This window comes from Vulpes lagopus, chromosome 13, assembly GCF_018345385.1.
Source record: "Vulpes lagopus strain Blue_001 chromosome 13, ASM1834538v1, whole genome shotgun sequence".
Taxonomy (NCBI): Eukaryota; Metazoa; Chordata; class Mammalia; order Carnivora; family Canidae; genus Vulpes; species Vulpes lagopus.
Window position 1 is genome coordinate 46586793 of NC_054836.1, and position 288358 is coordinate 46875150.

The 288358-nt window shown below is 38.7% G+C and overlaps 2 protein-coding genes across 2 annotated transcripts; both read right to left on the bottom strand.

The window, feature by feature from the left end:
• Positions 1–22933: 22933 nt before the first annotated feature.
• DPY19L2 (dpy-19 like 2) lies at positions 22934–117656 on the bottom strand. Its single transcript, XM_041727509.1, has 23 exons — positions 117530–117656; positions 116288–116932; positions 113780–113804; positions 112343–112430; positions 110378–110515; positions 96768–96888; positions 94444–94537; positions 89224–89281; positions 87498–87589; positions 86214–86313; positions 81658–81735; positions 80970–81056; positions 67476–67535; positions 59704–59784; positions 57457–57558; positions 56124–56195; positions 53094–53140; positions 42558–42582; positions 36680–36799; positions 35582–35756; positions 32628–32727; positions 31207–31332; positions 22934–23124 (listed from the first exon to the last, which is right to left on the bottom strand). Exons 1-23 carry the CDS (start codon positions 117654–117656, stop codon positions 22974–22976), a joined length of 2712 nt encoding a protein of 903 aa, XP_041583443.1. The 3' UTR covers positions 22934–22973.
• A 10964-nt stretch (positions 117657–128620) lies between these two features.
• Positions 128621–182530, bottom strand: TBX20 (T-box transcription factor 20). The gene is made up of 8 exons (XM_041728180.1): positions 182287–182530; positions 178710–178965; positions 177546–177710; positions 173083–173191; positions 170684–170842; positions 161644–161720; positions 134654–134766; positions 128621–132492 (listed from the first exon to the last, which is right to left on the bottom strand). Exons 1-8 carry the CDS (start codon positions 182411–182413, stop codon positions 132152–132154), a joined length of 1347 nt encoding a protein of 448 aa, XP_041584114.1. The 5' UTR covers positions 182414–182530; the 3' UTR covers positions 128621–132151.
• Positions 182531–288358: the final 105828 nt, after the last annotated feature.

Consider the following 288358-nt stretch of genomic DNA (forward strand, 5'->3'; position numbering starts at 1 on the left):
CTGAGTAACTTGCCCAAGGTCAGACAGCTGGTTAGAGGTGGAACTGGGTTATGACCCCAGGTGGGGCCACACTTCCCCACCCTTTATATTCTCTTGTGAGGAGGAACATTCATGAGAGACAGGCACCATGGGTTGTGGTTTCCCTTCAGAGCTAAAAATTGCTTCCCTGAACATAAAGGCTATCCACGCCCCTCCAACAATTATGGGCTTTCACAAGACAGTGTGTTCAGGGCGACTGAGTGTGACATATCCCAGGGATTAGCTTGAGTTCTCTTTAATTTATGTATTGAAAAGTAAGTTGTTTACAGACCTCAGGACTCTATTTTTAGTAAGACATGACTTGCCCTACTGCTGACAGCCCATCGCAACCCTAGGGGGTTGCAACCCCACCATTTTGGAAAGCACCAGGCTGGCGAATAAACCTAAATGGAAAGTTATTTATGGGATTGTGTTGGAAAAGGTAGCTGGAAGATGCATAAAACTAGACATCAGCAGTTTGTGTCAGACCTCCCAGCTTCATGCCTTTCTGGAAAAGTGGGCAAGAAAAGTAGCTGGCAGACGAGCGAGCATTGCGGGGTTGCAGTTGAACTGCAGAGATAAGCTTCAGGGCATCCTGCTGCCTGCCAAGACCACAGGACAGCAGTCCCAGAAGCCACGGCATTTATTGCATCAGATTAAATCACTGCTGGCTGAGAATTTTCCCCCTTTGAAACAGCAAACGGCAAGCTTGGGGGGGGGGGTGCGGGGGAGAACGAACCATTTCTCCCAGGACGTCCACATGCCTGGACATTTTGGTCTCTTGATGCTTCAGGTCAATGAGATGACCTTGGTCAAGCCCCTTAATATTATTGTGAAAGGATAAAATATATGCTTCCCTAACTCCCTTCTTGCTCAAAGACCTGAGGTGCTTGGATCAAATGAGACTGGTGCATAACTTTGATTCCCCTTGAGGGGGGCTTGCTGGAATGTTCGGTTTTCACTGCATGTTTTCCTCCCGCCGTTAGTCCTCTCCCAGTGATCCACCTCCATATCATTTTCTTTTTCATTTCCAATGAATAGATTTTGTAAAGCCCTAGCGTGTCTCTGGCCCACAGACTCTGAAGCAGACATTGCTTCTATCCTATCCATAGTCACATTATTTAGACGATAGGCCTCAAAAAGGACCTATATATCCAAATGCTACGTCCTCAGATTTCCCTTGACCTCCATGCACTTTTTCTGTTTTAAAGATTTTCTTTATTTGAGAGAGGGAGAGAGTGGGAGAGCCCAAGCATTGGAGAGGCTGCCCATGCAGCAGGGAGCCCCACGCAGGGCTCGATCCCAGGACCCCAGGATCATGACTGAGTCACCAGCAGCCACTTAACCGACTGAGCCACCCAGGCGCCCCCTTGCACTTTTTCTTACAAGCAGTGAAAATCCCACCTCAAGTGCAGTTTGTGACACTTAATTAAGAGAAGAAATTATACTGGAGAAGTTAGTTTTCACGCATTAGCACGTACCTTTGGGTTACATTTCAAATGATCCAGGTGAACTGTAAACCACACAGTCCCATTTCATGTGTTAATCGTCATGAGGTTCTCGAAGGCTTGAACCCACAGCCTGAGCTCTAGGTGGTTTTGTTATTTACTAAATGTGATGGTGAAATATTTCCTCCTAAAGCCAGCAGGTGCTGAGTACTAACTGTGGGTTGGGCAGCATGCTTGATGTGGATGGAACAAATAGATAAAACACAGTCCCGCCCTGATGCCTCAGAAAGCAGGAAAGTGAGTGAGTACATAAGTTAGGGACCCCACGGAGGGTCTCTCGGGTTCAAAATGCATCTGGTTAGTCTCTGCTCAGCAGCGCCCCCTGCCCTCGCTCCCCCCCTTCACACAGACGCCAGGAGCTTGCCTCTGCGCTGCCTGACTTGACCTTTGGGCCCAGGTGCTTGGATGTCCACCCACACAGGGCCAAGCATCTATCTCTCCCAAGTACCCCGTCTAATTTAGTTTGGACAAGTATGCTGAATGAGGGCTCAAAATAGAAAATGACGGAGCAGCCACCTTCTGCTTGTCATGTCAGCTGAGAAGTAGAAAAAAAAATCAATCTGCAGGAAGAGTGGAATGCAACAGACAGCGTGAGAACAGGGGTGGGAGGGAGAGAGAGAGAGAGAGAGAGAGAGAGAGGGAGAGAGAGAATGGGTGAGTGAATGAATCCAGAAGAATCCTGCTTCCTACCAGCAGCTGCTTGCTGCCCCTGCCCCAGGTCCAGCCGTGTTCCAACATTCCAGGGCTTGAGGGACCCTGCAGTTCTTTTTTCAGTTAAACCTGCTCACATTTAAAAAAAAAGAAAGAAAGAAAGAAAGAAAGAAAATCGTACAACCAGGAGTTTTAACTAATAAATGAGTGAGTTGTTATTAACGTGATGACCGAAATGGGTGAAGGTGAGGTGGGAAAGCAGAAGAGATTCCATTTTAGAATGGCGCCATTTCTGCTGTTTTCCTGCCAGGCCCCATTTTCTCATGTTCTATATTTTGCCTCTGAAGAAGCCAAAGAAGCTATGTTCCTACTTCAAGGGGGGAAGCCAAGAAAGTTCATCATTCTCTAACTTTCGTCTGAGGCCCCAAACACCTGATAACATCTAAGAAGAGCTGGATCCCAATCATATTCCAGGACATTAGCTTCAAACCAACCTCAGCTGATGCTGGCATCAATACGTCTACCTTCAGTCATTGGTGGAATAACACCTACTGGTCACCTGACATTTGCCTTTGACCAGACCCTCCTCTGGATTTCTGGAGGAACGGGTGCCCTAGACCCCTTCCCACTATAAACCCCACGCAGGAGGGAAACTCATTCTCCTTTCCCTTCTGAGTCTCCCAGACACTCCATCTGCTGTGCTCTGTCTGTCACTCAGGCTAGTCAATAAACTCTGCTTTCTCTTTCTCCAGCTTGCTTTTGATTTCTATCATGCACGAAGCCAAGAACCTTCTTGATTTCATCCTGAGGGACACCCCCTGGGTCTTCAGACCCAGCCTGCCTCCATCAAAGGAAAAGTTTGTACTTGTCTCACCCCTATGCATAAAATAAAAATAATGATCATTTTTCATGATAAGTAGGCCAACGACAGTTCATTTTTGTTTTTAAATTCTTTCCTTTATAAACATTCATAAGCAGCAACAACATTTGCAAGATATGGAGCTTGACAATGGGGTTAACAAGATGCATAGCGATGTTGGGCAACCTTATTTTGATCAAGGACAAATTCAGGAAAAAAGCACAAATGCTCACAGGCTGTATTTCTCTTTCATTCAAAATGGCTTTTTTGTTGATCCTTTGGGAGAAATTATATTCTTTCAGCTTAGGTGATCTATTTGTTGAAGAGAAGAATGTCGGGGAGAAAACTATGTTTGCTTTTCAGCCTTTGAAATATTATGATATGGTCCAATTTGAAAATTAGTAACATCAGACAGCTTTTTCTAGTTGTTCATCTTCTGTGTTTGAACAGGGCCTTAACTTTTGCCACATGAGTTCATCTGCATTAGGCCCATTTATCCTCCCTCTCCCCCAAAAAGGTCTATTCCAGGGAGTATTATTATCACATTTAACATATGGAGAAACTGAGGCTCTATGGAGCTTTCAGAGCATGTCTGTAAATTCTCTGACTTTCTTCCCATCAAAAAGGGGGATCTATATCCCCTCCCCTGCAACATCAGCAGGACTTCCAAATGCCTCCAGGAAAACAGTGTGGTGAACAGGTCACTGTGTGGCCTGTGAGGCTGGGTTACAAAAGGCAACAGCCTTCCGCTTGCCTCTGTCATTGGACAAGCACCCTTGTGCAAGAAATACCCTTCATGTGAGAAGCACAGCTGCCCTGAAGCCACTATGCTAGAAGGTCCACACGGAGGGACCACACTGTGGTCATTTGGAGGAATGTCCGAGAAGCTTGAGATGTTCCAACCCCAGCTGTTTAGGACTCCCCAGGCCAGACAGCGGACGTGTGAATGAAAAGGTTTTTGAGAGAATTGTAGCCCTGCCATTGTGTAATGATAATGCAGAAGGACCCCCAAACTGCCTAGCAGGGCCCTATCAACACCCAAACAGTGACAATCAATGCTTATTTTCATTTAATGCCACTAAGTTTGGAGTGGTCTGTTGGGCAGCAGGCTCCGAGAGAAGTAACTTTCCCAGATCACTCAGGAACCTCCCAGTGGAGCCGAGGCCAGAATCAGTGCATTCCATTCAGTGTGGTATTAACCAGACAGCTGTGGGCCCTGGGGACCCCAGAAGAATAAGGTGCTGCCCAAGGCCTCCACAGCCTGGGCCTCCTCCCTCTACCTCACCCACATAGCACTCTTCCCTGTTGGAGGTGAGCCCTATCACTGATGGTTTCTAGAAGGAAATGGCTCCAGGGCACTGTGGCTATTCCTCTGCACCATGCTGTGTGCAGGTGGCTTCTGGCACTGACAGGTGCCAAGCCTGCTGCCAGCCTTGGCGTTCCCTCCCGTCCTTCTCCGACGAATTGGCTGGCTGTGTTTGCATTTGAAGACAGGCAGTGTGGCAAAGGTAGGTGGGTGCCATACAACCTGCCTGCAGAACGCTACTTGGCTCTGATGAATTAGGCCCAGTCCCTTGTCTCACATTTGGCTAGACCTACAGGAAAATATGTCTGTTCTGGGCCCCAGCTGATCTTTTAATCTAGCTTCTCTGGTTCTAAAATAAACATTCTCCGTTAAAATTGTAAATGTTCATCTGCTTCTTCCAAAGAGATTGGTAAAAAGGCATAAAATATATAAAAATCATTTTCATTTGGAATGAACTCAGGGCTGCTGGATGGCCTACACGCGCCTAGTGTCCTGAGGCTGTCCTGCAGGGGGCGCCACTTAACATTAAAAACCCAAAACCATGGGAGTGGCGCCGCCTGGGGTACAGCAGTGCTGTGGGTACTGGGTACTAGGCAAAAATAAGTAATTTTTTTCATTCTGGGCATATGTATTTTCATTTGATATCTATCTGTTTCATGAATTAAGTAGACAGATATTTACCAAGTGTTGACTTTATTAAATATGTTTTTTTTTTTAATGAAAACCAGCTTATTTTTGCCTGTCGTAATGTCAATGTCCAATGAAAAGATCCATTACCACATTTATATTTCTCCTGTCTAGGTTTCCTTTACTCAAGGTATTTATGTATATAGTAAAGGAAGAAGGAGGCAGAGTTTCAGGGCTGTGATAAGGAGAAAATGGTATCATTAGGACATTTAGCATAGTTCTGGCCCCCGATAGTGGCTCAATAAAGGATAACTACTGATCATGAATATTCTTGCCTTATCTTTCCAAGTTTTCTCCACCAGGTAGATAAAAACGAGGTCAAATTAACAGGACAATTTTAATCTCACTGACTGGTCATGCGGCCACCATCTGCAGGACCTTCACACCTCCTCCACCTGTGAGTTCCCGCCCGGTGTTTCTGGGACCCTCCAGAAGGTGTGTCACAGCTGTGCAAGAGCCAGCCTGCTGCCTGGGCCCTGCGGGCCTGCACGTGCCGTGCCCGCCACTAGGATGCCCTGTCTTTGGGGCTGTCACGGCCTGGGAAGCTACTCCTGATGGGAGGTGCAGCCTCCCTGCCACCCACCCTCTGGCGTCTAGAGAACAAAGCTGTGCTGTGGCCTGTGACAATCAGGTGTGGGAGAGAGGGCCCAGCTCTGTGTTACTGGCTGTTGAAGGAATGCCAAACAGGGTGGCTTGTGACCCTCCTGTGTTAGAATTTACAGACAAAACTATTATTTAAAAAATATGTAGTGTCTTTCCTCCTCATGGGACACCAACCGGCACCTGCCTCACAGAGGCTGGGCTGGGCCAGGGGTGTGGAATTGCCTTCACTGCTGAACTCCCTTCAGCTTTGTTATGGGCTCAGCTTGTTGCCCCCCCCCCCCCGCCCCATGCCTTGAGACATCTTCTCCCCTGGAGGTCTTTTCTGCTCTCTACAAAGAGTCAGCCCCCCGCCCCCAACGGCCCAGCCTGTGTCCTCCTCCGGAGGCTCTTCCACTTGTGCAAACAGGACCACTTGCTGGGCCGTAGGGCCCCTCACTTCAAGGATGCTCTCTGGAGCACCTCTCCTGTATCCCATCCCCCTCGAGGGACTGGCCACCATGGCTGCCACAGGTTCTGCTGGCTTCTGCTGGGACTTGGTTCTTTCTGCCAGGAAGTGACAATTCTTGACAAACAGCCTTGGGTAGCTTGGCCTCTGAGGGGGGTGGGAAGAAATGAGTATGTCGTGAGCACCTTCTGAATGCTAGGCATTGGGTTAGCCACCTTCTCTCCTACCTGTACTACAATTGCCCTTTGATACAAGGGGGTGACAGGAGCTTTGTCCTGGCCTCCAACCCAGCTCTGGCCAAATCAGAAGATCATGCTCCTCCCAGACTCTCTGTGTCTACGTCCCCTGAGGGAATCTTTGCTTGTAAACAGTTATGCTTCATGGTGTCATGAGAGATATTAGAACTCCCTCAACAGCTAGGCTGAACGTGACTCAGTAAGACACAATTCTGGCCACCATGTTCCTCCTACATGGCCTTGGAACTGGCCCCATTCGTCACTCTGGCACCATTCTGAGGTCCGCAGTTAACTACCCACAGCCCCTCCTTGAGTGTATCTCTTCGTCCTGACATCCAAGGTCCTGATAATCTCCTCCAACGAACCTCCAGTTTCTCCAGGGGGCCCAGCTCCCCCAATGACAAGGGTGTCCTGGTGTTCCTCCTTCTAGTGGTATCTACTCTTTCATTCCTGATACTGCTAGGTGTTGATCACTCGCATATTCTCTCTCTCTCTCTTTCTATTCTGGTCCCTCTTTCATTGATTTTTGCTCTTTTCTTTATTATTTCCTTCCACTTATTTTGGGTTCAGTTGATTCTTTTCTAGTTTCTTAACGTGGAAGCTTAAATTATTGGGGTTTTGAGACTTTCTTTTTTGTTTAACTTCAATTTACCGACATTTAGTATAATATCCAGTGCTCATCACATCACATGCCCTCCTGAGACTTTCTTTTTTAATATGAGCATTTTGTGCTATATATTTTTCTCTAAGCATTATCTACCATAAGCTGTATTTTCATTGTTATTTATTTGAAAATATTTCATTTGCCTCGAAACTTCTTTCACTAATAATCAGGGGGCTATTTAGAATGGCCTTGTTTAGTTTCCAAATGTTTGGGTATGTCCTAGATATCTTTCTGGTTTTGGTGTTTTGTCTCTAATTCTGTTATGGTCCAACATATTGTTGTCAACATACTTGATATGCTTTCAATTATTTAAAAAGATCCTGAGATTTATTTAGTGACTCAGAACATGACCTATAAGGCACTTTACAAGAATGTGCATTTTGCTATTTTGGAGTGGATTGGCATCTATTGATAGGTTTTTCTCTTGAGAACCAGCCAGATTTTACTGGTTCTTTGCTAGCTAACTTTATATTCTAAACAATTTGATGCAATGTTGTGAGACTCTGGAGCCTGTTAAAATCTACTGGAGATCGTTGGATTTTTTTTTCCTCCAGATATAAATCTAGGGAATGTTGATTTTGTTTGTTTGCTTGCTTTAGCAGCTAATCAGCCGAGTTAGATACAGATCACCAGTTCTGTGGGACCTCGGCTTGACTATGATCTCAAAGTAGTGGCCATGCTGCTTTAGGTCTGTTCAGGCATATGCAGCTTAGTCACTAGCCCAGACGTGTTGGTCTGTGCACAGAACTAGAGCTTTCCCTTCTCTAGTTCTGAGATCTCCATGATTTCCCTCACTCCCAGGAGTCCAGAGACACTTGTACCTGGTTCTTCTGGCCAGAAAGATGAGTTCCTCTTAGAATTGATTCAGGCCACTCTGTTAGGCAATTCCATATGACGTGAGCTGCCTTCTGGGCAAAATGGTGAGGAAAAGAGTGAAAACAAGAATGGAGACTTCTAGACTATTTGGACCACTCAGAACCCTTTTGCAAGATTCCTCTGACAAGAGAGACTAGTCTTTTCTTAGTATATTAGGACCTAGGCCCACAGCCACTGCGGTGAAATTCCAGAATGGGGCCACTCTTGTGTGAGAGGTAAGAGGGGAAAAATGTGTACCACACTATTCAGCTCGAGGGGCCCCCTTTCCTGCTCTGGTCAAGAAAGAAGTTTTCTCTCAGAATTCTGATGTCTGAGCCTGTGTGCCATTCCATAACTGGGGCCACTAGCAGGTCAAAGTAGTGAGAAGAAAGAGGAAAAATGACCCCAAATACCCCAATACTGATTTCTCTTAAATTTTCATTTTTCCTCTTCAACCTACCTTCCACTGTTTACTTCTCATATTCCTTAAGGAGTTGGGGTGTTTTGTATTAGTCTTCAGCTACAATTTGTGAGACAGATAGGCTGAGGGCTCACTTGCCTTGGCCAGCAACCCCAGTCCCAGTAGTATTCGCTTTCCAGCAATTAGTGAACTCTACATACCACTTGCACCTCCCTGTCCTTCCCTCTTTGGGAAGGCTTTTAAGGATGCTGGGTATGCGGGAAGTTCAGAGACTTTGAGGCAATCTGATTTGCTTTGTCAGGGGAGTATTGTCTAGTAGTCCACATGTGACTCATTTGCATATTGGTAGCTTCAACCTTCCAGGAACCATAATGATCCAGTGTCCCAATTTTATGTTCCCCTTCTGGGAACATACCCTACTGCTACTACAGTCATTACCCGTCATACTTAGTGTCATTGTTGGTTTGTGTGTCTGTTTCTTCCTTGAGGTTCCTTGAGGGCAGAGGATTTATATCTGCCTTCTGAGCTCCTTTAGTCTCTGGCACATAGTAAGGAATGTGATCTTTAAAATATTTTTAATTATCTGACTTAGCCTTAAAATTGATTTCTGGAATCTCAGCATCATGAGTGATGCCCATGAGTGGGATTTTTCTGGTTTTGTTAAACGCGGCTGCTAACAGTAATTATATCACAAGTCTCTGAGAACTAGCCCATAATTACAGTGTCTCATCCTTCAGAGGTTCAACACTTCACAAACATGAGTGTCCTGGAGCTAGGGGCAGAGATCCCATGGAATCTTCTCTACTTCAGAGACAGGTAAACTACAGCACAGGGAAGTCAGATGTCTTTCTATTCAACCTACGGTTATTAATCACCATGAAGAAATGGAACTGGAGAATCTGAGTCAAACCCAGACTCATAATGGCAGTTCTGATTTCAATTTCTTTCAGCTGCATAGCAGACAGCTCAATATGCATTTACAAGTCACTCATTCTTACTTTTGCATTAAGACATCATTTCAGACGACGCTTTCTGACTTCCTCCGTGTCTCTGACTGCATTAATAACCAAATGGGTGGCGCGCCACGCTCTGCTGACATCACTGTGCCCCAGCCCTGCCGTAGCGTTTCCATTCGAGTATGGAACAAAAGCCTTAAAAATGTGGGTTGGTTTTTTTTTTTTTTTCAGTAAAAAAAAAAAAAAGCATTTACATTCCACCGGTGTGTGAGTGCATGTTATTTTCCAAGGCTTTTACGTACCAGGGGAGCTTTGCATCCGAGAGGTATCAGCAAGATGTCACATCAGCCATTCACCTACATGTTCTAAATTGAGCACCTGCTCTGTCTGGCTGGATGCTACATTTATCATATCTCTGGGAACAGCTCCACACCCTCAGGAACTACACTGAATCGCACACACACACCTCACACTGTCACAAAATTGCTTCAGATGGGAATTTGATTTCCTCCAGAGAATTTTAAATTCCAGCAAATGGGTGCCAGTAAACAGAGGATGCTTCAAAGGCCTGTGCCGTACACTTCTGCTTCGCGCAGATGCAGCAGGGAAGCCCAGCAGCCTGGAGAGCAGGACCCCCAGCTCCCGCCACAGGAAGCCACAGGAATGGGGCCCCCCCTCCCCTACCGGGGAGCCCACTGCAGGGCACTGGGCCGTGGGACTCGGTGAGGGTCCCCGCAGCTCCTGCTAATCAGCCTTATCTCCTTGTTCCCTCGCTTTATTCCTGATGCCTTTATTCCCTTTATTCCCACTCTCCCTTGTTCTTCATTTCCTTCACCACCTGGTGGTCAGTGTCCCCGAGCTGGGCCTTCAGGATTATTTGCTTTAACCACGTATGGCAAGACGCACAGCCATGGCAGGGACTTTTATGAAGACAGCTCAGGGCCCCCAGGAGGAGGGGGCGCAGCCTGGCACCCTGCATGGGAAGTCCCAAGGTCAATCAGGAAGTGGAGACAAGTGGTGGGAAACGTGGGCAGGGGCTTTATTGTGGTTTCTGTGGGAAGAAATGGGGCGAGCTAATGTAAATAAGTTAGAATCGGTTAGTTTGAATGATTCCAGAAGGCTCTGGGAGAAAGCGGAGCTGGCCCTAGCTGCCTGGTACCTGGCGCTGGTGGTTAGGGCAGGTGGGTGATGGGCCGGAATGTGAGAGCATATGAAACAGGCTGTTGGGGGGATGGGCTACGGATTGGTTAGTTTGCACATGAGAGGTGTCCCTGTGGTTGTCTGTCGTCTCCAGGAATCAGCCAGCCCTGGGAGAGGCAGTCCCTCCTGATGTCAAAGCATCGAAATACAGCAAATAAAACTCATGGTTAATACACGGCCTTTACCACCGCTCCTTCTGTCACCAGCCGTGTAAGAGGTACTTACAAAGCACATCACTGAGTTAAACTGGACTGAATTCAGGGTCTGAATGTGTCATTAAGAAATCACCCACTCCAGCTTCTGGAGCTACCTTGAAAAAACACTGAATGGGAACTTCTCAAATGAAGCCTAGACTGCTCTCCAGACTTTGGTTATTTTTTTGAAGATTTTATGTATTTATGCATGCATGAAAGACACACAGAGAGAGGCAGAGACACAGGCAGAGGGAGAAGCAGGCTCCCTGAGGGCAGCCCAATGCAGGACTCGATCCCAGGACCCTGGGATGATGCCCTGAGCCGAAGGCAGACCCTCAACCACTGAGCCACCCAGGGGCCCCTCTGCTTATGTTTTTCATCCATAAGTATTCTCATTATTTCATCTATCTCCTTACATTCCTTGTGGAGATAGACGTCTCCAGAACTCCAGGGCTCCCATATTTCCCAGCCCAATCCAAAAGCTTCAGACGTTTTGACATTTTTGTGTGTTTTTAGCTGCTTCTTTTTTCTCCTCCTCCTGAAGGAAAAGCGTCAATGCCAGTGAGTCATACACAGAACATGGGTTTTTTTAGAGCCGAAAGGCCCTTAGAAATCACCAGAGTGAGTTGCCTGCAAGAGAGGTGCTCTGCTGGTCAGACAGGAGAGAAGCATCTGCCGACAGAAAGGATGGATACATGTCCTGGAAGAGTGGACTCAATCAGAGCAATACCGTAATACACTCAGCTACTTTTTTTTTTTTTTTTTAATTTCAAGACCCCACTGATTTCCCTTTTTTGCCCACTTCTGGTTCTCCATGGGAACCATGCATGTGGGATCTGTTTGTCTATATAAATTAATTCTGAAAGCGTTTACTAGGTACTTGTGAGAAGCCAGGCATTGAACTCGGTCTTGGGCATGCAAAGAAATTGCTTTCCTATTAAGGTACATTTTGTGGCCCCAAGGAAAATGTAAGTAAGTAGAGAGTAAAGGCATCAAAATGTTGTAGATTCTGCAATGGGAATCTTTATCAGTATTGTGGGAACCTAAAACAGGAAGCAGAAATTTCCTTTCTGCCTATTTTTCTGATCTGGAGAACAAAGTAGGTGACTTTGTAGAGCGTCTCTACTTTTGCTACACTCTCATATTTGTCTTTTAATATCGGAGGTATCCATAGACTCAGCTGAGAAACTAATTGTTATCAACACCAAATTTGTTGCTTTTGCCACGATGACTATATTAATTTTCCCACAGGAGGGAGTGGTGTTGATGAAAAGTCTCTTCGTGGAAGGTCTCTACTCTCTACCTCTCTGTGGCCCTGCTTCTGGCCGACTGTAGACCTATTGAATAGGAATGTGGGCTTTGGTGTGTGTGTCAGAAGATTTAAAAGTATGAAAATATTTGACATAGAATGTTTTATTTCACAGGAGCATATGTGACTCCATGATTATAAACCACCCAAGATGAGACAATGGCATTAGCTAAAATATTCGGAAATTGGAAATAAGTTTTTTTTTTTCTCAAGTGATGGTAGTAGAGGGGAAATAATGCCCAGAGAGAATCACTTGATGCGGTAAGTCAAAGCCATGGTCAATACATGTAGGGAGCAGAATGTAGAAAATCTGAGTGGGGCTAAATCGACTCTCCAACCTACATGGGTGATCTAGAGATTGGTCTTAAAATCCAAGTTTCCCACTGGAGATGTCCACATCATGGTTTCTACCCACTAAGAGGTTCTGGGAAACTGTTCCAACATGGTGCAACCCAGAAACCTGCTGTCTATCAACCACCTTTCCCTTCCCTTTCCCTCCACGTCTTCTCTCTTCACCATTCCTTCCCTTCTCACCTTGTTTCAGACAGCAGGAGTAGGATGTAGGAAAAAGAACAACAGAACTACTTATTAAGGAACCAAGCCACAAACCTTTGCCCCTGTTTACCTTTTTGTTTTCTGATTCTGTCAAGGTGAAATCATCCGCTATAAAAAAAATAGAGATTTAGAGAATTGTTTATGAAGTCCTTCCAAGAGGAAACGGAACCAGCCACCTTCCCTCATCCTCCACTCAACCAGACAGTGATATTAGGTAAAATTTGTCCACAGCACCTCAACTCCCTTGCTGGTATTTAGGTTCGTTTCCAACCGAGAAGCAGTTACCTTTTTCTATTTGCTTTGTCTTTACTGGTGAGGAATTTATCAGAAGCCAAACTCCAAAGATTGTCTTGTGTTTCTTGTTTTATACTTGGAGAGACCACTTGAGTAAAATCAAAGTTATTTTAAAACCTAAAATATCACTATACTGTAGCTATTTTGCCAGATAAGCTATAATCATATATTTAGCCTGTGTGCGCTTTCTGCGTCTAGCATAATGGCTTCTTAAAATTAAAGATATAAGTTAGCCCTCCATCAGAGAAACAACACAATAGTAAAGCTTCCCAAATTGGCATAGCAAAGTGTTGATAGTAGACTCTAGAGGGGGCAGACAGTCCCTGAAGAATAAGCGAAGTGTTGAGTGGAGAATAGAAACCCAATCCACTCAGCAGTTGCTCTGTGCTCATCTGACTTTAGCAAGAACAATGACAAAAACAACAACAGCAAACAACCTGCTGGGCACTTATTCTATTTTATATTTTTTATGTGTATTACTTCATTTTTTACTTTAAAAGATCATTTTGAGGGATACCGCATAATATCTCCATTTTGCATATGAGAAGAATTTAATTTTAAATTTTAAATGAATTGTCCAAATGATGGAGCGGGGATTCAAACCCAGTCTTTTTTTTTTTAATTTTTTTTATTGGAGTTCAATTTGCCAACATATAGCATAACACCCAGTGCTCATCCCGCCAAGTGCCCCCCTCACTGCCCATCACCCAGTCACCCCAACCCCCCGCCCACTTCCCCTTCCACTACCCCTTGTTCATTTCCCAGAGTTAGGCGTCTCTCATGTTCAAACCCAGTCTTAATCCACATATGAATATTTTGCCTTTGATCCTCAGAGCACCCAATATGGTGCTCGCTACCTAAAAAATAATTAAGATTCATTTTTGGATAATTTAGCCATGAAATACAGACAGAAATGGGAAAAAATGACCCAAAGGGATCACCAACCACCCTATTTTTATTTTTTTTCCTATAGCCTAACCATTTTCCACATATGCCTTCATGCAACATTTACTGAGCATCTAGTATGTGCCAGGTACTGTGCTGGCTGGAACACAGAAACAAATAAGACACAAATCCTGCATTTAATGGGTGCATAGCTCAATAAGAGACTTTGGGGGGCAGGCATAATTTTTAGACCATGAAACAACATGCTGGTGGAGTGGTATTAGCAGATCATGGAGGAGCCGGGCAGGCCCAGCTGCCTAGAGGAGGGACTTTCCGGCAGAGGTGTGAAGGAGGAGCAGCAAGAGTAAATGGGAAGAGGAGTGAGACCCTCCTAGATTGAGGGGAGGTTGTGAGCCCAGGTGGGACAAAGTGATGCTGGGGAGTTCCAGCAGTTCATTATTGCTGAGTGAAACATGTGACATTGGCAGCATCCGCGGTGATCTTGGACAGGGAGGCAGGGGCCAGAGTGAAGAGAAGCTCCCCAGACACAGGAGGGAGAGGGAGATAGAGGAAGACAGAGGAAGACAGAGCACAGATTTGGTGGGCAAGGCAAAGAGGAGCCAGAAGGACTGTTCTAGTACTGAGGATATAATCACAACCAGAAATGCAGGTCAGGTCTTTGAGTTCTCTTGGGTTCTCCCTGAATTTCTCTCATTTTCAATTAGATGCAAACTAGCTTCTTTACAATTGCGGTAGCTATTTCATGCAAGTGTCATAACATGTCTCAGCCAGCAGAGGGCACTACGTATATATAAAATGAACATTCTGCACACTGAGTGGGTTTTTCCTCCTATTAAAAAAAATTAATCCAGTTTGTATAATAGAGGAAACCATTTTGATAAGTGTGAGGTATAAACAAGGCTATATTTCAGGTGAGTATAGTTTTGCTTTTCACAGTATCATAAAGAGAGTCTAACAAAGCCCAACTCTTCATTTAAAATAACTGGACTTGACTAGATTAATTTTCTGACCAAATTTCAGCATTCAACTCTTCACTTAACTGTACAGTGTGAATGTACTGTGCCTGGATGGTTTGAATGCCTGGCCTCTACCTTTCTCAGAGGACTTGTCGCCATGGGGAACCCTGAAATTTGACCAGGAGCCAGAACTGTGAGGACAGGCATCGCAGAGGCGATGCTATGGTTCCCTCTCTTGACAATGGCTGTTGTGCAAGGGGCTCCTAGGAATTACCCTGGAGACCCCAGCAAGGTTTTAAAGAGAATTTCCTTCGTGGCACCATCTGTGAGTGGTCAGGAAAACTCATGGGAAACTAGCATGGGTGAAGGAGTGAAGGTAGGTTTTCTGCAGTCAGGAAGGTTCTCTGCATTTGTGAACCCCACATGCAGAGGGAAGTCAGAACCGCTCAGACACCCCGCCAGACTGAGACAAAAGTCTGAACTTGCTCTGCCTAGGATTTGGGTTGGCCATCTGCCTAGGTGAGCCCAGGTTCTCTGGGAGACGGAAGCGGAGATGGAGAAGGAGGGCGAAAGCCCTGATGGAAGGCCTTACGGCCTAGAGAGGAAGTGGGCTGGGTGGGGAGGCCTGCAGGCTGGGAGGCTCATCCCATACCCATGAGAGGAGGAGCCAGGGACTGAGATGGGACACCTGACCACATCTTGGCTGACTCAGGGAGGAGCTCCAATGAAGGGATGGTGTATCTTTGTGGCTGCCGCACTACACTAGTTTTAAAAAATTATTCTTAAGATCCCCTTTGTATTCCTTAGGTCTCTGATGAAGCTGTGTGAACAAGCTTTTTTTTTTTTACTCCAATAACTGAGGTGCTATTTTTGTATAGATGTAGATGTCAATTCCTACGTCCCTGAGTCATGGTTCCATTCAGTATATTCCATGAATATATGTCAATTCCTACATCCTTGAGTCATGGTTCCATTCAGTACATTCCATGAATATATGAAGCTTGGCAGCTTCATTTGAATAATCTCAATATCTATAGATGAATGAGTTGTAGCTGTTCTAAGGGATTTTTAAAATAAAGGCCATTGTCTATACGTGTTCAAAAGATGCAAATGAATTTTTATCTCAGCCAAGCATAAGAAGAAAGTATCTGCAAAAGCTCCTCTAGCAAAATTCAAAGCCAAATAAAAATGATCTTGTTGTTTGCTCTTCTGGGATTATTAACACCTTTCAGAGCTTTCTTTGGTTAACATGCAATTCAAAGTGGACTCGATGTCTTTAGGAGTATTAAAATGGATCACATGTATAATACTTTATAATGCACTTCCACATGGAAGATCCTGTTGGATCTCATGATTCAGTGAGGAAAGTATTATAAACAATTTACAAAGAAATGGAGCCTCAGAGTTACCAGACTGGAGAATAAGGGTGCGTGTACTGTCTTCGCACCGCAGAGGTGTATCTTCCTTTAAACCCTCCTGCTTCTGTGAGCTGCTCCTCTCTCTCCAGTTTACAGGCAGCACCTCAGTATGCACTTTTCACTGAACCAAAATGCAAGTCCTCGATGGAGCCACCTGCCTCAGTGGTTCTGGGCTGTTGCACATGCTGCTCCCCCTACCTGGGAAAGTGCTTTCCCCCCCTCTTCCCTTTCACATTTAGTTGATGACTTCCTACCTTTCCTGTAAGATACACATCAAGCAACACCTGTAGAAGAGAAGTCTTCTGTGATGTGATGTGGTCTGCTCATGTCCCTTCTGTCGTGCCAGGGCATTGGTCACAGATGGTTATCACCCGCTAGCTTCTAAGCTCTTTGAAGAGAGAGAGCCTTGGGATCCCTGGGCAGCTCAGCCTTCGGCCCAGGGCGTGATCCTGGAGTCCCGGGATCAAGTCCCGCATCCGGCTCCCTGCTTGGAGCCTGCTTCTCCCGCTGCCTGTCTCTCTCTCTCTCTCTCTCTCTCTCTCTCTCTCTCATGAATAAAAAAGTAAAATCTTAAAAGGAAAAAAAGAAAAAAAGATAGAGACTTACACACTGTTTCCATACAGTAGGCAGTGTAGTTTTCGAACAGAAAAACTGGAAGGATTCTGAGCACTGCAGGGCCTTCAGGGAGTCTTAAGTATCAAAACCTAATACTTAATTAGACCTCATTTCAAAGAAAAGCAAGCCTTCTGTATTATGGAAACTTTGGCTAAAAAATCTTTCTCTTTTGGCAAAAAAATGTCTTTATGGATGTATTGATATTAAGTAGGTACGTTTTGTATTTTTTCTAATTTTGGTAGATAACTACCATGAGAGAGGAAAGAAAATAATTTAACACAATTCGAGAGAAACAAGGGGCCTAATTTAAAGTCCTAATCAATGTATTACTTAAAAGTTGGGTAATACATTGTTCACCTGAAAACAGTTGAACCTGAGAAGAAAGGATGAAAGGAAAAATGATAATTGGGGTTCATTGAGGTAAATTAAGGCTGTTGAATGTGTGAGATTTTTCAATACTCAAAGTAAAAGTTAATATAAAGTGCACAAAAGATGGCTTTAATAGAAAATAATGTTCTGAAAATTGATTTTAATAAAAAGGGAATTGTTAAAAAAAACTTGGATAATAAAAATCTTGACCATTAAAAAAAAAACAAATTTAACCTGTAATTTTCCCATATATCATAGAACATGGGTGTTTGATAGACATAGGCCATCAAATATATTGCGTTGAGTTGCAAAAACAAAGTTATCATCATATGGAGGCTTTTTTAAGGCCATGAGGAAGCCACATTATATTTCTTATCTTTTTTTTTTCTTAAGATTTATTTACTTATCCACAAGAGACACAGAGAGAGAGAGAGAGGCAGAGACAGGCAGAGGGAGAAGCAGGCTCCATGCAGGGAGCCCGACATGGGACTGGATCCTGGGTCTCCAGGATCAGGCCCTGGGCTGAGGGCAGCGCTAAACCGCTGAGCCACCCAGGCTGCCCATATTTCTCATCTTGACAACAAAAAAAAAAGCATTACGAACTGTGATACAATTTCTATGAATGATGTCTTTTTTCAAAATCTAATGAACCACGATATGGCGATTTTTAAGAAGCTGTACTGAAAAATCATGTATTTCCATTTCACTACTATTCAGGATTCTCCAACTTTCCCTTAATGCACGTGAGTTACTTTCATAGAAAAAAATTAAACTAATCAAATTTCTATCAAAATTTCTATTAGGTTTGTGCTGTTCAATAAAGGCACTGTCACATCATCTGCCACTTCTAAGAAATAAAGCACATGATGGAAGCTCAATAAAATCTACAGTCTGAAAATTTGGCTAGCAAGAACTTAGTCATCAGAACTCCTGATGCTTGTGTAAGCACACTAGGTTTACTGAAAGAGAATCTGAGGTTTAAGAACCTCAGATATTAAATGTGATATTAAATCTCTACTTTGAAGGGCATGCAATATATTAAACATTATAAAGTATATGTAGATCTTATAGAATTATAAAATGAACACGTACATACTTAACACCCAGTTAAGAATTAGAACAGGAACATTGAAGCACCCAGGGTCCCTGCCTGGATTGCATTGTCTCCTAGAAGAGATCACCAGCCTCAGCTCTGTATTAATTATGCCTGTGTTTTTATTGTTTTGTCACACGTCTACCTCCTAACAATACTGTATTCTTTGTTTTAAGGCTATAAGTGGCATATATATGGCATATATATGGCATTTACACACATGCCCCACCTTTGATGACTTGTTTTTTTATTCTTAACATTGTATTTGAGATTCAGTCCTACTGTACCATATTCCATTTTATTTGGTCTCTTAGTGGACTTTCAGGCTGTTTTCAGTTTTTCTTCTCCCAAGGTGCAAATAATGCTTCCATAAATATTCTTTTAAGTTTTAAAATATTTGAGAGAGAGAGAGAGAGGGAGAGAAAAAACGCGAGTGGGGGGAAGAGCAGAGGGACAAGTGGGACAAGCAGACTGCCTGCTGAGCTTGGAGCCCCTATGTGATATGGGGTTTGCTCCCATGACCCTGAGATCATGACCTGAGCAGAAATTAAGAGTTGGACACTTAATCAACTGAGCCACCTAGGCGCCCTGTTTCCATAAATAGTCTTGTAATTGTTTTCCCTTGCATGTTTGTACAAACATTTCTTTAGGGTGAAACTGTTGGTTACAGAAACTACATACTTTTAAAATTAAGCAATAACAAATTATTTTCCAAGACAGCTGTACCAACTTATCCTCCTACTACAATTTACGAGAGTTCTTGTTGCTCTCTGTTCTCACCAATTATCATCAGACTTGTACATTTTGTCATGTGGTTTTAATTTGCATTTCTTTATTTTCTTCCAGAAGTTTTCATGTTCTGCCTTTCTCATGTAAGTTCTTGACCCGTCTAAATTTTATTTTTATGCATGAAGTTATATACTTATCTATTCTTTTCAAATTCTCCTTTTTTTATGGTTAAAAAATAATTTTCAAAAAGAGATTTTTCTTCTTCCTTATCTCTAACCTGACCTCTTTTGAAGAGACTCAATGGATTTATCAAAGCATAGGAACAGAGCTACAGAGAATATACTTTCTAAATATTAAAAATATAGAGAACTTTTACTGGATGTAAAACTCCACTAGTTCACATGAAGCCAAAACTGCTGAAAATTTACTGATACTGCTTTCTGTGTCCTATAAAAATCAACCCAGGTTAGAATAATAATGGCTTAAGAAATCTCATACATAAACATAACTTACAAAGTTGACAGTATCCAATCATGAAATTATAATCACTGAATCTTTATTCATACCGGTGAGGTACTGAGATCTTAAAACTTCATATTTGATATTAAATATGCTGTACTGAATATGGTACAAATTATAAAATATTTTAGACAGCTGAGGCATAATCTCCAGCCTACAGAATAGTGAGTAAGAATATACTAACTGGGGGCAGCCTGGGTGGCTCAGTGGTTTAGCGCCACCTTCCGCCCAGGGCGTGATCCTGGGGACCCGGGATGGAGTCCCACGTCGGGCTCCCTGCATGGAGCCTGCTTCTCCCTCTGCCTGGGTCTCTGCCTCTCTCTGTGTGTCTCTCATGAATAAATAAAATCTTAAAAAAAAAAGAATATACTAACTCATATGGCATTTTCATCAAGATTACTAAACACTTAATGACAAGACACTCACCAAAAATCAGTATCTGTAACACAGATAATCCCGGTGCTGGGCTAGACATGCATAAAAGTGGATGAATGTAAAGAACCAATACACAAAAGGAAATGCAACCATTTAACAAGCAGCAATAGGCACCCAACCTCAGAAGCCATGAGAAACCATGGAATATATGTAAATCAGAATAATGATGTATAACTCTGAGTGTTGCAAATTAGCAAGAAATAATTTAATAGGTCTGACCGATGTTAATGAGAGTGTTGTGAAATGAGCATTGTCATACATTGACTTCTGGTGGTGTATATAATCCTTTTGCAAAGGTAATTTGAGGCAAACTGCACTGTAGGCTTTAAGGGTATCCACTTTTTTTTTTTTTTTTACTGCAATTTAACTTTATGGAATCTATCCTCAGGAAATAATTTGAAAATTTAAAAAAATCTTAATACACTAAGATATTCATTGCAGGGCCGTTCTACATATATATACATGCAGTAGTAAAAACGTTAAGTAGCTTAACAATGGTTTAGATACATGTTTAGAGACATAATCCCTCTCCACATACACACAACACATACAATGAGATATTATATAGTCATTAAACAAGTCTCTATAAAACATTTCCGTATCTAACATGTAAAGAACAAAACCTAAATTATGTTAAAATTTAAATTATGTTAAAAGAAGAAAGTGAGCAAAATATGTATAGCTACAAGTAAAGTTGGATGAAAACCAGATAGTAATTGTGCTTGTTGAGTATTTTTCCTTCTTCCAAATTTTCTTTCAAGACAAAAATTCCATGAGTTTGTATTGCTTGTATAATAGACACATATCAAATGAGATATAATTTTTATTACTAAAATTAACATTAGGGGCACCTGAGTGGCTCAGTTGGTTAAGCATCTACCTCTGGCTCAGGTCATGGTCCCAGAGTCCTGGGATAGAGTCCTGCGTCATGCTCAATTAGTAAGTACTCAATAAATATCTTTTGAATGGATGGTAGGTAATACACTCAGTAATTAGAAGTGCCAGGATTTAAAATTAGACCCATCTGGTTACAAAGCCCACACTATTTCCATCACGGTACACTGCCTCCTGTGTGACACGATGCAGAATTGTTTTTAAATGGCTAAGATCACTGCCAATGAAAACATGGTTAATAAATTCAGGAACAGGTGATTTCTACCTTCGTATCAGAATTATTTCAATGTCAAAACATATGCTCGGCAAAAGGTGAGAAAAGATAGAAAGCACACAGAGATCTTCAAGGGCTTTAATTTTCAAATATATGTGGTACATGGAAGTAACACAATCCACACTCATCATTATAGTTGTATGGAACATTTAATTAGTGAACACTCTTCTTCCCTTTTTGTTGTTGTTGAATTCTATGAACTTCTTTAAAAAATATTTTTTATAACAACACCATGGAAAATGTGTTACTTAAAAAAAAAAGAGAGAAAATCTGTTACTTTAATTTCATGAATGTTAGGTTTTATGTCTCTTTTCCTTCTTTGCCCAAAAACACACCAAAACAAATTATTTGAAAATTCTAAAATAAGTAAAGTGTGGCATGCTTTCTTAGCTGCTTTGCATCCTGTGTTAAAATATTTTACCACTATAAAAGTTGAAAATAATTTTACTGGTTTTCCTGCATATAAATCCACATAAGCATACTTTTATGAAATATTTTATTAGCTAATACAGCTCTTCTTTAAAAAATTCTACCAATATTTTAAAGAAATATTTCCTATGAAAACATTATCCAAGATGTATTTTAATTTTTATGAATGTTAGGTGTTAAGTCTCCTTTCCTCCTTTTGCCCCAGACCTAGGCCCAAACAAATTATTTGAAAATACTGATAAAATGAGGACACACTTTTTTAGATGTTTTGTATCCTGTATTAAAATATTTTATGATGATAAAAGTTGAAAAATAATTTTATTGGTTATCTTGAATACAATCTCCTACCTACTATACATGAACTAATCTATGGAATTAAGTCAATTTATTATCCCAAATGTAAAGGGCCAAGAACATAAGGGAATTACAAATACTCTGAGATGATGAATTTAAAGTAGATAGATATAAAAATACTACAGATGTGGCATATTTATTGTCTGTCAAGCAGAGGAAGAATGTTTATCTCTGTATTTGTCAACATCTTCAAGATAACTATTTCCCACTTTCAAAGCATTATTGTTGTATAGGTTTTATATTGGAGGAGGAGATTTATAAAACATCAACTTCCTCATCCAAAACCAAAAATAAATGAGGTTTTAGAAATATGTTTTTACAAAAGGTGGTGATCAGAGAGACGGTAATGAGGAAGTAAGATTATGTCCAATGAGCTACAGGGCTGTCAAGATGATAAATGCCTTTGCTTCATTCAGGATACAGAATCTTAAAATCTCATATGATAAATTTAGCTGGATCTTCTTTTCTGATTATGTTTTAACTCCAAATTTGGTCATGTACCATAGCAATTTTTATTTTGTCTGAATGTTAAAAGAAAACCCACTGGATTATAAAGATAGATTAATAAGCTATTGAACTTCAGTTGGGAACTAATAAATAGGAAATACTTATCTGGTTGGGTAAATAAATTTCAAGAGATTCAAAACATTACAAAATAAGTTGTTTTAAAAAAATTTAACTTGAAATGATAAAAAATATTAAAAGATATTAAAGCTCTTTCCTGAGGGCTAATAAAAGCAAAAATAAATTTAATAAACACATGGTTATACACAAATTTCCTCACAGAGGTAAAGAAGTTGTGATTAGTATAAGGATTTCAAGGAAGTGTCATTTCAGAAACTGCATTAGTCTATTCTAAGTGGTTTAAAGAGTTTGCGCTGGAGAGAAAATTCGAAGCACCTAGTTGGATACAAAAGGACTTACATATACCTTCGACTTATTAAATCTCATTGTTCTTTTACATATATTTTTCTTTAGAACTTTAAGATGGACATTTGTTTATGCAGTATTAAGTGATTTAAATGACAAGCCTAATGAGGGTGACATTCAATGGAGAACAATGAAATAATTTACCTTTTAGTAGTCAGAATAACTTCAAATCATCTTTATTATCTTCTTTTGAAAGGTCCCTTATTAAAGTTTGTGATTTTATTGACATAAATAAGGCAAAGTGTTTTCTACACACTTGTTTGCATCAGAGTGTGATGGGTTGTCTCGTTCTCAGTTAACCTTTAATACTCTGTACATACTATTCTGAAATACTGTGGTGAAGTAAGGCCTCGCATCTTTGAGCAAGATGCTACATAAAGGAGGGTTCGCTGTATTGGAAGGGTCTTCTACATCCCAAATTTCCAGCATACTGCAACCAGGCCTAAAAAAAGGGGAGGGGCACATACATATCCATATTAAAAATCAAAATATACAGGGAGAGTATATAAACTATAAAGTAAAAAATAAATAAATACATAAATAAATAAATTATAAAGTAGCTCCAAGATTTTTAGAGACTAATTTGTTTGATATTTTATTACATTTCAAAAATTTGCAAGTTCACCATTTAGAAATAAAAATGAAATTAAGGATGTTGCATTTTCATGTTCTACTTAATCAAATAACCCATGTATTATTAAGCTTAACGGTAAAAGTCCAATATCCTTTTCGAAATACATTACTTAAAAATTTATTTTCAAAATGAAATGTAAATAAATATATTTTCAAGGTGGTATCACCATCCAAACACAAGGCTAAGGCCCATGAGTAGCAGGAGACAAAGGAAAGCTAATCTAATTCTTGATGAATTTCCTATTTCTGAGCTTCACCTGACTTAGATTAACATGGAAACATACAGTCCAAGGCAAGGAAGGAAAGCACTTTTGCCAGATTTGTCCTCTTCAACCCTTTCCTATTGTGTGTGGGTGGCTCTATGATTGGACTGACTGGGATACTAGTTCTCACTGAGGAAAAACCTTGCATGCGAGTCAGTAAAGGGAAGAAGTCAGGGAAAATTGGCTATTATTTTTTTAACAGGTATATTGAGGAATCATTTACATACAATAAAATACACCCATTTTATAAGTTTGATAAATATGGGCAAACGTGCATAGGTGTGTAAGCACCACCACAATCTAACACAGAAAATTCCCAGCACTGAAACAAGCTCCCTTGAGTCCTTCTGGCAATCAGTCCCCTTGCACAAGCTTAGCCCAGGCAAACACTGATCTTTCTGCAACATCATTTTGCCTTTTCTAGAATATTCTAGATATTTATAGTCACTGCAGTTTTTATATATTACACGATAACAATTCCATCCCTTTTCCTTCGATCTATATATGTATTTCTATTTAAAATGCATGTCTTACAGGCAGCACATAATTGGATTTTGCTTTTGTATTTGGTCTACCAATCTCTGCCTTTTGACTGGAGTGTTTAGTCCTCATTCACATTTGTAAATACTGATACTGTTTGACTTAGGCTATTTTTTTTTCTATTTGTGTCATCTCTTTCTTGATTTTCTAGTTCTCTTTCTTGACTTCTTTTATGTCAAGCAGAAAGTTTTACTGCATCATCCAATTTATTCATTGGCTTATGCAATTTTTTTTGTCTTTTTTTGTGGTTGCTCTAGATATTAAAACAGGCATCTTCAATGTATCACAATTTACTTAACATTAACTGGATTACTTACAGACGATGATACATTTTATTTTTGTTTACTCCCTTGCTTGTGCTATTGCTGTCATGTATATATATATAATATATATATTACATTGTAAACTCAAAAATACAATGGTATTATCTTTGCTTTAATTACTCATAAGTTTTTAAAAGATTTTTATATATAAAAATATATATATATTCATACGGAGTGATTAATATTACCCACATTTTTACCATTTCCAGTGCATTTTAGTATATCCTATATATATGAATTTTGAATGATCATTTCAATGTCAGTTGACTTCTATTGTTTATGAAAAGCCAGACATTTATGAAATCATTCTTCTTTTGTTTCTTTCAAGATTTTCTCTTTTCTCTTTGTTTTTCACCAGTTTGACTATGATGTACCTTGGTGTGGATTTCCTTGGGTTTATCCTAGCTGGATTTGTTAAGTGTAATTGAATCTTTAAGTTAATGGCTTTCAGAGAAGAAGAAACTTTTGGCCAACATTTCTTCAGGTATTTTTTTCTGCTATTTTTCTTTTCTTTCATTTTTTTCTGGTACTATATATTACCCATGTGCTCAACTACTTAATAATACACAGGTCTTTATGGCTTTTGCTACTTTTTCTTCAATCTTTTTGATCCCTGTTCTTTGGATTGGCTACTTTTTCGTGATTTATCTTCCGGTATTTGATTTTTTTTCCTGTTGTCATATCAAACCTATTATTGAGAGCTTTTAAAGAATTATCATTCATTTATTATACTTTTCAGTTCTAGGGATACCTGGGTGGCTCAGTCAGTTAAGCATCTGCCTTAGGCTCAGGTCATGATCCCAGAGTCCCAGGATCCAGCCCTGCATCAGGCTCCCTGCTCAGCTGGAAGTCTGCTTCTCTTTCTTCCTCTACTCCTCCCCCTGCTTGTGCTCTCTCACTCTCTCTCTCTTTCTCTCCATCATTTTTTCTCTCAAATAAAGTTTTAGTATGCTTTTCAGTTCTAGAATTTCCTTTTTCTGGGGCTTTTGTCTCACTGTTGAGAATCATATTTTGTCTTTTATTGATATGTCTTCCTTTAATTCTTTGAACATTCTTAATTCCTTGAATATAATAATAACAACAGCTTTGCAGTCATCCACTGCTCAGTCCAACATCTCAATCTATTTGAATCAGTTTCTACTGACTTTTTTCCTGAGTTTTGGTCAGGCTGTCCCCCCTTTTTTTTTATTGGTCTGATAATTTTTTGTTGGAAATTGAACACTGGAGAAAATAAGGGGGCAGTGAGTCTGGAGTCTGTTTTGTTCTTCTGATGATTGTTATTTTCTGTTCTGGTAAGCAATTAACTCCCCCAGATGTCCTGTCTTGTGCAGTAACTATCTCTGCTCAGTTTTTTTAGATTCCAGCTATTTCTTCCTTCTATCCCTGGGGTTTTCTTTGTGTTTTTATCAGCCGGGGATTTGGGCAGAGTTATATTCATATTTGGAAACCTACCATCTCCGTATTTCCCTTGTTTTGGGGGGGTTCTCCCCAGAATGTGGAGTTGCTTTGTTACCTCTTATTCCTGCCCTAACATCTTGAAACAGTAATGACTTTGTTTTCTGCTTCCTGCTTCCTAGGGTGTGTGCAAGTTGGGAAACGTACATGGTCAAAAGAACAGGGAATTTGCAAATCTCACCAGGAGTTCTCTTTTAAGGGTAGCCATCTTGGGGCACCTGGGTGACTCAGTTCATTAAGCACCCAACTCCTGGTTTCCCTTAGGTCATGATCTCAAGAGTCATGAGATTGAACCCTATGTCGGGCTCTACACTGAGCACACAATCTGTTTGAGATTCTCTCCCTCTCCTTCCACCCTCTGCCCCTTCCCCTGCTGACTCTAAAAGAGACAGATAAAATCTCAAAAAATGAAAATAAAATAAAATAGATAAAAGGATATACATTTTGGCTCTAGTTTTCATCTGCCCTTTTCCTAAGTTCCCAGGGGTTTCTCACAGGCATGTGTAGAATAGGTTTTAGGCAGAATTTATATTCAGATTTTCAATTTTGGTCTTTCTGTAGTGCTCTTGCTTCTAAAATGTCCCCTTCAAATATCCAGCTGCTTTGCTACTCACAGCTCATCTGCCACCATCTGTCCCCTAAAATCAGTAGGCTGTGATTTTCTGCTCTAGTAGGATCTGGAAGAGGGTGATTTAGGAAGTGCTCTCAGGCAAGAAGGTCACAAATTCAAAGACGTCCTTCAAGTACAAATTTCTTAAGTTTCTGTTTCTCTGCCACTTCCCAGAGACTTCAAATAACTGTATTTACTATAATTAAACCTAACTTTGGATGCATCCTGTTAATTGAAGTATATGCATATTGGAACTATATCCTTGCTTTAAGTAGTGCCTTGGTAGCTCTTAAGACATGGTTCTAGGGATGCCTGGGTAGCTCACTGATTGAACATCTGCTTTTGGCTCAGGGCGTGATCCTTGGGTCCTGGGATTGAGTTTTGCATTGGGGTCCCCAGAGGGAGCCTGTTTCTCCTTCTGCCTATGTCTCTGCTTCTCTCTGTGTGTTGCTCATGAATAAATAAATACAATCTAAAAAAAAAAAAAAAAGACATGGTTCCAATATACAGGAGTCTCAATATGACACTGAGATCCATGGAACCATGCAAAGCAAGAACATAATTTTGACATGCTTAAGTTTCAGCTAATATAGTACCATGCAAAGTAAAGAGTGCTTGTGTTTTCACCCAGTTCTTATAACTGTAATCTCTGGGAGCAGTAAATCAACCTCTTGACAATATTAACTGAACTCTCTTCAAAACTGGTTTCTTATGGGTCCTATGTTCAATGTCCTTGGACATTAGATAGACCAGTAACTCCTAAATCCAGTTTGTCCAAACTATAAAATCCAATTATCACATTTCACTATTTTCTTTAAATGTCACATAGCCTTAGGCCTTTAGGTAAGGAGTATGTAATATTTAATAGAACAGAGTTGTGAAGAAAAGTAGAAGCAGCCAATTTTGTAAAAAGAATTGCCTTAAGAGAAAATTTGCTATCCCTTCTTTAGAATTTATTCCTGGTGTCTCAAAAGGCTATTAGGGATAGTTGTAGAATGTTTGTCTAAGTCTTGGGATTGTAGAAGACTTCTCTGCATAAATATTTACTTGTATTTTTAGAGTACAATTATAGAAGTAAAAACACACAGATCTTAGTGTACAGTTCCATGAGTTTTTTTTCTTTTTTTTTAAAATTAATTTTTATTGGTGTTCAATTTACCAACATACAGAAAAACACCCAGTGCTCATCCCGTCAAGTGTCCGCCTCAGTGCCCGTCACCCATTCCCCTCCAACACCCGCCCTCCTCCCCTTCCACCACCCCTAGTTCGTTTCCCAGAATTAGGAGTCTTTATGTTCTGTCTCCCTTCCTGATATAGTTCCATGAGTTTTGACAAATGTATACACCCATATAAAAAACATGTCAATTGAGAACATGAACACTGTCATTATTCTAAGAAAAAGAAAAAAGTTCTTGAATCCCTTTTCAGAGTATCTTCCCACCACCACCTTTATCCCCTGCTCCACCAAAGCCAACCACTATTCTGATTTCTATTTCCACTAGTTTTGCATATCTTGAACTTCATAGGATGGAATCACATAGTATGTACTCTTCTGTGTTTGGCTTCTTTCATTCAGCATGTTTTTGAAATTCATTCTTTTTTTCACATATCAGTATTTTATTCCTTTTTATTGCTGAGTAGCATTCCAGTGTATGAATACACTATAAATTGTTTATTCATTTTTCTCCTGATATTTGGGTTGTTTCCAGTTTGAGATATTATGAATAAGGCGGCTATAACATCTTCTATGGGCAGATATTTTCATATCTCTTATTTAAATTTCAAGGAATAGAAGTGCAACAGGGCAAATATATGCTTAAATTTTTATACAAAGACTCCAAATATTTCTCCAACGTGGCTGCATCATTTACTCTCATTAGCAATGTAAGAGATTTCTTTTTTTTAAATATTTTATTCATTTATTCATAAGACACACACACACACACACACACACACACACACACACAGAGGCAGAGGGAGAAGCAGGCTCCATGCAGAGAGCCAGATGCGGGATGCAATCCTAGGACTCCAGGATCACTCCCTGGACCGAAAGCAGGCGCTAAACTGTTGAGCCACCCAGGGATTCCTAATGTAAGAGATTTCTAGTTAATCTGCATCCTTGCCAATATTTGGTATTTTAGTTTTTAAGATTGTATCTGTTCTTTTTTTTTTTTTTTTTTTTTTATTTATGATAGTCACAGAGAGAGAGAGAGAGAGAGAGGCAGAGACACAGGCGGAGGGAGAAGCAGGCTCCATGCACTGGGAGCCCGACGTGGGATTCGATCCCGGGTCTCCAGGATCGCGCCCTGGGCCAAAGGCAGGCGCCAAACCGCTGCGCCACCCAGGGATCCCGATTGTATCTGTTCTAAAGTATGTATTATAGTATCCCACTGTGGTTTTAATTTGCATATCCTTGAACACTGACAATATTGAGCAGCTTTTCATGTATTCACTAGTCAACACATATTTTCTTTCATGAATTATGTCTGTCCAAGTTTTGTCCATTTTCAACTGTATCATCAATTTATTATTACTTTCTAAAACTTCATATAAAATATATATCTCCTTTATCAGATATGCACTTTACAAATATTTTCTCCAAGTCTGTGGATTCCCTTTTCATTTTCTTAACATCTTTTGAGGAGGCGGGCCTGGGTGCCTCAGTGGTTGAGCATCACCCTTTGGCTCAGGGCATAATTCCGGAGTCCTGGGATCAAGTCCCATATTGGGCTCCCTGCATGGAGACTGCTTCTCCCTCTGCCTGTGTCTCTGCCTCTGCCTCTCTCTGGTGTGTCTCATGAGTAAATAAATAAAATATTTTTTTAAAAAATTTCAATTTTGATGTATATGATTTAGTTTTTTTTAACTGTTAGTGCTCTGTGTTTCAAGAAATCTTTTAATTTTAGCTTTTACATTTAGTTCTGTAATCCATGTCAAGTTAAATTTTTGTTTATGGTGGTATGGATCATGGTTCACTTTTTCTTCTACAGAGATATTCAGTTAGATCAGCAACACCTCTTGAAAACACTTCTCTTTGCATTCAAGTAAAAAAATATATGTTATTTTTCAATTTACTTTGTGGGGTTTTATTTGATCCATAGTTATCTATAAGTTTACTGCCTAATTTCTAAATATGTATGGGTTTATTAGATATCTATATTTAGTAGATTTCTAATTATTAATTTCTAATTTAATTCTGTATGATTTCAAATCTTTTAAATATACTGAAGCCAAAAATCTTAAAAAAAAAAAAAAAAAAAAGGGAGGGCAGCCCTGGTGGCTCAGCGCTGCCTTCGGCCCAGGATGTGATCCTGGAGACCCAGGATCGAGTCCCACGTCGGGCTCCCTGCATGGAGTCTGCTTCTCCCTCTGCTTGTGTCTCTGCCTCTGTCTCTCTCTCTGTGTCTATTATGGATAAATAGATAAAATCTTTAAAAAAATATATACTGAAGCCATTTTTTATGGCCCAGCATATGTTTCCCTTGATGAAAATTCCATGTTCCTTTAAAAGAATGTGTACTCTGCAAAATGTATTTTCCCTGAACTGTTCTATAAGAGTAATGAAGTCACATTACCTTATACTGTTTGTTGTTTCTATCTTCTAATTCTTACACTTTTTAAAATCTTTTTTTTTTTTAATTTATTTATGATAGTCACAGAGAGAGAGAGAGAGAGGCAGAGACACAGGCTGAGGAAGAAGCAGGCTCCATGCACCGGGAGCCTGATGTGGGATTCGATCCCGGGTCTCCAGGATCGCGCCCTGGGCCAAAGGCAGGCGCCAAACCTTTGCGCCACCCAGGGATCCCTAATTCTTACACTTTTTAAACCTAATCTTCTCAGTAGAGAAAGGAAGTTAACATTTCCAACTATCATTGAAAATTTGCTTATTTTTTCTTTCTATTCTGCACATTTTACTTTGTGCACTTTGAAGCTCTGTTTAGATACACACATTTTAGAACTGTTATATATTTTTGATGAATTAGTCCTTTTGTCATTATAAAATGTCCATCTTTATTTGTGGAAATATGCCTTATTTTGAAGTCTACTTTATTAAATTTTAAATTAATATGATGTATACATACATTAACATTATGATGTTTCTGTTTCTTCCCTTACAAGATGCCATTTTTTCCTGACTATATTAGATATTAAAGTTAGGTGTTAAAATTAAGTTAAAGAGTCTAAGAAAAAAGGCCTCAAGATATCCAATAAACATTTAAGGATTTGTGAGTTTTAGAAATCCAAAATTCAGAAATTAAAAATTATACTTAGGAATGTTTTTCTTACTATGTCTTCTTGAGTTATCTGAAACTTTTCTCATAAGTCTTATAAATTCAGTGTTCTCCAGCTGTAGTAAAAGAATGCTAATATCTCACACTGCTGTAAATTCAAATCTGTATTTCATGCATCTAATATAAATTATCATAAAAATTTGAAAAATTATAAAGGAAAGCTACATTTCAGATGTTAAATTAAAATGAAAAAATCTGTAAGCTAAAATATACTATAGTTTCTAAAACTTAGATTCTACTTAAATGATACTTACTTTCCTACATGAAATAATTTTAAATAAAATGCCAGGATATTTTAATGGAATTTACTTAGAATAAACATTCTTAAAAATCACAACTACTGAAATAAAGAAAAACATTTGTTTCTTAAAGATATTCTATATCATATAGTATAGGGCTCATACTCACTTAGTTCTCACAACACACCACGCCTCTTCTAAAACATAATAATTCACATGTAACTCCAACAATTTATCTCTCACTTCTTTTGCAGATTTTCGACTATATGTGGAATAAACTATTTTTGTCCGGGCCCTTTATGTTCAAAACACAAGTTAAAATTTTTTTTAAATAAGTTATAATAGAATGGACTAAAGAAATTTTGCTGGCAAATTAAAATCTCAACACTCACTGGATGGAACATTAATATATATGACCTCAGGCAGCATGAATTGCTTTGGGAATAGCATAGGTTATTTTTGATACATAAGTAGTTTTCACATTCCTACATACGTTTTGCATGTGCTAAAACTTACAGTGGTTTGAATTTTGTATGTACTGCTTGTTAGTGTTTACTGGAACAGACAGACAAACTGGCTTAGAGTCCAGACATGGGTAGCAGGATAATAGTTTAGAATATAGCTTTGCTTTTCATAATGCATAAAATAATCTGCTCATGGAAAACATTCAAGTAGAGGTGAAGAGAGAAAAAAAGACTTCAGTAGATAACTTCACCTACTGAAATTATCCAAAAAGCATATGAATTGAAGTTGTAATTTAGCAAGTCATACTTTCAGATAGAGGGCATCAAGCGTAGTAGTTAGGAAGCCTGATAAACAAGATTATTCACCAAAATACGATTTGGTCCTCAATAGAGGAATTTTTATGAAATCTTGAACAATTACGATCTATGTACTGGACATTTCTTAAAATTTCAAGCATAGGGGATGTGCAATGTCCACAACCAGACATAAAACTTTAAATAACTTAAAATTTTATCTCTAATAATAGGCCAAAGTGCATTAGCAGTAAAAGATTACCCTGGCAATTACTAAAATTATTAAAATAACTTTTAAATTCAATTATTTAAGGAAAACAAACCTTTCACATCTCAATGACTGATAACTAGCTAGCAAAAAACACCCTAAATTTTCATAAAATCATGTAACATAAATTTCATGCACTTTTTATATCTGTTAAAAAAGGCTAGTTATAGGTCACCAGGAAGACGGAGAATGGTTTCTTAAATCAGGCAGAGGCTTGTGGGGTTCAGAACACAGGCTGGCAAACTATGGCCATGGATCAGATTCCATCTCCTCTTACTAATACTGAGCAGTTCTACTGGAGCATATTGACACACATATAGGTTAATCATAAATATGTGACATTTTCACTTTGAGAAAAATTAGTTTTTTTCATTTTTCAGAGGTTTATTAAGCTTTCTTTAGAGTGAACAGGTACATATCATAATTTCTGGATAGTTACTATACAGTTTTAAACTTTCAGCATGAATATGGAGAGCATGTGTGTGTGTATGTGTAAAATTTTCCCTGTTCCTAAGAACCAATGTCAGTTGTAAGCATGTTTGGTTGAAACAATGAGTTGCCAACCTCAAGTCTGCATCCTCGTAATGTGGGTGATTCACAATGGGGTGAAGGGTAGACAGCTTGACACTGGCCATCGTAGGCATGGCACCTGCAAAAACAGCATCTGAAAAACAAGAATATATTCCTTAATGACATATTTTAAAGAAAACCAAAAGTTACTACTTATCTATAATATTTGAAGTAGAATTAAGAAAGATGAAATACATTTAATAACCATCGGCATTATTCTTTTTCTTTGGTCAATATTGTCTATTACAATAACAGCCAGCTTTTCTATCTCTGTGCCAGGAACTGTGCTAAGTAAGTTTACTAGGACTAGGGAATTTAATTTACACAACTTTATGAAGTAGGTTCTACATTATTCTGTAAAATAAAGAAACTAAGAGGCAACAAAGGTAAGTAACTTGCCCAAGACTACCCACCCATGTGCACCAGAGCCCACTCTCAGCCACTTCTCTACAACTTCTTGCCACATTCAAACTCAGTGTAAGAGGCAATACTACAAAAACATGCAGGGCCAGAAAGAACTGTAAAACTTTCTATCTTGTTCCCATAATTTAAAATGTCAAGAACTGAGAGACTGTTACAAGGGGTAGGTCTCATGCTACATCTTTTAAAATGAAATTGTGAACTTGTGAACTATAGTTCCTTGGAAGACAAAGACCAAATGCTCACTTACCTCCTGGCACTTCTGTATAATAAATTATTATATAATTTTGAAAGGTTATCATTTTTAATCAGCATAATAAAATCACTAATAGGAACAAGGGCATGTGACTCAGATCTACTGTAAATAACTGAATGTTTGCTTACAATATAACTAAGTATCCTAAACATAACTTTGGGTGGAATAATCTCTACGTATGACTTAAATTTGAAGATATATAAGTCGATCAGTGTAGAGGTATATACTTATCATTATAAGATTGAATAATTAATGATGGAAAGCTCTTAAGCTAGAGCAGTGGTTCTCAAGCAGACATGATTTTGTTTCCCAGGGATATATGTGGTCAATTTCTGGAGACATTTTTGGCTGGCACACTGCGGGGGAGAGAGGTGCTGTTGGCAACTTGTGGGTAGAGGGAGGGGATGCTGCTAGATATTCTGCAGTGCACGGGCCAGGCCTTAATGTCAATAGTGCCAAGGCTGAGAAAATGTGGGCTGGAGGGACCCAAAGCCCAGCACCACAGTTATCAGGAAAAAACTAGGTGATAGAAATACCTGCACAGTCTTCACTCTTGGTGACAAGATAAATATGAACAAGATGGGGAAAGAATATTCTATTTTCTTATATGTTTGCTGAAGTTTCCACATATACTCTACTAAATGTATTAGATAAAAGTACCCCTTCTGACTTGACAGAGCTTCACTAATACCTGACTTGGTAAGCAGGCCGTGGGCTGGATTGCAGTTCCCACTTGTCCTCTCCATACAGCAACTGTAAGCAGTACACGAACTATACAGCCCTGCAACGACCTGAGCGCAAGCATTAGTCTCACCCATACTACAGAACTTCATGCTGCGTTTAGTTTTTAAATTTTTTTAAAAAGATTTTATTTATTTATTGGACAGAGAGAGAGAGCAAGAGCACACAAGCAGGGGGAGTGGCAGAGAGAGGGAGAGAGAGAGAGATAGAGCAGCAGCTCATCTCAGGACCCTACGATCCAACCTGAGCCAAAGGCAGCTGCTTAACCGACTGAGCTACCCAGGCGCCCCCAACAGGCTGCTTTTAATAAACATGTGGTAACCTTGAGAGAACTCATAATTGAAGAATGAAAAGATTTATAAGAAGATCAAAGAAGAGGTGGCTAAAACTGGGGTAGGAGCTTGTGGGAGTTATCTTAGGATAAATTGTCAAATGTAGGCCCTCTCTGCTAGGGACCTAAGATAAACACTGGAACAAAGTCAGACACAGGAGATTTAAAAGTAGGTACCTCATGAAGCTTGGGAAAAATAACTACCTGGGAGGGGGTAAGGGAGAGTAAAGGGACATCTTGCACCTCATACTCCTCTAGGGAAAAAATTCACTAGAGGAATAATTTTGAAATCCTGATGAAACTGGTCTGGCAGCTGTGAGTGATGGTCCTGTCACCTCTGAAAACCCAGTGTCTGAGCTGAAGCTTATGAAAGCTTGCTTTAACAAGGCTAATTAATAAAACAGAGACCATCAGATATGTGGTAAGAGGAAGTGGCCCCAAGGGGTCACGGGATAAATGTAAATGTAAATACACCGCAGTGAAGAACTAGTGCCACCAAAAATTACTAATTTTCAAAAATGGTCTTGGACAAGATCACAGATTGCTTGTAAAGAATACTGTAGAATATATTTATTCTCTCGAAAGTTTTTCAAAATGAAATAAATATCTCTGCTTGAGTTAATTTTGGATAAAGATAGGAAGATAAAAATGGGATTTGGGGGTATTTACAGGTAGGATTTATACTCATCTCTTTGAAATGAGTTAGTGAAGAAAACAGAATATCTGAGATTTTAACTTTTCTGTGTGCAACTGGTTTTGCAGATTTGGGTGAGGTAGGCAGCACTGACTGAAGTGATGGAAGGAGTGTTGTTGACCTCCCCACAGTCAAAAGTACCTTCTCCTACAGTGTGTTCACAAGGCATGAAATTTTGCCACTGAAGATGTATTTGTCATTGTTAGGGTTAACATACAACCACGGTCTCAGACTTATAGCAAATAACTATGAATAATCATTAATTCCTTATGTTAATTAAAATTCTTGACAGTTATCTAGGAGGCATTTTAAAAAAGGCACAAAATTGTTTTTTGAGAAGGCTTGACTTGGTGGACACTGCCATTAGCATGCTCAAAATCTGTGAGTGTATAAGTGACCGTGTGTATGTGTATTTTTACATGTGTATATGTAACTACAAGATAATACGATAATAAGATAATAAAATAATAACACAAGATAATAAGATAATAATAAGAGCTACATACCTGGCCTGGTATTGTATTTGATCCATTGTATCAGTTCTTCCTGAGGCAAATTATTAAATTCTCCTATTATGCTCCATTGATTATGGAGGTTTGTACAACCTTGTATTGACATTACTGCTAGAATGCCAAAGATAACATTCTCAAAGCGAACTCTGCAAAAAAGCCAGCCAAAGAGCTGAAATGAAAGAAACCATTTATTTTTAATTCTTATATGAAGAGTGCTATAGGGTCAATAATAAACTCTCACCTCGCTACTTGAACCAAGATGGATTATCATTTGATACTACCTAATGCACTAGTAATATACCAAACTATGGTCATCTATTGTTTAAAAATGGTACATATTTTGGAATTACAGGGTCCAGTAACAATGGAACCTTCTTTCTCCTCAAAAGAATAAATGAGGAAACACCCTTCATTCTTCTAGTACTGATTTACTACCAAGGATTAAGATTAGTAAATCACAAAATTTTGAAACATCCTAGAACTGATTCCTGTAATATCTGGTCTTTGTGGACATTTAAAATAACTATGAAACCTCACTAGCAATAACACATATAATCTTCTCAGAAAAAAAGCATTATGATATTCTAACACAGGACTCTTATCATCAAAACTAAGTAAGATGTTTCTAGAAGTACACTGATCCCAAAATTCTAGCTTCTTTGTCTAGCTCTTTTGTATATAATAGTAAGAGAACCCCAGAACTGACAACTTGCCTTGGTTCTCTGAGCCAAACAGGATAATACTAGAGCAATTATTCTGCATCTACTCCAGTATTAAAGAAGAACATTTCACGATCATTTTAAAGGGCCATGAAACTCTTGCACAGACTTGAACTCCAAACACCTGTGCTTGTGGCTAAACTACTAACCCAGGGGAAAGTGTGGCTCCTCACTTGTCACTTATCGGTTAAAATCTAAGGATAATTTTCAAAGCTACTTGAAATTGCTTTTCTTATTCATAGTTAATCATGAAATAACCTTTTAAATCATTTAAACCAAGTGTTTTGTTTCGCATTACTCAGCAAAGCCATGGTAACTACGGTGCTGTTGCTATAGTTACCACAGTGTAGTGACACAAGAATGAATACCTTACCCGTCGAGAACATATCAAGGAAGCCATAACACACATGTGGGGTGTTAAAAACAACTTCAGCCTCATAATTAAAATGGCAAGAGCAGTGAATGCTAACAGTTGCAATGTGTGAAAAATCAGCTGTAGAAATGAAACAAAATGATATATTCACTTTATATACTTTTAAATTAATAAATACAAAATACATTAAAAGTATTCTCATTTATCAGGACAAGGATCTTTTAATTTAGTAATTTTAATATTTATTCATTCATTCAACAAAGATTTAGCAAATGCCTGCTATATGCCACGTACTGTTCTGGGGGCTTTGGATACAACAGTGAACAAAATGACAGTGAGCAATTTCTGCCCTGTGAGGCTTGCATTTTAAAATATTTAGTAAGAAAAAAAATATTTAGTAAGGAAAGACAAAGACAATGGCAAGTAAATGAATCCATTGCATAGTTTTTAGAAAGTGGTAACTGCAGTGAAGAAAGTGAAAGGGAGAAAGGAGACTGGGGGTGCAGGATGTGGTGAGGTCACAGGTGGGAGCAGTTACAATTGCGAGTAGCACAATCAGGGAGGGCCTCAATGAAGAGGTGGTATGTGAACAAGACCCACACAAGGTGAGGCAGCGAGCCCCAAAGACTCACAAAAATGGAATGCTTCACAAATCTGTATGTCAGTCAGTCAGCAACAAAAATCACAGCAATACATAATCTAGATTATTTTTAAAGTAGTGGAATTATATACATAAATATTTGTATGATTAGCAGGACACCTCATTTTTATTCAGATGGGATTCCACTGAGCAAAGGTTTCAGATAAAACTTTTCTAACAGATCTATTCAGAAAATATCAACCGATTCTGCACTAGAAAAATAGGCAAAGAATTAATGCAACCAAAAGTTATGTTCTAACTCATTGATACTCAAACAAAAAGGTAAGAGATTTTCATCTATAAAATGGACAAAAATGAATACTGAGTGTTAGAGAAGATGCCTTGAAACACACACTGAAATAATTGGAAGATTTCTATAATTTAGCAATATTTATCAAGATGATACAAAAGAGCCAACCCTTTTGGTGTAAATTTCTATTCTAATTAAAGGGAATGATCAAGACCAAAAAAATGCTTGTACAAAGATGATCACCAAAGTGAATTTTTAGCAGCCAAAATAGGGACAACCTATGTGACCAATATAGAGGAATAAGTAAATTACCACATTTCCCACATGTGGGTAGCCACGTATTAGCAGATTATTTAATGGCATGAAAAGTTTTCAATGTGTATAATTATGTACATACAAAATACTAAGTTTGTGAAAACCTATGTGCATGGGCACAAGGGGTGGGGAAGGCTACAAAAACATAACAAAAAGTCAATAGAGGTTATTTCTGAATGGTGATTTTTCTGAATTTTCTCACATTTTTAAACGTGTTATTTTAGAATTGGAAGTATATAATTTCTATTTAAAACAGAATGCAAAGCTGATTTTTTCCTTTTTAAGTAAAGATGTTTAAAAATGGAATTTGTTAATGTTTTCATAATTCTTGAACCCAAAATTGGAATGTGAAAGATTTCAAAATTAACCCTTCATTTTTCTTTGGTCAAACTCCTCTTTGGACAAAACTGGGGAGATGTTGCGGAGGGAACAAAAGATATCAACATATCAATATACTTCACACCAGAATAGGTCTTTTTGTTTAGGACCATTAAATCACAGATTGGTGGATTAAGCCACCAATTGGTGGCTTTATTGTCTATCCAAAACGGAGATCTTTTCTATAAATCTATGAACTAGCTATTCACTAATTCCTGAAAAGGAATATGTCATAGGAGTGTCTATTATAATTATGGATAGCTATAAATGTTAGAAATTCTTTTCTAAAATTGAACAGTATCTCCCCATAATTTGCACACCTGTGCAACTGCACAAAATCAGTCTAAACCCATTTGCACATGACAGTTCTCTGTTACCCAAATACTGTAATCATGACTTTGCACTAACCCCACTTTCACCCTTAGAAGCTTTCTATTTTTAAGTTAAATATTCAGAAACTTGTATTATTAGTTCTGTGTTGTCATAACTCTGGTTGCCTTGCTCTGGACATGGTACAGATTGCCCATGTCTTGTTAAAATGTGGCATCTAGAAACAGATTTCCGTAGATGTGCTCTAATTAATGCAAGTACACATCTGACTTTTCCCAGGATGCCTTCCTTTGGTTATTTTGAGCCACAGGATGAGACTGTCATTGTCTCTCCTAAGTCCCATCACTTGTACTCTATTTTTTTCCCATTGCTTCTACTTTAGCACCAACTTCCCATATAAGCAGAATTAAATCCAAAGTAATAATTCTCCTTGACTTTCCTCTATCATCTAAAGGCTGAAAAGAGTCTGCATATGGAGACCTGAAAGATCCCCACCATTTCCTTATCTTCTCTGCATAATGTTTTTTGTAGGTGAATGACATAGAATGACCATTCCAAATGGCACCTCTTATGTTTGTTTTCTATTGCTATCCACACGCTCTAACCCCTCTTCTACTCACAGGCCACTGACTTTCCATAGAGCTCTCTTGCAATAGCTACTTTATCTCCTATTCTATCAAACTGTTTTCTTTTTAACTACCAAGTAGAAGACAGAAGGCTATAGTCAAAAAGCACAGTCCAAAATTCTGTACTTTATGTACACTCCTGCCAATTTGTTAGTACCTCTTTCCACATAAAAATTACTAGGAAAATCCTCACATCTTTTAGAGGCTGGAAGCAAGGAAAGAAAAGAAGCTCAGGGAACTGTTCACTATCCGTCCTTGGAACAAGTGAGCCCAGTTGGGTAAAGTGTGAGTAGCAGCTCCCAAGCATAAAGAAAACAAAGACTAGGTGTAGCAGGCGAGTCCAAATGGCAGATTGTCCCAATCAACACTACCTGCCACAACAGGTGTGAAGACATCTTGAGAACATGGTAGAGATGCCCTTCACTGGTACAGTTAAGAGAAGCCAGAATATTAGCTGGAGGCTCTGAGGTCTCGGTCCAGAAGGCACATACATTTAAAAGTGGGCATTTACACAGTGCTTAACTTACACCAGGCATTATTGTATCTTACAGATACCCCACTTAATCCCATAGCCACCATTTAAGGGAAGTACTGTTATTACTATTGTTTTGGTTGTTCCCAAAAAGATGTAAAGCAACTTGGCTACGATCACACAGCCAGTTAGTGGGGAATATGAGGCCAGCCAGCTTCTGGGTCTGTGTCTTTAACCCCTACACTATGCTTCCTCTTCAGACAATCAACTATTCAATCACATGGTTCTGTTAGTCTGTGAACATGGAAGTGTCCCCAACATATTTCACTCAATCCATTTTTCAAAAGAAGTAATTCTTCCCTCAAATTCTGATTACCTTTTAAAAGGCCATCCTCTTTACTGCCAACAGGACAAAAATATCTACAACTCAGATCTCATTAAACTATCTTTTGCTTAACAATAGAGTCCAGCTTCTTTGCTTACGAAGTCAGCATAGTCTGAACCTGGGTCATTTTCTGCTACTTCTTGCCTTTTCTATGCATTAGCAATACTGATTTGCCTGTAGCTCTGAACGTAACATATTACCTTATTACCTTATGCCTTCTTTATACATGCACGCGCTTTGACTTTGGTAAACTCTTCCTCTATGGTTATTTTAAAAAGAAAATCTGGGGATGCCTGGGTGGCTTAGTGGTTGAGTGTCTGCCTTTGGCTCAGGGCATGATCCTGGGGTCCAGGGATCGAGTCCCATATTGGGCTCCCTGCAAAGAGTCTGCTTCTCCCTCTGCCTCTCTCTGTGTGTCTCTCATGAATAAATAAATAAATAAATAAATAAATAAATAAAATCTTAAAAAAATAAAAAGAAAATAAATAAAATCTGAAAAAAAAAAGAAAAAGGAAAATCTGTCCCTAACTACCCATTCTTCTTCACACAGATTTAATCACTTCTCTGTACTACTTTTCTTCCAACTTCCTCTGTCAAGGCACATATAATTATCTGTTCACATTGTTTGTCTTTCTCCACTATACATCAAATTCCAAAAAAGCAGTGACCTGATGTATAACAAGCACATAATAAATACTGAACTGATTAGTATACAGAATAGAAAAAATTAAAATGGGCAAAATTAGGATAAATGGAGAAATGAAAGATAATAACAAAGCAAAATAATGAGAAAAGAGAGCAGAAAATCAAGGAATACTGTGTTTCTAAAAAGCAGTGGGTTTGAAATATCACATGATAAAATATAAAGTATGAATGTGCACTATTAAGTTAAACTGGGCACCATGGGACATGGCTGATTTGCATAAGTGCAGCTCACATTAGGCAGCAGCATGCGGTGAATGATTAACGGCATGGCTCTGCTGCTACACGCCAAGGTTCATAGGCCTTGGCTTCACAGAGCTGAAGGGACTTCAGCTTCAGAGATTAAAATGAAGGGACTTCAGCTCTGTGATGCTGTTACTCAACTTCTCTATGCCACAGTTTTCTTTCACCTTTCACCTGTAAAATATACAAAATTATACTTAACCTCAAAGGGTTGTTGTGCAAATGAAATTATAAATATGTGTAAATCACTTCCCCAAGTGCCCTGCACACAGGAAGCAGTAAGTGCTATTACTTTGAGGGCACTGGAAGCACTCGAACACTGCTAGTGTTCACATGCAAGCTTTACATTTACGAATGAGTGGCAGATCTGAGGAAAGCTATTTAATTTCCGTAGGTCTCTATTCCATGGCCAAGACCACTTTGTTCTTCTTAAACGTGTAGCTAGGCTCCATTTCCGAGCTCCCTGCAGTCAGGTGTGGCCAAGTGCCTGAGTTCCAGCTGTGGGCTGGAAGTTCATATTTCCATTTCCAGGCCTAGTCCTTACAAACCTCCAGCGCATGATCATCCCTGTTCTTTCTCCTTTGCTGATGTGATGCAGACAAGCACTTCGACCTCAGCAGCTACACACTGAAGACGTCAGAGCTATAAATGCAAGGGCTCTGGGTTCCTCAATCACTGCTTGTTGGGAGGGCCACTGCTAGCTAGGAACTCCTGATTTTAACTTTATGTGAGCAAAGAATAAAACTTTACTGAGTTAAATCACTGAAATATTAGTGTTTGTCTCTGTTAACAGCTCATCTAACTAACATAATTTCCTTATTTGCAAAATGGGAATAATATTACGAGAATTAAAACAGCACAGTACATGGCACATAGTAACTATTAAAAAATATTCATTATCATTACAGGCTGTTTTTATTAAGTCCAGATTCAGTTGCCCTCTCTTGTAAATTTGGCATTTCCCTTAAGACTCAAAGCGCTATTACTTAGGAAATCATATTTCCAGCCCCTGCTGAGCTTTCTCTTCATATGCCACAAAATCATTTAGCGCCATATAAAATGTTGTCTTGTTTCACATCTCTGTTGAAAAATTATGCATACCTGAGGGCAGAAACACTGCTTTGCCATCTTCTGTATCCTGTAACAATCTAAGGTTGTAACTGATTGACCATCAAGTCTGGCTGTGGCACAAGGCCACCAGCCCCAGGGCCATGGGTGTCTGCCCTGATGGGCTATAGCTGATGGGCTCAGTGGGCTGGGAATTAATGCTGCTATTGTTGAATGAATAAAAGAATGAATGAATAAATGAAGGTAATTTAATTATGCTCTGTGGTTAGAGATGAGCCTTCAATGGTTTTCAAATCCTTACTACTGTTCAAAAAAGCAGATGAAAACATGGGAAGGACCAGCATTTATTAGCAATGCTGAAACACTGAAGTGCTGCTGACAGTGCAGCAGCAAGGCAATACTTTTGTGAATTAACCTTGAACTAGAATTTAATACATAAGTATAACAGAGATTAAAATGAAAGCTTTACCTCACCATGTTCAAGGAGCTGTTTTCTGGAATAAAAAACATTCTCTATTTACTGAATGCCCATTATGATTGCATAAATACAAATTTCATTTATTTGTCCGTAGGTTTAAAGAATTTGATTCTCTCTAAACTACTCAGTAACATAAAAAATATTAGATAATATCACTAAAAATCATAGCAATTTGAAAGGCATGATTTATAGTCATCCTATTTAAGGTATATACTTATTAAGGTGTAGATAGATAGATAGATACATAGATATAGATACATAGATATATAGATATCTTAAAGATAAAATACCTTTTACCAATTGCCAGAGATTGTACCTCTAGAAGGCTTTAAAGAAAAAGAATTTCTATTAAATATTCAACCATATACAGTATATACACTCCTTTAGATAAGTACTGCTGGACTTTTGAGTTGCTTTCATTTTTTACAACTATAAGTACCATGACTATTCTTGTACATAAAACTCTGAGCATCCTTCAGTGTTTCTTTAGTGTTTCTAGATAAATTTCTAGAGGAAAAGTTACTGGGTAAAACCTATAAATATTTTTAGTTCTACAAAAGTTTATGTCTAAAAATCCTACTGAGCTCTAGGCACAGTGCAGTAAACACAGCACAAATAGTGCAGATGTTGTTCTTTTCCTCTTAGACTGCGTGTTAGATACACAAGAGGTACAGACTGCCTATTTCATTATTTCATCAAGAAGATTGAAGACTTCAGTTTTATATACAGAGCCCTTCTTCTAATGGATTTTGGAGTTGGAGAGAAAAGTAACACAGTTCAAGTAAGATACTAAGAAGTAAGGAAATTTGAGGGCACATACAGATCCAGAGTATTTTTTTTAAAAGGTGGTGAGGGGAAGGCCTGTCAGGAAAGCAGAGAGATCACCAAATTACTCTGCCTCCATTGCAGCTTGGCCCTGATTTGTGCAGTGGAGGAAGGGAGGGGGATGGGGGGCTTCCCACCTGTCCTAAAATCTGCTGGTCACAACAGAATCCTATAGTGAGCTGCTGTGTGCAAAGGAGGACAGGCTCTGACAATAATTGCTGATGTAAACAAATCTAGTAGCTAATTTAAAATGTGAATATACAACCAAATCTGCAAACATAAAACTGAAATAGATAAACTGGTAAAGAGCAATAATAGATGCTCAAAAAAAAAGAGAGGCTAAAGCAAAAGATTAAGAGAACCAAGAATTCTCTGAGGTAAAGGAAGATGTGAATATTCAGATTAAAATGTCCCATGAATTAATAAATATATAAAATACACACACTCATGCATACATATATACATGAATATCTCAAAACTCCATAAATTTCCAGAGAGCAAAACTTGGTATAAAATTTCTCATCTATAATGCTCAATGCAAGAAAACAGTAATTATCTAAAAAATGCTGAAAAAAATCTCAGAAATATCTATTAACCAAACTAACAACTTAATGTGATGGCAAAGTAAAGGTACTTTTCAAATGAGAAAGCATCCAGAAACCCTTGGGAAGAAGACACTGTGGCACTACTCCCCAGCAGGAGCTGCTGTTGCACCACTCTGGAACCAGGGCTGCCAGGCCCCTGACAACCCCATGCATAAGCCCTGTGCATGTCACATAAGGGATGTGGCTGCTCTGTGTATACCAGCATTTCAGACTTCGGTGGATGCTCCAAAAACACCAATGCCTTAGGTGTGAAACCAGTGCTGCTGCAGGCTAGCCAGACCCAAACCCACTGTTGCTTTATGAATACCTGCACTCCAGTCTCCAGTTTGGTGGCCACGTGATGCACACCCACGTCCTACAAACTGTCACCACTGCAGGCTAGACAGTGCCCCACTCTGAAGCCACTGCTGCTCCATAAGTGTCTGAGCTGCAGTCCCTGAATCTGTGGCTGCTCCATGTATTCTCATTTCTCAGGAACCAGATCCACTGCTATTGTGTGCTAGCCAGAGCCTGCTCTGCAAGCACATGAGTTCCAATCCCCATAGCTGTTCCACGGGTACCCATGTATCAAACATGAGGGTCACCACCATCACCACAAGGACATCCACAAGATGAACCCAATGCCAAGGAGAATCCCCTTGACCATGACATGAATCAAGCGATCCCCTGCAGCTTCATCACTATGGATTCCAACAGATGACCACTGTTACAGCCATCCATAGCCTTGGTTATTGAGGCCCCTGCAATCTTCATGGATGCTAAGTCTCTAAAGTCTGAAAGAGGTGATTATTCCATCAAATGTGAAGACATCAATGCAGATTTATAAGAAACATGAAAAAATCAAGGTAGCATTACACAACAGTTTCCAGTAACTGGCCCCACAGAAATGAAGATCTGTGAATTGCCAAAGAATCCAAAATAATTGTTTCAAGAAAGATCAGTGAACTACAGAGAATGTAGACAACACAATAAAATCAGAAAAATAATCCATGAACAAAACAAGCTTAACAGTGAGCTAGAAGTTATAAAAAAAGAAGCAAACTCTAGAGGTAAAGAATACAATGAATGGAATGAAAAATACAATATACAGATCAACAGCAGACCTGATTAAGCAGATGAAAGAATCTGGGAACTTGAGGACTGATAATTTGAAATTATCCAGTGAGAAAAGGAAAAAAGAATGAAAACAAGTGAAGAAAGCTTATGTGAATTATGGAACACCATCAGGAAAAATAATATTTATATCATGGCAGTCGAAGGAGGAGAAGAGAGGGGAAAAGGGCAGAAATCTTCTTTAAAGATAAGCTGAAAACTTGCCAAATCTCGAGACAGATATGAGTATCCAAGTACATGAGGCTCATAGATCCCAATACAAATTTAATCCCCCCAAATTCACTGGACACATTGTAATGGAAGTGTCAAAACCAAAGACAAAGAATGAACTGCCAAAATAGCAAATTATCTCATATAAGTGAACCCCCATAAGGCTATTAGAAGATTTATCAGCAGAAACCTTGCAGGTCAAGAGAGGATGGGATGGGGGCACCTGGGTGGGCTCAGTGGTTGAGCATCTGCCTTTGGCTCAGGGTCTGATCCTGGGGACCCGGGATCAAGTCCTACTTTGGGCTCCCTGTGGGGAGCCTGCTTCTCCCTCTGCCTGTGTCTCTGCCTCTCTCTCTGTGTCTCTCATGAATAAATAAAATCTTAAAAAAAAATAAAGAGAGGATGGGATGATATATTCAAAATGCTCAAATTTTAAAAATCTGCCAATTAAGAATAGTTCGCCCAGCAAAGCTGTCCTTCAAATGAAGTAAAAGATAACTTTCTCAAACAAAACCTGAGGGAATTCATTACCACTAGACCTGCCTTACAAGAAATGCTAAAGGGAGTTAGTTATGCTAAAATGAAAGGATGCTAATCAGTAACCTAAATACATATGAAAGTATAAAACTCACCATAAAGTTACCTATACAGTCAAATTAGGAATACTCTAATGTCATAAGAGTGGTATGTAAATCACTGAACTATAACAAAAAGGTAAAAAAAAAAAAACCCAAAAGTATTTAAAAATAAGTGTAGCCACAAATGGATAGCAATATAAAAGATCTAAACTGTGACATCAAAAGCATAGCAAGGGAAGGAGAAAGTGAAAAGGCAGTATTTTCATATGTGTTTGAAGTTAAGTTTTCATCCACTTAAAATAGATTGCTGTAACTATAAGATGTATTATGCAAGCCTAACAGAACCACAAAGCAAAAAACTACAGTAAATACACAAAAGATTAAGAGAAAGGAAACAAAGCATATCACTATAGGAAAGGAAGACAGCATGAAAGGAAGGAAGGAACTATGAAACAGCAAACAACTAGGTGGCAAAACAAGTCCTTATCTATCAATAAATATCTGAAATATAAATGGATTTAATTCTCCAACCAAAAGACAGAGAATGACTAAATGAAAAAAAAAAAACAAGACAATTATATGCTGCCTACAAGAAACTCATTTTAGCTTAAGGACACATTAAAGTAAAAGCGAAGGGCTGTAAAAAGATATTCCATTCAAATGGAAGCAAAAAGAAAGCAGGGGTAGCTCTATATATCACATATATCACATATGTCATATATATATACATACATACATACATACATATCACACACACACACACACACATACACATACACCAATATATGATATAGATCTAAATCTAGATCTCTATATTTTGGGTGAAACAGACTAAGTTGAACACTGTAGGGATCTCTGGGTGGCTCAGTGGTTTAGCGCCTGCCTTCGGCCCAGGGTGTGATCCTAGGGTCCCAGGACCAAGTCCCACATCAGGCTCCCTACATGGAGCCTGTTTCTCTGTCTCTGTCTCTGTGTCTCTCATGAAAAAATAAAATCTTTAAAACAAAAAGAAAGAAAACTGTAAAAGGAGACAATGAAGGTCATTATATAATGATAAAGGGGTCAGTTCATTAACAGGATAGAACAACTGTAAATCTATATGTACCCAACATTGAAACACCTAAATAAATTAAGCAAATATTAATAGATCAGAGAGGAGAAATAGAAAGCAATACGAAATAGTAGGGGACTTCAATGCCCAATTCCAACAATGGATGGATAATCCAGATAGAAAATCAGTAAGATAATATTGGACTTGAACTACACTTTAGACCAAATGGACCTAACAAATATATTTACAGAGCTTCTATCCAACAGTAGGAGAATACACAGTCTCCTCAAATGTATACAGGACATTTTTTAGGATAGATCCTATGTTAGGTCACAAAACAACAAATTTAAGAAGACTGAAATCATTATCAAGTATCTTTTTTGACCACAATAGCATGACATTAAATTAAGTTTTTTTTAAGATTTTATTTATTTATTCATGAGAGAGATATAGAGAGGCAGAGACATAGGCAGAGGGAGGAGAAGCAGGTTCCATGCAGGGAGCCAAGGCAGACGCTTAACCACTGAGCCACCCAGGCGTCCCTAGTATGACATTAGAAATTGATAATAGTAGGAAAGAGAAAATTCACAAATACATGGAAGTAAGACAACCAAATCTTGAATAATTGATGGGCCAAAGAAAAAATCAAAAGGAAATAAAAATATCTTGAAACAAATGAATATAAAAACACAACATACCAAAACTTATGGGATGCAGCAAAGGCAGTTCTAAGGGGAAGTTTATATGATACATGCCTACATTAAGAAAAATAAACAACTATACACTTAAGGAACTGGAAGAACACACTAAGCCCAATATTAGTAAAAGGATAGAAAGAACAAGGACCATAAGAAAAATAAATAGAGACAAAAAACAATAGAAAACATCAATGAAACTAAGAGCTGGTATTTTGAAAAGATAAGCAAAATTGATAAACCTTTAGTTAGACACAGAAAAAAAGATTTAAATAAATAAAATCATAAATGAAAGAGGGAACATTAAAACTGATACCACAAAAATACAAAGGGTCATAAGAGACTACTATGAATAATTATACATCAACAAATTGGATACCCCAAAGAAAGGACATATTCCTAGACACACAACCTTTCCAGACTGAATCACAAAGAAATAAAAAATCTGAATTGGGGACACCTGGGTTGAGTGTACACCTTTGGCTCAGGGCTTGATCCCAGTCCTGGGATCAAGTCCCACATTGGACTCCCTGTGAGGAGGCTGCTTCTCCCTCTGTCTGTGTCTCTGCATCTCTCTGTCTCTCATGAATAAATAAATAAAATCTTTTTAAAAATCTGAATAGGCTTAAAACTAGTAAAGAAAGGCACCTAGGTGGCTCAGTCATTTAAGCATCCAACTCTTGATTTTGGCTCAGGTCATGATCTCAGGTGCATGGAATTGAGCCCATCAGGCTTCATGCTCAGCACAAAGTCTGCTTGTCACTCTACTCTGTTCCCCCTCCTTCAGCCCCCCCCCACTCACTCTGTCCCTCAAAAATAAATAAAATCTTATAAAAAAAAAAACTCACAAAACCTAGTAAGGGGGATTGAATCAAAAATCTCTCAACAACAACAAAGAAAATGGAGAACCAGATAGCTTCACTAGAGAATTCTACCAAACATTTAAACAAGGATTAATGCTAACCCTTCTCAAATTGTTCCAACAGATTTAAGAGGAAATAATGTTCAGGCTCATTTTACAAGGCTAGCATCACCCTCATACTGAAGCTAGACGAGGATGATAAAAGAAGATTATAGTCCAATATCCCTGATGAACATAGAGGCAAAAAGCATCAACATATACTAGAAACCAAATTCAGCATCAAATTAAAAGGATCATGCACCAAGAGCAGGTGGGATTTTTTTCTTTGCAATGCTAGGATAATTTAATATATACAAATCAATAAATGTGATATGCCACATTAAAAGAATGAAGGATAGGGATGCCTGGGTGGCTCAGTGGTTTGAGCATCTGTCTTTGGCTCACGTCATGATCCTGGGGTCCTGGGACTGAGTCCTAAAATGGGCTCCCCACAGGGAGCCTGCTTCTCCCTCTGCCTATGTTTCTGCCTCACTTATGAATAAATAAAATATTTTTTAAAAAAACGAATGAAGGATAAAAACCATAATGATCATCTCAGTATATACAGAAAAAACTTCTGACAAAATTAAAAACCCTCCATGATAAGAACTCTCAACAAATTAGTTACAAAAGGAAGGTACCTCAACATAACAAAAGCATATAATATGACAAGCCCACAGCTAAACTCATAGTGAATGTTGAAAAATCTCAAAGTTTTTCTTCAAGATCAAGAACAAGACAAGGATGCCCACTCCTACTATTTCTCTCCAGCAATGTACTGGAAGTCCCAATCAAGGCAATTAGGAAAGAAAAAGAAATAGAAGAAACAAAGAGAGAAGTAAGATTATCTATGTTTGCAGATGACATGATCTTATATGCAGAAAACCCTAAAGATTCCACCAAAAAACTGTTAAAACTAATCAATAAATTCAGTAAAATTGTGGAATACGAAATCAACATTCAAAAATCAGTTGCAAAAAAAAAAATCAGTTGCATTTCTACACAATCACAATGAACTATCTGAACAGTTAATTTCTAAAACAATCGCATTTATAATAGAATCAAAAACAAGAAAGCACTTAGGAATACATTTCACCACGGAGAAGATAGACCTCTACACTGAAAGCTGTAAGATGCTGATGAAAGAAGCTGAAGACAACACACAAAAAAATAGAAAGATATTGGTTTGCTCTTGGTTTGGAAGAATTAATGTTAAAATATCCATACCACCCAAAGCAATCTACAGATGCAATGCAATCCCTATCAAAATTCCAACGACAGGGCAGCCTGGGTGGCCCAGCAGTTTAGCACGGCCTTCTGCCCAGGGCGTGATCCTGGTGACTGGGTTTCGAGTCCCACATGGGTTCCCAGCATGTGTTCCCAGAGGGGTTCCCTCTGCCTGTGTCTCTGCCTCTCTCTCTCTCTCTGTCTCTCATGAGTGAATAAAATCTTAAAAAAAAAATTCCAATGACATTTTTCACAGATACAAAAAGAACAATCCTAAAATTCATACAGAACCACAAAAAAATCCTGAATTTACAAGATAATCTTGGTATACTTCCTCATTTTAAACTATATCACATGGGCAGCCCCGGTGGCCCGGCGGTTTAGCACCGCCTTCAGCCCAGGGTGTGATCCTGGAGACCCGGGGTCGAGTACCACGTCAGGCTCCCTGTGTGGAGCCTGCTTCTCCCTCTGCAACTGTCTCTGCCTCTTTCTCTCTCTGTGTCTGTCATGAATAAACAAAATCTTTAAAAAATAAATGAATAAACTATATCACAAAGCTATAGTAATCAAAACAGTATGGTACAGGAATAAAAGTGGACACATGGACCAATGGAACAGAATAGGGAGGCTAACAATAAACCCATGCATATATGCTCGATTTATCTTTGATAGGGGCACCAACACACAATGGAGAAAGGATAATGCTTTCAATAAATGAGGGTTGGGAAACTGGATATTCACAATAGCCAAGATACAGAAACAACATAAGTGTCTGTTGATGGACAAATGGATACAAAATATGTTATACTATTAGCAATGGAGTATTATTCAGTCATTAAAAAGAAGGAAACCCTGCCATTTGTGACAACATGGATGAACCTGGAGGCATTATGCTATGTGAAATAGGCCAAAGAGAGACAAATACTTTATAGTATCACTTATATGTGGAATCTAAAAAAGAAAACAATGTCAGACTCAGAAACATAGTAGAATGGTGGTTGCTGGGGCTGTGTAGTGGGGGCTAGCAGGGGTGATGTTCATCAAAGTGTACAAACTTTTCGTTAAAAGGTGAAGAAGTTCTGAGAAACATGTAAAACATTATGATTATAGTTAATAATACCATATTGAATACTTAAAGTTTGCTAAGAGTGTGAATCTTAAGTGTTCTAACACATACAAAAGTAACTGAGAGAATGGATGTGTTAAATGTGTTAACCTGATGGTGGTAATCATTTCATAATGCATACATATGTACATCAAATTGTGTTGTATGCTTTAAATATATATTTACTTATTTGGCAAAAATGAAAATTATGAAAGAAAATATGTGGAAATATTTTAATGATTTTGATGTGCATGTTTCTAAGCAACAAATTAACACAGAAAATGTACAGTTATGAATTTTAAAAATTCTATAAAGTAAAAACCATTAATAACTATGACATCCTGGAAGAAATGTTACATACATGTGACAGATAAATGTTTACTGTCTACAATAGAAAATATCCTACACATCAATTTTCAAATGGTCAAGAAAAATAAATATGCTACAAACATTTGGAAAATGTAAAACATCACTGGTGAAGACTGATAAAATGAGTTCCTTTTTAAAAAATCGGTCAGAAAATGTTACAAGTTTGATAATACTGGTATTCATGGAGATGCAAGGAAATGGACACTCTCATCATAAGTTCTCAGTTTTTATCAAATTGTAAATATTCATACAGATGACCCAGCAGTCCCATTTCAAATATTCTAAATATTAAAATAGTCTGCAAAGAAATATGTACAGAAATGTTCATTACTCTTAGCACTGGTTGTTATGACAAAAAGATAAATATAATCCTAACGCCCATTGATGTGGGCATGGTTAAATACTTGGTAGTCACTCATGATGATTAACAATAAAATGTAGAGACCACTACAAAGTATTAGACACCCAAGATACACTGTAAAATAAAAATAAAAAGTTACATAATAATAATAATACTTTTTCTATTTTATAAAAATATTGTGGTTTTGGGTTTTCTAGAATGATACATACAAGACCATTTGCAATCAGCACCAACGAGGAGTAGATCTAAGGGAGAGTAATACTCCCTCATTTCTTGAAATATTGAAATATTATTTCATCTGTAGGTATTATTATATGCATGTATTATTTTGTAATTTAAAAAACTCCTCTGCCCATACACACGTGTGCACACATACACACAAGACTGTCACTTTCAGGAATGTAACCATCTCCTTATTCTGAGCTACATATCTTCCACCCTTTGGTTCCCTTAAGGCTGTCTTCTTCTTCACTGCACCCTCCCAACTATTTGAAGACAGCTGCCACTACTTCTCAATCTTCTATTATCCAATTAAATATCCCAGGTGACTTCATGCATTTCTTATGTGAATACTTCTCAGCACTCTAAAAATGCTTTTTTTACAATGTTAAGGCATAATTCCCCTGAGCTCCATCTGACCCGAACAAAGTAGAGTGGGTCTATTAAGCTCCTTGATTTGGATTTCAACAAATAGGATTTAACCATTTCAACCATAAAGTTCTATTAAGCCCTTCTAACAACCATATGAATTTGTTTACTGAAAATATAAGCTTGGGGCACAGGACTCATTGAAACTCTCTGTACTATCATCACAATTATTCCACAAATCTGAAACTGGCCAAAAAAATAAATTTCATTAAATACATCAAACTTAATCATATGTCTATAAGTATAAAATGTAATTGATGATTTTCCTCATAGAGAAGTTTTCTTCACAATCTACTTCTCATATCCCGTAGCTATGTATGATTCAAGTTACATTTTTTCTAACATATATTTATGCCAGTGAAGTTAGTCACCAAAAAATGTGATACAGTAAACGGTTTCAACAATAAATGCAGAAAAATTATTTTATGAATATGCAGAAAAATAAATAATGATGTTTTCTTTGGAAGTTAAAAAAAAAAGAACTGCCAAAACAAAACTTTAGCTTACTTCTGTTTATGGACTTTAAATTCAGTCATATATCAAAATCAAACTAAATTGATTTAAACTTTGAGTTAATTCAAATAGAAGTATCTCTAAAACAAGTCCAAATACATAAAAGAGATGTCTAATAATAACATATTCAGTCTTTTTTTTTAAAGAGAACATCTAAGATTGGTTTATGTCTCCTTAATCAAAATGTTGGTTTAATACACATTCATTTGATATTACAGTAGCTACTGATAACTGAATGTTGGATTTTAAATCAATTACACCATTTGATATTATAGTAGTTTATTAACTGAATATACTATGATTTAAAATAATTATGATAAAATTACCTTTGAAAAGTGTTTGCAGATAAGACACATAAAATATCACGGCAAGTCTGTGAATAGAGTAAATTAAGGTTTTCTAAGGAATTAAGTGACATTTAAAACACTCTGATTCATTAACATAAGCACCCCCATGAGAAAGAAGTGTTTTTATTGTTTTTTTTTTGTTTTTTTGGTTTTTTGTTTTTTTGTTTTTTTGTTTTTATTGTTAAAGTGAGTCCTCAGGAACACTTTATTTTGTTTTAAAGATTTTATTTATTTCTCAGGAACACTTTAATCCCATCTCTGAGGTTAAGTATTTCCTTAAGGTTCTAAATTCCTCTTTTAAGAAAGAAAGAGAGAAAGAAAGAAAAGAAAAGAGAAAAAAGGAAGAAAGGAAGAAAAGAGTGTCGAGGTAAATTTTTAACTCTTTAAACTCTAAAGTTCTCTCTGGGAAACGAACTGAGGGGTGGAAGGGAAGGAGGGCGGGGGGGGGGTGAATGGGTGACGGGCACTGAGGGGGGCACTTGAGGGGATGAGCACTGGGTGTTATTCTGTATGTTGGCAAATTGAACACCAATAAAAAATAAATTTATTATTAAAAAAATAAATAAATCATGAAAAAAATAAAATAAACTCTAAAGTTCTAAGCTCTTAGATGTGAACAACTCCTTATTAGAGTTTAAGCTTATATTTTACCGGGAGGGATGTGGGCTGAAAGTGGGGAACTGGTTTACACAAAGGACGCAGCTTCTTCCATGTACTTTCAGAGACTATTTTATCTTAACTTTCCAAGAAAAGTAGGAATCTCTCTCTCCTCCGCCCCAACTCACCCTCTCCCTCAACCCCCAACCCAATTCCCACCCCACAGTTAGAGTCCTACTTCACTGAAACTTCTGATTATTATAAAATTAGCTGTGGCATATCTACTTCCCTGATCTACCTCGGCCGTTAATAACCCCTACAGAAGACCAAAGAACGGGGTTCAACAAGAACGGGGTGCACAATGTACAACAAGATGGTGAGGGAGGGAGAGAGGGAGGGGTGAAGGGGAATGTGGGGTCTTAACTGGGCCAAAGAGTTTTCAGGTGCAATCCTATGCAACTTAAACGGTGCAATAAAAAATTTATGGGGAATTTAGTCTTACACTGTGAATAATATGTGGTTTCTAACTTAGAGATAAATGATGAAAAAAATACATAGTGAAATCTGAACTCTAATTTAAAATGAAATCTAAGTTTAGAATTTTTAACTTCTCGGGCTCCCTGGGTGGCTCAGCGATTGAGCATCTGCCTTGAGCTCAAGGCCTGATCCTGGAGTTCTGGGATCAAGTCCCACATCAGGCTCCCTGCTGGAGCCTGCTTCACCCTCTGCCTGTGTCTCTGCCTCGCTCTCTGTGTCTCTCATGAATAAATAAATAATCTAAACAAACAAACAAACAAACAAACTGAAGTTTAAAACAATCTTTAAAAAAAAGAATTTTTAACTTCTCAGATTTGTTCAAAAGCATTTCTTATGGATGAATCTTTCAAGTGACACAAATGAGGTTCTAGTCACCCAGGCAAGCAAAAAGCCTATTTAGGGGCTTAGTTAATAGAATATATGCACTTACAGGAGGTTTAAGATTCAGTAGTGTCACAGAAAAGTATCATATTTGCTTTCCTTCTTTCTTCCAATAATTTCACAGAAGTGAAAAAGTAAATGAACATTAGAAGTATCTTTGAGGTAAAAAATAAACCACAGTGGGACAAAGAAAGAGGAAGGGTTTACATGGAGACAGAGAAGCTTTAATGGCTGCAGGGGTGGGGACGCAGGTGTAACACATGCACGAGCATGCACAGATATGTCTGTTAATGCATATGTATGGTTTGACCTGTGGTGTGTTTAGGGGTTAGTACTATGTTTATGAGTTGTGGACCTTAATTTAAAAATATAGTAATAGTAGACCTAGCTATCATCTCCCATATTAGCTCTCTCTCCACTGAATAGTTAATTCCTGCATTAGCCCCTCTAAGAGAGCCTTGCAGAATAGCACCATTTGCCATGATGGAATAGAAACAGTCTAATGGAGAACTAGGTAGAGAGCCAAGGGGACACTGTGTAGTTTACCCATTTCTTATTACTTCTGTCCTCTTTCCAAGTGGTCCCTAGGGAACTGGATAAAGGGAGAAACCACAGAGATATAGAGACAGATGCCTTTTTTCACTCATAAATTATTCACATTTTACATGAAAACAGGAATGAGAAATGTGGGAGCTGGAACTAACTATACAGAGAAGATACGATTTTGACTTTAAATACAGAAAACTAGTTTCAACAGAATCACACCTGGTATAATAGAAAAATGTTATTGCTATCTACTTAAAGGTATGACATAAATACATACTGACTTAAGACAACTTGTAAACAATATCAAGATGGTACAAAAATGCTAAAAACTAAGACCTGGCATTTTTAGCCAGACTTTCAGATAAACCACTCCAGATCAAGAAAATCTACCAGAGCTATTGTAGAACATTATTCTTTCTATCATAATAATGTTTTCTTTTGTTGGGAAAATAGCGAACACATAGAACACAATGTTTTAAAGGGTGGCTATACAAATTTCTCCTGTGCGTGTCTTAAAATGGATCGACTTCCTTGAATGTGCTTTATATTTAGAAGATACCAAACTGTTATTTTCTTTTCACAGCACTTAAAATTTTAATTCTTTAATCATTTGTGTGATTATTTGTTTAATGCCCCCCATACCCACTGAGACTATAAGTTCCAAGACATGAGCAGGCCTGTTTTATTTGCCCCAGAGGACTGAAAATGTGAATGTAGTTCATGGTACATAGTGGATAACTGATAAATTTCTTTTAAAAGAATAAGAACGTCCTCTCTAATGAGGCTTTCTAAAAAACCCATATTAAATAAAGAAAGATCTAAATAAGAATTTTTTAAGGGGGGTGTGAGTTCATCCTAAAAATAAAACGGAATTCCAAGCTATCAGAATTAATCCATTATAGTCCTTATCTTGAACCCAAAAGCAAACTATAAAATTTTTTTAAATACCTTTTTAAAGATAAAATAAGTAATCATCATAACAACCGGAAGCAATAATGTCTTTGTGTATCTCAAGGGAGTCTGAAACAAAGGAAAGTATTTAGTCATTTATTGAATTTTACATTAAATGAATAAAAATCTGTCAAATTGAGTATTACAATAAAATTTCTTACAGGTAAAAATGTTTTTGTCATTAACATTATATATATTTATCAATCTTCACCTTCTAATGCAAAAATGAAAATTACAAAGTTAGACAAATGTACCAAAGATTTTAACAGTAAAAACTATTAAGGCAAAAATTAGCTATGTCAATTATTTTTTCCTTTCTTTTGGTTTTATCTTTTATTTACATAATATTAATTCTTAAATTTTATGTTTACATAGCTATCCCCAGACCCTACATTATCATTTCCTGGGCTGCAAAGTTCTGTTATTTTCATTGGTGAAACTAGAACAAACAAAGAAGAAAGCCGGTCTGCATAATAATTACTGTAAATATGAGTAAGCACTGAACTAACATCAGCAATTAAATAATCCTCATGAGCCATTATTGTGGTTGGAGTGATTTACCATGTCACTAAATTAAATACTTTTTGAAGGCAAAAACTGAGACATTTTCCTCTTTGTAGTCAGTCCTACAATAAACTACCTCACAGATAAATAGTAGTAATAATAGTTTTTGAGTGAATGTATGACTGGTTGGATAGATAAAACAATAATGTATAGGGAGTAGTATACTTTTCTTGGCAGCAACTAGTTAAAAATTTTTACAATATTTGGATTTTTGAGTAAAATAAAGCAAAACTTTTGAAAACCAAAACAAGAATTTGGATTTATTTTACCTCTAAGTGAACTAGAACTGTATGGGGCACCAGGTGGCTCAGACAATTAAGCATCTGCCTTCGGTCATGATCCCAGGGTCCTAAGATAGAGCCCTGCATTGGGCACCCCGCTCAGCAGGAGTCTGCTTCTCTCTCTCACTCTAACCCTCCCCCCTGCTCATGCTCTGGCTACTGTCTCTCTAAAATGAATAAATAAAAAATCTTTTAAAAAATAAAATAGAACTGTAAGAATAGTAATTCACTGTGGATTAAATAGTATATTAAGCATTGTTCCTGGATTATATCATTTAATCATCATCAATAGCTCCTTTAGAGGCCATTGTTTATTGATTTTAGACATAAAAAACAGTTGAGGAATGCTGTATGACTAGTAAAAGTTATATTAAAAAATGGTACCTCTGAACAAAAATTTTGAGTTTCAGATTAAAAGGAAAACTGAAGAGCAAAAAACCATCATATCTGTAGAGAAGGGAAAAAAATCAAAGAAATATTCATACCGCTTTTTCCATGAAGTCAAATTCAGGAGCACAGGTGTAAATTAAGGTATCAAAATCTGTATACCTTAGGATTCTGGCTGCTATAAGGTCACTCAGCCGAATCTGGGAAGAAGATAAGGTGAAACAAATTTAGATTACACTAAGAACTATGGTCAATAATAATTGATTTGTATAATATTAATAAAGTCTATGGAGGAGATAATTCAAGGTACATAGATGCCCCTCAAATAAAAATTTTAAAAGATTTAGTAAACTATATACATTGTTATGTACTGAATTACGAAGAAAACTGAAAAACAAAGAGAAATATCAAAAATGAAAAGCAAAAAGAGGTCAGAAAAAATAAGGGAAGATAATATAGAGAGTAAGCTAAGATCAGCACTCACTGGGTAGAAACCATCATGCAGTTAATCAAGAGATTTTATAATCATCATTCAGTAAGAAGGAAACAATCTCACATTAACCCCTTTCACCATACATTGTAAATCATGAATAAATTTTCTATGTGTTGTCATTTCCACAAAGCCTCATACACTGATTAGAATTTTTGGTGCTTGTAGAATTTTTCAGATATACATTCAAGTCACTAAATATAGGAGCTATTCATAAGGATTACAACAACTACACACACTACTTTGATTTAATTACTTGATTTCTAAGGCCTTTGAAGTAAACATCACCAACCAAAATCAATGCAGAACTCCTATTTTCTACTGATTATTTATTACCTACTACTGTCAGTGAGGCAATTATTTTTCCACTGCATTCTCAGAAGGCCAAAAAAAAAAAAGGGGGAAATATTTGTTATATAAACCTTAATTCAAATTATTTTTCAGGAACAAAAATTACTTTATATCAAACCTAACAATTATCTGTTGTTTTCATTTATTTATGGTTCCCCTTATCTGTCAGTAGCAAGGATAATTTAGACCTTATTTTCTAATTTGGGCTAGGCCTACTGATGGATAATAATTTGACTAAACCACTTTCATTTCAAGTCTGTCTCACAACTGTCACACACAGGAAGTCATTTAAGAGTGCCAAAGGTGTGTGTATAAGATTTGTAATGAACTGGATGACAATTTGGAGCAACCACAGACCAACTTAACAGATAAATAAATGACTTTGGAGGCTTCAATAAATTTTACCATAAAACATACAACTCCTACAGATTGAAAAGAATAAAAAGGGAAAGAAAAAAGAAAAATGTGTCAGACATACCAGAGAACAGCAACCACAAATAAGCCTAATAAATCATCTCGCAGAGCTGGCAATAAGCGGTGAATTAATCCTTACATTTTGAAATTTTATTTATCCTCAGCATGTATGCAAGCTCAATGCTCCTGGAGAGTGATAGCACTTAACCTTTTAGAAAATAAGTACCATAATCTCTTGTTAAAGGTAAAGAAATTTCAGTACTAGCAGGGTCCTACTGGATAGTACTAGAAGAAGTACATTTCAGAGTAGGTTATTGTATGATACACTCATGCACACTCACATCCAAATGGAAAGTGTCAAGAACCAAAAATAAATTCCTGCATTGTTTTCTGTCCCCTAAACCGATTAGCTAAATAGGGACTTTGCTTTGACAAAGGCTACTACGTAAGACATTTGCTCTAAAACAAACACACACCATACATGAGGGATATTTTCCAGAAGATGAAAAGAGACATTAACATTTCCCATTTTTCTTTTACAAGAAAAGCTTTAAAAATATCAAATCACATCTTAATTTTAGTCCATAATTATACATAAATAAAACTACATTGAGATTGTGTGTTTTATATTTCAAAGCTGAGTACAGACTGCTCATATGTTGAAATCTGCAAAAATGAGTAACTTATTATTTAAACAAATGACTATTTTTTAAAGCTTTTTAAGTAATTTACACTCCCAATGTATGGCTCAAAACCACAATCCCAACATCAAGAGTCGCACACTCTACTGACTGAGCCAGCCAGATGCCCCTATTTGTAACTGAAATGTAAATATATAAATACTTATGATATTGTTAAATTTTTTCCTGGATGGTTAAATCAGCAGTCATTGATAAGAGTTCTTTCTTAGTGGGTTGAAAAGATCATTGAACTGCATGGTTTTATTATTGACTCTATCAATAACTACCCCTAGGACCTTGAGAAAGGCACTTAATCTCTATTGAATAAAGAGGTAAAAATAGATGGTTTCAAAGTTTTCATCCAGCTACATATTTATAGGAATTTTTATGCATTAACTAAAAGTACTTACATGATCCGATACACCTAAGATTTTAGATGTCAGAAATTTCAAAATAATTGTTCCACACAGCCAAGCACAACCTTGAATCAGCTAGAAAATACGTGAAATAGATAGAAGTCAGATACTAAAAATTATAAATTAACCAGTTAAAATATTCAATTATACCAACAAAATGGTACAGGAAAATTTTAGCCATGTAAAGAATATTAATGATGAGGTCTAAAAAAAAGGATACTCCTTCAGAAAATTTTGTTTAAAGGCAAAGAACTGAAAGAGATGACACTGCTATAAAATACATAACAACTCTAGAGTTCTACAAATTCTAAAGGAATTTTTAAAGTTATTTCAATTTCTGTGAAGAAAAGAGTTATATGCTTGTTTCTAAATAGTAGTTCCTAGCTGAAAAGTCCTTTTTTTTTTTCAAAAAAAATAGGATTAAATTATTATTATTATTATTTTTAGGATTAAATTATTTAAAAAAATTCTGCTACCACTCTTTTGGTAATAAAGTGATAGGAGTCCCTCCTCAAGAAAGGAAAGATTTGAAGACAAGCTTTCATTCTAAAGAGAGAAATGGAAACTAAAATTTACATGGAGGTTTCTGTTCATTTTCTATTTGTTTTTTGGCTAACTTCAATTAGAAAAAGCACAAATGTGGACTTCTAGATAGCCTGAGGAAAATTATATCAGCCTAAATCCAAATCTCTCCATACTTATCCAAGTAGAATAATGCAACCACAAATAAAAAAAAAAAAAAAAAAACAGGTAACAGTACAAACTTTAAATTACTTGTAAATAGGAAGGGACAATACATACAACAAAGTTAAACCTCATGTTCCGGATCTTAGCCCTTGTAGAGAATGAAAGGAATCTCAAAACCATGTGGTAGAGGAGAGAAGGGAAATAAGGGGTTCCAAAATGAACTAACTCCAGGGACAGAATGTCCACTTTATGTGTGGGAACACTGGAGAATGAGTACAGAAAAGTATAAAAAGGACTGATCCCAGAAAGGCATTAATTTTGGAAAGAGAGGAAGGAAAAGAAAAAGAGAGAAACCCTCTAGGAGAAGGTGTGGAGAAGGAAATAAGGGGAAATTAAGTATCCAGAAAAATAAATGGGGAGCAAACAAAAGACAAACAATCACTATTGTCACTGAAAGATAAAGGAAGTTATTGATAAAACCACATTTTGTTATATTGACCAGGATTAGAAAATACCTGCTCTAACCACAAAATAATTAGATGAAAGATGTCTATATTATCTATAATATAGCTTCTATCAGAAGCTAAGAAAAATTAGAGTCAAACATTTCAGCTGGTGATATATGCTCTAATGAATAAAAATCACACAAAGAAAAAAAAACACCTACAATGCAGAATTAAAAATTAAGTATGTTCAAATCAGCATTCAGGGCTATAAATAAACAAAGGTTTTAAAAACCAAAACCAGAAATGGACAAAACCAGAAAAAAAAACTGAGAGTGTTTATTAAATATAGAAAAGAAATGGAAGAAAAGGAGAAAATCACTGAAAAATGAAGTCGGAGGAGGCAAGAGGGCAGAAGAGTAGGGGTCCTCATTTTATATGGTTCCCTTAATTTAGCTCGATAACTATCAAACCATCCTGAATACCTATCAATTTAACCTGAGATGTAAGGAAAGAATGGCCAGAACTCTACAAATAGCAAAGTCACCATTTTTCACAAGGTAGGAGTACAGAGAAGAAAATGCTGGGGAGGGAGCCCTTGTCAGCCAGCTACGGGAAAGTGGTAACAGCTCTGGAGCTCAGAGTCAGGACCTGCAGAAATCTGCTCCTGTGAGAGTCTTCCCTGCCTACAAGGCACTGAGTGGTGAAGCCAGGTAGAACTGCAGGTGGGACAGCGGGGTCTCAATGTTCCCTGAGGCACAGAAAGCACAGGAGTGCCTGGGCCAGCAGAGTTCCCAAGCACTGGAGCAGGGAAATGGGTGTAGGTCAGCGAGCCTGCAAGGAGGCTCAGCTTATTTTGCCACAAACCAGCTTATTTTGCCTGATGGGGTGACTGCTCTCCATGCTGGGTCTCTGCAAAGGACTGGGACACAGTGACCCTCCACCTTCCTCTGGGAAGGGCAGAGGCTCTCCCTGCCAGAACTCTACAAATTGCACTGATCAGTGTCCCTCCACCTGCCCCTGGGAGGATCTGAGTGTGCGGGCACCATAGGAGTCTACAGTTTGGCACATGCTGGCATCTCTCCAGCATCCAGGCTGGAGAGCTGGGCATCGTCATTTTTGTTTTTGCCCTCTAAAGAGGTACAGAATGCCTCCAGGGAACAAATGCCTCACACTGTAAACTGCTTACACTGAGCATGGCTCCCTGGCAAGGGGTGGTACAACTATGCCCAGGCACAGGCACCAGAGAATCCACGCAGCAGGCCCTCCCTCAGAAGATCAGCTGGAAGAACAGGGAACAGCAAGTTTACTCACCAAACAGGTCTGGAGAACTCCAGGGTTGGGGAAAATAGTATATAGAACTAGTGTTTTTATTTTCTTATAATTTATCTTTCAGTTCAAAATTTTCCAATTTTTTTGTTTCAACTAGTTTCTTATTTTATTAACTCTGTATTTTTAGGTCTTTTTTCAGCTTTCATATTTTACAATTACATGTTATAGATATATTCTTCATTTTCGGCTTCCTTTGAAAGTATTCCATTTTATTTTTGTATCTGTATAAGTTTTTATTAATAATTTTTGAATTTAATATATTTTAGCAAACAGAACAAAATACACTCAGGACCAAGTGGATCACCTTATTCTGTCCACTCTGAGATTATATTCTCTCTCCCTGCTCCCTATTTTTTCCTCTTCTTTTTTCTTTTGTCTTCATCTTTTTTCTTTTATTTTCTGGTTCCTGATCTCTTTGGAATTGTCTAGTGTGTATTTTGGTTAGGTTGTGGTTGATATTTTTGACTCTGTGCACTTGTATAGCCATTCTTCACTGGACAAAATGACTATTAGGAGGAATTCACAACAAAAGAAAGAACCAGAGGTAATACTCTCTGTCACAGAGCTAATGGATATGGTTTTAAGTAATATGTTTGAGATGGAGCTTAGGATAATAATTATAAAGTTACTAGTTACTAGTGCTTGAAGAACACATAAAAGACTCCAGAGAGGGATCCCTGGGTGGCGCAGCGGTTTGGCGCCTGCCTTTGGCCCGGGGCGCGATCCTGGAGACCCGGGATCGAGTCCCACGTCGGGCTCCCGGTGCATGGAGCCTGCTTCTCCCTCTGCCTGTGTCTCTGCCTCTCTCTCTCTCTCTCTCTCTCTCTCTCTCTGTGACTATCATAAATAAATAAAAATTAGAAAATAAATAAATAAATATTGTGCTACTTGGGCCACTTCTCTGGTCTCAACCACATTCTCACATTAAAAAAAAAAAAAAAAAAGACTCCAGAGAATCTCTTAGTGCAGAAATGAGATCTAATGAGGCCAAAATTAAAAATACTCTGAGAGTCTAAACTGGATGCTCTAATAGCTAGTGCAAATGAGACAGAAGAGAGAATAAGTGACATAGAAGACAAGTTGATGGAAAGGAAGGAACTGAGGAAAAGAGAAAAATAACTAAAAGGCCATGAGGAGAGGCTCCAAGAGATAAATGATAGTTTGAAAAAAAAATAACATCCATATTATTGGAATTCCTGAGAAAATTGAGAGAGAGAGAGAGAAAGAGAGAGAGAGAGAGAGAGAGAGAGAGAGCACCAGAGGTATACTAGAGCAAATTATAGTTAAGAACTTCCCTGATCTCGGGAAGGAAACAGGTATTCATATTCTAGAGGTAGAGAAGACCCCTCCCAAAATCAATAAAAACAGATCAACACCTTGACATATAATAATAAAGCTTGCAAATTTCAAAGGTAAACAGAAAATTCTGAAGGCAGCCTGACACAAGAAAGTCCTAACATACAGAAGGAGAAATATTAGAGTAACAGCAGACATATCCACAGGACCTGACAGGCCAGAAAGGGCTGGCATGATAGATATTCAGGGTACTAAATGAAAAATAAAGACAATCTCAAGGTAACTAAAGGAGAAAAATTCAAATAAAAATTCAAAAAGAGCACTGAAGACAGAAAAAATAACAACAAAAAACTCAAAAGAATAAAAATGAGATTAAAGAGGAAGTAAAAGAATCAGAGAAAGTGGTAGAAACAAAAAACAGGCAACATTCATAGAGTCTCTGAAAAAGCAAAACTAAACAGTGAATTGAAACTAGTATTTAAATACAATCCAAGTTTTCTTGGATTCTCTAGGAAGTTGTCTTAGACATAAAATACCTGAATTTACATTTGGAAAGGACTCACCATGTATTGAGGAAACTGACCAGTATGGAAAACTACCTCAAGATATAGCCTAATAAAACTTAAAAATGAAGAAAAATTCCTTAACACTTCTAGGGACAAAGTCCACATAACTTAGAAGGGTAAGAGAATTTGGTTTGTATCATATGTGTTAAAAGGAACATAAAAAAAGATCAAGACACTCATGTAGAAGCATTTTCAAGACACTCGAGAAAGTGGGACCCAAGAATTTTATATATAGCCCATCAGTCACTCGGGTATAAAGATTATAAAAAACTACTTTCAAGCATGCAATACTTGAGGAAATAATCTTCCTAAATACAGAAAGAAAGTTCAAAACAAAAGAGAACCATGTAGTGAAATATGAAGAGAAATAGTAAATGCAATAAAAATACACATATAATTTAGGACATAAATAAAAATTTTTATATTCTCACAAAACAAGACCTGCCCTGTGCTGTACAGAGAAGAAGTACTGAAACAGACTCAAAAAGGTGATGAGGACAACAATGGCCAAAGCAAATAAGGAGTCATAGCTTATAATCCTGTTATCACTAAGGTTCACACCAACCAGTGTTAGATATAAAATATTTTGACACTAAAAGACACAATTCACAAAGAAAATAATAAGTATGAACATCTATACACTGCAACCATCTATATAAAGCAGAAGTTACTAGACATTCAAGGAGAGATAGAAACATACTCAGAGGCTTAAATATACTTTTTCGATGCAAGGTAGGTCAGTGGGCAAATAATACATGAAACTATAAAAGACAAAAAAAATCAAAAGAAATATTGTCAATAAACTTATCAAAACATTTCCTATGAATAAAGGATACACCTTCATCTCAAACACACACAAAATACTCACAAAAAATGATCATCTATTAGGTCAGAGAGAAAGTATCCAGGAGTTCCATAAACTAAAAATATTACAAACAGCCCTCTGTTGTCATGAGATGTCGTCATAAGATTACAAATTAGTAACAAAGTCAGAAGATCAAAAGGCCTCTCCTCCTGGAAATTAGTCAAGTTTCTATGAAACAAGTCTCAAGTGAAGGAGAAACAAATTTTTTTCAAATATGATAATTAAAAGTACATATTATAAACGAAGAAAGTCATGCATAATAATGATCAGAAGAAAATCCATATTTTCCTCAAGAACTCATATCAATAAAAATGAGAGAAAAATATTATAATTTGATTCAAATATCTTGCTAACAAATAACAAAATAAACCAAGAGAAAACATATGAAAAGAAATGCTATGATATTTGCTCCTTTATGTATCCATTTTTTTGTTTTTATTTCTTCCTCATGTTCTAAGATTTCTTCTGGCCATTTACTTTCTGCTTCAAGAATTTGCACTAACCATTCTTTAAAGGTTGCTCTGCTAGTAACACATTTTCTTCGTTTTCTTTCATCTGAGAATGTCTTTTATTTCCCCTCCACTCCTGAAAGACACTTTCACTGGACATGTAATTTGAGTTTAGAATCCTTTCAGCATTTGACAAGCATTATGCCATCTTTTTCTGCCCCATAGTTTCAGATGGGAAGGCTACTGTAATCCAAATCAGTTTTACCCTATAGTAACACATCATTTCTCTCTGCCTGATTTAAAAAAAATTTTTTTGTCTTTGGCTTCCAGAAATTTAATTATGATATGTCCTGGCATGGATCTTATTGGATTTTTCCTACTTGGGGTTCACTCAGTTTCTTGACTCTGTAGATTTATGTCTTTTAACCAAATTTGATTAAAATTTGGCAGAAGTCTTCAGCTGTTACTTATTCAAATTTTTTTCAGCCCCACTATCCTTTACCTCTCCTTGTGGAATTTCAATGATACAAATACTTAGAGTATGTGTGTGTACATGTATCTATATGTATGGGTCTAAAAGTAAGGACACAATGGTAGCAATGAGAACAGTCTGCACTCAGGTCTTGATTTCTAAATACCATACAGAGTAAGATATGCAATATAATTTTTTATTCCACAGGGATGAAAGAAATACTTGGAGTAAAACAAGTTTTGGAGAGAGAGGTTGTAAGAAGTGTTAGTTCACAAAATAGCTTTTTTTTTCTTTTTTGATGGTCTTTTATGGGGGGAAAAAAAGCCAAAAAAGCCATAATAGCCTTTCCATTATCTAGAGGACTAACATGATTTGTTTCTCCCTTTTGCAAAAAACTGACAATATCAATTATATTAACTTCAAAACATAAATGTAAGCTGAATATTAATTATATGTCAACTTTTTTTTTAGATTTTTCTTTTTCTGAAATTCTTGAGTTGAAAGCGTAATTTTTACCCTTCCCAGTCTAAATCGTAAATACTTAAGACAATACATTTTCTTCTTAGTACAGTTTTGACAGAATTCCTTAAATGTCCATGGATACTGTTCCATTTCTTGCCATTTTTTAATAGTCTGTAATGGAAATTTTGACTTTCTTTTGAATTCAATTATTAAATAAATATCTTTGAATTTTCTGATGATTTCTTGGCTTAATCTTTTTAAAAGCTGTTAATTTTTTTGAAGTTAAGAAATCATGTTAGAAGGGTCATGTTATCCAATAATTGAAGTGCACAAATATTACTCATTTTCACCATTAGGGATAGGAGAAAAACTTCAGCAATGAGTAATCAGCAATTCAGTCCATTTTGTTCTTTTGCATTCTGAATAGAAATCTAGCTCATCTTATCATAACTTCTCCAGTTTTGCCCTATTAATATGCCACATGTAATCACATAGTTCTTCAATATAGCATGTTTTATTTTTTAATAGGTATTAAAAGGCCAAGAAAAAAGGCGTACATCTATATCAAAGGCCAAGAAAAAAAGAAGAAATGTCATCTCTCCAATATTACAAGAATTCGTAATTGCAGTGCCTACCTAAATAATATATTTATTTTACTTGGAAACAAAACATACAAATATCGAGGTAACACGGGCCATACATTTGTATATTTGGGAAGAAGTCAAATAAATATTAGGTGGTGGCTGAGTTGAAATAAGAAGGGGCTGGCAGAATGTAGGGAAAATGTTACAGGAACAAAAATAAAAGAGTCTAAATGGGAAGCAGAAGAACAGATAGATGATAGATGTAGAAAAAGAAAAAGGAAAAGTGAGATCAGGACTACATACTGAGTTATGTTGAAAAGAAAGTTAGTAAATCTAAGGAGAGAAACTCAAGACAAAGAAATTTAGAAAGCAAGGCAGTAGGATATAACAAAATGAAAAGTAAAGAGAAGCATGAGCATAGTGCTGAAATATATGAAATAATTTCTGGATAATGACTTGTAGATGTTGTTAGGGTTATTTCTCACCCTATGTGAGCAGGTATTGATAATATTTATTGATCATAAGTCATTCAATTTTTAAAGTATATTGTCTGTATTCAGTTTATAGAAAGAAAGAGTTTGAAGAAATGGTTAAAAATGTTGAAGCTTACCCAAAAGTTGAGTTCAGATACTCCCAATCTTTGAATTTTATTTCTCTTCAGAATTATCACCTAAAATGAACATGATATAAAATGAAATAAATAAATAAAATGGACATTTCATATGAATGATACATCTCAAAAATTACATAGTCATTCACTTTCATCTTGGCTATCACTAGGCATTTTCCTTCTTAATTGTTGATTTTTCAAAATCTGGACATGGCAAATTTCCTTATCATGAGAGCTAAATGTTTTCTGTGCCAAATGGTTGGTTCTAGAATCAAGTTAATTCCTCACTGAGTGACATCAGATGTCCTGGGCAGGCTGCTCCTCTTAGGGTGTAGATGGTATGTGGGAGGTGTGTTGGTGCAAGAGTTTATATGTAAGTCATCCAGCAACACTAGTGGTCTAAATTAACATGAAAATCTTTCCTCTCTGAATTCTTAAATAAAATATTTAAACATGTTCTTAAAATGTCTAACTGAACTTAAAGAAAATGAATTTTGCAGGTGCCAGGGAAAAACAGATGACTTTTAAAAACTGAAACCATTTGGTGAGAATCTAGGGCTTTCAGGAGGACTGCAGAAAAAAGTTGTAAGTATGGGCTTTCATCAAAAATAGAGAAGAGGGCTAGTCTGGGTGGCTCAGCGGTTTAGAGCCGCCTTCGACCTAGGGCATGATCCTGGAGACCCAGAATCGAGTCCCGCGTCGGCCCCGGCATGGAGCCTGCTTCTCTCTCTGCCTGTGTCTCTGCCTCTCTCTCTCTGTCTCTCATGAATAAATAAATAATTTTTAAAAAAGTAGAGAAGGGCTTGGAACTATGGAAGGTTAAGCAACTAGACTTGAGACATGCATAAAGCTGGAGTCCTCCAAAACCATAACCTTCAGTGCTATCAACTAAATGTGTATGTCCTCCTTTCCCCAAACACATGTGTTAAAACTTTAATCCTCAATGTGACATGAGGGAAGGTGAACCTTTGGGAGCTAATAGATGGGGAGGTAATTAGACCATGAGGGAGGGCAGCCCTGGTGGCTCAGCGGTTTAGCGCCACCTTCAGCCCAGGGAGTGATCCTAGAGACCTGGGATTGAGTCCCACATCAGGCTCCCTGCATGGAACCTGCTTCTCCCTCTGCCTCTCTCTCTCTCTCTGTGTCTCTCATGAATAAATAAATGAAATCTTTAAAAAAAAAAAAAGACATGGGGGAGATATTTCTCTCTCCACTATGTAAGGATATAGTAAAAGCATCTATCTGCATATCAAGAAAAGAGGCCTCAGGAAGAACCAAATAGGCTGGTACCTTGATCTTAGACTTCCGAGCCTCTAGAATTGTGAAAAATAAATTTTTGTATAAAAATAAATCCAATCTATGGTACTTTGACTATAGCAGTGCAAACTGAGAAAAACACTCAATGACTAGGAATACTCCTCCTACTATCGCTAAAAGGTGGTAAGGTATTTGTTTACTCTCAAGTTTGGAGTAAGGAAAAGAAAAAAAGCTTCCTATGAGAACTAAAATCTTAGCCTGTGTATTACTTAGATTTGGAGTAGGATTTTGCATCATCTAGTTAGCTCCAAGTGAGCTAGGATTCCTCAACTTCCAACAGCAGGAAAATATAAATGTACCACATTATGCACTGGAACACTGTAAATGCAAAATATAGAATCAACCTAGATGCCCAGACATAGGACAATAGTTGAATTATCTATGGAGCATCTACAGTGTGGTACTGTGAAACTACAAAAAGAATGAGGAAGACCTCTATGAAATTATATGGGGTGATATCTAGGATAGGTTGTTACATATCTACAATAGGCTGATAAACCAAAGTGCAGAAGGCTACTTATAGTACGCTACCTTTCATGTAAATAAGAGGAGATGTAATAAAAAATAGGTAATATTTATTAGTGCAAAAAAAACCACAACTAAATGGGCAAATCAGAAGACTAATGAGATATCTTACAAGAAAAGGTAGGACCAAGATGAAAATAAAAGTGGACAGAATGGTATAAGAAGGAATGAGAGGGAGTGATATTTTCTGAATATAAATTTTTGTACATTTCTTATTCTTAGAAACATACTATTTCAACCCAAAAAATAAATTATTAAAATCAATAAGGATGGAATTTCTGCTTCTGGTCATGTTGATACAACAGGTACCACACATACTCTCCCATGTGAAACAACCAAACCCAAGCAAAATATATTATAAGACACTACTATGAACAATTAGATGGCAACAAATTGGATTATGTAGAAGAAACACATTCCTAGAAGCATACAATCTACCAAGACAGAATCATAAAGAAACAGAAACTGAGCATACCTGTAACTAGAGTAAGGAGATTGAACAAATAATCAAAAAACTCTGAACAAAGCAAAGACTAGGATCAGATAAATGGCTTTTCTGGTGAATCTACCATACATACAAAGAAAAATTAATGTTGATCCTTCTCAAACTGTTCCAAAAAACTGAAGAGGAGAGAACACTTCCAAACATATTTCATGAGGCCAGCATGACCCTGATACCAAAGCCAGACAAGGGACACTACAAAAAAACTAAACTATAGACTAATATCCCTGGTTTACATAAGTGCAAAAACTCTTAACAAAATACAAGTAAACCAGATTTAACAGCATACATTAATAGGATCACACACCATGATTAAGTGAGATACATCTTGCAATATTAGGTTGGTTCAGCATATGCAAATCAATTAATGTAACGTGCTACATTAACAGGATGACGGATTAAAAATCACAAGATCATCTCAATAGATGCAGGAAAGCATTGGATAAAATTCAACATCCTATCATAAAAACTCTCAACAAACTAGGAACAGAGGGAAATACCTCAACAAAATATTTGAAAATCCCACAGCCAATGTCTTACTGAATGGTGAAAAACTATATGCTTTTACTCTAAGATGAGCAACAAGGCAAAGATGCCAACTTTCACCATTTCTATTCAATACTGGAAGTCCTAGCTACAGTAATAAAGCAAGGAAAAACATAAAAGGCATAAAAATTATAAAGGAAGATGTAAAATTATCTCTATTTTAGATGATGTGGTTTTCTATGTAGAAAACACTAAAGATTATGCAAACATACACACAAACTGTTAGAATACAAAAAATTCTGTAAAGTAGCAGGATACAAAATCAACATGCAAAAATATGTTGCATTTCTACACACTAACAATCAACACTCTGAAAAAGAAATTAAGAAAACACTCCCATTTACAGTAGCCTCAAAAAGAATATTAAGAATAAACTCAAAGAAGTGAAAGACATAATACACTGAAAACTACAAAACATTCCTGAAAAAAACCAAAGACACAAATGGAAAGATAGTATTTGTCTTTCTCTTATTTTACACAACATCCTGCCTTCAAGGTCCATCCATATGGTTAAAAATGGTAGGAAAACCCTACATATTTAGCTTGAGCTACCATTTCCAGTGCCCTTCATTTTGGTAGAGCCAGACTGACATTTAATATTTTATTCCTTCCATCTGAAGGACCTCCTTTAACATTTATTTTAATGAAAATCTACTAGTCATAAAGTCTTTATTTTGCCTTCATTTTTGTTTTTTGTTCCATTTAAATTTTTTAAATTTAAATTCAATTAATTAACATATAATGTATTATTAGTTTCAGAGGTAGAGGTCAGTGATTCATCAGTCTTATATAACACCTATTGCTCATTACATCATGTGCCCTCCTTAACGCCCATCATCCTGTTACCCCGTCCCTCCAACCTTTCTCTCCTCCACTGACCCTGTTTCTTTTTTTTTTTTTTTCTCATTAAACTTTTGTTTTAATGGGTCTCAAAATTCTGTGACAGATTTTTGGTCAAGTTGTTTCCATTAAAAAGCACTGATTTTAAAAACTATTAAACTGCCACACACGCACAAAAAAAAAAAAGTCCACAAAACATTCTTTCCTTCTGAAGGTTTTACAATACATTGTTATCATTAACCAGTCTTTTACTATTAAAATTAAATGTCCAATTGACACAAACAGTTCTGAGACCCTTCTTCCACCACTGATTAAGACTGGGGTGGCAGATATTGGGGATAATATTCATTTAGCCTTCTGAGCTTTCTGGGCAGACGTGGTGACTTTGCCAGCTCCAGCTGCCTCCTTGTCCACTGCTTTGATGACACCCACAGCAATCATCTGTCTCATGTCACGAACAGCAAAACGGCCCAGAGGAGGATAGTCAGAGAAGCTCTCAACACACATACGTTTGCCAGGAACCATATCAACAACGGCAGCATCCCCAGATTTCAAGAACTTAGGACCATCTTCCAGCTTTTTTCCAGAATGACGATCTTTTCCTTCAGCTCAGCAAACTTGCAAGCACTGTGAGCCTGTGTGACAATGCTCAGGTGCATATCCAGCACTGATCTGGCCAGGATGGTTCAGGATAATCCCCTGAGCTGTGAAGCCAGCTGCTTCCATGGGTGGGTCATTTTTGCTGTCACCAGCCACACTGTCACCACAAACATCTTTGACAGATACGTTCTTGACATTGAAGCCCACACTGTCCCCAGGAAGAGCCTCACTCAAAGCTTCATGGTGCATTTCAACAGACTTTACTTCAGCTGTAACATTGACCGGAGCAAAGGTGACCACCATGCCAGGCTTAAGAACACCAGTCTCCACTCAACCCACTGGGACAGTACCAATACCACCAATTTTGTAGACGTCCTGGAGAGGCAGACGCAAGGGCTTATCAGTTGGACGAGTTGGTGGCAGGATGCAATCCAGAGCCTCAAGCAGGTGTGGTTCCACTGGCATTCCCGTCTTTAGGGGTGACTTTCCATCCCTTGAACCAAGGCATGTTAGCACTTGGCTCCAGCATGTTGTCACCATTCCAACCAGAAATTGGCACAAATGCTACTGTGTCGGGGTTGTAGCCAATTTTCTTAATGTAGGTGCTGACTTCCTTAACGATTTCCTCGTATCTCTTCTGGCTGTAGGGTGGTTCAGTGGAATCCATTTTGTTAACACCAACAATTAGTGGTTTTACACCCAGTGTGTAAGCCAGAAGGGCATGCTCACAGGTCTGCCCATCCTTGGAGATACCTGCTTCCAGTTCACCAACACCAGCAGCAACAATCAGGACAGCACAGTCAGCCTGACATGTGCCTGTCATCACGTTTTTGATAAAGTCTCTGTGTCCTGGGGCATCAATGATGGTCACATAATACTTGCTGGTCTCGAATTTCCACAGGGAGATATCAATGGTGATACCACGCTCTCATTCAGCTTTCAGTTTATCCAAGACCCAGGCATACTTGAAGGAGCCTTTTCCCATCTCAGCAGCCTCCTTCTCAAATTTTTCGGTAGTTCTTTTGTCAATCCCACCACATTTGTAGATCAGATGGCCAGTACTGGTTGATGTGCCCAAATCTACGTGTCCAATGACGACAATGTTGTTGTGAGTCTTTTCCTTCCCATTTTGATTTAGGTTTAGCGGTGGTTTTCACACCTGTGTTCTGATGGCAAACCCATTGCAAAAAAAAGCAGTTTACTATATTTAAGAATTTCTCATGGTTTCTCTCTCTACCTGATTTCATATTGTTTTATTTTTTCCTCTTTTCCCTTATGATCCTCTGTTTCTTAAATTCCACATATGAGATCATATAATTGTCTTTTCTCTGCTTGACTTCTTTCACTTAGCATAACATCCTCTCATCCTTAGCATAACATCCTCACCCACGTTGTTACAAATGGAAAGAGCAAGATTTCATTTTTTTTTGATAGCTGAGTAATAGCCCATTGTGTGTGGATATATATAGATATGATATATATCATATTTATATCATATTTATATATCAATATATGTCACATTTTCTTTATTCGTCAATGGACAACCTCACTCTTTCTATAGTTTGGCTATGGTGGACACTGCTGCTAAGAACATTGGGGTGCAGGTGCCTACTTGGTTTTTTGGGGGGCTTTTTGTTTTTTAAAGATTTTATTCATTTACACATGAGAAACACAGAGAGAGAGAGAGAGAGAGAGAGAGAGAGAGAGAGGCAGAGACACAGGCAGATGGAGAAGCAGGCTCCATGCAGGGAGCCCAATGTGGGACTCGATCCCAGGACTCCAGGATCACGCCCTGGGCCAAAGGCAGGCGCAAAACTGCTGAGCCACCCAGGGATCCCCAGCAGGTGCCTATTTGGATCACTACATTTGTATCTTTGGGGTAAATACCCAGTAGCGCAACTGCTGGCTCATAGGGTAACCCTATTTTCAAACTTGAGGACCTCCATACTGTTTTCCAGAGTGGCGGCACCAGCTTGCATTCCCACCAACAGTGGACAAGGTGTCTTTCTCTGCATCCTCACCGACATCTATTGCTTCCTGACTTGTTAATTTTAACCATTCTGTATCTCATTGTGGTTTTGATTTGTATTTCCCTGATGCCGAGTGATGTTGAGCACGTTCATGTGTCTGTTGGCCATTTGTACGTCTACTTTGGGGAAATGTCTATGTTTTCTGCCCATTTCTTGATTGGATTATTTGCTCTTTGGATATTGAGTTTGATAAGTTCTTTATAGATGTTGGATACTAGCCCTTTATCTGATATGTCATTTGCAAATATCTTCTCCCATTTTTCAGGTTGCCTTTTAGTTTTGTTGACTGTTTCCTTTGCTGTGTAGAAACTTTTTATTTTGATGAAGTCTCAGTCGTTTATTTTTGCTTTTGTTTCTCTTGCCTTTGGAGACATGTCTAGCAAGAAGTTGCTGTGGCCGAGGTCAAAGACTTTGCTGCCTGTGTTCTCCTCTAGGATTTTGATGGATTCCTGTTTCAGATTTAGGTCATTCATCCATTTTGAGTCTATCTTTGTGTATGGGATGAGTAATTGGTCCAGTTTCTTTCTTCTGCATGTGGCTGTTCAATTTTCCCAACACCATTTCCTGAAGAGACTATCTTATTCCCTATTGAATATTCTTTCCTTCCTTGTTGAACATGAGTTGACCATAGAGTTGAGGGTCTACTTCTGGGTTCTCTATTCTGTTCTATTGATCTGTATGTCTATTTTTGTGCCAGTACCATACTGTCTTGATGATTACAGCGCTGTAGTAGAGTTTGAAGACCCGAATTGTGATGCCATCAGTTTTGGTTTTCTTTTTCAACATTCCTTTGTCTATTTGGGGTCTTTTCTGGTTCCAAACAAATTTTAGGATTATTTGTTCAACTCTGTGAAATAAGTTGATGCTATTCTGATAAGTATTGCATTGAATATTTAGATTTTTCTAGGTAGCATAGACATTTTAGCAGTATTTCTTCTTCCAATGAGCATGGAATGCTTTTCCATTTCTTTGTGTCTTACTCAATTTCTTTCACACATGTTCTAGAGTTTTCTGAGTACAGATCCTATGGTTCGGTTTATTCCTATGTATCTTATGCTTTGGGGTGCAATTGTAAATGGGATGGACTCCTTAATTTCTCTTTCTTCTGTCTTGTCAGTATATAGAAATGCAACTTATTTCTGTGCACTGATTTTATATCCTGCCACTTTGCTGAATTCCTGTATGAGTTTAAGCAATTTTCGGGTGGAGTCTTTTGGGCTTTCCATAAAGAGATGACATGACCTGAGTTATCTGCAAAGAGTGAGAGTTTGACTACTTCTTTGCCAATTCAGATCCCTTTTTTCTCTTTTTGTTGTCTGTTGCTGAGGCTAGGATTTCTAGTACTATGTTGAATAGTGGTGGTGATACTGGACATCCTTGCTGTGTTCCTGACCATAGGGGGACAGCTCTCAGTTCTTTCCCATTGAGATTGCTATTTGCTATGGGCTTCTTATAGATGGCTTTATGATATTGAGGTATGTTCCCTCTATTCCTACACTGTCAAGAGTTTTAATCAAGAAAGGATGCTGCAGTATTCTTTTTTAAATGTTTGGTAGATTTCTCCTAGGAAGCCATCCAGCCCTGGACTTTTGTTTGCTGGGAGATTTTTGATGACTGCTTCAATTTCCTTGCTGGTTATGGGTCTATTCAGGTTTTCTATTTATTCCTGTTTCAGTTTTGGTTATTTTGTAGGTTTCTAGGAATGCACCCATTTCTTCCAGATTGCTTAATTTGTTGGCATACAGTTGCTCATGATATGTTCTTATAATTCCTTTGGTGTTGTGATTGCTCCTCTTTCATGATTTTATTTATTTAAATCCTTTCTCTCTTCTTTTTGATAAGTCTGGTCAGAGGGTTATCAATCTTATTAATTCTTTCAAAGAACCAGCTCTTGGTTTCATTGATTTGTTCTTTTGGTTTCTATTTCATTGATTTCTGTTCTAATCTTTATTATCTTTTCTTCTGCTGGGTTTAGGCTTTATCTGCTATTCTTTTTTCCAGCTCCTTTAGGTGTAAGGTTAGGTTATGCATTTGAGACCTTTCTTGTTTCTTGAGAAAGGCTTGTTTTGATATACACTTCCCTCTTAGGACCGCCTTTGCTGCATTCCAAAGGTTTTGAACAGTTGTGCTTTCATCTTCATCTGTTTCCATGATTTTAAACAATTCTTCTTAAATTTCCTGGTTGACCCATTCATTCTTTAGTAGGATGCTCTTCAGCCTCCATGCATTCGAGTTCTCTTCAAATTTCCTCTTGTGATTGAGTTCCAGTTTCAAAGTATTGTGGTCCAAAACAAAAAAACAACAAAAACAAACAAACAAACAAACAAACAAAAAACAAAGTATTGTGGTCCAAAAATATGCAGGGAATGATCCCAATCTTTTAGTACCTTTTAAGACCTGATTTGTAACCCAGTATGTGAACTATTCTGGAGAATGTTCTATGTGCATTCAAGAAAAATGTGTATTCTGTTGCTTTAGGATGGAATGTTCTGAATATACCTGTGAAGTCCTTCTGATCCAGTGTGTCATTCAAAGCCCTTGTTTCCTTGTTGATCTGCTTACATGATCTGTCCATTGTAGTGAGTGGGTGTTAAAGTCCCCTTCTATTTCTATATTATTATCCATGTGTTTCTTTAATGTTATTAATTGGCTTGTATAATTGGCTGCTCCCATGTTAGGGGCATAAATATCTACAACTGTTAGATTTTATTTATGAATAGACCTTTTAATTATGATATAGAGTCCTTCCTCAACTCTTATTACTGTCTTTGGTTTAAAGTCTACTTTGTCTGATAGAAGGATTGCCACCCCAGCTTTCTTTTGATGTCTATTAGCATGATAAATGGTTTTCCACCCCCTCACTTTAAATCTAGCATCTGTATGGGTCTAAGATGAGTATCTTGCTGACAGCATATTGATGGGTCTTGCTTTTTTATCCAATCTGATACCCTGTGTCTTTCAATTGGGGCATTCAGCCCATTTACATTCAGAGTAACTATTGAAAGATATGAATTTAGTGCCATTGTATTACTTGTAATGTCACTGTTTCTGTATATTGTCTCTGTTCCTTTCTGGCCATGCTACTTTTGGGTTCTCTCGTTGCCTAAAGGATTCCTTTTAATATTTCTTGTAGGGCTGGTTTGGTGATCACAAATTCTTTTAGTTTCCTTTTATCTCTCCTTCTATTTTGAATGACATCCTTGCTGGAGAAAGTATTCTTGGCTGCATATTTTTCTCATTTAGCACCTGAATATATCATGCCAGTTATTTCTGGCCTGTCAGGTCCCTGTGGAGAGGTCTGCTGACAGTCTAATGTTCCTACCCCTGTAGGTTACAGACATCTTGTCTAGAGGTGCTTTCAGCAAATTTTCTCTTTATCTCTGAGATTTGCAAGTTTCACTATTTTATGTTGGTGTGTTGACCTATTTTTATTGATTTTGAAGAGGGTTCTCTGTGCTTCCTGGTCTTGGATGTCTGTTTCCTTCCCCAGATTAGAGAAGTTCTCTGCTATAATTTGCTCCAATATACATTCTGCCCCGCCCCCTCTATCTCCTTCCTTTTCTTCTGGGATCCCAATTATTCTAATATAGTTTCGCTTTATCAACTTTTAAAAATCTTTTTAAAATTTCATTTTATAGTTACATTCTATCCTTTCATTGTATTTAATTTTATTTTTCTATGTATGTAAGCTATTTTTTCTTTACAATTCAGGGATGCAGTTTCTTCTAACAGACCAAAATACATCCAGAATCTAGTGTATGGCTCTGTTCTCTTCATCTGTCTGATCATATTTGCTTTTTTTCTTTTTTTACTTCTTTTTTTTGTGTGTTTCTTTCTGTTTCATTTAAGTCTTTTTTAAGTTTCATCTTTACAGTTACATTCTATCCTTTCGATGTATTTGATTTTATTTCTGTATGTATGTTTTTCTTTCTTTACAATTTTGAGATGTAGTTTTTCTAATAAACTGACCAAAATACACTCAGGATATAGTATATTGTTCTATTCTGTTCACCTGTCTGTTATATTCCTTCTTTGTCTTTTAATTTTCATTTTTTACAGTTACATTCTATCCTTTCATTGTATTTAATTTTTTTACATATGAAAGCTTTTCTTTTCTACAATTTTGGGATCTAGTTTTCTAATAGGCCAACCAAAATATATACAAGATCCAGTGTATTGCTCTATTCTGTTCACCTGTCTAATTATATTCTCTTTTTTTGTTCTTGGTTTGGAATTTCTTCTGATTTGCTTAGTGTACATTTCTCCGGGGTCACGTTGCCGTTTTAGCATTTTGTCCTCTCATTCATCTATTCTTCTCTGGAGAGAATGACAAGATGGAAAAACTCACCTCAAAAAAAGATAATAAGAGTCAGTACTGACTGCCAAGGACCTAATCCTAATATAAATAAGATGTCAGAACTGGAGTTCAGAATAATGATTATAAAGATACTAGTTGGGCTTGAAAAAAACATAGAAGACACAAGAGAATCCCTTTCTAGGGGAATAAAATAACTAAAATCTAATTGATTCAAAATCAAAAAGGCTATTAATGAGATGTGATCATAAATGGAAGCTCTAAGTACTAGGATCAATGAGACAGAAGAATTAGTGATATGGAAGATAAAATGATGGAGAATACAGAAGCTGAGAAAGAGATAAACAACTACTGGATCATGAGGGGAGAATTTGAGAGGTAAGTGATATCATATTGCCTTCATTTTTGAAAGATATGTCGCTGGATACAGAATTGTAGATTTACTATAGTTTTTCTTTAAGTATTTAAAAAAGATGTTGTTCAACTGTTTTATTGCTTGCATTTTTTCTTATGAAAAATGTGCTGACATCCTTACCTTTTTTTTATATTTAATATGTCTTACTTCACTGACTGTTCTTAAGATTTTCCTTTTATCACAAATTTTGAGCCACTTGATTATAATGTGTCTTATTACAGCTTCCTCTCAGTTTCTTATACTGGGATTCAATAAAATTCTTCCTATCTCATTTGATCATTTTCATCAGATTTGGAAAACTTTTGGCCATTATTTCTTCAAATATTTTTCTACTTACTCCCAACTTCCCTCATTTAGACATATGCTTTATTTTCCTATATGAATTATAAGTGAACAACTGATATATAACCATTTTGAAATCCCTATTGAATTAACGGATCTGGTACTAAGCACTAATGGCTGCCACCATAAAAAGAGAGGCACCAAATATTAAGTGCCTCCTGATGAAATACTATAGACTTGTAAAAGGGATCAAACCTGAACCTGTCCAAGTTTTAGATCCAATTATTAATGTACAGTTGACTCTTGAACAACATGGGTTTTAACCACATAGATCGACTTATATACAGATTTCTTTTGACAAATACAGTACTGTAAATGCATTTTCTCTTCCTTATGATTTCCTTAATAACATTCTCTTTCCTCTAGAGCTTACTTTAAGAATAAAGTATATAATACATAAAGCCTATAACATACAAAATACATATTAATCAACTGTTTATGTTATCAGCAAGGCTTCCAGTCAACATTACTTATAAGTAGTCAAGTTCGGAGGGAATAAAAAATTATATGTGGATTTTCAATTGCATGGGGGTTTAATGCCCCTAACCCCTGCACTTTTTGAAGATCAATAGTATTATAAATAAAAAAGGCAAAGGAAGACATAAAGCTACATCATGGGGATTCAAAGAGCAAAATCTAGAGCACAGAACCTTCCGCATGTTCAATGACCTGAATTCTTAACAAATTTCTTAGAAATAAAACCAGGAATATACATGGGAAATCTGTAGATAAAAATGAAAACAGATGAAACTACAAAGGACAGTTAGGAGAAATTAACGTAGTTAAGATAATTATTCCTGCTTTAGACCAGTGCAAGGGAGTTATAATTAGGGCAGGGCACATAAAAGGCTTCTAGAATGGTTAGAAAAGTTCTAATTTGACTTGACGGTAGTTTAAAAATGTTAAATAACAGTTCATTAATTAGTACCTACTAATACTGGTCGATACAAAAGCATATAAAACATTTGTTTTATGCAGTTTTCTAGATCTGTGCTATATATTAAAATAAACTGTTTTCACAAAAAGAGGTAGATGATTGCAAGTCCCCTACTTTGTAATGCTAATAAAGTTTGATCAAATGTTGAAAATGGTTTTTGGGAGAGTGAAAAGGGAGGGATTACTTACTATGAGGCCAAACACAAAAAGCTTGGGGAGCAAAATGTTAAAATATGGGACAATCTCAAGAATTAATCAATGTACCATATATGAAAAAGTGCCATATTTTGGTATTACTATGGTTTATATCATTTCTGATCATTGTGGAAGGAGAATACCCCAGAAACATTTCGGTGGAGAAAAACACTCCATGTTCTGGCTCATGAATATTAGAAGTGCAGACTATAAAGTAATAAAACAATTATATTGAACTACCATTCTAAATATATATCCAAATGAGTGTTATCTATGAATGTAAGTCACATGAGGAGACTATACATTATTCTAATCATGTTGCCATTGCTCAAAACATTTTGAAACTCCTCTTTCTAAATTGTCTTTAGAGATAATTTAGTTGGCAAGAAAATCAATCTAATTATTGTCTCACCATATTTTGATCAAGATTTGTATTACCCAAGATCTAATTACCCATCTTGTTTACAAGACTTTGGTCATTTCCAAAAATTAAATCCAATCTTGAAAGATGAATATTTGCCACCAATGAAGATCTTCAAAAGAATGCACCACAGTCTGTGAAGGCATTTGATAGGAGTTCCAAAAATGTTTTGGGCAATGGCAGTGTCATTGCAATAACTATTTAGTGTACTAAATTGATGTAGAACAAAATAACTAATTTTTATAATAAATTATGGCATATTTTAAAAGTAAGTCTTATTACCTTATGATTGTTTTAAAAAATATTTACTTGGGCATTACCTTAAAGAGAGAAACTTTGTATTGTGATCATTTTTCGAGGATGAGACAGAGAAAAAGTATTATTTGGGAAAAGGTTTTCACATGCACAATAATCAAGGAAGGGTACTGTTTATTCTCTGAAACTTATATTACATGTACAAACCTACTATTTGAGAGTTAAAAAAAAATCATGATCTTAGCAAACACTTACCAATGTCATTAACAAAGATGAAGAATAATAAGAAGATAAATACATTGGATTTCCAAACATCAACACAAAACAAAGGAGAACTGAAACCTGCAAATTGAAGAAAGGAAACATCTGTTTTATTGTTATTAGAAATATAGTATAATGCATACTTAGTTAACAGTCACAGTCATTTCTAATACAAACTTCATATGTATAAATAAGATTAATAATGGTCAAATGATAATAGAATTTCAACACACTAATATGTTCTAAGTATTTTCAACACCATAAAATATATACAGAATTTATCTTTTTCTCTACCTAAAACTTGATATAAAGAAAATAGAAAAGATACATTTTTGATTAAAAAATGGAGTGATATAATAAGAAAGACTTAGTCATAAGTCTTTTCTAATCTTTTCATAATTTTCTAATTTTATTTTTACAATGTCATATTAATCCAAAGTGCTAAAAGGCTGTTTCAAAAGTAGTGACAATAATTATAAGTAAAACATTAAAAAATTTTTAAGTTTCACAGAACATAAAACATCTGAATATTACAAACATATAACAATATAATCATTCCTGGATAATATCAACATCATATATATTAATGAAATACTACTTGCAAAGAGGTATCCCACAAAACAGTTCTGTTTTATAAATTCTGAGATTTTAATATTTGACTTATAAATATTAAAAATGTTACCATGTTCATATAAATGATCTTCTGAAATTTGTTTGGCTCAATGTACCCCACAACATACATGGGAAATAATGAAGCTATCTGAAATAAAAATAATTAAAAAGCAAACATGAAAAAAGTGAAAAACAAATACTTCAGTACTCATAAGAAAAGTAAACATTAAGAGTTTATTTCCAATAATTATAGTCAAAATAATCAGAACCAACCTTATCATTAAGAACTAGAATACTTGGAAAAAATATTTCAAAACCTGCATGAAAGCCACAGATTACAAACAAATCTAAAAAGAATTAGGAAGGTAAAAACATAGAAGAGATGAAAATCTACAGTGATGAATAAGATATTTTAGGTTGCTTTTATCCAAGAGACATCTACCAATTCCAATAGCAGATTCTAATAGAGGCAATTGAGAGATTTCGATTGACCCAGTACTTAGGGCACATCAAGAATGAGATCTCTCTGCTAAGTCCCCGAGCTTTGGTTTTGGCTATATAATATGAGAGAAACAGAAATCAAGGAGCCCTCAGGAAGACTGAAGCCCACCTTTGAATTAGCTCATTCTCTCATTGCAGAAGGGTGACTCAAGATTGCTAGCGCCTTTATCTGTCTACTGGAAGCACAGCAAAGGAAATGATTGACAGATTAAACAGGCGATCTGTAGAATGGCAGAAAATATTTGCAGAATATGTATCTGATAAGAGGTTAATATCCCAAGTATGTAAAGAACTCATAATACTCTAGGAAAAGACAAGTAACTTTATTAAAAAATAGGCAAAGGACTTGCACAGGTATTTATCCAAAGAAGATATGCAAATAGCTAATAGATACATAAAAAATATTCAATGTCACTAATTATCAGTGAAATACAAATTAAAACCACAATGATATGCTATTTCACATCCATTAGGATGATTATTATCAAAAAATAGGCAACAAGTATTAAGGGAACCCTTTCACACAGTTCTGTATGCAAAATTGTACAGCCACTATGGAAAACAGTATGAAGGTTTCTCAAAAAATTAAAAATAGAACTATCATATAATCCAGCAATCACATTTCTAGGCATTTATTTTTTAAGAAATGAAAAGAGAATCTTGAAGAGATATTAGCACTCTTATGTTTACTGTGGCACTATTTATATATCCAAGATGTAGAAATAACCTAAATGATGATCAATATATAAATGGATTAAAAACTGAGTCAAATACCTACAATGGTATAACATTAGCCTTTAAAAAGAGGGAAATCCTGTAATATGGAAAATATGAATGAGGCATTCGGCTAAATGAAATAAGTTAGTCATGGGACAAAAACCACATGATTCGATTTACATGAGGTATTTAGAATAGTCAAACTCATAGAGGCAAAGAATAGAATAGTGATAGCCAGGGGCTGGGTGGAGGGGAGGAAATGGGAAGTTGCTAATTATTGCATATAAAATTTCAGTTATGCAGTATCAACAAACTCTAGAAGTCTGCTGCACAACACTGTGCCTATAGATAACAATACTGTACTCTATCTGCACTTACAAATCTATGAAGGAGGGGATGTCTCGTGTTAAGTGTTCTTACCACACACATACACATTTTAAGGCACATTACATAAAAATAAAAAGAATATTTAACAATTGTGCACATCATAATACTGCCTCAAAATATTTAAAGAATTTACAGAACTAAAAGTAGACATAGACTAATCAACTGTTAAAGTGAAAGATTTTAGCACATTCTTCCTCTAGTAACTGAAATAAATGAAGAAAAGTAGTAGATATCTAAAAGTGTAAATATCACAATTAATAGACTTTGCCTAATTAACACATGTAGAGCTATATATATAACAAATATAAAATATTCAATCTTTTAAAATGCATCAAGAATAGAAAATATCTTATAACAAATCTAATGAAACATTTGTAAGAGCTCTAAAAATCTATATAACATTGATGGAACAAGAACTAAATAAATGGATATATATATTATGTTCTGTGATCAGAAAACACAAAATTTTTTAAATGTGAAAAGAATTTTTTTACTGAAATGAAACTTTTCTTCAAAATGAAAAGGAAAGGAATATGTATGGAACCACCCGAGATTTCATCTAAACTTGGGAGGTGGGGAAGAAACTAGTCTAGAACACAGGTTTCAAGATGCATTAGGAGAAAAAAAATGCAATTGCTTTCTGCTTGTCTCCTGCTGAGTCCAGCTCATTTAGTAGAATAGTTGCAGTTGTTAAACGGAAGTTCATAAATTCACCTTGTGAGGAAAATTAATCTTGATGCTAATTATGAAAAATGTGTCATATAGGTACTCATATAGGAAAGCAATTAGATAACAGGGTATACCCAATTATAGTTTCATAAAATGTACAGAAATATTCTTCAAATGCACACTTATTAATGCTGCATGAAAGCTGAAGGCCTTTTTGCAAGGAAGTAAGATAATATAGCCAAGTGTGTAATCTTCAATAGAGAAGAGTTCAAAGGCCTCAGAGATTCAACAAAAAATAAACTGGAAAATACAAGAGCTTTGCAATTGGACAGACTTGATTTCAATTTAATCTCTGAGCCTTTGTGTCTTTATCTGTAATAACCATCTGACTGGACTCATTGAGGATTAAGTGAAATAAACTCTAACACTGAAGTCTAGCATATGTTAGTCTTTCTTTCTTTCCTCTCATAGACCAATATTGTTAGAATATCCAAGTCTAGACCACCTTTCTTATGTATTACAAATAAGCTTTGGCTAAGAGAAACACTTAAAGGGTGAAAATTCTGCTCAGTTGCTGAAATGTTATTTGAATTGCTGATTGAAAGGAGAGCCCCTTCATTTAGATACATGCAACAGAGTCAACATTCTGCTGTGAAATTATAGAAAAATGACTTCTCTTTCTGCCTCCAGATGAAAGTTTCATCATGATCCTGCAGATATTGGCCTCAAGATGAGTAGGTCTGAGGGTGAGTCAAAATTTGTTTCCAGGAAACAAAAGAGTTTTAAATCAGTTCAAGTCCTCGGGACAATTTTGTTCCTGAAATCAGAGATGAGTGCATTGTGCACTGAAAACATAAAATTGAAATTGAACATAAAACTCTTCTGTAAGCTAACTTTTGATTCCCTATTAGTTATTTTATACACATAGAATTTAACATAGATGGATCTTGAAGGGATTATGCTAAGTGAGGTAAGTCAGACAGAGAAAGACAAATGCTATGATATCACATGTGGAATCTAAAAAAGCCTAACTTGTAGAAACGAAGAGTAGAATGGTGGTTACGAGGGACTGACAGGTGGGGGAATAAGAAAGATACTGGACAGAGGGTCCAACTCACAACTAGAGATCTACTTAAGTTCTAGAGGTCTAACACACAGCATAGTGATTATAGTCAATGCTGTATTACAGACTTCAAAGTTCTCAGAGGCTAAATGTTAAATGCTCTCACCACATAAAAGAAATAGCAATTATGTGACCTAATAGATATGTGTAACACTGAGGCAGTAATCATACTGAAATACAATAGTGTATTAAATCAATACCATTGTACACCTTAAACTTACAAAATGTTACTTGTCAATTATATCTCATCAATGAAAGGAAAAAGAAAAAAGTCCAGAACATCTTTCGAATGGAGAGAAAATCAATAAGGAATATCAAAATTACCCGAACAGCTACTTAAACAGTCTCATCAGCACCAGGGGATTAATAAATGTGCTTGCAGGGAAGTGATGCACATTAGAAATCTATGCTGGCAGGCGTAAATAAGGGAAACCACAGACTTTGTTTACCAACCTGGAAAGGCCAACTATAAGGAAGTAGAGCATAGAAAACACTTTAAAATGCAGCGCCAATTAAGTTGAGGTTATAATTTCATTTTTGTTGATCATCAGCACAAGCCTTCTTGGCACAATTTCTCGCTACCAACATAGAACGTTATTATCATTAGTATGGTTAGTTAGGTGGAAAGGAGTTCTAATGTAAAATTTGAGTATCATGAAATTTTATCAAAATTGACCTTTTACCCTCTACTTCCCCAGCTCAGCTTCTTGCCATTAGTTACTTAGTTGTTTGGGGAAACAGAAAATGGCCTCAAATTCATTCAAGTAATGTCATGCATGATTGAAGCTCTTGAGAAATGGTGTCCAGAAAGATTCTGCTCTTTGAACAAAAGAAGCTACATTAGAAGCAGATGCCCCTTACCATGAAGAGAAGGAGATTGGCCCTTACCATGTTGTGTAGCTTGGCATCCAAAATGATTCCTAAGATAAAAGGAAAATCTACGGGCAAATTTATAGAGATCATCTTAAATACAAACAAGAAAAGTTGTGAATTAAAGTAATAGTTTGAAAAAGTCTTTTGCATGTTGATTGTTAAGATCTGCCTTACTAAACCAATAGAATGTAGAATTACATAATTTTCTTTGAAAAAATCATACATGTATGTTAACTTTATAATTATCCCACATTTTGAAAATCTATTAGGGCAGAAACATAATGACATCATACAACTTCTATAAAAACAACCAAGTCGTCTTGCATTCAACTTAAATTAGTTTAAAATCATCTTACCTGTGTAAAAAGTATAAACTGAGCAAACTGCCAGGGAAGCATAAAAGCAACATTGGAAAGACAGAGTGCAATAAAATGCCTTCTATTATTGTTGGAGGTCCTTAATAGAGAGAATTAATACCAATAAGTTTTTACTGTAAAAGTAGCCTATCACTAAACAGAAAAGCTAATTGAAAAATGTTGAAATCTAAAGACCCCTTACTTTTGGTGTAAGATAACACAATACAGTTAAAATTGAAAAGGCCATTAAAGAACTGAAAATATCTGGGTCATAATAATGCTTAGCATAAAACAATCTCAATTACAGCTTTAAATATTGCATCTAGTTTGTCAGTAAGTAAAATATATTAAGCATAAATGTCTATTTTCCTTTCACATATGCATATTATTAGAAATTTGATACTCCAGCAACGTGGTCCGAAAATAGAGTGTGAACTAACCCTGCCCATCTCAAGATACTTAGCCTCTACAGCAGCAGCAGTTTTACATACCACCACCTTTGTGTCTCAAAAAGCAATGAAGAAAGTGTTAAGTGTTGGTGAAATATTAAGTCAATTACCATGAGAACATTTTAAAGAAGAAGATTAAAACAATGACTGAAAAAGAACGCTAGAATGCAGTTATAAACTGCTGCATACTGAGGTTTAAACTATCCAGTCTACAATTAAAAGATGTATTGGTAACCCAACAGCTTTTACCACACAGTTTCAGTATCTCTTAGAATATGAAAAAAGAAATGTAAACACTTAGTGTAAATAATAAAACTGTAGCTGTTCTTTTTTATAAAAGTTGTACTGGATTTTGATAAATCCTTATATTATGGTAGATAAATTTTCAAAAGAAAAATTTTAAATGTTCATATTGTTTAGTGATATCACAAAATATACTAAGTTCTCAGTTGTTTTATATTTACCAAACAACAGTGCCTTGTGGCTAAGTTGTGAGTATACAGCATATTCGTACTCAAGGCTACAGTCCTAAATTTTGTAGTTAACGCATTTAATTCCATGAAACTCCTGACTGGTCAGATTAAAATCACTTCCAAAAATTGGAAAATAAAGCATCTTGCTAGGAATTTAGATTACCTAAAAGCTGTAGTCTTGACTCTTAAGTGGAAAGCAGTTGTTTACACAGTAATTTTATTTTTTCAACTGGATACTCTATTTTAAAGTAACTAAAAATAAAGGGAAAACTAAACTTGATAATTATAACTTAATAGGGTGGAGTATATTTTAAGAGACTTAACTTAAATCTATTTATATTTGTTTTATAAAGAAAAATTACCTGAGAATCAAAGTTAAAATGCACATCTGAAGTACAAGAAACGGATATGAAAAACTTTCCCGGAGAGGTGGTGTCCACATTACACGGGTAGCCTGAAGTCAATAAAATGCTCACTTCACTTTATGTTCCATCGCAATAAATATTATTAATCTAAAAATCATGAGTATGCTGGTTTTAATAATTTTAATACTAGGCTCATTAATTTCCAAATGCCTGGGATAGCTTCTCAGTGTTTGGAGCTCTCTTAATGGGCATAGGCATTAGGTAGAGAGCCATTATATAGCAAGTTCAGAAGCAAGTGATAAATATATCATGCCAAACATAAGAAAATCTAAAGGACAAACAAGGTAGCAGGTATAGAAGTGGTGAAGATTTTGGAACTGACAAACCAGATCCACATTCCAGCTCTGAAGTGATGACCCTGGCATCCCAGGGCTTTGGCATGTATGTATGTCCACAAAAAAACCTAACCAAATGTCAGCTAGGGCATTCACAAACACCAAGAGAGTTTATACATAACAAGTTGTCGCTACAAGTAATTAAGATTGTCTCTGAATTTGTGAAACACACCTTTAAAAGAGTCAACCGTAAATTTCTAAAAACACCTGGAAATATTTGGAATCAATAATGTGATACATAAATGGAAGCACTGACATTTTTGTATAGATTTTTAAACTATTTCTAAGATGTGAGTATAAAAGTTTCACATCAAGAATTCTAAAATTCTAGAAAGAATTGAAACTCTCATAAACTATTACCTCTCTTCCAAAAAAACCAAAACTGAACTTTAGGAGATGAATTATGGTATGTATAAGAAAGTCAATTAATCTAGCATACTCAAAAAAAGTTTTGTCTATACATAAATAGATTGGTAAACAACAGTACATTTAAGTTTATATATTTATGTATAATTTTCATGACTCCTTTGTCTGATTTTCTAAAATTCACCAATTGTTCTTTCCTAGTAGTAATGGATAAAAACTTCAACCCTGTGTAACTGGTGCCACAACATATTACATATTTTGTTTCCCAAAGCTAGCAGTCATATTCTCTCACTTTTCACTGCCACCTCTCAGCATGGAACAGAATCTGGCACAGGCTACACACGCAGTATATTGTTGAATGAGTCTATCATATTCTAAATAAGTTTCTATGAGCTCTTTGTAGGTGGACTATATCCCATTGGACTGAGTTAGTAAATTTCTACTTTGAGTTCAGCATTTTGTGCAATTGAAAAGGCAACATGATGAAAGAGAAGCAAGGTGTTTGAGCAGACAGATGGAGAATGGGAAGCCCAGTTTCCCTAGGTACTAAATGTGGAATCTTGCATAAGTAACTTAACCACTCTAAATTTCAATTTCTTATCTTCTGCTGTGAGGATAATAACCACCTTCCAAAAACGTGCGGTAGGAGTAAATGAGATAATGTCTATATAAAGAGTCTGAACTCAACAAGTACAGTATTTCCTCTTTCAACAAAATAGAGAATTTGCTATTTCTACAAAATATAGGGACACTAAAAATCAGACAAGATATTTCACATCATAAATTCTAATTATGTAAAAATGTGGATTAACATGATTAAAATATGAACTTACAACACAAGGTTCTTTAAATTATTGCGAGGTCCTAAGTAACATGTAATGATATATTGTTTTGATGAATATATTTCCTTGTTCCTATATAGCCCCTTCTATTTCTTAAAAATTATTTTCTAGAAAACAAACCTCTCCATGGTTGAAAAAGTAGCATAATACTGTAATTAGACCTCCAAGTTGAGTCCCACTGTTAAAAAAAGAGTATACATTCATAATTCATAAAAATATAGTGAGCTTTTCACAAATTATCTTAGAATTTAGTCATATTTAAAATGCGATAGTACTAAACCACATAGAATAATGCAAAAAATTTCCAAAGTATGCGTGTAGTTAATGTTTTTAGTCTTGAATGTACAAGCATATAGGGTATCAATATAAATTAATTTGAATTTTATAATTTGTTGTATTTAAAGTACTTTCTAAATAAAATACATAATAACTGAACGTAAAAATTTTTAACAGGCAGGCCGCACTTCAAAGTCTATATTGTATTGTTTGAATTTTCTGGAAGCCAGTTTTTTTTTTTTCAATTGGATTTCAGTGACTGAGAGACAAAGACAAGAGCCCAGCAGTTTCACTTACAGACTTTGACGTGTCTGAACTATTGTAATCATTCTTTGGTTGAGTCCCAAAGAAACAACAATGCAGAATACAAAACTCAGATCCTGAATGGTTGATAATCACCAAAGATTAAGTACCATTTCTTAAAGTTGCCTTGTTTTTTTTTTTTATGTTGTCATCACTGTAGCCACAGCTTCACACTTAGAAGACAATAAATATCACACGAATGATTGAAGAACAGAAGGAATGAGCTCAAAACAACAAGGAAAGCTAATGGGAAGTGATTTACCATTAACAGATTTTCACTGAGGGAAATTCAAAGGATGCATTTGAAAAGAAAGAAATTGCACAGAGGAAGGTGTGAGAAGCAGAACAACTGCAGCCTACAGAAAGTTAGGATCATGTGGACATAAATCTAAGCAAGATCTGGTAACATAAGCAGCAATTATAGTGCCTTCCTGCTGTGGAGGGGTAGTGGACGCACTAACCTATGATAATAATTATAATATGTGAGGGGCTGTTTTGAAGCAAAGTTCCTAAAATTCCTTGTATTAATCAGAAGAAGAAGAAAGATCTCAATTTTGGACTTGATAAAGTCAGATATGCATGTCAACATTTTATCATTAACCACCAGAAGAATATAAATGGAATAGCTAACTTCTAAGCTAGCATCAACAGGGGAGAGTAGCCAGGCTAAGAAATAAAATTTATCCCCAATTCCTATTTCTTTTGTTTCTCATATGCCATCGTTTCCAGTCTCCTCACAGTGTTGGTGACACATTTATAGGCAACATTTATCGTATCTGCATATCCTTCTCAAAGTCTGGAGCCTAAGAATGTATTTGATATTCCAGAACTGTGTAACCAATTTAGAGAAGACTATCACCTTTTGTGTGTGTGTGGGGGGGGGGGGACTCTCCCAATGAAAAGTACCAATTTAAAAGACATTCTTAGTCTGTATAACATTTTCCATATTTAAAAACAGCATAATATGAGCTAATGTCAAACACAGAACATTTTAAAGCCTGCCAACATAATCTAAAAGTAATCCTTTTCCTTCAAAATACTGAGGAGTTTATGTTCTTGTAGAAGCCATACATTAAAAAGTACATAAAATGGTCTTGTTTCTAGAACAATTATAAAGTGAACATACCCGTAACCACTATATATCATTGAAATAGAAAATTGATCACATCCTGAGTCCCCACTTGACACCCCTTCAGACAGCCACTATTGTGATTTTTGTTATTATTAACAGAACCACATCTCTACACAAATCAATACTACAATTTAATCTATTTTTAAACTTTATACAAATGAAAGTTGTATCTTTAAGTTTGTGCTTGCCTACATTCATTCAACACTATATTTGTAAGATTTGTCCATGTTGATGTGTGTAGCTATAGCTCATTTATTCTCAATATTGCATATATTCCAGTGCATTAATGAGCTGTAATGTGTATACTTCTCTGTTGATAGACATTTGAGTTGTTTTCTGTTTGCAGCTATTGCAAACTACTGCTATATTCTTGTACGTACATCTTGGCATACACGGGCAAACTTTCTGAAGCATATATACATACATGTCTATATACATTAGTGTAATTGGCACGCAATGTTCCATTAGTTTCAGGTATACAACATAATCATTCAACACCTCTACACATGATGCTATGATTACAAGTGTAGCTGCCGTGTGTCACCACACAATGCTATTACAATGCCATTTGCTGTATTCCCTGTACTGTAGGGAATTACACAGCTATATTCCCTGTGCTGTGCCTTTCCTCCCTGTGACTTACTCATTTTCATAACTGGAAGCCTGTTATCGCTCATTCCCCTCCCCCTATTTTGCCCATCCCCACTCCTCTCCCAAGTGGCAACCACCAAGTTTGTTTTCTATATTTATAAGTATATATATACTTTAAAAAGGAATTGCAGAGTTAGAAGATATGTACACCTTCAACTCTACTAAATTATGTATTTTTTCCAAAATTGTTGTACTAGTGTATATGCCCATCTGCCATGGATAAAAGTTCCTTTTGCCAATGCAGTAGATGTGAAATAGTATGACATTGTGGTTTAAATTTGTATTTTTCTGATGGTGGTCAACTTTACATATATATATATATTGGTAATTTGGAATTCTTCTGATATATGTCTGATCGTGAATATTTTATACAGTTTTCTATTGGACTATCTTCTTAGTCTTTGTCTACCCTCTAGAATATATACTCCAAGAGCACAGAGATTATTTGCATTCCTGGCACCTAGAGTAGTGCTTTTGGTCATAGTAGGCATTTAATAAATTTATTAAATCATCAAATTAATTATTCTAATGTCTGGAAACTATGTCGGGTATATGTATTGCAATATCTTTCCCCAGTTTGTGGCTTATCTTTTCATTGTATAATGAATCATTGTACATTGTACATTGTATAATATCCTGAGGAACTTAAATGCTTCCCACCAAATTAGTTTTCTTCTTAATGGTAAAACCTTTCTTAAGTTTCTTAAGATTAAAAAAAAATTCTCTCTTTTTTTTTTAAAGACTTCATTTATTTATTCATAGAGACACACAGAGAGAGAGAGGCAGAGACACAGGCAGAGGAGAAGCAGGCTCCACGCAGAGCCCGACATGGGACTCGATCCCGGGTCTTAGGATCACGCCCCAGGCTGTAGGCAGCGCCAAACCGCTGCGCCACTGGGGCTGCCCAACATTTTCTTATCTTGATTTACTGATATATTCTTCTACATAACATTCTATAATTAATAATTTTATAATTTTGTCTTTCATTTTATATTTTATAATTTTGTCTTTCATATTTGAATTTTTAATCTTACAAGACTTTAATTTTCATACAGTTCCAACTTCTTTTTGTTCTGTATCATCTTCCAATTATACCAGCACCGTTTATTGAGAAGCTGGCCCTTATCTACTGATGTACAATATTCACTCTATCCCACATCAAGTGTCTTTATTTTTTTTTTTCAAGTGTCTTTAAATGGACAAGTGTTTCTGAGGCCTGCCTTAGTCCACTGATCTGCTTGCCTATCCCTATGCCACAATCGCATTGCCTTGTTTGCATCAGTTTTATATTAGAGAAACAATTACTAAAGTAAATCCTCCTATCTTGCTCAAGAATGTCTCTACTATTTTAAGCACTTTGCATTTCTGAACAATTTTAAAATCAGCTTACCAAAGCAAACAAAATGGGCAATGCATTGAATCTATAAATCAATTGGAATAACCCTCAATTTTCTATTATTGCCTTCCAACCCATGATTATTTATATTTATTTAGATCTTTCATTTATTTAGATCTCCATTTATTTACACCTTTCTAAAAATCTATCAATAAAGTTCTGTAATTGTCCCAAAGAAGTCATATATATTTCTTATCAGATATTTGTTAAGTAAGAACTTTATGCTTTCAATGCTTTTTTTAAAAGGCATCCTTTTAAATTTTCAATTTAAACATCAAAGTACAGATTTACAATGTCTGAATATAAATTTTTGTATTCAGTAACATTATAAATTTTCTTATTATATTAATTTTTACCCATAGATTCTTTTGGATTTTCTACATAAAAGTATATGATCTGCTTATACAGACACTTCTTTTTTTTTTTTTTTAAGTTTTCCAATCCTTATACTTACTACTAATTTTTCTTAACTTGCTGGCTGGATATGATACTGGTACAATGTTGCAAATGTTACAATATTTTATTGGTACTATGCTACTATTTTGATGCTGAAAACTTCCTAAAACAAGAACTGTATATATATTAATCTCTATATAGACATAAACCCTATGAAACCTCAATACTTATTGAAAGATTAAATCTGGATTTTTAACTTTAAATGTTGTACAGTTCAAGAATAACATTATAAAGAAAGCTGGTGGTCAGTCAGGAATATATTCTGCTGTAAGAAACAAAAACTTAACAAAAGTGGCTTAAATAACATGGGTTTTTATTATAGTATTCAACAAGAAAACGCAAGATAAGTGTCTGTTGGCATTGGTTCACTAGCAAAAGGACCTTAGGGTAGATTTATGCTAAGTTTACAGCCTTTCCCTCATGGTCATTAGATGACTACAGCAGTTCTTGGTATCACAGTTAAGTTTAAAAGCAGAAGACAGAGAAGGGGCAAATGAAATCTATCCTTTTGTGAGAAAAATAAATGTTTTTCTAGGTGTAAACAAGACTGATTTCACCATATTTTTCACTGAAGAAAAAAAAAACCTAGCTCATATGGCTATCCTAAGAAACGATGGAGAATGAAAAGCAAAATACACAACTATCATAATCAACTTCAACCTATCACCTGAGATTGTACACACTACTATCCCAAACCAAATTGTGGTACTATTAACAAGAAAGATAGGCTATCAAATATAAGTGTCTGCCACAGTGATACACATTTTCTTTTACTGCTTTCTTAATTTCACAAATACAGACTTAAAATTAGAAATAACCTGCCACTAATACCAACCAAAGATTCCTCTAATGTTATAGTAATTTTACATACGGTCTAAAAGTATTCTCATTAAAAACTTTGCTAAGAAATTTTAATTCACTTTTTAAAATCCCCACAAGGATAAAAAAGAGACCTTTAAGATATTTTTAGTGACAACTCTAGTTTCTGGTTGCACAATATTAGCTAAGTTTCTGGAAAAAATAAATTTATAAAATTTCCTACTATTAATCAATTAACCTCATAATTATCCTTTTCCTTTAATCAGAAATGTCAGCCAGTTCTTATAAGCCTACTTAAAGATCTTACCTCAGGTATGCACCGTATATGAAGAACAATCCCATCATTATTCCATTTAAAATAAAAATCACAGCAACATAAAAGCAAGCAGGGTCTCCCAATCCTTTAAAAAGACACAGATTGTTGAGTATTAAATTAATAAATGACTATAAAGCAAGTGGGCATAATTATCTCATAATTTGTAATCAAGGGTTCATGGACCTGTTGAAAACATTTGCTGTTCAGATTAAGTATTTTCCCTTTACATGATGTATTGTTAGATTTATATTTTATACTTTTAATTACATTCATACTTTCCCCTAATGAAGTATTATTATACTGTAATGACTGGTTGGTGTTTCACTTTGTTTAGGTGATGCTACTATTGTTCAGTATCTAGAACTCTCTGTGGAGTCACTTCATGCATTACAGAAGAAAACCCACTGCATTATTTTTCTACTTTCCTAGGTTCTAGGATGAGTAAGATATGGCCCCTGACCTCAAGGAGCACCTTAGTCTATATGAGATGACCTAGTTATTTGATCCATTACTATGTATAGCCAAAACCTTAATTCTTAATATATCTCATGTATAAACAAGCTTTGTATGTGTGTGTGTGTGTGTGTGTGTGTGTTATGTATAAACATACATATAGTCTATTAGGTGCTATATAATCATCTCACAGAATTCTCAAAACAGATGTATGAGATTAGTAAGAAAATACTTTTATTAATGAGAAAACAAAACACAGAAAACTTAAATAAATTGCCAGAAGTTATTTAGCCATAACAGATGCAGCCAAGATCTGAAGGCTGGCTTTTCTGATTCCTATTACTTCTCTGACCATTCCTTTTCAGTCTGTTTTAATAACTTTTGCTCCATTACACACCCTTGCTTACATTCCTAACATCATTTCACACCATTTTTCCCTTTCTTTCTCTGCACCCAGAAGTCTAGTCTTCTTTTAATTTTCTCTCACCTTGGGATTTCTGATTATTCTGGTCCCTATTCTTGAAACACTTCTCCCTTACTCTCAATCTTAGCAACCTCATTTTCTTATTTGTAATATCTATTACAGTTTACACCCTACTTATGTGTAAACTCTGTGAGGGTGAGGTCCATGTCATCTTGATCCCAAGAGCAAACACTAACTTATCATTTAGTGGCAACTTAATAAATATCATATATGCACATATACATCAGGCAATTTTTTACATCCCTCAGAAAAAGTGATAGCTTCTAAGCTGAGTCATTCCAAAGTCTCTCCTTTTATGAAGCATTTTCTTGATTCCTTTGCACCAAAAAAATCTAAGTACCTCTCAAATATCCTCTATCAATGCTATCTTAGATGTTAAAAAGCTCAGCTATGGGTATAAGTAAATATGGAAGGGAAATACAGAAATACACAGTAAATTGTCTAAGAATTAAATGTTATACAAACAAGTCTATAAAATATATTTACAAAATACAGTAAGTAGTCATGTTGTACAGAATATGAAGAAATAAAAAACTGTGTAAATATTATGCAAGTAGATGTATTAACTTTGAGTAAAGTTTTTAGACTGTAAAAGTGTTAAACAGCAAATATCTTTTTTTTAAATTTATTTATTTATTTGTGAGAGACACAGAGAGAAAGAGAGAAAGAGGCAGAGACAGAGGCAGAGGGAGAAGCAGGCTCCACACAGGGTGTCTGATGTGGGATTCAATCCCGGGACTCCAGGATCACACCCTGGGATGAAGGTGGTGCTAAACCACCCGAGCCACTCGGGCTGCCCTACTAAACTGCAAGTATCTTAAATAAAAGTGACAGTTACAGATCCTGGAAAACAGATGATTCCAAAAGGGGTTCTTTGGCAAAGATGCCAACGTAGAAGATGTATGGAGAGTTCTATTAGAACTGTTCATGAGCTGTGAGAATATGAAAAAAAATAGCGTTTCTAAAACAACCTATTAATTGCATATTTGATTTTTAAATATGTATGTATAACTACATTTTTACATGAATTATTACATGTAGATATTTGATTACTGACTCTATATTACCCAGATTTATATATTCAAACTACCCCAAAACATTTTTTAAACCTTTTTATTCTGAAAGAGAAGAATGACTTATACTCAAGATTGCTTTACATTGGGGCATCTTAATACTCAAATTCCAAACTGATACTCATAAGTACATGGCCTTCTCAGAAAATTACTTTTAACAGGTATGTACTCTTTTAATCAGTTCTAGAGTGTTTTTAAAAACAAATCAACTACAGTAGTCTATAGTTCTTAAAATGAGTTCACAACACTAAAACATTTATGTAAACATTAATGACAACATAGCAGCATTTTAGAAAGAAACATGCCTTCACAACTTTGAACTTCATTTAAAGGTTCTACTCTGGTGACATTCCAGCAGGTCTTAGTTTCCAGTCCAAATAAATTCATTATTCCCACAAATATGCGATACCAGAAGGCTATAATCACCTACAAAGATAAAAATGAAAAGAGATGATGGAGGAAAACATCCTATCATCGTAATAATAATTTTTCCAAAACACAATTTTATGATAGTTTCCTTTGGCATTATAAACTTTGACAAGTTTATTTAAATCAAATGACTTGGAAAACAGTCATTTTAAAATTATATACACACGTACAATAAACTAAAGTCGTATATTACTAATTAATGCACATCGATAAAAATTTGTTATGATCAACATTTCTATAATATATTCTTGTAATCAATTCTACAACATAAATAGCAGTAGCTATAAAATAAGTTAGTACCGTATAATTAAAATATGACAGTAATTAACAGCAAAATACAATGATTTACAGGAATATTTCATAACATTTCATTTATTGAATTTATTTGATTCATGGTCTAAAAAATATTAAACCAACTGCATATGGAATAATAGCTCTTGTGTCCATTAAAACTTTGACCAAGTAGGTTTAATTAACCAATTCTTCCCATTCTGTAATCCACTTTGTGAAGTTTAAAGACAAAGGAAAAGAACAACCATAGAAAACTACAAACAAAATGCTCATGCCTGGGAGATTTTTTAAGAATAATTTATAGATTTGGGAAAAAGTAATGCAAAATCATTGTAAGAAGAATAAAAAAGTAAAGAATTCAAGTGAAAGTGAAAACCACCCAGAGCTAACTATTTTAAAAATTTTGGTGATCGTCCCTCCAGTCTCCCTCTTGGTATATAAAAACACATAGCTGGATTCAGTATTATATAATATTATATAAGATGTCAATGTAATACACATCATAAACATCTTTCCATATACAAAAAGTATAGATTTATTATTTTATCATTTACTTTTATAAAGCTGACCTTAGACAAGAAATTGTAATATATATTCTTGTGTATTTATCATCCATGTACAAAAACTTACCACAATAAATGTATGTGCTAAATCTAAATCTAGAATTATACTCTTTTCTGGAAGATAGGCAGCTTGATATAATAGGACAGTGCTGCTTTAAAGTACTGATGTTAAAGTCAGAATTAAACTCAAATTCTGACTCTGCAAGTTATGATTTTAATAGCCTGAAATAAATCCTTCACCCTCAGAATCTTGGACACCTCATCTCTAAAATGATGTTAATAATAACCGTCTTGCAGGAGTGACAGGGGATTAGAGCATACATGCTGGTATATAGTTAAGCATTAAATACTTTGCCTTTTCAAAATATATTATTCCAAACTTAACACTTTTAGCTTTGGGTGAAACATTAATCTCCTTATGAACACAAAAAGTATAGACATTCATTTCAACATACAAAGTGGCAAGCATATCTAGATCTTCTCTACACTCTATCTATGCAATGTAAAATAAGACAGAATGATTCCTTGTTGCCTCATTCTTTATGATACTATAAATTTACATTTTCATGATTACCTTTTCATAATATCAAGGAGATTGGCAGTTGCTAATTATACAATATCTTTGAATAAGTAGAAAGAAAAAATAGCTATTGTTTTTGAGAACATGCTGTTTGAAAATGGAACAAAAAACAGCAATTTTACTATATGAAATTCTAAAAATAACCCTAAAACTACTGTAGTAAGTTAAATCCTTATCTTATATACAGAGTAAGTTAACATTAAATAAAGCTGAATATTCAAGACACTGGTTGTCTTTTAATTTTTGAACTTACCTGGAGTTATAGATAATCATCAGAGGAAATAAGAGCAGAAGAGTATCTCTGAAGAGTAAGATGGGATATAAAGAAAGCTGGTGCAGAAAAAAGCTTCTTTCATCTTAGATCTTAGGCAGGTCTATATTATAGAATTGTTACTATTGAAAATTACATTGAAAAATACTTACAGAAATAAAAAAAAAAAAAACACCTGAGCACCTAGGTGGCTCAGTCGGTTACGTGTCTGACTCCTGATTTTGGCCCAGATCATGACCTCAGGATTGTGAGACCAAGCCCCAAGTCAGTCTTCACACTGGCCATGGAGCCTGCTTTATGTTCTCTGTCTCCTTCTCTCACTGTCCCTCCCCTGACCTCTTTTTTCCCCTCAAAAAAAGAAAAAGAATTTTTAAAAAAGAAATAAATCTAGGAAACCTCCAAGTACTTGGAAATTAGACAACATAATATCAAATATCCAATGGATCAAAGAAAAAAATCACATGGGAAATTAGAAATTAGAAAATAACTTGAACAAAACAAAAATGAAAAAACAATATATAAATATTAAATAATATGAATTTCTGCTTTGGAGAAGATGTAGTTAGTAGACATATTTCTTCAACTGTGACTAAAACTCCCGGGAATTATATAAATCAAACATAAGAAGACCGTGAAAGGTAGAGAGAAGGGAAACTATCTAGGGATCTTAGGACCCAAGGAACAACATGATGATGAGTTCCCTAGACTTTCCTTTGGCCTCATTTTCTCATATTTGGAGTTAAGAGTCTGGCAACCAGAAACACCAATGGGTGTAGACACAAAAAAGATTGACAAAAGCCTACTCCCTCTAACTAAAAGACCAGGAAAGTAGCAGCCTAGGAATACATAAAAATTTTTATAAACAATATTTCTCCTCAACCAAATACTACAGAAAACAACAATGACAAAAACCCTGTATGGTCCCACTCCCACCAACAAATGTCAAATTGGGAACCTACACTTCAACCTTCTCTAGGCTTTCAACAAGACATCCCAACTCACCCACTAGGATGTTGTAGGAGAAAGCCAAGTAGGAAGCCCTCTCTCCAGGTGGTGCCAGTATGGAGCATGTGGGGGGAGCCTGGACATCTACCCCAAGCAGCAATAAGTCATCCTTTCCCCTTCCCGGGGTGGTAATGTCAGAGGAGGCCTACTGAGAAGTCAGGGCTTTCATCACCACCCAGGGGTAACAAGGCCATCTACACCATTGTGTCTGCAGAGATCACAGAGTTAGTGAGAATTCTGATCTCACTCAAAGGTAATGAGGAGTACCTCCACTTTGGGGTTCACAAGAGGCCAGAGGGAAACCTGGATTTCAATACCCATCTGGCAGTAACAAGATGACAGATGTCCTCATTCCTTTGCTGGAGTGGTGCCAAAGGAAGCCAGCTAGAACAAAGGTTTAAATAAGATCTAGTTTCATAAAATAATGTTCAAATGTCCATCAATTGAAATTGACTTATCATGTCAAGAACCATAAGGATCTCAAACTGAATGAAAAAATAATCAACAGATTCCAACAATGAGATGACTAAAATATTAGAATAATTGCTCCCATGAGAAATTATGAATGTGCTAGAAACAAGTAAAAACCCAGAAAGTCTCAGAAAAGAAATAAAAGATACGAAATAAACAAACAAAAATTTCAGAACTGAAAAATACAATAACCAAGCTTAAAAGCCAGTGGATGGGCTTAACAGCTGAATGAAGGGATAGAGGAAAATAATCCGTGAACTCACAGATGAAACAAGAGAAATCACTCAATATGGGCAACAGAGAAAAGAAAAAAAAAAAAAAAAAAAGGTTCCCTTGGGGTCTCTGGGACTATAAGAAAAGACCTAACACTTCTTATCACTGATGTCTTGAAAAGAGAAAAGAAAGAAGAAAACCAAAGCTGAGCAAAACAAAAATAGGATAAAACCAAAGAAATCCACACGAGGATACATCACACTTCTGAAAACTTTTAAACATTACACTTCTGGAACGCTTGTGAAAACTATGTATATATATGACAGCAACAAGGAAGAAAAAAAATCTTACCTAAAGAAGAAAAACAATTCAACTGACAATGGATTTATCATCAGAAACCATGAAAGGCCAGAATGAAGTGGTACATTTACCAAAGGCTAAAAGAAAAAAAAACTGTCAACCTAGAATCCTATATCCAGAAAAAAAAAAAAATAGCCTTCAGGAATTAAAGGTAGTTTGAAGGCTCAGCAGTTAAGTGTCTGCCTTCAGCCCAGGGCATGATCCTGGAGATGGGGAACCGAGTCCACATCAGGCTTCCTGTGAGGAGCCTGCTTCTCCCTCTGCCTGTGTCTCTGCCTCTCTCTCTCTCGCTCATGAATAAATAAATAAAATCTTTTTAAAAAGGGGGGGGGGCGGAGTTTTATATGAAGGATGAAAAAAAAAAAAACTAGGAAAATATGTTGCTACCAGACTTATCCTAAAAGAATGGCTAAAGAGAATGGCTAATCTTTTTTTCCTTTGAGATTTTATTTATTCATGAGAGACACAAAGAAAGAGAGTGGCAGAGACACAGGCAGAGGGAGAAACAGGCTCCATGCAGGGAGCCCGATGTGGGACTCAACCCTGGGATTCCAGGATCATCCCCCTTGGCTGAAGGCAAGGGCCAAACCGTTGAGCTACCCAGGAATCCCCGAGAATTCTTTAAACATAAATGAAATGATAAAAGAAGGTATCTTAGAAAATAAGGAGGAAACTTTAGAAATGGATAAAATAAACTTCTCTAGTTTTTTAAAAATATTTTATTTATTTATTCATGAGAAACACAGAATGAAGGCAGAGGCATAGGCAGAGGGAGAAGCAGGCTCCTCACAGAAGCCTGATGTGGGACTCGATCCCAGAATTCCGGGATCATGCCCTGGGCCAAAGGCAGATGCTCAACCACTGAGCCACCCAGGTGTCCCACTTCTCTAGTTTTTAAAAAATAAATTTGAGGGCTAAAACATACATCATAGTACTGTCTGATGTGGTTTTAAATTGATGTAGAGGAAATATTTAAGATGATGATGTTATAAAGGGAGAAGGGCAAAGAGATGTAAAGGGAGGTAAGGTTTCTGTACCTCATTTGAGCTAGTAAAATGGTAATAGCAGTAGACTGTAATAAGTTATGTATAGGTAATATACTAGCTATGACGACCACTTAAAATTCTACGTAAAGTAAGATACATTCAAAAAGTAGATAAATCAAAATAGAATTTAAAAATCTTCAAATAACACACAGGAAGGCAGAAAAAAGAAAATAGAAAAATGAAAAATGAAGGACAAACAGAAAACCAAAAATAACAGACTCAAGTCAAAACAGATGAATAATTACATTAAACATAAGTGGTAAAACACAAAAATTGTAAGATAAATTAAAAAACATGACTCATCTATAAGAAACATATTTCAAATATAATAATAATAACAGACTAAAAATAGAAGGATAAAAAATATGTATTATGTACACATTAAAAGAAAGAAGAAACAACTATTTTACTATTGGAAAAAAGTTGACTTCAGGGTAAACAAAATTATAAGTGAAGGAGGTAGGGTTATTATATAATGATTAAACTCCAACAACAAGATGTACAGTTGGAGACGCCAGCATCCCTCTCTCAACAATGGATGGATGAATTAGAGAATCAGAAGGATTGAAAAAATATCACCACCACCATCATCCAACAGGAACTAATCAACATTTATAAAATATTTCACCCAACAACACATTTTTTTTAAGTGCTCACAGAATATATGTCAAGATAGACCATATTTTTGACCATTAAACAAACCTCAACAAATTTAAAAGGATCAAAATGATACAAAGTGGGTTCTCTAATAAACACAATGAATTTAAGCCACAGGGATGCCTGGGTGCTCAGTGGTTTGGCGCCTGCCTTCAGCCCAGGGCGTGATCCTGGAGACTGGGGATCGAGTCCCACATTGGGCTCCCTGGATGGAGCCGGCTTCTCTCTCTCTGCCTGTGTCTCAGCCTGTGTCTCTCATGAATAAATAAAATCTTTTTTAAAAATTTAAGCCACAAATGACTAACAGGAAAATAAAAATGAAATCTGCTAACACCTGGAAACTAAGAAAAAAACCCTACTTTTAAAAATCTGTCGTCCAAGGGACACTTAATTGGCTCAGTTGGTAGAGCATGGGACTCCTATCTCAGGGTTGTGTGTTTAAGCTTTTTGCAGGATGTAGAGATTACTTAAAAAATGAAAGAAGTTTCCTTCCACAGTTTGGCTACTGGGTGTTTTTCTGTATGTTGGTAAATTAAACACCAATAAAAGTTAATTAAAAAAAAAAAATGAAAGAAGTTTAAAAAACATCCAGAGATCAAACAGGAAGTCTCAAGGAAAATAAAATATATATGTATATATATTTTAAAATAAAAATGAAATACAAAGTTTCCAAGTCCATCACCTAAGAAACTTATTAGTTACACCTCCATCCTAATAAGTAAAAAGCTGAAAAAAAACTGAAAAATCAGCAACTCTTAGATTCATAAGAAAAGTGAGATTACAGGGCAAATTCCTGCTTTCCATATTGGAGATCGACAGGTAAATTGAGAGAATCACGACTTAGTGGAACAGAAACCCATGAGCAAAAATCTCCATGGGAACCAGCTGGAGAGTAGGAAAAACTAAACTGTAATTGATAAATTGCTGGAGGCATAGGGTAGACAAGTCTGAGAGCCAAAAACTCCAGGGAGACCCAATAGTAGGGGAAATGCCAACACACTTATGAGTTTTACTTCTAGGAGCTCACTAGGGTCACGCAGTGAATATCAAAGAAAAGTCTTCTCCTGATCCCCCTGCAGCAGTGGGTAGTGGAAAAAGGACCATTTTTGAAATACACCAGAGCACTCAATTCTTAACAAAGCCTCCCTCAGGAGAAATTATCTAACTAGAGCCTAACCTGCTAAGGTTTTATCGGAGCCTAGCAGAGAGGGAAGCAGGGAAATACCCAATTCCAGCCTCTTCTAGCCATCCCATTGCACCTAAGCAGAATACAAAACCTGAAAACTTGTGAAGTTCACAGCCCAGAGGCACAAGTTCATAAAGGACTGACACCTAGTGACAAGATTATGGAATGCTTCTTATCACCACACTACTGAAAGCCTATTTACAGCAGTTTTTATTACCATTTTACTAGTTCAAATGAGGTACAGAAACCTTACCTCCCTTTACATCTCTCTGCCCTTCTCCCTTTATAACATCATCATCCTAAATATTTCCTCTACATCCATTTAAAACTACATCAGACAGTACTATGATGTTTTAGCTCTCAAATAAATAAATAATATCTTTAAAAACAAACACACGGTAACAACAAAAACCCTGGAATATTCAAGAACTGTGAGACAACAACAGAAGGTGTACCATACACATCATTGGGAATACCAAAAGTATAAGGGAGAAAGGAGAAGAAATATGTGAAATGATTCAGGAGTCCGTCACAGATCCAGGAAGCTCAGCGAACACCAAGCATGATAAATGCCAAAAATGACACCTAGGCATATTGTATTCAAACTACAGTAAATCAAAGTTAAGGAAAATTTTTGAAAGAAGCCAGAAGAGAAAAAAAAAAAAAAACATCTTACTTGGTAAAGATAAGAATTACATCTGATTTCTCAGAAACCATTCAAACAAGAAACTGGACAGTTAAGCGTTTGTCTTTGGCTCAGGTCATGATCCGAGGGTCCTGGGACAGAGCCCCACATCTGACTCCCTGCTCAGTGGGTAGCCTGCTTCTCCCTCTCCCTCCCGCTCTCCTTGCTTGTGCTCTTTTGCTCTCTCTCTCTCTCTCTCTCAAATAAATAAATAAATAAATAAATAAATAAATAAATAAAATAAATAAATAAATAAATAAATAAATAAAATCTCTTGAAGAAGAAGAAGAAGGAGGAGGAGGAGGAGGAGGAGGAAGAGGAGGAGGAAAAAAAGAAGGAAGAAGAAACAACAACAACAACAACAACTGGTCTGCTATATTTAAAATGCTAAGAAACAAAAAACTTAGAAATCTGTAGCAGCATCTGAAATTATCCTTTAAAAGTGAAGCAGAAATAAAGGCTTCAGACAGAAAAATTGAGGGACTTTGTAAAAATATTCTTTACAGGGGATAAAAAAAAGATACATATCAGAAACTTCAACCTACATAAAGAAAAAAGAGCATTCTAAAAAAAGAAAATTGAAGATAAAATTAAAACTTTCTTTTCATTATTCTTATTAATCTAACATATAAACTTTGTTCAAAATAGTAACAGCAACAATGTATTCGACTATGCATAATTATGAATGTGTGTATGCTTATGTATAGGTGACAAGAATGACAGAAAGCATTCAGGGGTTGGGAGGAAGGAATTACAATTATTTTGTTATTATAAGATACTGCCTGGAAGTGGTTTAATGTTATTTGAAAGTGGTCTTGGATTAGTCATAAATGCGTATTATAAACTCTAGGGCAACCAAAAATGCAAAAAAAAATTATAACTGATAACCTAAAAAATGAGATAAAATGCAATAATATAAAAGCTCAATTAAAACCACAAAAGGCATAGAAAAAAATGGAAGTCAAAATAGTAAAAAGAGCAAAGGCAACAAATAGAAAATAGTAACAAATATAGTGGATATCACAACCTTATTAAACAACCAACTTTAAAAATAAGATGCCTATAGATTAAAAGTATATGAATGAAGTAAGATATACTATGTTAAAACTAATTTTAAAAAGCAGGAGTAACTATACTAATTCCAAACAGAGCAGACTACAGTAAGAAAAGTTATCAGGGGTAGAGAGTGGTATTACACAATAATAAAGGAGTCAATTCTACATGAAGTCATAATCCTTAATGTGTATGCATCTAACAACAGAACATCAATAAAATTGATAAATCTCTAGCCAGGTAACATAAAAAAAGAGAGAGGACATGAATAGTAACAGAAATGAAAGACAGGACATCACTACAGGTCCCATGGGACATTAAGGAAATAGAGAGGATGTGCAGAAAAGGGAACCCTCTTACACTGTTGGTGGGAATGTGAACTGGTGCAGCCACTCTGGAAAACTGTGTGGAGGTTCCTCAAAGAGTTAAAAATAGACCTGCCCTACGACCCAGCAATTGCACTGTTGGGGATTTACCCCAAAGATTCAGATGCAATGAAACGTCGGGACACCTGCACCCCGATGTTTCTAGCAGCAATGGCCACAATAGCCAAACTGTGGAAGGAGCCTCGGTGTCCATCGAAAGATGAATGGATAAAGAAGCTGTGGTCTATGTATACAATGGAATATTCCTCAGCAATTAGAAACGACAAATACCCACCATTTGCTTCAACGTGGATGGAACTGGAGGGTATTATGCTGAGTGAAATAAGTCAATCGGAGAAGGACAAACAGTGTATGTTCTCATTCATTTGGGGAATAAATAATAGTGAAAGGGAATATAAAGGAAGGGAAAAGAAATGTTGGGAAATATCAGGAAGGGAGACAGAACATAAAGACTCCTAACTCGGGGAAACGAACAAGGGGTGGTAGAAGGGGAGGAGGGTGGGTGTTGGAGGGGAATGGGTGACGGGCACTGAGGTGGACACTTGACGGGATGAGCACTGGGTGTTTTTCTGTATGTTGGTAAATTGAACACCAATAAAAATTAATTTACTAAAATAAATAAATAAATAAAAATCCTTTCATTTTCATTTTTCTATTTCTTATCTTTTATGTATGTCTCTTATAAATAGAATACAGCATGAATTGTTTTTTAATATATTACAACATCTGTCTTTAAAGAATTTAGTTCAGTTTTTCTTTATTGTGATGATTAATCCTTAATGTGTATGCATCTAACAACAGAACATCAATAAAATTGATAAATCTCTAGCCAGGTAACATAAAAAAAGAGAGAGGACATGAATAGTAACAGAAATGAAAGACAGGACATCACTACAGGTCCCATGGGACATTAAGGAAATAGAGAGGATGTGCAGAAAAGGGAACCCTCTTACACTGTTGGTGGGAATGAGAACTGGTGCAGCCACTCTGGAAAACTGTGTGGAGGTTCCTCAAAGAGTTAAAAATAGACCTGCCCTACGACCCAGCAATTGCACTGTTGGGGATTTACCCCAAAGATGCAGATGCAATGAAACGCCGGGACACCTGCACCCCGATGTTTCTAGCAGCAATGTCCACAATAGCCAAACTGTGGAAGGAGCCTCGGTGTCCATCGAAAGATGAATGGATGAAGAAGATGTGGTCTCTGTATACAATGGAATATTACTCAGCAATTAGAAACGATGAATACCCACCATTTGCTTCGACGTGGATGGAACTGGAGGGTATTATGCTGAGTGAAATGAGTCAATCGGAGAAGGACAAACATTATATGTTCTCATTCATTTGGGGAATATAAATAGTAGTGAAAGGGAATATAAGGAAGGGAGAAGAAATGATAGGAACTATCAGAAGGGAGACAGAACATAAAGACTCCTAACTCTGGGAAACGAACAAGGGGTGGTAGAAGGGGAGGAGGGCTGGGTGTTGGGGGGAATGGGTGACGGGCACTGAGGTGGACACTTGACGGGATGAGCACTGGGTGTTTTTCTGTATGTTGGTAAATTGAACACCAATAAAATTAATTTACTAAAAAAAATAAATAAATAAAAATCCTTTCATTTTCAATTTTTCTATTTCTTATCTTTTATGTATGTCTCTTATAAATAGAATACAGCATGAATTGTTTTTTAATATATTAACATCTGTCTTTAAAGAATTTAGCTCAGTTTTTCTTTATTGTGATGATTAATAAATTGGAACTGGTTTCTACAAAAAAAACTAAAAAAATAAATTTATTATTAAAAAAATTTTAAAAAGGAATAATGAACAGCCCTTTGCCCATAAATTTCACAATTTGACAAACCAATTCCTTGAAATACACAATCTTGCCAAAATTCAAACAAGAATAGACAATCTGAATAGGACTAGCTCTACTAAATAAATTTAATCAATATTTAATAACCTTCCAAATCATAATACCCAGGCCCAGATGGGGTCACCAGTGAACTGTACCAAAGAAAGAATACCAGTTTTCTAGAATCTCTTCCAGAAGATAAAGCAGAGGGAACACTTACGAACTCATTTGTTGAGGCCAGCATTATGCTAATACCAAACCAGAAAAAGATACAAGAAAACTACAAATAATATCTTTCATGAACACAGATTCTCAAAAAAAATAGCAAATCAAATCCAACAACCTATAAAAATTATGCAGCCTGACCAAATAGGGTTTACTGCAGGTATGTAAAACTGGTTCAAAATTTGAAAACCAAATGATACAATCCATTATATTAACAGGCTAAAGAAGAAAAATGACAAGATCATATCAACAGATAGAGAAAAAGCATTGACAAAGTTTAACACCTACTCAAGATCTTTAAAAAAAAAAAAAAAACTATCAGTAAACCATGAATAGAGGGAACTTCCTTAACTTGATAAAGAATATCTATAGAAAACCTATGGCTAAAGTTATTCTTAATGATGAGAAACTTGAAGCTTTCCCACTAAGATCAGGAACAAAGCAAGATGTCCCATCTTACCGCTCCTGTGATGAAACAACTCAATGGGAGAAAGAAGAGTTACCAAAAAGGAGCACATAGAAACGTCTCAGAATTATGGAAATGTTTTATAACTCAATTGCAGTGGCTCTTTACACGTGTCAAATGTATAACTCAAAGAACTGTACACTCAAAATGGGTGTATTTTATTGCATTTAAGTTATACCTCAACAAAACTGATTAAAAAGTAGCCAGAAAGAAGATTCAGCACATATTACTCAGTATTACTCTACAAAATATGTAAATTTTGCCAACAAGTAAATAAGAAAACAACTACCAAGTGGTGATAAAGATTTATACAGGTTTTTGATAGAAGAAACAATCCAAATAATTATTAAACATGAATATATTTAAAATAAAATATTCTTAGCTCAAAAATAATAAGGGAAGTACAAATTAAAATAAATAGCATATCACACCCATTAGAAGAGCAAAACCAAAAAGTTTTATAAACTGAAATCTAACTAGGATATGAGGAAAAGTAAATACTCCTCCACAGTAGTATGAGTTGCTACATTTGCATCAGAGAGCAATTTAGCAACATCTGATAAAGTCGACAAAACATATACTCTACAACACAACTATTCTGCTTTTAGAGTATCCCCCCAAAAAATATTGCATATATACACAATTAGAAAACACAAGAACATATATTTTGGAAGATAAATTTGGAACATATATTTTAGAACTATATAATTTTAAAACTGGAAACAATATCCACAAGGAGGGGAATGTATAAATAATGTTGGGAATTCATAAAATGGTTAAAGAAAAAATACACACACTACATAGCGTTCAAATATTTAATGTTGAGAAAAAAGTTCTAGAGTGCTTTATTTGGTATGAGAGCATTTATGTGGATTTACAAAAACACGTAAAACAATCCTTGAAAATAAGGAATGATGGATACACACATAATACATTCCTGATGATGATACTTGTGAGAATGGAAAAGGAACAAACGTGACTGAGAAGCAAAACAAAGATGACACTAACTATATATATATTTTAAAATATTTCACTGATTTATTCATGAGAGACATAGAAGACAGAGATATAGGCAGAGAGAGAGAAGTAGGTTCCTCACAGGGAGCCTGATGTGGGACTCGATTCCAGGACCCTGGGATCACGTCCTGAGCCAACGGCAGATACTCAACCGCTGAGCCACCCAGGCGTCCCAACTCTAACTCTATTTATAGTGCTTTAAGGTATCTGAAGCAATGGGGCAGCCCGGGGCTCAGTGGTTTAGCGCTGCCTTCAGCCCAGGGCCTGATCCTGGAGATCCGGGATCGAGTCCCACGTTGGGCTTCCTGCGTGGAGCCTGCCTCTCCCTCTGCCTGTGTTTCTGCCCCTCTCTCTCTCTCTCTGTGTGTCTCTCATGAATAAGTAAATAAAATCTTTAAAAAAATGTATCTGAAAAATTACAAAAGAGTTACATTAATTTATTCTCAGTGGTTGATCACACGTTGATCACACCTTTGCTTATTTTCTCTAGGTTTCTGTTCATTTTTAACATTTCAAAATGAAAAACATAGTAATTTTTAAAGCTACAAAATATGAAGAAAGGTCTAAGAAGCACTAATTTTTAACAAATGTGCTGGATTCTGAGATAACTCGAAAGCAGTGCACACCATGACATCAAATTAGCATTTATCGTAACAGCTCAAAAATTGAACTTACTAATTTTTTGTTGTCACTGTTCCAATTTCTAGAATCTGCAGACTACCATAAAATCCATACTCTTTTAGACTAAGCATTGGTAGATATTTATAGACCTCTATGTGACTAAATAAATCTTTCTCTATTAATGTAATTCCCAGGTCACTGTTCTGCTCATAAATTTCAGTGTTCCTTCATGAGACCAGTACTCCCATTCACAAGGTCTCCATTTAGAGTGTATCTTGGCTCCTTCCCGTTTGGCTTCTCTGATTAAACTGGTCATTACTTCCAGACTAAGTTTCATTTCTCCGACTTTATGTAAGCCTAGTTTCTGGAGTCTTTAAAATTTAGGAGGAATTTTTTATATTTTGCTCAACTATAAGGATACATACAATCAATAAGCCTTAAAGGTCCCCTCCTTTTTATAACATTATTGTACTCACTATTTTTATCTGAAAAAAAGGATTATCCTACAAATATTCTCCCCCCAAATAGTACTCACCTCTGGATAAAGATGGAAGCGTTTCACTGTATTAATTACAAGGGGATATTCAGTGAGCCTGTCATTCATAATCATCCACAATCCTTTCAAAAATGAAGGTGCTTCAATAATGGTCTTGAAGTAGGAATAATAAAGTCCCTTAAAATGCACAAATCGTCGATATTATTAAATATGAAAATTTTTTGAACAATTTCTTCTGAATAAAAGGAAATGTCAATAGTAGGACTTCCTCATTTCTCCTTGCTACCACATTCTCGGGCTCAAAAAAAAAAAAAGGCATGCTTTTTCAAGTTACTAGTCTGCTATTCTTTCATATGTTCTGTATGTTTGAAAAAGAGTTGGAAGGGTGGTTAAACGTTTTAAGGAGATTTTCTGACCATGGCTTAAAACATGAATACAATATATTTTTAATTCCAGAATGCCTGCTTCTGTCATATTCGAGATGCCTAGAGGTTAAGATCGGATAAATTCTGGCATAAACAGAGATGCCTTCATGTCCTTGCATAACTTTGCATATAGATATAGATTACTTTTTTTCCACCTCCCAAGAAATAACATACAATGATCACAAGCAAAAATGAGACAGAACTTCATGCTTGCAACTGACTTCCGAGCTCCATCTAATGGCTCTACACAAAATGCAAGCTAGCTAATGTCAATTGACTACTGTCCTGAAAAGGGGATTATTTCAGCATAGTATATTATTGTGTATTATTCCAGTATAGGAAATAATGACTTTATAAGGCCAGCAAAAGTGCTGTTTATTTAAAATTCAGAGATTAACAAAAGCATGTTGTTTTCATTACTTCCCTTATCAATTTCCTGTTTTTCTTCCTAAAATCGAAAAACAAATAAAGGGCCACATTGTTTGTAACACATACTCCCAAAAACATTAAAAATAATCTTCAACTCTACGCTCATTTGCGCCTCATACAACTACCTTGTTATTAACAGATTAAGCAAGGCGAGTGGCTACTAAATCAAAGTTCTGTTTTCGCTGATGTCCGAAAGAGCATTTCCTCATAGTTTTGATTGGTAAACTATGAGCTCACATAAGGATTGTTCCTTTCTGCTTAGAAGGACAAGACAGTAGTACAATGAAAGAATATTTAATATGTATAAGTCTATATTTAGAGAGATAGGAAATATACAAATGCATTTTTATTAATAACATCTATTGTCTTTGTGCCAGGGACTGTGTTAATGTGCTTCATTCATTATCTCCCTTCATAGTCAATAAAACCCTGTAAAGCTGGCATTATTTTTAGACAATAGATGAGATTACTGATCATCAGAGGTTAACTGACTTAGCCATCACACAACGAAGCACAGACCTGCTATCTGAATCTCGTTATTTGTCATCAAAGCCCAGACTCCATCATAGCTACACAATTTGTTTAAGAATATCTTACATCCTCTCTTTGGAAATAATACCTAAGAAATACTAAGAATTTAAATGTCACGCAAATGCTAATGTATCCAACTCTTTCAAGGGTTAAGGGGATTATTAGGGTGAGATTTAAAAAGTAGTGGTTAAAGTACTGCAATTAGACAAATCTGCAGAGACAAAGTAGATGAGAAGTTACAAGGGGCTGGGGACAGGGGCATGGGGAGTTGGTGTTTAACGGGTATAGTTTCTGTTTGGGATAATAAAAAAGTTCTGGAGATGAATGGTGGTGAGAACAAATAACATTCGGTTACCCCTATATCACTTCTTAAATGTTATCTTTGTTCTCCTTCTTCCCCAACTATTCTGATCCTTTTTTAAAAGAAGTCTGCATTAGAAAAGTAGGGTAATGAAGTAAGTAAAAGAATCCTGAAATATTTTCTATTTACATAATAAGCCTAGGTTATAGCTCGAGAAACAGTGAGGTTCAACAAAAATTCATTTCAGTTCCTAACAAGTTGCTACCTTATTATCTTACAATTCTTAAACTACAAATTAATTTATTATAAGGAACTAACCATTTCAGTTCGAAAAGTCATCTCCCGTTCTAAAGATGAAAGGTGAGAAAAATGACGATCATTTTCAAAAAGTGTTACTAGATGTATCCTAGAGAAAAAAAATGAAGCACCATATTCAAAGAATTAGAACATTTCAGAACCAGTATTAAAATAACTAGGTATTGAAGTATAGAAACCATAAGAGGGAAAAGAACACATTGTTATAATAAATTAGATAATTTTATAATTTGCTTAGTAATTTGTATATTTTTAGGCATTCGTAATTTGGTGTAGCACACCATGAAAATTCCTTAACTCCTTGGCTCTTAATCATAATCGTTAATCTAAAACTCCTGTGGTCTCTCTGCCCCCTTCCACTCCATGCCTCTAAATCAGAACAGAGGCAAGTTTCTGTTTAAGTTTCACAAGTGATTCTATTATACCAGGTTTGAGAAATGGTTCTGTGACTGTTGAGAAGCATTCGGAATACAATTTTAAATAAAATTACTTTATATTAAAGCAGTTTAAACATAAATAGAATACCATAGAAGGGATCAACTTGCAAGCGTCAAAGAACATAGAACTGTACTTCAAGATGTTTTATTAGTGCAACTCAAGAAAACAGCTGTAGGTGGTGACAACAGGGGCATACGTGATAAGTAAAATTGTTAAGCGATTATGCTATCCTAATTAACATATAGATGCTTTCAAATAAATAGCAAAATTCCACATATCACCCCCTGTTTTCCACTCACTTTGATTCACATGTGAGACACATGTCAGGGTACCAATAGCTATAGGAAATGTTTCTTACTATTACAGCTTTAGTTCTAAAGTCAAAATCTCCCTGCAGACTAAATGGCCAGAACAGCACTGTCCCAAAAGATGTAATCCCACTCTTCCCAAGAATAAAAATTTCTGAGCTCAAGAAGAAATGAAAACACATCAGAGGAAAAACATTATTTGACATATAATTTTTACAAATAGATCACTTACATAAAGTGAAGTACATGTGCATGCCCCCTGAAAGGCTCATTTAATTCTTATCACTACCGCTGACTCTCTGTTTTCATTTCTACCCGATTTCCAAATGGCAGGTGTCACATAAACTTTATCTCTAAGTTTATGTCACTAAGAACACACAGTTACTGTAAAATAAGTTTTTTAAGATGAAATAAACATGCAAAGTACACTAGAAAAGCTGGAGATTTAAGAAATATTGTGGCAGATCCTTTGGAAACATAAAAATATTTTTATTACCAAGTACTATTCTTCTAATGCAACCACGTTGTAAATGCTGCTTCACATACATTTTTTAAAAAATAACATATATGTGTAACCTTGTGCACAGATATTCTATACACATAGCAAGTGGTTATTGTTTTACTATGAGCAAACAGTAATGTCAATTTTTAATTCAAATGTTTTTATTTTACTTAAAACTAAAACAAATCTTACCAGTGCAAAAATCCCACAAAGGCAGCTGGGAAAACAAACAAAAAAGTCATTAAAAGCTGCTTTATGATACCTTTAAAACAACTATTTCAAGAGCATTCCCTTATACGTCTGAAGAGAGAACACACAAGCAAGATGGCTAGATAATTCTATCTATATAAAATAGGAAAAATTTACAAACAGACACAAAACAAATTGTGAATAGTGCTTACCTCTCTCTGCCGGGTGGTGGGGGGACGGGGTTCTAGGAGCAAAAGGAGGCTTGGAAGACTGTGTCGCATTTATAAAGTTTGCAAAAAAAGTGATGAAGTTATTAATGATTTTGAGCTTTCGGGGGATTTTCAGTTTATTCCCTCTTCTTCCTCTTATTCTCTATTTCCTTACATAAAATTATTACAACAAGCACATATATACACTATTCTCAGCTCGGTCTTTTCAGAAGTGACTCTAGCCTACTACAGGAGCCGCTCTAGACCACTTCCCCTTGATCGTCAGAAATTGCTAAATGCAGGCAATTGCCTCCTCAGCAGGCACCCCTGAAAGCCCCTATTTATGAAGTTTTGATTGCTCCAGGTTACTGGCCCGGAGATTCATCTAGAGTCGCCCTGTCTGTACTCTATGTGTGAATACAGTGAGTACAGAAAGTGTGAAGATCAGTCAAATAGCGACACTACTGTGGGCATGGGGCTTTCTGAGGAGCTCCCAGCACTGTCCCGGCCCCTCTGGTGGCTGGGATGCTGCTTGTTTTCAAGGATACCACAAAGCTGGGGAGGGGGCATGGGATGAGGCCAAATTAAAACGCCAGCAAAACCCACTGTTCCTACACAAATGCAGTAGTGTTTTTGAATACATGCTCTTTAGAGTGCTGCAAACCCTTGGTTAATTTATAAAGTGTTGAAAAGTTGATTCTGACAATTTTCCAAGTATTTTTGTTACAATCACAGAGGAGTACATTTACTCAGCTATTCCTAAAGTCCTGCCTCCCCTCCAAGATTTTATAATAGTACTTCTTATGGTTATCCCAAATGTCCTTGGCAAGTCATTTTAACAAACCACCAACTTTAGCCTTGTTAAAATTCAAGAAATTACCTTGACTAACAAAATAAATGTAAATCAATAAAATTAATAACATCAAATTATAATTTTGAAAAAAATTCCCAACCACGCTTCTCCAACTCTTGTTCTCCATATTCCTAACCATCCTACACTCATTCCTACTACTCTTCAATACTTCTCAGAAGATTTGCTTGCTTTATGCCACAATTAGCAAACGATAGCCCATGGTCTTTCTGGACTGTCCACAAGCTAAAAATGCTTGTTATATTTTTTAAGTGTTGTATAAATATGGAAGAAGAATAGGCAATAGAGACTATATGTGGCCTGTGAAGCCTAAAATATTTCCTACCTGGATTTTCATGGAAAAAGTTCATATTCACTACATATGTTAGCTCTTACACTCTGAACCACTTTGAAATTAAACCTATAACTTTTTTCTCAACCTGAAACAGATGCCCCTTTGATAAGGCTTCATTAAGACACTCAACTGTACTTCTATTCTCTTTCTTACTCTCTAGACAATTTGCATATACTGGCAAAAACTCTGAAAAATGATGTTTAAGGAGGGGCTCCCGGGTGGCTCAGTCAGTTAAGCATCTGCCTTCTGCTCAGGCTGAACCCAGAGTCCCCAGAGTCCCCAGATCGAGCCCCATGTTGAGCTCCAAGTCCAGCCCCACTGTCAGGCTCCTTGCTCAGCAGGGAGGCTGCTGCTCTCTCTCTCAGTGTAATAAAATCTTCTAAAAATTGATGTTTAGGGAAAGGGAAAAGATCAAATATCCTAACAAATCCATCTAGCCTTCCAAAACTCCTCAAAAGTCTTGTGTCTTTCATTCCCTCGTCCACCCCACAGTCCACAGGTGAAAAAATGATAAAGTGTAACGATTCCAGTATTCAAAATGCATGAAGCGCTTATCACAGCCTCTTCCAAAGATGTGATTAAAAGCATGTCTCCTAAAAAAAAAAAAAAAAAAAAAAAAAAAAAAAAAAAAAAAAAAAAAAAGCATGTCTCCTGACCTGTATCCTGTCAATCCCATCTCTGAAAGTGACCCGGCCTCTCTATTTCACTGAAACAGAGATCATCTGATGCAAGCACTCCCAACTTCTCTTATATCCACTTTAACATTTCTCTATCTACTAATCCTCGTTTTTCAATTCCCTACCATCTTGGCAAAGGAAGTATATCTCCTTTTTCTTTAAAGATTTTATTTATTTATTTATTTTTAAATTTTATTTTATTTATTTATGATAGGCACACAGTGAGAGAGAGAGAGAGAGAGGCAGAGACATAGGCAGAGGCAGAGGGAGAAGCAGGCTCCATGCAGGGAGCCCGACGTGGGACTCGATCCCGGGTCTCCAGGATCCCGCCCTGGGCTGCAGGCGGCGCTAAACCGCTGGGCCCCCCGGGCACCCCTGCAGCCCCGCGGAACCCGGGGCGCGGAGGGCCTGGGGCCTCACCTATGCCGACCGAGGTCCTGCTGCCGACCTGGCGCCTCCGCAACTGCTGCAGCTTGTCGCGGAGCTGCTCCAGCAAACAGCCCAGGAACTGGAAGCGGCCGACGAGAAGGGTCTTGGCGACCACTTCCATTTGCATGCAATTCTGCGGGTTCAGGTTTCGGGGCCTCCTCGGCGAGTAGTCCCGGGAGCCCCCCGGCAGGTTCCCGCCCCCGCCTACGGGCAGAGGAGGCTGCGGCTTTTCCGCCTCCGCCGGCGGCTCGTCCATCTCGGGCTCCCCGGCCCCCGTGGCCCGGCGCCGCCGCCGGGGCTGCGCGCAGCGGGAGGAGCGCGCGGGCTCGGGAGCCGCTTCTTTGAGCTTACTTCGCGTTTGCCCGACCATTTTCTCATAGTCCCTGCCCGGCTGGCGCTGGCTGTGTCTGCGGCGCGGCCCAGCCCGGCCGGGCGAGGTCCGCAGGGGCCCCGCTCGACTCCCACCCTCAACGACTCGTCCCCGCCGCCGTTGCAGGGCGGCCTGGTCGTCATGGCGACGGGACGCCGGGGGCGTGGCCGAGGGCCCCGGCCCCGCCCCCTCCGCCCGCGCGGCCCCGCGCGCTCCGCGCACCCTCGGGGCCGCCCTGCAGCGCCGCGCGTGGCTCCCCCGTCCGGCTGGGGCGGGCAGTCGGAAGAGCTCTCCGATTTTTCTTTCTCTCTCTCGAGTGCACGCTTAGCTTTGTTACTCTTTTTTTAAAATTTTTATTTATTCATGAGAGACACAGAGAAAGAGAGAAGCAGAGACACAGGCAGAGGGAGAAGCAGGCTCCGTGCAAGGAGCAGGATGCGGGACTCGATCCCGGGTCTCCGGGATCACACCCCGGGCTGCAGGCGGCGCTAAAGCGCTGAGCCGTCCGGGCTGCCCTTAGCTGTGTTATTTTTACCAAAAGTTTGCACGTCTGCGAGCAATTGAAGAGGGGAGAGAGATCTTACTTGACAGGACCATAGAAGGAGAGCGAGGGGGAGGGGGGCTGCCTGGGTGGCTCAGCGGTTGAGCGCCTGCGTGATTCCAGAGTTCTGGGATCGAGCCCCGCGTCAGGCTCCCTGCAAGGAGCTGGCCTATGTCTCTACCTTCTCTCTGTGTCTCTCTTGAATAAATAAAATATTTATTTAAAAAGAGAGAGAGGGAAGAAAGGCGTGCGCCTCGCACTTTGGGAACAGCTCCCCCCCGCCCCCCGTGAACACTTGCATCGGACGTGACGTGTGTCTTGCATCGAGGGACGAGCCCAAGGCCATAGGCAGCTTGAGGCAGAGCGGGCTGAGCCAGGGCCTCAGGTTGGCACTCTGGGGTTGAGCGATACCGCGTTACCCCTTGGACGGCAGCATTAATTGAAGCCATTCTGGAAGCACGTGACCTTGAAATCAAAATTCCTTTTTATCGGCCAAAAAAAAAAAAAAAAAAGATTTGTTTAGGAATAGCAGTGAAAGGCAATGCAGGACGCGCAAGCTGTGGGCAAAACCACAGGCCAGGGGATCCCTGGGTGGCGCAGTGGTTTAGCGCCTGCCTTTGTCCAGGGCGCAATCCTGGGGTCCCGGGATCGAGTCCCACGTCTGGCTCCCGGTGCATGGAGCCTCTTCTCCCTCTGCCTGTGTCTCTGCCTCTCTCTCTCTCTATGTCTATCATGAATGAATGAATGAATGAATGAATGAATGAATGAATAAATAAATAAATAAATAAATAAAACACAGGCCAGTACAACAAAGGAGAGGAATTTAGGAGAAGGCGACGGTCGAGAGGGGTTATTCTGAACAAAGATCCATTGGAGAACCTTACAAGTGTAGAGTGATGAGGAGTTCCCATTGGCGGAGTTGCGGGCTTAAGTGGTTGTGGGAGGTAAAAAGTGCATCTCCTGCTAGAGCTTGTGATTGAGGAATTCTTTCTGGTTGAGGAGTGTTGGGTTGCGGGTCTGTAATTCGCCTCCAGTGATGTAGTGAGGGAGCGCCCCCTCCTGGCCTGTAGATTCCAGGAGAAATGAGGTTTCCCCTTCATTTTCACAAGCGGAGGTAGGTGTCCCAAGGGTGTTGCTAAGACAGACTCCCTGGGGCCTAGAGTCCTTGTGCTCAGGGCTCTCACCTTCCTAACCCAGACCCTACCTAGCCCAACAGTCACTGCGGAGCCAAACATGATGCCATAGCCCCCGGCAAAGATGGGCAGGGTTCAGGAACATCTTCCACGCCCTCTAGCCCCCCTGGAGGGCACAGAGCTTCCCTTCCCATCTGTCTCCTGTATCGGATTGAATTCCCTAATCCCCACATCCCCCATCTAATAACTAAGACTTATAATGGTCAGATTAATTTTCCTGATACAACATCCTTCAAAAATGTTCATAGTTTCCATAGCCCACAAATCCAATTGTAAACTCCTTGGCTTGCTCATCTGTGCCTTCAGTAATCTGCCCCAATCTGCCTTTTCAACTTTAGTTTTCCGCTTCTCTAGACTCAAATCTTCCAGTAATTTTCAGTAAGGTCCAGAGTCTGAAACTGCATAACCATCCCTTTACTCATACCAGAAAGCTATTATTCCCTAGTCCCTGGCTTTTTCATGCGTTTCTCGCTCCCATCTGAATCCTTTCACCTTCCAAGCCCCAGCCCACGTTCATTCCCCCTTCTCTAAAGGTCTAAAGCAACTGTTGTCCATAGTACTCATCTTGTTACTTATTTAAATTCGATTAAGTGCTATTATTCATTTGTTGTTTTGTAAGGTTTTTTTCAAAGAGCATTTCTACATTTCTGGCACTGTGTTTGCTGCTTAAATATTTTCTCGTTTACTTCATACAATACCTTTGTATAAATTAGAAAACTGAGAATCAAGGTTACGGTAATTTGCCCAAGTTTTAACAGCTAATAAATTGTCCAATGTGGAGTTTAAAATAAAAGGTATTTATGGGTGGTTGAAAAAAATGTTATTGAATAAATGGGCAAACTCAAAATACCTTATTTTATGTGTTATAATATTTTTGAGAACAATAAGTGGAACCCTGTGAATTTTTTTATCAGAGTTATATTAGATTCATATAATGAATGGGGTGGATTTGCATCTTTCTGTCTATATTAGAACATCTGCTTTGGGAACCTTTATTTTTCGTTCTATCTTTCAGTTTCCTTCATGACTGTTGATCTGTTTACATTGTCTATCTCTTCTTGAGTCCACTTGGGAAATTTATATTTTCCTATAGACATCTCAAGTTGCCTGAACTCTATACTCTGAGATTAATATGGCTATGTGTGCGTCTAAAAAAAAAAAAAGATTGCCTGATGAATCTGTTTATCCTTCAACTCTCTGTGATTTTAATAGATGTGTTTCTTTTAAGCTATATGTCATTGAACATTTTAAAGATAATCCAAGGGTCCTTGTTAATAAATTATTTAAGTGATTTCATACACTTTATGTTTTCATTTTCATGAGGCGTGGGTATTTTTGTGGGAAGGAAGGAGTGGCTGCTACTGGAATGTTGACCAGATGTCATTTGGGGCGCCATTTTCCTGTACAGGTCTGAACTGAACTTTCTGATTTTGGTTTCCTACCCTTCAGTGTATTTTGCCTTTTTCCTATACTACAGTTTTTGGTCAATTTGCTTCTTTCCGTCCTGGAATTTCTAGTTGCCTTTTGGATCACTCAGTGTACTAACAGAATAAAGCATATTCTTACCCCTGGCTTAGCCCTTGAAAGCACAAATCTGGTCACTTTTACCATTTAAAAAATAATTTTTATAAGAATGTTCATCGTATTATTATTTCTATCAGTGAAAATTAGAAATAATCTCAACATCAAATAATAAATTATAGAACACTCATGAAGTGAAGCATCTTTAAATTGACTAAAGTCATTTGAATGAACAATAATACAGAAAAATACTCATGATATAGTGTTTAAGATATAAGAAGCAGGATATATATGACTCTGGCTTACAGGTAAACACATAATTAACATTTTAAATCTTTCACATAGAGGACTCATACATTACTGTGTTGTGACCTCCAACTAGTAACTTAGCCACTCTACTATTTCTCATCTGAAAAATGCTAAAGCACCAAATACAAAATACATGCTTAATTTTAAAAACAATGTTCCTATATCTTGCTCTAGATTGACCATATTGAAAGTATACTGGTAAGTATTACTTACAATTAATATTTTGCTAACCTGGATTCTTTTTCATTAAATTGTATTTCTATGTCGTTCTATTAAACAGTAATATGAGTTCTAGGTTCATTAGTTAACTTAAAAAAAACTGAGAGATGGCAACATAAATAATCATGCATTTTCTTTTTAAGAAGAGGAATAGATTTGTATATGTGAAGGAAAACATGGCACTTAGTTTTATTCAGTTGAATACAATCAGGGCACATTTTCATCTTTATACAGCTTCCAACAGCAGTCACTTATTTTACCTAGTTATTTTGAACAGTTATTTGAGTTGTATTTTAGCTACATGCTTATTAATGACAATAACTTAAACCAGTATGCCTGTTACTTATTCTGTGATGAACTGACAATGAAAATAACACATTATAATTTGATATAATACAATATATTCTTGCATATTATTTCCTATTTAAAGTGAAGATGCCTCGTGATTTAGCAAATGATTTCTCTTACATAGAGATTTCTAATTCAGTTTGTATCTAAAACTCATCGGTTTTCTCTTTTATTAAAGCAATTGGTAACCCAACAAATGCAATGAAACAAAGTAACCAGCAGATGGCAATAATGACTTGTAAATCAGAATTTTTTAAACTAGGTAGTTTTAAAAAGAAAAAAATCATTGTTCTTATAATAAATCAGTTTACTAAATATGAAATGTAGGGAAATTCCAAATTCGATTCCACATAAAAATAATTATGTTGTATATTTTGTATATCAAATAAGTAAGATATCCATTATGGCTAACATTTGGTTTTTCAAATAATAATAGCTAGGTAAATTGAATCAAGTGATTTTTTAATGAAATCGAAATGTTTTAATTTTACACAAATCCAGAGATATAAATTGAAGTGGGTAGCTAAGTTACATCTATACCTAGCTTGGTTATATGGATCAGGAAAGAGAGGTAATTCAGTGAATATCATTTTGAAAAAGTTAAATTTTCTACTGTAATTTGATAACATACAAATTTCACTTTAATACTCTTCTGCATAAAAGATGAGTTTTTATCTGTGTTGTTTCACAGTTTCTTATACTTTTTTTCCTTTTGATGGTACAAGGAGTTGGGATTGATGTCAAATTGTGTATCTTTATCTTATCACCATTAGATAGTCCCAAAGATGGTAGCAAAGTTTTTAGGATCTCACAATTATGTCAACTGTAATTGAACTGCATATCCAAGATTCCTTAGAGCCATTTGATTTAGTAATTTTCTTCATTTAAATTAAGAAGTTTTAAAAAGGTGAACCAAAGGGGATTTATTTTTTATTTTTTGTAGGACTTCTATAAATTCATAAAGATGAAAAAAAATTATTTATTCATGTATCTCTTTTTATTTCCAAAAAAATAGGGTAACTGTATATATATGCTTCTTGGTGGCTATGTATTTTCTATATTTTCTTTTTCTTTCTTTTTTCTTTTTGGCTATGTATTTTCTAATTGTTCTGTTTTTATAAGTTAAAAGATCTTTTTAAATTCTTCTTCAGCAAGTTGCCTCCACTAAAAGAAATGTTTTTGCACATGTGTATTTTATAAAGCAACTACTTCGGTGTAAAACCATTACATACCTTGGACCGACTCATTTTTCAATAGTATTTTTGCTGCTATTGAATTACTTTATAGATCTTGCTTTAATTCTAGCTGGATGCAAGTGCTTTCTCATAGAAGAAAATGGAAAGTTATCAGGTTGCAGGGAAGCATACAGCTTGACTGTAAATGCATCTGTATGTTGTGCTTTGCATGAGGCTCCTCACCTGTGATTAGTTGGAGTTCCTAGGAGTTCTAGTCTACTTTCTGTACCCATGAGGGGCTTATTCTCCTTTTAAAATTAAGCTCCTTCTGCCACCCATACTCTGGCCAGTTGTTACCCAGGTCTATACTAGGTGAAATGAGATCTCTTTGACCTTGAAAAGCTTCATATAGGCATAGTTCATTCAAAGGAAGGAAGTTAATTGGGAAAATTCCTTCACCCACCCCCACACTAAATGGGGAGACTGCCTACTTGCATAATATATACACACTGATTTGAACAAAAAAGTGTTAAGTAATTGTTAAATGTCTTAACCAATATAGACACAACCACATACATATATGTATATATACCACACACCCCAAAATCTATTTTTCCATGAACTCAGTGACGATAGTTCCATGTACAAACTTCAATATACCAAGATTATTTTTATTCACTACCAAAGTAACTATTACAAGAATTACTACATTCACTATTAATAAGCAAAAGTCTTAGAAGAATGAATTCAAGAATTGTAGACTTATGTATAGGCAGATTAAATGCAAACATAGCAAAACAGCAATGATACATAAGGCATCTGTGTGCTATGCTTTATATCCCATAATAGATGATTTAAGCTTTAACTTTGATTACAACGTAAGGGTCTAGAAATATCACTGTACTGGGCCCAGGATGTTTTGGACAATTTAATTTACTTCTCTAGTTTTTATTTCCCTGACTGTGGAATAAGAACTATGGACTACATAGTCTTATTAAAGCTTTTTATTTGATTCTCCCTAGTATTTGCACCTACACTTAAGTAGTAGGAGAAATATGCCTCTTGAGCCATACAATGTTCTGTACCCAACTCTCTTCTTACCAGTTTCCCTTCTCTCCTCATTTGCATGTAGCTGCATTTGGATTCCATCCTGAGGGTCTTCCTGTCTGCGGTCTATCCCACAGGTTTATCCCCATCCTATACCCCATTTGCTACACCTCATTGCCAACCAGATGACTTAAGCCTATCTCTCTTTATCTAACGTGTTCAGCCCAGCCCCAGCCTGGCCTCCACTCCATCCCTGGCCTTTGCTCTGGTTCCTGCCTGACTCTACTCGCTGTCTAGTCTTTTAGTATAGTGGGCTTCATTGTTCCAATTTTCTAATTACTTCTGTCCTCTAGCAGAACTAAGTTGGAATCAGAATATAAGGGAAAAGAGTAAGTGAGTAATAAGTATTTACATCAAAACCACCAGACTCTTGCTTTTAGAGTCCTGCTTTCACATAGATATCGGCCTATCCCCAAAAGATAAATTCCCTCCTGCTCTTTGCCACAATCTAAACAGCTTCTTGAGACACCAGTGACAATTATATAATCCACAAACAGAAAATTTGTTGGGATATGCAGCTTTTATATTTCTTGATCAGGTTGTTTCCATGGGTTCAGTAAAAGGCAATGGAGGCTTTCAAAAATTTTCTTAAAATTTAGACATATTTGTTTGAGGGGCTAGCACAGTCTCAGTTATGAGTACAGACAGGATTTGAATCCTGGCTATCTCACCAGTCTAGGTTCCAGAGCACTTAATTTCTCTACACCTTAGGTTTTTCATACCTCAAATGGAAATACCTTGGAGAGCTATTGCATAGATTAAATAAAACAATATATATAAAGTGCGTAGATGTAGCAAATGTTCTCTAAAAGTAATTAATACCTTATCAAGGCTCTCTGTGGAGAGGGAATTATTTATATCATCTTCTGCCCCCCGCCCTAAGGGAGTCCAAAGAACTAGCTATAGTTCTTTCTAGAAAAGAAAAGGGGGGGGTGTAAAAGTAAATTAACATAAACAGAGGGCCTAAGGCCATAGAATGCTATCAAATAGGTAGTATTTATCTTCATTTTACAGATAAAAAAAATAAATGAGGCAAGGAGAAGATTCTAGAATGCCCACTCTTAACTCACAAGTGTGTAAGATTTATTCCCCTGAAAGTCCTCAAAGTTAACAAGTTGGGAACTACAAATAGAAATAAAAGATGTGCAGCATAGCTTTTAGTGTTTTAAAATAACAGCTATAGGGGACACCTGGATGGCTTAGTGGTTGAGAGTCTGCCTTTGCTCAGGTCATGCTCCCATGGTCCTGGAATCGAGTCCTGCACCAGGCTTTCTGCAGGGAGCCTGCTTCTCCCTCTGCCTGTGTCTCTGCCCCTCTCTCTGTGTGTGTATCTCATGAATAAATAAATAAATAATCTTAGAAAATAAATAACAGCTATAATTCACATATCATAGAAGACATTCTTTTAAAGTATAGAACTCAGTCACTTTAGTGTATTCACAAGGCTGTGCAACCATCACTAATAGTTCCATGTTTCCACTACTCCTAAAAGAGACTCCCTTCTCCATCGGCAATAATTCTCATTCCTCTTTCCTTCTAGCCGCTTGGTAACCACTAATCTGCCTTCTATCTCTATGAATATACCCATGCTAGATATTTCACAAAAATGGAATCATACAATATGTGGTTCTTTGTGTCTGGCTTCTTTTACCATGTTTTCAAGGCTCATCTATGTCATAATATTTATCAGTACTTCATTTCTTTCTGTAGCTAAATATTCCATTATATAAATAAGCCAAATTTTATACATTCACCAGTTGATGAACTTTCGGGTTGTTTCCACTGCTGCCATGAATATTCACACACAAGTTTTTGTGTGGACAGATGTTTTCATTTCTCCTCGGTGTATACCCAGGAATGGAATTCCTGGGCTGAATGGTAACTCTATGTTTAACCTGTTGATGAACTGCCAGGCTGTTTTCCAAAATGGTGTACCATTTTCTCAATGCCAAGGTACAAAGTTTATTTTCTGGACTCTATTGTTTGTTAATCTACTTGTCTATTATTTCACCAATACCCAACTGTCTTTATTACTTTAGCTCTATAATAAGTTTTAAAGTCAGGTACTGTTAGCCTCCAACTTTGTTCTTCAGTATTTTGTTGGCTACTCTAGGTCTCTTGCCTTTCCATATAAACTCTAGATTCAGTTAGTTGATAGCCAGCAAACTTGCTGGGATTTTGATTGGAACTATATTGAATCTATAGATCAAGTGGAAAAGAACTCACATCTTGACAATATTGAGTCTACCTATCTACAAACATGGAGTATCTATTTATTTAGATTTATTTAGATCTTCTTTGAATTGTTTCATCAGAGTTTTGTAGTTTTTCTCATATAGATCTTATACCTTATATACCTCATATAAATACATAAATATTTTATGTTTAGACCTCAGTATTTTCTTTTCCCGTTTTGAGTGCTGATATAAATGGTGTTATATTTTTAATTTCAAATTTCAGTTGTTCATTGCTGATATATGGGAAAGCAATTTACTTATTTAATCTTGCATCCCACAACCTTGATATACTTTATTAGTTCTATGAGTTTTTTGTTGGAAGCATGTTACTGTTCTATGTGTGTTTTTTTAAATGATTTTATTTATTCATGAGACACAGAGAGAGAGAGAGAGAGAATGAGAGAGAGGCAGAGACACAGGCAGAGGGAGAAGCAGGCTCCATGCAGGAAGCCCGATGTGGGACTCAGCCCTGAGACTCCGGGATCACGCCCTGGGCCAAAGGCAGATGCTCAACTGTTGAGCCACCCAGGCTCTCTTGTTATATGTTTAAAAAAAAAAAAAAATCAGTTACGACTGAGAAAGAAAAAAATCCTTTAAGTTGTAAACAACTGGCTGGCTTGGTTGGTAGAGAATGTGACTTGATCTTGGGGTCATGAGTTCAAGCCCTATGTTGGGTATAGAGCTTAAATAAATACATAAGTTTATTATTAAAAGCAAAAACAGAAAAGCCTGTAAGCAACTGAACAAGCGAACTCAGTTGTATTGTGAATGAGCAACATAACCATGCAGGAGGATAAAAAAGAAACTGATCTAAGTAACTGCAAAACCTGTGATTTGACTATATTCCCTTAGCCGGGTGGGGTGGCAAGGAACAACTGCCAACAACTGCTTATATACATTGCATATATATTCCCAATTCTGTTGGCTGAGAGGGCCTGGACAAACATACCCCAGTGAGCACATCTGGCACCCAAATTTTGGTTTCTAATATAGTTCCCCAACTAAAAAGAATCCAGACTCCTTGGAGAAATGGCTGGTTCCAGAAAAGGTACAAGGTGAGCCTAAAACATGTTATGCCAGAAACTGAAGTGCAAAACAACAAAAAACAATTAGAGCATGTCAAAAGGATAGAGGAGCCACCTTAAGGGGCTCCGGATGACCAAATATGGGGTGATTTGAACATTAGGATAACTAAGAATAGTACTAAATTATAACATTGAAAAACAGGAACTCTTTAGCCATGAAAGTCACAGTACGGCTGAGGAACTATACCTGCTTAAAGGGCTGAAGCAGTATGATGACTGCAGGCAAGATGTGATCCTGAACTGGGTCTGTACTGAAGGAGGAAATATGCTACAAAGGACTTCACTAGGTCATTTGACAAAACTGGAATACACAGGGTGGATCACAGTATTTCACCACTGTTACATTTCCCAAGTTACTAACTCTCCTGTGGCTATTTAATGGAGTCATCTAGGTTTTAGGAAGTACTCTTTGAATGACTTCGGGATAGTGGGGCATGGTATGTAAAACTTACTCTCAAATGGAAGAACACAATTTGTATATATTATGTGTGTAGGGGAGTGGTGCATGCATTACCTCAGTGTGAATGCAAAAGATAAATCAAATGCGGCACAAAGTTAACAATAGATGAACCTTGGTAAAGAGGATACAGTGTTTTTTTATACTATCCTTGCAAGTTTTCTGTAAGCTTGGGACTATTCCAAATAAAAGGTTTTTAAAAGGTTGGTGTTTGGCATGCACAAAAAATGAAGGATAATGGAGCAAACTTCTGAAAACAGAAGGTATGATAACGTCATATATTCTGAAGGACTGTCATGTGGAAGGATTAAGACTGAATTTGGCTAATCTTATTTTGTATTAGCCTGCCTCGTGTAATATCATTACAGTACATCCAAGAGTTCAGGGCTGGAAAGAGAGGTAGTTCTTTAAGTTTTATGGAGTCTTCAGTATCATTCTGTGCAGAGAGGTGAAAAGTCCCATGATTCTAAGAGTTCATCGGGTGGAGTAAATGAGTGAAAGGGACAGGTGTAGGAAAATGGGAACTAGTGGGGACTTGAGAGCAATGTCTTCTCTAGAGGCTTCCAAATACAATTAAAGACAAAACCAGACTCTGTACAGTAATCCCGTTAGCAGTGTCTAGGGGTGTTGGGGTGCCCAGCTATGACCCCTAATCTTACCTAATCCTTTTTTTCCAGGTGAACAAACAGGTACCAAAATTCACAAAGCAAGTGTGTAAGATAATGAAAGGTGTAAATGTGTGCATATATATCAAAACACACCATTTTTAATGAAAGAAATTAATATCCACACATTTGTACTTCTGTACAATTTTGGGTATTATATAATTTTAAGCTGTTTACAAATAACATGTAATGCTTCAAATATTACATAATGTCGATAATACATTTCTAGCAGAAATAAATATATTGCACTTAAAAAGAACTTCATTAGATGTTACTTCATAGTATTAGGCTTATAACTTCTTTTTTCATAAAACATTTCCCATGCCCTTCCCCCCACCCCCAACACACACACTTCATTACAGTGACTGTTCTCACGCAATTCATTAAGCAAATGAACACAGCAAACAATAGAACTGTGATAGAGTCTACTAAAGAGGCTATATCCAATTTTATCCTTTTGGAAATAAAAGACGTTCTTTTAGGTTTCTGAAAATAAGGAAAAAAAACTAAATACATATTTTAATGTATCAGAAGTAAAATACAACATATTGTATTTTTTGTCCAGATGTATTATTTTACCAATCTTTTAATTGTATTATTATCAGGGGAGGGGATTGGAATTGAGGGAGAGAATAAGAAGGGCCAGAAAATACTTATGGATTATCTGCCTATCAAATATTTATAAATGAACCTTTGCATATTTAAGCATGCTAAAAAAAAGATAAATATTAGAATATTTTATAACTGGCATGGAATATCAGTGAAGAAATTATTTTATATTTTCTAAAGGTTTAAGAATTTGTAATCTTCCCATTGCTTATTATGTCCTTGCATTCTGAAATAATATAAAAACATGTAAAATCCATCCTCTACCAAGCTGTCTAAAGGAGCCACCTGATAATCTTTTCTGTCCAGTGCTTTATTTCCTTCTACTCTAGATTAGGGTATAATATAGTTTTGTTTGTAACAGTTACCAATTCCATACATGTTTAATAATGAAAACAGCATCCTTATTTTGTCAATGTAAAACTGAGTAAAAATATTGTTTTTCTTGCAGTATGTGACTCTGCACATTACATAACTGGATTTTTTTGAACTTTAGTTGCTGAGTCATGGGTAAGCTTGACTGCATACTTAGTGGGGTGACAAAGTCATTCTATGCATTTTATTTGAAGCTCATTTTTTCGATATAATTCAGCTAAATATTATCAAGACAGCCTGAAAAACTAGCATGAAATTTAGAAATGGTTAAATATACTAACATCTATCTGAAAAATTCATAGGAAGTATGGGAATGGGGATCCTCTTCTTCTAAAAATACTTTTTTCTTGGGCTTTTGGAGAGTGTCCTCTTTCTTTTTTTGCACAGGAGTCTAGGGATATTGTGGCTGGAGAAGTGCAAAGGCAGATATGAATGAGAGTGAGGGAGGGGAGATCTTGGAACACCCCACAAGTTCATGTAACTACTATAGTACAGCCCCACACAGGGGTTTTTTTTCTTATTATCTTTTAATACCTCCCATCCTGTGCCCCTCTACTAGGAATAACAAAAATTCAAAAGGGCCAGCAGTACAACCTAAATTCATTAATGTAGAACTTGCAACCTAATAATTTGTGATAAAATGTCGACACAAGATGGATATACTTTACCTATATACTGCTAAGAGTGGACAAAGGAGGGGGAAGAGTTAGTAAGTAAAAGAAATAACTGACCTTATTCAGCATTATTGATAAATGTTTTAAAAACAAATCAGGCATGCAGAACCTACTAAGATATGAATTAATCCCTTCAGGTTAGGTAAACCAGCTCTGGAACAGCCTCTTTTTAGCAGCACTGCATGTTAGCCATATTTTCTGATACTGTAATATACTTTGATGGGGGGAACCCTGAATTTCTTCCAAATATACTGTCACTCATGCTCTTTAATCATTCAATTGGCTTTCCCACCAACTATCTAGTTTTTGCAATTGCTTTTGGTAGGACAGGCTTTTGACTTTAGAATCTTAAATACTCAAAGAGATTATTAAGTAAGAATCAAGAACCAGAATAGCTTAGAAAGACTCGGATTAGAGTAAATTTCTAGCCTTGGTTCTCATGGCTAGGGTGAACTTTGATCAGGTTAAGCTCCATGTACCTTGTGCTTCTTACTTCTGGTTCAAATAATGCCAAGTACTTCAAAAATATATCTAATTTAGAATTTCAGGTGTTCTTCCCGAAGAGCATGCTTTGGTATCTTAGTCTTTGTTTTCCTCTAAACACTCTACTTATTTTTAGTCTTACATTGCTGAATTACAAAATCAAGTTTTGAAGTCAGGAAATACTGGTGTAAAACCATATTTAACCAAAAACATACAAACCTACTTTAAGACATGTCAGTTGGGAAAAGTGTCTGAATAATATTAAAATGATCCTTTCATTCTCATTGAGAAGAAAATTCAGATACAGATTCACTTTAGTAGACCAGTAATTTACCAGAATATTGAGTAACATCATGTTAAATAGCATCTAGTTTTGTTATTCCTGCTGTAAGCAGCAGTATTGCGTATTACGAGGAGCACTGGCAACAGGCTATTAAGTAACAAATCCCTATCCTAAGCTCTAGGATGGATATTTAAACTCTTTTAAAGAAACACATTTATGCTGTGTTTGAAAACAAACTACCTGTGGATACTATAGCATAACGTGCAAGAAGTTAGAAATTGGCCTACAGTGTCTGCCATAGGACTTCAAGATGCTTGGTTAGCACAGCTGATGCTTCTCCATAAGAAAACTATGGGACACAGTGGAGAAAAAAATTGCAAAGTCCAACAACAATGGCATCACACAGACAGGCTATGCCATTATGCCTCGTCTCATAGACTAGAAATGCCCCAGAAAGGCGTTTGATATGGAAAAGCCTAACAGAACAACCAAATAAAATCCCATGCAGTTTGATGTGAAAAGTATATTGCATTTACTCCCACCTCTACTCTCAGCAGTGACATCTCCCATTTCTTTTAACAGATTCAATACTTTTGCAGTCAGGACAAAGTAGATACAACATTTAAATTAGGCTAACATAGAGTTTTGGGGAACTTTGTAAAGATGACAGGTTATATCTTATAGCTAGAACATATTATATTTTAATGTTGAAGGACTACAAACTTTACTAAATTTCTGTTGTTAGGGACACAAACTGTTGCAAAATGTCAAACATACTACCCTGACTGTCAATGCTTAGATATATGTTGCCCCCCCCCCAAATATAGAGATTATATATCACTAAAATATCATTAATTACTAGACACTAAAGGAAGGCTTAAGAAGACATTAAGGACACAAAATAAAGAGGATAAATGCTTTAGACTGATTTACAATAAAGCAAGCACTGCCAGTGTTTCAGTCAGGGGTCACTGAGTTGACACAGGATTTTAGATAATGGACTAGAAAAATAGTAAAGGAGTCACCGAATGGAACAGTAAAAGAAGAACACATAACTCCTTGTGAGCATATATTAAATGGTGGCTATGTGGGCATTCAGAATGTCATTCACGAATCCTTGTCAATCAGTGAGAGGTAACAGCTAATCTAATAACAAAGCAGATTTATCAAAAATGAGAATTTGGCCCAGGGCATTTTACCATCCAAAAGGTCTCCCAAAGCTGAAGTAAAAATGAAAGGGTCTTTGGTATCCCTGGCAGAGAAATTCCTTTCAGAACAGGGCAGCTGTCTTGTTATTGCAGACTGAGAGAAAGTCCCCTGTGTCGTCACCGAGAAGCTTGAGAAGTGTTCCTCAGCAAGTCAGTCATAGTGCACTTAGAATGCAGCCCAAAAAAATAAAACCTCTGTTTCACCACGTAACACACAGAGCCTCTGGCTTCAAAACTGTATCTAGAAAGTTTTTCCTACATAAATGGCAAGTAATTGTGAAAAAGAAAATTAGAAGAAAGAAGACAAGACTGGGAAACAGAGCTTGTCAGGTACTGGCCCTTCAGTATTACAAAAAGAACTTTGGAAAGTCATTACCGCCTATTCATCCACAAAATAGGATGCTTTAGCATCATCTCAGCCCCTTCCTCAGCAAACTAATACAAAGGAAAAACTAAACATGCTTAAGCTACAGCACTACAAATATTTCTCTATTGGCTCTCATTTTCTACAGAGAGAAATGGACTTAAGTTAGTCATTATGCATTACAGTTGGTATGTTATATATATTGCCTCTTTGAAGATTCTTTTAACCTGTGGAAAGCAGAAAGAAAACCTCTACATGTTGATTTTATACATTACTGCACTGACACTGCATTTTTAACCGCTAGGTATAATGCACCTTAAAATTCATCTGCTTTGTGTTATTCAATTTCCTGGACAAGTTAGTATCCTATTGGTTGCAGGACTTAGGCTGGCTAAGAACTTTATACTGATTCTCTCTCGAACCCAAGAGCTGTCCCCAAACTAGACATGACTCCTGGTCTGTGGTGTACTCCCTCAGCGGTAGGTTCTATTGTGAGTCCAGCTCTCCTCTTTAATAGGTCCCATGTCTCCTGGAGAGCTCCTGCTCCAACACCCCACATCCCACCCACCCAACCCTGTCCCATATTTCCATACCCATTTGCACATTCTGGATCTGGATTTTCCTAGGTTTAGAAGTCATACAAATGGTGTCATCACAGCAGAGGAATGGCGCAGTCCTTGGATAGCAGCATAGGGACCCTGCTGGAAGTAGTGATGGTACCGGGGCATGTGGAATGAGGGGAACGTCGGGCCACTACCCTGCATGGAGCTGGCAATGGCCGATGGTGTCAGAGGCATCCCAAGTCGGCTATATGGTGGCAATGAACCCTGGATAGGGTGAGGAATGGGTGTTGCTATGGATGCTGTGCTGGTGCCAAGAGCAGTCAGGGACTGGGGGTGCTGAAAGCCAGGAAAACTGGATGAAGATGATACCCAGGAGCTGAGAGACAAATTATCAGACGTTGTAAAGGCTGACCCTGAAAGGAAAAACAACTCATTAGACTAGAAACTACTTCAGTGTGCAAATCAAGAATTACATTATCTGTAAGGACTGATTTATTTTTTAAAATATATAATAGATTGACAATTTAAAAAGATAGCATGTCAACCTTTCCAGATATCATTTGTACCATATATGGAAGAGAGAATTTACTAAATAGAAAAAGACTTAGCTCATTCGATGGCCTACATACCCCCAGAGAATGGCCAAAACACTAGTACCCTGACTGAGAGTAATAACTGGATTCCCTATAAAAAATAGCAAAAGGGATTATAGGGGAAAGGAGAGAAAATGAGTGGGAAAAATCAGAGAGGGTGATGAAACATGAGAGACTCTTAACTCTGGGAAACGAACAAGGGGTAGTGGAAGAGGAGGTGTGTGAGGGGATGGAGTGACTGGGTGATGGGCACTGAAGGGGGCACTGATGGGATGAACACTGGGTTTTATACTATATGTTGGCAAATCAAACTCCAATAAAAAATATACATATAAAAAATAAAAATAAATTTAAAAAAGAGAAAGTTGAGGGAATCATGGTTCCAGGCAAAAATTTATGGATTCATAGGTGATTCCAGTTTTAGAGTTTACTCTCACTGATTATAAAATCATCAATATTGTGTCCTAGTTCTGCAAATTGAAAAAAGAGAAGTTGTAAATTATTTTTATAAAGTTGCTTTGGGAGAATGTAATTTTAAATATGTAGGTAAGGTTGCTCTAAATTTTTGCAACATTTTACCATCTAAAACAGGAACCTATTTTCAATTATTCTAACAATATTTATATTCCTTATAGCTTAAATTAAATTTAACATCACTATTAAGAATATGTGGTCTGCATTAATATTGAATCATTTACTTTTCGTGCATTTTCTTTTTTTATGCTTCATCAATAGTTTATAAATTTGCCTTAAAAAAAAAAAGAAAAAACTGGATTCCCACTAAAGGAACTCCAAATAGCTAGTATCCTCTACAACATCCCTGCAAGGAAGGCTGGACATATGAGCCTCAACAAAGTTACCTGGTTTCTAAGGACACTGTGGAAACCCACAAGAGTGTTTTTTTTTCTAGCTTCCATAATTCTTTTATTAAATTTTTGACAAGTTGCAAGGGTAATAAGCTTTTCGTACACATCCACGAGTTTAAACGGAAGTTGACACTGAATTTTCCAACTGTATAATTAATTACTAGTAGCTCATTTGGACTTAGTTATAAGAAATGTCCTATAATTTGACAGGCTATGCTATTCTATACAAAGGATATAAAAATATGACAGAGGGCCCTCTCCCCACATGAACATCCCTGTGCCCAGGGTTAGGCACCCTCTGGACTCCCAGGTACAGAGGGCTCCTATGTGAGCCTCTGGGACAGAGGAACTTTTCAGTTCTCCCCTACTGTCACCACTGGGGCCCCTGCCTATATATAATACCCTTCACTGGAAAAAGTCTTCTTTTTAAAAGTGTTTTCCATTTTAGTCATTGATCCTACTAAGATATTCCTGAACTATCTTATAAGGGGATAAGTACAGTCCCTGATTTCAGATTATAAAATTGAGGTTCAGAAAGACTTAAAGGACTGCCCCCAAAGTCCAACAGCTTTTTGGTGGTAGATCATGGAGAAGTAACTCCTGAGCCCTGACTCAGAGGCTTGATGTCCTTTCACTAGAAAACCATTCACAGAAAACCATCACGCAGAATAATCACTTAAGACCCAGAGGCAAAAAAATTAAAAAAATAAAATAATAGGGATGCCTAGGTGGCTCAGCGTTTAAGCATCTGCCTTCCACCCAGGGCATGATCCTGGAGTCCTGGGATCAAGTCCCACATTGGGCTCCCTGCATGGAGCCTGCTTCTTCCTCTGCCTATGTCACTGCCTCTCTCTCTCTCTCTCTCTGTGTGTGTATCTCTCATGAATAAATAAATAAAATCTTTTAAAGAATTATTAAATTAAATTAAATTAAATTAATAAAAAAAGAGCTGTATGAAAATCAGCCGCAGGGGCTGTCCCTTCCTCAAGAGACTCCTAAAATACTTCTGGGGCAGACTGCACCCTGAGGACTAGAAGTTTCATCACCTACCTTCCTCTTTCTTGCTCAGGGTGCTCTTGCTCCCAGCACTTCATATAGCCCAGAAGCTGTCTTACCTCGATTCTGTGTTGTCTGAACCTCCTCCCCCAGCACATCCTCTTCTCCTCCATAGGTACGGATGGGTGAGCGGGCATAGGAATGCTTCTGGATCAGGCTCTCCACACTTTCCCTAGGTCAGAGAATGACACATTCTAAATTAACTAAAATGTACTTGGAGATGCAGATGGGCCTGAAAGATAAATTACTAGTCAGTAAAACCATTTTCTCAGCCCGAAGAGCCCCACACTTCAGGAAAAGACGACTTTCAAAACATATACATTTCTGCCACCGTAGACTCCTTGGAAACGTGACCTCAGGCATGCAAATACAGGCAAACATAACTGGATAGGATAGGGACAATCCCTGGAAACCCTGCAACGTGGAGGACAAAGTGGTGAACAAGGAGCTATGGAGCAGACTATAGAATGTAGAGTTTAATGATTTGAAAAAATGACTGAATGAATGTCCTGAGAAGCTACAATGATTCTTCTGACTTCATCGGCTAACGAACATAAAACAAATACTTGACTGATACAAACGACACTTACTCAACATCAGATGAAATGTTGGCCAGAAGTTCAGAATATCGTTAGTCATAAAAAGACTCCATGGTCACTAGTAAACCTAGCAAGTGCTCAGAGCATATGACAATAGGAGTAGTTTGGATAATGTACACTTTGAGATTCCTGTTGCTTTAAGACTGAAAATTATAGAAAACCTGTGTTGAATGAAGAACAAATCAAACACCAAATTTCACATTGAGGGGACAAGGAGAGCAAACAAAATGTCATCATAACTTTTCAAAATGTAATTGTCAACATTTCACATAAATATACAAACTTTACTGCCCAAAAAATACTAACATAGTGAATTTGGCATTCTAGAAAACTCGTATACTCACAGAAATGAAAACATTTTGTCATATTATGCAGCTTGCAAATGAGGAGTTAAGGGTAAGCCTAGAAGAAAAATTAATTGTGGCAACTATTCAAGCTACATCTCTCTCTGTTCCCAAAACGTTTTAAAATAAGCATACAGTACCAACTTCATGTAGGCAAAAGGATTGGGATCTTTATCTAAAAGATTAACATACAGCTGTCTTAAAAAGTGAAACCATTCCATATTTGATATGGAATGAACTTTAAGAAGTGAAAAAAAGTTAAGTACAGAAGACACATACACAAATAGTATGCTTCCATTTGTGAATTTAAAACAAGGAATATGTATGTTTGTATATGCATAATATTTCTGGAATGTTCCAGTTTCAGAACAGAAAACTGCCTAGAATAGGTCATCTCTGTATGATGGAACCAGGGACTTGAGGAGCTGGAATAATGATTTCCCACTTTGTCTTGACTCTCACAGATGTCCCAAATCCACATGAGTCACCCGCGGCTCTTAAAAAAGAAAAGCTAAATTGAGTTATAATTAATATACAATAAGTGGTACATATTTGAAGTGTACAGTTTGAGCTTCTGTGACCAGTGACACCCCCACAGGGAAGATAACACACCTAACGCTGACCAAAGTTACCTCGTGCTTCCTGGCCTCCATCTCAACAAGTTTTAACAAGGAAACCACTAAAATGATTTCTGTTCCTACAGATTAGTTTGCATTTTCTTAAACTGTATAAAAGTGAAATCATATCTTAGGTTTTCTTTTTTTTTTATGTTTTCTTTTTTAATCTGGCTTCTTTCTACTCCACATAATTACCTTGAGCTCTATCATGTTGAATATATATCAATAGTTGTAGCATTCTGTTGTGCGAACTATAGGATATACTGTCATTTACCTATTCACGTGTTGATCAACATTTGCCTAGTTTCTGTTACACAGGAAGCTGCTACCCATATTCATGTATACTTTTTTTTTAATGGACATATGCTTTTACATCTCTTGTTTTCTTTGCAGAAAGGTCTTTAGTGAAAAAAAAAAAAGGTCTTTAGTTACAAATTCAAAACTATCAGGTTGCCTGTTTCTTCTTTTATAAGTTTTGGTATTTTGTGTCTTCAAGGGATTTGTCCATTTCATCTAAATTGCTGAAATGATAAACTGAAGTGTTCATCATATTACTTTATTAGCCTTATTCTCAGTATCTGTACAATCTGCAGTGGCATTTCTCTCCCCTCATTCCTGGCAGTGGTAATTGGTAATTTCTATCCTCTTCCTTTTTTCTCCTAATCAGTTTGGCTAGAGGACTGTCAATCTTATTAAGCGTCTTTGCTTTTGGTCCTACAGATTTTCTCTATTGTCTTCCTGTTTTCTAGTCCACTTATTTTTATTCTGATATTTATTATTCCTTCCTCTCACTGACTTTGAGTTCAGTTTGCTCTTCTTTCCTAGTTTCTTGAGATGAAGATGAAGTCACTGATTTGAAATCTTTGTTCATTTCTAAAATAAGAATGTAGGGACACCTGGATGGCTCAGTCCGTTTAGCGACTCTTGATTTCAGCTCAGCTCATGATCGAGGGATCGAGTCCTGCGTTGGATTCCACACTTAGTGTGGAGTCTGCTTAAGATTCTTTCTCTCCCTCTCCCCCTCCTCCTGCTTACTCTTGTTCTCTCTCAAATAAAGAAATAAATCTTTAAAAAATAATAATAAAATAAAAACAAAGTGGGAATGTAGCCTAGCAGCATCCTATAGGTCTTTATGGGCTCTTTTTTCATTTTCATTCAGTTCAAGATATTTTCTAATTTCCTTTTTGATATCTCCCATGACCCTTGGGTTATTTAGACATATGTTATTTAGTTTTCAAAATGTTTGGGAGTTTTCCAGTTATCCTCCTATTACTGCTTTCTAATATAATTCCACTGTGGTCAGAGAACATACTTTGTATGACTTGAATGCCTTTAAATTTACTGAGACCTGTTTTTTGGCACAGGGTATGGTCTATCTTAGTAAATGTTTTGTGTGCACACAAAGAAAAGAAAGTATATTCTGCTGATGTAGGACAGAGCATTTTATAAATGTCAATTGGGTCAAGTTGGTTTACAGAGTTGCTCAAATCTTCTAGATCTTTACTCATTTTTCTGTCTACTTGTTCTATCATTTTGAGAGAGGGACAGTGAAATTTTCAACTATAATTGTTTCTTTTTCTTTTCTTTTTTAAAGGTTTTATTTATTTATTCGTGAGAAACAGAGAGAGAGGAGAGACACAGACAGGGAGACGCAAGGTGCCTAATTCAGGACTCGATCCCAGGACCCCAGGATCATGACCTGACCCGAAGGCAGACATTCAACCACTGAGCCAGCCCGATGCCCTAATTGTTTCTTTTACTATTTCTCCTTACAGTTCTGTCAGTTTTGCTTCATGTACTGTACTTTGAAGGTCTATTAGGTGCATAAATATGTAGTATTGAATGTTCTCCTGATGAATTAAACCCTATACAGGCATATATCAAAGATACTGTGGATTTAGTTCCACAATAATGTAAATATTGCAATAAAGCAAGTCAAATGCATTTTTTTGTTCCTGGTGCATATAAATTATGTTCACACTACACTGTAGTCTATTAAGTGTACAATAAATAGGGCAGCTTGGGTGGCTCAGCGGTTTAGCGCCGCCTACAGCCCAGAGCGTGGTCCTGGAGACCCAGGATTGAGACCCAGGATTGAGTCCCAAGTCAGGCTCCCTGCATGGAGCCTGCTTCTCCCTCTGCCTGTGTCTCTGCCCCCCTCTCTCTCTCCTCTCTGTGTATTCTCATGAACAAATAAATAAAATCTTTTTTTAAAAAGTATACAATAAATAGTATTATATCTAAAGAAAACAATGTGTATGCCTTAATTTAAAAATATTTCATTGTTAAAGGGGCACCTGGGTGGCTCAGTGGTTGAGCATCTGCCTTTGGCTCAGATCATGATTCCGAGGTCCTGGGATCGAGCCCCACATGGGACTCCCTGCTCAGCAGGGAGCCTGCTTCTCCCTCTCCCTGATGTTCCCCCCATTCATGCTTTCTCTCTCAAATAAACATTTTAAAAATTGATTAATTAAAAATACAGTATCCACAAATGACAATAAAGTGATGTGCAATAAAATGTGGCATGCCTCTCTCAGTATGAAATGATCTACTTTATCCATGGCAAATTCTTTGCTCTGAAATCTGTGATATTAAGGTAGTTACCCCAGTTTTTCTTTTGACTAGTGTTAATATGGTATATTTTTTTTCATGGCCTCACTTTGAACTTGGCTTTATATTTAGTGCATTTCTTATAAGGCAGTTTATATTGTGCTTTTTAATCCAAACTGACAATCTCTCCTTTTTGACTGGGGATTTTAGGGCATTTCTATTTAAAGTGACTAATAATACGGCTAGGTTGAATTTTCTGTTTGCTTCTTACCTTTTCATTTGCTATTTTTACCTTTTTCCCTTTTTTGCCTTCTTTTAGGTTTATTACTTCATTTTTATCTCCTTTGTTGGTTGGTTTATTAGCTATAACTGACTTTTGTTATTTTAGTGGTTGATTTAGTATTATAGTAAATATTCTTAGCTTACTACAATCTACTAGGCAAATGATATGATATGACTTCAGGTATAATCTAAGACTTATAAGAATATATTCCCATTTCTCCCTGCCATCCTTTGTGCCATCCTTGTCAAACATTTTACTTTTACATAAATCCTACATTACATTGTTATTTTTAATTTGTTTGAATAATTATGTTTTAAAAGATGTAAATAATATGAAAAAAATCTGATCTATTTATCCTTGGAATTACCATTCCCACTGCTCTTCTTTCCTTGGTATAGATCCCGATCGACATCTAATCTTCCTTCCACCTGAAGGACTCCCTTTAACATATCTGTAGTACAGCCTGCTGAAGGTGAATTCTTTCAGCTTTCATATATCTGAAAAATGTCATTTTACTTTTTTAAAAAAAATGTCTATCTGGGTTGATAGACATGCTTTCTTTCTGTACTTCAAAAATGGTGCTTCACTGTTTCATTTACTCTCTTTCCCCCCCCCCCCCCATTTACCTTGTTTCTGACCGGAAATCTGCTGTCATCCTTTTGTTCCTTTTATGGGAATTTCTTGGTTGCTTTCAATATTTTCTCTTCTTCATACTTTTGAGCAATGTGATTATGATGTGCCTTGGTATTATTTCTTCAAGCTTCTTGAGCTTGTGTTTTTTTGGGCCTCTTTGGGTTGTATGTTTTCAGTTGTCATTAAATGTAGAAAGATTTTGGCCATTATTACTTAAATATAATTCTTACCCCACCTCCTACACTTCCCATCTACTTTTCAGGGATTCCAATTACATATATATTAGACTGCTTAAAGTTTTCCCACAACTCACTGATACTCTTCATTTTAAAAATTTCTCTTTGCTCTCTGTGTTTCATTTTGGATAGTTTCTATTGTGTGTCTTTAAGTTAAGCAGTCTTTTCACCTGCAATGTCTACTCTGCTATTAAGCCCTTCCAGTGTATCTTTCATTTTAAACATTGTAGTTTTCATCTTTAGAATTTTGATTTGAATCTTTTGGACATCTTCCATGTGTCTGTTTAATTTTCTGAATATATAACATAAATATGATAACTTAATGTCCTTGCCTGGTAATTGTAATATTCGTTATCAGTTTTATTTTCAGTTGATAAATGTATCACATTATTGGTCATATTATCCTACTTCTTTGTACTTCTGATAATTTTTTATTAGATGCCAGACTGTGAATTTTATATCTTGGGTGCTGGAAGGTTTTATATTCCTAAAATATTCTTGAGCTTTGTTCTGGGATATAGTTAAGTTACTTGGAAATAACTTGATCCTTTTGGGTCTTGCTTTCAAGATATCTGAGGGAAGACTGGAACAATGTTTAGTCTAGGATTAATTTCTCCTCACTACTGAAGCAAAAACCTTCTGAGATTTCTATCAAATGCCCTGCAAATCACAAGGTTTTCCAGTCCATCTGTTAGATGTCAGAACAGGCACTGTTCCCACTCCTGTTTAAATACTAGGCACTGTTTTCTCTAATGTTTTCAGGTGTTTTCTCTCCCCAGGTTCTGGTAGTTTCCTTAGACGCTTATGCTAATCAGATTTCTGCTGAACAGTCAAGAGGGATCCCCTAAAGATCTCTAGAGTTCTCCTATCCTGTAGTCTGTCCTGTGGATTCTGTTTTAGTCTTATCAGACTCCCAGCTCTGATTGCTAAACTCAGGAGATCTGCCAAACTCTACCCGTATTCTCTATCCTTGTGCCAAGGCTTAGATACACTCTCAGACTACATGGTGGCACCATCATAGGGCTCACCTCATTTGATTCCCATCCCATGGGGATTATTGTCTTCTGTTGCCTAATGTCCAATATCATAAAAGAGATGTTTTGTGTTTTTCATGTGTTTCTTAATTATTCAAGGCAGTAGAGTATACTTGGTTCTTGCTACTTTACCTTTACCTGAAGCAAAGTCCCTCCTGGGGATCTTCAAAACATTTGAAAATAGAGGCCACACCAAGAGACCAAGGAAACCACAATCTCTGGGGGTGATACACAGGCTTCAGTAATCATTAAAGCTCCCCAAGTGATTCCAATGGGCATGCAAGTTTAGGAAAAGAGGAGAAATATATGATGAATGTTCTTCACCATATACTCCCCTGTACCATTTGAACTTTAGACATATGTATTATTTATTCAAAATTAATTAGAAATTATAAAAATGTCATGAAAATAATATCCTACCAATGAACAAAAAGAACTGCTGAACTAACACCAATATTTGGTAAATTTCTTATAATGAATTGATAAAAAACTGTCAATATCATGCTGATTTTTTATATAGTAAATGTATTGGAAGTAGAATGGTATATTGGAAAAATCATGGCCTTCAAAGTCATTCATCAAATGGATGAATGTATGGATGAGTAGATGGACCACCCAGAACCATTTTCACATTTAGTTTTGTTGCTTCCTTAATATCTCTTCATCTATAAATTGAGGAGCATAATACCAGCCTCACAGGGTCATTAATTCATCCAAAAAATATTTATTGAGTACCTATTATGAACAAGGCACTATTCTAGGAATTGTAAGTATAATAATAAGTAAAACACAAAAATCCTGGTCCAACAGGGGAGGAGGCTAGAGGGAAGAGAGAGAGAGAGAGAGAGAGAGATTGAAAAAAAATGAAAAATATGATGCATATTAGATAATGATAATAGTGCTGTGAAAAAAACAAAAATATAGCAGGGACTAATGGTAAGAACTGTAACTGTGAGGATTAACTATGATAAAGCATTTGAACTGGCCAAAACAGTGTCCGGCACATAGGAGGTACTTAGTAACCTATAAAAGTGTATCTAAAACAGATAAACATATTTTATTCTCTTAGATTATATTTGTCTCCAATTTATTCTACCCATCTGAATACCTAATTCAGAATAATGAGATCCAAACAAGAGGATTTTACTTGGTGATAGAATACTAAAGACAGCAGAGAACTTGACTACAGTGTTATTTACAGTTTTACTATAAAATTATATCTGGGCAGCCCCGGTGGCTCAATGGTTTAGCGCCGCCTTCAGCCCAGGGTGTGATCCTGGAGTCCCAGGATCAAGTCCGACATCGGGCTCCCTGCATGAAGCCTGGTCTCCCTCTGCCTGTGTCTCTGCCTCTCTCTCTCTCTCTCTCTCTCTCTCTCTCTGTGTGTGTGTGTGTGTGTGTGTCTCATGAATAAATAAAATCTTTAAAAATAAAATAAAATTATATCATAAAAGATAAAATATTAAGATTAAGTCAAGTCCATATCCCTTGTTTAAAAGTGTAACCTATTCTTAAAAATCTCTTGAACAGACTTGTTGAATCCTCTGCGTTAGATTTGTTGAAATGAAAATAGTTTATCATTTACTAAGAAGCATCAGTAAATATATTAAATGGAGAAATTAATGGAAAGGATAATTCAGCATAACATGGATGCTAATTAATCAATTTGCCCACTGCCCTGTATTTTAACCTTTATATGCCCACATTCTGGTAACGTTGGACTCCCACAGCCTTAACATCAGATGTCACTAACACAAGGACTTAATTCACTACAGTATTAGAGAGCAACTGTCTTTGGGTAACTCAGATTATTAGGAAAACAGTCAAGTAAGCTTAGCAACCCTTACTAAAATAAAAACTATAACATAGGGCAGCCCCGGTAGTGCAGCGGTTTAGCGCTGCCTGCAGCCTGGGGTGTGATCCTGGAGGCCCCGAGATCGAGTCCCGCATTGGGCTCCCTGCATGGAGCCTGCTTCTCCCTCTGCCTGTGTCTCTGCTCCTCTCTCTCTCTGTGTGTCTCTATGACTAAATAAATGAAAATCTTTAAAAAAAAAAAAACAAAAAAACTATAACATACATTCAAGCTGATGTCCTTTTAGTCTGAGCTTGTGTCATACTGTTAAAATTTAAAATAAATTTAGGTGGTTATTTTCACATGAGAAAGGAACTTGCTTCAATTACCCTAGGAATCATTTTCTTTTTGTATAATTATAAAGGAATGGTCATCAATGAGCCCATTATGGATGGCCTATTTCTGAGGTATATTCCTCTTCCCATCCTATGCACATAAACTACTCAATCCAAACATTTAAATTCAAAAACAAAATGTAGCATTTGCCTCTCTAAAAGTACTCTTATATAAAATCACTTAAACATCTTTCACATACACACCCAGATAAATCATTTCCCAAATAACATAATGAGTCACTGGCTTATGGAATATCTTGTTTTTCTATAAGAAATACATTATATCCATTTTGTCCTTGGTAGATCACTGGTATCATTACTTATTCTCGTCTCTAGGAGAGAGAAAAAAAGGATTTTATCGAAGTGATTTACTTGTGTCAGGCCTGGAAGTGAACTGAAAGCAATGGCAGTTCTTATATAAAGGATGGCATAATCAAATTATTGCCTTTTAAGTGATTGAAAACAGTGGTGCAATATCAGGGCCATCTCTTTGAAGATGCTGCGAAGAGTAGACAGCCCACATTGTTTACTTTGTGTCTGATCCCTGTTTCTAGTAGAAGGAAAAGTGCAAAGAATTTGTTTAGCCTAGAAGTCCTATTGCAAGGACTTCTAAAATATTGTACCCTGAAAAATAAGGGATGACTCATCTAATGGGTTAAGTGATTTAGGTATCACAAGCCATGACAGTGTCTTGTGATGCTCAATTCTCTCATATCCTATAGCAAGAGACTGTAGCTTTTTAGTAGGCTTCTTTTGGATTTAGTAGATCAATAAAATGGGTACCGTTACTTAAGTACCATTAATGGCCTTTCTAAATATCTAACACTAAATTATTTTTCTAGGCAAAAGAGTACATTATTACCTTAGGTATCTTTAAAGGATTTCTTTTGAATACTATGTAAATCAATTCCAAGAATAATATACATGCGAGAGACACTATCATAGCCAGAAGGTGGGCAAGATAAAGGGTAGCTACAATAATTACGTTGATCTTGCTAAAATGTTCACACCTGTTTAAAGTGACTTTCAAACTCTAGATAAGCAAAACCAACACACTCTATCAGTATTGGAACTGACTGCCCATCATCTCTGAAACTAGTGCAAATCTCTCATCATGCAGAATGCAAAACCTTCCTTCTTCCCTCACTTTTTCCTTTGTATCACCACTGTACTTAATATATGCCTCTTGTATTGTACTTAGATTGATCACAATCATGTGTTTGCATGACTCTCTCTACTACTATACTGTTGACTATGAACAAGGAGAGAATACTACTTAATCTAGGCAGTGGTTCTCAAACTTTAGTGTGTGTTATGGACTGAATGTCTATGTCTCCCACAAAATGTACATATTGACATTTTAACTCCCAATGTGATGGAATTAGGAGGTGGGGTAGACAATTAGGTCTTGAAGGGTAGAACCCAAATAAATGGAATTAGCACCCTTATAAGAAGAGACAGGAGAGCTTGCTTTAGCTTTTTGCTTTTCAGCCATGTGAGGACACACTGAGAAGGTGCCCACTATGAACCAGGAAGCAGGCCCTTATCAAACATTGAATCTGCCAGCTTCCAGAACCGTGAGAAATAAAGGTCAAATGGTTAAGCCACTCAGTCTGTGGCATTACTGTTATAGCAGCCCAAACAGACTAAGAAAGTGTGCATCTGAATTACCTGGAGGACTTGTCAAACACTAAGACTGTTGAGCCCCACCCTGAGTTTCTGATTCAGTAGGTCTGAGGTATGGCCTGAGAATGTGATTTCCTGTGTGTTTCCAGGCAATGCTGCTGACACAGAGACCACATGTGGAGAATCACTGCCCTAGTGTCATGGTTACAAGTATGTTTGCTGGCACTTGCTTAGCTTGAATCCTAGCTCTGCCACTTGCTAGTTGTATGCTTGTGGGCAAATTACTTCACTCTGCCAGGCCTAAGTTTCCTCATCTGTAAAATGAGAATATTAATATTCTCATTAATTAATGATTAATATGGTTTATCTCTTACGGTTATTATTAAGATTCAGTGAATTAACACATAGAGAGAGCTTATATTGGTACCTGGGATATAATAAGCATTCACCAAATGTTTCTTGATAAAATTAAATTCTTGCTGTTATTATTCAGTATCAAGATCATGGTTCCTAAAGCTAGTTACAGAATCATGACCATTTTAGATGAAATTAGGACTTCCAGTCGCTATAACTTGCTTCATTTAAACCATCCTACACTATACATATTGGGGAAAAAATTAAATATTATTTCAATTTACATTCTACCTTTCTCTCCTAAATACAGGCCTGGAAAAAAAAACTGTTTAGGGATAAAATGTCAAATCCATTAGAACCAATTCTAATTTATAAGAAAAAAATTATTTAAAGTTGTTCCTGCTCATCAATTTGTTCAAGTTTACATCATTTTCCTGAGCTTTTGTAAATAACTCCTTGTCACAATATTTTCCCAAAGATTTATGCAGATAATGTTATAAATTACGAGAAGACAATACATCAATATGTGTAGCTTCCACAAAGTACTTAATAAATGAAAAGTTTAGATAATACAATTTGAGATGTATTATAAATCATTAATTTTAATTTGAGAACTAAAATACATAATACAATCCATTTTGGAAAAGCAAAATAACTCTAATTTTTTTAAAAGCTTTTAGACTTCAGTTTATTATTTATTTCACTTAATCCCACTGGTTTTTCCTTTCAGTGGTAACATATATTTCTGGTTTTCTATTATCACTAGCAACTTAAATAAGTAAACTGTATCACTGGGGGAAAAACCTGGTATGTTTAGTTTCTAAGTCTTACAGAAGACTAGAAGAAAGCTCTCAAGCAAGGCACAGATCACTTAGCCTCTAAATAAACTTTAGTAAACTGTGAGGTAGGGAACAAACGTCCTTCACACACAGATAGAACGACATAAGCAGAAAAAAATGGAGGACAATTCACAAGTATAAGCCAATTGTGAAGAACTTTGCTGCTACTCTAACTACCAGACACTTACCGGTTTAACACCACTTTGTAAAATAAATGCTTCCTCTTATAAGCTGTGGATAAATGAGTTAACATTTTTAGTACAGAAACACAGCTTGCTAGTTAAAGGAATATTATGGCTACTGTAATTCTGTTAAAAGCCATCCCTTCCTTTAGGAGAGTGTTGTCCACAGATTATTTTACTGTATTCAACTAATAGATTATATTTAAAAGCAGACTTTAATCCAGTTACCAAACAAAATTGCTTTCCTTTTATGCATGCAGGCTCTTATACTAAGTCTCTTCATTGGAGATGATTTTTAAAAATGCTTCTTTCCTAAGAAGCTGTGTGATCGGATTCCTTATCTCTATCTGGCTTTTGATTTCTTCTATAAAATGAGGGTGTGGGGATGTCTGGGTGGCTCAGCACCTGAGCGTCTGCCTTTGATCAGGGCGTGATCCCAGGGTCCTGGGATCAAGCCCCACACTGGGCTCCCTGCAGGGAGCCTGCTTCTCCCTCTGCCTATGTCTCTGCCTCTCTCTCTGTGTTCTCTTATGAATAAATAAAATCTTAATAAAATTAAATAAAATAAAATAAAATAAAATAAAATAAAATAAAATAAAATAAATAAAATAAAATGAAGGTATGGTAGGCAATTGGTGGGCTGGATTATATCATGTCTAAGATTCATATGGTGCTAATGATTTATGAATCCTTAAACAAATAAAAAGGAAAAATTAAAAAATGCTATTTTGGAAAAAGTCCAATACTAGTTGTAAAGAACCCTGGGTTCTCAGCTGCATAACTTCTACTAACTGTGTCACCTGAGCAAATCACTTGTAGCCTCTAGGCCCTCACTGCTTCATTGGTATGATGATAGATACATTGGATGGCTCCCCCAAGTCATTCCAGCCTCAAAATACATGCTTCCTAGAAAGCTTGGCATCAGTGGGTTTTTTTGGGAAAATTAACCACAAAATGTCAGGGCACATTAAGTATGCACAGTATCATTTAAAATATTTTTCTTAAAAAAAATAAAATATTTTATTATGTTTTAATCTGTACTTAAATAACTATATACCAATAATTTAAAAAATAATTTTCATTTATACAAGATTAGAGTATCATATGTTGCTCAATAATCTGCAGAAAATTCCATTTTTAGCTCTTTGATTCCTGTCTCCTCATTCTGAGCAACTTCACATTCCTTAGGTATGTCACTCCAAGCAGAGGTGATACAGAGGTCTTCTGTCCTCCCCTACTGCAGAAGCCCTGTCCTGCTCTGTGGCTCCTGTCAAAGAAAGTGGGTCCCAGGGGAACACTGTGGGTCACTGGGAGCAGGGGCAGATGCAAAGGGCACAGACTGTCATTATTAGCTTTTGCCATTTGCTATCTTTAGCACATGTATTTTCAAGTAGCCTGCCTCTCATATAGTCACTGCCTTTAATATCCAAGGAAGGTTTTTCAGTTTGGTTTGGTTTTAGCAGATTTCACTGAAATTATATTTCAGTTTTACTTCATTACAGACACTGCAGAATCTACTTTGTAAGAGTCTCTGTGACACTCAAGTATCACTGTAGTCATGAAAGATTAAGGGAATTAGCAAACTTTAGGAGCCATAACTATTTCTCTATTCACTTGGGTGAAATGTAATCTACTTATTTTTTTCAGCTTGTATAGTCCTCTCCTCCCAATATGTATACTTCTCTCTTTGCTTAAATCTATTCTGCTGGTTTTTCTCCAAAGATAGGATATAAGAGTAATATGAGAATTTATGTTGTTAGCTAACTGGGTAAGAACTATTAAGTGTGACTAAACACCTCATGAAATGTGTGACGTCAGGAGCCCTGAAAGTCTGGGTTTTCTTTTTCCAAAGCTAGCCCAAATGCTTAGAAAAAAGCCCACACATCAGCAGGTATCCTGAGAAGGGGAAGTGAAGTTGGAGAGGAAAGATGAACTAAGTGCACAAAAGTATACTGCAGAAGCCTCGCTGCAGACCAAACCTCAAGAAAAAGATAACTATTATGTCCAAAATTCAAAGGCAGAGGAGGATTTTTAAAGAAATACCTCTACTATCAGATATCTGGAGAGTGTATTGAGCATGCCATCCATTCCATTCTACCATGAAGTCCATGACAATGGTGCAAGTGCCAGGTGTCTAGAGAGGACCCATGACATAGAGAAAGGAAATCCACATAATCCTCACATTTCACTTCACCCATGAGTTTCTACCCCTCTGCCTCTAAAGTTATCACCAGAGGTTTTGACAATTCAAAAATGATTTCACTGGGAAGCTTAGTGTAGGGAGAGTCTTGGATTTTACTCCAAGGACTGAGTATAAGGAAGCTTGAGGTACAAAGGGTAATGAGCAAATGAGTAACATTTTAGAGGCCACCTTCTTTGTATCCCTCAAAAATACTCATGAGTGAAGTTAACAGGGACATAACAAGTCCAGGTAATCTTCTGGGAACTGGGGATTCCCCCTCTGTCCTTTGAACAAGGACAAGAAGAACAAAGGAAAAAGAAAGAAATCTTTTGGCCATTCCAGAAAAATGATTAAGTCACTTAAATGGGAAAGAATATTAGATTGTCATCCGAGTGTGACAGCCACACTTTATATCAGGAGACAATAACAACATAGTTAAGATACGGCAGGAAAGAAGGAAAGAAAATGTGAGGCAAGGATTATCAATCAAGTCAAACTGACTTTTACAAAGAAAAGCCACAAACTGTCATAGTCATGCAAAAGGCAAGGAATAATGCCCCATGTTTCTTGAGACATCTAGTAGAAAATGAGCTTCAGACAACCAAAGTGAGGAGACAGATGACATAAGTTGCATCAGTGGGTATTAAATCTATATTTACTTTAAGAACTAAGATTAAACCATAGTGATAAGAAAGAGTATGTGTGTGATGAGTTTATACTCTGACAAGGTAAATCAAACACAATTCTTAAGAGTGGGAGGAGGATGGGTTAGTGGGAGGAGGGAAGATGGTTAGAACAAGATTGTCGAGTATCTGTATTTAGTAACTGAGATTATAAGGTTATGACTTCAAATGCTTAAAATGCTTAAAAGCAAGGAAAGTGAGAGGATGAAAAAAAAGAAATTATTAATTAATTTCAATTCTGCTTGTAGGAGGGAACTTAAAGAAAATCAGAAAAGGGAACTAGGAGTTTTAAAAAGATATTACTGTAAAGGAAAAGAGAGTAAGAGTACAAACCTTGCTAGATACCAAAAAATGATAGTATTCAAAAAAAAAAAAAAGGTTGCTAATAAGATAGACTACACAGTAAGAGATTTACATAAAAGACTTATTCATCTATTTAAATAGTAAATAAAACAATTAAATAAAACAATTTCAAATTGTAATCTGTATATTACATATATATTTTATACTTATGTGGTATATACTTGTCATGTGAAAAAAATAAGGTAGAAAATGTGTAGGGCTTCAGCTACAGTGCTAACATGACCCTACAAGCATGCCTCAACCGCCACTATAAAGACAAGAAGAATAAGGCATTAGTAAAGATCAGATCTTGCCAGCTTTGTCAACAAGCTCAAAATGAAATTCTGAGTTTCTTCATTTTAACCCAGAAAGAGAAGAATCATCCTATGGACGTAAAATTGCTGGGTAGGAGTTCTCCTTGCTGTCAGTATCTCCATGGCCACTTGAAGCTCTATGCCAGGAATCAGCAAACTGTTTCTAAAAAGGCCAGACAGTAAAAGTTCAAAGTTTCACATGCTTTATGGTCTCTGTGGGATACACTTCGCACTGTCACTGTAGCACATGAAAGCAGTCACTTGTAACACATGAACTGAAAAAATGTGACTGTCCTCCAATAAAATGTTACTTAGAGACAATAAAATTTAGTTTCATATTATTTTTGCATGTCACAAAGAATTACCTTTTAACCATTTAAAAATGTAAAAGACCATTTTTACATGGTGGACTCTACCAAACAGATGGCAGACAGCAGTTTGCCAACCCCTGCTCTAAGCTATTTACCTGATTAGACGTAGGCCTCGCACACCTTACTGCCTCAGAAACTCCACAAGCAAGCAAAAAGTTGTGCGAGAACCAAACACTCCTGTTCAGCACTGTAAGTCATTATGAAAGGTCTAGAAATTATCCATACACTAGGAACCTCTTTAGCAAAGTCGCCAAAACATTTGCTGTTCCATGGCTTGATGCAGGTAAAACTTCTATCAATTCCCATAATATTAGATTCGAACGTTCCTGAAGTTTCCTTCCTCATCTAAATGAAGAGAGTGGCTTTGAGCTCTGAGCAAAAAGACCTGATTCCTACTGGGCTCCTGTCCAAATTTCAAGTGTCTGAAAGTTTTATTCGATGCCAGGGGATCTTATACTTATAGAGCCTTTTGGTACGAATCCTGAATGAATAAGGTGAGATAAGCCTATGTATTTAATTCTCTGCCTCAGTGACATGACTGAGAAAACGAGAGGAACTCAGAAAATCATGTAGAAAGCCAACTGCATGCTTACAACAGGAGAAGAGAGGAGTGAGGAAAGCATCAAGCAGTGTGCCGGTCAGCACTGCACACGGGGAAAGCCAGCTGGGGAGGAAACAAATGAAAAGGCCTCTGGCCCAGCTTTACATAAATGCCACCTTGGTGCAACAGAGATCAACAATCAAGGCTGGTCTTCGGGAGCAGATGCTCAGGCTGCTGGAGGCTAGGCCTAGGGAATCCCACAGCAGTGCTCTCAGCTAGCACAGAGTGGTTAGGGTGTACTGGAGGCTGTGGGTCTGTGACCATGGCTAGCCCTGGAGGAGGGCTGCAGGCTGTCTGCCTGGCTGGAGGGAGGTGTGGTGCAGTTGATTTCTAGCTGCTTAAGCAAACTGAAAAGGGAGGGGGGTCACTGCACAGTGAAAACTCTCTTTCCAAGGCTTCATCCACCCACCTACCACCACTCCCTACCCCGAGCAGAATAATTATACTTCTGCAGTGGCAAATTATAACAAATTTAAATCGCCACCCCATTCTTGGGTCTGCACCTAAAAGATTTAACAAAGATCCTTGTGCTTTTATTTAAAATTAATCTCAGGGTACCTGGGTGGCTCAGTGGTTGAGCGCCTGCCTTCGGCACAGATTGTGATCCCAGGGTCCTGGGATCAAGTTCCACATCAGGCTCTTCGCAGGGAGCCTGCTTCTCCCCCTGCCTGTGTCTCTGCCTCTCTGTCTCTCAGGAATAAATAAATAAAATCTTAATAATAATAATAATAATAATAATAATAAATCTCAGCTTCTAATACTAAGGAAACAGATATCCCATTCTATAGATGACCTAGGGGAAAGTAACTGGACATTAACAAAACATTCAGCAATTTGTTTTTGTTTTTTTAAGATTCTATTTATTTATTCATGAGAGAGAGACAGAGAGAGAGAGAGACAGGCAGAGGAGGAAGCAGGCTCCATGCAGGGAGCCTGATATGGGACTGGATCCCTGGTCTCCAGGATCACGCCCTGGACAGAAGGCAGCACTAAACCACTGAGCCACCTGGGCTGCCCAACATTCAGCAATTTGAAAGAAGAAAACTAATTTTAAAAAGCAGAACAAGTGCTCTCTTTTGAAACTGAGTTGCTTTAAGAAACAAGGAGAGATATTTTAAGCCTCTAATTTATATTTTCAAATTTTCAGCAAGGTTTAATGCCATATATAAACAAATTAGGCACTAAGGGGCATGAAAAGGAAGCCATCTGGATGGGAAAGTATACTCAGAAATGGCAAAGTAATAATCATCACATCCTAAAAGAACACAGTACCCAGAACACTGGATGTCACAGGAAACAAAATACACAAGTTAAGTCTTATATAAGAAATTCTCCCGGGGATCCCTGGGTGGCGGGGGATCCCTGGGTGGCGCCGCGGTTTGGCGCCTGCCTTTGGCCCAGGGCGCGATCCTGGAGACCCGGGATCGAATCCCACATCGGGCTCCCGGTGCATGGAGCCTGCTTCTCCCTCCGCCTGTGTCTCTGCCTCTCTCTCTATCTCTCTCTCTGTGACTATCATAAATAAATAAAAATTAAAAAAAAAAAGAAAAGAAATTCTCCCAACACCAGAGTAAAAAGGTAAGGAGATGAAAACTATTAAACAGAGGAGAGAAAAGGGAGAATAGATTTGGGAGATGTAATGCAGATATGCCAGGAGTATTAGGTCTGACTAAAGCAGACCGCTTAGAAGCAAAAAGAGAAAGCGATAAAGAAGAACAAGAAGATCTGCTTGAGCTGAAAAACAACTTGAGTTTTCGATTTAAAGTGTTTAATTATAGAGCATATCTTCATTTTTACAAATCTACAACTGGACAAATATTGCCACAACTTCTCAATTTCAAAGAAAATTTTCTGAAAGGATTTTATCCAGACAGAAAAAAAGGTAAGTTTCCCACAGAGGGAAGGCAGTGGCACCAGCTTTTATTCCGCAGTATTTAAAAGACAGGTGGCAAAGGGCAGTTGAGGGAGTTCCAAGGAAAACAGTGTCCATAATGGCAGCAGATCCTCTCAGATAAGCAACAACTCATAAAGGAAACGAGCCATATATCCTTCCCCAGCCAATTACTTAACATTTACCAACAACTGAAGGTAAGGTCAGAACACAATTGCAAGCATTGGAAAAATATAGAAATGAGCAGTAAACAATGAAATCAGTAGAATTCAATTTAAATGGTTGTAATTGATGCACTGTGCTCCTTATAAAATTTTTTTGGAAGAAGATACAAAGATCTAGATTTTAAATCCCAGATTATCTAAACCAAAATTATGGGTTGAAGGAGGGGGAGTAAAAAGAAGTGTCATATACTAAATATGTTTACAAGAAAAGAAAATGTATAGTTTCTGACAATAAGAGAAATATCAGTTTTATAATTATGTCTTTTAGAATTTGAAAGCATAATTATTTTTTAAAATACAACTGACATTAGAGAAAGGACTTTAGCTTCAAACTAAAGTGAGTGTGAGGCTGAGCTGTCACAAATTGTGTGAGTAAAATATCAGTCCCCCTAAACTCTGCTATCTCATCTACCAAATAGGGATGATAATGGTTCTTTAGTATAGGATTATTTTGACAAGTGACTAAAATCAATTGTGTAAAGCATATAGCCCACTTCCTGACAAAAACTTAATATAACAAAGACAAGAAGAGAAAATAAAATGTAAAGAGCTGAATTAAACAGAGAGCAGAAATGCCAAACATACCAGTTATTATAATATTGGAAGATGGATTATATTTTTCTATGAAAACACAAAGACTTTCAGACAAAAGTTTTAAAAATGCAGGTACTCTGTATGTTATTTAAAAAAAAGACACATTATTATTTACTCAACAAAAATGTAAGAGTTTATGCACAAGCTGCTATTCTAGAACCTAGGGATATAGTAGGAATCAAAAGCCAAAACCTCAGGATGCCTGGGTGGCTCAGTGGACTAAGCATCTGCCTTTGGCTCAGGTCATGATCATAGGGTCCTGGGATCGAGTCCTGCACCAGGGCTCCCTGCTCAGCAGGGAGTCTGCTTCTCCCTCTGCCCCTCTCCCTGCTTATGCACTGACTCACTCTCTCTCTCTCTCTCTCAAATAAATAAATAAAATCTTAAAAAAAAAAAAAAAGAAGATAAAGCCTCAGATCCATTCAGATTTGGGGGCAGCACAATCCAGGCAGAGGGTAAAAGTATATAGAGGTCCTACAGTGAACATGGGCCTGGGTATGCTGAGAGAAAAGTGAGCAAGAGAATGTAAGGTACATGAGTTCAGAGACAGAACCTAGAAGTTGGGGGTCAGATTCCATAGGACCTTTCAAGCCACATCTGAACTGGGATTTTACTATCATTGAGAAGGTGAGTCATTCATTACAGAGCTCTGAGCAAGACTGATGTGGTTCAACTTCCTTTCTTTGACAAGATCATTCTGACTGGTGTACTAGAAATGGACTCGAGGGCAGTAAGAGCAGAGGTAGAAAGATCCATCAGAAAATTAATTTAACAATCTAGGAAAGATGACAGTATCACAGATAAGGGTGGTAGCAGTGCAGAGGATAAGAAGTAGCAGTTAGATTCCTATGAACAGTTTGAAGCTGTTCAGTCAGCAAACAGCTGACTGTTTGGATGTAGGAAGTGAAAGAAAAAGAAGAGCCAAGGTTGACTGCCAGCCTTCTGGCCAGAGCGACAGGAAGGATGCAACTGTCAACGGCAGAGATGCTAAGAGTAAGGGAAGAGCAGATGTGGAAGAGGATAACTGAGCATCCCTATTTAAGATATGTGAATTTCGAGGTGTGCAAGGTGTAGAAGGAAAAGTAAATGAAGTAGCTGGTCAGATCTTTGACTCTGAGAGACCAGAAGCAAGTATGTAAATTTGATAGTGATCAGCACTGTCATGTCATGAAACTGGGCCAAATTATCCAGGAAGTAGGTACAGACAGAAAAAAGAAGTCCCAGGGTGAAGGCCCAGAACACATCACTGTCTAAAGATGGAGGACAAGAGGAAGAATGAACTGGGATCGGGGAGGAAAGAACAGCCAATGGAGTAGCATAAACACTGGAAGAGTGAGAGGACTTGGAAGCCAGGAGGAAAGGAGAAAATGAACAACAGTGTCAAACCTGACTGATGAGCCAGGGAGGATAAGGGCTGCAACTGACCATTGGATTTTGCAATGAGGAGGTCATCAGTGACCTTGACATGGGTAAAATAATGGTGAAGGGGGTGAAATTCTGAAAGGCAGAGTAGGAAAGACAAAGGGAAGAGAATACACACAACTCTTAAGGAGATTAACTATGAGAAGCAGAAAACTGGGAGAGTCAGTTATTGAAGATACAGTGGAATCCACAGAAGGTTGTTTTTTCCTTAATGAAAGAAATGTCAGGATATTTGTTTGATGATGCAAGAAAGAGGGGGGTATATTGCTGTAGTGACAAAGATTTTTAAAAATTAATAGGCAAATAAAAGAAAGCAAAAATCTGAAAGGCATAACAATACAAGACTAGGCAAAGTAGAATTCAAGACAAAAAGCATTAAATGGGATAGAAGCTAATTATATATTTCCTGATAAACTATGGAACTTAAGTAGTTTAATAAGTCTTCCCCATAAGAGTACTGCATCCAGATGAATTTATGGGCAAGACTGTAAAATCACTTCCTTGCTATTTAAAATGATCCAGGCAATAAAAACAAGGAACATATTTCAACATTTGAACAAACCAGTAGAAACCTGGTACCAAAAATTGACAGAAAAGGAAAGAAGAAACAAAGTCAAATCTGTTACCAAGATTGATAAAAATACAGGGGGATTCAATCCAGCAATCTATTATAAGAAACCCAGATAAAATCCAGACAGGATTTATTCCAGGAATAAATGCCCAGTTCAACATAGACACTATAATTAATATTGTTTAAAAGTAAGCAAATAATTAAAATTCTCTCAGATGTCAAAGGAGCATTAAATATAATTCAACTAACAGGGTAACAAAAAATTCCTTAGGCATAGAAGGGTATTGCCTCAATATGATAAAGAATATCCTCCTGAAACCCACAGTCAATGAAAATCCTATATAATGACTAAACAGAGGCGTTGTTAAACAAGTCAAGAACAAGAGAAAAATGCCAACTATCATTACTTCTCAATAGGGTCCTGAAAATTTTAGTAGTGTAATAAAACAAGGAAAAGACATTTTTAAAAGCATAGCTATTAGGAAGAAAAAGATAAAATTATCATTTTTGCAAATTACATAGCAATCTAACTGGAAAACCCTAGAGACTAAAAGGAAAATTATTAAAACTACCTTTTTTGAAGTTCAATAAAATGGCAGGATGCCAAAGACATATAGGAATCAATAGCTTTTTACAGACTATAGTAGGTAGATTTCTAATTTAAAATTCTACTTTCAGAAGGAAGCTCTCTCCTCCCAAAAAAACTCTTATATACTACCATCCAGTAGAAATGTAGGGTGAGCAATTTATGTAATTTTAAATAGTCCAGGTGTCACATTTTTAAAAAATAGGTAAAACTAACTTTAATATATTTTATTTAACCCAACATATGTTCAAAATATTATTTTAACATCTAACAGTATTCTAAAGCTATTCTTGAGATATTGTCATTCTTTTTTCAAGGAGCCTTCAAAATCATGTGGTTTGTTTTTTGTACTTAACAGCACATCTCAATGTGAAAAAGTCACATTTCAAGTCCTTAACTAGCCATCTGTGGCCAATGCCTACTGATTAAATTGGAGTGTAGCTCCAGTAGACTTAGCTATGAGCCTAAGAAAATATGGGTAGGGCTTATAAACTTGAAAATATCAAAACTTCTTAAGGGGCAGCTGGGTGGCTCAGTTGGTTGAGTGTCTGCCTTTGGTTCAGGTCGTGATCCCGAGGTCCTGGGATCGAGTCCCACATCAGGCTCCCCCTGGGGAGCCTGCTTCTCCCTCTGCCGATGTCTCTGCCCCTCTCTGTGCATCTTTCATTTAAATATAGATACAATATTTTTTTAAAAAAGAAAAGCAAATATTAAAATTTCTAAAGAAAATAAGAAGACCTTTCAGTAAAAAGACAAACATATGACATATTCCTAGAAGGAAGTTCCAATATTGTAAAGATACCAGTTTTCTCCCTCAAATTACTGTAAATTGAACATAATCCCAGTCAATATTCCAATGACTTTTTTGGGAAAGACTTGACAAAATGATTCCAAAGACTGAGAGCATAAATGTCAAAGAATATCAAGAAAATTTGAAAATAACAAGTAAAAAAGTTTGGAGCTTGCCCTATCAGATATCTAAGTATCATCAAATATTTATGTATTTTATCAATTTACAAAAATTACAATAATACAGTACCAGAAGATCAATAAAGAGACTACAAACACTACTACAGACAAAAATTTAGTATATGATAGGGGGAATTATAAATAACTGAGAAAGGAGTATGTTAGTAAATAGATGGTATTGGAACCACTTGTAAAAAATATACAGTGACATGTCTATTTTATATCTTACACCAAAATAAATACTGCATGAGTTTTTAAATAAAAAACTAAAAAGTAATAAAGTGACAGAAATCTGTAGTTGAATATTTACATATTCATAGAATTTTGGAGTATGAAACATCTTAAGATAGAAATCATAAGGTAAGAGAAAAACACATATAATGATAAAACATTCTATTTAACAAAAACATACATTAAAAAACTAACTTCAAATTGGTAAAATTCTTCCAATACATACAAACAATAAAAAATACTAACAATACATAAGTAGCTTATATAGATCAATAAAAGAAAAGATGAACAAACTCAAAAGAGAAAAAAAAAGAGATGATGACTTAAACAGGCCAATTTACAAAAGAAAGTACAAATTTTCACCTATCAAATTGGCAAAGATGAAAAGATGGTGATTATGTTGGACAGGGAAGGGTACATGACATGGATAATCATTCTTGAAAAAAACCTGGCAGTTTGTATAAAAAGCCTTAAAAACATGTATATATTTCCCTTTTATTTGTTTTTTTAAGATTTTATTTATTTATTCATGAGAGACCCAAAGAGGGGGGTGGGGGGGCACAGATACAGGCAGAGGGATAAGCAGGTTCCATGCAGGGAGCTTGACATGGAACTCGATCCTAGGTCTCCAGGATCACACCCTGGGCTTAAGGCAGCGCTAAACCACTGAGCCACCCAGGCTGCCCATATCTTTCCCTTTTATATGAGATTCCTAAACTAGGCAAATTTATGGAAACAGAAAGCAGAATAGACATTACCAGGGGCTGGAGGAGGAGGAATGGGGAGTTACTGTTCAATGAATACAAATTTTCTATTTAAGATGATAGAAACATTCTGGAAACGGAACATGGTGATGGCTGCATAGAATATGCATGAATATGAATATAGCACCATGAATATAGCCATGAATACACTTAATGCCACAGAATTTTCAGTTTACTTAAAAATAATTAAAATGGTAAACTTTATGTTACATATGTTACCATGATTTTTAAAAATTCCATTGCATGACTATTAACATTTATTAAACCATTTTCCTATTAGTGAATATTTAGGTCCTTCCCAAATTTTTAACAATAAAAGAAAAATATATCCCTAGACCCAGTATTTTTATTTGCTAGCATTTATCCTATGGCAATAACAATATGGATAAAGATATATATTTTCCTACTATTGTGTATAATAATAAAAAGTAGGAAACATAAATAACTAATTCATGGGACTGGTCAAATAAATGATCATACACAAGGGAAAATTAGGCAGCCATTAAAAAGTATACTACAGACATATGTCTACTGACATTTAGGGGAAATGACTAAAAATAGTATGTGCGTAAACTTTAAAGGAAGTAAATGTACATGCATAGGAAACACCTAGAGGAATATACAAGTTTTTGCCAGTGGTTATCTCTAAATTAATGGGATTTGTTACTTATTTATGCTCTTTTTCTTACTTGTATTTTTTCTGCAATGAGGATGAACTTGCTTTGGAAAAAAAAAACTAACAAAAGAAACTTAATTTTGAAGAAATCACTTAAAAAAACCTATTTATTTTTCCTTTCTCAAAAGTAACAATATGCTTTTACTTACTGTACAAAGTGCCCCTGTGCCCCCCACAAAAAAAAGCCCTACCAACTGACAGTCTGTTTATTATTTATTATCTGACAGACCAGTAGATAATTCTTCCCCTGAACTAAATAACTAAATTCAGTTATATTAAGAAATCCTTTTGGGCTTTGGGTTTGCTTCTAAGCTGTCCGTTATAGGTATAAGTGCAAAGTATAATGAAAGTGCTTTGTACTTTTGTATTGAGATGGGTTTCCTTCTACAAATGAAGGAAATGTCGCTAAAGAGTAAGGCTACATACACATGGAGCAGGAGAGACATTCAAGTGTCTGAATGGAACCTACTAAAATGAGCGCAGGAAAACTGTAATGCCTTATACAGTATCCCAAAAGCTTGTGCAATTGTCAAAGAAATAATACAATGAGTTTGGAGGTGTAAGGCTAACAGATCCAGTCCCAAAGGCATTTTTGTTTGGGTGTCCCACATAGAAGTTGTAAATCTGGAACAGGAAACTTGAAATCATTAAGGCCACATATTTATAACATCATATTCAATTAGGTTAGAAAAGTGCAATTTCTGTCATCATGTCATAAAAAGATGTGTTTTTGTCTCAGATCTCTTATAAGGAAAAGTCCCTTATATTGTTACAGATAGGGCTGTTTTCAATCAGTTACAAGGAGCAATTCAATTACTAGATGGTTTAGTGCAGTAACTGACTCCAGACTAATTTAATTTCTTTAGGTCTCTAAAGATCAATTGATCTGATTTGACCCATCCCCAAAGGCTGTTTAGGGAAAATTCAGACTTAAATACCTGGAAATGAAATCCAAAACCTTGGCCAATTTCACACTAGTTAGGTCATCCTGCAAACTTTCAGCTGGTCACAGAAGATGCTCTCTTTGCCCTCAGAACATTGAAAGCTACTCAGCTTCATGCACATGTGAGCGCTCCCCACATCAGGATGCTTATTCAATAAGTGAAAAATGTGCCTGCATGCATTATCAAATCTGCTGTTCTAAAGGGCAGTTAGTCTGAGGACTTGTACCTCGTGAGCACACATGCAAATAAGGGGCTATTTTTACTCTAGGAGTAGTTTATTAAGACTATTAGAAGTACACTCAGATGGAGCAAAAAAATATAATTATTTCACATTTTTAGATTTATAAGGTGTTTTATAAATGTCCTCTTTTTTTGCTTCTCCTAATAAACCTTTGAAGGAGCAAGGTTATTTTCCCATCTTCTAGATGCGGGAACAGAGGCTAGGAGACTTTTCCAGGATCACTCAGTCAGTGGAAGGCAAAGCTAGGACTCTACCTCATGAGTGTGTCTCCCAGGATATCATGCTCACCCTCTGATCTGAGACAGAAGATAGGGTGCCCAGTACAGAAACACACCACCACTGCCCCCACTGAGCCACTGTCCTCATTCTTACCTGCTACCTGACTGAAACAGAGTTCACTTATCATTCCACCTGTTTACATCCGCTCAGAATCATTGCTCCTGCCACTCCAGAAATAAGAGATGAAAAAGGTCATGCCTGAATGAGAGCAGCCTTTGTAACTGGACTTATTTGTCACCCACACTGCTGGCACTACAGTCTCACTGCCTTGGGTCTCAAGGCCTATCTGCATGCCTCTATCCCACCTCACTGGAGAGCTAGCCACTTGGTGTCCCTCTGCAGTTTGCAGTGGACTTTCAATCACAAGCTCTAAGTTTCCTTCCCTCTCAGCAGCCTCGACCACTTATCAAGCTCTCCAACTACTTAATTTCTCTCTTCTGCTCAAATCCCACAGCACTCGCTCCACTTTCAGCCTCTCCTGTTGGCTTTGTCTGCCTCCCCACTGAGCCGCTTTATCTTTTCCTCCAAATCAAAACCACCCTGCCATGCTCTGCTACTTAGGAGGCCTGAGGGAAGAATCAGAGAGATGTTGCTAAAATATGGAATGCCCCCTTCATCTGCATTTCCAGGACAATTTGGAGAGAAGTGTTGAGGTCAGGAGATGTGACCACGTGTTAGGTAACAAAGAGTGTGACAGAAATGTAGAGCAGTTGGAAAGGAGGAAATCACACAAAGATTTGGACGTAAAATACACCAGAGAGCTGGTGGATAGAATACACCCACCTGTCAAATAAAGACTTTGGACCACATAAAAGGTTAAGGACAGAAGATGAATAAAGTCTAAAGATCTAATGTACAACATGGTGACTAGAGTTGGTAACACTATACTGTATCATTGAAATCTGCACAGAGAGTAGAACTTAAATGTTCTCACACAAAAAAGAAGTACAGAAAGTTACATGGTACTTTTATAATAATAATAATAATTGGTTAGGTTGAAAAATCTTCTCCCTAAAAAAACTCTTTTTTTTTTTTACATTCCTATGGGCAAGCTATGGATCTCAACATAGTCATCACTCATCATATAGATGGTCTCACAGCGTGTAAACCATTTTAATTAAGCAAAAAAGGGAAGTTGTAAGCACATGATTGCCACTTGTTTTCTTAAAGGTCCTGAGACCTGATGTTTCTCCTGTGAAATATAAGCAGTCTACACAGTATGTCAAACATGAGCCTCGAATTAAATTACATCTCCTGACTTCAAAATTCCAAACTACTCAAATTCTTCATGCTAGCAAGTATGTCCACTCCAGAAGGCAAAGGCTATCAAGATTTCATTTCTCTGCAAATTGCCACTTGAGACATGAAGCTTACTATCATCAAAAGGATTGAGTCTTTGATAACGAAGAAACTCTATTTTTTTTTTACAGTTGAGTCAATGTCCTGACCAAAGAAACCACTTCCTGGGAGACAGCACAGAACAGATGCAGGTGCAGCAGCTGTCAGAGCTTAAGCAGCTGCAGGTCTACAAGGCTTCTCGTGGAAGGGAAGGTGGGGTAGGGGATCGGAGACTATCTACAGGAGGTTATGGTGCTCTGGTGTTGAAAGGAGTAGTTCTTACAAACTCCCTCTTCTCTTTATCTTATCTGGACAAAAAGGTAAACAGAAAATTCTCATTACCTCTCAATGTCAGTGAGCCTGGAGGAGTCCCGGAATCCTTTGGCGAAAGGGTTGCTATCTATTTTCAGCTTGGTTATCTGGAAAGGAATGAATGGGTAACAGAACGATATCATTTCTGAGGTCAAGGAAGTAAAATCTGAAATAGAGAGCTTGTTTTCCATGCCACCCCAAGAATACTTAAGGTCTCTCTGGATCGTGAGAAGGGTGGAAAGTGATAGAGAAGTTCACAGGAGGGATGCATCACAGCTTCACAGCCCAGTGGAACCGTTGGTCATGGAGGCCCTCATAGAGGAGGGATTTGAGAACTGGCTGGTCCTAGAGAACAGCCTGAAGGTCAAGGGCAGAGGAGCCTTTCTCGATATGGCTACACTATGAAGAGAGCAGTGAAAGGCTACAGCTTGCCTGGGGAATGGGAGAGGTATCTAGAAGGCAGGCATTGGTGGGTAATGAATGGGGAATAAAAACAAAAATGTTGCCTCCTGCTGACTTGGCAGCATTATTTGTGAATCCTATGGGCACACATCATATAACATAATGGAGAAAAAGATAAAATAGCCAATAATAGCTTCATATTCAATACTGGATTGAAATACATGACATAGATACATGTTATAAAGCTTTCAGAATATAAATTTATCCCTGCTCCCCTTTCCATCTGACTAAATTAGAATCAATCAGTCTTTTGTTATCCTTCATACAATGCTATTTATAGACTCTGTGCTTATAGTGGAAAAAATACTCCCTAATAAGAATCATAGTCTGAAGTGTTAAATATCTAAAATGTGCTAATTTCACAGTATTAATATCTAAATGTGCATAATTTTCACAGTATTAATATTACTGGGAAAAGATCCATGAAATCCTATGCACTGCACCTCCAAAGAAACAGATATCAGGTTACAAAGCCACAAAATAAACACTGATTAAAAGATACTCAACTTGTAAAATTCCTGAAAAGAAAGCCAGAAGGATCAAGACACAGCTAGTCAGTATCTGAATTAGAACAATAGACACCTTTAAAGAGAGTCCTAGCTCACTGGTACTAGAACAAGAACCCACATTATCTTTAGAGAGAGATGCACAAAATAGTCTTAACCTGGAGAAAAACTAATAGGTTGAGGCATGTCCTCCTCATAAGCTCTAAACACAACCAAAATAGCCTGAAATACTCTTTCACCAAAATGCAACTTCTTCTCTGATCAGAGTGTATCTGCTATTCATTTTAAATCATTAACACCTAAAGAACTGCCTTTTTCATTACAAAAGAAAGGCATTATTTCCCTTCTTTGAATTTCTAAATATGAGCTAACCAATATACAAACTGCAAAGAAGCTATCACTTAAAATAGATCTTCCCAGATCTCTGTCCTAACAGATTCCCCTTCTCTGTCATGAACACTAGCAAGTTAGAAGAAGATCGATTATTTGACAGTATTAATTTATAAGAGGATATGACAGTGTCTCACAAATGCTCACTGCAAACCTTTTCACTCTAGTGCAGCAAAAAAAAAAAAAAGACTGATTTCCTTTTCAGCTTATGGACATGGTAAACAAGGAAGGAAGGAAGAAAACTGTTCTTAGTGAAAAACAACAGCCAATTTAAGCTTGCATATAAAGAAATATGCAGGAACCTCTGAGGTTGCCTCTAACACGTACCCATCCAGTTTGTAGAGAACTGTCTCTAGCACACTGCCACCACTTTCATAGCCATCGGTTTCTAAAGGGTGAAGTCTGTTTCAGTCATCTTTCAAACTAGGATTGAATTCTGAAGATCCATTTTCCAGATGCAGGAGAAAATGTTTGTTTGTTTCAAATAAACTGTAAACCTCTTCTAACACGCAATTAGTATGTTCTAAGATTATAAAACACCAACAAGACTTTTAAATCCTCAGACAGGAGCTGTGTCTCTTTCTATTGAATAATTATAAGTTAATATGCCTTATATTTCATGATATAAATATTACAGTGTGCTTTTATAGTTCATGAAAATGCTTTCAAATTAATTCATCAACAAATATTTAATGAGGATTGATTACTTATCATGCACTATGCTAAGTGTTGGGAGTGCAAAGATAAAGAACACATGGTCCTGCCCTAATGGAGCTTAATATTGCAAGGCACAAGCAGAGGGATTCATAGCTTACTAGGACTGAAAGTGATTTACATGCCACTAAAGGGGGTGGCACCACATCCAATGCAGTGTTAGTGATGGAAAGGGTGAACCAAATCCAGATGAAAATTTCAAAGGAAAACTGGGAGGGAGAACAATAAAGCTAAGTCTTCTTTCAAGCTCAATTGAGCTTTTCAAGCTCAATTCCTATAAGCTAATTAATAAAATTTAAAAGTGAATAGATAAAATTTTATGGAGACAGTGGCGGATATCTGATAGAAAAAGTAATTTTAAAAGGAGTCTTTTATAACGATTCCTCTAAAATGTAACCATATCAAGCTTTGTTTGACTCTTTACAAACTAAAAGAATAGAAAATATTATCTGTCTGTTGTAATGATTAAAGGACTTTTGATCTGCTTTGTCCCTGTAAAGGATTTTGAAAATTATATTTGCTTTTCTGCATTATTTCCAAAAAGTAAAGACTACTGGTTCAGAATGTCATGATTGTCACAGAGAATAAATAGTCTCAATATGTGTGTGTTTGTTCAAGCAGTATGTCACCATATCTACTATTACTGCCGTAACTCTGAAGAAGTGAATTACATTCAATGAGTTTTCAGATTTCTTTGGAATTTTCTTTCACTATCAGAATTTTCTATTTCCAATATCTTTTTAGACTTTCTTTCATAATATCCAGCAGATCACTGGTAACTTTTTTTCTTTTTCTTCACATTTCAATATAATTTCAAACTATAGGAAAGTTTTGAGAAAAGAATGAGGTACTCTCATACACCTAGATTTACCAGTTAGTTACAGCAATGATTTGACTTTAGTGTGCTAATTAGAAATGGAGCTTAAGACAGTAATCAGCTATTTGCTTTCTCTATAGACCATTTTGTCTAATTCCAGGGAAAATAATTGTTCTTGGAATTTAAAGGGGGGAAATAAAGCTGAATAAATGTCTAATTACTAAAATTGTATGGGGGCCCTGGATTAACAGTACAATTTTGGACAGGTTTTATGGAGTAGTGATTAGCAGCACAATGACTGTGAGTTAAACTTCCTAATACACCCACTGTGCTTACTGTGATATCTCTAGTCTCTGAGTTTACTGGGGTGTCAATAATAAGCACTCCAGAAATGTCTGTTGAAGTTTGCTTCAAGGACAAGCAATCAGAAATATGAGCTCATCTTTTTCCCAGTTATGGACTAGCAAAACTCTTCTTGAGCCTACATAAACAGCATCTCATTTTGTTTTCTAATTTTAAAATAATTTTTAAATAGCAAGATTTTAACATTCTAGGTAATCATGCATTTTTAAAAGGTCAGGAATACATTTTATTCCATGGGTATTTCAATAAAAACTAGTAGTTACATTGAAAGAAATTCATTTCTGAAGATACAGTTTTATATACCTTTTATGCTATTTGGGATAACTGAGAAAGTTATACATCTGTGAACTGATGAGAGAAAGGACCCACGTTACAGAAAGTGATCTCAGGTGGACATCATTTCATTAGTTTCCTAATATAGAATCCCTGCGACTACCTGTAACACTGTTGAACAATATCATCCATGTCAATGGTGATACTGCAAAAGGATCCCAAAATAGCCAACTACAAACACAGTATGTTAAAAAAAAAAAAATCAAACATATGAAACTATAGGAACAGCCTATAATTCAAAAAACAAAATTTAAAAGCGACAATGTTTGTCATTTTGGTGAGGAAAAAGCAATAAACAGCTGCTCTGAGTGTTTGAATGAAATCCTGCAGTTTGGTGTGTGCTGCATACATGCAAATCATGGACTAATTCAGGCAAAAACACACCCTTTTTTCACCTGTTATCTCCATAATATGGAACATAATGCATTTCTTAGCCAAAGAAATTCAGTCTTAATGTCTCCTTTATCTATAGATAATAAATGTATGCAAAACTGGAGAGCAGATTTTGACACTGCTAGCTAGGCCGAGGAGGAGGAGACCTTTCCCAGTGCTTATTATGACATGTGGTATCACTGGACTCTGAATCCAGCTGGGGTTCCCTGCCACAAGGGGAAATTGGTCCTCAGAGACCATTTCTCCAATTATCAGGGAAAGATCTGTCCAAAGGCATTTAAAAATGAAACCTGACCTACGCTTCAACTCTACAGCCTGCTCAAAAACAATGTATGACCTTTAAATCTTAAATTATAAAATAGTTTGTTGAAAGTGTAATGTATTTAGGTTTTATCTAATAATGTAAAGAAATGCAATCATTTCCTTGAAAAAAAAAAAAAGAGAGAGAGAGAGAGAGAGAAAATAGCCAAAAATGTCCCATTTTCACTACTTACAAATAAAACTACCAGCCACAATAAATGAGAAGCTTTTTCACAAATTATGTTGGAAACTGATTATACTTTTTTAAATAGATAAAAGATAACAGTCCTATCCAAAGCTTAAGAGATATGAAGGTGATTCTAAATGTGAACTTTTAAATCTTCCTTTTTTTCTTTCTGTTCTTTGTGCATGCAAAAATTATAATACTTAGGCTAAGTACATGCTTTTTATCTGTATGTTTACTTTATTATATGTCTGTTATAGGAAAATAGTACATAAGCACGAGTACAGCTGTGAAAAAGTGGCAGATGTGGGGAGGCTTCAGAAGGAGTCAAGGATAAATTTAGAAACTTGCTTAAGACTAATGAAAATACTAATCCCCAAATTGATTTATTCATCCCACGTATGTTTATTGAACATGAATTTTGATTGGTCTTATGAGGTTTAGAAACCATTTAGAAAACTGGCTTATGAAATCTTTGACTATTATCTGAATTTCAAAAATATGTATAACATGGGAACTATTGTTTAAAGGTGGATGTAAAGAAATAAACTCAGACACAGCAGGATCTATTGAGAAAATCAGTTCCAAATTTAATTACTTCTATTGTAGGTTGTTTAGCAATGAAATGATACACTAATCATATTAATCTTTACACTTAATGATGCAGTGAATGATAGCTAGAAACTGGTAACTAGATTTTGAGCTCATTTAAAATCTCAATTAGAAATAAATGTTTGCCAGAAGAACAATTAATGTTAGGATGTGTATTTATTAGTACCTGACTCTATTTTAATTTAGCAACATTTTCAAATTCTTTTTTCAAACCTTGACACTGTCAGTGGTCACACTTCCTTGGGCCTGCAGTCTAGTTAGCATGATGCCACCAAGGGAGGCTTTAAGACTCAGAAAATTGTTCTATCACTTACCAGATTCGTGGTCTTGGCAAATGTATTAACTACGCTGAGCCTTTTTTTTTCTCTACAAAATGGGGCTCCTGGAGCCTTCTTCAGCAGACTAGTGTCAGAATTAAATGAAATATTGAAAAGAAATGTAGAGATTTTTTTCTAAATTAAAAGTAATAAACCCAAGCAGGGAACATTAGTTGAATCCTAGTTCAGAGGGGAAAAATGAAAGATTATAAAAAACATCTGTTGGTCCATCCTAGAAATTTTAATGCAAACTGAATTTTAGAAGATATTAAGGAATCACTTATTAGTTTTCTTAACTGTGATAAAGATATTGTGCTTACTAAAATAATATTCTTATTGTCAGTATATACTTGTAGAATTATTGACAGGTAAAGTATCATGATGTCTGAAACTTAGTTTCAAATGATACAGAGAAAGAGAGAAATGATACAGAGAAATAGGGCAGACAAGGTCCAGCAAAATGTTAATTACTGAATCTGGGTACAGAGTACATGGAGTTCATTTTACCATTTATTTAACTTTTGGATATTTGGTTTTTATTTAAGTTCTAGTTAGTTAATACATAGTGCACTACTAGTTTCAGGTTTACAATATAGTGATTCAACACTTCCATACATCACCTGGTGCTCATGACAGCAGGTGCCCTCCTTAATCCCCATCACCTATTTAACCCAGACTCACCCAACCACCTCCTCTCTGGTAACCATCAGTTTGTTCTCTAACCACCAGTCTGAGTCTGGTTTTTGGCTTCTCTTTTCTCTCCCTTTGCTCATTTGTTTTGTTTATTAAATTCCATATGTGACTGAAATCATACAGTTTTTGTCTTTCTCTGACTTAATTTAGCTTAGCATAATACTTAGTTCCATCCATATTATTGCAAATGGCAAGACTTTATTCCTTTTATGGCTAAGTAATATTCCATTGTGTATATATACTGCATCTTTTTAATCCATTTATCAGTCGTTGGACACTAGGGCTGCTTCCATTAATTTGGATATCATAGATAATGCTGCTATAAACATCAGGGTGCATGTATTCCTGTGAATTAGTATTTCTGTATTCTTTGGGTACATACAACTTTTAGGTATTTGAAAATTTTTCTAAATAAAAAGTTCAGTGAAAAAAATTAAATGAGATAATGACATTAAAATGTATGGTTCCTATTAGCTGCTAGTTTAGGATGATTACTAAGTCATTACACTGGAGGCTGTGCAGCGTGAACAGTGCTCCGCACACAGCAGGTAAGTAATGCGTACTTCCTGAAATTAAAAAAAAGAACATAAATAGTTGAAATCCTCTAAAAAGGGTGTCTCCAAGTCCATCAGCGTCAGAAGCTGAGAGGAGGTAAAGTTGTTTTCTTAGGACCAGGCACCTCAAGCTTAGAGGTTAGGAACACTGACTTTTGAATTTAATCCATTGGATTTAAATCTGTGATGGGAGCTTAACCTCATGCCTCAATGCTCCCAGCTATAAATGCTACATACAAATACTGTTTGTTCCTATTTCATAATATCCTTGTGAAAATGAAATCAGACAATGTGCTTTAAATGGTGCCCGGAACATAGTAAGTACCCAAATATCAGCTGTTATTACAATTATGTAGATAAAACTTCCTATTCCTCTCATGATCATGAGGTTGTGCCAACATTTAATCAGGATTGCTCCTTCACCTATTAAACTAAATCTAAGGTATTATCCTGAGAAACTTTCCTTCAATTTTCTTCAGTCTGTTATTTTCACTAAAAAACAAACAAAAACAATTTACCTATTATCACTCTGGTTTTCTTTATAGAGAATTCTGATGAAAGCAATAAAATTTTCACATGACAGGTTTCTGTTTTATTTTCAAACATCAACAGATTTCTTGTGGAAGTACAAACCTTATACACCTTATAATATAAAAGCCACAAATCCAATTTGTGTAAAATGAAGGTTTCAGGAATGTTCTCTGAATCTATGATATCTGTATTACCTACGTCCTCAGATTAAAAACTGGGAGAGTTAGTGTCAATGTTTCAGATTCTCAGTAAAACAGTGTTAGTGTTTTACAGCCCTGTAGGCTTCAATCTATACCCAACTTTTTAGCTTGGGTATTCTCTGAAAGTTTCTACTCTTGGGTTGTTACCTTAGAGATAACTGAAAAGTTTTAATACTTGGCTTTTACTTTAAGATGGTAAGTATGATAACATTTGTTATCTCAGTTATCTCATTTTAAAAATGTGCCACTAACATTTTAGAATCCAAAAAAGTGACAGATCCTCTTTGAACACTCCAGAGACAGTCCAATAGTAGCCACATGCCTTATTTATAGGGTGCCTGACAGTTTACAAAGGCGTGTTTATACACAGCACTTCATGTGATCCTCACAGGAATTCCCAAGATGTTCTGGGCAGTTCTTAGCTCCAGTTAACAGGTAAAGAAAATAGCAGGCACAGTGGTGAAGTAAAATCTACTCCAAGGCAGATGGAAATTAGAGGTGCTTATGCCTTACAGACGCACATCCACTCGTGCCTTTTGCTCATATCCCTTCCCTGGGCTCCCAGTTCCTCAAGTGCGCAGGGCTGGGCTCTCAGCTTCACTTTCTTACTTTGCTGGAGAGACAAAACACACAGTATCTCCTCTGGCTGGCTCATCCCACTCTGGTCTCTGAGCCATCTCTCAGGCAGGACCTTCCAGTTACTCACTCAGAACTCAAAATATAACAATGTCAAAACAAGAAGAGAGTAATAGCCCTGGCTACCTTAAAACCAACCAAATAAAAAAGCAAGGTACAAAGACGAAGAGAGGCTACAAACAACCAAATCTGTCAAGTAAACTGAATGAGTTCCTTTCGCTGAAGTTTATCAAAGGAAATCTATTTCTGGTCCTCCTGACCGTGAAAAGTTGGTTATCCTCTCTTTGCTTCAGCATCTTCACTCCAGTATGTTCCTATAACCCCCAGCTTTCAAGATTATGCAGACCAGGAAAGAAGAAAATATACGGGAAAGTATTTAGCAGCACCCAGCCCTCAGTAAGACTTCGATAGTTATTTACTGAGTCAGATTAAACCTTATGGGTGAAGAAGTGTGTAAACTTGAAATCCAACATATAACAAAGGGTAGAAAGTATAAAACCCAATGTGAATGTTATACATTAGATATCTTGAAGTTAATTAAATATACACTCCTTACATGCTACCGTTTATTATCTAAAGAGACATTTAAAATCCTTCTACAGAAATTACAGCTGAATAAGCTTCACAAAATTTCTGAAGTATCAGTAGTTTGGGTAGTTGGCTGGAATAGATGTATTAATTTAGCAGAAAAACTGAACCTCTAAATTTTGTGAATCTATGAATATATGGTTATATACATCATGAGGCTCTGCCAGAAGGAGAAAAAGGAAACAGGTGATTTTCTCAAGAAGACAGAAGGGGGAGGTCTGGGTAGAAGAGTGGGCAATGGACAACCTGACCAAGAGTATAAAGATTCTAGAAAAGATGGTGTAATACAGAACTTCGTAACTGTGAGCCATGGCCACTCAACACAGTTGAGGGCCTGGTGGGGCTGATACTCAGTGTCACTCGCCAGAGTGAACCTTGATTTTGAGTACTGGGATAGCCCCCTTCTGTCCAAGAAAATGAAAGAAGCTGCTAAATCCTTCCCTTATGTAGGAAATGAATGGTGAATGCTGAACTCACCAGTTGATTCTGGTAGGCAGTGACTGCTGTGAAAACGGTCTCTGGGAAGATGAATGTTCTAAATTCTTCAGACTTCAGATTGAGCAATGAGGCTGTGTGGTCTTTCTTCTTAATGATGTGCACCCGTGGCTGGTACTTGTGCATTGAGTTCAAAATTATCTACAATGAAGAGATGGGAAATACTGAATTTTAAATATTTATATTACTACACAGGCCAAATTTGCAACGAAGCAAAGAAAGAACCATAAAATCCACAGCTTCGAATTCCAGTTGTAAGATTATCAGAGACCCTTTCCATTTGTAAAGCAAATAAATGATTTTCACAAGTCGATGCGGAGTCACAGTTGTGAAATCACATTTTATCAAAACTACCGTAAACACTACAGGTTGTTTCAAGGGTCCTTTTCTAAAATGATAGGGGGAAAGTCATTTGAAGGATGTTGATTTGTTGTTGTTGTTTTAATCAAGTTTTTAAAATATTTTTTGTTAGTCTGGTTAGACCAAAGGATGTATGTCTAAATTTTCTAAGGTAAGAACTTCCAAATTCTAGGAAGATGGATTGTTACTTATGGTTGGGAGGGGGGGTTATAAAGAATTAAGAAAGGCTATGTGGTATGAGACAGACCTTGGTTAGAGTGTTAAATCTGTTACTTTCACTAGTTCCTTTGTCTTGAGCCAACTGGTCTCACCTTTCCAGCCTTGTTTTCTCAAATACAAAAATATACTAATCTCACAGTGTTGTGGAGAGGATTAGATGATGTAGCCCCTATGAATTACATAGCAAATAGGAAACGCTCGGGAAACATGAACATTTTCATTATTGTCAATTGTATTTCTGACAGCTTCATTGATTCCTGGCTTCCAGTTACAAACCAAACATGAAGGACAGTTTGGTTTCCATCCTATAGCTAGTAAAAGTTGCCCAGTACTTAGACATCATGCACCTAACCTACCCTGGTTAACAAGGCAGTATTTTTCATGAATCTTTTAAATAAAATATAGTGATTTGCCATTATGAAATCTGAGCAACAAAATTCACTTTCAGATATAAAAGTTTTTCCACATCTTCCCCACCCTTGCCACTCAGCTACCTAAATCTGCAGAATGGGGTATGTCCCTCCTGGTATAATAGTGCTTATACCATATGCCTTTTGTCTCAAGGGCCTAGCAGAGTCTGGCTCTCAGGGGAGGCATGTGATACATACTGTGGCAGGAGCAAGGTCAATGGCATGCAGCATTGTTGCATTAATGGCTCCCCTCTTTTCCTGGCTAACAAGGGTGTGGTGGATGTGTTTTGGCTAGTGACTTTAAGAGAGGTAAATACTAGTCTCTGTGGGATGATTAACGTAGAATTAGTCTCTCTCTGTGCTGAGATATAAGCCAGCTTAAAGTTGGCATCTGGCACTGAATTTTGAACATGCCATCCTTTTATGGTCCCAAACCTGAATAGGAATAACTAAAACAAATGAGAGCTTCAAATGAATTGAAATTGACTTAAAAAAAGTCATCTCTTTATATAATGTGTTTATTCCAGGGAGTTCAAGATATTTATGCTTATTCATAAAACTGGAATAAGCTCAAAGTGATGAAAGTAAACTTCTAATACAGATATAAGAAAAACATGGGCATTTATTATATGTTATACTAACAAGTTGCAACCTCACACATTCTCCCTCCCTCTCTCCCTCCCTCTGTCTCTCTTACACACACACACACACACACACACACACACACACACACAGAGGAAAATGCTCTAAGCTTTAAGTAATGTCCCTTCTTCCCTACTTACACCATCCCAAGGTCAATTTCCTTCAGAAAGGGGTGCCAGAGAGACTCAAACCTCAGACTGAATCTCAGCCCCCAGGGCTCCTTGACTCTCTGCTCAAGACTTCATGGGGCTAAGGAACACTAATACAAATGTCAATTTTGTTTCACTGTAGAAATAAATTCCCTGAAGTGAAAAATTTTCCTGTTATAAAATGAAAAATCCATCTATAAGAAGGGCTTCTTCAGAACTAATTCAAAGAACTTGGCTGACTGACATGGAATCCAAAAATCTTTTCTTGTAGTTTTCAGAACTATTATGGTGACAAAATGCACATTCCCTTTGTTAGGTGGTGCAGGTAGTAAAGTAGTTGCAATCTTAGGAAATTTCTAGTGCAGAAGGTCCCAGACTCTCTTGCACAGAAATGGCATACAGCAGCATCCCTGTAAGTGACCCCTTGGAGAACAGGAGTCAAGGTTCCCTGAACAGTGCATGAATGTTCTCATAGAATGACTTGGCGATGGAGGATGGGATGGGGAAAGGCAGAGGAAGAAGAGATTGAGAGGGAAGAAGTTCTGAGTGACTTCTCCATTCCATCCCAGGGAATCCAATTAATCCAAGGCACTATACTTACATGGCCATGCTGATCCAGTTCATTGTTGGTGAGTTTCACCTTTTCAAAAGACACCATCTGCTTGAGTAGCTGCTCACCAGTAAAAGGAGAGTCTGGGTGTACATACAGCCTAAGAAAATTATGAGAGAATGTTGAGACATTTTTTTAAAATCTGTTCTCTGAGGGTTATAAAATATTCTGATTCCAAAGAAACACAAAAACTTCTCATAAATGGTGAATTTTATTTGCCTCAGATAATCTCAAATTTAATATTATAACAGTATCAAAATAAGTCTAAAACATCTAAATATGTTTCTTCATGTACCAAAGATCTAAAAGGAATAATACCAGGATGCCTGGGTGGCTCAGGAGTTGAGCATCTGCCTTTGGCTCAGGGTGCGATCCCAGGGTCTTGGGATCGAGTCCCACATCGGGCTCCCTGTAGGGAGCCTGCTTCTCCCTCGGCCTGTGTCTCTGCCTCTCTCTCTCTCTCTCTCTGTGTGTCTCTCATGAATAAAGAAAATCTTTAAAAACAAAATAAAAGGTGTAATACCTAATAAATTTTCTACTGTCTGCTCAGCAAGCCATTTTTAAAAAGGTGCATATTTTTCCATCTATCTAATCAACTATTGGTCTATTTCTGTAAAATATGAAATTTTATTACTGTTGCAGGTAATTTTCAAAAGAGAGACTAGTTTATACTAACTGTATAATAAGTTCCTAATATAAATACTGCTAAAAAGCAATGAAGGCATAAAGAATTTAAGAGGAAACAATTCTAGAGAATCCATTCATTTACACTTACAGATTATTCAGTTTGAAATTTATAGATGCATGACAAAGTAATTTTTTTAAAGATTTTTCTTTATTTATTCATGAGAGGCACACAGAGAGAGACAGACAGACAGAGGGAGAAGCAGGCTCCATGTAGGGAGCCCAATGTGGGACTCAATCCCAGGACCCCAGGATCACCGCCTGGGCCAAAGGCGGACCCTCAACCGCTGAACCACCCAGGCGTCCCAAGACAAAGTAAATTTAATACAGCAACCTAATTCAATAGTCCACAGATCATAGTCTCTTGCTCCTCCCACTACTTTAAATACTACTACTTTCATCTAGTTAGATGCCCACTAAATCAGAGTGAAAATAAACTGGGTAAACCTCGAATTATTCAGTGTATTTGTTCATAAATAGCTTATGGGGGGTAAAAAAGCTTTGACGGGAAAAAAATATATTTATCAAGTATTCATCATTTACTGATCACCTGCTACGTGCAAGGTGATCTTCTACCCACTCATAGTTAAATGCAGGCCATCTGTTCTACCAACAAGCATCATACAAAGTACAACTCTTTGTAAATTCTAATCCTGGTATCCACTAGACATAAGCTTTTCTGAAGTCAGGAGAGACGACAGAACTCGTGAAAGAGAAGGAAATACCCCTGATTTAATAGGACAAATCCCTTTATCCATTTGACAGGTTATTTGTATCTCAATTTTATATAGGATCCTTATAATTTTAATAACACATAAATATTATGGTTGGGGCCAAGTCAAGGGGAAAAAGTCACAAAACCTTCCCCTGCAGTTTTTATGGAAGAAAACCCAAGAAGTCTGTGCCATGCTTTGTCACACAGAGGACTAAGAAGAACTGGGTGCACATGCTGACACACTAAAGCCCACCAGAAGCAAAGCACAAAAAAGGCTAACACCACTAGAAATTCTTACTAAACCAACAGAGGAACTTTAGGTGTGTGTGTGTCTGCCTGCTTGTTTTGGAGGAGTGTTCAAAAATGCTGTTCAGGGGGGATCCCTGCCTGGGTGGTTCAGTGGTTGGGCGTCTGCTTTCCGCTCAGGGCATGATCCTGAAGTCCCAGGATCCAGTCCCACATCGGGCTCTCTGCAGGAAGCCTGCTTCTCCCTCTGCCTGTGTGTCTGCCTGTGTGTCTCTCATGAATAAATAAATAAAATCTTTTTTAAAAATGCAGTTCAGTTGGAAGTATTCTTTGATGACACAACCACAATAGCGTTTCAAGCATACCCCTCCAGGGCTCTAACTTTACACGTGCAGTTGTTTTACTGACCAGCACCGCTTCCTACCCAACAAGCCAAAAAAGTTTCAAAAATATTTCAACTCCTAGAAGCTCATGAAATGTTCCCTCTTTATCAATTCAACGTGTGTAATCACATTAATAAAGTCTAACTTATGGAAATATCAGTTACTTGAAAGACAACAAAATGTTCTATATGAAAACACAACATTATTTTAAATACGTATCACGTCTTGCCCATTGTTGAGATCAAATGATATTGTCAAGTATCACTTCTTCTGATTAGGAAAAACTGGTGAATTTCTGTCTGAACTAAAACGTTTCAACGAGAACCACAGGGAATTTCCATCGTCAGTACAAAAATGATCACCTCTCATATTCCTCACCTTTCCCGTATGGGGCTATGAAATATAGCACTGCTTTCTTAATAATAATAAAGAATATTTGCTTAAATTACCTAGCATATTTCTATCCTACAATACACTAAACGTTTTTATCTAATATCAATATAAATAAACTGAAGTAAGATGAATGAAAAAGCATACAGGAAGCCCCTCCTCTCTCAAGTCCCCCCGGACTTAAAATTCCAGCAATAGCTTAAACATGCTTCAGTTAAGATAGCGTATTGGTACGTGCTTTCCTTCTCCAACCAGAACAGATTAGTAACATAAACAAGGCATGTCATATTTGCAAAGTCCTGCTGGCCTGCACCAGTTCCCCATACCTTCTGATAGGAAGAAAACGTATGCTAAATAAGAGCGATTAACTCCTTAAAGGAAAAGACTTTGGGGGTGGGGAGAGGATTTGCTTGTAAAAATGATTAGAAATCTGCTAAAATACTTCTCTCTTTCTGTCTCTCTCTCTGGTTTAAAAAGATTTTGCAAAGTTTGGAAGGAAGCTTGAGAGTAATGTGAATCAGCTATTTAACAAAAAATAGTAAAGAATAATTAAACTACTATTATTTGGTGAATCTTGCTCAATTTTTTTAAAAAAAAAGGTGTATATTTTTTAAAAAGTCCTTAGTCCTGTTATTTGTTATTTAATATATTGATTTGGAAGGGTTGGGAAGATGTCCTTCCTAGTCTCCTGTGGGAATGGAAAACTTGGAGAAGCTTCTTTCAATTTCTTCTCCAGTGTGTGTAGCATACTGTAAGCTCAGTAATGTGATTAAGGACTAAGTAAGCTCACTATTCCATCTGAACTAGTATGTGTAAATTGTCTATGTTGGTTCTGTGCCTTGACGAAAACTCCAGACTAGATATCTGCAAAGAATGAGCCATAACTTTAAGGTTCCTAAACTTGTACACGTAAATTAATTCTTAATTCTGATATGAACTTCTAACCAATTACAAAAATTAGATAGTCATAAAACAACTTAAAAAAATTAAAAAAAAACAGTAAGGAGGCTTGGTTTTAGAATCTTATTTTTTTAAAAGATTTTATTTACTTATTCATAGACACAGAGAGAGGCAGAGACACAGGCAGAGGGAGAAGCAGGCTCCATGCCGGGAGCCCAATGTGGGACTCATCCCAGGTCTTCCAGGATCACACCCCAGGCTGCAGGCAGCACCAAACCACTGCGCCACCAGGGCTGCCCTAGAATCTTAAATGTAAAATCTCCTAATATCCTTTGTTTGTATTAAAGTATGCAGTTAGGTTCCCATAACTTCAGCTTTTTGCATAAACTAATACATGTTCTTTTTTTCCCCCTAGAAAGCTAATTGGGTAAAGCAGCAACAATTAAAAAAAAAAAAAAAAACAGCCCATGATTTTTTAAACAGGGTTCTCCTTGAAAAACATTATTACCAATGAATAGCACAAAAATAAATATATGTGATCCCTAACATAATAATGTTTCACATAAGAGAATATTCATCTGATGTTGAATTATATGCATCTACTGAACTCACTATGCAGAAAGAGAAAAACATGTTAGCTATTCTTACTTAAAAGGTCTGAGTCCTTTATTGGCAAAAACAACATTTCACTAAAATGACCTTTTTGTGTGCAGGTATAACCATATTATTTTAAAATATTTACTATAAACAACCACTTTACTAAAATACACTCTTCTAAAAAGGATTTTAGGGCAACCACTTCAGCAGTAGGTGTATTTAGTCTGGTGTTAAGTAGCCAACGAGAATTGATGGTTGCCTTCTGCAATGAGTCTGGATTTCTAATGAATACTCTAACCGAAATTAGGAAAGCATGGAAATGAATGATGAGAAAAATTAAAGACAACATTCTGTTTCTGCAAACTCTGCCTTTCTCATAGATTTTGTATAGTCAATCTCGGAGCATCTGGGCTTGGAATGCTCCCTACCAGAGCTCACCACTGTGAACGCAGACCTGCTTGAACATCAACCAACCAGAGACATTCTGCTCCCAGGGTTAATGAGCATTTTGCTTTGCCCGAAAATCTGGAGGCACAAACCTGGCTGGCAGCGGCGGGTCTGCTTTGCCAGCCACCAGCCAGGAGGACCGGTGGTAGGCGTAGCGGTACCTCTTGTTGTCCACGGGGACGATGTCCATCAGGACTATGTATTTGGCATCAGGATCCACGCCGGAAAATGATACTCGGATGGTGGGAAACATCCTCCTGACACAGGGAAACAAAGAGAATCTGCAGGAGCTCAAACCGCCTAAGGAGCCAAGTGAATTCGGGAGGGAGGTCCTACTCCCCTCCCTCCCCAGCCGCGAAACCCTTTTTGTTTCCACAGAGATGTGATTTCGGAGACCTTCCTTCTCCCAAGCATAGATAATTTCAGGTGTCACCTTTATAGGAGTCCTCATTGCCATGTGAAAAGTTTTGTTTTCTGATACCCAAAGGTCTGTGATTAGGGATAGACCCTAAGGTCTTATGTTACTTTCCCAAGTCACGGAGCAGACCCGGGTAGCCCAACCCTCTAGGGTTGCAGGGAGAGAATTCACTCCCGCCAGAGAAATCTAGGGTGGGGTGGTGGGATATTTCCCAGAGTCCAGAGAGCTGGGATGACCAGGCCTGCCAGGGACCACGGACCTTTAGAGTCTTTGTCCCAGGCCTGGGAAGCCGCCTGCACCGTGTGGCTTCCGGACACTCCTTGCCTGCTCAGCTACAGCACCAGGAGGCCCTCAGCGCCAGCACAGAGTGTGGTCGTTTCAAATTTCATTCTTCTGCACCGGCTTTAATTTTAAGTTTTTAACGGGAGCTGGTGGCTTTTGCAAATTGAGGCCAATAAAAGGGAAGTTACCTGCCTCCCTCCAAACACCCAGCAGCCGGCCTGCACTCCCAGCATGAGTTCCCACTTCCTTCCAGCTGCTAAACCTGAAGCCCAAAGCCTTCCCAGACTGCAGGGTCCCAAGATCACCGGTCCCTCTGCCCTCTCATCAAGGCCAAGGTGGCGTTCTCCTTGGCCAGATCTTGAGACAACAAATGCTTGGAAGTCTATCTCAGCAGCTCTTTCCCAAAGCAAGTCAGTGGAAAGAAGCTCTCATTAATCAAAGCTTCCTGTCTTTGCTCTGGATTAGTGGGGTTTCACCCATTTCCTGGGAACACCGTAGGCCACCCGGGGCCCCAATCTCACTGCCCCACTCCTCACACGCCAAGGCCCATCACTACCTGCCCGATTTGGTGATGATCATCTCTGTTCCTAGCTCATGGAATTTGTCCCAGAGCTCCTTAGTCTCCAGGCTGCAGGCAATTTTGGCCATTTCCTCACTGGGGATGATCGGGGTGGTGGGGATGAGCGGCTCAGTACACAGAGAGGAGGAGGAAGGGCTGCTACTGCTGCCCCCACCACCAAACTCCCCGTGAGCATCCAGGCTGGTCAGTTCGCCCAGGGGCTGGGCACAGGATGACTTCTCAACAAATTGTTCTGCAGGCAAAGAGAACGGAGAATGACAGCTAACACTGTCAAGCAAAGATACAGGAAGGAGAACAACAGAACTAAAACAGGTTCTGGACTTTGGAAAAGTTAAGTTCAGAAACTCCAGGAAGGCAGTGGTAACCCATCACTATATAAATTCCCTGGAGCGGCATACCCAATGCTTCCTTCCTTAACCAACTGAGTTCTAGAACTAATATTAATACCATTATGAAAGCTACTTTAGGTACTAAAAATATAACGAGTGGATAATGGGAAAGGAGGTGATCGTGAAAGATGAAAAGCAATTATTCCTGTCGCTGTCCCTCCCAAGGTCCAGACTTGGCAGCTTGTGGGATTTGCTGCCATTGCTGCCTTTTTGACAACGAGGAAAGATTTTGCTCCAGGGAGACCAAGGGTATGAAGAAATCAGCACCTTCCTTACTTTGACAGAAACTGTCCCTTCCATCCTGAGCCTTCTCTCCATAAGAAAAAAATGGAAAGTGGAGGCAATGTGGAGAAAAGCGGGGATGTGGTTAAAACAAAAAAATTAAGTCACTTCATTTCTCTGCCTGGCTCTCAGTTTTCTAGGCTTTGATACAAGGACATTTTTACAACATCCCTCCCAGCCTGAGACCTTATGAAAGACTCCAACATATCACAGAAGTGTGCTCTCTAGGTCATTTTGGGAACCCGCATGAAACAACTGCTTGAGGGCAGTGTGCATATCTTTCTCTCAAAAAGGTCCTGGAGGTAAGGAAAACAACCCCGACCCCAGGCTAGCAGAGTATTAAAGTGGGAAGAACGTCATCCACCATCAGGCTGGAATACCACTGCCTACGAACCAAACATTCTCCCCCACAGCTGATAAGGGCCTAGGACTACACCAGTCACTTTGATGGAATACAGGGGGACTTCTGTAATTGTCCCAATTATCTTGCATCCCTTAAAAAAGAAACTACTTGAATCTGCAATGTGAAACTGATCTCTAAACAACTCTGTTCTGAGTGCCCTCAAGGAATTGAAACAAGCTCTAAATGTAGATATATACATATATATGCTTTATATCATATAAAGTATCTTATTTCCCATATTTCTCCTGGACTTGGGGCAGACAAGCAGGAAAAGGGGAACTTTGATCTTTCTTTCTCTTAAAATAACAACCCAACTCATTGTAACATTTTTAAATTAAGAAGAACCAAATTAATTATTTTAGCCTCAGCAAAGAAAGTGAAGGATGCCACAGCACAATCGTACTTGTAACGAATATTTTCAGAAACACATTCACATAATGTCTTTACAGGGAATCAACAAGTAACTTCAGAAATTTTATTTTTAAAAATAAAAAAGAAATTTTATTTTCTATCAATTGAAAAGGGCAAAAGTCCCTAAGCCCCAGGCGAGGAAGAAAATCATACAGAATTGCTCTAATACAACGTTTTATGTCAATCGTATCTCACTAAAAACAAAAAAAAATTTTTTTAAGAAATATTCTAGTGGCCTAAGGGAGTTCTTTTAAATAGATTTAGTGTGTTCAAATGGGCAAGCATGAGACACTTTCGAGTTCCCACCCCACAGCTGCTTCCACGTCTCTCTGCTGTTTCAAAGTACCACATTCTCTCCTAGCAGAACCTCTAGGTGTTTCTCTCGCGGCAATCTTCGGCTTATTGTGCTCTGCTGAACTGGCCTGGGGAAAGGACAAGAGTGCCTTCTGGTTCTTTCAGAGCTTGTCTCAAAAGCCCAAAGGAGGGATGCTCATTTTACAGACTGTGTGTGTTTGCAGTGGGGAAGAGGGGCTGGCTTTAGAGCTTAGAATTTAGATAGAAGGTGAGCGTTCTCAGGAAAAGAAACAGAAAAGAAAGTGATACTGAAATGAGCTGAAAATGGCACGTTTCCCAGTCTGCTGTCTGTAATTCTGACAGGAATTTTAACCCCAAGTGCTCTTTTCCTCCTAGCTACCAAACTGTGATGGGGGTGTTTATAAAGAATTCAGAGGCCCTCTAAATAGGAGTGGATCCTGTCGGGCAGTCCCACAAATGTAACTTTGAAATTGGTGGCTAACATTTTTGTAAACAGTTGGGGTTTGTCTCATTGGTTGTTTCCATTTTGGGGCGAAGCAAGCTTAGATTTCCATAGGAGGGCAGGTGGGAAGAACCAGGAAAAGGGAGTGAAAACCTTCGATGGGGAGTATTCTTGATGTTCTATTTTCTGGAGACCTTCTGGTTTCCTTTTCCTTGGCTCTAAGCTGCTCTGGGGATTCTCTTTCTTTTCTCTCTGCCCGGTCCCCTTATTTGTCCTCTTTAACACTTTGTCTTTCCTACTACGGTTGTTATTTCGGAGGTGAGAAGTACTGGAAAGGACCGGGAGAAAGAAAGAAAACACAGGGGAGAGGTTTTTTTTTAAAAAAAAAAAAAAAAAAAAGAAAGAAAGAAAGAAAAGAAATAGTACCCTAACTTCGCTATTTGATGTTTCTCACCATTTTAGGGCCATCAGACCATCAGGATGTGGAATAACTATTTCCCAGGGAACCCAAGAGGGGATGATAACACTTCATTCCCTGTCAATTAGAACGGGACCTCGAAACACTCAAGTGCAGCAGTTTCTTTCCCACACAGCTCACTTGTGCTAAGGGGAACATAATCCTTATTTTTCCCTTTACTCTGAGCCTAGTGTCTTCTATAAATGGTAAAGGTTGTTGAATAAACAGTATAGCTAAAAGTTGAGGAATTTGGAAAATGGTCACTGGCTAATGTTTTTGCCAACCTCCACTGAAAACGATGGCAGCTATAAAACGATGTCTCACTGATAAGTCTGGAGCTTCTGTGAAAGAAATGGGGGGGGGGGGGAGCTGGCTTAAGTCTAAGTCTACAGCCCCTGACAGTGGTTTTTAAGGAGCCGATCCTATTTAACCGATTGAAGTCAAAGGGAAAAAAAATGCAACTAGTTTCTTGCGGAGGCGCTTAGAGTCCCTTTGGCATCCAAGGCGCACGCAGGTGTAACACGCATATGCTAAATCCTGTTGAGCCTTAAAGGGGTCACCTATCGCTAGCCCCCGACTGCGCGCATCCCGGCAAAGGCAAGGCTCTCGGACGTGCGGCCTGATCCCGGGGCTCCTGGACCGACAGGTAGGGACAGCGGCTGGCGCACGGACAACACGGAACCGCCAGTCCGCGGAGCCTGCAAAGAGAACTCGGTCCCGCCCCGGGCTGAGCAGCGGGCGCTGCGGGAGCAGGGAGAGGCGCCCCCACCCCGAGCCTCCGCGCCCAGGGCCGGGGACCCACCGGGGCGCCCAGCCCCGGCCCTGCCCGCGGCGGCCCGGGCGGCCGGACTTACCCAGGGGTTTGATGGTGTTCTCGGCCGCCTCCTTCTCCTTGGAGCCGCCGCTCGACATGAGCGCGGCGATGGAGAAGGCGTTGGCCCGCGAGGAGAGCTGCGGCTTGGGCGACGCCGTGAACTCCATGGCCCCCAGCGCGCGCCCCGGGCCGCCGCCCGCGCCTGCCGAGCTGCCGTCCAGCGTCCCCAGCCGAGGCCCGCGCGGCGCGGAGCCGGCCCGGCCTCCCCGCAGCTGCGCCCCGGCCGCGGCCCCTCACCGCGGGGCGCTCCCGCCGCCGACGCTGCCGCCGAGCCGGGCGGGGCTGCAGGCGCCCAGCAGCGGGCTCCACCGCGCGCGCGCACGCCGGGGCGCTCCGCCGGAGCTCGGGCTGCGCCGCGGGGCGGGGGCGCCGAGCATCGGCCGCCCGGAGCGCAGGGGTCTCGCCGCACCCCCTCCGCGCGCAGGCCGACGGCCGGGCAGCGCCGCCGACAGGGGGCGGCCGCCGGGGAGGGGAGCGCAGGCGTGCGAAGCCCCGCGCGGCGCGGACGACTCTGCGCCCGGGCGCCCGCAGCCCGCGCCTTAATTTGCTGGCGGCGGCGAGCCCGGAGGCCCGCAGCCAGTCAGCGCCGCCCCACGTCACCGCTTCCTGATTCCGCCGCGGGGGCGGGGCCGCGCGGGCCGGGCCGGGCCGGGCCGGGAGGGCGCGCCCCGGGCGCCGTGCCCGCACCCCCGGCCTCCGCCGCGGCGGGCCGCGAACCTGGCGCCGCTGCGGCGAGAGAGTCCGGGCCGCGCACGCCGCGCCCCCGCCCAGCCCCAGCCCAGCCCCCGCCCGGCCTCGCGGTCCCGGCGCGGAAGGGCCGCGCGCTCGGTCGGGAGCGGGTGGGCCCAGTGCGGGGACCCGGAGCCGAGGCGCCCCGGGAAGCCCCTGCTCCTTCCATCCTTTGTCTTCCCGCGGCTCCGAGTTCCGAGAGAAAGTCGGGAGCGGAAAGGGGCGCCGCAGGGGCAGCGCGCACCGGCCACAGCCTGTTCGCGGGGGCAGCTCGGGGCTCCCAAACCTGCCTGCCTGACAGCGGGACTGGACAGACACGGCCCTGAACGGGGTACGCTAGGGGAGGCCCCCAGCACCTGGCGAAGGATGCTGTTCTCAGGACCACCGCGCGCCCGCTGCGCTCCAGCCAGCGCGCCGCTTCTGCGGGGTTCCCGTTCCCCAAAGGGACTCCGGACGGTGGCGCCTCCACCGAACGGAGCCCGGGGGGCGGGCGCGGAGCCCCGGGGGCGCGGCACCCTGCGGGGACCACGCGACACTCAGTGGGAGAGCGCGAGGTCTGCAGCGCCGCAGCTCCGAAGACTGGGACTCTTGTGCCTTCGCAAACTGAGCTGCCCCCAGGACTTCCCACGGCCTTAGGGGGGTCGTCCTGCTGGCCCTGTTCAGCTTGAATAACTCAAATTCTCCGAATTCGCAGGGTAATCCGCTTCAGTCGGAGCCGTGTAAACTCAGGCTGACACACACACTCAAGCTATACATGTAAATATTTGCGCTCCTTTCCAGCCAGTCGTTCTGGCGATTAGGAGCCTCTTGGTGGGTCTGAGAACTTTAAAGAAAAAGAAAATTGCTTCCGTTTCCCACCAGCCTCTCTCTCCCTTCCCTGCACCCCCTGCCGCCCCAGCCTCCTGAAATAAATGTAACGAGGGCAAAGCTAAAAGCCAAAAGTTGAGAACTTTTAGGAAAGTGGAATGGTGACGTCTGGGAGAGTCGCGATTTAAGCCACTCCTGCCAATCAATAGTTTCTAACAAGGTGCTGCATGCAGGTGACCAAAAAAAAAAAAAAAAAAATGCATTCTGCTATCAGCCTCCAGGTACAAAGTGTGTATGTGCGAATATTTGGGGAAATGCGTAAAACCGTAGGCTCTATTGCTGGAAGGGGTTTAACACTGTCCTTAGCCTATCTCCTTTTGCTTTTGAGAGGGAAACCCCAGGTACGGCTTGCAGGGGCACATCTTCTCTCTAGTCCGCTCAGGCAGCTAGAGGGAGACCCCAGCGCCAGACCCGCACTCCAGGCCACCAGCTGGTCACACCTTGACCCTACCGCAGCTGCACCTGGGCTGTTCAGCCCCAGATGAGAGTAGAGCTAACCCTCCGTCCCCCCGCCCCGCCCCCCCCCCCCCCCTCTGGCTGAAAGCAGAGGGCTCTCGGATTAAACCTCCACGTGAATAGAGGCAAAACCACCGGATGTGCCTAAGGATCAGTTTCCAGTTTCCATTCTTGAGCCTTTAGTCTTTTGCTGTTTGGGGACAACACAGACCCTACGTGTTTTGTTGAGACCACTTTGCCCAGTGGCAAAGTGACACACCTCATCCCCAACCCAGCACATACCCATCTCAATGCAGCAGTGACATTTCTCTCTTCAATGTAAGGCGCATGCTGGTTCCTCTCCTATCTCAGAAAGGAAGATTTCTGACAAGGGGCTTTTTTGTTTGCTTTTAACTTTTTATCGGAGACAGGGTGATGTCATGGTTAGTCTAGAGTTTAATACATGCTTCCAGTGGGTGGTGAAGATCTTTTTTACTGGTGTTAGTTTTCAACAATTTGTGGAATTATTCCTCAATTTGTAAAACTGGCCGTTACATTTCTGCACAGAAGAAATATCGTTTCTTTTTGTAATTATCCTAATGGTTTAGAATGGAATTTGAATGATTTCGTGACAGGGACGTTTTTGGGTAAAAGGGCCCAGCGAGGGGAAAGCTGACTTGCCCCCAATCAGCTTCCACTTCCTTTTCCAATTAAGGTAGCCCAGTTCTGGGTCTCTTGTGGGCAGGAACTCCGACTATTCATCCTCTTAAAGGTAAAACAGAAAGCACAGAAAGCTAAATGAGTGCGCCCGAGGCAGGCGGCAAACCAGAAGAATTGAAAAAGCCACTTGAAACAAATCCGGGCGGGAGAGGTGAGCTCCCTAACAAGCTATGGGGCTCCCTAACAAGCTATGCATCTTGTGGGTGTTGAAACCGTGGCAGTAAAGTGTATACTACAACATAATTATCGGGGGGCACCCCCGTCCCTCCTCTTAGATTTATCGCCTTTGCAAATCAATACGGTGCTATAAAAACGGGGAACCGGTGCTTGGCAGAGAGGTGCTGTCAAAGGGTGATTCAAAGCCCTCCGGAAGCGGAGAGCGCTGAAGTTCTCAGGTCCCTTCAAACCTCAGGGTTAGCGCGGGTTAACAGGTAAAGCCACAGTCACAGAGGTTGGGACAAAGCAATCCCATTAACACTTCCCTCCAGGCCTTGCTGAGGACAGGCGGGCGGGGGCAGCTTTGCCATGCGGGAACGTGCAATCCGGCTTGGGGAGGCTTCGAATCTTGACTTGAGACCGCTTTAGCCCTGAGACTGTGTGTAGGTTTTCTAAACCTCTCAAAGCCTCAGTTTCACCATTTCCATTAAAATGGGACCAATAATTTATTCCTATCTGGAAGATGGCTCTGTGGATTCATGGGGTGCCATGTGGAAAGCCCCTCAACCGTAACTAACACACACCAGTGTATGTCAAACATAAGTACAGAATTTTATTTAAATTTGGAGCTGCAACTTCGCGGTCCTGGAGCTGCATCTATCTCTCGCCTACGCTGGTGGGGTTAGACAGTTCTGGAATGTGCGCAGAGGAGTGGAGTCACATGGTGATTACGAGCCATTCCTTACATCCCTTTAAACTTTGGAGCCTAAGAATTCAATAGTTTGGTTATACGTCTGAGTTTGGTTGTACGGAGTTTGGAGGACAAGAAGAGGTCTCCCTATACAGTCCCCACTTTGAAATTCTCGTTTGTAGTCTCCAGACCTCAAAAGTCAGTGGTCTCACAGAAGAGCCCAGGAGTCATTGGTTTCCCGCTTTTGGCCCAAGCTCCCCTGCGTAACGAATGCTAAGGCAGAACCCTCCGCCGACAGCGGCTGCGTCCCGTCCCCCGCTGGTCTAGTCGCCCGCCGCCAACCCCGGGGGCGGGCGCTGCGCCAGGGCTTCGGGACCCAGTGCCAGACCCAGAGCGCCGCCGTGCACCCGAGGGTGACAGCAGGAGAGAAGGTGAGGAGAGAGACCTGTTTCTGGGCAAGCGGGCAGCGACTCGCCAGCTTGGCCCGAGATCGCGTCCCCATCCTCCTTTCCAATTTTTCTGGTAAATGCTTTAAAAGCGACAGTAATGGTGCCTTTGGATTTCTTTTTTCTTTCTTTCTTTCTTTTCTTTTCTTTTTTTTTTTTTTTTTTTTTTTTTTTTTGCCTTTGGATTTCTAAAGTCGGTTTGCATAACAGCAAAGTCCAGAAGCAGCGCGGGAGCGCAGCCTCTCGGGGGGCCGCCGCCACGTCCCGGGAAGAGGGAGCAGCGCGCGTCCCGGCGCGGGTTAGGGAGCGCGCGGCGAGGCCTCGGACTTGGACCGCTCGGTTGCAGGGCTGCGAGCCGGAGCCTTTCCTGGGAGAAGCGCGGGCCTTGGCTCAGACGCGAGTCCCGGCGGGTTTACGTCTTCTGGAACCCAAAGGATCTCCTGGAAGCGCCCCCTCCGGCCCAGGCCCCAGAGATGGGCCTGGGGCGTCCAGGCCTTCGGGCCCCCCCCCCCCAGGCCCCTGGGCCCCGCGCTCCAGGCGCCCTCACCCAGTTCGGGGCAGAGATCGGCTCCTCCGGGGGTGCGGCCCGAGGTCCCTGGTGCTGTGCGTGTGCGCGCTTTGGTTCCGGACTTCACACTTGCATCCGCGCGTGGGACCCAGGAAAGAGATGCCTCGTGGGCTAGGGCCGGACGTGCCCATCTGCGGGTGGCGTCCTAGGGTGGCGAAAGGAAAGGACCTTTGCGGCGGGGCCGTGGTACTGGACGTCACCCGGCCGCACCCAGGTTAGCAGAGGCCTGCAGCTGTGGGTGCCCGCCGCTCTGGCCCACCCCGGGCCTCCCCCAACTTCGGTTTTCACCAAGCGGCTCCCCCTACCCCAGGCTCGGGCCAGAGGTCGGGCGTGGGGCCTCAAGGACTCCACACAGGGTGCTCCCTCAGGGCCTCGACCTCCGGACCCTCCCAGGGACCGCTCGCATCCCGGTTGTCCCCCATGAGCTCGCAGCTGCAGGGCCCGGGCCTCGGCACCCCCTCCCCGCCCCAGGTCTCCCTCCGACCAGAGGAGAACCCGTGCACTAGAGTTGGGCGCAAAACTCGCGGCGTGATCCTAAGACCAACACAGATTTCTCCTGGCGGGGAGGGGGGGGGGGAGTGAGGAATCCAGACTCCCCCCCCCCTTCCTTTCTCCTCCTCCACGAGCGCTCGCGCCTTCCTGCGCCAATGCTCCTCCTGGGCAGGTCGCACCCAACCGCCTGGCTGCGGACGGATCCTGTCTTTATATAAAGCTAAGAAATTTTGTACACCATGAATTTGCGTGTGGATTCTGATGTCTTAAATTATTGCATTAACATCATATCTCGATTACTGAGGGTTTTTTTGGTCGACCCTTACATTTGGGGCTTTCACCCTACTCCCAGGCCTGTCAAGAAGGTTAAGAATCTGAGCCAAATTACACTGATTTCAGCGATAGACCGGGGATTCCAAGGCAAATCTCTAGCTTGGAAAGCATTGCTCCCGCCACTACCAGGGCCGTGCACTCGGGACTGATTAAGCGGGAACTCCTAGGAGGAGGAGGAAAGCGAACAGAGGACAGTCCCTCGCTTGGGGGTGAAGGTCCTGGTGACTGAGTGTCCTCGTCGGCCCGTGAAGACTCATGGGGACAGCCAGACAGGTGGCCCCAATGAGCTTCCTGGGCTTCCGTTTCTTAGGTGTTTGAAGACAAACTCAAAACTAAATGAGACAACTTCCGCAGAAGAGCAACCACAGCTTGCCAGAGCACTTCCTCTCACAAAGCAGCGTCAGTTTTGAAGATGTCACCTAATTACACTTAAAGCAATTGCCACATTTCAGATGATCCAGCCTTCCAGCAACCAAGTGCTCCCAGACCCCTCTGGTGATTGCTGGAGCACGCCCTGTCTTCCCTCTTCAGGAACCAGAGCTGTCTGTTCGGTGACAATCTATCTGTGTCTTTGTGGGGAGGTTTGGGAGACCGAGGTGGGGGAAGACACGGGCAGGAAGTAGTCCTCCAAGGTCTCTGCCACCAGCTCCCACTGCAAGTCACCCCAAAAGCCATCGACTGTAACTCATCCTATTCTTTGTAAAGGGCAAAATATACCCAGTAGCATCTCGGTTCCTTTTCCATGTGAGCATGCCCCAGAAGCCTTGAAGTCTATGCTATGCCAGGGAGCAAAGATGTATGCATCTAACACAAGATAAGGAATGCAGAATATTTGTTCAGTCATCCAATATTACCTAGTACTTACTCTGGGCTGGATAATGTGCTGGGTTCTAGGAAGTGACCAGTAATCAGAACCCTAATATTACTGCCTCACGCAACTCAGTCTGGTGGGAGACATCAATAATAGGCATATAAAAACCACAAGAAGTAGAAATGTGACAAAGACTTGAGGAAACAAGTCACTAATCCAATCTACTTGTGGGCATTCATTTATTCTGGACCAGACACTGGCTTGTTGGGGTGAGGTTAGCATTGGACAATTGGAATACCGTCCTTGTCCCTCCAGGTTTCAAAGCCCAGCTAGAGATGTATTTTAAAAAAGCACCAACATGAAGAATATATATTACATTCTCCTCAACACTGAGCTCTTAGAATGAAGAGGCATAATGGCTTAATGTTAATAAAATAAAGCAGAATAAACAACTTTAATAAAAAATCCTGGCAGAAGAAAAGTGTTGAGGTCTGGCATCAGAAACGCTGGTTTGGAGCAAGCTGTGCTGACTCCTTTTCCACTCTTGTGAAACGTGGTTACTGATGGTAACATCTACATCGAGAGTTTGATGTGAAGATTAAATGGTGTAATATTGGTTTGGTGCGAGGACAAAGGACTTCATAGGCATTCCTACTGGTCAACTCTGGATCTTGGAAAAAACCTCCACGCCGATTTAGGGATGATACAGACTAAATGTGATCAAGAAATGTGTTCAAGAGCCCCAATTTCCACCCTCCACTCAAATAATGTAAGAAACAGCTTTGTCCCTGAGGTCTGTAGAGGCTCTGGGTCCCAGTTCTGTTGTGGGAGAGAAGCCCATGTGCCAACCAGGAGGAAAGCATCTTGGCAGATGCTCAGACACGCAGCCTCACTACTGTGAACGCCCTTTCTAGAAAGGCTGGAGGCCTGCAGTTGGCCTCTCTGCTGCATTTTCTTCCATTAACTCACCTAGTTTTAAGGCGTTTTGCATACATTTCAAGTCCTGGAAGCCAGTTTTCCAATGCATTACAAAGAGCTTCTGTTGTACACTTAGTATGTGCCAGGAGTGGCACTAGGCTTCCCAAGAAACATGGAATGTGGATACTATCAATCCGGTAGCATTATCGTGTGCATTTTGAAGTTGCAGAAAATGAGTCTCGGAAGACTAGCTCACTTGTTCAAGGGCACACGGATAATTTCATGGTGGAGCAGGAGGCGCCCCCGGGCTGTGTGACCCGATTTCTCCTCAATCTTCACCTTTACCCCGTATCGACTTCTACCACTAACTCGGTTGGTTTCCTGTTCTGGAGGCCGAGGCAGTTCGGAGGAAAGGGCTCAATTTTCTGGGGCTGTTTGTAAATAGCAGCCCCAGGGCCCGGAAACACGTGCATGTCTTTGTTCTCCGCCCGACACGCGGGATCGTGGGTCCTGCACGCGTGGGCCGCCCTGCCCCGCATGCCCACGGCCCGCCCCCAAGGCGCGCAAAGCGGAAAGCGGGCCGCATAAAGGGCTTTCGGGGTCGCGCGTGGACCGCGGGACCAGGCAGCCTTGGTAATTTTCTTTTTCTGGGGGTAATTACCGAGTAATCTGTAGGTTCGGTGGCAGCGGTGGCGGTGGGCGGGGTCGCGGGGGTCGCGAGGGAGGCGGGGCGGGCGGGGAGGCCGCGCTCCGCTGGGCCCGAGTCTGAGCAGGCTCTGCTAACCCGCGCCCCAACCCCAACCCCCAACTTTTGGAGGCAGACTGCCAAGGTGTGGAGGTTCGAGGCCGGGTTTGTCATTCGCCTGCGGTGCGTGCGCTCTGGGCTGCGTGGCTTGCGCTGAGCCTTGGTGTCCCCAGCAGGGGAGGGAGGGGTTCGCGCAGGCCGGGCGCTGGCCGAGCGCCCCGGGGGCCGCGCCCCGGGTTAGGGGCGAGACAGGGGGAGCGGGGACTCTCCGCGCCCCAGCGGCGCCGACGCGCACCCAGCCAAGGGGCTTGCGGGGCGCACACCCGCTCCCCCGAGGCTGCGCTCTGCGGGTTTCTCCCTCCAGCCCAGCCCAGCCCCTCCCCTCGCAGACCTCGGAGGGGCCAGGCCAGACCCGAGCCGAGGGGACGGCGGCGCTGCACGGCCGGGTCCCCTCGGCCCCACCACTTGGGGACCTAGCGGCGATCCCAGCCCCTCCAGGCCCTTCCTCCCAGGGCCAGGCTGTGGGGTCCCTGCGAACAGCTGACCCGGACCCGCCCACCCGCTTCTCCGCCGGGGCCCAGCTCCCGCGCACGCGGTTCCCAGCCCGGGCGCGAGGCCGCAGACGGCGCCCTGGGGCTCCGCCGCCGCCCGGGGCCGGGACTCAGACGTCGGAGTTAGAGCCCCGCCACCGCGGGTCCCGCTCGGTCGGCGCGGCGACGGGGGCGCTGGCGGCGGCGGCGGCGGCGGGGGCTCCCCCCTGTAATCAGGGTCATTATCAGACTCGGCTTGCAGGATGGCGCCGGCGGAGCTTTACCCCCATTAGCGCAGGGCGGGGTGGGGGCTGGGCCCCCAGATCGCAGCCTGTCGGGCCGCAGCTGCAGGGCATCTGGGGCGCTTGGAGTCAGGAGTCAGGCCGCGGCGGGGTCTGGCTCAGGCCGTCTCAACCCGGCCCTTTCTCGGGCTGACAGTGCGCAGCTCCCAGCTCCCAACTTCACCCGTCCTGGCTCTGGGACGTGGGGGCAAAAGCACCGCACTTCCCCGAACCTCGGTCTCTCATCTGTAAAATGGGTCCGGAAAGATCCTTGTCTCCAGGTCGTCGTGAAGATTCACTGTGTCAAGAGTAACTAGGATGATACACCTCTTTAAGTGTTACGTGGACGACCTGGCCCGCGGGAACCGTGTGACTACTGTTATTACACTAGATATGTGCCTTTCTTTCTTTCTTTCTTTCTTTCTTTCTTTCTTTCTTTCTTTCTTTCTTTCTTTCTTTCTTTCTTTCTTTTTTAAGCCCCTTTCTCTTTTTTCATTAAAAAGGAGGGGAAGAGAGAGACCAAGGTTGAATAAAGTGTCAAAGAAGTCCAAGATTGCTTACAGGCTTGCTGGGTTTTTAAAAAAGATTTTATTTATTTATTCATGAGAGAGAGAGAAAGAGAGAGAGAGAGAGACAGGCAGAGGGAGAAGCAGGCTCCATGTAGGCAGCCCGATGTAGGACTCCATCCCAGGACCCTGGGATCACACCTGGGCAGAGGGCAGGCGCCAAACCACTTAAGCCACCCAGGTGTCCCTGACTTGCTGGTTTTATTCACGACTGACCGGGTTCCAGTTTCACCTGTATCACTGGATAACGGATATGACTTTGGGCATTCCATTTCATCTCTCTGTGCCTCGCTTGCCTTAGCTGTGAAATGGAAGAAGTACTAACACTTGCACTATTGCACTGTTGTGCACACAAATGAGACCAGGCCTGTAGAATGCTGAGCAGGGAGTAGGCTCCTCCCGCACAGGTTGTTACTTGTCTTTTGTTTTGTTTTGTTTTGTTTTGTTTTGTTTTAAGATTTTATTTATTTATTCATGAGAGACACAGAGAAAGGGAGAGACATAGGCAGAGGGAGAGGCAGGCTCCACACAGGGAGCTCTGTAGGGGACTGGGACTCTCCTTAGGATCAAGCCCTGAGCAGGAGGCAGAGACGCTCACATGCTGAGCCACACAGACATCCCAGGGTGTTACTTGTTATTAGCAAAATATTTTTACAAACCACTTTTCCTTCCTTCCTTCCTTCCTTCCTTCCTTCCTTCCTTCCTTCCTTCCTTCCTTCCTCCTTCCCTCCCTCCCTCCCTCTCTCCCTATAACAGGTAAAACTGTCTTCTGATCCTAAGGGATATTTCTGGGGAGGGGAAGAGGTGGCAGGCTCAGGTTCAGAGCTGAATATCAGGCTGGAAATGCCAGGGAAAGGGACTGTGAATCACTGCACAGTGTCTTCTAGCCTCCAGAGTTTCCTCTTTGCAGTCCCATCACAATGCCCTATTGACACTGTCCATTTAAGATAAAAGGCAGACAGCAAAATCAGTCACTACTATTTTCAGATGGCTGCTAAAAAATTAGCACTTGCAGCAAACCCAGTGTTGTCAGGTCATTTCTAATCAGTAAAGTGTAATTAGCAATGCAAGACTAATTATTAAAGTGACCAGCCAAGTAGTGAATGTTTGTAAATGGTTCTTAAGTGGGATGTGCTTGGGCACAGAGCCCAATGCTTAAGGACTTGTACTCAGCTTCAGCCAGTGCTGGCCCCAGCTCTCTTGCTTCCCCCAAAGCCTAGTCCTGCTTTTGGATTGACTTTCTTCCTCTGGTGTGTAAACAAATGACTCATAATAATGATTAACTCATTTCAAGTGCTTGTATGTGCCTGGCAATGTCCTAGCTACCTTACCTGTACTATCTCATTTGATCTTCCCCATTTTGCAGATAAGGAAACTAAGGCAAAATGAGGTTCTGAAACTTACTATCAATCACACTGCTGAGAGGTGGTGATAGGTTGGAATTCTCATCTACCTTTTCCCAAAGGTATGTCTCCATCTCCCAGCTCTTTTGGTCTCTACTCTTCTCCAGTTCCAAAAGCCCTTCAAAGAAGATGACAACTCAGTGAGTCTAGAGGAAAATGAACAAACCAACCAACCTCAGGATGTTCTCTGCTTCTAAGGAAGCACCCAGGGGTACAAGCCACAATATCTGGTAGGGGGTTGAGGGCCTTTACTAGTCAGAATGACTTCTTATCAGTCTCTTATCCTTTGAGCCACGATTATTCTTTTATTAAATGATTGCATGCTCTTACAGTGTGTATGACTGTAGTGAGACCCAGTGTACCAAAGCCTGTGGTAGATGCTTTTAGGTACATAGTTTTCTGGTAAAATAAATTTCATAAATTTTATTTTATAATAAATACTGTCTACTTCGCAGGGCTTTTGTGATGAGCCAATGAGCCAAATCATTTGGAAATATTAAAAAATAAGAGCTTATTAGAACTATTATTTATTTTGAACATTTTGAAAAAAAATACATTTCTTTGGACAGTGATCTTTTTCAATCTGTGGTTCAAAGTCTACCTGAATCTGAAGCACTTAAGAATTTTGGGGATGCCTGGATGGCTCAGTGGTTGAGCGGCTGCCTTTGGCTCAGGTCCTGATCCTGGCTGGGGTCCTGGGATCAAGTCCTGCACTGGGCTCCCAGCAGGGAGCCTGCTTCTCTCTGCCTATGTCTCTACTTCTCTCTCTGTGCCTCTCATAAATAAATAAAAGAAAAGAATTTTGTGTATTTCTTGGCTTCACCCAGAGTGACTGGACTCAGAACCCCTGGTGCCTATCAGCGTTGAGGTGGGGTGAGGTAGAAGGGTGGAGTTGAATATGTTTCTAAATCAAGCACCCCAACAAGCTTTTGAACAACTAGTGCTCTTTATGTCTTAATGGCACTCCAGTCTTCCTATTGGCCACATCTAGCTTTATTTAGATTTGACCGGAGTGAAAGAGAAACAAGGACTTCTCATCTCTTCTTAGAATAAACAAAAAGGCTTACATTAAAACCTATAGCTTTTATAATTTCCCACCACACTATTAATCAGAAAGGGTGGCTTCTGGTTCTGATACGTCTGTTGTTTTTTTTCAGAGGTGAACACTGGAAAAACATGACTGACTCTGTGCAACTTGGAAAAGGAAAAGTCATCAGCAAGTCCCATCCTCACCACACACAAACACGTCACAGAGAGGGCAAAGCTGGAGGTGAGGTCTTTAGTTTGGATTGCTGAATGACAGGGACCAGGTCATTTCAGAATGTTTGAAAAGACAAGCAGAGTCACTAAAATCCCCCTCTTTCCCTATTTGTGGATGAGGAAATTGAAAATTGAAACTTGAGTCACGGGGCAGCCCTGGTGGCTCAGCGGTTTAGTGCCCCCTTCAGCCTAGGGCATGATCCTCGAGACCCAGGATCGAGTCCCACATCAGGCTCCCTGCATGGAGCCTGCTTCTCCCTCTGCCTGTGTCTCTGCCTCTCTCTCTGTGTGTCTCTCATGAATAAATAAATAAAATCTTTAAAAAGAAAGAAAAAACTTGAGTCACAAAGTGACATGCCCAAAATCACACTGCTGGCCATATATCTTTGAACCCAGGTTGGCTGACTTTGAATTAATGATGACCCCTTTGACGGGAGCTCTCTTTTGGAGAAGAAAGGCCTCCTCATGATCTATTATTGGTTTCCTGATTGATGTAACTACACTTTCTGAGTTGTGGCCCATGCATATCTGGCTTTTGGGGGATGATGGTGAAGACCACACAACTTCTCTAAGAATTGAAACTGAATTCTACAGCATGGCTTCATTTGGCCCTGAGCAGGGAAGAGTTTTGCCCTTGGCACCAAGGATTTCACTTCAGAAGAGTTCTTTGTTATCTGGGTTTCACAACAGTCATCTTTGGATTTTAAGGTTGACTGACCTGCAGGATCCATGTGCTCTTTTTATTTTTAGGGGGGCAGGGACAGATTTACATATGACCAGATAGAATGCAAGTATTTGAAACAAAATTTTAAGAAAAGGGGGTTGAAACAAGGTGTGCATCAATTAAGATTTTATGTTTCAAACAGTGGGAAAACCTTATCCATCTAGTTGAAACAATAAAAGAAATTTGTTACCCCACCCATTTAAATAGCTTAGATATAGCTTCTGGTGAAGTGCCATCCAAGGCTCAAAGGAAGTCTCCATTTCTCATCTCTAGGCTTCATACTGTTAGTTCTATTTTTAGGCAGGCTTTCTTTCTCCTGGGGTCACAAGATGGCTCTCATGGCTACATTCTGACTTGTTTGCACCCATTAGGGTCTGTCTCCTTCAGTAGCATCTATAGAGAAATGAATCCAGGAAGTATCTTTACATTCATTGGAACTGGTTTAGGATCATGTGTCTTGACCATGATCAAAGGAATGGTTTAACCAACTCAGGGATCCATCCACCCATGGAGTTTGGGGATAGTAGAAAGAAGTCCTCTAGAAACATGGCTGCTCAAAGACCAGCAAAGGGGTGACTTCATTAAGGAGAAATGGGATTACCATTGGCATCCGGGAGCTTCAGAAACTTTGCTTGAGAAGATTTTTGTTCTTTTCAGGAAACCTGGCTTATGTTTCCCACATGAGGCTTTGTAGAATACAGGTGGCTTCAGATGTTGCCTGTTTTTGCACATCCCCAGAACTAAGAATGGCTTTCACATTTTCAAATGGTTAGGGGAAAAAAATCAAAGGAAAAATAAGATTTTGTGACATGTGAAAATTTTATGAATTCAAATTTCAGTGTCCACAAATAAAGTTTTATTTCTGGCTTTGGCAAACTTTCTTCTGTAAAGGGCCTGATAGTAAACAGTTAGGCTTGCAGGCCATGTGGTCTCTGTCACAATTATTCAACTCTGTCATTGTAACATAATAGCAGCATAGGCAATATGTAAAAGTATGAATGCAGCTGTGTTCTGATTAAAATTTTATTTACAGACACTGAAATTTGAATTTCATATAATTTTTACATGTCAAAAAATATTACTCTTCCTTTGATTTTTTTTTCCCAACCACTTAAAAATGTAAAGACCGTTCTTGGCTAGCAGGCTGTGTAAAAACAGGTAACTGGCTAGATTCTGCCCAATTTGCAGACCCCGTCTTTTATTGGCTGTTTTTGCAGTGCAGCAGCAGAGCTGAGTAGCTGTGACAGAGACCACATGGCCTACAAAGCCTAAAATATTTACTAGTTGGTCCTTCACAGAAAAAATTTGCTTACCCTTACTCTGGAGTGGTACTTCTCAAGCTTTAATTTGCATGCAAAGCACCTGGGGATCTTAGGAAAATGCAAATTCTGATTCTATAAATCTGAGTTAGTCCAGAGAGTCTGCATTTCAACAAGTTCAGGAGTGGACCACATTCAGAGGATTTTTCATTCATTCTTCTACCAATACCCTGTATCAGAAACCTGAGAGGTTTCTGACCTCTCTCACCTATCGCTGCTTGTTGAATGAGAAGCTTCTTTGCAGGGGGTGGGAATCTGCATATTAGATAAACAGATACATAATCTGTGATTCTTTTTGAGAACCATTGATGTAGATGCTTTAAAGAGATTCAGTAACAAATTCATTGAGGGCTGGGTATTAGTCGAATAATTGGCCTCAGAGCTCAGGTGGGATTTTGGTGGCTTTTTGTTCAACAAAGGATTACTTTTATATTTTTTAAATGTCATTAATTATTTAGTTATTTTGGCATAAGGATTGTATCTTTGTTGGTTAATTTCCAGGGAGTGAACACTGCTTAGCGCATCTTGATTTCACATGAAGGCAATGATTTAGGCATATTGATCATTAGCAAACCCCTTCCATTTTTCCCATTTCAGTTATGCATTTATGACCTGTCAGATCTATTAATGTTTAGACAGGTATAAAGAGCAAGGATTGGGTTTTTCTCTATTCTTCATGTAGTAGTAAGGCAAAATTTCTATAAAACCCCATTAAGTCCTTTCTTCATTGACCTCTTTCATCTTCCCCCTATTCTTTCCTTGCCTGGTGTCCATCCATCATGAATTTTTAGGTTTTTTTTAAAAGATTTTATTTATTTATTCATGAGAGACATACACACAGAGAGAGGCAGAGACACAGGCAGAGGGCGAAGCAGGCTCCACACAGGGAGCCCGATGCAGGACTCAATCTCAGGTCCCCAGGATCACACCCTGGGCTGAAGGCGGACGTTCAACCGCTGAGCCACCCAGGCGTCCTGAATTTTTAGTTTTATTTCCAACTTCACTAACTTCTGAAGAATTAAACTTCCCACACCATGCAGCTATTATATTAGAATGAAGAAAGAAAAGAGGAATGGAGGACTTTACTAGACGTGGGATTTGGGGTTTACAGAATGTCAATCAAACTCTGGTCCTAGACAGCTAAGAGCAGCCAGCCTGAGGACTCTGAGGGATGGAGATGGAGCAGCTGTGGAAATAGAACACTCTGGCCCCAAATTGAGTAGGGGATCTGCGTTGTGATATGTGATGTGTCAAATACACTGTTCAAATAGCGTTTATGACATTGTGGGTCACATGGAAAAGGACTACTTGTTTTCTTCTGTTTTATACTTACTAATGATTCAAAGCCAGTTTTATAATTCAATCTGTGCATGTGGTCATACAAGCCAGGCCTGTCAGTACTGTCTGCTTCTTATGGGGAAAGGATAGGACAATGGGAAAGGAAGAGATAGGTGAAAGTGAACATTGCATTTAGAGGCTTCAGAGAAGCCTAGGGCATCTTGAGGAACTACTAATCTATTACTGATTAAAGTTTTGGTTGCTTCACTTTGGATCCTGATGGGTGTTTTGATTTTTATTTAAATTAGGAGAATTTCTTAATTTTTTATTATTATTTATTTATGATAGTCACACAGAGAGAGAGAGAGAGAGAGAGAGAGAGAGAGGGGCAGAGACACAGGCAGAGGGAGAAGCAGGCTCCATGCACTGGGAGCCCAACGTGGGACTCCATCCGGGGTCTCCAGGATCGCGCCCTGGGCCAAAAAATTAGGAGAATTTCTTAAGAGAAAATCAAGTAGATAAAAAAGTTCATGATTTTTGGAAGGGCTATGTTGAATGTTCTTAAATAGTTAAATTCTTACTTAACTAAGCCATGATGATAGAGAAAGAGCAATATTCTCTTACCAGAAAATAATAATAATAACAATAACTTCGAATCCCATATAACTTGTCAGAGTTGTGGCCTGAGGGGACAGAGAGCCTTCCATTCTTGACTTGATGCTCACTGTAATGCAGAATGATTAGTCTTCTAGCTTAAAAGGCTACAGAGTAAAAGAAACCTAAAAATGAAAATCCCCTCAGACCTCTTAGAATAAATTATGTGGATTTGCTAAGTACACAGACTAGCTCGCTTAAAAGGGAGATAACCACTTTAACTATTGCTTTGGAAAGAGAATCCATGAGGGCGATTAGGAGTCTTATTTTACATTAGTGATTTTACACCAGTAAAAACAACCACCTTGGGTCCTTCACAAGGTGTTGTTTTAAAACAAAACCCAAATGAATTTGGAATCTGTTTACATTTCAAAGATAAAGCAGCAATGTAGTAAAGAGCCTGCCAGACTAAAAGTCAGAAAACTGAATTTTCCTGACTCCTGAGTAAACCTCAGCAAGCTCACGAGGCTCAGACTTTTTCATCTATGAAAGGTAGAGAAAAATGTCTACCCTACATTCCTCACAGTATGTTTCTTTCTTTTAGTTTCTTGTGGTAAAGTTCATGGCACTTTTGTGAGGCACAAATGAAATAAAGGATATAAAGTTCTCCTTTGAAAATTCTAAATCCTAACAAAAGATATTTCAGATGGTTGAGATAGGTGTAGTGACACTAATTAACAACATTGTCATGACCATTTTAACATTAAATCATGTTCCATGTTCCTCTTTTCCCCTCCTAGCCTCAGCTTTCTTGAAGTAAAAATTAAATATAAAATATCCAAAAGAGAAGGAAGCTGATTTTTCTTAATGACTGATCATAGGTCCTGTGGTAGCCAACCTCCAAGTTGGCTCTCAATGAACCCATATCCTGGTATCACATCCTGTATAGTTCCCTTCAGTATTGTACTAGGGTTGGCCTGTGTGACCAACAGTATTTGTCACTTCTAAGATCAGGTAATAAGATAATGAAGCTTTCCTCTCTCTTTCTCAGTCTCTTTCTGGGATAAGTAAGCTGACATGTTAGGAGTAGCCCCACGCAGAAGCCCATGTGCCTCCCACAAATAACCAAAATTGGAAGCAGATTCTCCAATCCAAGCCAGACTTCTAGATGTTTTTATTTTTATTTTCCAAACAGTTTGATTGCAACTTGGTGAAAGATCCTGAGTTAGAACCATTCAGGCAAGCTGTTCTCAAATTCTCTTCCTGTGGGCACAGTGTGAAATAATAAATGTTCATTATTTTAAGATGCTATGTTTTGGGGTAATTTGTTAGGCAGCGATAGATAACCTATACAAGTTTTAATAGGGAGAGAAAGAGGCAGAGCTGCTGATGAGGAATTATCTTAAATTCAGAGAACTTGTCCAAGAAAGCCTATTGGACACACATTTCCTTACTTGTCGGTCCAGCTTTAATAAGGATTTGAGAGGCAAAATGTCCATATACAGCAATTTAATCCAGTGATGAATGTTTTGGTCTTGATGTTGCCCTTGACAAATCATAGCACACAGTTGAAGCAACTATGCGGCATGAGGAGAAAAGGAGCCTTTGAGAAGCAACATGGTTTAGTTGGGCTCTCCTCAGGACAACAGCCCCCGCTGGATAGCTCAGTAGAGAGAATTGAAGCTGGGGATCCAGTCACAGAGAGGGAGCTAAAAAGCCAAAGGAAATGGGGAGACAACTCAGACGAACAATATTGAGAAGCTGCTATTGCCCCTATGACTGGAGAAACCAGGGTCCTGTACCAGGGACTAGAACAACAAGGAAAGCAAAATGGCTGGAGAAGCAGCAGCTATTTCTGGAGTTGTTACCCTCAGTGGAGAGTAACTGGGAGGGATGCTGTGGTTCTGCCCCTTCCACTGGCCTTCATTGTCTGTCAGTCCCACCAAGGCTAACCTAACCAGAATCCTTTTAGAGACAGAATCTTGGAAATATAGTTTGCTGGGGTCATCGCCTTGTGAATCACAGCAGGGGAAGGGTGGGGAATGGACCTGAGAGCAAGTAAACAGCAACAGTCCACCTTTTTGGGTACTCAATATCTGTTCTCACTTTCCTACTTATATTTATTTCCCATTTTATCTGGCCAGATACTTTTGAGTTCTGGCTATATTGTAAGATCAGTAAGTTCTATGAAAGTGATTCGATTACTGGATTTTTCTCACTATGAAATGAGTTCCTTGGTTAGACATGTAATGGTGAATTAAGCATTTCATAATTCCACAGGTGTTGTTGTTGACAGAAACATTGTAAGCAGAGAAGGTGAATCAATCCATGGAGTATCCCTATCACACTGGATGAAGGTAAGTGCCATGAACTGCCTCTTCCTATACCACTATGGCCATTTTGTACATGGGCCCATGGCAGTTTTGCATATAGGCCCACTGAACGAGCAAGCACCAGGGTAGCTATAGAAAGAGGTCAATCACAGAACAGGCCACCTTGTCCACCTTAATATTCAGTCTTCTCTGTAGTGGAGACCTTTTACAGAGCATTCACATGGGACTCAAATATCTTCACACTCTGGCCATTCTAGGTAATGCAGCCACCTATTCCCTGTACTTTCTTAGGGTCAGCTTCATTTTTTCCAAGCCTTTGATCACCTGGGAACCTTAAACACTGCCTATAAATAAGAGTAGATCCATATGTTAGGACATCTCTCCTTTCAGGCAAAATGGACAACCAGATGTTGCACTTAAAGATTTTTTTCACTTCCTTTCTAAGGCTTTCCTTCTCCATTTTGTATAAGGCCTCCCTAGATTAGAATTTTATGAGCTAAAATTTCCAGTTGGAACCAACTTATCATGTAGATTTAAATGTAAAATAAGCCCAAGTATTTCCTTCCTTCAAAAACAGGTCATAGGGAACACCTCATGACTGTAGGAATAGACTGAAGGAGAGGTGGTGATGCATGGAAGATAGTCCCAGATAGTCTAAGTCAACTACATAGTCAAGCATTTACCTTGAGCTTTCAAGATCTGCACAAGTGCAAATTTATGTATATAATTCCTACTTGATGATGGAGTATTTTTGTGAACACCCTAATTTATGGCTTCATGGCTCAAATAACACTCAAGTTTCATATGGGTGATTCTGTAGCATAGCCACTTGGTGAGTTAAGGGCCCAGTAGTAAGCCAGAGGCTGTTCTCAAAAGGGAAAAAAAATATCAGCAGAATAAGATATGGTGTGTTCCAAAGTTTAGGAGTCTGTGTAGAATCTTTCAATGGTGCCTTGCCATGGGGCCTATACAGCATTCCAGTTTGCAATAGACACTTCAAACACTTTTATATCTGTAACGTCAGAATATCTGAGAGTTGCAGAGTTGCTTGTATCACAGCTTGGAGAAATTAAAAGGTCTCTAAAAACTAGCAGTCTTCCAGGTAATTCCATAAAAGACTTGAAGTAGCAAATTCCAATGAGGAGCCTATTGCTTTCAAAATATAAAGAGGCCTACTAAGCATTCTATCACCAAGCAACATGAAACAACTTATATTTCGTTTTCTTTTTTTTAATTTAAAATCTAGTTAGTTGACATACAGTGCAATATTAGTTTCAGGAGCAGGATTCAGTGATTGATCACTTACATAAACACCCAGTGCTCATCATAACAAATACCCTCCTTAATCCCCATCACCCATCTAGCCCATGCCCCACCCAGCACCCTCCATTAACCTTCAGTTTGTTCTCTGTGAATAAGAGTCTCTTATGATTTGAGTCCCTCTCTTTTATTTTCCTCCTTCCCATATGTTCATCTGTTTTGTTTCCTAAATTTTACATACGAGTGAAATCATATGGTATTTGTCTTTGACTTATGTTGCTTAGCATAATACTCTCTAGCTCCATCCATGTTGTTGCAAATGGCAAGATTTCATTTTTTGATGGCTGAGTAATATTCTGTTGTATATATATATATATATACTACATCTTCTTTATCTATTCATCAGTTGATAGACATTTGGGCTCTGTCTATAATTTGGCTATTGTTGATAATGCTGCTATAAACATTGGGGTGCATGTACCCCTTTGAATCTCTATTTTTGTATCTTCTGTGCAACTGCTGAATCATAGTGCAATTGCACTACTAGGTATTTACCCAAATGATAAAAAGATTGAACACTTTGTCTTTCATTTTCACCAAAAGTTTCTACTTGTCTTTCACCAAGCAGCAGGCTTATGAATTTTTGTGGGATTTACCTTCTACCTGCTAAAATACATGTGTCTTACCAAGACATCTAAGATACCTGCTCTTACCACTCAACCAAGTTCAGTCAACATGATGCTATCAATGGGTGGGCCACCATGGAATGTTCTCTGGAATGTCCAAATGATCAGGAACATGGACAATACTTGGCAAAGAGCAAGAGAGGTGCCATAACCCTGAGGCAAGACAGTGAAGGTATGCTGCTCTTCCTACCAGCTACTGCTTCTCATTGCATTTGCTAATTGATAAAGAAGAAAAAGCATTTGTCAAATCATTAGTTGCATAATAAGTGCTAGGCACTCTGTTACATTTATATATACACACATCTGAAGTATCAATTGCAATTACTATCCACTTCATTAACTTAACAATAATTCCTATCATTCTGTAAATGGAATAATTCTCTATCTGGCCGAACAAAGGTAGGTTAAAATGGAGAAGGGTGGGAATCACCACCTCTGCATCTTTCAAGTTTTATATGCTAGCATTAATTTTTGCAATGCCTCCAGGTATGTGATATTATTTTTGGTTTACTATTTTGGTAAAATAGTCGTTTTACTATTGTAAATAGTAAATACTGATGTACTGTCACTTCATTAAGTGGTCATAGGTCCCTTTGGGGAAAGTGGAGAGAAAGGTTTACAGTACATGCTTATGGCAATGGGACCTGTTTTTCTCTCAAAGCAAAGGCTCTGGGTCTGTCAAGTGGCTTAGGTTTATGAAGTGGGTGAATGGCCTTTCCTTATCTCTTGTAGGAACACAAGTCAGGATTATGCTCCTAAAGCTACAATTTTTCTTATACGATAAATCAAGTAATATTTTGCTAGTCAGTCTATTTCATTTCTAGAAGCCATGATCAGCTAATCACCATCATAGATCTTTATGTGCCTAAACACTCTGATTGCCAGTCAGCCAATCCTGCTACCCATTATGGCAGTTGCACCCCTCATGCTGCCATTTGACTACTCTTTCTCTGAAACTCCATCATTTCCACTGAAACAGTACTCTTCTAGTTGCAGTATCTTCAGCTATCTATGGCTATCATAGAGCTTTTTAAGGATGCTTGTTCTTCTCTCCCCAATGCATTTTAAATTCTATAATGGACTATGTCCTGACACTTCCCAGGATACACAGGAGTAGTTGCCTACAATAAATTTACTGCAATATTTACATCTCTCTAAGCTTTTTGATTCCTTCTTCCACATTGTACCAGAGAAGTTCTGGCATAATGATCTCCTTGGATATAGATCATCAACCTATAGGTTCATCGATCTAAACAATCAATATTAGACAATATTAGATCTCTTTGCAGCCAGGTGGGTCAGCATATTAAATTCAGAAAGTTGGGTAAATATCCTTCTTGATAAATTAGTCTATATGAAATTATTCATTCCCCATATGCTCCCCAGCTTCTTACCAATAGAAAGTATCCATAACTTAAAAATGTTTTGGTATATAAGCTATATCTTTCCAGAATAAACTTTACAATTCTCCTCCTTAGATATGCTGGGATCTGACTTTATCTCTAGATCTGGAGGCAATGAGGCAACTGGGGAGTGGTCTTGCAAAGAAAAGGTATCTTCTTGCAAAACAACCCCAAATTATGATCTTAACCTTAATAGAAGAGAAGAGATTCTCTTCAATAGAAGAGATTTGCTGATGCTATATATTCATCTTTCAGTAACCAAGCACAGGTTCAAATCTGATAATTAACTATGTTTTCCCTGTGGCTATAAGAAATTATATCTTTTAAGGCTGCTATCGAATCTCTCTGATTCCCTGAACATGCCTTGAGTTGAGAGTTAAATCACCGTGCTTATACTTTTGTTTCTGTTATTTCTCCAGGGCTATTAGAAATATCTAGCCCATTCCACAGTCTTTGCTATACTTACTAATACCATAAGGCTAGATGTAGTGGCCATTTGATCTCTTAAAGACTTGCCTTCAACCAACAGTCATAGTAGGCAACCACACATAATAACTAAAGTAATCTGGATGTCACCACATGCCACATGTGATCAGTACTCCATTTCCTAGTGGCTGTGGAATCTTCCTGAACAATGCAAAAACTTCATAACTATCTCACTCCATTTATCCTCTCCCAACCTTTTATGCCATTGTTACCATATTTTACTTTACATATTTCATAGACTCCACAAGACATAACTATTGTTATCATTTTAAACAACTAATATTTTAAAAACTAACCCACCCATTTGTGTTTTCCAGTGCTTTTCATTCTTCCCTGAAGTTCTACGCTTTCATCTGAGATTACTTTCCTCTAGTCTGAATAACTTGCTTTGTCATTTTTTGTAGCTCAGGTACACTGACAATAAATTTTCTTCGCTTTTATTTGTGTCCAAAATGTCTTTATTTCATCTTTATTTAATTTTCTGAACTTTAGTTTTCAAACAGTTTTTACACTTACAGAAATATTACACAGATAGTATGGAGTTCCCAAATACACCATAGTTTCCCATATCATCGACATCTTATGTTAGTATGGTACATTTGTTACAAATAATTAATGCACATTGATACGTAATCACCATTATTATTTTTTAAATTTTTTTTAGATTTTATTTATTTATTCATTAGAGACACAGAGGGAGGGAGAGAGAGAGAGGCAGAGACACAGGCAGAGGGAGAAGCAGGCTCCATGCGGGGAGCACGATGCGGGACTCGATTCCGGGACTCCAGGATCACGCCCTGGGCCAAAGGTAGGCGCTAAACCTCTGAGCCACCCAGGGATCCCTCACCATTATTATTAATATGTTATTATAAACTGAAATTTCATCCAGATTCCAGTAGTTTTACCTTATATCCCTTTTCTTTTCAGGACCCCACCCAGAATCCTCCATTCCACATAGTCACAGTTAACCTCTCCCTGGCTCTGACAGTTTCATTGGTTTTTTTGAATGTGATTTTCACTAGTTTCTTCATTTATAACTTTCAAGATGTTATTTCCTTATCTCCTGGCATCTATAGTTTTTTTATGAAAAGTTAGGCAGAAGTCTCTTCTTGTGTAATAAGTAGTCTATATAGCAGTTCATTAGGTGGAAGAGGGGATGGCAGGGGAGGTATATTGACTGGGAAAGGACCTAAGAAATGCTTCTGAAGTACTGAAATGTTCTGTGTGTTGACTTAGATAACAATTACATGGGAGTATAATCATGTAGAGTTAACTGAGCTATACATATATGATTTATGCACTATACTCTATGTATATTTCCAAAAAAAGGATTACAAATATCATTCAAAAACAAATCTTGCTAATATAATGAGTCTACCGACTTAGTTCCAGACCTCTCTCTATAAGCAACAGTATGAATAAATTGAAAAAGATATCACTATTAAAGGAATTATTGGGCAGCCCAGGTGGCTCAGCGGTTTAGCGCCGCTTTCAGCCCAGGATGTGATCCTGGTGACCCCGGATCAAGTCCCGCATCAGGCTCCCTGTATGGAGCCTGCTTCTCCCTCTGCCTGTGTTTCTGCCTCTCTCTCTCTCTCTCTCTCTCTCTCTGTCATGAATAAACAAATAAAATCTTTTATAAAAATTTAAAAAAAAGGAATTATTATTTTTATATGACCTAAGACAGACTGATAGGTTTTGTTGAATATCATAGTCATGAAAAATAAATAACATACAGGGTAATGGTAAGTAAATACTTTAAATCAACTCTTGTGGTCAAGAAAGGTATTTTGAGTTATTTTTTGGGGGGGGGTTGTGGGTTTTTTTTGTTTGTTTGTTTTTTGCTTTTTAAAAATGTTTTATTTACTCATGAGAGATACAGAGAGCCAGAGACACAGGCATAGGGAGAAGCAGGCTCCCTGTGGGGAGCCCAAAGCAGCACTAGATCTCCGGACCCTGGGATCATGCCCTGAGCCTAAGGCAGACACTCAACTGCTGAGCCACCCAGGCATCCCAAGAAAGGTATTTTGTAAAACAAGCTTGTTTTATACGCCAACAGATCTTGAATGATAATGTAATTTGCTGTATGAAACAACCTTATCAATCAACAGGGCAAAGATTACTCCAGCCAGGCCATTCTCACATTCAATATGCCTTCACACTGTAATGAAAAAATACAATCATTAGCAATGATAAATAACACATTCAAAAGAATATGATGTCAGATACAATGGAGTTTGAACCTGGTTCCATTTCTTGCTAGTCAACTAAGTTACTTAGTTACTTCTCTGAACTTCAATTATCTTATCTATACAAGGAGGATAATAAAATACATCACATAGAGTTGTGGTGATGAGCAAAATTATATAAATACATAAAGTACTTGACACCCAATAGATGCTCAATATGTGGTAACCATTAATGATGACAAGAATTACTATAATACCATTTATAAGATAATTTTGGATTATGCTATTTATTACATGTATAATATTTTTACATGTATAATATTTCCCACTATCTAAAGAGATAGGTTATTATCCATTTTGGTTTCATAGATACTACCAATAGTATCTAGACTGAAGCAGGCTAGCTGTGCAGAATGAATTTCTGACATTACGATTTTTCCTTTCCCTTTATTGAACATTCCCTAGGAAAATGCTCTCTTAGAACAGTCAGTGCAATGCCACGAATGCTGCTAACTAGTGCTAAGAAAGTTCTCTTGCAAATGTTTGTCTTTTGAGTTCGTGGTGACAGGTTGGCCACACAACACCTATCACAATGAGATGGATCCATCCCATCCCCTTCTGTCAAATGAATAGCAGTGACTTATTAATGAAAGGAAAATGACAGCAGCCTTAGTGTATGGAAATTGTTACTCTTTAAGACATGCCCTCCAGGGGATCCCTGGGTGGCGCAGTGGTTTGGCACCTGCCTTTGGCCCAGGGCGTGATCCTGGAGACCCGGGATCGAATCCCACGTCGGGCTCCCAGTGCATGGAGCCTGCTTCTCCCTCTGTCTCTGCCCCTCTCTCTCTCTCTCTCTCTCTGATGACTATCATAAATAAATAAAAAAAAATAAAAAAAAAGACATGCCCTCCAGATAATTCAGAACTGGGCAGTGTCAATTTTTGAAGAATTATATGAATATGAATATGAATTATATGAATCTGGAATTATATGAATTATATAAAACCAAATCTCAAGTACCAGCATGTTTTCTGGGTAAATAATCGATAAATTGCAAATGTACTGGGCACCTGAGGTTGCAAAGAAGGGTTAGGACTTGGCTTCTGCCCTTGGGGGATGTATGATTGAACACCTAGCAGTATCCCATTAGAATGTGACCAAATTATAGGATTTCAGAGGAGGAGGCTGAGAGGTCCTAAATGAGGATCCGGTTGGAAATGATGGATGAATAGGATTTATATGGGGGAAAAGGAAATTCCAAAGAAGAATCACAGAAGCACTACAAGGCTAAAGAGTCAGGTTGAGGACAAATTGAGGAGGGAGGGTCTTTCATATAGAGATTTATTCTGTAGGAAAGGAGAGTTGGGAAGCTTGCAGGCTTTATGACAATCCAGTGGTGGTGAAAGGAGGAAGAGACAAAGGAGACATAGTGGATGGACACACAATAGCCATTGATGGTCTAGATACAAGGTCCTGGAGCCACACAAGGGATAGATGAGAGGGAAGTTTCTAAAGAAGGGCCAACAGATCTTGATAACCATTGGCTACAAATATGTCTTTGGGGAGCATGAGTGAAGTTTAAAGGAAGAGGGAGGGTGGAAAGATAGAAGTCCCAGAAAATTCTCAATGTTTATATTTCCTTAGATAGAAAAATGACTTTACTATGTATAGAGACATGAAAGTCAGGGAAGAGAGGATGGCAAGGGGGTTTGTGAGTTTGTGAATATCAGAACATCTGTGTGCAAATGACCCACAGCCAGAGCTGGAATAGAGCAAAGCCACGTAAATAGGACTAGTGGTAAGAGTTGTTAGTAGTTTGGAGTAACTTCTAGGAATTAGTGGTAGGTAAAGGGCTCCCTTCTCCCCTCCCCACAGCTTTCTATACAGAAGTGAAACTTCAGACAGACTCATGAACGTTTATATTAAACAGATATGCAACCTGTTCCTGCAAGCTTGGAGAAGCCTGGCTCTGTTCTATCCTTAGGCCCTCCGACAAGCACCCTGCCTGAAAGAGTCTCCATGTGATAGATGCAAGGATATTCTGGCTCCAGGAACAAACAATCTTTTGGTCATTTCAGGCAACAGAGTCACCTGTTAAGTGCGTGTGGGGTGGAGGAATGGGCACAGGGTGAGCCCAGTGGTAAACGGAGGGTCAGCCAGAGAGTTTACTGTACCTTTTTCTGTAAGGGCAGAGTTCATAGAATCCCTCTAGCCAACTACATATCATGTATGCCACCCTTTGCACTGATTTAAAATGATTTTTAACAGCCCTCATACAAAATAACACTCCTTCTAATGTAGATTTAAGTCATGTTAAAAGTGCTTGTCACACAGGCACACAGAGGGATGTGGATTCCCCATTGGGGCTCTTCACTTGCTAGCTAACCAGTGCCTAGGGTGTAGACTAAGCTTAACTCACATGCACATCATACACAGAAGTATTTTAAAGAAAATGACTGCACAGGAGGCAGTCCCAAAGAAGTAAAAGCTGAAACCACAGAGCAGCGCCCTCTGAGGGAGGGGGCTATGAGAGGAAGGACACATTCACAAGACGAGAGCATTTCAAGAGAGTAAAGAGGGTCTGGTAACAGCAAATGCATCAAAGAAAGGGGTCGCTGGATTTGGTGATCAGGTTGCTGATTGGTGACCTTCGGGAGAATTGTCTGTGCAAGTAGCTGGGGCTGAGGCCAGATCACAGGGGTGAGTGTGAGGCTGGGTGGCCAGCAAATGAGAGCAGCAGGTATGAACTGCCTCTTTGAGAAGTTCCCTCCCTAAGGTGGATCATTCTTCTGGGACAGCTGAGGCATCATGCTTAGAATGTAGAAAGCCATGCTGATGCCCGAGAGCTCCATTTTATTATTATCCAAGGGGTCTCAGCACCAGGCTACTTTCTCATGAGATCCTTTCAGACATGAGTAACTCACCTTCTTTGGGGAGGTCTATGCAGCTTACCTTTTACCAAATATTGGGCAGTGCTATGGAAAGGCTTCAGGCTAAATGATTTCTGTTCTGCTGCAACGATAAAGTCTCATCTATGTGTAGTGGTTTCCCCTCTCTTCCTTCCTTGGGCAAAGGTACAGTGAGCTTCCAGGTGTCTGGGCTGAAGCGCTGGCTCAACAGAGGCTCTGTCTTCCAGGACACAGAGGTAAGTCAGGCATGAAAGGGGATGGTCACAGCAAGGTCATCAGCACCAGAAACATGGGGCAAGTGTTGGAATGTTGCCTAGGAAGGCTTCTTAAAGAAGATCTTGAAGGGCAGCTAGGAGTTTGCGACCCAGCTAAATAACAAAGGCCACTAGAATTGATAAAACAAGAGGTTTTTGCTTTTGTTTTTTTTTCCCCAGATGGGAAAGGCTGGGCACGTGAAGGGAGGTCAGAAGCAGCAGAGCTTATGTTCCACTTCTCATTCTCCACACTATTAGACATGCCATATGCATCTCTGTCCAATGGTTTAAAGAGAAAATAAAAGTGTGGTTATATGCAAATGGCTACAGTAGAGAGAATAGTTTTATACATATGGGTACAAACTCCAAACGGAAAGTAGTGGACTCAAATCACATTAACAGTCATGTGGTCACAATGTGTTTGGGCCAGGAGCAGCATGCAGAGAAGAGATGTGACTTGCCCCAAAAGCTAACACTTGCATAAAATGCAGACACACGGCAGAAAGCCAGGCCAACCCACTGTGCGAATCCAGGCAGCAACAAGATATCACACCCTGGCAGGGCTCGTCTTCCTCGAGGTCTGGGTCTGGCCAGACTCTCAAAAGAGGAAAGTCATTTCTGCAATGCCTGGATCAAGGTGCAATGTGGATGTCTTCTCTAATCTTTTCTGATGACAGGCCTGGTGACCTTCAGCAGCACACAAACTTTTTAGGGGCAAAAGAAGTATAAAGTACAGAAGTCTAAACAATCCAGTTCCCAGGATTAGCAGACCATGTCCAGCCTTCACCTTGAATTCTTCATCTTGCTCAGTTTCCCATTAACACGAGACAAGGTATTAAAAAGGTCGGGGTTTTGAACCAGAGACTGTGGGCTTGGTTTTCTTTATAGGTCTATCTTCAAGACATAATTAAAAGCCTCACGTCACAAATTAATTTGCAGCTCACGAGGCCAAAAAGAAATGTAAAAGTAATTTTGAAAAGAACGTTTTGTGGCCTGGAGAGGGGGGCACTCATGGTTTTCATGTGAAGCTACCTGTACCCAACCCGCTTTCAATAGCCTGTCAGGAAGCAAAGGCTCCCTTATAAGATCTGACAAGCGTATGTTCTAGAGGAAGCGGAGGGGAAGCTCTCCGTTCATATGACTAATTAGACGGACTTCATGCTGGGTTGCTCTTTTTTGATGCAGGTCCTGGTCCTAATTGTCAGTTTGCTCCTCAGGAAAGTAAGGTTGAGTTCAAATGCTTATGTGCCCTGTTTTCTTTTAGCATTCCTGACCTGAAACTGATGCGGGGTGACAGGGAACAGACGGGAAAGAGACTCCTTGTTGCACTCAGAGTAAACCTTTTCAAATTCCCCACGAGGAAGACTAGACCACTAGAAGCAGCTTCCAGAAGCTGCATTTATCAATTAACATGGCTCGCTCCAGCGGGGAGTTCTTCCCAGGACAGTGCCAGCCTCTGTGATGGGCAGCTAAGCCCAAGTGAAGAGACCAGCGGTATTTATCCGCCAGGTTTGCTTGGATAGTTCTCCAAAGCCAAGGCGGTTATTGGCACAAACATGGCAATGTGTTTGGGGATAATGATGGTAAATGGGGTGTGAGAGATTGAGTGCAAGAATGGCTGCGATTCTTTACCCCTTTGTATGGCCATGCCCTTTAGAAAGTTCTTTCTATCACCCTTCAATCCGGGCCGGCCTTTTGACTTGTGTTGACCGATTGAATGCAGTGGAAATAAGTTGATGTTAGTTCCAACCCCAGAACTTAAGAGACATGAACACTTACACTTTTCTCTTGAGAGAATGCCATGTGCACAAGTGCAAGGATGAGAGCTCACGTGAAACAAGGCTAAAGCATCCCAGTGGAGGTGATCCTAGATCATTCCATGCCCAGCTGACTCACCGCCTGACTGTGATGCATGAGCAAGCCAAGCCGAGGTCGACCCAGCATGACTCAGGCCAGAAATACCACTCAACCAACCTGTGAACTTACGGAGCAAATACAAATGCTTATTGTTTTAAGTGATTAAACGTGGTGTGTGTTAGGCTGCATCCTCTGAGAAGCAGATGCCAAGATCAAGTAGATGTACAGGAGATATATTGGAGGAAATGCTGTTGAAGGATAAAGAGGAGAGAGATGGAGAAGGTAGGGAGATCCTTCAGACTGAGACACGGGTCTGGCCTGTGTATAAGAAAGAGGGAAGGGGGGCCTAAGTAGGTGGAGTCCCAGGCTACAGCACAGAGCTACGGAAGTTCTGACCAGCCTCATGGGGGGCCCTTGAGTCCACTATGAAAGGAGTGGGTCTGCATTAGTGCCACTACTGTGCTTGTCATTAGAAGTGTGGCCTCACTGACGTGGGGGTGGATCCAGAAGGGCAGCAGCTGGGGCTATTACTCAGTTATACTCCCTGAGTAGGAGGCCTGAGCAGCTTGGATCAGTTTGTTATGCAGCATTACTGGGACAATAGCTTACTCATACAGGGGGCAAATAGGTTTCCATGCCTCTGGAGAATTGTGTTGTGGCCTGAGCTCTACCTATCTTTATCCTAAAAATGTCTCTTTGACTAAAACTAGAACAGAAACTTTTCCTTGAATAACATCAGAGTTTTAAAATGTTCTTGGCCAACTGTAGCACCTAGACCTAGAATGTTCTGACAAAAATGCAAGAGACCCAACATTCCACCCCTAGAGAGTATTTTTTTGTTCATTACTTTGCCCAAGAAGGTGTCACATGGTGTCTTCTGTACCATGCCAGGAGGAAACAGAGTCCTTGGCTAAAAGGCTTTAATTACCTAGATTTGAAATTGGCTTTAACCCTTGAGACAAAATTTATGGAATATTGTTGTCAATGGCACCTTCTTTATGTGTCTACGTGGCCCAGATTGGCACACCTGATTATTACTGTTTTTACCGAGAAATTTAATTACTAAGCATTTGCAATCACTGTTATTAATTAGTTTTTTATAGAGATCTGGGAAGAAGATACAACCTCAGATTCAATTAACATTTATGGGGCTCCTTCCATATGCAGTTTGCCAGGGACATACTTTATTGAATTCTCACCAAAACCATGGGAGGTGCTTATTATCACCATTTGTCTCAGCAGTTGTACTGCTGGTAAGTGGTAGAGCACAGGCTTGGAGTCAGGTCCTCTGACTCCATAATTCATGAACTCAAAAATAAACATTCACCAAGCATCTAGAATATTCTAGGAGCTGTAACATTTAACAGTAATACAAACATAGTTCCTGTCTCAAATTGTCCACAGATGAGTAGGGGAGACACATACCATATTTGTCTATACTCAGTGAGATGCAGCTGTGACTGGGAAGCACAGGGCACTTCAGACATGAGAAATGGCACCTGTCATGGCTGAACTGTGTCCTCCCCAACGTCATATGTTGAAGTCCTAACTCAGGACTCAGATGTGACTGCATTTGGAGATGGGGCCTTAAAGAGGTAACTAAGGTAAAATACGGTCATAGAATTGGGTCCTAATCCAATATGACTGGTGTCTTCTAAGAGGAGGAGATTGGCCATGGACATGTGCACACATGTCAAGTGGCTTAGGTTTGTGACCTGGATGAAACTAGAAAGAAGGGGAAAGGCCTCCGAAGACACCAAACCTGCTGACACCTTGATCTCACTTTCTAGCCTCAGAGTTGTGAGAAGACAAATCTCTGTTATTTAAGCCACCCAACCTGTGGTATTTTGTTACAGTAGCCCTAGAAAACTAATATAGCACCTAACTGTACTGGGCAGGGTGTGGAGAGAGAGTAGTTACAGGAGCATCTCAAACAGAGAGGCAGGAGTTAGGAGAGTGAGGGGAGGAAACACGGCTGGTAGTCCCTGACTGGCTATGGAGTCCCTGAATAACCTTCCACAAGTCACTTCCTTTTCTGGACATCAGATTTCTTATCTGTGAAATGAGAGGATAAGCTTAGAAGACTGTTTCTCAAAATGTGTTTCATGGAATCCTGAACCCCTGAGACACTTCTCAGGAAAAGGGCAGGGAGACTCTCCATGACCAGGTACTTTGGGAACATTCTATGCTGTATGCTTTGCTGTATATTCATAACACAGAGCTGCACATGGCAGTTCTGAAGAGTCCTGCAGGGAAAAAAAATCCCATTTTATATAGAATTTGCTCACTTTATTTAGCCCAAACTCCATTTCCACGTCACACTCATTAATGCCAGTACTCCAAAGGATCACCTTGGGTAACTCAGGCCCGTGTACTTCATCTCTTTATTTTCCAACTTCAATACTTAGTGACTTAAAAAAAAAAAGTTAAAATCTCAAGTATAAAATCTTCAGAGATGAGGGGTTAGACCTATGACTTAAAGGAACTAGTGATTCAAAGAGGCAGTTCTAACACCGGGGATAAATGAAAAGGAGAGGGCATTAACTGGGTTGATGTTCTCCTACTTGATATTTTTCTCTTCATTTCTAATATTTAAACTTAGTTCTTTTTTTTCTTGTCCTATCTGTCTAGCAAAAAGTCACTGTACAATGTTGAATAATTGCAGTGATAGTAGGACTCCTTGGCTTGCTTTCGACTTTAATGCAAACACTGTAGTGTTTTACTATCAATTTGATGTTGGCTATTAATCTAAGTAAGCTGTCCTGTACTCTGTTAAGGAAATGTCTTATTTTCACTTACAGTTTTTAAAGATTTTTTTAATAGATAGTGCCATTGACTCTGAAGATCCTTTTTGACTTCTATGAGGATAATCACATGATCTTTTCGTCTTTGAATTACTAATAAATGCTGTTCAATGATAATATTACCCTTACATTCTTAGAATAATGGTAACTTGGTCATGATATGATATGATGCTTTGATTGATTTGAGAATTTCAACTGAATATAATTACTGACTTTCAGCTGACTAATTAGATGCATATATTAACAAAAACACTTAAAACAATATAGATTTGTACTATTGGAAATTTCACCAAACTATACCAGGGTGCTTTAGTTCCCTTACATAACTGAATTGCCCAACTCTGATTCAAGGTGATATGAGGCAACTGTTAATCTATTAGAATATTCAGCCATGCATGCATAGAATCTGATAAAACATAGGCGATCTGCATTGAGAAAATTCTGTCATGTAAATCTCACTTTATAAATATCAATTGTACAAAAAACAAAGATTATAGAAAAAGTTGTTTAAGGTCAAATTATAAAATAATAAAAATAGTATTTTTTAAAAACATAATTTTAGCAATTATTTTTGCAAATTCTCCTTAAATAAACCCACTTAATGAAATACTGATATATATAATTTTTTTTCTCTGATACTCAGTTACAGTTCTAGCTGTGGAAACACCACATCTGATCTCTGTTAACAAATACACTTACCTGTTTTTGTCATAAGATCTGAGCTGAAAAATGTGGTATTTTATCTAAACCTTTCTTTAAATTGACTTTTAGAATATTTAAACAACAAAGCTGGACTAATTGTCATGATAAAGTAGAAAACATCATCAGGACTAATATTCTCTATCTCATCTGGATAATGTAAAGCAAAACAAAGAATATAAGACATCAAAGCAAATGACATCTGGCTGGTTTATTTGGTAGCTAACCAATTTGTTTCAAATTTTTAAAAAGATTTTTAATTTATTTATTCATGAGAGACACAGAGGGGGAGGCAGAGACATAGGCAGAGGGAGAAACAGGCTCTCTGTGGGGAGCCTGATGTGGGACTCGATCCCAGGACCCCAGGATCACGACCTAAGCCAAAGGCAGATGTTCAACCACTGACCCACCAGGTGCCCCAGTTTGTTTCAAATATATTATTGATTTAAGTGCTTATTTAATTCTCGACAGCAATAATCAGATTCACGTCAATGACAGATTTTTAATTTATGCTCATGTCAGCAATCTTTCCCAACCATGGAGATCTTCAGAAAAATACACACATATTAAATCCGCTAACATCATTAACTTCTTAATCTCTCTTACAACCATAGCAATAACCATGGAGCTAGGCCTGTATAAAAGAACTGCTACTGAAGCCTTATGGTTGTTCCAGTCCCAGGGATTCTTGGACAACTTTTTCCTAAATGAGGAGCACGACATAATGGATTATAGAATGTTAGGGCTAGAAGGCCTCCTAATTTGCTGTTGATAGCTTGGTCAGCTTTATCGCATGCATTCCCTTACTTTTTTGGACATTACTGAAAGTGCTAAAGACAAATGTCATATCAAGAAGTGGAAGGAAAGTCTCAGATAATAGCAGAGTGGTAAAACACCTTCTCTTATGTGCAGGCCATGTCTGTGAACACAAGCTAGGGATATTCTCCTATTTGAGAATCACAGAATGCCAAAACTGGGGGTGAACTTAGAGATTCTATTGTTTTACTACCTCATTTTATGTATCATTATAAAGTGAGTACCAGAGTATTCAAATGATGTGCCTCCTCATTAGGACAGACTGCTTAGATGCTCATCTGTCTCATTACTTCAACTGCATTTACTAAACTTGTGGTTAGATTAGAGTTATGTTAGTACCCTTGAGACGTGGGCCCAAGTGATGTGTGCTATTTTGAGCCAGGTACAATCCTTTTCTCTCTTTCACTAGATGAAGGCAAAGGATCTCATGCGGGACTTAGGAAATCCTAGAAAATAGAAGCACAAGATGAAAAGAAGTGGCATCCCTATAATATTACATCAAAGGCTGACACCTGAGTGGAGTATAACATGGGCTAAATTATAGCATTAGACTACTAATATATTGGGAGTTGTTTGTTACAGAAGCTAATGAAATTATCCTGACTGATACATTTCTGGTATAATTTGGTGGTGACAAAGCTGAAAACAGGATTTCTAATACCCTGTCTGTGCTCTCAGTTACATATCCTCCTGTAGGCAGAAATTATCTCCAGGCTACAAGGAATGTCTTTCTTATTGAATAAGAGAACAGAAGCTTAACTTTTGTAAAGCTGAACTGACAGGTGTGGATGTGATCACACTTAAGAGTTCTCAATTTGTCTCCCAGTAGTGTATCTCTTTGTTCTTTTAGATGCAGCTGATGGACGGCTGAGCCATTGTCCAAAGTGCAATGAGCTGTGTTTTTGATTGCTTAGAAGATATGGAAGAACTTAGCAACCTCTGGAAACTTCTCAGGAGTCAAGGGATATGACTCAATCTGTTTGGGGAAAATGGTCTCATCTGTTTTTAGGGATTCCTTTTATTCTTATCATTAGCTTAGAAAATGACTAAAAGGAGCATAGGTGGGGAATTTTCCACTTGATTCTCTGGTTTGTTGATTGAAAGTTGAGGTTGTAATAAGCTGTGGATGGCCTGTCTCCATAAATTCACAAATGAGCCCCAGAATCATCTTACTTTCACATTTATCGGGAGGTGGGGAGAATGTGGTAGCTACTTCCAGCCTCTGTAGTAGACTCATGGGTATACTCCACTGTGCTAGAAAGGGTGAATTCTGTTTCCTATTTCCTATTTGTGAATACTCAAAGTTTTTTCCTTCTTTTTTTTTTTAAGATTTATTTATTTGCTTAGAGAGAGAGAGAGAGAGAGCATGAGTACAGGGAGGGGCAGAGGGAGAGAGAGAATCTGAAGCAGACTTCCTGTGGACCATGGAAACTGATGCTGGACTCCATCCCAGAACCCTGAGATCATGGCCTGAGCTGAAATCAAGAGTCACACGCTTAACCGATTGAACCACTTAGCCACCCCTGGGATATTCAACTTTTTAGTGATTTAGGGCTTTTTGGCCCCTGTTATTTTTCTGATGGACTTAAAAAATTTTCAGACTGATGAAGGTACTTTACTTTTAGTCTTTTCATATCACTTATTTTTAACTTAGAAAAATAGAAATTTTTGGAAAGAATAACATTCTTTATGAACACTTTTAATTTGACTTGGCCAGTTGACATGTTGTCTAGTTCTCAAATTGGCTTCCTTTGGAGACTACAGTTTAATTTTCAGGGGGGGATAAGGAACCAATTTGACCTAAACAAATATCTATTTGAAGAAGTTAGAAAAAGAAGAGCAAAATAAACTAAAAAAAAAAAAAAGTAGAAGAAATACAGGTGAGAACAGAAATTGATAAAACAGAAAACACAGATTCAATAGAGCATATCAACAAAACCAAAAGTTTGGTTTTTTGGAAAAGACTATTAAAATTGATCAAGAAATCGGAGACTTCTGGCTGGTTTAGTTGGTAGAGATGTAACTCTTGATCTAGGGTTTGTGACTTCAAGCCCCATGTTGGGTGTAGAGATTATTTAAATAAATAAACCTTTTTTTTTTTTTTAAAGAAATCAATTAGCAGAACTGATCAAGAAAAACAAGAGCGGCCTGTCTTATTTTCAAATATAGGCATTTTAAGGCTATAATTTTCCTCCCTAAAAACATTTTTGGTTGCAGCCTACAGCCTTTTTAAATGTAGATTTTTTATCATTATATTCAAACTTGATGTCTCATTCCAGTACGATTTATTCTTTGACACACAGTTATTGAGGAGTGTATTTTCTAATTTCCAAAATATGGCTATTTTCTAATTTTTAGGTTTATTTCATTGTCATCAGAGATCATTCTCCACATTTCAATCACTTGAAATTTGATATGACTTTCTTTATGACTTAGTATCACAAACATGTTACCTCCCTTTTCTTTTTAGATTTCAAGTTGTGCATTTGGCCATGTTCTATATATGTCAGTCAGTTAGATTACATAATCATGTTGTTACTGTCTTTTCTTCCAGGTTCCTGACCTTTGTCACTAAGGATACAGAAGAGTCTTGTAGATTTGTCTGTTTCTCCTTTTAGCTCTGTCAAAATTTCTCTTTAGATTTTTAGATGTATATATATTGGTGAACCAAATCTTTATCATTATGTAGCGTATTTTTAGTCTGCAATAACTTTTTTGACCTGAAGTGTACCTAGGTTAATATTAATATGGCCACCCCAGCTTTCATGTGGTTGTTGCTTTCATAGACTATATAAAAATATTACTTATGTTATACATGTAATTATTTTTTACTTTCTACCTTTTTTTGTTCCTTATATCTTAGGTGTTCATCTTACAAGCCATATATAGTTGTTTTTGTTGTTTTTTCTTAAACTCAGTCTGAGTTTTTTTCTTCTTAAACCCAAATCTTTGTCTATTAATTGGAGTATTTCATTATAATAAAATTAATATGGCTAAATTTGTAAAAAAATCAGACCCAATTTAGCAGCTTGGCTTTGGGGTTGTAGACAGTAAGACTTGTTTGTAACCACTGTATGGGAAACTCCTTTCTGTGTCTCTGGATAGTACCCAAACAAGTCATAAGAAACGGTCTTCTGAGGCATTCCTTTTTGTTTCTCAGAGTCCTCTTATCTGAGGGAGCACAAGGGGTGGGAGGCAGATGCAACATGCCTGGCCAGCCAGCTCAGCGCCATCTACCCTGGCTCCTTACACACAACAAATGCCAGGGCTGATTGCCCTGACATCCAGGATGCCCTGAGGGGTGTTCCGTTCCTTCTCTGATCCCTGGTAACTGGGAGCAAAGTGGCCATGTGCAGATTCTCAACCTTCTGTGCAGAGGAGGAGCTGTGATGTGGGAGAGGGGTATTTCTACTTTTGGTATTTATCTAAGGAGATTTTCCTTCTGAAGGATGACAACATTTTCCCCTCCTCTATCCCAGATTGGAAAATCTGATGGCACGATTCCAGTGCTACCAAACTGTGAGTCTCTAGATAAGTTTTTACTGTATAGACCTTACTTTCCTCGTTTGAAAATTTAAAGGATTAGAAGTTCTGTAAGACCTCTTTCAGCTATTACATCCACTGAATCTATAATTTCTAAGTAAAAGAAATATGAATGGTTTCCCTGGATTCTAAAAAAGAGGTGAAATGTATCCCCAAATCACAGGAGAAAGCTAAGTCTTGAATGATTTTCTCCAAAGAAACTAAACATAGGCATTTGGGGGGGGGGGGGGACAGGGATGCGAAGGAGATTAAATAGAGAGTAAAAAGTTTCCTGATTTTAAGTGAATTTGCTGAGAAATAATTTATAATGTCATTTCTTGCCTGTTTGTTTCATTTTTAACTTCCCCTCCTCTCTCTCATCTTAGCTCTTCTCCAAGGGCCAGGCTTTTATCACTGGGATCATTTGATAAAAGTCCTACTTTGTTGTGTGACATTGCAAAAAGGATCTGTATACCCAGGAACATTCTCACCATTTCCAGAGTATCCAATTTTTGTCTCACTTGCTCTGTAAAAATGTTTCCCCCTGGGGTGTTCTTACTCACTTGAGTGCTTTAAGTCTACATTAATACACTTATTTCAACTAGACCTTTAATCAATATTTCATGGGTTGTATTGAGAAGACCCACTTAATCTCTTTAGTTTCTGCAGGTGTAGGAGTGAGAGAAAGCACTGGCCCAAGAAGATGGGTGTCATTTACACACAAATGAAGATGTTCCTATCGATCATAGGCATGTTGGGATAATACTTGAGATGAATAATTTATAGGAAGGGGACAAGGCATTTTATGTTTTACAAAATGGGACTTTGGGTCCTTAAATATCTATCAAAGTCCCATTCCTGAAGGAGTCAAGGATAAGCATGGGATTGACTTCCCCACAAGGAAGAAAACTAATATAAAAAAATGACTTGAATAGGCAGACCAGTTGGCACCACAAATGATTCTCATATTTGTAAATTGGTATACTCTGAAGAGCTCTCAGAGTGTTATTCTCCATAGACAAATAGGAATTGAGTAGGAAGTTTGGAGTGTCCTATAGCAAAGTAGTTTCTTTTTGGTGATGTTTATAGTTCAGTGGTAAGTCACCTGGGACTTGGAGTCAGTGGAACTTTGCTCAAATTCTTGTTCCAACACTTATTATCTGTATGAATGTGGGCATTTTATTTTATTTAAATGTCATTTCCTGAGATGTCAAATGTTTGAGTAATAGCTCACGTATGTTAAGTACTTACTCTGTGCAAGATACTTACCTAAATTCTTAACATATATTATATTTTATAACCCTCAAAATATCCTTAATAGGGAGATACTATTGGTTACTGTAGCTATGTAGTAAATCTATAAAGTAGAATTTCTCCTACTTTTTTTTTTTCTTTTTCAGGATTGTTTTAGTTCCTTTGTATTTTCACATAAATGTTAGAATAAGCTTGTCTATACCTACAAAAACCTTGCTGGGATTTTTGGTAGGAATTGCATTAAATCTATGAATCAATCTGGGGAGAAATGGACTCTTTACTGTATTGTCTTCCAATCCATGAAAATGGTATATCTACTTATTTAGATCTTTGACTTCTTTCATCAACTTTTTGTAATTTTCAGCACACATTTTTTAAAAGATTTACGTGTAAGTATGCTATTTTTGGAGTGATTGTATATGGTATTGTGCTTTTAATTTCAGTTTTTATTCAATCACCTGCTATAGAAATATGATTGATTTTTGTTTTTTGATCTTGTATTCTCCAATCTTGCTAAATCAATTAGTTCTAGGTATTTTTGTTTTTGTTTTTTTAGAGAATCCTTGGGATTTTCTACATAAATAGTCATGTTATAAGGAGAGAAAATTTTATTTCTTCCTTTCCAAACTGTATGCCTTTGATTTACTTTTCTTGCCATATTAAACTGGCTAAGCATTCCAGTATTATGTTGAAAAGGAATAATGAAAGCTGATATTCTGCTTTGTTTCACATATTTGTGAGAAAACACTCAAGTTTTCATCATTATACTGTTAGTTGTAAGACTTTTGTAGACTATCAAGTTGAGGAAATTCTCTTCTGTTTCTAGTTTGCTGAGAAACTTTTATAATAATGAATGCTGAATTTTGTCCAATGCTTTTTTTGGCCTCTATCAATATAATTGTATGTTTTTTCTTATTTAATCTGTTAATATAATGAATCACACTGAATAGTTTCCAAAGTTGATTTTTTTCCCAGACTTGCTATTTCTGGGAAGAACCCCACTTGGTCATGGTGTATATCTTGTTTGTATATTGCTAGATTTGATTTGTTAATGTTTTCTTGAAAATTTTTGCATCATATTCAGGAGAGATATTGGTAATAATATCTTCGTGTGATTCTGGTATTGAAATAACATTTTTAAAATATTACATTGTTAAGTATATTGAAAAGCTATTAACTTTTCCACTTTGTTCTTATATCCAGCCACCTACTTAAATTTTTGTTTTAATTCTAATAACTTTTTTACTGATTTTTTTTTGTATATTATAGTTAGAAAATTGTAACGTCTGCTTAAAAAAACACTTTGGTCTCTCCCCTGTCTCAAATCAATACACTTTTTAGTTGTTCTTATATTTGTGCATTATCTAGTTTCAAACCCTGCAACAATTTTAGTAATTTATATTTTTATAAATTCACATATGGTATTCACTAATAAATTTAACCACCTTCCTATTAATTTCTAAATTTTGCATATTTTCTCCTTGCTGATTAGATATATCAGAATTTTAACTTTTTAAAGTTAATTTTTAAAAAATCAGATATAATTGACATGTAACATTGTATTAGTTTTAGGTATATAATAATATGATATGTGTATATGTTGCAAAATGATTACCACAAGTTTAGTTGACATCCATCATCATTTATAATCATAACTTTTTTCTTGTGACAAGAACTTTTAAAATTTACTCTCTTAACAACTTTGAAACATAGAATACTGTATTATTACTACAGTCACCACGCTGTACATTGCATCCCCAGGCCTTATTTATTTTATAACTGAAAATTCATTCTTTTTGATCACCTTTACTCATTTCATATATTCCTACACCCCATGCTTCTGGTAACACGAATTTGTTCTCAGTACCTTTAGTTTGGGTTTTTTTTTTTTTTTTTTTTTTTAGATTCCATATGTAAGTGAAATCAGTATTTGTCTTTCTCTGAGAACTTTAACTTTCAAATTGACCTTTAAAAAAATAACAGCCTTTGATTTTATAATTATCTACTCATGGATAGTTTGTTTTATATTTTATTAATTTATGTTCTTATTTTTAATCGATCTCTTCCTTATTTAGTTTTTTTAAGCTTCATTCATTGAATGCTTAGTTTATTTATTTTTCAGGCTGTTAATTTTTCTCTGAGTACTCTTGGTCACATTTTAAAGATATCAAACTGTAGTGTTTTCATTATCACTTATCGCTAGTTGATTTTTTTTAATTTAAATTCAATTAACCAACATATAGTACCTCATTAGTACATAGAGTTCAATAATTCATCAGTTGTATATAACACCCAGTTCTCATCACATCACATGTCTTCCCTATGCCTATCGCCCAGTTACCCCATCTCCCCACCCACCTCCACTCCACAACCCTCAATTTGTTTCCTATATTTAAGAGTCTCTCATGGTTTTTTTCTCTCTCTCTCTCTGACTCTCCATTCAGTTTTCCCTCCCCTATGATTCTCTGCATTGTTTCATATGTTCCACATATAAATGAAACCATATGATAATTATCTTTCTTGATTTATTTCACTCAGCATAATATCTTCCAATTCCATCCACTTTCATGTAAATGGTAAGCATTCATCCTTTCTGATGGTGGAGTAATATTCCATTATATATATATGTGTGTGTGTGTATATATATATATACACACTACATCTTCTTTATCCATTCTCTGCTGATAGCATCTCAGCTCATTCCACATTTTGGCTATTGTGGACATTGCTGCTATAAACATTGTGGTGCAGTTGCCCCTTTGGGTCATTATATTTGTATCTTTGGGATAAATACCTAATGGCACAATTGCTGAGTTGTAGGATCTCTAGTTTTAACTTCTTGAGGAACCTCCATACTGTTTTTCAGAGTGGCTGTACAAATTTGCACTCCCATCAACAGTGTAAGAGGGTGCCCTTTTCTCCGCATCCTCACCAATATTTACTGTTTGTTGACTTGTTAATTTTAGCCATTCGGACTGGTGTGAGGTGGTATCTCATTGTGATTTTGATTTGTATTTCCCTGATTCCAAATGATGTGAAGCATTTTTTCATGTGTCTGCTGGCCATTTATATGTCTTCTTTGGAGAAATGTCTGTTCCTGACTTCTGCCATTTCTTGACTGGATTATTTGTTCTTTGGGTGTTGAGTTTAGTAAGTTCTTTATAGATCTTGGATAATAGCCCTTTATCTATATGTCATTTGCAAATATCTTCTCCCATTCTGTTGGTTGTCTTTTAGTTTTGTTGACTTTACCATCCAGGAGCTTTTTATCTTGAAGTCACAACAGTTCATTTTTGCCTTTGTTTCCCTTGCCTTTGGAGATGTGTCTAGCAAGTTGCTGTGGCCAAAGTCAAAGAGGTTTCTGCCTGTATTCCCCTCTAGGATTTTGATGGGTTCCTGTCTTATATTTAGGTCTTTCATCCATTTTGAGTTTATCTTTGTGTATGGTGTAAGAAAATAATCCAGTTTCATTCTTCTACATGTGGCTGTCCAATTTTCACAACACCATTTGTTGAAGAGACTGTCATTTTTCCATTGGATATTCTTTCCTGCTTTGTCAAAGACTAGTTGACCATAGAGTTGAGGGTCCATTTTTGGGTTCTCTATTCTGTTCCATTGACCTGTGTGTCTGTTTTTGTGCCAATACCATACAGTCTTGATGATTACAGCTTTGTAGTCCAGCTTTGTGATGCTACCAACTTTTCAACATGGATTGATTGATTGATTTTCTTTTTCAACATTCCTCTGGCTATTTGGGGTTCTGATTCCATACAAATTTTAGAATTATTTGTTCCAGCTCTGTGAAGAATGTTGAGAAATTAAGGAATCAATCTCATTTACAAGTGTACCAAAACCATAAGATACATAGGAATAAACCTAACCAAAGAGGTAAAGGAACTATACTCTAAAAACTACAGAACACTTATGAAAGAAATTGAGGAAGACACAAAGAAATGGGAAAACATTCCATGCTCATGGTTTGAAAGAATAAATATTGTTAAAATGTCTATGCTACCCAGAGCAACCTATACATTCAACACAATCACTTATTGCTAGTTTATAATTTCAGTTTTGTTTTCTTCTTCCTTTTTCTTTCCTGGCAAACACTGATCTTTTTTTCGGTGTTCATGCTTTAACCTTTTCTAGAATGTTATGTAGTTGGAATCATACAGTATGTAGCCATTTCAGATTGACTTCTTTACCTAGTAGTATACATTTAGGCTTCCTCAATGTCTGTTTATGATTTAGTAGCTCATTTCTTTTTAGCACTGAATAGTGTTCTATTGTCTGGATGTACCACAGCTTATTTACCCATTAACCTACTGAAAGACACATTGGTTACTTCTGAGTTTTGGCAATTATGAATAAAGCTGCTATAAACATTCATATGTGGGTTTTTGTGTGAACACAGTTTTTATCTCATTTGGCTAAATGCCAGGGAGCATGACTGCTGCATCATACAGTAGGAGTACATTTAGTTTTGTAAGACACTGCAGAACAGTTTTCCAAAGTGCCTGTACTATTTTGTGTTCCCATCAGCAGTGAATGAGAGTTCTTGATGTTCAACATCCTTGTCAGCATTTGGTTATGTCAGTGTTTCGGATTTGGGCCATTAACATAGTTGTGTGGTGGTATCTCATTATTGTTTTAATTTGCATTTCCCTAATGATATATGATATAGAATGTCTTTTCAAATGCTTGTTATCTATAGATCTTTTTTGATGAGCATTATCTTATTATTCCAGTGACTGTTCCTAAATTTTTAATAAACATCTTTGGAAATGTATTTATTACTTTCTTAAATTATAAAAGCAACACAAAATTACTATAAAAATTTCATTAGCATGGAAGTGTAAACATTAAATGTGAAAGTCCATTCATATCTCTGGAAAAGTTATTAATAAATATTACACTTTCAGATGTATTGATGAATAAATAAATACATGGTTTTCTACAAAAATATGATTATTTTACTTTCCCTGTCACCACAAATTTCTTTTAGTTGAAATTATATCTAATTGTAGTTCAAGATTGCTCAATTTTATTTCATATTTTGCCTCAGTATTACATAATAATTGCATCAAGATCATGACGATACTAAAATCCTTTAGCCATGCACTTCATTATTTTTTTAAAGATTTTACCTATTTATTTATAAGACACACAGAGAAGCAGAGACATAGGCAAAGGGAACAGAGGCCTCCCTGAAGAGAGCCTGATGCAGGACTTGATCCTAGGACTCCAGGATCACTACCTGAGCCAAATGCAGATGCTCAACCACTGAGCCACCCAGATACCCCTAGCCTTGTATTTTAAACTATTTTTACTTATCGCCAAGGTTATATTTCAAGCCTTCCTCTTTATTCATTTTACTTTAATCTTTCTCAAGAATTTCCTTGCATAATTTTTTTGAAAATTGATGATACATTTGTTTTGTTTTACCTTAAACATTAATGATAATGTCATTGTCTTCTCACATTCTGTGTTGTAAAACTAAAGTTGGAAATTGCTCAAATGCTAGTTTCTTTGTAAATAATTTCTTCCTTTATTTTAGAATGAGTTAACAGATTTTCTAGGATTTCTAAATAAACATCTTTATTCATTATTTTTGGCCAGTGGTCTATCCCAAATCTTTGTTCATCTCAACAAAATTATCTTCTATTATTTCTTTTATTGCTTCTCACTTCTCCAGTCTGTTTTTCTTTTTTTGTACCAAGTGGGTGTTGGATCTTCTAAATATATGCCCTAAGTCTTTTGTGTCATATTTTTCTTTTCTTTGTTTATTGTTCTATTTTATGAGACATTTCTTTGCTTTATATTCCAGGTCTCTAATTTGGCTTTTAAAGGGGGCCAAATTTTAATTGCTTCCAATTTTAACATTTCTTTTGAGCAATTGCTCCTTATTTTTTTACTTCTACTTTTCAAATAACACCTAGTTCTAGTTCTTGTTTCATGAATCCTCCTAAAAGTTTTAGAGGATGCTAATTCATATTTTAAAACTTCTCTTCCGTTTTTCCTACCTTTTGTTTTCTTCAAAATTGATCATTCTGCCTTGTTGTCTTTGCTCTTTGTCACTCTTGGTTTTCTCAAATGTTTGGTGATCTTTTAACACTTATTTGTTTTTATAAATGAAATACTGATGAGGAGTGTTTGAAGTTGGTATAGATTTCCTTTTTTATGCATATCCATGTCCATAACAGGTTTCTCCCCAACTAGAAGGTCCTGCTGGCATGCATGTTTCTCTATAGAATGGAGGATGGAGGCAGTGTGGGGTCCTAAAACCTTGCCAAGGTGAGGAAGACTTTACCCTGCTACTAGAATACTTTAGTGTTTTCATTTCTGGAAGAGCTGCCTTTCTTCCCTACCCACTTTTTTCTGCATGGCCATTATGTAGGACTAGAATTTCTTTAAGTTCTGCTCAACTTTTCTCTATTTTCAGGTCAAAAATGTTAGGACATCTTGTCCTCTCAGCCCCCAAAGGAAGATTTGCAACCATGGTAAGTGTTCTCAAGGCTTTGTCCTGGAAGCAAACACTATGACCAGCCTCCCTGTTCATATGTAGGGGTGAATGGAGACTACAGACCCCGGGGCTCAGCAGGCAATCCCTTACTTAATTGTCCTGAGAACTGCCCCATGGCCAGGGTGTCCTGTAGTTTTGTATTTATAATCTTTCAGTTTGAAAATTGAAGAGCTATTTTGGGGGAAGAACAGCTCTGCAGCAGGCTTTTTCCTTCTATTTTTGTTGTAGTTTATTCTGGTTTCTCTATCATTCTGATCTTACTAGTTTTTAAACTTTTAGATATCTTCTAAAATATATGGTCTAGGGATCCCCGGGTGGCGCAGCGGTTTGGCGCCTGCCTTTGGCCCAGGGCGCGATCCTGGAGACCTGGGATCGAATACCACATCAGGCTCCCGGTGCATGGAGCCTGCTTCTCCCTCTGCCTATGTCTCTGCCTCTCTCTTTCTCTCTCTGTGACTATCATAAATAAAAATTAAAAAAAAAAATAAAATAAAATAAAATATATGGTCTACTCGTGGTGTCCTTTCCTGTTTTCCACATTGTTATAAATTCATCTTCATATTATATACTTTGTGTCATCTAAAATAGATTTTGACAAAGAGAGGAGATAAACAGGTATGCTTAGCTTGCCATATTAAAATAAAAGTCTTCACCTATTTTTGATTCACAGTTAATTTATCTATAGGCTAATCAAATGGAAGCTGCCACCACTATGTAGATTCTAGTTTAAATTATCTTTTAGTTTCTAAATTAAATCTCTAATCCACTCTCTAGGGGATTTCAGGAGAAAGAACTAGAATAAAGCCCTTTTAAAAATATTTTCATTTGCTTCGACGTGGATGGAACTGGAGGGTATTATGCTGAGTGAAATAAGTCAATCGGAGAAGGACAAACATTATATGGTCTCATTCATTTGGGGAATCTAAAAAATAGTGAAAGGGAATAAAGGGGAAAGGAGAAAAAATGAATGGGAAATATCAGAAAGGGAGACAGAACATGAGAGACCCCTAACTCTGGGAAATGAACAAGGGATGGTAGAAAGGGAGGTGGGTGGGGGTGGGGGTGACTGGGTGACAGGCACTGAGGGGGGCACTTGATGGGATGAGCACTGGGTGTTATTCTATATGTTAGCAAATTGAACACCAATAAAAAATAAAAAATAAAAAAATAAAAAATATTTTCATGGACTAATTAAAATAGCAGTGGACAATAAAATCTAAAACTGCACAGATCATTCAGGAAAATTTTACACAATGTGACTTTTCCCTAGCATTAAAATATGACAAATCTTTTAAAACGATTTTATTTATTTATTTGACAGAGAGCGAGAGCACATGCAGGAGGGAGGGCAGAGGGAGAAGAAGAGCAGACTCTGGGTGAGCAGGGTGTCCCATGTGGGCTCGATCCCAGGAACGTGAGTTGAAAGCAGATGTTTAATGGACTGAGCCACCCAGGCACCCATGACAAATTTTAACACAGAGAGAAGTTGAAAGAATTGAATAGTGAACACCCATATACTCACTTAGTTTTGACAATTATATTTAACTCTGTTTGCTTTATTTTGTATCTATCCATTCCTTTATTCATCAATAAATTTTTCTTTTCTTCTTGATGTATCTCCAAAGAAGGTACAGTCAGCAGTGTACCTTAGAAGGTACTTTTAAAATGACAATACATTTTCTCTGACTTCCCTTCCTCTTCTTTTCTTTCTTTTTGTCACCATGTTCACATGACACAAAGAAGTGAGCTCTCCCCTCAAAAAATAATTAAATTAAATTTTAAAAAAAGAAGTGAGCTTCCCTCTGGACACCAGGTGTTGGTCAGTTTTGTTGGGTAATTGAGTAGGTGTTTAGACATGCAAACCAGACTGATTGCTTTAAGGACCATCAGGAAGCTCACTTCTTCAGTAAAGTTTTCTTGACTGGATGGGTTGACAATCCTTTCTCCTGTGATCTTAGAGTACTTTGGGCAGATAAATCTCTTCTAAGCTATTTAACAGATTGGTACTGTAATTCATTCTTTATAGGAATGTGTCCCCTTTTGACTGTAGTGTCCTCTAGATGTATGTGTCTGTGTTTGTGTGTGGCTGTGGGAGACAGTAGGTTAGAGACTGTGTCTTATTTATTTCTATGCCCAAAAGCTAAAATTGTTCCTAGAACATATTAAATCAATAAAGCAGTAGATGAACAAATGAATCAATGTTGCCTGCTTTGACTAAACAAATCAGTTCAAAATTGTTTTTATGATCATTGCTTTTTTATTATTTAGTAGGTTAAATTACAATGGTTGTTTGCTTAAGAGTGTTTGGTATGGCTTTGGTGTAGTTCTTAAAGAAGGTAGAGAAAATAAGAAGATGGTCCATGTAAGGCTCCTTAAACAATCCCAAATTTAATATCTCAAAGTCAAGGATGGGTGTCATAGAGCAAAAATAGAATCTGTCAAGTTGTCTCAGATTCATGGACAAATCTATGCTATCTATATTCTGCTTTGCTCGTGTCATCAGAAATTTTTCGCATTCTTTTACTAGGCATAACAGACACCATACCATTGTGAAGAAATTACGTCTGATTTTCACTTCTTTTTATTTTTTAGAAAATTTCCCAAGATTAATTTTAGTAACCAATCTAATAATACCAATCTTAACAGCTGGAGTAAAACTTCACATCCTGGCATGGCTTTTCTGTATATGTATATGCTTCCTTTGAGCATAGATGATTCAGGAACCATCCACAGTGAAGAAATGCAGGGCAGGTGTTAAATGGAAACCAACATTTATTGATGGACCATGACATGCTTGGCACTATATAGGCAATTTATAGTGGTTTTGTTTTTCGAAACGGCCTTTAATTGAGGGAAAATTAGATTAGCTGGCTGAAATTACTCAGTTGAACTATCTACAGGGCTACTGGTTATTGGATCCTTGCTGATTTGAAGCTAAGAAACCTCTCCTCCCCTTTCATGTTTATCTTCATGATTTAACGTCATACTCAAGAGCAGTGTCAGGGAGCTTAGCCACCAAACAAGGCCCTTGCATAAGGGACAGAGAGAATGCTGGGCTCACATCAATATTTATTGTTTAAAGATGAAAGGACTTCAGAGAACTCCCTGGTAGACAAGACCTGGAGAAGACCTCATGGGCCCAGTTTTTGCTTTTTTCAAGTCACAGACACATTCTTTAAGACAAAGGACACAGACACATTCCTCCTCACTTTCCTCAAGTAGGATGTAGCCCTCTTGCTTCTTGTTGGTAGCCTAGGAATTCATTTGATCAAATGTAATAAATGTGGCCTAGGAGGAAGTTGAAGCATGATTTACTGTGGGACAACTTCACAGTCTGGAAGCCTTCCCGAGCCCAGTACACCTACATGCTTCTGGAACTGCCCCAGTCTTATAGCTTGAAGGCACTTCCCAGGCAACATTGGGTGGCTGGGTTCCCTAGGATGCTACTTTAGGGCAGTCTGTGCTTATGGAAGAAGATAAGAAGTGAGCTTAGAGGGGCCTTTTATCAGCTGCTATGTTCACAGAGGCCGAATGATCTTCAAGGAGTTGCTTAGAGATTTAAAGCACTGATGTGACAAGGATGCTTTGATTCCAATGTTCCAGCCATCTCCCTGCAGCCAGTGTTTATATAAACTTGAAAAAACCTGCCACTACTGTTCATCGCCCTCGTTTTTCAAATTTAATGATAATTACATTCCATGGACTAGAAGAGATTTAGCATCCTTCAAGTCTGGGTTAGATTCTTCCTCACATGTGGCAGTGTAGTGTTGTAGTCCTGCTTCTGGGGCGCATGGGCAGAGCAGGCTACAGGAGACAAGGGAGGCTGCTCTCCAATAGAGTTTTGAAATCAGTCCCTGGAAAGCTCTGTTTATTGATTATTATGGTATGTGCAAAGTTCGGACTTAAAAGACTTGAAGTATCTTTTTGCTTCAATGTGTGAATCGAAATTCAAGAACCAGAAGGTGTGGCTTTGTCATTGCACTCTGTGAAGATTGTAATCTCTTTCCTAAGCCCTCAGCCCCCTTAGTTCTCTCACTACCTTTTCTGTTCAAACTCAGATCCAATCTTCTCTTCATGACCCCCTTTATTTTTTGTAGCAAAGATGGGGCTCTAAGAGGCAGAGAGATCTGTTCCATCAGTTCAGAACTCTAAATCAAGACAATAGGAGGAAATATTAAGAATTGAGAATGTTCACCCCAAATCAAGGGCATATGTTTGCCCTTTGGCTATCTTTAGATACCTCTTCCCTGTCTTCCACTTCTAAGAGACCTCAGATATCCCTCCCATCATCATTTTTCTTCCTTAATCTATCTTTATCCCTATAACTACTATCCTGTAAAAGCAAAGGGAAAACAAATGACTTTGTATAAGGGATAGAGTTACATGTGCAGATACAAGTTTTCTTCACTCGCTTTCCCTAATCAAGGCCTAAAGGATGGAGTTGGTGGGTGGCAGTAGACCATTTCTTGGGTCTTAACCATCCCTGTCACTTCTAGGGTAGTTCCTAATCTCTGTTTGGCATTCTTGGTGCCACTGAGTTCTAGCCCCGGCATAGTGCCATAGTGAGCCATGCTTGCAGGCTGATAGTTGGAATGGTGCCGAGGACTATGAACACAACCACCCAGATGAAAGGAATTCAGATCCTGTTCCTGGAATCCAGAGCAAGGATCCTGATGGAGTCTTTTCTTCCTCTCAAAGGCCCAGCCACTGGCAGACTTCTTTTCCATCTGTCCAGGAAAGCCAGCTTTCAACAAATACAGCTTTCAGAGCTTTTATCCTGCTCTTGCATCCAAGAGTTGGCCCAGAGCACAGCTCTTGGCTTTTCTCAAAACCAACTCTGCTTGATATGAACTCCATAGGGGTTAGTATATGGATACTGGCATTTTCCAACTTGCCTATGTTAAGTAGAAATCCAGAGTCAGAAGCAGGTTTTGTGAGGCTTGAAAGCTGGTACAATTTTTAAGGGCTCTCTTTAGGAAAAAATTATATAATATAAAAATAAAATTAGGTATTCAACTTCCCCTTAGGCATATTCCCAAAATGACATTTCCAAACCACCAATCTGGTGGGAGGTGTGATAAAGTAGAAGATGGAGTGGAGAAAGACAACAATCTTGAAAATTGGGTTAAGATGTCTTACTTTAACAACTTAAAAACAATCAAGCAACATATGACCATATAAGCACATTACTGGTAATTGTCCAAGGCCTGGGAGGGAGCCTGTGTAAATGAGGAACTCTGCAGGACATGCTTCATTAGTTTCACTGTAAATCTACCTCTGTAGGAATGTTTTCCTCTTAAAAACATGAAAACACAACTTTTCCATTCCAAATTATTTTGTTTCCAAGAATGTTTTTCAAATGATCTTTGTACAACTTGACAGTGAATCAAGAGCCCAAAAGCATTCATGTTTTATCCTACTAATTCTACTTTTGGCAATCTGGTCTAAGGAAAAATACCTAGATTATGGAAGAGCTTTATGCACAAAGACATCTGCTGCAGCATTCCTTATGACAGCAAAACATTGGACAAGCTTTAATAACTAGCAATACGGCAATGACTAAGGAAAATATATTTACCTGGTAAGATATTATATCATTAATATCAATGGGTTTTTTCCCCCAAATCCTTATATTAACCTGGGAAAATGCTAATCTACTGTTATTAGAAAATAGCAGGAACATGAAAGTTATATAAACTGTAACATAAATAGCAATTGATAACATCACTTTTGAGTTTCTAGCCCCTTGTAAGTGTTCTTGCATTATACATATCTTCTTTGGTGAGGGAAAAAAGTTCCAAATCCTTTGGACCTTGGAATTTCCAAAGTTGAGGACTAACACTGACCATACTAGAAGAAAATCTCATTTTAATATAGCTTCTGATCTTATATTATTTTTAAAGATAATTCTCAATATTGATGGGAATATGATGAAATCAGCACTTTTATTTGTTGTTGATAGAAGAAAAATAAATGATACAATTTGGGGGGGGGGTCATTTTGGCAATACTAATCAAAGACCTTAAATGCATTCGTATGCTTTGACACAGTGATCTCAGTTCTGAGCGTTCTACTCCAAGGAAATTACCAGAAATACAAAAGTGTTATGTCCAAAGGTGCCACTTGCAATGAAATATAGAGAAGCATTATTAACAACTTAAAGTTCCAATAATAGAGAAATTTTTATAAATCACTGTTTTCATAATGGCACATTAGGTATTGAAATGGTGGAGTTAGGTGACAAAACAAAAGGGTCAAACAAAGATAAGGACAGGGGCACCTGGGTGGCTCAGTCAGTTAAGCATCTGCCTTTGACTCAAGTCATGATCTCAGGATCTTGGGCTTGAGCCCCAAACTGGGCTGGCTCCCTGCTCAGTAGGGAGCCTGCTTCTCCCTCTGCCTCTGCCCCCTCCATGCTTGTGCTCTCTCCCTTAAGTAAATAAATAGATAAATAAATAACTAAATAATCTGTTTAAAAAAAAACAAAGATAAGGACATACAATGGAGCTATGAGTGAGGTTAATATAGAGGTGCATAGTGAAGAATTGTTTTGTTAACAAACTATAGTATATACCAGTCACTGCTCTTTGTAATAACCCTCTAAGGTTTGATCTATAATCATTTCCATTTATTGTTGATGGAATAGCACAGAGAGGTTAGGTAGCTGACCCCAAATCACACATCCAATAAGTGGTGGAGACTCACTTCTCATTTAGCAGCCCAATTCCAGAAGTCTCTGCTTTTATCCTCTGTGCCTTGGGACCTCCAATTTATACCTAAGCTTTCTGGTAAACAAAATGAAAACGGAAACCAGATTAGTTAATTCAATGTTAGTAACAGGACAATAAAACAATTTAGTATAAACTATTCCTGATACTAAAACCAGAAAAGAACTTCTGAAATAGAATGCAGTGTTGCTTAATGAACATCATCCTTGAAGGAGAGACCACACTACTCTTGATGCCATTTTGGATACTCTCCCCTCATTATAGGCTAATCACATTGCACAACAAAGGGATGCTTCAGCAAGAGTGGTTCCCTAAGGGTGGGTGGGGACAAGGGAGCTATATAGTAATGCTCAAATGCTCTCTTTTGTGAGATAACTTAATTCAAGGATAACTTAAAGAATATCCAGAATAAATATAGAGCATATTCTTCATGCAGTAGTCACTAATACTGTTTCTCTCAGCCAGCTTTTTGATAGAGCTTAAGACATTGCTTTAGTATAGTAATCCTGTTTATTTCCATAATTCTCTGTAGGTATGCAAAATAGGTATGTTAGCTAATTAAAGAAGGGACACAGCAGTTCAGATGTTCCCAGCCTTAGCCAAAATTTTGCACCCAAAAGTATTAGTGAAATCAGGTAGCATCTTGTGTCTATTACCTTCTATATCCCACGAGGGCTCTATAAGTCTGCAAGTAAGCTGCTAAAGCAGGCCAGTAGCTGTGTGGCACACAGAGCAATTTTCTTCTCTCTCAGTCTCTGGACATGAGGATGTATTTGCTTATGGATGAAAGATACAGGTTAAAAAATTCAATAAGATTTTTATGATATTTATTCTATCTCCATATCTCTTCCCTGTATGTAATCCTGGTAAGAAAAGGGGAAAAAAACACCAAGTGTGATTACACCTAATTCCTGCTATATGTAACATCAAAACTAGTTCATCCCTCTTCTCCCCCATCCCAAAGAGAGGAATGAACCAAGTTAGAGCAATGGTGTGCGTCTAAGTGAGAGTACAAAATGACAGTTTCCAAGAGAGTCATAGCAAAATCAAATATTCAGGAGAAAGCAGGACTCTTGAAGAAAAAAGCAGATCTAATGGGCTAGCTCCAAATATGGCACATGGCCCAGGGAGCAGTGAATAAGTAGTCATTTCTATCTCAATAGCCCTGAGCTTTGTTCTGGGGGCTGTCAGCAAAAATGCCCTCTGTTCTGTTCATTAAGGTGTCCAACATTTATTTTGGGTGTAGGCTTATTTTTGTCTTGTTTTGGTGTGGTTCTCACTCCCTGCCAAACCTCACTATTGTAGTGTTCCATCTGTGAGGTATGAGTTACTGTCATTAACTGGGACCTAGTTTCTGTTAACTTGTCATGGACTTTTTATTGGAGCCACTGAATAAATATACACATAAGGAATCATGGTTAACTGGAGAGAACTAATCTGTCCTATCAGTGTAGAATGCTCTACCAACTACCACCTTATAGACTTTTGTATCAAGTGTAACAAGGAGCAGATTTCATTTCCCTAGGAACAGGACCTCATTCCATGACTTAGGTCTTTTGGGGCATTTTACCACAAGCACAGCCCTTTCTATCTCTCTACATACAAGTACACATCAATACACTTGCTGGACACTCAGGTCTTTCCTCCACTAGGGCCATTCATCATGACCCTTCGGCCCCACCCCATCCCCATTTTTCCTGAAAAGAATCCTGACTACATCGCCAAACTGTCTCTTGTGACCCAAACCACTTTTGGAGGTTTACTTCCAAATAATTTACCTGAGAAACAAACACAGTGTTTAGCTACCAGTGGATAATGATGGTTTAAACATGCTTCTCAAATTTTATTATATACAAAGATCACTTAGGGTTTTTTTTAAAAGGTAAATTTCTAGGCCTTTGTCCACAGAGATTCTGATTCTGTAAATTGATTCCTCATTGTGTTTGTTGCTGATTTAAATCAAAATAACACAGTTTAAAGATTGAATAATATGGAAGTGTTCTCACTGCAATAATACTAGTCTAGATTTAGAATGACCCTATAACTGAGAATGACTTGAAAAAACTGGAAAAAATGTAAAAAAAAATAATAATAATTTGAAGGCATCGGTGGAGGATTACAGAGCTAGATACTGGAGGAAAGAAACTCAGAGAGGTGACCAGTCCCTAGAAGTATTTTGCAAATTCAGAGGTAGCTAAAAGTTGTCAAACTTAGTAGAACTTTTGACAGAGTCATAGGGCTAGGGGGACAAAATTTGAGTTTAGCACCTACCAAAAAGCCTTTAAGATGTGAGCTAAAAGGGGTATACATAGGAGCATAACAGAGAGAACACCAGGTTCAAACAACTTCAATCCTTGCTTAGATGAAATGATTGCATTGGGGTGGGTGCTAGAAATGGATAGATTTCCCTAGCACAGCCAAGTACCAGAGGCAAACAAAACATCCTTTCTGGAGGAAAATAGGATCATTTTAGACTAAATTGCCTTTATGTTTTCATATACAATGTCCATTATGCAATAGCAAAAAAAACAGACATATCTGAACAATACAAATGAAAACTAAGAGAAATAATAATAGAAACAAAGTCACATGATATCCAGATTAAAGTATCAGATACAGAATTTATATGTAAGACACATAAGCTAATATATTCAAGGAAGTAAAAGACAAGATTAAAAAATTTAAAGACAACCTAAATAGTCCTGAGGGGTCTGGTAACTATTAAAGGAATTGAATCCATGATTTAAAATATTCCAAAAATAAAATTGAAGAATTTTATGATACATTTAAAATAAGAACAATCAACCCAGACATTTCCAGTGAAGAGAAAAAGAGTCAACACTTTCCAAGTTACTTTATGAGGCTAGCATTATCTCAATACCAAAATCAGACAGAACAGCACAAAAAGAAAAACTATAGATCAATCTCACTCTAGAAAATAGATGCAAAATTTAAAAATAGATGCTAACTAAGTATTAGCAAACGAACCCAGCAATAAATAAAGGATAATACATTCCAGTAAAATTGGATTTGTTCCAGGAATGCCAAAATTAATTTTATCATTCCAAAATCAATTAATAGAATAAAAGAGAAAAGCCATATGATTATTTCAACAAGTATAGGGAAAAAAGCATTTTACAAGTTCACTATCATTTCATAATAAACAACAAAATACATGTAAATCCTCTTAGCAACCTAAGAATGGAGGGACTCTTCCTTAATGTGATAAATGATATCTAAACATTGCAGCAAAATCATACTTAATGGGAAGATGTTGAAATTTTCTCCCTTGAGACTGGAAAGAAGACCAAAATACTACTATTCTCACCTCTATTCAACATTGGTCTAAAGATTCAAGCCAGTGTAATAGCAAGAAAAGAAAATAAAAGGTAAAATTATTTAAAACTGCCATTACTGAGGAAGAGATAAGATGGTGGAGGAGTAGGGGGACCCTAAGCTTGCTTTGTTCCTCAAACACAGCTAGACAAATATCAAGTCATTTTAAACACCCAAGAAATTAATCTGAGGACTGAGATAACAAAACTGCATACCTACAGGTAGAAAAACGACCACTTTATGGGAAATAGAAGCTGTGGAGAGTTGATCTGGGGAAAGGAAGAACTGCAGGTGCTAAGAAGGGGATGGAGCCCTGATTATAGAAAGAGGAATGAGAAAGAAAAGAGAAAGAAAGAGAGAGAGCAAAAGCACTCACAGTGGATTGCACAAGAAAAACTCTCCCCTAAAACCATTGACTGGGAAAAGGAGAAGGATTTACTACCACAAGTTTTTATAAGCACTAGAGCACAGTTTGCAGTTTTGGAGATCCAAGCCATTGCCAGTATCACCCCTGGCAGGCTTGGTGGTGCTCCAGTGGAGAAGAAGGGCAAAGACCTAGAAGCAGGCAGCAGTCTGAGGATCCTCTGGGTCTTACAGGTAGAAACAGTTGCCCTGGTTGGAGAGCATAGGGGAATGGCAGAATGACCTCTGTGGGGACAAAAGAATTGGTGGCACCAATGTGCTGCCCTATTCACTGGCATAGAAACAGAGACACTGGCTATGGGCAGCAAACCTCCATGTAGGCTTTCTGCTGCACCTTACCATAAACTCTGAACCACTGCATGGTCATGCAACCAAATTCTAGGACAAATCAGCACTGCCCAGAGCACAGCAAGAAATTCTCCATGGGGACCAGTATAGGTGTCCACGTTGTGGGAATTTCTAAAATTTAGGGTTTGAAACCCAGCCCCATGCCTAAGATGATACACAGGAGTGCTGTGCCACCTAGCAGGTGGACAGCTCAGATGCAGGCAGGGTAAAAGCAGGGATTTGGCAGAGCTGAGGACACAAAACAGGTGATTGTTTGCTTTTCTGTGAGGGCTTCCTGAAGAGTGGCAGGCACAAACTCCCTGCTCCTGGGTCAAGAGAGTGGGGCACTGCTATTTTCTCCCACGTCAGCACTGACTGCCTTCAGTGAGCAACACATCACCACCCAGTGGAGGCTGGTTACACCAAGTCTCACTCCCCTGCACCCTGCAGGGCAAGTCCTCCAAAGAAGCAGCACAACAGGTCTCACTCCCAGACGACCAGCACAAACCCCTGGTCCACCAAGCCTAATGATTATAGAGTGCTGTAAAGCTTCAGCTTTAGGGGAAATAGAATCTAGGGTTTTTGTGGGGGTTTTTGTTTTCATTTGTTTGTTTATGGACCTAGCTTCTTTAAAAACGCAGACCAAAACACACACATAGGACCTAGCTTCCTTTTTGGGGAGTGGGGAGAGGGAACTTCTTAATGTAGTCATTACACGCAGGAACAGGAATACAACAGGTTTTCCTAACAATCACACACACACACACAAACACACACAAAACAAAAACCAAAAAACAGTGGCCCAGGCAAAATAAAAAGATGGAGGAATTCACCCCAAAAGAAAGAATAGGAAGAAGTCATGGGCCAGGGATTTAATCAATCTAGATACAAGTAAGATATCTAAACCAGAATATAAAACAATAATTATAAGGATACTAACTGGGCTTGAGAATAGCATAGAAGGCACTAGAGAATCCCTTATTGTAGATATACGGCAGAGGATGGATGAAGCAGAGGGATGAATCAGTGATATAGAAGATAAAATTATGGAAAATAATGAAGCTGAAAAAAAGAGGGAAAGGCATTGGATCACAAATGTAGGCTTAGAGACCTCAGTGACTCCTTAAAGCATAATAACATTCATAACATAGGCATCCTGGAACAAGAAGCAGAAGAAAAAAGAAGCAGAAGGTTTAGTTAAGTAGATTACAGCTGAAAATTTCCCTAATCTGGGAAGTGAACAAACACCAAAATCCAAGAAACACAGAAAACTCCCATTAAGTTCAACAAAAGCTGGCCATCACCAAGACATATTATAGTTAAATTCACAAAACACACAGACAAGGAAAGAATCCTGAAAGCAGTAAAGAAAAAAACATCCTTAACTTACAGAGGAAGACAGATCAAGTTTGCAATAGATGTATCCACAGAAACTTGGCAGGCAAGAAGAAAGTGGCATGATATAATCAACATGCTGAATGAGAAAAATATGCAGCCAAGAATACTTTATCCAGTAAAGCTGTCGTTCAGAATAGAAGGAGAGATAAAGAGTTTCCCAGACAAACAAAAAGCTAAAGGAGTTCATGATCACTAAGCCTGTCCTGCAAGAAATATTAAAGGGGACATTTGAGTGGGAAAAAAAGGACCAAAAGCAACCAAGAGTAGAAAGGAGCAGGGAACATCACCAGAAACACCAACTTCACAGGTAACACAATGGCACTAAATTCATATCTATCAATAATCATTCTGAATGTAAATGACTAAAATCTCCTATGGAAAGACATGGGGTATCAGAATGGATGAAAAAACAAGACCCATTCAAATGCTAGTCACAAGAGACTCATTTTAGACCAAAAGACATCTGCAGATTGAAAGTGAGGGGATGGAGAACCATCTATTGTGCTAACGGACACCAAAAGAAAGCCAGAGTAGCCATACTTCTATCAGACAAACTATGTTTTAAACCAAATACTGTGACAAGAGATGAAGAAGGGCAATATATCATAATTAAGGGATCTATCTTTCAAAAAGATCTAACATTGTAAATATTTATGTCCCCAACTTGGGAGCACCCAAATATACAAATAAATTAGTAATAAACATAAAGAAACTCATTGATAATAATACAATAATAGTAGAGGACTTCAACACCCCACTTACAGCAACAGACAGATAATCTAAGCAGAAAGTCAACAAGGAAGCAGTGGCTTTGAATGACACACTGACCAGGTGCACTTAACACATATATTCAGAACATTTCATCATCCTAAAGCAGCAGAATACACATTCTTTTCAAGTGTACATGGAACATTCTCTGGAATAGATCACATACTGGGTCACAAATCAGCCCTCAATAAGTAAAAAAGACTGAGATCCTACCATGCATATTTTTAGACCACAATACTCTGAAACTTGAAGTCAACCACAAGAAAAAATTTGGAAAGACCACAAATACATGGAAGTTAAAAAACATCCTATTAAAGAATGAATGGGTTAATCAGGAAATTAAAGAAATTTAAAAAAATACATGGAAGCAAATGAAAATGAAAAGACAGCAGTCCAAAACCCTTAGGATGCAGCAAAATCAGTCTTAAGGGGGAAGTATATTGCATTACAGGCTTACCTCAAGAAGCAAGAAAAACCTCAATACACAACCTAACCTTATACCTTAAGGACCTAGAAAAGGAACAGCAAGTAAAGCCTAAAGCCAGTAGAAGAAGGGAAATAATAAAGATTAGAGGAGAAATAAACAATATAGAAACAAACAAACAAAAACAGTAGATCAACAAAACTAAGTGCTGGTTCTTTGAAAAAATTAACAAAATTGATAAGCCCCTAGCTAGACTTACCAAAAAGAAAAGAGAAAGTACCCAAATAAATAAAATCATGAATGAAAGAGGAGAGATCACAAACGACACCACAGAAATACAAACAATTGTAAGAGAATATTATGAAAAATTATATGCCAGTAAATTGGGCAATCTGGAAGAAATGGACAAATTCCTATAAACATACGAACTACTACAACTGAAACAGGAAGAAATAGAAAATGTGAACAGACCCATAACCAGCAAAGAAATTGAATCAGTAATCAAAAATCTCCCAACAGGGATGCTTGGGTGGCTCAGCAGTTGGGTGACTGCCTTCAGCTTAAGTCATGGTCCTGGGTTCCAGGATCGAGTCCTGCATTGGGTTCCTGCAAGGAGCCTGCTTCTCCCTCTGCCTATGTCTCTGCCTCTCTCTCTGTGTGTGTCTCTCATGAATAAATAAATAAATCTTTTTTTAAAAAAAAAAAAAAAAAAAGATTTCCCAACAAAAGTCCGGGGCCCAATGGCTTCCCAGGGGAACTCTACCAAACATTTAAAGAAGAGTTAATAGCTATTCTTGTCAAACTTTTCTAAAAAATAAATGGAAGGAAAAACTTCCAAACTCATTCCATGAGGCCAGCATTGCCTTGATTCCAAAACCAGACAAATATCCTACTGAAAAGGAGGATTACAGAACAATATCCCTGATGAACATGGATCTAAAAATTCTCAACCAGAAAACTATCAAATTGATTCCAACAGTACATTAAAAGAATTTTTCCCCACAATCAAGTGAGATTTATTCCTGGGCTGCAGGGGTGGGTCAATGTTCACAAATCAATCAATGTGATATATACCACATTAACAGAAAAAAGGATAAGAGCCATATGATTCTCAATAGATGCAGAAAAAGCATTTGACAAAATATAGAATCCATTCCTCACAAAAACCCTTCAACAAAGTAGGGATAGAACATACCTCAATATCATAAAAGCCATATACCAAAGATCCACACCTTTTTCCCCTCAAAGTTCCTCTATGTTTAAGAACAAAACAAGGATGTCCACTCTCACCATTACTATTTAACATAGTCCTCGAAGTCTTAGCCTCAGCAATCAGACAACAAAAAGAAATAAAAGGCATCAAATCAGCAAGGAAGAAGTCAAACTTTCACTATTTGCAGATGACGTGATACTCTATGTAGGAAACCCAAAAGACTCTCCCAAAAATTTGCCAGAACTAATACATGGATTCAGCAAAGTCGCAAGATACAAATTCAATATACAGAAATCTGTTGCATTTCTATACACCAATAATGAAGCAGCAGAAAAAGAAGTCAAGGAATTGGGCCCATTTGCAATTGTACCAAAAACAAAATACCAAGGAATAAACCTAACCAAAGAAGTAAAAGATTTGTACTCTGAAAACTATAGGACACTTATGAAAGAAATTAAAGAGGAAACAAAGGAATGAGAAAAAATTCCATGCCATGGATTGGAAAAACAAATATTGCTAAAATGTCTATATTACCCAAAGCAATCCACACATATAATGCAATCCCTATTAAAATACTACCAGCATTTTTCACAGAGCTAGAACAAGCAATCCTAAAATATGTATGGAACCACAAAAGATCCTGAATAGTCAAAGCAATCCTGCTCATATTTTTCATCCCTTTTTATGCTCTGACAGGTTTTCTAGACTTCTGCCTCATTGATCCTATTGAATTTGTATTTCACCAATCATATTTCTAATTTCCCAAACTACTTTCTAACATGGGGATTTAGTCTATCATCTTGAAGCCAAGTCCCTTAATGTTAGAAGAATCTCTTAAACTCCATGGAAGATATTTAAGGCCCGTTTTGAAAATTTGTATAAAGAATTATATAAAGTAGAATTTGTATAGAAACAGAAGATTGTAGCAGACCATGTAGAGGACACATTTGAGTGGCAGAGTGGAGATGGGTATGACTATGTTAGGTTTAAGGAATAATGAGAAAAAAAATAAAGAATGATGAGTTACTCAGCCTAACAATCCCAGAGTTTTAGGGGGAGAGTCACAGGATATAAGATGTGAAGAACAATCTGGATTGAGAGCTTTCGATTCTATATGGAAAAGTTTGGCTCTTTTGAAAGAGTAAAAAAGCAATGAAATCAATATTTTAGAAAGATTCATTTGGCAGGACATGAAATATGCTCTGGAAGGGAGATATATTGAAGGCAAAGGGCCAGTTAAGAAATAGCAGTAATCACCCATTTTTGAAATGAAGGATGATGGCAGCGGGAATGGAAAAGTAGGAAGAGATGTAGGCGAATTAGGAATAAGAACCTATAATACTTAGTGACTGATTGAATATAGAGGATCAGATAAGTTTTGGATCATTTGATGTAGAAGATCAATAAGTTTTCAGGACTAGATAATTATAGAGAATTATTGGCATTGATATAATTGGAAAATTCATATGCACCCCTCACACTTCTACTTCTTCTGTCTGCTGAGAGTATGTTACTCACAGTAGAATCCTTGTTTCCCAGCCTAGGTTTTTTACAGATATTGGTAGCAGTGGTGGTAGCATAGTGATAACGATTGAGATAGTGATGGTGGTGGTAGTGATGGTGGTGATGGTAATATTGAAGGTGGTGGTAGTGGTGGTACTAATGGTGATGGTAATGATAACTGTGGTAGGGGTTGGGGTAAAATAGTGGAGGTGCTTGTGGTGGTGGTAATACCAGTGGTAGTGACAGAGGTGGTGTTAGTGGCAGTTGTCATGGTGGTAATGGAATAGTGGCGGTAGTAATTTTGGAGGGGGCTGGTAGTGGTGGTAGCAGTTGTGTGATGAGGGTGGTGAAGCTACAGATGGTTTTAGCTATGGAGGAAATAGTAGTGGGGGGTTGTAGTGGTGGTTCTGATGGTAACTGTGGCAAATGATTGTGGTGGGGACTATGGTGGCAAGGGTGGTACTGATAATGGTGAGGATGAGAATGGAGGTGTTGGTGATGGTAGCAGCGGCTATGGTGATGATCATGGTGGATGACTGTACTGTTGGAGGGAGTCATGGTGGTGAGATTAGCAGCGATGGTGGGATGGCAATACTGGGGGTTGTGGTAGGGTGTGCTAGTGGGAGGCACATCTTACCTATGCAACTACGACTTTAAGTCTTGAGCTTACTCTTCTTTACACATATCATGAATTTAGGAGAACAGAAGAAGGTTTGGCTGTCCACGGAGCTATGCAACCCTGCCGTACTCTGTGGCACAGTTGATTATGCTCAAAGTGGATGTCAGCCTTAGGAGCACAGTCCTTGGGCTAAGAAGACTTGCAACCTCTAGAATTTAACAGGCTTGGCAATTGTAGCTGTGAGATGTGGATACTTGAACTGAAAAGACTTGTGGAGCCAGAGCCTGAGGCATCACCATGGCGATGAAATGCTGCACACGGTTAGGGTTAAGAAAGAGTTCACAGGTTATGAATAAGCAGAAAAGAACAATCTGCCGAGAGAGGCAGGAAATGAGAGACAGAGCAGCGGCCTCCTTCCTAGCTGATAAGGCTCAGGCCTCGGGGATTCCCAAAGGACCATCCGAGTCCTTTCATCTTAGGTGACCATGAAATTGCTGGTTCCACAAACTTTCCTTTCATTGGAATTACTTTGTGTGGGCTTCTGTTTCTTACAACCAAATAACAGAGACTAAGAGATTCATGAAGTGTATTGCTTATTTTCCGTGCTGTTTACAGACTTCTCCAAGGTCATTGGGCACTGGATACCACTGCCAGATGCTTTCTTGTTGGGGCCACTCAGCCCTCTCCCAGAAGCTTACCAGGGACAGATCGTGAACCTAAGAATTACATTTAATATCGGGTCCATTTCACAAGGGGTCCAGACCTTAGTTAATATAACCTAGTCCTTAATAGTGCCCCTTAATCTTTTAAAATTAGAGTTTCTTCACCCTGTGGGATATCACATCCTGCTTCTCCATTGGCGGGAATGTCTCTAGAGTCTGTCTGCCACACTTTCTCACTATGCTCTTGTTTCTCTGGTTTGCATTCTCTTGCCTTTCACCTTGAGCCTCCTCCTCTGCCTTCCCTTTCAGATCCTGAATCCGGAGTCTCCAATTTGGCATTGGTTTTGGCTCACGCATAAGATCCTGGCTCCCGTGTCCCTCTCCCAAGGAGGAAAGCGCACAGCTGACTGACACGCTGCACTTAGGCCTGATGCCCCATGTTTCTGCTGGATTTATAAGAGAGGACTGGAGGAAAAGAATCTTGATCTGCAGAGTGCCCTGTGTGTGTCCAGTATTCGACGACCTGGAAGGTCAGCATTACTGCCTTCATTCCGTAGGTGATAAACCTAAAGCCCAGAGTATCACTACCCAAGTCTATACAGTGAATGAGTGACAGATCTAGAGAATGAACCAAGTGTGTTTGACTTCAAAACTTACTTTTTCCTTTTAAATTGTGCTAATCTTTTGCTCAAATGAAGACGTGTTGCTCATCATGGCAGTGAACTTTAGGGGCTACCCAACATCCATCCTCCCCTTCTAAATAGCAACCCCTAGGTTTTTTTGGTATGAAAATGTGTCCCCCTCCCCCTAAAGTCTCCATATTGCAAGCTTCCTGAAGCAAGGTATGGCCACATGAAAGCTGTATGCTGAAGGTGGAAGGGTCATATGGGGCTTCTAGAAAGACTACTTAAAGTTGACCTCACTGGGAGGTTCTTCCTTTTGCTCTTCCTTCTTGTTGCTCAGACATGAATCGAGCTCTGATAGCGACTTTGGACATAAGGACGTCCTGAAGACAGAATCCATATCCTAGGGTAGTGGGGCCTGCATCCCCAAAATCTGCAGTATCAGTTCTCAGGTGCCTGCCTCTGGACTTTTATGTGGAAGCGCTATAAACATCTATTTTATTTGAGCTACTTCTATATGTAATAGGATTCAAGCACCTCCCATATGTGTGGAACTTGGATATTTGGAAGCCTTAAGTTTCAGAAAACTTAAGTAATTAACTTAAGATCACACAGCCCCTTAAGTAGCATGGCTTGACTTTAGAGCATGTTGCCCTATCAGAATAAAAATCTAAATTCCTTAGTATGGCATACAAAACACCCACGATCTATCTATTGCTTATCTCTTGAGTCTTATATTTTGTTTTACACTTTTGAAACCATTTATTCCCCTGCCTGAAATTTTCTGCCCCTACTTTTCCTCTGGAAAATTCCCACTTATCTTTTAAGACCCAGTGGAAGTATTTTCTTCTCTGAAGTTTTGCTAAACAGCTGTCTCATGAAATAGTTGCTAAACAGCTGTCTCATGAAATAAGCCTTCCAGGGCAGTCCCGGTGGCTCAGCGGTTTAGAGCCTGCCTTCAGCCCAGGGTGGGATCCTGGAGACCCGGGATCAAGTTCCACATCAGGCTCCCTGCATGGAGCCTGCTTCTCCCTCTGCCTGGGTCTCTGCCCCCTCTGTGTGTGTGTGTCATGAATAAATAAAATCTTAAAAAAAAAAAAAAGAAAGAAATAGGTCTTTCTTCCCTACTCCTATTTCTCTAGGCTGTGTCTTATTAAGACTTTGTGTCACATATAACATGGTAATTGGTTTAAAAAAACTTTTTTGAGTAAAGCTGACACTCAATGTTACAATGTTACGTTAGCTTCAGGTTAACAACACAGTGTTTTAACTTCTCTGTACTTAGGCTCTGCTCACCACAAGGGTAGCTATCATCTGTCACCATATGACACTACTCTACAATACTATTGACTATATTCCCTTTCCAGTGACTTTTATTGCCCAACCCCCACCCCCACTGCCCTCTGGCAACCATCAGTTTGTTCCTTGTATTTATAGGCTTCATTCTGCTTTTTGTGTGTTGGTTAATTTGTTTTTTTTTAGATTCCACATATGGTATTTGTGGATTATATGGTATTTGTCTTTCTCAGCCTTCGCTTAGCCTAATGTACTCTAGATTTGTCCATGTGGTCACAAATGGCATTATGTCATCCTTTTTAATGGCTTCATAATATTCCTGTGTGTGTATGTGCACACGTGTATGTGTGCACGTGAGTGCATGTATCACATCTTTCCTTATTCATTCATCTATCAGTGGACTCTTAGGTTGCTTCCATATCTTGGCTATTATAAATAATGCTGCAGTATACATAGGGGTGCGTATGTTTCTTTGAGTTAGTGTTTTTGTTTTCTTTGGATAGTCAGTGGTGAAATCACTGGATCAGATGGTATCTCTATTTTTAATTTTTTGAGGACCCTCCACACTGTTTTCCAGAGTGGCTGTAGCATTTATATTCCCACCAACATGCATGAGTGTTCTTTTTCTATACCTCACCAACACTTACTGTTTTTTGTCTTTTTGATTTTAGCCCTTCTGACAAGTGTAAGGTGATATCTCATTGTGGTTTTGATTTGCATTTCCCTGAAGATCAGTGATGTTGAACATCTTTTCATGCATCTGTTGGCTGCTTGTATGTCTTCTGCGGAACAATGTCTATTCAGATTCTCCACCCATTCTTTAATTGGATTTGTGTATGTGTGTGTGTGTTGAGTTCTATCTGTTCATTATCTATTTTAGATCTTAATCCCTTGTCAGATGTATCATTTGCATATATCTTCTCCTATTCAGTAGGTTGCCTTTTTGTTTTGTTGATGATTTCCCTTGTTGTGCAAAAAAGCCTTCCGTTTTGATGTAGTCCTCATAGTTTATGTTTGCTTTGTTTCCCTTGCCTGAGGAGATAAATCTAGAAAAATGTTGCTATGGCTAAAGTCAGAGAAATTACCACCTATGTTCTCTTCTAGGATTTTTCTTGTTTCGGGTCTCACACTGAGGTCTTTAATCCATTTTGAGTTTATTTTTGTGTATGGTGTTTAGCAGGGTAATTGTTTATGTGCCTGACTCCCTTCTAGAATGTCAGCTTCTTTAGGGGCCAAATCCTTCCGTCTCTATTCTCAGCACCAGTTCACTGCCAGGCACAAGAAAAGGAAGTATTTATTGAATGACTAACTGCCTGAATGAATAAAAGGCAATCCAGTTTAATGGTATCTCTTAGTGAACTTCAGGGGCTAAACATCACATAATGAGGCTTATCAGCTGGCGTGTCTCTGAAGCTACCTGGGAAGCCTAAGGGAGCACTCACAGGAGCCTAACTATAAACAGAGACCCCCACAGAGGCATATCTCCATGAAGACCCTTCAAGTCATTCTTTATTCCCATTCCATAGCCTTGAATTTAAGGAGGACACTGGGGCATATTTCCAACTCAAAATATCATTTTGTGCGGGAATGTGACTGAAAAGATGATAAAGGTAGATCTGATTCTTGCTTTAATCCTTTAATCCTTAAATTGAATCAGTTCGGACACAGCATCCTTTCTCAAGATTTTGAAAACTTTGAATCCATTTTAAACTAGATTGTGATCGACAAACCCACTGGAACATTAGCGAACAGTTAAATACTAATTAGCCAAGTCCCTGCTAATCTCTCAGCTGTCAAAGGCAGAGATAGAAACAAAAGCTTAAATTAAACCTGAGTTGGTCCCCGAGGAGGGAGAGGTCAGAGGGGAGTGTTCAGTCAACTGTGAGATTATGTGAAGGAAGTCCCAAGCAATAATCATAAAAACATGCAAATGTCCTTTCACTCATTTAAAAAAACATTAGAGTGACATGAAAACTCCTTTTGTCATTTTACTCTCCCGAACTCCCCCATCATTTACATGTGGACCATTATTATTAGGATAAAGTTCTAAGTTTTCCCCCTGACTTTCTGTCCCCCAACTAAGATTTCCTTTGTATTTGTCACTTCCTCCTCCTCCTGGGGTTTCTGCTGACATGCTAAATGTACCTCTAGGAACATAAAGCTTGGGGAGATAATTGCAAGGTTTGAGATGGGACAGAGATATTGTGGTTACAATTGTGAATGGTGGGGGGTGGTTTTTGGAGAAAGGTGGAAAAAGCTGCCTCCTGAGGACCCAAAAGGGTCTACACAAAGGACTTTACCACAAAATTTCTCCTAATTATCTTCAAAATTTCTCCTAATTGTCTTTCAGTTGTAAACAAATGTAACCCAGTATTTTAGCTCAAGTCTCCTAGTGAAGCTCTACTAAACCCATTCTTTAAAGATTCCATTGCAGTGAGAGGCTTTTCACTCCCTTTGTATGCATGTGGATTGGGTGAGTGCCCACAATTTCATGTAATTCTCACAGGTATTTAAAACACCCCCAAAGATAAAGAAACATTACATTAGAAGAGATTAATATGAAAGATTAAAACAGAATTTCTTAAATTACGGTCTGCAGACCACTTATGTTTAGATCAACAGGGGGTTGTTTTTGACACAGATTCTTGGATCACAACCCAGAGCTCTTGCATTAGAAAATCCAGGCTGGGAGCCCCAGGATGTGCATTTAAAAACCCACCCTGAAGAGGTATGTTAAAATTTGAGAATCACAGGCTTTAAATGGATCTAGGTTCTTATTTTGTGGTATTTTATAATTTGTGGTTCTTTTATAATTACCTATATTCCTGAATTCTAAAAGTTTGCTCCTTCAGTTTTCCTGAAAGTCGATCATAACATTAGAGATAATTATAAATTTTAATTATAATTATAAGTTTCTTTAAATTATAAATAATTTAAATAATAGAAATAATTATAAATAATATAATTTAAAGAAACTTATAATTATAAATTATAATTTTCTTCCTCCTTTCAATTTTAGTGATAGTTGTAGAATAGGGGTTGGCAAACTCTGGCTCACAGTCCTAATTGGGTTACCACCTATGACCCACAAGTTAGGAATGATTTTTACATTTCAAAATGTTTTTTATATAGACACCTACATAATATCTTCCATGTTCCTTCTGGCCAGCAAAGCTTCAAATATTTACTATTTGTCCCTCTCCTGAAACAGTTTGATGACCCCTGCTGTAGACTCTGAAATGCACCTTTCAGACAGACCCCAGTGCAAGGAAGGAGAACCTGCCCAGCTACACAGAGTGGCCAGCAAACAGCCTCCAGCTGGCAGCTTCTTCCAAGGCCCGTCTCAGCTGCAGGGAACCAGCTTCCAAGGAGATAAACCCTTCTGGGATAGCTCACGATAGGTACCCAGGTGAGATGGGGTATAAGGGTCCATTTCAGCCCTCGAGGAATACTCTGTAGGCACTACTTGCTCGGGAGCTACCTCCAGGCCAGCCTGACTTTGTTGGACTGTGTGGCCTTATACTTCTTACTCTGCACAATCCCGCTCCCTCCCCCTCCCTTCATAGGCTTGATCCCTGCAAATACCTTGGACCTGTGCTCCTTGAGCATTTATTTGCCTCCAGAGGACTCAACCTATGACGGACAATAATTTTTGCATACAACATTAGTGATGCTGGCAATAGTGAGCACTGCTGTCTGATATCTAACTTTGAGAGACACGTCTCTTGTTTATTATATAAAATGGGTGGTATAGGTTTCAGCAATTATTGCTTTAAGGAAGTCTATTACTAGTTTTAAGAATTGTATCTGTTACGAATTTTATTAGGAGTAAGTTTTCAATTTTATCATATTTTGGGTATTTTCCACCCAGCTTTTCCTATTAATATAACGGACTACATTGAGAGATATTTTAACACTGAAACATTTTTGCATTCTAGACTAAACTTCGGTAATAATATGTAAATTTTATTTATTCACATAATACTTGCTGGACTTTTAATTAATCTTTATAAAACTTAATAATATTATAAAATTATTTTTTGGAGTACAGTGCTCTAAATTTTAATATACGTATAGATATGTGTAACCATCATCACTATCAGGATACAAAATATTTATATCATCTAAATAAATGACTTCATGTTTTCCTTTGTAGTTCAACTCTATCCATATTCCTAATACCTTGGCAATCACTGACTTTTCTCCATTCCTATAACTTTGCCTTTTCCAGCTGTCATATAAATGGAATCATTCAGTATATAACCTCTAGAGCCTGGTTTCTTTAACTTAGTGTTATTCCTTTGAGATTTTTCCAAGCTGTTGCATGCATCCATACCTCATTCCTTTCCATTGCTGAGTAGGGTTCAAATTTATGAGTATTCCAGTTTGTTTATTCATTTATTCTCTGAGGACATTTGGATTTTTTTCCCAGTTTTTATCTGTTATAAATAAAGCTGTTATCAATGTTTATAATTGGATTTTTGTGTGAGCAGAGTTTTCGTTTCTCTTGGGTAAATAGTTAAGAATACAATTGCTGACTCATATAGTTACTGTATGTTTAACTCTATTTAAAAAATGGCTAATCTGTCTTCTAAAGAGGCTGTACCATTTTCATTCTCCCCAGCAATGAATGAGAGTTTCTGTTACTTCACATGCCTGTCAGCATTTGTTATTGTCTAATTTTTTTTTTTATTTAGCCATTCTGATAAGTGTGTATAAGTATCCCATTGTGGCTTTAATTTTCATTTTATTAATGGATAGTTATATTAATTAAGCATTTTAACACGTTTATTTGCCCTCAGTGTGCGTTCTTTGGTGAAATGTCTTCAAATCTTTGATCATCTTAAAAAATTGAATTGTTTTCTTATTGTGTAGTTTTGAGAGTTCTTTATATATTCTGGGTACATTGCCTTGTCAGAAATATTTGGAAATATTTTAATACCACTAACGGTGTTTTATTCAGAGGAAAAGCTTTTAATTTTAATGAAGTTTATCATTTTAAAAAATGTCCATTTGGGCAGCCCTGGTGGCTCAGCAGTTTAGCGCCACCTTCAGCCCAGGGCGTGATCCTGGAGGCCTGGGATCTAGTCCCACATCAGGCTCCCTGCATGGAGCCTGCTTCTCCCTCTGCCTGTGTCTCTGCCTCTCTCTGTGTGTGTCTCTCATGAATAAATAAATAAAATCTTAAAAAGAAAATGTCCATATCATGTTGGTGTTATATCCAAGTACTCTTAGATTAATTCCAGGTCACAAAGACTTTTTTTCCTATGTTTTCTTCTAAAAGTTTTATGGTTTTGTATTTTGCAATTAGGTCTGTGATTGATTGCATTAGTGTTTGTGTAAGGTATGAAGTAAAATTTGAGGTTCATTTTTTGCATATAGATGTTCCATTGTTCAAACATTTGTTGGAAAGACATTAGTTATCAAAATTAGTTATCAAATTAGTTATGAAAAAATAGTTATCAAAAATTGACTACATTTATGTGGATCTACTTCTGTTTGAGTCCTTTAATTCTTTTTTCTTTTAAAAATTGTTTTGGCTATTCTAGTTTATTTACCTTCCCGTGTAAATTTTAGAGTCAGCCTGAATCTCTAAATTTACAAAAATCCAATGAAGATTTGAATCCGGTTGAGTTAAACTTGCAGATCAATTTGGGGAGGACTTATACCTTAACTCTGTTGAGCATTCCAATTCATAAACACAATACGTTTTTTCAATTATTTAGGTCTTCCTTGATATTTCATCAGGATTTTGTAGTTCTTTATGTGTGGATTGTATATATGTTTTGTTAGTTTTATATTTCTCTCTCTTTTTGAACTATTTAAATGATATTTAAAACTTTTTTCATTTTCCAGTTGTTAATTGCTAATGTGTAGAAACACAGTTGATTTTTGTATGTTGACCTTATATCCTGTGATCTTGATAAATCATGGATTAGTTCTAGGATCTTTGTTCTGGTTGAATTTTGTCAAATGTTTTTTCTGTAGCGGTTAATATATAGTCATGTAGTTTTTGTTCCTTAATCAGTTAATATGATAGATTTCATTGATTGACTTTTGAACATTGAACCAGCCTTGTGTTTCTGCAATAGAGCCCACTTCTTGTGATGTGTAAGTCCTTTTACAGATGGCTAGAATTGACTTGATAATGCTTTCTTAAGAATTTTCATGTCTGTATTCACAAGGGATGTTCTTAGCTGTTTTTTTCCTTATACTATCTTTGTCTGGTTTGGTACCAGGTTAATGCTTGGGAAGAGACTTGGGAAGTGTTTTCTTCCTTTCTATCTTCTGGAAGACATGTTGTAAAGTTTCTGCTTTTACTTCTTTAACTTTTGGTTAGAGCTTAGCAATGAAATGATGTGGGTCTGGAGCTTTCTTCTTGAGGAGAGATTAAACTAAAATTTTAATTTCTTTAAGAGATATCAGACTAGTTAGATTATTTCCTGTGCATGAGTCTTCATGGCTTTCAAGGAGTTGATCCATTTCATCTAAGTTGTTGAATTTTTATTAATAGGCTTGTTATAGTATTACCATATTGTCCTTTTAATGTCAATGGTGTCTATATTGATATCCTCTTTTTTATTTCTAACATTGGTTATTAGTGACTTTTTTATTTTTTCCCCTTGTCCATCTGTCTGTAGGTTTGCCAATATAGTGTTTCAGAGGATCAGCTTTTAGTTTTATTGATGTTCTCTTTTATTTTTCTCTTCTCAATTTCATTTATTTCTGCTCTTGTCTTTATTGTTCCCTCTACTTGGCATCTCTATTTTAATTGCTAACTATCACACCTCAAAACTTAATCAGTTAATTTTTTTGCAATTCTTAAATGGTGCAATAAGTCTTCAATCAGGGGATCTCCAGGTGGCTCAGCAGTTTGGAGCCTGCCTTTGGCCCAGGGTGTGATCCTGGAGTCCCGCGATCAAATCCCACATCAGGCTCCCTGCGTGGAACCTACTTCTCCCTCTGCCTGTATCTCTGCCTCTCTCTGTGTGTGTCTCTCATGAATAAATAAAGTATTTTAAAAAAATAAGTCTTCAATCAGTTATTTTCAAGAAAAATCATACATATGTCATATAGTTTTTGAGCTTTTGCTTCCCTGAAAACTTCTTTCTGTTGGTCATACATGAAAGCCAACTTAGCAAGGTATAAAATTCTTAGGTTAACATATTTTCTTTCCTTCAAAAATCTATAGATGTGTCTTCATTATTATCTAGAATTTATATAAAGAGATATTTGAAGCTACCCCGGTTTGTGTTCTATCATAGGAAACTGATTTTTCCAATTGCTAATAGAAGTTTTGTAATTTATTTTTGTGATTCAAAGCTTTTGCCAAGAAGTACAGGCATATTTTCCATTATACTTCCTTGGAACTCAGCACGTACATTTAATCTTCACGTCTTTCTTCAGCTCATAAAAGTTATAGTAGATAATGTATTAGATTATTGCTTTATGTAATATTTCTAGTTATCTAAGAGTTCTAGCATCTTTCTTATAAATACTATTATCAAATGATGATTTGCAATTACCTATTTTATATATCTACTGACTTTCAATGGTTTTTATCCTTTTTTTCCTTTTTCTCCTGCAGTCTATAATACCTTCTTATTTTGGTACTTTTTAATCTCATCTTATTCTCTTGATTCCAGGGTGTTTTTTTGCTCCTATTTATTGTGATTATTTCCCCTTGCACTCCTCTGAATTACTTTTCCAAAATTTTATTTTGAATCTTGTAGTAGATATTTCATAGGTTTATAAACTTTTCTTCTGAGTCTTCATTACATGGAAATACTTAAGTATTTAAAATACTTCATTTGCATTGCAGTACTTTAAAAAAAAGTATTGTGTTTTGTTTTTGTTTTTGTTTTTTCTCTTTACTCAGTCATTGCCTAGAACAGGGCCTGGCATATAATAGAGGCTCAATGGACATTTGTTTCATGAACAAAGTACAGTGAAATCCTTTTAGACACTGAGTGTGTGAATTCCCCTTGGCTCTGCTTTTACCCTGCTTATGAAATGGTCTAATTTCAGATCTACAGCTTTAGGCTAATTGATGTACACAACTTCTAGTCTAATTCCCAGGCTTTCAAATAATATTTCTCTCTTCAGTTAAGTTGATATCTCTGTGTCTGATGCCCACCTGTCGATGATGAAATGCATGAACCAGCATAATTCCCATGGCTATCAACTCTTTTCCTATGTCTGTCCATACCTATATTGATTTCTTGTGGTGGCTACCTATCTCATAGACAACAAAATGAAAGTTTCCTACCTATATTTTCTACCCAAATATCATCTGACATTTATTCTTTGATGTAGAAAGATGTCAGACAGAGCAGAGAGGTTTATAAGCAGATGGAAACAGTAGTCCATCTGTGTTCAGTCATTGAAGGAAAGACTTAAGCTTCATTCTCTGGGTGGTATAGGTAGGGTCTCTAAATCACTGGTGGTAGAAAATGCAGTCTCATTCTATAGTTCATATCTTTTTAAATTTAAATTAAAACTATTTAAATTTTAATTTTGACATAAATATTTTAAAGATTTTATTTATTTATTCACAAGAGACAGAGAGAGAGAGAGAGGCAGAGGGAGAGTCAGTCTCCTCTTTGGGAGCCTGATGCGGGACTTGACCCTGGAATTCCAGGATCACAACCTGAGCCAAAAGCAGATGCTCAACCACTGAGCCACCCAGGTGCCCCTTGATATAAATTTTAATTTAAATGAAATTCCTGTTTAGTGTTTTGAGAAGTTAGATGATATCATACACAGAGCTACTAGCTAATACCCTTTTAAGCTAGAACTCCATTTCCAGTATATTTTAAAGTATTAGAATTTACATTAAAACCCAGCCAAAATCTAGGGCATTTATTTTGAATGAAGACACATTGGTGGTTTTTCTTATCACATATATATATACCTCCTCCTATGCATTCTTATACATAAATATGCCCAAACTAAATATCCACAGTGTATTCTCACCCCAGACAGTTGACAAAGGATTTTTAAAACAATTTCTAAGTATTTATTAATGTAAAATAATAGCTCTGTTGCCAAAAATAGCATCCTATCCAAGTATATTCACAACTAATGATTTCCAAAATCATTTTATGCTGACTCATATTTTCATTTTATTCTGATGCTGACATGTTCCTCTCTCCCAGATCACTTCAGAGTTATCAGCTCCTCTCCCTCATGAATTTCCAGTCCAATTAGCAAACCCTTATGTATCCTATTACACTATCTTTTGCAGTGCATTACTTAGTTCCAAGTCTAGCACAAGCTATTTCCAGCCTGTGGTTCTTCTCACAGGAATCTTTTGCAATTTTTTAATGTCAAAGAATTTATTTTCAAAATAAAAACTGATAAACAACTTGTAGGAAAATGTGTATTTTCCTCCCAAGAAAGATTACTGCAAAATGTTAGAAAAACTCATCAACTTCTGATTTACCATCTACAGTAATCCTGCTTTATACATTGACCTCCACCACTCCTGAACCTCTTCCCTTCAGAACAGAGAACACATAGTTGGGGAAACTCTATCAGCTACAGAACTAAAGGCAGGGAAATGCTGAATTAGACAAGTAGGAAGCCATAGGCTGTATGTATTGATTCATTTTTTATTTAAAATATTTTATCAGCCATCTTACTAATGAATTCTCTTCACCATCTTTTGAAAATTTTTAAAGCAGCTAACATGGTTTCAACCATTGCATCTACTGTTTTTAGATCTGATGTTTGTCTTTGTTTGAACAATGGCTGTAATCATGTTTTCTCAGGTCTTTCAGAAGTTACACTAATAAGAAGTAGCAGACAGGCCTCTCCATGCATTCTAAAAGCAGATTTCTCGTGTGGCAAGACAGAAAAAGGGGAAAAATCATTTAACATTAAATGAGGCCCTGTATCTGAGACCGTGTGAGGTCATGTCTGTATAGCAGATTGGAGTCCTGCTTAAGTTTTTCTTATGGAGGCAGGAGTGATTTGGTGATGACATAAAGGGGCCCTAACAGGGGACTGTTAACTTTTTCTTAGGTGACAAGACTAGTTCAGAAAAACAAAAAAACTATCCACTCAGCTCCTCCCCTGGCTTTCCCAGGGAAGAAGTGGAGTTGAGGCTTGTCTAAGTCACATCTGTCGGCCGCCTTTACAAATAGGTGTTGATGTGAAAATTAGAACTCTCTAGTCCTTACCCCCAGCACTGCCCTTACCCTGCTCACTGGCAAGAGTACAAAGTTGGCCAAATATGTTTCTTGAAAATTTATTTCCAGACTAAACCCAAGGTGCTATTGTGCTTACAACTGTCTCATCGAGTAAGTATCAGGAAATGTACAGGCGCATGTATGTGATTGGAAAGAAAGGTTAAGTTCAGAATTGAAAGAAGAACTTGTCAGGGAAATCTGCCTTTGTTTTGTGAAATGCCTTGATGGGCCATTTTGTTGTAGAAATTGCCCACAGAGCATGGCTCAAGCACCGAGTGAGGCATAGAGAAACAGGCTTCTCTCTGAAATTCACATGTAATTGGTTGTCCTGTAGTCTGGCCTATAGTTTGGCTATAAGATCCCCATTAGCACTAAAACCCCAAGATTATTTTGATGAATCAGGACCCAATTCGGGAAAGCAGATCCACTGAGTTATAGAAGAGATTTATTACAGTCATTAGGCCCTACACAATTGTGGAAAAGAAAATTCAAGAGGGAAGTTGAAGAATCCAAGAAAGAGCCACCAACTAGCCTGTCAGTCTTAGAGGCTGAGCACATCCAGGCACCAAAGCGAACACAGGGAAGTCTGTGGAAAGCTGGGTCTCCACATAGCTACCACGTCTCAGTATCTCCTGCTGTGGGATTTGGGGGCTCATGGTGACCCTGCATCTGGCACCACACCTCACCATGAAAACCTTCAGAGAACGGCTGCTGCTTCACTTCTAATTCCAAATATTGTGTCTATGCCCCTTTGGTTAACCCTAACTCAGAACAATACAGGGAAGAGAATTCTGGAAAACATAGTTCCCACTTCATCAACTTGACACAGTATAAACCACCACACTCAGGAAATCTGGAAGGATCTATTGAAAAGTTATTTGAATTAATAACAAAATTTAGTAGGTAACAGGGAAAGGAGATAATAACTGTCTGATATAGCAGTGATAATGAGTTAGAAAATACAGTAGGAAAAATCTCATTTGGCAACCCCAAAATTTAAAACACTCAGGAATAACAAGAATGAGAACTGAGTGGTACCTATGTGTAAGAAACTTCATAACATTACTCAGGAACATAAAAGTAAATTTGTATAAATGGAAATATAAGCCATATTCTTGCATAGAAACTCAGTATCGCAGAGCTATTGATTATTCAAAAATTACAAATGTGATAAAATTCCAATAAAAATTCCAATAGCATTATGTTTGGAACATATAAAATTATATAAAATTTATTTGAAAGAATAAATATGGGGAGAATAACAAAGAAAATTTAGAAAAGGAAGAATAATGAAGGAGGACTTGCCTTACCAGATGTTAAGACACGTTGTAAAGTTACAATAAGCACAGCAACATAACACTGGCACCTAAAGAGACAGACCTGCCAATCACCAGAATGAATTACTGAGATTTGATAAAGATGGCATTTCAAATCACTAGATAAAGAATATTCAGTAAGTGATCTTAGGGCAAATGGCTAGCTAGTTGGAAAAAAAATTGAACCAAAACAATTTTCAGTTAACTCTGAGATGTAAAACACCAGAAAAATATATATAGCTACCATGCATACAATTATGTTTAATCTTGGAGGTAGTAAAGGCCTTTTAAAGAGTGATGCCATAGGCAGAAATCATAAAGGAAAGATCACTGGATTTGCTGTATAAAAATTTTAAACAAACAAACAAAAATTTTAAACAGCATGAGCCCTCCTCCCAAAATAAAACCCACAAAGTGACAAACTACAAATTGCATTTATGATATTCTTGACAACTGCTTAATGTTCCTAATGTATATCATTTTTTAACAAATAAGAATATAGAAAAACAATTAAAAGCTATGCCAAGAAATCCCCTCCCCACAAACTAAAAGCAAAAAAAAAAAAGATAAATTCATAGTCATAAAGTAGTCAAGGAAATGAAAATTAAAATGGTATAACTTTTCCCCCATCAAATGAGCAAAGGGAAAGAGAGCGTCCGCTGCCAGACTGTCCTATTGGGCAGATGAGTCCTTCATCTACTGCACACAGGAGGAGCGTGAGTTGTCAGGTGTTTGGAGGATATGTCAGCAGGGGATATGAAAAGCCAGTGGTAGGTATCAAAAGTCTTAAAAATGAGCACACCCTCCTGACCCAGCACACCTCCTTCTGGTATTTTTTTCCCCTAAGGATATTATCATGAATGTGCATCTTTAACTACAAGAATGTGCATCACAGCTTTGTTTAAAATAACGACCAATCACAGGAGGTTTGGTGACGCATGATACATATATTGATCATGCTATGTAATCATTAAAAGATTCCTTTAATACATGGGAAGTTGCCCACAATATACAATGTAATTAATGGAAAATCAGTTTATGAAACAATGTCATCCGTCACATATGGTCATTTATTACTTTAATAAATATTTATTAAGTCTCTGTGCCATGCACTAGACAGTACAGTATAATCGTATTAGTATTAGTAATAGATCTAAATGGGACATAAGTAGTGCTTTAACCGTGCCTGTCCTACTTTAATATACACGTAGAAACATATTACATAACATGCACAGCCATATACACACATAGAAAATACCAGAAGGGGGGATCCCTGGGTGGCGCAGTGGTTTAGCGCCTGTCTTTGGCCGAGGGCGTGATCCTGGAGACCCGGGATCGAATCCCACATCAGGCTCCCGGTGCATGGAGCCTGCTTCTCCCTCTGCCCGTGTCTCTGCCTCTCTCTCTCTCTCTCTCTGTGTGACTATCATAAATAAATAAAAATAAATAAATAAAAAAAAAGAAAAAAAGAAAAGAAAATACCAGAAGGATATCCAATTTGGTAGATACCTGTGATTTTCATTTTTCTACTTGGCTGGGTTTTGTTTTCTAAATTTTGCACAGTGAGTAAATCGTTTCCTTTTGCTTGATAACAAGCTGTTGGTCATTCTCTCGTTTCATTCTTCCTTTCCTTTTATGGTCTTTGACCTGTTTCCCCGCTCTGTCCAGTGTGAAGCTCTGGCGAAGCATCAGAGGACAGGAAATCAGTTTCCCCTAGAATAGCTGAGGGACCATACCCTGTGGCTGAGGAAGTGCACAGGCAAAAAACGTCTACTGAGTAGAGTGACACCCCCCCCCCCAACCCACCACCCACCATTTATCCAGAAAGGAAGGAGAATGGTGCATATCTGCATTCTCAGAGACTGGACACACAGACACACAGCGAACCCCTTTGAGCAGCCACTCCCTTTCCACCCGGAGGAACCCAGCTCCCTGTGGTTCTTCTGTGCCTTTTGCTACAGGGGGAGCTGCCTCAGCACAGCTCTCCCCCTCACACACCTTCAGCAGCTTTCCAAGCCTGCATGCTGCATGAGCACCTCAGCCTGGCCTTCGAGGTCTCTTATCTGGTCCCCGTGCTCCTAGTCACCTTCCTCACCCTTTTGCTGCAGCCCCTGCAGACTGCTTCCTCCCTGGTCTGTCCTCCTGGGGTCTGGCTCCCACCGTTGCTTTCTCCCTCACCGTCTGCTGGGCCAAAGCCATTCCATCATCCAAACCTCAGGGCTTGGATGATACTTTCTCCATGAGGCTTCTTCATGACCTTTCTACTAGATTTCCCCATTGCAGAGAGTCTGCTTGCGTACCCCAGCCCGGGCCTGCCGTGACAGTTCTTTAAAAGAGCTGTGTCTCCTCTTGGTGATCCCCCTCAGTGGTGGGAACTCTGTATGCATTTGCTCCACTGCATTCAGCAGGCTAAGTGCGAGTTAGCAACTTTCAAAGGATTAAGTGTGTCAGTACGCTCACCCCTGGAGGTGGTTTAAGTATTGCATCTTTGACTGATAATAGTTTATTTATATAGCATCCTGCCATTTCTGTGTACATCTCTTTTCACACGATGGGAGCCGGTCTGAGCAAATACTTGCATCTTCCTGGGGAAAGTGATTTATCTAATGTCACCTGGATAGATGGCAGCGTTGGGACATAAAATCTGATTTCTTCTTTCCTAATGCTGTGCCTTTTGTAGAACCAAATGGTTCAATCTGGAGGGAACCTCAAGATCTTACAATAAGAGAGGGCATCATTTTAACGTCCGTTGCCTTGATAGGGGGTTACAGAATTGGGGATTACAGGAGCTTTTTGGTTGTTTAGAAGATGAAGAGGCTGGATGTATTTGGGATGAATGCATCCAGCATAGCAGCATTGCTGGGACGTGGATGTCCCAGCTGACCATCAGATGCTTGTCCCCACACCTGTGAAGGGACCCCCAGGTTTCCTCCTTTCCCGGGCTGGGGGAGGGCCACCCTGCTTCATGGCTGACGCTGTGGGCTTGCCCAGCCTCCTTCACGGAGGTCATTGGACCCTGTGTATTTTGCTACAAATGTCTCTGGCATCTGAGAGGCGAGTAAGCCCCACAGCGCCTGCTTGTTCACAGAGGCCTTATCAGTTGTTGATGAGACCCTGTCTAGGCTCACAGACAGGCAGTTTCCTCCAGCCCCGGAGCCCGAGCCCGCTGTGGAGCCAGAAGAAGGTGATAAGCCTCCGAGAAGATTTTTTAGGAGCCTTGCCTATCTTTCACACCAAGTCGCCAGGGTACATTTTCCATGGTCGCCATCTACAGATAGGGTGACTGCTCCCGGATAAGGCTGGGGGCGGCCGCGGGTGGAGGGCCGTTAAAGGGGGCAAATGGTTTTTCCAATTAACTACCCTTGGGAATCCCTCAGGACTCTACAGGCTTTGTCTTTGACAACTTGGGTTTTTTTTTTTTTTTCTTCTCAATTGTAAAAATCCCTCCCCAGCCAGCCAAGCAAACCCTCTGTGGCTGGCTCCAAAGCAATCAAATGGGGTAGGCCCAGAGCCTCCTGGTGAAAGAGCGGAGTTTGACTGGGCCTTAACTATGGGGACTGTTCTGCCTGCAGCTGCCAGGCAGGAAGGCTGTGGTGATAGGGGCTGCGGGGCGGCCACAGAAAAGCCCAGGGTGAAGCCCGGTGTCTCAGACTAGTCAGGTTACAGGAAATATGTTTATAGAATCTCTCAGAGACCAACCCCTTGACAGAGTCTCCTTGCCAAGTGTTCAGACAAGGCCAGAAGGAAGCACAATGGGACTGGCCGATGCTTGACTGGAAAGCAAAAGGCAGGTCCATATTTCTGGGACCCAGAAAATCCACCTTCCCTTTGGACACTTTCTAAGAGCAGGGAAATGGATGATACAGAGAGCATACTAAGGATTTACGGCATTCATAAAAAGTTAAATGGTGCTTAGAAAACGCGTTACCTTGGTTTCTTGTTTGGGCAAGGAAATAACTAGTCCAGGCTTTACAGAGAGCTGAAGCACCATCCATTTTTCAAATGCAGTGTTTTATTTGTTAAGTGCCTATCCATTGCCTTGTCTGGTAGGATCGTTCTTATCATCCTTTTCCAAAGCAGAGCTGGGATGCAGGGAGGGAAGCCAATGCCCAGTGTCACCGGCTAGGAGGGACGGAGTGGAGTTGGAGCGGGTTATCTCTCCTGCATTTCATGCTGCTTTAGTTTTTTTAACTGTTAGTTTTGTTTTGGTTGTGCTCCCAAAGAGCAGACCCAGAGAGAATGTAGGGTCAATTTAGGAGTAAAACGTGAGGTTTGGTAATAACATGACAGCGTGTGTGTTGGTGGGTGGGGGTGAGGGACAGTGGCAGTAATGTAAGTTTGGGTGATGGGGAGGACGGCTCTTTTACGGTATGCCATCCGAAAGATTCCTTCCTTCCTCACTTCAGGTTTTCCTCGTGATAACACCCAGACTACTAGCAACACTATTAAACACACTGTTTTATTCCCACCGTCAACTCACATCCTAATCTCACTATCGTGTCTCAGATACCATGGTGCACAGCAGGCAGTTTGGGTCTAGCCTCTGCTCTTGGGAGAGGTGATGCCTCTACTGTCCACAGAACAGTGATGGGCATGTAGAAGCGGCCAATAAGTGGTAGCCATAACTGCCACTGTTTCCGGGTCCAGCAGTGGTGTAAGAACGGACTGAGCCCTTTGCTACAAGGAGAAAAGTGTCAGCAAAGTACAAATGGAAAGTACAAGATGATGGGACTTCATTTCAGGCTCCCAACCAGTCACAGAGAGAAAGTGCTCATAGCCTGTGGGACCCCTTTGTAGTTATGGTGGCAGGGCAGCTGTCCCATTCCTCTCTAGCAAAAGCTTGGACACTCTTCTTTCTGGTTTCTGCATGTCCTAAGAAACTTGAGCCTTGGGGAGACAGACATAGATGGAAATGGCCTTTCTTGTCTCCCCTGGAAGAAGGATCTAAATAATGATCTGCAGAGGAGACCCCCAAACCTAACACTGACCTTCCTGCCCAGCTTCCTTTATTTTGAACTTGATAGCTCAAGGCAACGACCAGCAAAGACCACCAACTATTCACCCTCTAGATAGAATTCCACATGGGAACTTGGATTTGGGGGTTTACTTCAAGGAGCAAAAGGGGTAACAACAGCCATGGCTCATGGTCTTAGCACTGTTGGCCACTGGATATGGCAGCTGTCTTCTACGGGGACAGTTTAGGCCCAGCCCAAATGGTTACAGTGTTGCTGAGAGACCCCATGTGGCTCTCTACCCTTTGAACCCTGGGGAAACACTCTGCCTCTAAAGATGCCTAAAGAACCATCTCATAGCATAAATTATTTTTCTTTTCAATACAGTGCTGGGAGAATTATTATTAGGAACTTTGGTGCCAGGACCTTGGCAAGTCTGGATTTATTTAGAATGATAACAACGCCAGGATAGGGTGGGTGGTAGGCAGATGTATGTTTTCTTTTTTTAGGTGAGGAAATAGAAGGAAGAAGCTTACACTGAGCTCTGGGAATCTAAATCTTGGAAAATGCTGCATCCTGGAGAGTCCACTGCCTGGGTTTGTCTGGTTGTGCATTTAACGCAGCATGATAGACTAGCAGGAGGGGCTGTATTTCCCAGCATTGTGCACTAGTCGGGGTAGTATGCCTCATGGGGACACTAAGGAGCTGTTTTAGCATTCCCAGGGCCCAGCAGTCTGTGACTCAATACCCTCTCTTGACCACTAACACTGGCCACGTGAATGTCACACCTCCCTTGCTTACAGTGCAACATTACCCCAGTGGTCTCTCTCTCACCAAGATGGAATGTAGCAAATTGCCCCCTGGGGAATCCTCATTACTTGAGTTATTACACGTCCCAGCATTTATGAGTCTTCCTTTTCACATATTTTTTACTGGTAAAATTGAAAAATAGAAAGTATCCATTGGAAAATGAAATACAACGTATAATTTTATTTTTGTGGAAATGAAAGACATCTCTTTTATCCTTCTATTTACCCATCTTCTACTCAACTAGAAATTCAGTAACCCAAGGTTTTCACAGAATATTGGTTGTCTTAGTAAAAGAAAGACAAATAATAAAAGTGCCTCCATGAGGATATTTTTTAAAGCAATTTTCAGAGAATGCAATAGTAGGAAGAGTAAGCCTTCCACCCAATACCCAAATCAGTGTTAAAAGTACGTGCCCTGGGACAATCAGATATCGGAGGCCCCTGCAGAAAGGACTCTACTTCCCTGAAATCCCAGAAACTCTGAAATTCTGAAAAAAAGCCTGCCCCTCTCATATCCACAGGCCTGTACCATAACCTTGAGGCATAATTCTTAATTCTCAAAGTTCCTTCCAAATCCTTCACTCTCATTCAAATGGCAACTATATTTTTATTGCCCCGCAGCTCTGAGAATTAATTAGTTCTTTGGTGCAAATGGTATAAGTCAGCCAACTGTTAGCATTACCAGTAAGTTCCCTGAGCACTCCTACTTGCCCCATTCTGGAAAAGCTGGGGGCTTTTTGCATGTATGAAGAAAGGAAGGTGATTTCTTTCCTTTAGCAAATTTGCTGAGTCACTGTCAGTGGGTGTCAAAGATGGCCTTAATGTTGTTCACTACTCAGTTTTAGGCCATTCAGAAGTTTCCTTCCTCTTGCTGACACTATTTCAGAATTTAAAGTAGATACGTACTTAAAAAAAATCTGGGTCCTGAGCAACATGAATGTCCATCGATCGATGAATGGATAAGTAAAATATGGTGTTTACACACAATGGAATAATATTTGGCCTTTAAAAAAAAGAGATTCTGATACATGCCCAACATGAATGAATCTTGAGAATATTATGCTCCGTGAAACATGCTGGATAGAAAAAGACAGGTACTGCATGATTCCATTTAGCCAAGGTCCCCAGGGTGGTCAGATCCATGGAGACAGGAAGTAGGTGGTGATCAGGCGTGGAAGGAAGGGGACAGGGAGTTGTTAGTGGACACAGAACTTGAGTTTCAGCAGAGGTGGATGTTGGTGACGACTGCACAGCGGTGTGCTCGTACTCATGCTGCAGAAACGGACATTTCAGGAAATGGTTAAAAATGGTATATTTTACATTATGCATATGCTAAACATTTTTAATTTTTTTAAAAAAGTTTTAAAAACTAAAAACAATTTGGAAAAAAACCCAACTTTGTCCTATGGGTGTGTGCCATCCCTTGACCATGGTGTTGGGGGATTCTGAAGAGAGAACAGAGACAAGCTTTCTCTCCACAGCATTGGGGGCAGCTCCTATAGCTATGAGTTCTGGTAAGCAGATGCCAGAGTTCAGCCGCCTACGGTCAGGATCCCAGATGTCCAGGACATTTAACTGAGGTTTTTTTTCCTGGATCAGTGTTCTTTCTTGGCAAAGTGATAATGCTCCTAATTAGCACTGAGGCCCCACTCCTATAGCTCCAGAGGCTCGGATGGGGAGGGAGCTAGAGGAGGGCTGTCTGCAGGACCAGGAGAGCGGCTGGGCACCCCGCAGTTAGAGGCAGAGGCTGGAAGGGAGGCTCTAGATAGAAAGGGCAAGAGGGGAATGTTTTGCTGACAGAAAGAAGATATATTTTAGACCAACTTCTGATGCAAGTAATGTCTAAATCTCATTCCCAACCTACACTGCTCTCAGGATAACCTGAATTAATTTAGTGTCCTCTGTGTTCTTCTTCCAGTGAGGACCCAGGGAGGCTACAAAAGAATGCCTTTCTCTCTCCTCTATTTCTGCTTCTCTCTCCTAATCAAAGCCTACGAGGACCCTTGCTGAATGATTTAACACAAATTGGGACCCCAGCAGCGGAAGGCCACCTCCAACAGTGTGGCACCCAGCCCTCCCTCTCACCCTGTAATAGGCTCTCAAGACCTGGGGATCATCCCCCTCATTGACTCCCCAAAATGCAGTACTATGTTGAATGGTGGCCCTCCAAAATATTTGTCCACCCAGAACCTGTGAATGCCACTTTATTTGGAAAAAAGGTCTTTGCAGATGTAATTAAGGATCTTGAGATAAGGCCATCCTGGATTATACAAATGGGTCCCAAATCCAATGACAGGTGTCCACATTAAAGAAAGGCAGAGGGAGATTTGGACACAGAGGAATAGGCCTTGTGAAGGCAGAGACAGAGATTGGAGGGATGCAGACACAAGGAACTCCTAAGCCACCAGGATCTGGAAGAGGCAAGGAAGGTCTCTCTCTCTCTCTCTCTCTCTCTCTCTCTCTCTCTCTCTCTCTGAGTCTTTAGAGGGAATGCAGGCCTCCTGGCTCCTTGGTTCCAAGCTTTTGGTCTCCAGGACCATGCGAGAATAAATTCCTGTTGGTTTAAGCCATTAAACTTATGGTAATTTGTTACAGCAGCCCTACAAATACATGCCAAGACTTAAAACCAGCATGAGAGTCTCCTTTGCTGCTGAATTATAGCTGTTAGAACTCACACTTCTTTTTTCTTGAAAATGAGCCATGCTGGTGGCAGGTAGGAGCAGTGTTCTTGCACCGTCCTGTTCACAGGTGCCACCCAGGGACCCTGTTGCAGGTCAGTCTGTGAGAGGGCTGCTAGGCTGGGGTCCAAGACTGCTTTTTTTTTTGAGATGCTTCCTGTGATGCAGATGTTGCTGCCGGTGTATGACACTTTGAACCCACAAAAACTAGTTTGAGATACAGACTTCCAAACAGAAGCATAATAAATAAACATGTTAACTGGGTTCTGCTAGGGTCCACTGGGCAGCACCCAGTCTTTATCTGGGTCTCTTCATGATTTTTACCCACATTTGTGATTTTCATCACAATATTTGACCTGATCTGTTTGATGCTGTAGATAGAATGCCATTATCCATGATCTCTGCCCCATAAACTTAGAACCAATAATCTGTTTTGCATAAAGATCTCTGTGCTATATCTTTCTCACCTGTTAAACCAGGGACTTAGGCTAGGGTTGCTCAAATTTCCTCCAGCTTGAACTTTCTTGGAGTATGGGATGCTTTCCCCAGACAGAGACACAAGACTATGGAGTCTTAGTATCCACTTTTGCCCTCAGCTCGAGGCCTTTCTCCTCATTTTGCCCTAAACTAAGGGCAGAAAAATGGTCTGACTCCGTGCAACATAAAGGAAAGTGATAAAATACTCCTTTGCTTATTGCTGTTGTAGGTTTTCCACTGATCACCTGAGATACCCACCCTCTTCCCTGTAAATTGTGAGCTTTCTTCCAAAGATCTAATTCCCATGAACCAATTGTTAGTGAGCCTCTCTGATGTCCTCCATTTTCAGGTGTGTGTGTATCTATGTGTGTGTAAACCCTACCGACCTATCTTATATACAAAACTGAGTGTGAAGTCTGACTATCCAGAGCATGCATGTGTTCCCTTAATACCCATCCTCTGCAGTTGTTGCTCCGAGGGCAAAAATAACCACTACCTTTATCAGAATGTTACTCCCTTAATAAGTAGGTATTTACAAAAAGCACTTTACTGCCAGGATTGACACTGTAGAATTTTGCAAAGATGCTATAGGACGGTCCATAATCCCAGCAGGACAGCCATTTTCTAGACTCACATTTCAATTCCTCTGAGTTCCCATTGCCCAACCATACTTCTACAAATAAGCACTTTAAAGATTAGGCTTAAAACATACACACACACACACACACACACACACAATTGATAATGTGGAAGTTGCTGTTCAATGGCACAGATTCTCCAGCTCATCAAAAATGCATTTATCTTCCTCACAGATCTAGTTTATATCCCCTCACTGAATTTTACAGGCAAGTGGGATGGGAAAGTGTCACCGGAAATGGAGTGAGGGAACGTTAACATGTCCTTAAACAACAAATGTAGGAAATATTTATACTGGAGAGTGAAATGTGACCAGATTCCTTACTTGGATTCATTTTCTTAACTCGCTCACTCAGCTTTCCCCCCTTCCTCTCACTTGTTTAGAGATGAGAATAGAGACTCTCACAAGATCCCTCATAGCTATGGGGGTTGATAGTAGGCTGATAGATTCCTGAGCAGGCATCTGTTTGTGGAATCCGGAACAGAGACACATCTAGGGCTGGCGTTCCTTCCTGGTGTTTCTGGTTCTGTCTGAACTGCTGCATGCTCAGTTCTCTCCGAGCAGCTTCCTTGACTCCGGGTTTTGGCTTCCCCGTCATTTAGGCTTGTACATGGCTCTTTTCAAACCCCCTGATCTTTTTCTTGCTATATGGTGCTTTACCTCTGACTGCATATTTGCAAATTCTTGCATGTGTTTCAGTTCAAAGTCTCAAGAGAAAGAATCAGATCACGGGAGGATCTTATCTTTTCAGAGGATCACTCACTAGAAGATTCCTGGCCAGCCCTGGTGCTCCTGGATCATGTGACCCTGGGTCATAGGACTTGCCTTGATCCAATCAGCTGTGGTTTAGTTATCACAGGACACAAACCATGGCCCAGGCAGCAAAGGGCTAGGGGTTGGGCAGGTTCACTGTGAGGAGGGTTTGGACAGGGCTTTCCAAGACACATGCTTCCCTCATCTTATTTTGAAAGGGTTTTAGATAAAAGGCCAGGGTGAAGATTTGAGAGGCTGGGGCATCAGAGGAACTGTACAACAGGTACCAGCCCCCTCCTGTCTTCAATTCTCAAAGGTGAGAAGGGGTGAAGCCAAAGTCAGAGAGAACTGAAACCGATCTCCTTGAAAACACCAAATAAGTATGGGCAGGAACCAAAAGTTAGCTAGTGCCCTCATAGAAGCAGCCTAACATAGCAAAACATTGTGGGGGGGAGCCAGCTGCAAACTGTGGGGAAGTGGTAGGTGTGACAGGGCAGGAGAAGCAAGCTCTCAGCTGTGAATGTGTCGTGTGCACTTGGATGTGAATCAGGTTGCAGCCCACCACACTGCACATCAAGGGTCATGGCACTGTGTGAATTCCATTTGCAGGTCCCCTTTTTAAAAGGCAGAGCTGGCCTCCCTGGCTCTAATGGAGGGGAACAGCTCCAAGATTATAGCTAGAGAGGAGGAGGTGCCCCCAGCACTCTGGAGACTTTCTCTGGGTTGGGCATCCACTTTGCTTCTGCTGGCCTCAGCTCCCACTCCATTGCCACCTCCTTCCCATTTTCTGTACTATTCATGTTCGCTAATGATTTCTTATGTCTTAATGGCACAAGATGGCATCAAAAGTGACCTTACTTTTAAAATAATGCAATAAAGTTCCTGGAAGAGAATAAAGACTATCTTCATACCTTCATACCTAGGAATAGGTAAAAGATTCTTAGACAAGATACAAAAAGCACTAACCATAAAAAAATTAAAAAGCAAATTGGACTTCATCAAAATTAAAAATGTCTGCTCATCAAAAGATACCACCAAGAAAATAAAAAGCCAAGGACCGAGAGAAATATTCACAATGTGTATATTTAACCTTGCATCTAGAATATATAAAGCCCACCTCCAAATCAGTAATGAAAAGATAACCCAATCAGAAATAAAGACTTGAACAGACACTTTACAAATATTAAAAAAAATGGTCTATAAACATATGCAGTGTGCTTAGTATCACTATTTATTAGGAAAATGCAAATTAGAAACTAGAAGGTACTTACAACTTCGCAGCCACTTGAATGGCTATAATTTAAAAAAACTGATGATACCAAAAGAATATCAGGTGGAGATGGAACAATGGAATCCTCATATATTATTGGTAGAAGATCAAAATCTTACAGCACTTTGGGCAACTGTTTAGCACTTATTCTTTAATTGTTAATATATCTACCCCGTGACCCGTCATTTCATCTCTAAGTATTTATCTGAAAAATGAAAGCCTATGTCCACACAGAGACTTGTTCAAGAATGTTCATAACAGTTTTATTCTTAGTAGCAAGAAACTGAAAAAAAAAGTCTATCAGTTGGTTAATGTATCAATATTAGTTACAGCAACCTCCTGCAAGGGAGATAACTGGGCAAGGCAGCTCCCTGAGGGCAGCGCCCAGTAAGAAATGCAAATGCAGGTTATTCTGGCTGATGTTCCCAGCAGTTGGGGCATGCCTGTCCCAAACAGGGCATCTGGGCAGAAGCACAGTAGTCTTTACTACATCAGGCAACTAACATCCCACTTAAGATATAAAACATTTCCGTCACCCTAGAAAGCTCCCAGTGCCCTTTGCAGTCATACGATGGAATACTACTAACAATCACAAAAATTCTGATGTATACAAAATTGTGATTTTTGTATCCAAAAACCGTTATGGATGTCAGACACTGCAGACTATCTTCTTCATGATTCCATTTATGTGAACTGGTAAAACTCGACAGATTCCTGAAAGTAATCTGTGGTGAGAGAAACAGAACAATGTTTTTCTCTTGGTGGAGGTAGGAGCAAGGCGAAGGGGTGGAGCTTGACTGCAATGACAACCTACTAGTGGTAGGTGGAGTGTAAAGAGCACGCTGCATGGTGGGATTGTTAAAACTGTCCTGGTGGTGGGCATGGTTGGGATCAATGGAAGAGGATGTGTTAGGTGGGAAGCTTGAGTGGAATGCAGGAAGCAGTAACCACAAAGATTGTGTCATTGAGTGGCTGTTGCCATACACATGAATTCATTAGAGAAAGGTAATGATTGGCTTATGGTGATTAACCACCAATTCAAGGCAAAATATGAAGGTCCAAGGACCTCCTAGGCAGCACTGAAGGAAGCTCTAACCTGTAGCCAAAGGAGAGAGAGCAATGTGAAACAGAGCTTAATTGTAAGAGTAGTGGAGATTCAACAAGGGCTGACTTCACAGAGTCCAGAAATCTAGTTTAGAAGGAAGGGAACTCTGAGAATAGACACTACTGAGAATTTAACTACTAAATAACCCTCAACCTGATGGGCTGTAAGGGGCCAACTCCTGTTTATTAAATAAGAGCACTCTCCCAACTTGCTTGAAACTTATACAGAAATAGTAAGTGAAATAAATATCTTACAAGACAATGTTTGTCCGCACCCAAGTCTCCCTTATCATCCCCCTTACTGTCAACAAGACCAATAACAAGGGTCAAAGCCCATAGCAGGCTGATCACAGAGATGCTAGGCCTACTAATGTCTGAGAGGGGCTATTTGCCAATTATCTACTACATCAAGGAGCTGCAGGATCTAGCTAATAAGTACTAGAAGATCTTGAAACATCTGCCTGGGTCTGGGCCCTGAGCATGCAGAATCAAGAGAGAGGAACAAAAAGTTGGATAAAGTAGAGTGTATTAATATGAGCAACTCTCCAGTGATCGGAATTAACCTCATGGCAAGAATCTTGGGGATGAGGCTAATATGCTCCTAGCATAGCTATTGGATGCTTGAGAAAAATTATGGCCACAACTAAATGAAATAGAAATGGTGGAACCGCCATAACAGACAGTGAGAAAAGCATCCAAAGACTGAGAAATGGGCATGCTAGAGTGGATATTTCATAAGGCCAGAAAATCCATCAACTGACAAGTTTTGCAGGAGGGCCTGGAGAATGCACTGGTTGGTGAGGGTGCACTAGAGTTGTTAATTGGCTCAGTGGTGGCTGTCTTCATAGACCAGGGCTTCGAGCAACAGAATTGGGCTTCTGAGAGCAACGGGGATAATAGGATCCCAAAATAATAGAAGCCTGGTGGCACAATTATTGCAGTAAGCAGCAAGGTCAGAGCAGAGACTTGATCAAGCAGATGGGCCAACAGAGAGATGGAGATGGTTGATAGAACACATTGTTCCTCAGGCAGAGATAGCTGGGGCACCCAACAAAAGCACTGTTAATACGTACATCGAAAGAAATCCAGGGTGAATGATCAGAGCCTGTGCACAGGAGCTCCAGAAAAATTCAAGATTCCTGCTGTTCTCAGACCTGGAACCCATTCACTCAAGTATGGGTCAAGTCCCCAGGAGGAACAATTTTGCAAGTCTACAGCATGCATACTTAGTAGTTATTTTCCCAGTCCTTCCCTATGGCTGTTTATTCAGATAACCAGACATTGAGGAAAGGGGAATATATGTAAATTTTTCATAAATTGTTGAACTTTCTAGGGTCTCGACCTAGGGAGTTGACATTGATGCCCAAGAACCCAAATGTATAGTTGGAACTATCATTCTTGGTAGTTGATATAACCCCTGTTCCTGGGTGTTACCATGCAAACTTCAACTTCTGAGCCTGGATCTTTGCTGTTCCATTAAGACCAGCTTGGACTCAAGCCCATAGCATCTTCCCAGTCTTAGCTGTTTTAAGTAACTACTCAATCTATCTGGCTGTGGAGCTGAGACCCTACCCTGACTCTGGCCCACCCAACTGGCCTCATTTGCTCCAGGAGAGACTCCACGCCTTTCAGTCAAGAGTCCAACATTCCTATGCAAAGACAACCCAGACCTGGCATGGACATCTTCTAGCTTTGCTTAAAGAGATCTTGGAATGTAAGAGATGATATGGCACCCTGAGATCAAGGCTGACAATATAGAGGAAACAGTTTCTGGGCCCCACCAATGCAAGCGAAAACCAAATAAACACATTCTAGATAATACCAATAAAAAGCACAGATACACAGTAATTTGGAGAAGAGATGGAAAGCATATTCACTCATTATTACAAACAGCAATAAGTAATACTAGCTACAATTCATTTAGCGACCACCACGTACCAAGAATGTTCACATTTGCTCTTTTATTTGGCCCTAATGACCACCCTGTGAGGGGAATAGCATGCCCATTTTATAAAGAAGGAAACTGAGGCTCAGAGAATGGAGATAAATGGCCCAAAATCATAAATCTCCGAGGCAGTGGAGAATCCCAGTCCGGGCAGCTGATGGTGACTCCAGTCTGGTTCCTGTCACACCAAATTGCATCCCAGTTGCAGAGGTTTGTGTTTCAAGCACCCTGGATAAATCGCTTGGCTTCCAGCAAGTGGGCTTAAGAAAATATGCTGCTTCTTTCATGCTTTTGAAGACAGAATCAGTCATAAAGGGCATTCCTTGAAGACCTTCTGCTTTGAAGTGATAAAAGCTAGATTGAGGGAAGGCACACAGGCCCCTGATCTGGGCTCACCCCTGCCCCTGGAGCCAGGAAATGTGATTTCTCCTGCCATCTCTTTCACTCACTGCATTTGCTCTGCTTCTTGGGTCTCCAGTGATTTTTTTTTTCCTCAAGAAAAGAAGATAGCTTGGGTTAATTTCAAGTTCTCCACAATTTATCTGTGCTGAGCTGGAAGAGTGTTGAGTGGGAAAGGGTTTCATTGTCCACGAGGGCCTCACGGCTCTTCAACACCCACCACTTCTGCCTCATGTCAAAGGAAAGCAAATAGGTTTATTAAATAGCTGTCAAGCCGAATGAGCAAGCACCGAGAACACACGGAAGGGAGATTGGATTAGAGGGAGAGGACATGCCACGTGAAACAAGGGCACAGATTTATGGCTTTGGCCATGCGGCCTTAGCAATGATGCCCGAGGTGGAGTTGTGCGAGGGGGGAGGCCGGGCCGAGGATGGGAGTCTCGAGGTAGGAAGGACTGAGACCTGAGGTGCTTCCAGAAAGGCCAGGCATTTCCTTCCTTGGAAGGACTGGAAAGTGTGGTCTTTGACTTTCCGGCCCCTTCGATATTGGAAGACCCAAGAAGAGGATTAGAAGCATGGAGTGAGCCGGTTTGCAACCTCTGCTATATCATTTAAGCCAGTTTGTATTGGGTTTCCTGTTACTTGAAACTTAGGCATCGAGTAGGGAATGTTGATCATTTTTTTGGGAAACGTTAGCCTTCAATATTGGACAAAGGAGCTCAGACCTTAACTATGAGGAATTAGGACTCTCTTTAAGTAGGAGAATAGTAATGTCTTATGTTGTTGCCTTTATATTTATTTTGCAAAAACAACAATCTTATAAAAGTGATGTTCTAGACGAAGCCCATTCATCGATTATTGCAAACACCTGTGTGGAGAGGCGCTCACCCAAATGGGTAGCTAATTAAGGTGGAAATAAACCCTCAGATTTGAGACATGTTACTTGATTGGGATTGGTAGGACCCTGTGGTTAGAATTTGTTTAATTCTTAGGATTCTGATCATTATATTAGAAATACTGAGGTATTGATTTAAGCAAAATGAGGGCTTTATTATCAGGGTACGGTGGTGTCTGACAGGATCCAGGGCAGGGGAGCTAGGACTCCGAAGAGATTAGAGCCAGTCCTCTTTGTCTCTCCTCTTCTCGTCTTCCCCTCATCTTCTTCATCCTCCTTTCATATCTACAGACTGGCTTCCTCTGCATTCCCATGTGCCAGGGAGGAAAACAAGACCGTTGAAGCCTTCTGTGTTTACCTGGCCCTCTCTTTTCCTTCTTCTTCTAAATCCCCATGGAAGGGACTCTGGCCTGGCTGAGCCAGTCAGTTATGGAGGGAAGTGTTGGAGGTCCGTGTACCCTGGGTCCCCTTCTGTGGTTCCGGGACAGGGGACTGTGAGGAATGTTAGCCTAGTGGACATCCATCCTCTCAAAACTTGGTGCCACTGAACGTGGCCTGGCCAGGGGTGAGTTAGCAAGGGAGAAGGTCGGTCAGTGATGACAACGAGGCTCCTGATCTCGAGATTGAGGGCAGGTTAGCACCAGTTCCTTAGATGGGAGGTTAGGGCTTCCACACCTACTGAAACAGGAACATTCTGAATATAGAGTGACATGGGTGGGAGGAGTAACCGCTGGGGATTGATAGCATTGAGCACGGCATTTATGGCTTTACCCATGTTTGAAGTGGACTGATGAGAGACAAGGCCAGTTTGGGGCAATCAGGCACCGGTGAGATTAAGAAAAACCTGAGGCTTAGGGGAACCTGCTGGGGCACCCCTAGAATAAAGTGACCCTTTGGTCCCAGAACATAGGCCTGAGCCCCCGGACCAGAACATTTTGAGACATGCACTACAGAATACGGCTAGATAAAGCCAGAAGTGCTTGTGTGTACTTAGAATAGCTTGAAGAGACGCAGCACAGATTGATCTGGTAAATAATCATTCATCAATCTCCTCAGGTGACAGAGATCACTGCCGTTGTCAGGGCACTAATATTGGGAAACAGAAAAAAGAAAGGGCTCAGCTAAAAGAAACCAAGTGACCGGTGAGAAAATGGGTGGCAGTATGAGGGGGGCAGGTATGCTTGACCAAGAGGAACATGGGTGGGAGCATAGACTGTCTCATTAGATGACTGCTGTTGTCCACCTCGTAGCCTTCCATACAATGTGAAGCACCATGCAATGGGACCAAGGCCTAGCCTGTATGTGATCTCACTGAATTTCTACAACACACCTAGGAGACAGGCATCAGTATTCCCATTTTACAGATGGAGAAACTGAGGCCCGGGTCATTTGTTAAGGGTCATAGAGCAAATAAGCAGGAATACAAAACCACAGCTGATGACTCAAGCCAGGCTCTTTAACTTGTACATGGCTTTGCACGGAAAACACAGTGGGAGGCCTGGGCCCCCGATAGACTGATCTCAGCCTGCAGTCCTGAGGGAAGGGTATGGGGGGGGGGGTCTGGAGCATCTGGGACCTGTTGCTCCAGATTCTCAGTCCCCTGGTGATTGACAGGCTCAGCACCAGCTTCCTGCGTTGCCTCTGCTCCCACAGGGACTGCTCTGGGGCCTGGGACCTCACACGTCTGACCAGACAATTTATATCTTGTGCCTCACCGTTCCCAACCCCCAGGTTAACAGAGACGAGCTGTGGCAGCCAGTCACTCCCACCTGAACCGAGTAAAATAGATTATTGAACCAAGAAATGAATAGAGAGAGATGGGGGGCAGGGAAGGGGACCCCACCAGCCAAGTTGCCTATTTATAAGCAGCAAGTGCTATTGGAATAATTGACTGCAGGGAAGTCCAGACCCAGTTTGGCCTAGTTTGGTGATCATTAACTCAATTAGTTAATTTTCAGGGAAAACATTTGTCTCTGATGAGTACAAAAACTGAAATAAACTACGAGACTTAAATGCCTCCTTTCAGTGAACTCGGGTAGCAGGCCTCATCTGCAAAAGGAAGGCAGCTGGGCAAAACCAGACCAGGTGCCCTTGGGGGTGCTGGGGGGGCAGCAAGGGTGGTAACAGTCATAACCAATTGCCAGCAACTGGAGCTATGTTACTGGTCAAGCTACGTGTATGTTTTAACTCATTTTATCTTCACATAAACCCGATGGAGGCCAGCACCATATCATCCCCATTTTATGGATGATAAAGCCAAGGCCCAGAAACTTCACATGATTTGGGCTTAAGGTTGCACAGCTAGCAAGTGTTAAACAGCTAGCAGACGAATTCTGGACCCAGACTGCCTGAATTCAAATCCTGCCCTGCCATGATTTTCTTCCTGGGAAATCGAGGGGGTGTTTTTAGATCTCTCATTTTTCTTAATACTTGTGAAATTTTGAGCCAATTCTCAATAATGCACTATTATTTTCTTAGAACTTTCTGTGAGCTGCCTCTCTTTTTGAAAATTTAAATAAGCATATCTAAAAAGGAAACATGTCAAAAGGTGAGCTGAAAATCATTGTTATCCTAAATGCAAGGTAGCAATAAAAATAAATATCGTGAGAAAAAAATACTATTTTGTGAGTCTGAGGCACAGATCTGTTTCCTCCTTGTTAAAAAGAGAGGTTAACAAATGTCACAGAGATGTTAGAGACCCATTAGCCTCTGTCCATAACTTTCCTCCTGCTTAAAATCAGAAGTATCGAAAGAGAACAGAACAGGAAATGCCTTACTCACAATTGTGCCTCAGGAAACGCTGTGTTGCCTACTTCTCAGCTCTCTCTCCTTCACCACGAAACTGAAATGAAACAGGATGATGGAATGCTGGACCTCAGAAACTTCAAGAGTCCTAGAGCAGAGGGGCGGACCGCTGCTCAGGTGATCTATATGCTGATCTCGTAAAGGGAGATGCTGAGTGCACCGTCTTTATCCACTCAAGCCGGATTCCCCCAGCAAAGTGGCACAAGCCCCCAAACATCCAAGTAATAGTGGGTAGCAGTTTATCCAGCCCACCTCTCCTTTCAGATCCGTGGGGTGATTATACTCCACCCCTCACACTTTGACATAAGCCATGGCTGTTAGACTTGCTTTGGCCAATGATACCTGAGGGGAAGTGCTGTGTGACACCTCCTGGTGGAAGCATTTAAGAGCTGGTGCAGGTGCTCTCTTCTCCTGCTACAGTGAATCCTGGGACCTTGTGTGGAGACAGCGCAAGATAGGATGTTAAAGCCTCCATCAGCCTGGGTCCCTGAGTGACCACTATATACAGCAAAGCCTACCCCAACATCCCAGCTCTCTACTGGCCCACAAGAGCATTCGTGTTGTTTCAAGCCTCTATGACTTTGCAGTCTCTTGAGGTCAACATAGACCAGCCTATTCTGACTGATTAAGAGACAAAGCTGGTACACCGGCCACCAAGGCTAACATTCCAGGGACTGGTTGTCTGGTGAGCTGTTTCTCCATGCTGAAAGACCCCTGTGCTGGCCATCATCACTGCCTCTTCATCACCAGTGGGGCTGGAAATCCATGAAGGCCTCTGGTATCATTTATAGCCATAGTCCTGGCAGTTGTGCAGTTCATGCTCTTACTGAGCCCTGGGATCCTGAGCCCCCAGGGCCACTGTCTCTTGGTACTGATTCCTGACCTTCACTTTAATCAATGAGACCAATGCTAACTATCTGTGTTACCTTCTGTTAAGAGGGGCCCATCAGCAACCATTCTCAGGCACCAAAAGATCCCAGCATTTAGAGATGAACCCCTTTGGATACATACATGCAGTTCCTTCCACCAGATGTAAATACACCACCAGGTGTGGCTGGGTCACATCTTCCATGCCATGTTCCAAATCCTCATGTCTTCAGCTTCCACTGGGGCCATTCCCACTCATCAGACATGTTTATACGTGTTGAACCACAATCATCTTTTCCTCTCAAGTCTCTTCAGCTGCTTTGAGGAACTAGCGAACACAAATGGATACTTGGAGGGAATGTCTGAGTGCCTGTCCTGGCCCAGCCAGCACACTTTGTGTGTGGGGCCCCTGTGTATAGTTTCTATGTAGAACATGTCCACTTCTTCCTTGTAGACTATAGCCTCCACCTAAAAAAGACATAAGTCTTTATTACATTTGCACCTGTCTACCTACTGGTGTGTGACAAGCCATCTCAAGCTTAGCGGTGTAAACTAAAAATCATTTTATTATGCTCATGGATTCTGGAGATCGGATTCTGGAGATCATGAGTCCATATAAGGCACAGTAGGGCCTCAAGAATTCTGAAGGCTCTGAGAGTTTTTACCCTCCTTACAAGCTAACAAGCCAGCTTGGCACAATTTTATTCATGCAGGTAGAAAATAGGAGACTTCTGGATCAGAGATGAAGACCTTTATTATTCACAGCTATAGCGGTAGTTTGACTATCATTATTTTTTTGTGTCAGTTTCCTGAGACCCAATTCCCACAGGGTGATAGGATGAGGCAGGTGACACCAGCACACACAATAGGTTGCATTATAGGAGAGGAACCCCAAGTGTAGGGAACCTGAATCTCTTATAATGGGAAGTAAGTATGCCTGCCATAAGATATTATCTTTATTATATGGGACACTTTGTTTTTTAGGGCTTTAAGGAAACTTGCCCTTTGCATCAGAGGGTGGTACAATCTCATTTTTCTGTGTTTTTTTTTTTTTGTTTGTTTGTTTTGCTATATAACCTTCTTATAAAAGACAATCTGGACCAAAGACAGTGTGTGCTTCTGCTTTCAAGACATGCAGAACTGCAGGAGACCCATAGTCTCCCAATATGGCAGTGGCTTTTTTTCTGTTCCAAAATGTATTGAGCCAAGAAGACTCACATGGCTGGGGGCTGGAATTATGTGGAGGCTTCTTCATTCACCTGTCTAGTGGCTAGGCAGACTTGAAAGCTGTGCTCACATGGGACTAGTACCACACTCCCTGTGGGCTGGGATTCTCACATCATGGCAGCTGGATAGGGAGAGAAACAATCCAAGAGGGAGCATGTGGGGCACAACTGAATGAAAAGAACCCAAAGGAGTCACATGGCCCTTTCTGACTAGCCTCAAGGGTCATGCAGCATTACTCTGCCACCTTCTATTGACTATAAGCAAGCCACCAAGGTCAGCCCAGACTCAAAGGGAGGGTGGTCAACCACTTGATGTGGGCGAGTAGCAAGGTCACAATAGAGAAGAGCATATGGGATGGAATATTATTACAGCCATCTTTGGTAAGCATGCTCATGAAGCGTAATGCCAACCTGTCTATGCTCGTTAAGTAATAAAAACACTCTGATGTTTACAGAGAATCACCTTACATCAGCTGCTACTCACGCTGCATAGCGTAATAAGAAGAACCCAGCCTAAATGTGTGCAGGGCTGTGTTCTATTTTCTGCTGTAACCACTGAACTACCTGGCCATGGCCTCAGGCAAGTCACTTATGTAACTGAGCCCCTGAGACCCCAGTGCCCCGAGAAAGCACCTAAAACATAAAAAGAACCTGCCCCTCTCGTGTCACAGGATTGTTGCAAAAGTCATATGAGAGTCCTATGAGGGTCCTGCATTGTGCCAGGCAAACAGGCGAGGAGTTCTAAGGATTATCTGATGTGTGACTGTGCAGGAGGTAGAGTGTCTGCAGACCATCTGCATCTGGGGCTCTCCTGGATCCTTACTGGGTGAGAGGCATACAGCTTCAAAATTAATAATGTAATCAAAGCCTTTTAATTCTTATAATCAAGTTACCCATGAAGAGCAAGGGGAGCACCTGGCTTTCTGCCCTTTAAGGCCTAGGAAACAACGAAAGGATTAAGTGTTCCATGAAATTGCTGTGGGACATTCCTAACCAAGGACCTTCTCCACCCAGCAAAAAGAAAAGAGACAGGGAGAAAGGGAGAGAGCGAATGAAAGAGACACACACACACACACACACACACACACACACACACACACAGAGGGAGAGAAACAGCAGATAAGATTGTGGAGGGAGGCTCAAAGAACAGAATGAATAAGTGGCCCCGAATGACAGAGACCAGTATTCTACTGCCGAATACAGTTGTCAACTGTAGGGGACTCAGGAGTGGGTGCATGTAGCTTCCTGGACACTTAAATTCCAAATCTTGGGACTGGAGATGGGGAACAGAGAGGGAAACACTTTTAGTTTAGGACATCAGGTCTTGAAATGTTTCATAGTAAAGTTGTGGAGATTTACTGTGAGGTAGGAGTTTCACAAATCTGGGAGCTGACTATTGTTATTACAAAGGAAGAAACCAAAGTGCAGAGAGGAGAAACAAATTGCCCCAGATTGCATGGCCTAGGAGGGATAAAAGAGATTTAAACTGAAGGCTATTTGGCTCTAAGGCCCAGCCCTTTCCACTGTTTCCCTTATTTTTCTGCTTCTTGGCAGAGATGAGAGCAGGAAAGAGAAAGGGGGAGGGGGGGGGGTTCAGGTAGAAATTGGCATAGTAAGAGGCCATCCCAGCGGTGCCAGCCAAGGATTTGTTGCCATGAGGCAGCCCGCCACTTCCCAGCATCAACCAGAGAGTCACAGAGGAGGAGGCCAGAGACTGGCAAAGGGAAAGCTGCCTAGCCAAGTGGGGGAGGGGTTGCTGTGTTTTATAGCTTGAGAATGATGTATTCTGGGCAAAGCGCTCTCTCGGAGCACCTCTAGTCTCAGTTTACTCTTCCTGACGTATGTTACACTGCTTTGTTTACAACTTTGATCACGAAGTATTTGCTGAGTGCTTATTATGTGCCACACTGGCCTTCCTCTGAGGATAGAGTGATAAATATGATTTCCTTGTCCTGGACGAATATTCAATTTAATAGAAGTGATTGTTTCTATTCAGATTGGTTAATTCTCTTATAGAGGAAAACATAAGAAAAACATCCAGGCTCAGCAGGGGTGGCAGTAGTCAAGGAAGGCTTCCTGAAGGATTTAACTGCTTAGTCAAGTCTTGAAGGACAAAAGATAAAGAGCAAAGCCAGGCATGAAAGAAGTCATGGTGGCATGGGAAAAAAGTTCTGAGTCAAGTGCTGCAGTACCAATCAATGTATATTTTCCTATGTCTTTCCTTCTGTCAGTTAGATACCTTTAGTTTCAAGTTGTATAAAACTCAACTCAAACAGGCTTAAATAATAAATGGACAATTAAATAGATATAGGAAAGAAAAGGCGCGGGGGCGGGGGGAGGGAACCATAACTACAGAATGAGTAGAGACTTTCAAAATCTTTAAAAACCTTAAGTGGACATCAAAGTCCCCAACTTTCTAGAAAGTATAAATTAAGAAAATGGGCAAATAATAATCAGCAAATCTGAAATATACCTTGAACTCTTAAAGAAACTAAATTAATAGACAAAAATGTCCTTGGCCAAAAGGTCATCAGATGGTGTTACTAGGAAGTTTTACAAAGCTTACAAGGAACAAATAACTCTTATTTTATACAAACTGATAATCTTCTGATCAGTGGGGGCAAACCATATAATTTCTTCCGTTAAAACAGGAAAAACACCTGATAAAATCCAACAGCCATAGTATGAAACACTTAACAAATCATGAATTAAAGAAAACTTCCTTAACCTGTCAAAAGTCAAGGGCAAATGTTATACTCTATGGTGAAACATTTGACATAGTCATTGTAAAGTTGGGCACAAGCAAGGAGGCCTGTTGTTGTTGTTGTTGTTGTTGTTGTTTTAAGATTTTATTTATTTATGAGAGACACAGAGAGAGAGAAAACCAGTCAGAGAGACAGGCAGAGGGAGAAGCAGGCTCCATGCAGGGAGCCTGATGTGGGACTCAATCCTGGGTCTCCAGGATCACACCCTGGGCCGAAAGCAGGAGCTAAACTCCTGAGCCACCCAGGCTGCCCCTAGGAAGCCTGTTATTATCTTTCCTAGTCCCTATGGTACTGAATGTTCCAGCCAATGCAATAGGACAAGGAAAAAATTAAAGATCTAGAAAATGAAAGACAAATTACCATTATTTGTAGATTAAATAGAAAACAGAAGAGGATTACAAATAAACTATTAGAACTAAGCTTTTAACAAAAGTACGGGATGCAAGATCAACAAACAATAATCAACAATATCCCTGTACCTGAAACAAATTAGAAAATATACTAGAAAAATGTACCAAAAAACTCCCTATAATTTTGCTAGAATTAAATGTAGTAAAAATTACCAAAATCTTCTATAAAGAAATATAAAACATTATTGGATGGCATGAAAGATAACTCCAATAAATGGAGAGGTATGTCATTTTTATGGACAAGAAGCATCAATATCATAGAAATGTAAATTCTCCCTCAGTTTAACATATGAATGCAAGGAAATTCCAAGTAAAACACCAGTGTACACACACACATATATACATATACATCCATTTTTCCCCCATAACATGCCAGTTGAGCCTAAAAGTGATAAAAACACAAGCCTAGAATATCCAGGCATTTTTAAAATAGAAGAAAGTGTGGGAATTTTCCTTAAAGAGATATCAAGATTTGTTATAAAGCTATCACAATTAAGACAATGTAGAATTTGTATGGATTATACTAGAAAGCCATAAGCAGACCACCACAAATTCCTGGAAACATTGTCTATTAAAAATGTAGCATTTGTAAATCACTGGAGTAAAGATATTCTATTCAATGAATATTGCTGGGTCAGTTGGTTATTCACACAAAAAGAAATTGGTTCCTTACTTCAAATAATACACAAAAGTAAATTCTAGGTATTTAAAGAACCAAATGCAAAAAGTAAGCCATTTAAAGACTTATTTATTTATATATTTATTTTTTAAAAATGAGAGAATGAGAGAATGCAGGAACAGGAGAAGGGGCAGAGGGAGAGAGAGAGAGGAAAAACAAATTGGGGAGTGGGGAGCCCAACACAGGGCTTCATCTCAGAATCCTGAGATCACGACCTGAGCTGAAATCAAGAGTTGGACACTTAACCATCTGAGCCACCCAGGTGCCCCAAAAGTAAACCATTTAGAAAAAAACAAAGAAAAATTTTTGAAATGGTTACAGACAAGAATTTCTTAAATACAAATAGAGCAGAATCTCTTTTTTAAAGTTTGATAAATTTCACTGCATTAAATTCAAATATTTCTGTATGGAGAAATACACCATAAACATAATAAAAAGATATTGTATTTATAGGGCAGCCCAGGTGGCTCAGCAGTTTAGCACTGCCTTCAGCCCAGGGCGTGATCCTGGAGACCCGGGATGGAGTCCCACGTCGGGCTCCCTGCATGGAGCCTGCTTCTCCCTCTGCCTGTGTCTGTCTGTCTGTCTGTCTGTCTCTCTGTCTCTCATGAATAAATAAATAAAGCATTTTTTAAAAAGATATTGTATTTATATAAGGGAGTGGGGAAGAGAAATGTTATTTGTATATATATAATATTCAAAGCTTCATTTTTAATGCAAACAGATCAGAAACAATTTAAAAGTGTTAGTATATTTTTATCTAAAAAAATATTGGTGCATCCTAGAATGGAAAACTATTCTGCATTGATGTTTAAGGCTACCAATTCATTTTTTTCTCTTTCTTTCTTTCTTTCTTTCTTTCTTTCTTTCTTTCTTTCTTTTCTTTCTTTTTCTTTCTTTCTAGAAGCATATAAGGCAGAAATCAGTATGTTACCAGCTTGTATGCTTAAGGTAGGTGCCTGTGTTTTTGTGTGTAGGATCAGGTCTTCCTTGAGGATGAGGAACTTCAGGGTGACAAACACAGCAACTTTGCTCAGCACTGTGCAGGCAGTAGCCTTGTCTCCGAGACAAGGAAGGGGATGTGCTGTCCCTCAATCAATTGCAGAGGGAGAATGACTTCCTTGGTGTGTGATAGAGGGGTCCTTTTGCCTAGCAGATGTGTCTGTGTGGAGATAGGGCTGGAGTTAGCCAATTTGGTTTGAGCTAAGATGCTTATTTTTAAAAGTTTTTGAGTAGATCTGAAATATTTCATGATTTAAAAAGCTTTAAAAGGGTTATGATAGAAAAGCTCAGCATGGAGTCTGCTTGGGATTCTCTCTCCCTCTCCCTCTGCTTAACCCCCCTTCCCACCTTCTCTCTCTCTCTCTCTCAAATGAATAAGTAAATCTTTTCAAAAGAAAATATGGTTAAAATGAAATCTCAGGCTCAGGCTCAACATGTAAAATAGATGCTAATATGTGCCGCACAAACAGATAACAGAATCCATTTATCAGGCACAGATTTATGCCAGACACCCCACAAAGCATTTCATGCACATTGTCTCATTTAATCCTCCAAGAACTTGCAGAGCAAGGACTACCCCAATTCCTGCTTTACATATTCTCATCTGCAAAACACCATGGAAGATTGAGGTTCTCTGTGATCTGAGAGCCAGAAAGCGGTGGAGTCAGGTTTGTAGCCCCGGAATGCCTGGCTCCAGAGCCTAGGCTCTCTGCTGCACTGTAAAACCTGTCTCATTTAAGTGGAGTATGGTCCTGGGGCCCTGTGTCCTAAAACTCCTTTGTTCCCTAGGAGGAACTGGTTCTGCTAGGATGAAAAAACTGTACGGTTCTATACAAACTAGGATGATTCACCACTCCTGATATCCTGTTCTGCTATCGTCTATTTGTTTTAATCGAGCCAGTGTCTCTGTTGCTAAGCAGCATGGGGGTGGCAGGAAGAAACAGGTGAGAGGATCTCAAGGGGAAGATGAGACAGAGGCAAAGGGTGGGTCCAGGTGCCACACCTCACCTTCTCTACCACCCATGCAAGGAATGCTTCTGGAGTTTATCCTTGAAGCCTTGTGATTTGGTTTTGTAAGAAAGGTGATTCCCCGTCTCTGCTGAGAGGGTAAGAAACTCTAGAATCCAACACACTGAGGTTCAAGTCTCCTCTATTCCACAGTAATGAATGAACTCTGGAAAGTTACTCAGCCTCTTTGGACCTCAGTTTCTTTATGCCCCCCAAAAGCTGTCAAGGTTAAATGACATAAGGCAGAAGTAGTGCATGACACAGAATTTAGCATACAGTAAGCCCAGATTATGTCTCACCTGTCACCACCATTGTCATTGTGGCCATGTCACCATCATTTCTCAGAACCAGGAAGCCACCCCCAGAATCTTAACCTTCGAGCCTTCTTGTCGCTTTGGCCACACAGTCTCAGCTTGGCCAAGTTCCCCTCAACAGTGTCTCACGATAGACCAGGGCCCCGGGAATGCCCACCCCATCAGCTCCTTGCTCCCAAAGTGCAGGACAGAGTTGTTTGTGGAAGCCTGAATGAGAGACTGATGACTCGAGATAAGATAGGCAATCAGCTTGGGCTCGCCACTGCAGACTTCTGGTCTACTTGTAAAATGAGTCTTGTCATTTATTTGACAGTCCCCAGGATTGCACAGAGGGGGAGGAACCAATAAAGCCGAGCCCCCAGCAGAGTGTTCCCGATAGCCTCAAGTGTGGACTTTGCTGTTCCCGGGCCCCCCAAGCCTAGACAAGCCCTTTACCATCCTGGCTGTCTCCAGGCTTGCCATTCATTTCAGCCAATGTTCGTTGAGTGACTACTAGGAAGGAAGGGGTCCAAGTGGTTTTCCTCTTTAGAAGGCAGCAAAGTATTTTCACTTCAAATGAATTCAATACAGTTCTAAAATTTTAACTCAAAGCAGAAGTGTCCAAATGCTGTGCCTCTAGCTGCCCGCTGTCCCTTGATCTTCTGTTCACTAAGTGGTCAGGAATGCAACTTTGGCCAGCAAAGATCTGGGTTCAGAGGCTGACTCAGCAGTTTGCATGCTGTGTCAGCTCTCCAGGCCCCAGTTTTCTTCTTATTCTGCTAATTTCACAGGACTGTGATGGTTAAATGAGATGCTGCACAGAGCATCCAGGAATGCATGCGCCTCATTAAACTAATCCTAAGGAAAACGTCTGGTAAAGCAGAAGACCCTTCAGTGACTTTATCTACTTTCTATAGAGTGTTTTCATACATCAGGTCGCCTTAGAATTCAGATATCACAGCAACGAGGGGAGGGAAGGTCAGTCCAGTCATGGCATCTGGTAAGCCTGCCACGCTAGTGGGTGGCTCAGGCCTCTCAGCCTGCTTCTCAGTGAAGGTCTTCTCCACTCACCTATGCCTTAGTTGTGGCTCACCTACTTCCGTATCCCACTGGGAACAGAACTTGTCACAAAGCTGGCTCCTCAGTGAATATCTGCTAAATGAATGATTCAAAGAATGAATGACTAAAAAAAAAAAAAAAAAAAAAGGAAAAACAATGGGAGGGAAAATCCCATTGTTTGTTTGTTTTTTAAGATTTTATTTTTAAGTAAAAAAAAAAAAGATTTTATTTTTAAGTAATCTCTGTACCCAATGTGGGGCTCAAATTCACAACCCAGAGATCAGGAATCACATACTTTACCACCTGAGCCAGCCAGGAGACCCAAGAATCCCACTGGTTGACTATGACTTATTCTATGAGACCCAACCAACAACACCTCCTCCTGTAGCTTTCCTGGCTTCCTCACCTTGACCCGCCCCTCCCACCGTGCCCTTCCTGGCCCTTTCCTGTCTCTCTCTCTCCCATCTCTCACTCTCCCGTGATAGAATGCATTTGTCTCTTTTCTCTTAGAAAACTTACAGAGAGAATTATAGGAGATGACATCCACTAGGTGTGGATAACACAGCCAGATAAATGCAGTGTCCTCCTATTGCTGAGCCATTGCAAACTTGATTGTGGTAACGGAGGGCTCTCTCTCTGATGCCAAAGAAACAATAGCGGGAAGAGGAATAGCACACATAGGGATGCCAGCCTAGAAACAAAAGGTAGAGCCTAATTACAGAGAATCCTGAAGAATGTTTAAAGAGAAAGAGAGAAGAGGTGTCACTGTGGAGAGCCTCCTCTGACCAGCCAGGAAGCAGAGGCCATGAGCAGTATTCCTGTTGTATAGGGCTTCTATAACAGTTCTTCTCACACTGCAGTGTGCATGCGAGTTATCCAGGGATCTTGTCAATAGTGTGATTCTGCTTTGGTAGGTCTGGAGCTGGACCTGAGATGCTGTACTTCCAACAAGTCCCTAGGGGATGCTGGTGCTGCTAGTCCTGGAACCACACTTTGGGTGTTGTACCCAACAGGACACTCTGATCACTCCTCCTTCCCTCTCATCTTATAGCCTCTGCCTCGACACTCCCAAGGAGTCTCCTCCAGACAGTAGGGGCTGAAGGGGTATCAGAAATACCCGGAGCTCAATATCCAACCTCTAGCATGATTCCAGAAACATGTCAAACAAGGGCGGCCTTAAGAACACTTCTTGGGCTCCCCTCAAAGAATGTCGAGTCTTGTGGAATTTAACTTCACTGACCACTGTCCCTTCTGAATCAGTGACTTAAGAGTGTGTCTGTAGGTATTCCTGCCTCTTTCCACCCTCTGGCACCCCAACATACTCAAACTCTAGACACTCACCACCTGAGGAACCTGGCTTCTTTATTCCCAAGGCTTTTAACTTAGTAGGTGCTTGGTAAATGCTTGTTGAATTAATTAATGAAGTTTGACTTTTTTTTTTAACTACTTGGACTAATCAAATTAGATTTTCTTAAGGCAGTCACATTTCTCTTGCATGACAGCTCAGGTTTTGTGAGCTTGAGTGGCTTTAAGGTAACTGGCAGGGAAAAGAATGGAAGGGAAACCACGGGACACTAACACTAGCTGCTCACAGTATGCAGTGAATGGGATTGGATTGTCCTATTGAAAAAAAATCACAAAATTCTATTACTAGAAGATATCTTAGACCTTGCCTATACCTGAGATGATAAATAGCTAGCATGACAGTGAGTTATCACTCTCCATTCCTGTCCCTAGAGCAGACATTACTAATCAATCGTGGCACTTTCCCTGCTAAATTTAGATGTGACTTCAGAATCCTAAGGTTTGAATCCAACATTGATCACCTGCCCACTGGTGAACTCTTATACTTCGGAATATGTCCACCTGAGCACACACCTACCAGGTTACACTTGCTTTGTAGTTCGCTTGTAAAACTGCACACCTGATGTCCCTTTGTCTCCTATAAATCACTGCTGCCTGAACTGACTTAGGTGTAAGGTAAGAGGGTACACTCCACCAGAGTATCATGAGGACAGGGATTGCATCTCATTCATTCATTCATTTATTGACAAGACCAGACACCGGTTTGGCCTGCGTTCAACATCTCTATCATAACCCCCTAACATATGCATTATCTTTGTATGAAGGATGGATGGATGGATGGATGGATGGATGGATGAAGGTTTTTATTAGTTACCTCTCATGGGGTGATGCCCGATACTCCTGACCCAGAATACTCCTCTTCTACCTCAAATAGGTCATTTTTCTGTTCTTCTTTCTTCCTTTGTTTATACTGAGCACACTCTACACACAGTCTCACTTGCAAGAGGTCCCCAAGAGTAGCACTCCA

Coding starts and splice junctions, on each gene's coding strand:
- TBX20 (XM_041728180.1), bottom strand. CDS start 182,413: ATGGAGTTCACGGCGTCGCCCAAGCCGCAGCTCTCCTCGCGGGCCAAC. Junction 177,711..178,709: donor ATCATCACCAAATCGGGCAG/GTAGTGATGGGC, acceptor TCCCTGTGTCAG/GAGGATGTTTCCCACCATCC. Junction 161,721..170,683: donor CTGCCTACCAGAATCAACTG/GTGAGTTCAGCA, acceptor ATTCCTTTCCAG/ATAACCAAGCTGAAAATAGA.
- DPY19L2 (XM_041727509.1), bottom strand. CDS start 117,656: ATGGCTTCAATTAATGCTGCCGTCCAAGGGGTAACGCGGTATCGCTCA. Junction 116,933..117,529: donor CCTTGGGCTCGTCCCTCGAT/GCAAGACACACG, acceptor TGCCCGCCCCAG/CCGGACGGGGGAGCCACGCG. Junction 67,536..80,969: donor CATCTTTGTTAATGACATTG/GTAAGTGTTTGC, acceptor TGTTCATTTTAG/GTGATAATTCTGAAGAGAAA.